Source organism: Aquila chrysaetos, chromosome 20, assembly GCF_900496995.4.
Source record: "Aquila chrysaetos chrysaetos chromosome 20, bAquChr1.4, whole genome shotgun sequence".
Taxonomy (NCBI): domain Eukaryota; kingdom Metazoa; phylum Chordata; class Aves; order Accipitriformes; family Accipitridae; genus Aquila; species Aquila chrysaetos.
In genome coordinates, this window is record NC_044023.1 from 5,007,955 (window position 1) to 5,210,268 (window position 202,314).

At 54.7% G+C, this 202,314-nt stretch overlaps 7 protein-coding genes and 1 long non-coding RNA gene across 12 annotated transcripts; 1 reads left to right on the forward strand and 7 right to left on the reverse strand.

Moving 5' to 3' along the window:
* Positions 1–1,638: 1,638 nt before the first annotated feature.
* On the reverse strand, positions 1,639–55,528 carry DAG1 (dystroglycan 1). Its single transcript, XM_029995892.2, is given in 4 exon segments — positions 1,639–1,852; positions 1,854–4,169; positions 17,628–18,037; positions 55,408–55,528. Coding segments are annotated over 3 exon segments (2,691 nt in total). The 5' UTR covers positions 17,910–18,037; positions 55,408–55,528; the 3' UTR covers positions 1,639–1,759.
* A 327-nt stretch (positions 55,529–55,855) lies between these two features.
* On the forward strand, positions 55,856–60,624 carry MST1 (macrophage stimulating 1). 2 transcript variants are annotated; one of them, XM_030043696.1, is made up of 18 exons: positions 55,856–56,028; positions 56,324–56,465; positions 56,610–56,722; positions 56,855–56,969; positions 57,197–57,333; positions 57,406–57,526; positions 57,628–57,746; positions 57,839–58,004; positions 58,111–58,241; positions 58,320–58,422; positions 58,724–58,860; positions 58,984–59,019; positions 59,102–59,213; positions 59,297–59,374; positions 59,440–59,586; positions 59,668–59,774; positions 60,165–60,304; positions 60,386–60,624. In XM_030043696.1, exons 1-18 carry the CDS (start codon positions 55,977–55,979, stop codon positions 60,545–60,547), a joined length of 2,118 nt encoding a protein of 705 aa, XP_029899556.1. In that variant the 5' UTR covers positions 55,856–55,976; the 3' UTR covers positions 60,548–60,624. The 2 variants fall into 2 exon arrangements, with proteins under 2 accessions (XP_029899556.1, XP_029899558.1); XM_030043698.1 differs by having other exon boundaries at positions 57,842–58,004.
* On the reverse strand, positions 60,625–65,837 carry APEH (acylaminoacyl-peptide hydrolase). The gene is given in 23 exon segments (XM_030043695.2): positions 60,625–60,909; positions 61,004–61,110; positions 61,184–61,286; positions 61,369–61,559; positions 61,668–61,756; positions 61,836–61,916; positions 61,989–62,066; positions 62,198–62,339; positions 62,807–62,895; positions 62,967–63,018; positions 63,109–63,203; positions 63,322–63,382; positions 63,555–63,590; positions 63,592–63,677; positions 63,752–63,792; positions 63,897–63,988; positions 64,069–64,206; positions 64,458–64,600; positions 64,720–64,795; positions 64,914–64,995; positions 65,102–65,228; positions 65,309–65,417; positions 65,538–65,837. Coding segments are annotated over 23 exon segments (2,349 nt in total). The 5' UTR covers positions 65,730–65,837; the 3' UTR covers positions 60,625–60,770.
* An 11-nt stretch (positions 65,838–65,848) lies between these two features.
* On the reverse strand, positions 65,849–71,056 carry LOC115353782 (acylamino-acid-releasing enzyme-like). Its single transcript, XM_030043694.2, has 22 exons — positions 70,721–71,056; positions 69,680–69,809; positions 69,452–69,578; positions 69,275–69,368; positions 69,102–69,177; positions 68,851–69,014; positions 68,641–68,778; positions 68,460–68,551; positions 68,345–68,385; positions 68,147–68,268; positions 67,925–67,985; positions 67,758–67,855; positions 67,614–67,665; positions 67,438–67,526; positions 67,225–67,363; positions 67,061–67,144; positions 66,903–66,983; positions 66,712–66,800; positions 66,416–66,606; positions 66,244–66,346; positions 66,070–66,176; positions 65,849–66,001 (listed from the first exon to the last, which is right to left on the reverse strand). Exons 1-22 carry the CDS (start codon positions 71,039–71,041, stop codon positions 65,896–65,898), a joined length of 2,505 nt encoding a protein of 834 aa, XP_029899554.1. The 5' UTR covers positions 71,042–71,056; the 3' UTR covers positions 65,849–65,895.
* A 254-nt stretch (positions 71,057–71,310) lies between these two features.
* On the reverse strand, positions 71,311–168,663 carry BSN (bassoon presynaptic cytomatrix protein). 3 transcript variants are annotated; one of them, XM_030043692.1, is made up of 12 exons: positions 168,395–168,663; positions 144,416–144,815; positions 118,201–118,983; positions 87,254–87,688; positions 79,109–85,765; positions 76,230–78,354; positions 75,174–75,916; positions 74,728–74,821; positions 74,460–74,600; positions 74,221–74,275; positions 74,038–74,134; positions 71,311–73,547 (listed from the first exon to the last, which is right to left on the reverse strand). In XM_030043692.1, exons 1-10 carry the CDS (start codon positions 168,562–168,564, stop codon positions 74,235–74,237), a joined length of 11,589 nt encoding a protein of 3,862 aa, XP_029899552.1. In that variant the 5' UTR covers positions 168,565–168,663; the 3' UTR covers positions 71,311–73,547; positions 74,038–74,134; positions 74,221–74,234. The 3 variants fall into 3 exon arrangements, with proteins under 3 accessions (XP_029899552.1, XP_029899551.1, XP_029899553.1); XM_030043691.1 differs by having other exon boundaries at positions 74,460–74,603; XM_030043693.1 differs by lacking the exon at positions 118,201–118,983 and having other exon boundaries at positions 74,460–74,603.
* Positions 163,157–165,807, reverse strand: LOC115353785. The gene is made up of 2 exons (XR_003927697.1): positions 164,048–165,807; positions 163,157–163,586 (listed from the first exon to the last, which is right to left on the reverse strand). It is a non-coding gene; the product is annotated as an uncharacterized LOC115353785 (long non-coding RNA).
* Positions 168,664–171,989: 3,326 nt separating the features above from the next.
* LOC115333384 (TRAF interacting protein) lies at positions 171,990–194,030 on the reverse strand. 2 transcript variants are annotated; one of them, XM_029996289.1, is made up of 15 exons: positions 193,840–194,030; positions 192,542–192,599; positions 191,191–191,274; positions 187,062–187,101; positions 184,262–184,389; positions 181,400–181,494; positions 180,686–180,799; positions 179,656–179,743; positions 178,018–178,107; positions 177,698–177,786; positions 176,810–176,965; positions 176,561–176,609; positions 175,896–176,021; positions 175,298–175,348; positions 171,990–173,326 (listed from the first exon to the last, which is right to left on the reverse strand). In XM_029996289.1, the coding sequence occupies exons 1-15, from the start codon at positions 193,935–193,937 to the stop codon at positions 173,195–173,197; spliced, it is 1,398 nt and encodes a 465-aa protein (XP_029852149.1). In that variant the 5' UTR covers positions 193,938–194,030; the 3' UTR covers positions 171,990–173,194. The 2 variants fall into 2 exon arrangements, with proteins under 2 accessions (XP_029852149.1, XP_029852150.1); XM_029996290.1 differs by lacking the exon at positions 178,018–178,107.
* Positions 194,031–194,397: 367 nt separating this feature from the next.
* CAMKV (CaM kinase like vesicle associated) lies at positions 194,398–201,816 on the reverse strand. Its single transcript, XM_029996291.1, has 11 exons — positions 201,705–201,816; positions 198,339–198,447; positions 196,974–197,105; positions 196,814–196,888; positions 196,592–196,730; positions 196,392–196,512; positions 196,071–196,146; positions 195,851–195,987; positions 195,682–195,760; positions 195,515–195,602; positions 194,398–195,320 (listed from the first exon to the last, which is right to left on the reverse strand). Exons 2-11 carry the CDS (start codon positions 198,431–198,433, stop codon positions 195,096–195,098), a joined length of 1,167 nt encoding a protein of 388 aa, XP_029852151.1. The 5' UTR covers positions 198,434–198,447; positions 201,705–201,816; the 3' UTR covers positions 194,398–195,095.
* Positions 201,817–202,314: the final 498 nt, after the last annotated feature.

The following is a 202,314-nucleotide window of genomic DNA, read 5'->3' on the forward strand; positions in this document are numbered from 1 at the left end:
GGAGGGGGGGGGGGGGGGGGGAGGGGGGTGGCGAGTGCCTCACCGGCACTTCCCCCAGCCCCCGGCCCCTCGCCTTCCCTCACGGCCAGCACCGGGAGAGCCCCCCCCCCGGTAAGCAGAGGCAGGGCCCCGGCCCACCCAGCCGCTCGCCCGGCCGCGACAGCGCACCATCCCCCGCGGGAGGGGGTGGGTTTGGCTTCGGTGTGCGCTGGGACCCCCCCCCCCGCGGCACAGGGGTTACTGCTCCTCCCTCCCCAACGCACCCCGAAGAAGGCTGAGGGAAAACACAAAGTCAATCCATGCGTAAAATGATTTAGCGCGAAGGAGAGAAAAATAACAGCTATAAAGTGAAGGAAGAGGCAGCCGAGGGGCAGGAGGCGGCCGGGGGCGGCCCCCAGGGAAGCGGGGCCTGAGCCGGGCGGCGGGGCCCGGGGAGCCGGCACTAGGAAGCTAAGCTCGTACAAACTGCTGGCAGCCGTACACCGGTTTTTAAGTCTTTTTTTAATAAAACAATTTGAGGCTGTATCAAAAATTTAGTAAAAAATTAGATTTTGAGAGTTGACTGATTTTTTTTTTGACTATCCACTATTCCTGGCGCTTTTTTTTTCTTGATTTTTTTTTTCCTTTTTTCTTTTTTTTTTTTTTTTTTTTTTTTTTTTGAAACTTTTTATCTTTTCCAACAGCATCCGGGCACGGAGCAGCCATGAAGAGGCATGCGGCCCGGAGCCGGGGGCTGGCCAGGCCATTCCGGCACCGCTCTTAAGGAGGATTTGAGGCAAAGAGACAGCACCGCGCTACGGAGAAAACACCCCACCGTCACCAGAACACCTCGCGGGGAGGGGGTTTTGCTTAAAAAAGACCACCCCAACCCCGGCGCTCGCTGGGAAGCAGAGAAGCCGTCACAGCATGGGGCCCGGCTCGCCCTCCCGTGAGCTCCCCCCCCCAGCACAGCGCTGCACCCCGAGGTGCGGGCAGCTGCCCCCGCGCTTAGCCATAGGTACCCCAAGCCAGTCTGACTCAACTGATGACTATTTTATGATGTGTGAGAAAAATAGGATTTCTTTGATTAAAAAAAAAAAAATAATAAAAAAATAAAAGAATCAAACCCCAAACCAAGAAGCCAGTCCCCCCAAGGAGGAGGAGGAGGAGGCTGGCTGTCCTCAAGGGCCTCCCCCTAAGCAGCCCCAAATCGCCCCTGGAGCTCACCTGCAGCACAGCACTGTCCTCCCCCTCCCCAAAACTACACATCCCAGTTTAGGTAAACAGCAGATTAAATGTAAAAACTTAAAACATCGACTTCAGAAAGTCCCTTGAATTTAATTATTTTTAGGCTACCTTTCATGTTACGTCCTGTAGCTAGACACACGTGAATAGAAAAAACAGTACAGTTAGTGTTAAAGGCAAACAGCGGAGACCCAGAGTGCTACCCCAGTGCTGCCTGCTCCTCCCGCCCCGTCCCGTCCCGTCCCCCCTCCCTGCCCGCCACCCCGGCCCCGGCCAGAAGCCCAGCCGCCGGGAAGGCGTGTTTGAGCCGAGAATTTTTTCTATGAATAAAATAAAACCAAAGCTTGTTAGGCAAAAATAAAACAAGTGTCCCCCCGAGTCCCACGAGCGCTCCAGTGCGGCGGGCGCAGCCGGGGAGGGCCTGCTGGGGAGCGGGCTGGGGTTTCGGGTTCCCGGCTGGCAAGGGGGCTGCCGGCCCACAGACAGCACTGGCGTGGAGCTGGAGGCCCCTTCGCCCCCGAGAGCCTCCCGTTCGTTAAGGGGGGACGTAGGGCGGCGGGGACCTGTACGGGGTCATGTTCTTCGGGCGGGAGCCCTTCCCCTCCATGGGTGCGGTGAAGGGGGGGGGGAGGCTGGTAGGGCGGCGCGTTGGGGTCCTCGTCCCGCAGCGGCGTGTACTCCCCGATGGTGTCCTGGTTGAGCGGCGTGGTCTCCGGCATGCTCTGGTTGGGGTACTCCGGGGGGGGCAGCGGGGCTTTCTCCTCCTGGAGGATGAGGGGCATGCTGGAGGACGGCGGAGGCTTGGAGTCGTCCAGCTCGTCGGCGAAGATGATGGGCACGCCTTTCTTTATGAAGGTGGCCTGGTCTTCGATGGTCAGCTTCCCTTTCCTCTTCTTGCGGTAGCAGATCATGGCGATGATGCCGGCCACGAGGAGGATGGCGGCCACCACCACGGCAGGGATGACGGTGTGCAGGTACACGTCGTCCTCGCTGCTCTTCTCGGGGTCTTTGCCCGCCGCCACCGTCGGCGTCACCTCCGAGATCACCCTTCCGTCCTTTGTCACGGGGATGAACTGGATGTGCCTGCAGCTGCCGGAGCCGACCACCGACACGTTCAGAGGCTTGAACTCAGGCTGCAAGACGTTGGAGAAAGCCAGGCTCGGCCCGCCGGAGTCATCCGCAATTTTTTTGCTCAAAGTCCGGATCTGCTCCCGGGGGCAGGGCTCCAGGGGCAGCGTGTTGTTTGTCCACTCCACTACGATGGAGCCTTTGGTGATGTCCTGCACTGTGATGGTGCTGCTGTTCCTGTCGCCGAATGCCAGAGCCAGCTTCTTCACCAGCATGATCTTCTTATTGATGTCGTTCACCACCGCGTTGTGGTCCCCTTCCAGCCTGGCCTTGAACTTCACCGGACACTTGTCTCCATGCGGGCGTTTGTGGACGTGGATTTCAAAGGCATCCACAGCAAAAAGCCCGCCTTTGTCGGTCGCGTACATGAAGTACTCGTGCTTCCCGATGTGGTTGTGGTCCGGCATGCCGTACATGAGCTGGCTGGTGCTGTTGAACTGCACCCACGAATTCTCCTCTATCATCTGCTGCTCCTTCAGCTTCAAGGTCAGCTGCAGTTTGTCAGTGGTGGTGTCTTCCTTGTCGTAGAAAGTATCCGAGGGTATTTTAACCTCGAAGTAAGTGCCCTCCCATGCGTCGACCCTGTCGATGTGGTTCGTCAGCTTGGGTGGCTCGTTTGGCTCCCAGGGCCGGGGGATCCCACTAGCTGTGGTGCGTACGCGGGTCGGCGGGGAGGCCGTTGTCAGCTTGGAGATGGGGGATCTGGTCGTGCTGGGAGGCTTCGTCGGACGGGGCGTTTTGGGTCTTCGAGTAGGCCTTCGCGTCGTCGCCGTGGAGGAATCCGTTGTGGACGGCGTGGCTGGCTTCAGAGTGGAGACTCTGGGTTTCTTGGTGGTAGTTGTGGGTGGCGTGATCACCGCCGTGGGCTCTACGTACCCAGGCATCGTGGGTCGAATTGGCACGGAGGCCGTGCCGGTGCCTTCTGCTACCCTGGTTGGCTGGATCGGTCCCAGAGTGGGCGTCTGGACGATGGGGCCCCTCGTTCTGATGGTGACCGTCGGCTTCCTTGGCAGCGGTATGGGCTCCCGGACAGGGGGTGCCGTCGTCTCCGTGGGAGGCGCGATGGCGGGCGACGTTGGCGTGGGGACGATCCTGGTTGGCGGTTCTTGCGCGGCAGTGGTGGGCGGCCCGATGGCAGTCAAAGGCGTAGGGGTGGCGTTGATCTGCCGCCGCATCCTCTTTGGGAGGTGAGGTTTCTTGTTAGCGATGTGCCAGCCAACAACAGGGTAGCCAAGGCGGGCAGACATGGTTCCTTCCTTAGCTGGAGCCTCCACCTTGCTGATGTTGGGGACGCTGTTTTGGCTCAGAGAACATCCCAGTTTCCATGAGAGTAAGGCCCCATTTTCCACCACCTTCTTTGCATTTCCTGGTCCAGCCATGAAGGCTGACATGTCAAAGAGTCTGTTATTTACAACAGGAACCAACTTCATGTTATGAAGTTCCACCTCCGAGAAGCTTCTCATTCTGTTTAAGAGTTCAATCCTCTGCTTTGGTGTCATTTTTGTTAAGTCAGCATCCAAAATGACAGTCAGGATAGTGACCGGCTCTTCCGAGCCGCACACAAATGGTGCTGCATCACCCGTGTCCTGGACGGCTGCTCGCACCGACTGAGGCTCGTTGTGGTCTTCTTGGTGGACCTCCACAGAGAAGACATTTGCAGTCTGCGGCACGTAGCTCCCGTTCGGGAAGGGCTGCAGTGTGGTCACCGAGATGTAGTGGACGCCCTTGTCCGTGTCAAGGGGCAGCCCTTCCAGGGAGCTGCTCTCCACGTTCCAGTGTAACCAAGAAGGCAAGGAGTCCTTCCCAGCTTCGGAGATCTACCAAACAAAAAAAAAGAACAAGGTGCTTTTAAAAGTACAGCATTAGGACAGGTTCTAGCAGCAATAATGCTTAACTTAAAGAATTAAAGAAAAAAAGTCTGAAGCATAACAACTGGGGAAGGAACATTCTGGCCAGAGTGGGGCAGCCTGTCTCCTCCTCCGCATGGTGGCAAGGACGAGCTCCGCAGGGTGCAGTGGTCCCAAAGGGCTTAAGGAGCCATGGGAGGTCATGAAGCCCTGCAAAGGTCCCTCGCCTGAAGGCACTGGCTCTCTAGCACTTGCTGTGCAACTACTAAGCACAAGTGGTTCATTTTCTCCAAGGGCAGAAGGGGAGTTTAAGTCACGGGGACGGCTACAAAGCTGAGGTGAAGTTACGCCGTACAGCAGAGATGATCTAACAACTGCCCTCCTCCCACTCCTTCCTCTCCCATCCCCGTTGTCTCGCTCCTTTCCTCACCCGATCACACCCTGCGAGCCCTTTGCTCCAGCAGCTCAGCAGAACGTACATTTTCTCTCTTAACTTTCAGCTTTGTCCCGCTGCCCGCAGCAGCCAGGCTGAGCCAGAGGGGCCAGAAACTGGCAAACTACGGCTCAGAATCCCCTGCCTGGTTGGAGCACACCAGCTCTCACCAAGCAGCAGCAAATCCCGAGAGCTATGCAGCCACTTAAAACACGGCGTCCTCCTGCGTTGCCAGAGGAACAGCAAGCCAGGGATGAAGGAGGGGAGCAAATCTGACATCTGGTCACCCCAGCATAGCACTGTGATGGCCAATGCAGGCAGGCAGGGACACAGTGCGTGGGCTGGGGCACTGCTGGACATCACACAGGATGGCACACCAGCCTGGCTTTATATGCAGAGTTAGCTTAAAATGAAGAATTTCACTTACATATAATAACTTGCTTTTGCAGACTAGAAACAATGGGTGGCTTTGGCCCAGACCGCAGTCACCTCAGAACTCCAACACGCTATTTACTACCTCTTTTAGGTCAACAGCAACACTTTTTTTTTTTTTAATGTGACTTGTGGTGCAGATTAGTGAAGCGCAGTCCAAGAGCACAAGCCTCCCCTTCAAACTGCGTGGCTCAACAGCAGGGGCAGTGCACTTGATGGGGATTTCCATACGCTCCAGAGGAGGAGCGAGCCTGCACGTAACCTCACCAGCTGCCTCCTCTTCCCAGTTTATCCATTTGTGCCTTTCCGAGCCCATCTTCCTCTTCCAACTTCACGTCTCCTTCCCAGCCAGCCTAGGTCCAGACCCTGCGGGTCTCCTGGCCATTTTGCTTACGCAGAGAAGACTCTGGTTCTCTCCAAAATGTCACCAGCATGGCTGACACCCCACCAAGGTGCTCCCCACCCCATGCAGGGGAAAGTCAGACGTATCAGAGCCCAGGGGACTCCTGCCTCCTGCCCCAGGCTGTAGCTGAGGGGCGATGCAAGCCCCCAAACCCCCCGTTCCCAGCAGCTGACGTCCACCCGTCTGCACTACAGCCGCTTGCTGATCACCAGGCACAGCAGAGCTGCTCAGGCTGCATGGTGGAAGGGGTGACACTGCCAGCTCTGCGGGCTGTGACATTTCCCAGAGCCGTAGGCACTCCAGGATGAGTAACTTGAGCTTTGCCACCTCCCAGACTCGGAGGCGTTTGGAAAGTGCCCTGGCTAGGCTTTCCAGAGCTCGCCACGAGGTATCTCCCTCCACCCACTCAGAGGAAACAGGACGTTTTGGGGGCCATGGAGACACATTTAGCAGCCCAGTCGAGGCTTTGGGCTTGCTGCAGTCCGACGCAGAGCCACGCTCCAGCTCTTCTCCTGAAAGGGTGCTTTGGTTACTCCGCAATTCTGTAAATCTCATACATATTTCATAATTTATCAAACGCAAAGCTGGGCAAGGAGCTTCACAAGGAAACCTGCCTGGCAGGAGTGCCCTCACATCCAGCAGCGGGTGCGGAGACGGGGCTGGACTCACCAGACCTGCCCAACCGCAGGTCCTGCTGGGGAAAGCCCCTGGGATGGACAGATGAAGAGCAATGCCCAGCGCTGCAGGGCTGGCAGACCACGAGTCCTGGGGTACCTCTCCCACCACCCCCTGCCAGCTGCAGGCAGGATTCAGGCAGCACACTGACGGGCAGGGCAGCCAGGCTCACAGACTCCCCCCACCCCGCTGTGGGTTTCAGCACACCGAAGGGTCTGGATGCACAGCTCTGCAAGGATAACATATGACCCGAAAGCTTTTGTGCAAGAGCTGCAAAGGGTTTTGGCCACGACCGTAAGGGCAACACCCTCATTCCTCTCTTCTGCAAAGGATCAGCCCCGCTTTCGGCCAGCCTGGACAAGCTGGAGCGCACATCGTGAGACACACGCTGGGTACAGTTTATAGAGCAGAGTTTAAAGCTGTTAGCACAGCTTTTAGTTAACTCCTCAGCAGCAATATCAGAGAGCAGGAAATTAAGATTCCTGCTTACACCAGCTGGAGAAAGCCATCCCACAGGCCCTACACCCTGATGTATCCCACCTGAACCAAAGCACTGAGACATGAACATCCTTCCACTCGGCCTTGCTGTTTACCCATGTGTCTGGCAGAAAACAGTGGGTTTTGGCAGGGCTGCTCTGTGCGCTCTCCCCCCCCACCGCAGCAAGAACAGGAGCTGCTTTTACCCCAGCTGGCCTCAAGGAAAAGCAGCCCTTCACCTGAGACGGGCACAGGGAGCAGAGCCTCCCTCCTGCGGGGACAAAGGACCAAATTGTCCTTCCTTGGCATCTCTGCTGCCAAGAGAGAACAAAGGCAGCGTCTGCTCCTGCCCAGCCAGTAGAAGGGCTGACCTGCACTTGTGTTCCTTTAAAAAAGTGCGATTTCATCACACCCTCTAAAAACTGAGATGCCAATACAGTGCCCAGTGCAATCCAGCATTTACTTTAGCAGGAGCTGGATGGTGCCACTCTTTATCCCTTTGTGCCAAAATTAGCTGCTAACCTGCCCAACTGGGGAGGAGGAAGGGCCGGGCTGGGCACACATTAGGAACAGAAACATAAGGAGGCAGGACAAAGCCACAGCGTTATTGAGGCTTACACAATCAAGAAGAATACAAACTTTAATAGTGAGTGGTTAAATGCACGCTGAATGTGTAATTTCAGGCTACATTTGGAACAAATCTTCCCCTTCCATCCACTCTGCGAAAGCCCTTAATTACAGGATCACACACTCCATACAGAGCTTTCCTGTGAGACGGAGTTTTCTGCTGCTCCCTCCTCCCCAGGCACGGCCCATGACTTGAGGAGGAGACATAAAACAAGCGTTGCCTTTAATCTCAGGTCACAAGGTAATTCTCGTCTTCGATCATGTGTGCTCCTATGTTTGATAGCCTAACTCGCTTAGGAAAAGTGGCCAACCCCACGTGCAAAAAGGACAGTGAGGGAGGCACAGGCCAGTCTGAGTATTTCTGCTTGGAAAACCATTTTTAACCTACAGTTTACATGTAAGCTCACGTTCGTAAGGGCCCATGCGAGAAAATGAAACCGCAGCTAGACAGATTCACACCGAAAACTAGGCTCTCCTGAAAAACAAAAACAGGCCAGGCAATCACCTACTGGGACAACTTGTTCTAGCAGGGATGTGACAGCTGCAAAACATTTATAAACCCACTTAAACTTGATTTAAAAAGAGCTGAGCTAGTTCAGCTGTATTCAACCTATGAGATGTGGACTGTTTCTACGGGTTCTGCAAGAGGTGATTAAGAAAATCAGATTTATGTGTATTACACCTATGAAACCCATGAAGCTGCCTGTGCCTCCCCTGGGAAATCTTTGGGAAGGCAACAAGTCACAAGCATTCAATGCCACAGCTCTGCTTTAAACACAGCTACTGTCCTGGCTGCAGAATTCATCCATGTTTGCATGACAAAGGAAGAGCCCAGCAAGATTAGAGTAGATAATCAAAGCAGTTATCGGGCTGGATAAAAATACTTGTTCCTAAATGAACTCTAACCAGCAAAGCCCTCAGCATGGGTCTGTCCTGGTCACGGCTGTTGCTGCGTTCGTGGTGGCATGAAACTGGGACTGGGGCACCCCGGACTCTGTTCTAGCGATGTTTCCTTCAAATATTGCTTCAAAGGGTATTTGTAAAGGCTATGCATAGTTAATGATTTGGGATCTCTAGTTTTCATGTTAAAAGTTTCCCAGTTTTCTATGGATGCATTAAATATCAGCCTTAAGCCTTGCCATTTCCCTCCAGGGGTCTGGTTTCAAAATAACTCTTCCGTTGCTCAAGAAAAAAAAGGCTGTCTTTGTTTTCCCATTATTTGAGATAATTGTAAATGAATGCTTATCGGCTAAAGATTACACAAGTCTGGGAGTGTACTGAAGACCATTAAAAAATTAGCCATGTTTGCTATTTTAAATACATACAGTGGTCTGGCTGGTTTTGAAGACCTTGTTCACAAAGTCCTTTCAGATATACATGGCCTGTTATTTTTAGGTCAGCCAAGAGCAGTCAACTCATGAAAGAAGATAGCTCGGTTTGATTTGTTTTTTTAAACTTAGATCTTAAAGCCCTGTAGCCAACAAGACAAAGATAAGCAAAGGAACAGAGAGCAAAACTACTGCCTCTGAGGCAATTCAGGCAAAAAGCACATTCTTGCCTACAAGAGTGCCCTCTAATCCTCCACGTATTTCATCCTCCTCCTCCTGATGAATCCTCCAAAAAGGAGGCAGCGAGTCCTTCAGCAGGAGACAGGTACCGTAGGATCCCGCCACAGGTCTCCCTTTGGTGCACCACTATGAAATCCTCCCGGCCCTGGAGGTATCCAATGGGATCTCCCCAGTCTGTGCCGCCAGACCTTCCTGTGGGCAGCAGCCGCCAAGGACTCTGCTCCCTCCTGCGCCCTTTCAAATAACTCCTAAAAAAAATCCCTGACTGCTTTTGGGCAGGGGTGAGCATGGGTACTCCTGCAGCTCTGCCAGATCTCCCACCACCCCCTTCTCCTCCCCATGTCCAGCTGTTCCTGAGAGACAGATGCCATGCCAGAGATTTCATCTGGAGTATAATTACTGCTGACAATTTACTGTACTACAGACTCCCCTTCTGGGTTGCTCCTTCAGCATTACCCTAACACACACGGCCCAATAACGAAAATACCCTGGCTGAGCCCTCTCTACATCTGAACAGAAGGCAAGCTGAACTGTGCTCAAGCTGACTGACCTAACCGATGTTAAACCAAGTCTGCAGCGCTCCGGCTTCTGCAAGCAATTAACCAGCGGGCAGGGGAAAGAAAATGGAAATTCAAATGCAATTCAAATGCAAATATAACTGCAGAGAAAGAGTAAAACCTAAGCTGTTTGCCTAAGCCTAAGCTTCATCTTAACCCCTTGCTAATGCAGCAGCACCGGGCAGTTTTGGCAGCAGAAGCAACAGGCAGTCTCAGCCCCAAATCAGATACACGGACAGGCATATTTTGGGCTGCCTTGTCCTGCACAGGCCAAACAAGGCGGTGGTAGAGACATCGGTTTCAGATCCACCGCAGCGCTGCTGGAACTGCGGGCACTGCAGTCATTCATGGTGGTGGTACAGCCGACCAGGAGCCAAGAGAAGCAATGAGAACATGGGGCCTGCAGGCTCTGAGTCAGAGGATGGAGCCCTTGTTTTGGGAGGCAGGCTCCGGCCGTGGGTCCATCGGATGCGTTCCTCTTCTTCACCGACACAAAGATGGAGCCAGCGACTCCAGGCGTGGGGTGTGCGGGCAGCCAAGCTGTCCGGGTACCAGTGCCCAGGGCAGGTCCTGCAGCAGCAGAGGCTGCTGCACTGGGTCAGGGAACACGATGGCTCAAGGCAGGAGCTGGACAATCCTCAGACAACAACGGCCGTGAGTCTTTGACCCCAAGGAACGGCCCTGACAGGGAGGCTTGCCTGTAGGCAACTAGATGATGATACAAGATGAAGCCCTCCTTACATCCCCCCTCCTTTCCCCAAATACATCAGAACTGCAAATGAGGACATCAGATGGGTCTTGCCTAGAAACGTAAGGCCCAGAAAACGGTGGTGAAAGGAGGACGGGCACCTCTCAAGAGCCTTCTGCTTGCCGGGCACAGCAATGGTGCCACTGCACAGTGCTGCGCTATGGGAAAGCTCAGTCTGAAGAAAAGGAAAGTTGCATTTACTTGGCACAGCGAGCAGGGAGGAATCACAGCACATGCGTTTCCCTGCCGAGGGGACTGCGATACCTGCCAGAGCTTTTAGGTATCCTCGGCAGACTGCTCATCTGAGCTGCTGCATGCCTTGGACAAAAGGCGCAGGAACTCACAGACAAAACCAAGCTGCTCCAGGACATTTAAAGCAGATGCATCTGCCTGTGAAAGTCTAAAAACAGCCCCGAGACTTCACTGCCTCTCAGAAGTACGTCAGCCTTGGTGACCCGAGTCTTCATCACCAGCAGGAGCTCACCACCTCCGTTCAGAAACCGAAAGCTATATGGAACAGCCAGTAATTGGTGCTTCCTTTGTGCACAGGGTAGGTCAGGACAGTTAAACTAACTCTGCATTTCAGCTGGTCCCAGCTAAAGCCCTGCAAAGCTCTTCCTGCATGTCTCCATATGCTGAAGCTGTTGCCTTAGAAAAATCAAACCGTTCAGCTCAGAAAGCTGAGCTACGGGACAGCAAGGCTGCAGAGGCTGTACACAGGTCCTGGCTTTCAACTTCAAACTTCAGTCCCTGAAGGACTAGGCACCAAAGCTACTTGAAGTAGCAGCTCTACTTTTACATGCTCATGAAAACCAAACGAGAAGTTTACATGTCTGCTGCTAATCTGCATTTTCCAGCCATCGAATGGGCAAGCAAAGCCTCACGCACAGCAAACAATCCTCCTCCTTTGCGGATGCAAACGTAGGGCTGTGTTGCATGGACGCAGCCTGCCTACCCGAAGAGCGGTGCTTTGTCTCACCAATTTCTTTACGATCAGTAAAATGGCTTCACAACGGCGCAGGCTGGGCGGCTACGCCCAGCTCATGCCATCCTCACATACTCCCACCATGACGGCTTCTTTTCCAGATGCGCCTCTGTGTTTGCTATAAGGGCACTATTCAGCGTCCCACTCGGCCTGGGCAAGGGAACACAACAGCTGTTTCACTGGGAGGTCACTACAAAACATTGAGTGTCCCAAGAAATCCTCCTTTCATCGGTCCATGCAAGCAGCTTGGAAGGATTTGTTTAGCCTTATTGTTGGAGCGGGAAGGCGCAGCCCGCCCGCGCCAGGGCTGGGGTCAGCACTGGCTGCCCACACCCCGCTTTCTCTGTTGTTTGGGGGGTGAGCACGGGGCAGGAAAAGCCTCAAACAGCTTAAAAAAAAAAAAAGTTCAGTCGGGCTCTTCTTTCAGCACGACTTTTTATAAGTGAAAGGCCAAAGGGAAGCAAAAATACCACACAGCAGGGATGCCAAGTGCTGGGGTTTAGCGCTGCCGCTGCGCAGCTAACCAGCCCCGGCAATTTATTCCTGCCATCAGCAGATTGCTGGAAAGCTGGCATTCAAGATTGCGGCAAGGAAAGGCGAGCCAGATCCCGCAATCTCAGGTCAGCTCCTTCAGAGGATTCTCCTTACCATCGCACTCCTCAGTCTCCCCGGATGCTCAGAGCAACAATCCATAAGAGCAGGACAAAACAAGGAACTTCCCAGCCTGTCTGAAAAGCTAGTTTATAATTAGATTGAGTCACATTTTCCACTCTTCCAAATTCAGAGCTTGTTACTAAGCACGCACTGAAAATGCCAAATTCCCCGACTCGGTCTCGCTGCAGGAAAAAGATAAGCAGCCCCCTTGGCCCCCCAGCAGAAATCTTATCACCTCATCTTATCGCTAAGATTGCAGCATGGCAGCTAAGCAAAGCCTTGCCCAAGTCATCCTTTGCCTGGACCTGTTCCAGGTGCTGCTATTTATCCCTGCACACTCCCCCATAAATAGCAGCTGTTGCTACACCTTCTGGTTAGTACAAGTCCAAGAAAACTGGGGACCCCAGGGACGAGGTGAAGCTCAAAGCTTCAACACAGAGAGCCTTTTAAGATACCCAACTTAATGACAGAGCCCCTCAGGAGCGCTCTTTGCTTGCCTTCCTCCTTTGAGAAATGCCACTTTAATAAAATTCACGTTCAGTTAAAACTCTTTGAAAATAAAATCAGTATTTTGTGTTTTTCTTCCCTGAAACTGAAAGTGTCCTGGCACTGCAGGCTGGTTGCCAACATCCAGCCCTTTGCTTCAGGGTCAGAGCAGGGCTGAGGCGTGCAGCACAGCCCGGACAGTAGGTACTCCATGTCACAACTCCTGCAACCCAATCTCTGCAGATCCTGTTTACAGAACAAGGTCCCTGAAGTCTGATGAGAGCCACCAAAAAGTGGCCAATAAAAACCACTTCAGCAGATGGCAAATAGAACAACCATTGGAAAATCAGGCTCCTGCTGGGAAAGAAAGACTCCTTTTTGCCCAGATTAATATCCAAAGCTCTGATAACCCCACAAACCTGCTGCATAGCTGCACTGCGTAAATCAGCTACGTGAGTTAATTCAGTTGTTCTAATCACTTTGCCACCAGCTATGTTTGCATACAGTGACAGCTTCTTGGGGTCCCCGCTACGTTTTATCTGTCTTCCAAACAAAGCCCTGGTGAGACCGTGCACTTTAAAACCAAAAATGATCAGGAGCCAAGACACAGCCAAGAACGGTGAGAGTTAGCTGTGCTCACTTGAGAACTTCTCCTTAGCATCAGCTAACAAACCTACAGCAGATCTCCTCCGTGGGATCCATCCCATACCTAACACTGCCAGGATGAAGGCAGATCAGCAGCTTTACATTATCTTCAAGGAAGACGCAGCAAATCACCTGCTTCCGCAGGGATGTGCCTTGGGAAGCAGCACACAACCAGGAGTTTCTCTCCTTCCAGCATGCTTTATAGACCCACCTTTAAACAAAAGCCATTAAAATGCATGTCTTTATGTACTGCGGGTATACACATTTAGGATATTGGACTGTGCAAGGGCTCAAATACCTTGTGGGCACACTTATATTAATTAGAGGAAACTGGATTTATCCTTGCATCCCAAGGGAAAGAAGCAGGTATTGCTTCAGCAATGCCACTTTGTGACTGTATTTAATACTCAGACCCAAGTGCAGTGCCTGGTGTTTCTGGAGAGGCATTTGCAGCCCAGACGTCTCCTGTTCACTGCACCCAGCCTAGAGAAACACCATTGCAGCCTCCAGCCCCCAGCTCAGGGTCACAAAGGCCTTCTCACAGACTTGGAGATGCTTTCTACTGCAGTTTCTGCACCAAGTCAGATCACAGTCCTGCAGACAGGACAGAGGTAGTCACCACATAAATGCCCTCTTTGTGTGGTTTTTCTTTCATGGGCTAAGGCCCATGTCAGCTTTCCCAATTTGAGGCAGGGTATCATCGCTGGTGGGATGAGCCGAGAGCCATACTTACAGCAACAGCCACTGTCCCAAATGCTGACAGAGGTGCTATCAGTGTTAGTGCCACTGTCCTCACCTGATTATTAGTGTCATCACCTGGACAGCGATGGGAGGCTTAGGTTTTCATACAAGAAAAATGGGACAACCTTAGAGACAGGACTAGCAGACCTCATGGAGACCAAGATCAGCACTGTAAAATCAATGATCACGTACCTCGGCCTAATGTCCTCTTTTGGGACCTCAACAGCTGGAAGCAGAAATAAACTACAGACCTGGATATTTCAGCTGATGGCAAGACATCTGAGCCAAAGTGAGGCAGACATGAAAAAGCAAACAATTGTAGGATATATCAAACAAGGTTATTTATAGAAGAGAAAAGGAAGTCTTGATGCCTTTATACAAGGCTCTGGTAAAATTTCATCTAGAGTATTTTCTATAGCTGTGGTCATGCAAACATAAGAAAAATAAACTCAAGCTAGAAGAGGTGCAGAAGACAGCTGCAAAGATGAGACGAGGAAAAGAAAGCTTATTTTATGAAAAAGACTAAAGAGGCTGGCTTGCTTAACCTAATAAAATCAAGACAGGGGAATATGCCTGTCACTTACAAATACATAAAGGAAGTAAATATTATGAAGGTAGAACTGATTTAAGCTAAAGGGCAGCACATATAAATACTTCTAGCCATCTCTGAATTTAGGCTAGAAGCTGCATTTTTAATCAGAGCAGCCAAATCCTGAAGCAGCTTCAAATGGAAGTGGCAGGAACAGGACATCCACCTCGACTTTGGCCCAGGTATGATCCGTTCTTCAACAACAGGACACAGCTGAGAGGTAATGGGTCAGATTCCACACAGTCTTTGGTGGAAATAGGGTAAGGAGATCATCAGGCCAATGGCAACTGATCATGGTGAGGGTACCAGCACCAACACCCACAGTTATCCTGCTCCCAGCCAGCATCTGCCAGGAGACAGTGGAAACCTGTGCACCCTTGCACTACCTGTCTGCATAGCAAGGGGGTTTTATCATATGTGGAGATTGGATGTTTTAACCCAACTCCTGTAAAAAAGCCAAGGTTTTGGTGTCAAATGTGGCAGGAAGGGCTGCAAGGTGCCAAGCTGCTGTTAACCCTTTGGGGAAGGCACAGCAAAGAGTTTTCGTTTCCAAGACACCTTCAGACACCAGGAGAGCAATCCTGCAGTGAGAAGCCTTGCTGTAGTGAGGAAGCTAGGCAACAGCATCTGGACTGAACTGCCACCAAATTCAACAGCTGAAATACCTGCAAGCTGCAGCTGCCCTTCAGAGGACACATTTATGCCTGACCAAGGCACCTGCTCAGGAAGACAAGGCACAGAGGAAGGGGGTTTTTAATTGCCAGTGGTGAGTTACAATGGCCACAAAGCCCTGCTGGCAGCTGGCTCTGAGCAACATCGAAACAAGACTCAAATTAAGACACAAGGTAAGTTTTTTACTTCTTTTCTATGTGTCCACCTTTGCAGCTTGCGTGCATTAGAATAAACTTGCTTTTGTACTTAACCATAAAATCTCACCTGTTCTTAAGCAGCTTGGGGTTGGCAGGGAATTCCTGGCGACTGCTCCCAGGAGCACATACCTGATTACGCACAGAGCCCACATATCTGTGCGGGAGTATGTGCCTGCAAGGCACTCCTCCACCGCTCTGCAGATGCCTGGCGTTGTTTCCATCCCACAACCGAGTTTGCAGAGAAAAGTATTTTGTCTACAGCCGGCTGGAATCTGCTAACAAGCAGGGAAAGGATCTAAGAAGCAGCTTCAAGGCGATCGCCACCACAATACAAACTGAGCCTAGAAATAATCAGCGGGAATTATCTAGAAATGAAGCAATCACACCTTCTTCAGGCTCCAGATGGGAAGCTTCTGGGAGTTTGGGGACATCAACTGTCAGCTTTTTTTTAAAAAAAAAAGAAATTATAGCCAATTTCTTTGAAATTTAGGGGGACTAAGTATAGGCAACCACATCTTATTGTAAACTCTGACCCACTGTTACATCTCAAAGGGCACAGCCCTTATTCTTTCTTATTACAGTTTAAGTACACCAGTTAGCAAGATCCAGAAATACTACGTTTTTACTGCTCCAGCTAAGAAATGCAAGGCAGCCTGAGAAAAAGACCAGAGCAACTTGCCCTGAAACTTTCCAGTGAAACAAAAATGCACCCCAGCACCCAAAACTGCCTACGCAGTTCTCACTAGCCAGGAATCAAATCCCCGTAGCAAAGGTTGGCTGCGCGCAGCAGCCAACACGCATTCTCTGCAAGGGAGCAACCTTTCAGATACACTGGCTAAGCAAGGATGCTAACAGTGCCCCAGAGCCTGATGCACTTTTAAAATCAATTTCAAGGTGAACAGATGCAACACGGACTTCGGCAAGCCCATGGACGAGCATGAAATCGCTCCCAGCGTTTGCTGAACTACACGCAACCAGCAACTGCTAAGTCCTGCTCCAGCCCAGTCCGTTTGAGGCTCTTCAGGCAAGTGGCAGAGGTATTGTTCGAAGCTATCAGGTGGGTGGAAATAATCTATCAGGATTTTCCTGCAGCTACTAGAGCCATCACAGATGACTTTTGCACCAGGAAAAGAACACAGAGGAAGCTGCAGTGTTATACACACACTGAAAATTATTCTTGCCATCAAAGTAGCTATTAGACAACACCAGAGCAAGCCACTCTGATGCAAAGTCCCAAACCAAAGTTATCATTTCTATAACAGAAGATTCTGGGCTCACTGCACCCATCTGGACTCTTGCAGCGCAGTGCTATACAGATGCCCCATGCTCAGAAAACAGGCTGTGGTTAAAGCAGGGCAGGCACCACCACCTCCCATCCGAGCCAGTCTCCTCAGCCGCAGTCAATTAAATGTCACAGCCTTTGCTTTGAAACCAGCCTGTCCCCTTCTTTGACTCCTCTAGCCAGGGGCTCACCCACCACCTTCCTCCTCCCCATCTGACTGTCTGTCGATAACAGATGCATTCTTCAGATTTTCTGCCTACCACTGGCACATCACGGTCCCAGCACCCTCGCTGAAGCCAGCGAGATCACATATCTGGATTGAGATAATTGTGTGACAGTACGCAGAGCTAAAACAAACCTGCCTTCAAGGAGAAGCTAAGATGTCAGACTTTCTCCCAACTTGTTCTCCATCTCCCTCTGATCTTCTGACACACACCAGAAGGTTGTCTTTTTATCATGTTTTCTAAAAATGGATTTTTACAACTATTTTTCAGTCTTACTCTGAAAAAAAAAATCTAAGATTGGAAGGTAACTCTGTTTTCCTTTAAAAACAGAAATTTCTGAACTCTCCATGATTCAAGCAAGCAGATGCTAAGACGACAACTTCTCAGCACCTTCCCAGGAAGGGACTAAAGATAAGCAAGCATGTGCTTGGCAGTGTGCCTACCTCCTCTACTCCTCTAGGCTATTCTGACACTTTCTTGCTCTCAGGACCAATACTACAACTCAGTTTTCAGGTGTCTGCAGTGCCAGTGGCATGAGGGTAAGTCAGATAAAGAGAAAGGCTCCCATCTTTCTCAAGAGGACTTCAGGACGAGGTCAGGAGAAACTATGTCAAAAGCAGCCCAGAGCCCTGCTGGCAGAACAAGGTCTCTGTCTACCAATGTTTTGTTATCACAGTGAAGCAAAATCCCTGAGCTTCAGAGCAGCAGTCTGTGGGAATCTGTGGCTCCCCAGATCCCGAGGCAATGTCTCCTTAGGAATGTGCCCATCATTCCAGGGGCAGAGTATCTCACAGTTTAAATACAACCAACAAATCCAATCAGTCATCCCTTTAGGAGAGAAGTCTCCTCTCCATCATAGAAGAAAGGAACTTTGCAATGAGGTGAGGACTTTATTTATTTTTTAAAAAATTCTTCTCCCATAGTCCTACAAAACCTTAAGGCTGCCTCACAGCAACCCTCATGACTCAGCTTGTTAGTGGGCTGACTGCAAGAATATAACTGAAAACAACCCTCAGGGAACAGCATTTCTCACCTGGACAATTTCTCCATTGGAAGCAATTAAATCCATGGGGATGGAGACTCTGAAGAAGCGTCCTACCACCGCAGAGCTGTCGGGTATGCCCACCACAGCCGGCACAGTCTCCCGGAGGTCCGAGAGCACAGAGTGCATGGAGGCCTCCAGCTGGTTTTCCCAGTCCCGAACCACTTCTGCCGGCTCACTGGGCCAGTGGCAGTGAGCAGAGGCCGCCAGCAGCAGCACGGGGAGCCAAGTCCTCCCCAGGAAAGGGGGCTGCAGTAGGCATCCAACAGTCATTCTTCCCGGCGGCCTCGGCGACGGTGCTCCAGCTGGAAAGAGGACCACAGGGAGTCTGCAGGCACCGCAGCGCAGGCAGGGGATCTGCCAGTCCTTCACAGCAGCCTCATCCTAGGAGTCCTGGGAACCTGGTTAAACATAGCAAACCCAATCAGCACATTAATTACGGTATCTAAGCCAGCCAGCTCACACACACAGACCTCCTTGCAATGGACAGAGGGCTACCTGCCACGCCACCCTCTTTGTTTCAGCTTTTTGATTTAACTGCAAGAGTTACCACTACCATTAAAGAGAGCAAGAGCTTCTCAGGTCCTCTTTTGATGTACAGCATCTCTGGAGAAACAAGATCCTCCTGCTTTTCCATGCACACAACCACGTTTCTGCTGCTCTGGAGCCACAGCATCCTGAGATAGCCGCAGGTAGGGAGACGGGGCAGATACAACCAAAGCTGAGACAGAGCACAGTGGTAATAGGTGTCCTTTCAAGGCAAGCTGAAGTCAGGCTGGGGCATCAGTGGATTTAAATGCCAGTTACCCAGTATGAAGGTCCCAAGAAACCTTCAGTACTCCAAAGCTGCCATCGTGACAGCTTGATGCATGACAGATGCTTCTGCTCCTCTGACCCATGAGCCTGGCTTTCAAGCCAGGTCTCCTCTCGGTTCCAGCTTTTGGTATTAGTGTGTTTAGACTTGATTTGGAGGCCAGCAATACGCACCCCGAAAATCAGACTAGAGTAAGCTATGCACACACTGAGTCCCACACTGCTACCCACCATCCAGCTCCCCGCTCCTTACACAGCTCGCCCGTCCCCACGCTCTGCCAAGAAGCATCCCCAGCTCTCCCTCACTTTGCTGTTTTCTTCTTTCACTTGCTTCCTCCCCATCCCCACACTCTCTCTGGTCCCCTGGATCACAGCTTTCCTTTCTCTCTCCTCTGTTCCTTTGGTACATTATTTCCTTTGCTTCCCCAGCTGCTTCTCCCTCCAGACTGCATTCAGCCACGGCACACAGGGGTCACGGATCTGTACACACCCCCACGTTCCTCTTCACAGCCTGTCTGCAGGAGAGCAAGCAGGTTCATGAAAGAGGACAGAGCCACTTGGGACCCCAGGAGAAGCCATACTGCCCACTCTGGCATCTCAGTTTGCAGCTAGCACAGCCCTCTATAACTAATCTGCAATAACGAGCGGGGCAGTGGGTTATGCAGGACTGGAGGACAGATGCACAGACCAAGCGGGTGTTGCTCAGCCCCCAGGAGCATATGAGACTAGGGTCCCTCGGGCCAGGCACTCTAATGTCTTGAACCAACTCCTTTTTTCCAGGCTGAGAGAGAAGTGGCTCCAAATTCCCAGAGCAAACCCAGCCCAACTTCTAACCACTGCCTCCCAGTCCTCTGAACACGGATCTGATTTATTTTAGTCTGTTCCAGCTGCGTCGTGTGATGCACGCCAGGCCATCCCAAGAGACCCTGGAGCCAGACCGGGTGGGAAGGGAGATCCCACTGCTTCTCGCCCTTGCAGAGCTCCCGGGACAGCACAACAGCAGGACCAGCCAACCTGCTGTGCTGCGGCCGGGTGGGCATGTGCTGCCCACCACAGGCTTGCAGAAGCAGGCAGAGGGCCTGTGCGTGCAGGCAGCCAAGCCCAAGGTTACCACCGCAGGCTCTAGGAATAATAGGAGAGATAAGATTTGGTTGATCACCCTAAGCCTGCACTCTAGAGAAGCTGAGAGGCAGCATGCAAGGACTAGCACATCCTCACCCCTTGATAGGCCTTTTTGCAATAAACCACTCATGCAGAGGGGCTGAAACCTCCCATCCCAAGGTAACGGGCCCAGCGAGCACAGTCGCAGCTAGCAAAGAGGGCTGTGGGTAGCAGAAATGATGAGCTGATTGCAATAACCTCTGGCTACAGCACCCACGAGGCAGATACCTGATCTGACCGTTGTCAGTTGTGGAAAACCTGTCTCAAGTGAAAGGCAAAAGAGACAGCAGAGGCACAATAACATTGCTGGAAACCACAAGACAGATGGGAGGACGGTTGGTGTGAGGTGCCAGCGCCAGAAGAAAGCCCATTCCCCTGCTGCTCTTGTCCTTCCAACTGCCTGAACTGACTAGGACAGGAATACACCAGATGAAACGACAGGGAAGCCCAGGTCAGGCTCTTCTCAAACGCAGCTGAGCTCGTGGTGGTCTTCACCCGAGTGAGGTGCCTGAGCTGCTTCTCCAGAGGTTATCATCACAAAAGACGGAGTAGCTGGACAGGTAAGGACAAGTCACACTTCCTACAGGGCACATCTCTTCTACCAGCTCCCTGCATGGTCAGAGGAGGATCTGACACACCAACTGATTTTGGACTAACCTAGAGTCACCTCAGCAAGTAGGCAACTACCACTGTAGATGTCTGGTGGAGAATATCCAACAGGCTGTGTGAATGAGCTACAGAGATGGAGCAGACAACTCCAAGAGGTACCGAGGAGGCCGCTGATCATCACAGCAGGAAATTGGGAGACTCTTATCCCTGCACCGTGCCTTAAAAAAGCATAAAGAACCACCTTCACCCTCCATGGAGCCTGGGGTATGGACACAGCAGTCATGACGCCTTGTCCGTGAGCTACTTCTCCTGAAGCCTGCTCATTGGAAAGTCCTCCTCTGTGACGGACTGGAAAGCAACCCACACAGCAAGTACAGGCAGGATCAGAGACTTGCAGCCAGGGGAGGAATGCAGCAGCAGAGCCCAGCAGCCCCATGGCTGCTGAGGGGCCGAGATGCTATCAGCATGGAAACACGGCTGCCTCGCACAGCTGCGCTGAGCTCCACACCTGAGCAGAGGAGAAACACCCCAGACAACAGACAGACACCCAGCGTACAACCGCACGGAGCTGTAAAGATGCCTGGAGAGGTTTGGTACCATATCTTCAGGCCAGCCCCTGCCCCTGGCCTGTCATGGCTGCAGGGGAGCTCGTGCACAAGCGTGGTGCAGCTCCGTGTTGCTCAGCCAAATGACGTGATCTGGCCTGGGGCATTTCTGTTGGATGGAGAGGAGTATTTGGGCAGAAAGGAGCTGGTTCTTGATATCTGTGGCAAGCCAGAGAGGAAGATGAAGTCATCACCCATTTCAGAAACAATTATCGGAGCAGGCAACAAACACTGCCCGTCTGATATGTGCCCCTCAGCCAAGCAACTCAGGCACTGGCCATAAAGATCTCGTGTGACAGTTGCAGGTCACACCAATTCAGAATTTCATTTTAGGGGAACTACAGAAGAACAGTCTCAGTATATGGAAGCGGAGCACACAGGAGGTATAGAAGGAATTCAGTAGCTGATAACAAAAAAAACCCAACAAAACAAACCAGAAGGGCTGAGAACAAACTTGCACCACCGAAAAAAAATATCTCTTAACACAGCTCCACCTCACCAAACAATTGACAGAAGCTGAAACAGTGCCAGCTTCTCACACTGTGTGCTAAGGAGGAAAGGCAGGGTGGTACAGCTCTACAGATAGCTGGAACAAGGCATTGCCCCACAGTGCTAAGGTCCACGTAGACTCGCTTCAAGGCAGAACACTTTTTGGGATAGGAGGTCCTCTGCCTAAAAGCCAGCAAGCCCGCTGCATACCAGCACTGCAGGTCTCGATGCAGCTGCAGAAGAGAGCGAATGTTACCTGCAGGGAGGCTGTAAGAAGCACTGGGGGCCTGTGTGGTGCCTCTGTCAAGTTCAAGAGCCCACACCATTTCACATGGTGCTACCATGTGCAGAACCCAGACTCACTTGTTTGAGACATCATCCCAGTTGCATGCGGAAAAAGTCAGTGTTCTGGATCATTGTCCGTGACCAGTGCGTGGCATGGAGCTGGAGCTCTCTGGGAGCAAAAATCTCAACTCTCACACAGTTTCCCACAAGCTCAAAAGAGGGCCAAAACCCAAATGCAGATGGCATTCTGCAGGTGGTCTTCTGCTGATCTCTGGGAAGCACTAGGCCGTAGGGCTGACTTAGACAGCACTTTCAAGTTATGAAGGAAAGCTAGACCACCCCAGCTTCTCTACATGGCACAGTGCTCCTTCCAGCAGGATCTGTACTGCCCAGTTTCAGAGAACAAACACAAAGGTTCAGGTTAGTCCTGAATTTCAGGATGTTTAATTCCATCTGATCTTCTGAAAGAACCGACTTTCTCTTTATCTTCCTGCTTCTGAGAGTGCTCTTTTGGTCTCAACTTTGAGCCTCCAGAGTGTTGGATGAAACATCAAAGCCAGTATCAACATCTGCTTCAGTCCTAGCACTCAGTGCACACGCCAGCGTTGATGCCTGCTCTCCAGTGCCAAACCCCCCCATCTCAGACACACAGAACTGGGCCTACTTGGTGAAGGAATGTTGATATGATGCTGCACTTGATATGATGCTGACTTGTCAAGACAATGCTGGAGTTTGCTCCTTCTCCATGCAGCTACAAGGCCCACTGACATGTTAAGGATACGCTCTACTTTCATTATTCAGGAATGCAGAACAGTGCAGACAGAAGATAGGACTGAAAGGAAGGACTGAGAGCAGGACAAAGTAGCTGCTCCCAGCCATGTGTCGTCCCAGAGACCTTTACTTCTGCCTGCTGTAGGAGCATGGGGCCAGAGGAAGCGTCCCAGCAGCAGGAGCGTGGCTGCCCTAGGAATCACTCTTCCTCTGTGGCCAATTACACCACCGCTTCAGCAAGAACCAGTGAAAGTGAAGTCTCCATCCAGCTGTGTCTAATCCAATTGCTCAAGCACACAATCACATCACTGGGCTGTGGTAATTAATCACTACCAGCATATTAATGCCACTGAGCCTAGCACAAAGAAAGCTCAGGTAACTGCCGTGCAATTCTCTGCTCCAGGTAAGAAGGTATTTAGGAGAGTTAGGAGGAATCCCACTTACCCGATTGCTTATTTACCCATACCCTCATTAAAGGAAGCATTAAACAAGTGGCCTTTCTATAAGAAAGCAAACTTGGACTCGGCTAAAAAGGGCCAGTGCAACTTTCCAGAACAGAGCTATTGTCTCTGCAAAGATCTCTTGTGCGTGTTTCCACAGGAGGATCTCTGGGCAAGTCCCGTCAGCTACTACACGTCTGCGTGTCAAGGCAGCGAGCAGGAGGAATGATGAAATCCAGCGTCACCAGCCAGGCACACAAAGATGGCACTCTGCCGTACACGCTCCCCGATCCAAAACACGACAGCAGGCACCAACAGTGCCAGCCCGACGGCGTGGTCCACACAGAGGCGACTGGTGCTCTGTGCACGTCTGCACTGTGCTAAAGGAGTCTGGGAAGAGGGGCAGGAGGGAGAAGCAGCTCAGAGGCAGTGCGTCTCGGCAGAGCAGCCCATCACCAAGTTTATGAACTAACAGATACAGTCTCCTCAAGACTAAGAGCATGCCAGTCTGCAGGCTTGACACATTATATACACAAAGAACACTCTGGAGCATGAAATTTAAGAAACAGTAAGAATTTCTGCACTTGCCCAGCTCCGGATGTAGCCTGAAACAAAGGCAGCAGCCCCTCCGACAGCCTGTATTATAAGCTGGGGGAATGTGCTGCAAATGACTCTGGGGGTTATTTCCAACCTCGATGGTTTCAGCCATGTACGTTCACAGAAGATGACCCAGGCTCCAGACAGTGCTGTGCTTGGGATGAGTTATGGAAAGGGACATACAGAAGGGCAACTGCACTGAGATGCACTCGTCATACACAGACTAAATGGCACGCAGCTGCTGCGAGGGAACAGGCAAGGCGGAGGAAGGAACATTCACCACTAGCCATAGCTCCTCGCTCAGCTGTGCTCAGAGCAACAGCATCCCATCCCGCCCAGTGCTAACCAGGCATCTGCAGGGATGGTGGCTTTACACGGAGGCTGGATGTCTCCCTAAAAGACAAGTCACAAGTTTTTGGCTTAACGCTGCAATCACAGCTGCCTGCTTATAGCCATGCATACATCAAAACCAAAGTAGCTTGCAGTCCGATCTCTGATGCCGAGCTGCCTGAGAAAGCTGCCTTAGCGGAGAGCCCCAGATCAGTGCTCCTGAAGCCCCAGGAGCCCCTTCCATCCTCTGCCCCCTGCAGCCAGTTGATAAGCTTGCCATCATTAGCTGGTCACCCCAGACACCATCAGCCCAGGAGGTACAAACCAAGCTGTTCTTGATTCTTTGCCCTAAAATTGCATTTCAACACGCTCTTCCGTAGCTATGCCCACCTTGTATTGTCACCAAGTTAAACGCCCAACAGAACTGATACCTAGTTCAAAGGACATACACACACACACACAAAAAAGCTTTTTTCAAGTCTTGTCCCTTCTTGTATTTCTGCATTGCTTGTCTCCAGCACATCTGGTGTCAGTAACAGGAAACCCTGATGCTGAAAAACAATCTAGGGGAAAAAACCAAAACCAAACAAACTCAAAACAGCAGTGCTAAAAATGTGTGCTGGGCAGGGAAACAAGCAGCACCCTCCTGCTGATGGGGAACTCAGCAGCGAACTGTCACTGACTCGTTGCTTAAAGCTACACACGCCACAAGCAGCTTCGTGAAGCTTGTACGGGAAGTGGTCACAGCAATCGACACCTTGCAGCAGTTTTTATTCTGCTAGAGTAAGCACCAAGACACTTAACTTTCCTGTAACTAAGAGGAAGCTTTCTACTATCTTCCACTACCTTTTGTTTGAAACCTACAGTTTTGTGCCACCAAGGAGGGATGAAGCCTTCCCACAGCCCTCTCATTTGCATCTCATGTCTCCCCTTGGCCAACAAAACCTGCTTGCGGTTCTGCCCCAGTCTGGGACCAGAGACACCAACTGATGCCTCTGCTCCAACTGACAACCAGCAGAGAGCTCAGCGAGCAGCTAGGGGAAGCTGGACCGCTCAAGACACTGCACAGGTTTTGTGTTCATTAGAACGTGTGATCTCCAGCACTTCCTGCAGAGGGAACGCAGAGGCAGGTCTGAGAGAGAGAGAAAAGATGCAAAAAGCAGAATTTCCCTCTTTTTCCCCTGTATTGCATCTACCTGCCCAGAAGTTGGGCCACTATACTGGCCTTTCCAACTGCGGACTCTGCTCCTGGGAAGACTTCTTCCCCTGGAAAAGGTAAGGTTATGCTCCTGGTAGCCCTTCCTCCAGCAAGAGCTATGGAGGGGAGGGGTGGAAGCAGCCCCAGCAGCCCCCCAGAACCCCCAGCCAGGGGCACTCCTGCAGAGGTACGTGCAAGCGGCAGTGCAGAGCAGCAGCAGAAGCACAAAGGACACAAGAGCCCTTCTGCCAGTTGGACATGGAACATGTTTTTCTTTCCCTGCAGAGTACATTTCCCCTGCAAGGTGCAGCAATAAGACTTCTTCTGGAGGCAAGCACCTTCCCCAGCCTCCTGCAGCCCTGGGGAGGCAGGAGGGGATGACTACGGTACCCACAAGCGCCTCTCAACTACGCACTTGCACGCTGACCTGACATTTGCTGGAAGACCATATGGATGCCCCTCTGCTTGTCAATCCTGCTCGAGTGGCCCCTTGCATCCCTATGTGTGCTACTTGTCCTATGCTTGAGCTATGCCTCAAATGGCCGCTGCGCCTGACCGGCAGCAGTGACCGGCAGCCGCAGATTTTGGCTAGGCAAGGCTTCTGACTCTCTGATGAAAGTTTCAGCAACCACAATCAATTCCTTCCTCCCACTTTGTTATTCCCAGACAGCCAACTCAGATCATATCTTCAAGTGCATTCAGTTGAAAGGAAACTCAGATATTATCTTCCCAACTATTTAGAAGGCCTCAGAGATCATTTTTTCCCTGTAATTACAAACATCGCAGCCAGGTAGAACTGCCATTTTCCTGGCTGCTGGCAGCAAGCAAATTAGGATATAAACACCCACCAACAAGCCGAAGCAGGGGGGACGGCTTCACCAGTGCTGCCCCACACTGCTTGCATCCTGCGAGCAAGCCCCATCTCGAGGGAGGGCTGGCAGAGAAAGGTGATGAGGATCATCAGAGGTACAAAATGGATCCTTCCTGGAGGAAGCTGGGAGGGAACAAAGTGGGATGTAGTGGGACATGAGGATAATGGGGAACAAGAGCCCACACTCTCCTCTAATAAAAGGAATAGAAGCCAAACTAACTTGAATCAGGCTTAAACCCAAACAAAATGAGAGGACCCAATGGGGTTGTGAACATGAACGTTAAAACTTCATGTGGGTTAAAAAAAACAAGGGAGGGATGGGACAATTTTGTAGAAGGCAGTTACCAAGGCAGCATTTCTGGCTCAAGCAGCACTCCGTGACAGATAGCAGGATCCCGGGACAGCGTTCAGGGAAATGACGACTCGCATTCCTCTCCAGCCATCTTCTCCCAGCTGTTATTGGAAAGGGCATATAGGCTAAATATACAGCCGTAGCAGGGCAGAGCAAGGGTCTGCCTGCCTAAGGGCATGCAGTTTAACGTGGCTTTGGCTTCACTTGGGCTTCCAGTGCGTAGCCAGCCAGAGCAAGCCCCTCAAAACTCTACTTGTAACTCCTGGTTTTATCTGGAAACAGAGCAAGAAAGTGTAAAAATCCTAGTATTTAATTCTATGTTTAAGGGCATGTAAGCTAAAGCTAGTACTAAAATCCACAGGAAATTAAACTATAAAATGTTAAAACAGCAACAAAAAAGTTGGACTAAGAGCTCCTTCCATACAAATGCATAAAAATGCATATTTTGAAGATAAACACAACAGGCATGTACATATAGACATGCACACAAACGCTTTATCAGTTTCCAAGATTTAGTAAAAACCAGAACTCAAGGCACCAAGATAAACTAGGTATTTTTGACTCTAAATTTCTCTTTTGTAAGGAAAGCTTTGTAAATTGCTGAATTTGTTTGACATTAATTCTGAAGTGAAGACCACAGCGTTACAGAAAAGCATTTTAGCAGAAGCCATCCTGCGGTGGAGCCCAGGACAGAGGACACCCGGGCTGGCAGAAGTGCCTGGGCAGGCAGCAGAGAGAGGCGGTCAACAGAGATGAGACCAAAGCACCACTCTGAAAAATTAGAGCAATTTTAATTTGGACAACGGAAGAGTTATCTCAGTGATTAGCGTACACAAGGCAGACCAGTCCCCACAACAGTACACTGATTTGAGGGGCACTAATTGCTAGAAACATTGGAAGTAGAAGATGTAGGACTCTTGAGAGAAATTCCCCAGCCCCCATGGGCTCACTGTGCCATAGCAGCTTGTGTTCGCTGAAGTCTGATTCTGGACTCTCTAGAAACAATTTACATGGGGGTCCAACTGGTATACAAGCGAATTTGCAGGAACAAAGCTGAGTTTTATGTAGTTTTAAAACTAAAATGGATTTTTGTACCAAAATGCAAGCCTTCAAGTATACAAAGATGAGCCCAGACTGTCTCTCAGCCATCCCCTCTGTGAAAGGCACAAATGAAGATTTCTAAAAAAGCAAAATAAGCTTTGTTTAAAAGGCAGTCTAACGAGATATCTAGAGAACCCCTCAGCAGCTCTAGCCAGAAAGTACAGTTGAAGCATCTGACAACAAGACAAGAAAGCACACAAAAACAAGCAGCAAGATACAAGACGTCACTTTTTAAATGTGAGGACTACGAGGCATCAGAGTCCAATCTTGTATTCCTCAGACACAGGTCGTTCCCCCACTAGCGCCGAAGGACATGTGCAAGAGCAGCTGGCGTGACAGTCACCACTGTGTTCTGTCCCCTGGTATCACTCACCATCTACCAGCTGTTTCAAGTCTAATTCACACCAGCTAACGACCTTTGATAGAAGTCACCCAGCTAGGAAGCAGGTTTCTATCAAAAGTGCTGCTTCAGAAATGGGTTTACATCAAGGCACCGTCACTGACAGGTGACCACAGTCTTTCCTCAACCCCATGCTCCAAAGGGACAACAAAATCATCCACAAGCCTCCAGCAGCACCTGAAATCTCAGCTGAAGCCCAGAAAAATACTTCCTCCCTAAGCTGCCCTGCTGTACTACACAGGAGATGTTCTCTTCAGATGTAGTCATGAGTACTGAAACCAATGAGGCTAAAAAGATTTGCATCTCTTGCTTGATTTCTTAATTGAATTAAAGGCTGAACAAAACTCCTTATGAGGCTTCAGAGAATCCACACAGAAGAGAAATGAAGAATATCCTAATCAGAGAGGAAGCTTCCACTGGACATTTTGTCTTACTAAGTACTAAAGAGTCCCCACAAAAAGAGAAAGACCCTGAGGAATAAACTTCCATGTCTAGCAAGGCAGGAAATCTCGCTGAAGTTTCTGCCATGGTTTGGCTTTCAGAGCACATTACACATGGCACAAGTCACACAGCTGACTGGTGAGCTTTGGTGCATCCTTTTAGCCAAAACTCTCCCACCTACCTGGCTGCTTACTTTTTAATTTTTTTTTTTTATTTAAAAAAAGGTATAAAGCTCTTTCTGTCAAATTAGCAAGCAGAAGCTATTAGAGCGGTGAAGGGCAGACTGATGGGCAGGGCAGTCCTGCAAATCCCCTTCTTAGGAAACCCGATCATGCTTTCAAATCCTGTTCTGAAGGAAACCCTTCCGAGGCCTGAGCTCTGGCAGTACACCTGCGCCTGGCCAGAGGACTTGCAGCAGGACCCTCGCCCATGTTTTGGCCACGTAGTGGCAGAGTACTTTTCTCATCACCAGGACAGCATTCAGGCTTCCCGAGGACATGCCAGCACTGCAGCCACCAGGTAAGCATCAGCTTTGCTAACGGTACTGAATCAGGCAGCAAAATGCAGGAGCACCCAGGAGCAGGCAGCTTGGGCAGGTGTTCCTCCAGTGAGAGGAGCAAACAGCCCGAGGGCTGCGGGCACCAAACCCAAAACTGCAAATAAGAAAACCTTGACAGAAGTTTCATACTCAAGAGCCGCCTCAAAATGCTGTTTGGCTGGACTGCTTCATGGAGAGGCAGCCACATTCCAAGGGTTTATAATCACCTTCTGGGTATTCCACAAAATTCCTCAGATAATGAAATATTTTGAGCAGGTCCTTGAACATGTTTAAGCACCATGATTTCCTATACATTGATGTCACAGCACACCAGGGCTTCAGCACTAAGCACAGGACTGGAAGGCAAGGCTTAGGGTCGCTCTCCTACCTGCCGGGGACCTGACAGCCGGGCACAAGATCTGCTGCTAATACCAAAGGGAAGTAAAGCACAAAGAGCTGACATTAAGCAGACACACGAAACAAGGCAAGCAACACCAACAAAAAGCCATTTTCAGCACTTCAGTTATGTATGCAGCATCATTTATATTCTTTGTGGCAGCGTAACTAAGGGCAGGCACATTCTGTTTAGAAACATCCCGCTGTTCCATCAGCTTTACCACCCCACCCTACAACTCCAAGCCAAGGCATTAAGATTCAGCTTTATGGAGTTGCTCAGCCCTGATTTATTACTCAGCTAGCACGACTGCCATAGCTCTTCATTTAAATATATTTACCACCCAGTGATTTATGCAGAGCAGCCAGGGCATCAGCCATGGACCTGCAACTTCCGATGTTTCTCAGAAAAACTACTCTAAATGCTTCTTGGCAGAATGAGATATAAATGTTCCAACTTTAACCATCAAGCATAAAATGGGAAAGCTGCAAAATGAAGCAGCATTGCTCCCATGCCACAGAGGCAGAGAAAGCTTCTGGAGGAGGAATTAACTCTCTGAAGATCAGTAGCTTCCAGCTGGGCAGCACATTCCCTTAAACCTGCAGAAATCCATGAGTCACCAAAACCCATCAAACTGATAACCTCTTCCTGCAGGTGCACATTTTCATAGGTGCCTTCTCCTCTTGCTAGAGACCAGGGAGCAAAGGGCTGGACTGCTTCAGTGAAACTGTCTGCTCTACACAATAACTTCTGGCCCGACTTGGCCAGCCTTTCGTTCACATACTAAGTCCAAAAGCAACAGATCACTGATGGCACAAGCTTACCGAGGCAGAAGGACAGTGCGTAGCTTCACAGGTCCATCTGCTTCCCAACTGCTCTGGTGCAAGAAGATTGATTTAAATGAAAAAGCAAAGATGAGCACCTTAAAAGACAAGACACCAACAGAGTCTGCATCACATTCCTGCAGCATTAATTTCACTGCATTATCTTACAGCTAAATTATCTTGTTTACCTGCAGTACATAATTAAAAAAATAACCCTCATCTGGTTTTGACCATGGCCTTAATGGCTTCAGCCAGGAGCAGGGAAGGCTGGGGCTGTTCATCACAGGTCCACCAACGCAGAGATAACTCCAGTTTTTCTCCCCACCCTGCTCTGGTATTGAGAAATCAGGAGACAAGTTGAATTATTTCAAGGCAAGACCAGACTACTTCACTGTAAGGAGTATCAGAGGGATTTAGGCTTTTTTTAAACACTAACATTCTGCCCCATCTATACGGATACAGGACCCATTCAGTCACAGCGCTCAAACTCATTCCTTACACCAGGAACCATGCATTCAGGGTCTGGCCGAAAAGGGCCAGAGAAAACAACCCTGACATGCATAAAGCCAGCATGCTCAACTAAACGCATTGCAGGGTAACATGCCCCTCTCCACAAGCAGCATAGCACTGCACCTGCAACGTCAAAGAAGTTTGAAGGGTTGCTCCAAGCAATCCCCCTGCAGCAATTCCAACACAAACATCCTGCCATTCCCAGTACCCCAAATTCCACAAACAAGAAAGTCCAAAGGACTTAAAAATAGGATCAAACTGTCCTGCTCAGCCACCAGACAAGTTATTTAAAACTGGGACCCAAGGACAAACTGGGTAAAGGCAGAGTGCTCACAGGAAAAAGGGGAGGCAGGGAGACAGCAAGGACAAGATAAGGAAAACCGATGTTTTTCTTCCTAAGCAGCCACAAAGCCTGCATAGCGTAACACACTTGCAACAGTTAACTAGCTGGCATGGCGTCTGGAGTCAGTCCTCAAAAAATGGTCCCAAGGTTTTGCCACAGCAGAAAAATCCAGTAATTTCTCCCTTCCTCACAGTAAATCTATCTTGTATGGGTCAGAGAGGGTGGAAACAAGACCTGCATGTTTTTGAGGGGATCCCCCCCCCCCCCAATTACAGTGTATTTCAAATAGTGTGAGCAGAAGCTGCATCCCTCTATTTTGACTTGCCATTGCAGTTTTTACACAGGAGACGAAGGACTGTGCCCTGCCTTCCCAGCACGCTGGCACTGTGTCCCACTGCTTCCTAGGTGAGAGTCCGGATGGCTGTGAAGAGACAGCAGCATGGACTCACAGCTGCACACAGACATGGAAGATGGCAACAGCTGTGTCCTCCTCCTGACTCAAGTGGGCAGATTAAAACATGAATTAAGTTGTAAAGAGAAAAAAACTGGAATAAGAAGATGGGACAGATCCTGTACCGACTTCCTTCCCAGTGCAAGGCAACACTGTGGAGCATGTGATGACAACCTACTCCCTCTGCAAGAATCCCAGGAATGGGGGCAAAGTCATCACAGCTCCAATGTTTGCCCCAGGAAAACAGAGTCAGATGTCATTCTGAGGCAACAAGGAAAATTAAACTAGCACTCAGCTGGGTTTTGTACCAGTTTGAGCCTCTCCAAGCTAAGCATCATCTCTTCTTGCTCACCACATGTGCTTTGGACATGCCAAGTTAGGTGTACTCAGACTTTGTAATCCTTTGCAACAGCAGTGCCTCTATGCCTGTATTTTCACTACTTTGAGCTCTACTCCCATACAGCCATCTTCTCTGCCTTGGGGCACCCAGAACAGAGCAGAGCCCAGCCCTAGGCACAGTCTGTGCTGACCCCAGGGGAGAAATGAGGACAACCCTACTTCCCAGCCCAACAACCACCCACACCAGTCCTAAGTGTTCCTGAGAGCATGTAACAGTAGACAAATACATTTGTCCTTAATCACTCCAAGCCTTTTTTTCTGAATCCACCTCCCCAAGTCACTCTTGCTTTGCTTTCTGCTCAGCACTCGCCTGATCTTCATTACTAATGCAACACCCAAATCCCAGCAACTCGTTTAAGAGGGCATCCCGTTACTAGCACCCACCGGACTCTCATTGCTGCTCACAGAGTCACATTCCTATGACTGTTCTTATATATAGGTAAATCTGAAACACTTCCCAGAAAAACCGGATGGCTCATTGCTATCAAACAGCATAGGAGAACATAAACAATTTAGCGAGAGCTTAAGAGCTGTATGAAGAGAGATGCTCAAGCGCCACAAGAAAAATGCAGTCTTGGAGTTGCAGAGAGGCCGTTAAGCTCTGAAGGTGTGTTCAGCTTGCCTTCGCTTTACAGCGCTGCCGCAGATGCGGGGAAACAATTAAACTGCTTATCACAGTATGTCCCATTCAGCCTCCAGAGCGGGAGAGCAATTCCAATCCCCAGGTGGCAAGCGCAGCAATTAGGTACCCAATTACGTGCACCAAAGCTTTGCTTTGCTTATGTTATTTTACTTCAATGGTTATATAGTATTTCCTTGGCTTACTGTCATTAAAAGATTGTAGGTTCAGCGACGACCTGTAGGGTCTCTGCTGAGATCAGGCTGGTCCCGCAGGACTAAGCTGCACATTGCACCACATTTGGAGGATGCAGAATGGTCCAGATGTGGGCAGGTGACTTAAAAGTCATTCAGCAGAGCCAGTCGCAAAGCCTGGCCACATCCGCTGTATCCTCACCTGGAGGGGCTAGGCTTAAAGTTTAAAAATAAAAAAAAAGTTACACCGCAGCCAGGGTTGTTAATCTCCAGCTCCACAACAGCCCCTCTGAAGAGCAACTCTGCATTGGCACTTGAGCCTCTTCTGGGCTTAATAACGGGTTGTAGGGGAAAAATGTGGATTTAGCAGCTCAGTCCATCCCTTATAAAGCAGAGAAGCTATGCCAAAAATAACCTGGCTTACTAGTTACGGTCACCAAGCACTCACTCACCAGGTCTCTGATCAGGGACCACAACACTCTTTGCACCACAGCATCACCACCATCACACCAGCTGTGTGCAGCACGGACAGGAGAAGATGCCCTCCCCAAAACCACAAAGGTGTTTCACATAAAGCAGTTTGCGGTTTTTAAAACAGTAGATAGCCAGGACTCATTCGTCAGCCTCCCCAAAGGAAGCATTTTCTTCCGGCTCAGACAAGGTCTCCAGTGCAGTTTTGCTGCGTCTTCAGCCTTTCTGCTGGAGAGGCTGGACTCCTCAGGCAGTTTTGTACCTGGCACTTCCCAGAGTTATGTATGACAACAGCTACAACAGCTGGTCAGCAGCTGTAGCGAGAAGCACACTATAATGATCAAGAATGATGCAGTTTTGGGACTTCTCAAGTATAATCATAAGTTCAGTGTTGTCCTCCAAAGGCCTTCACGATCCCATTGCAGCAAAGTTCAGCACAAACAAAACCAGGTTACAGAACTGAAGCACCTTCCACAAAAAACAGGAAAAAAAAGCTTTTTGAATGTAACAGCGGTGCCTCCCACCACAGGGCAGCAGCAGAAGACAGACTGCCTCTCATTTATTCCTCAAGACCTTATGCCAGCTGGGAACTTTGCTCATTGCTGTAGGCTGAGCCTAAACCGCTCCCCCCTCTCCCAACAGCATATGATGCTGCTCTAGGTAACACAGACAATACCTAAAACCTCAAGGTTGCAAATAATGAGTTAAAAAAGTCAGAATACCTGAGAATTAAGGTTGTCCATGAGCTGGTCACAGCAAGCACCAAAATTCACTCCTATTCTCCACCCCTATTCCAGCTTTTTATTCTCCTGCCCTTTGAGACAGGCAAGCCCTTCAGCCATCCACGGCTGTGAGCAAGCAGCCCAGGACAGACAGGACCCTGCTCCCAGTGCTGGGGACGGCCGCTGGCAGCACCTCCCTCCCATCCCCAGCACTGATTCAGCCCCTCGGCCCCGGGCTGGAGGACGCCCTGTATGGACAGGATCTTTGAAAACCTTAACTTGGCAGATCAAGTCTACAAAGCACTGGTGAACCGGGAGCCTTTCAGACGCCTGTAACCTGATAAGATACAAAAGATACGGGGCATTTTTGCTGGGAAAGGAGATGGCACATCCCTTGCAATGGGGGGGGGGCAACCTTCCAGCCATTGTGCCAGACCAAGTACCTCTCAATGCAAGCAGTTAGGTTCTGTTTGGTTTTTTTTAAAATACTGACAACCTAAAGCTTTTTTATCCTTTAACTCTTGGAAATGGCTGAACTGCTTTTGCTGAAAACCTGAAACAAAGCCTGAGGCAGGGACACAGCATGGGAAATTCCAAGGTGAGCAATTAAGTTCAAGAGCTAAATGCAACTCCACCATCAGACAGTCTCTGCAGCAGGTGGTGTGACCGGTGTCACTAAGACACTCACTGCTCCTCCACGCAGGCCTGCGGAGGGAAAAACTGCCACAGCAGCTAAAGCAGGCTACCCCACACCCAGAGTTTTAGACTGAATCCACTCCAAACAGGAATGAATTCGGGAAAGTCCTGCAAGAGGGAGCTCTGGCCAAATCACTGCAACTGGGAGGCAACTTCTCGGGAATGTGCTAAGGGGCTTACAGCATCTGGACGTGCGTGCTCCCTGGTTACTGCCGCTACGCCCTGCTCCGTCCCAGCCTCTGCTTGATAATTCCCCTTGAAGGCAGCTCCATGGGAACATTACTCACCGGCTGACCCGCCTGCAGTCGTGAGCCAGGCAGGACTCCAGAGTTGCACACAGGGCAGCGGGAGCAGAGCAGCAGGGCGCAGTCCGGATGCTGGCCTCCAACCCAGTCCATGGGTGAGGTGCTACGCAGAATGCAGTTAGGTAGCAATGCAAATAGCACTGTGATTAGCATCACTGCTTAAATTGCTGCCTTTGCTCCAGAATCTAAACTACTTTAAAACCTGAAGGAAGCACCTCCCAAATACAAGCCCTGTTTAGACAAGGTGGTGCTGTCTGAACAGAGTTTGAAAATACCATTTTGCTTGCTGCAAAAAGTTATGTTCCCGAGGTCTTTATTCTGTGCCGTAGTACTGCCTTGCTCCCTTCTTCTCACTGCTTTTCTTCCTCAGAAAAGCTATTTCTTTCTTACGCTGCTCTTTCACACAAACAAGAAACAATTTGAAGAAAAACTGATAAAAGGACTTGGGGCAAATGTGCCTTCATTTTTTTTAAAGATATCAACTATCTACATCAGCAGCGTCCATATAAAGGCAAATCACTGAGACTGGAGATAGGTGCCCTGAAGCACTGCAGGCAACAGCATTATCCAGACCAGCTGAAGTAGCCCAGCAAAACACCCCACGAGTCATTGAAGGAGAGGTCTAATCACATCACCTACAAGTCTATAGCTTATTCTGGGTTTTGCAAGAAGCAGCACACAGAACTGGAGTAGATCCAAAGCACTGAGGCATCACGTATTCCGACACAAGCACATCAGCCAGAACGAAAGCTTGAAGGCTGGGAAAAACATCCATACTGTCATTTGTGACAGGAGGTTTGCTCTGCTTGTAACATACACTGCCAACACACCCAGGAAAGCTGTTCAGAGATCAGCAGACAAAGGCTTTTCACCATTCAGCCTGTTATTTCATGTAAATTGGGTTGTCCTACCAGAAAAAGGCATCTCCATATGAAGTGCAAGGTGCTCAAAAAACCAGGAGCAGCCACAGCAAAAAACAAGTTCAAGAAGTACTCACACCACGGCCGAATCCCTTCAGCTCCCCCCCCCCCCCCCCGCCCATGACCAGAGGGTCCTGCTCCCCTATCTACAGGTGCAGTTCTGCAATCCAGAGCCACACAGTCTTCCCACTTGTCAATGCAGGTGATCTCCTCCAAGTATCACCACCTGAAAACAGGGTTTTGTCCACTGAAGTAACTCCATACTCCTCTGAGATATGAAGTCATGTTTTGAAAAGCAACAGTGCAGCAAATTCAATTAACTAATCAAGTCTGCCTTCTACTTGGGCAACCTGGAAGCAAGATTTCCCAAAGCCCATCCCCAAGATGTAGCATGTTATCTGCCAGGTATGCTGCTGCGACCCTTCCAGTGTGATCTAGAGGGTCTGCCTCCACCACCCCCTTCTTCTGGCCTCCTGGAGCAGGGAGTCCTGCACAGAGCATGCCATGCCCCAGAAAAAAATGGGAAAACTACCCCGCTCTTCTCTTGAACCCTGATAGAGGCTGGAGGGGGTTGGAGAGGACACGCGCAAATCAAGCCAGAGGCAAACAGTAGCTCTTTAGAGGAATAAACCACTCGTCAGCCTGTCGTGATTGATAAGTACATCTGCCAGTCCCCACCTGCTGTTCACATTCCTGGCATTTTTTTCTGCAGCATTTTCTCCCTGAGAAGGGACCGGCTGCTTATCAACTGCTGCAGAGGAGATTTAAAGGAAGGGAAGCAGGCCCCAGCTTAAACAAAACGAAGGGATTTCAGGCCCCAAGCATGCCAAAGACAGTTTTCTTGCATGAGATCGGGGAACCTGCTGAAGGGGTTTATTCCGGGAGCCCTCACAGGTTCAGAAATCGTAAGGAGTGTTAAGTGCTCCCCTTTGCTCATTCCTGCCATCATACCTTTTTTAAATTCCTGGCAGATAAAGCAGGGGGCTCCAGAAAAGTCTCCGTAGCCTCCAGCCACTCACACCAAAGTAATTTTCTGCACCGGTCAACCACCCCCTAGGAAAAAAGGGACATAAGGGTGAAAACACACCAGCCTCTCCAAAAGGGTGGAGGCTTCGCTGCCTTCCCCACAGCGGAGGGCTGATGAGCACGGACAGCCGGGAGGCCGGGCAGGACAGCTGTTCAGAGCAGCAACAGATATTTCTGGGAGTGGAGGAGCAGGAGTTTAGTTCTGGTTTTCAGCTCTGGACATGGGCTGGAAGTTCCTCCTTTTCTTCAAGTTAGTTTTAGCACAGCAAGAAGGTGAAGGAAAATAAACCAGTACAATTATAGCGGAGCCTCGAAGCAGAGGAGTGGAACATTAGCCTGCTTGTTGTCAGAAGAGGAAAAAGCAGCTCCAAGGAGCTATCAAGAGCTCACAGTCTTTAAGATCCCAACCTCTCTGTCAAACTAGATCAAAATCAGCTATTAGGATCAAATTTATTAGAGCGCATACCCATACTGAAATCCTATCAGCCTGGCTGCTGCAGGGAGCCAAGGCAAAGCAGGGTTTCTGGAGTTTGAGTGGCCCAGCACCCATCTAAAAGCGCCTCCCTTTCACTGAAAGATGAACACACACAACCGCAAACAAATCTACGAGTTTTTGCTTATTTGCAGTCTTTGGGGAAGGAGGGAGGCAGCAGGAAATAAACACAACTTTCCCCACACCTGGAAGAGGAGTAAAATGCAAACCAGGTTTTCATTTCAGACCACAGCGATTATGTCCATCAACAGGCAGCACCGCTCCTTAAGGCAGACAGCATAGCAGTGCCTTTATAAACCAAGGTGGATGCAATACAAAATCTGACTTATTCTGGACACTCCTGGGGAAGAGCCCAGCACGAAGAGCTGTGGCTCAGCAAGCAGGACACCCCAAACACCAGGAGCACTGGTCAGCCACCCCTCTTTGCAGAGCAGCTTCCTGACCAGTTTTTGAGGGTATTTCCCAAGGCTGCCACAGTCGGTCTCACAAAAGAGCCAGAAGTTAGCAGCAGCAAGGGGAAGGGGAGGGCAAGCCAGGTGTGAGCAGCATTTGATTAGCTGGCTAATGGGTGCAGCTGTCCTCCGGTTTTACGGCTCTTGGAGGAAATTTAAACAGGAACTTTCTATAAATTAACTGCCCATAAAACAAGCATGTTTTCTCAACGCACCAGAAGGTCGGGAGAGGTCTGCTCAGCCCCCCGTTCCCAGGACACGGCAAACAGCCTCCGCAGTCACAGTTTCTCCTTCTGAACCAGGAGAATGCGGATTTAGCCCGTGTAGTAGTAAGCTGGTGAGAGCACACTCGCAAAGCCATCAAAGTCATTCTCCATTCACAGCAAACTAGTAATTTATGTTTCCCCTAAAATCCCCAATGCAATCCAGATGTCTAAGTAGTCTTTGTCCCAGAAAGCAAACTATACAACTGCCTCGGAAAGACAGCCACAGCTCCGCTTGCCAAAGTCCTCACAAGGCTGTTTATTCTGCAGGAGCAAAAACCACATTGATTTCAGCTCCTCCCAGGTCTGGAAGCTGCAGGTGATAAGGTGGTTATAGACACTGTCCCCAACCCTTCTGGCTTCCTCTTCCTTGAGAGGATTATTTAAGAGGTAAGAGTTGCCTGTTAGGGATATTCTGTTGCTAAAAACGCACCTGACAGGTCCCCAGTTTTGAGGGAACGAGGAGCATGGGAGAAGTCAGGGTGAAGCCAGTGCAGGAAACACAGGAAATAAAAGAAACAAAACAAATTGCTTAGGATGCATTAGGAGGACCAGAGCGTGTCGTGGGGTGCTCGTTCCCTGCGGCCACTCTGAGCCGTGGGAGGAAAGCCCCCGGCAGCGAGGACCCCAGGAAGGGCTGTTTCACCAGGGGACAGGCTGGCTGGTCCCAGAAAAGGAGCGAGTCATTTGGCCAAAGGGCCAAATTCCTCCAGCAGCACAAGGGGGGCAAGTCTGCAGCTGCACCTGTCTGGGTTAAGGGACCCTCACCAGCCGGGGAAGGGGCTTGCAGCCCCCCGGGCAGCCTCCCCAGCACCCTGCTGTGGGACCCTCCGGGCAAGAGCAGCGGGTTACCTGTGCTGGGGGGCTCAGCGCGGAGCCCTCCCTGCACACCAGCTCGCCCAGCCTGCGGGCAGCAGCCTAGGAGCACAGCGCACCAGGGAAAAGCTGTCCGAAACACCTATGGAAAGGTTTGGAAGAGTTGAAAATAGAGTTTGGGAAACAAACACTGACCAGTCATACAACTCTTCCAGGGATATTTTAAGCATTAGTATAGTTGCATTCCAGTCCTTGAGAATATTTTCTATAAATATTTTAAGTCACTTTGTTTCAAAACTTATTATATCAGTCAAGTACAGTGCAATGCTTCAAATTTTAGACCTGTAGGCTGCCAGCCAAATTTGCTGCCGATTTTTAAAACTGTGCCGTGTTACCTAGGGTATAAAATCGGATCATATCTGGGTTTTTTTCAGGTGCTTTTCTACAAAGACATTTATTCTGTGTTATAACATTAGGTCTCTACCGATAGATACATCAAGCCTTGTGGATTAACATAACTTTATTCACAAACCAACAACAGTGGTTTCATTTTCAAATCTACCTTTTTTTCCCCTTTTTTACAGGCCAATAAGCAAAAGAAAATACACCAGTAATTCTGCATGCAAAGTAACTCTCTCTAGAACTAGGTATTTTTGTCATTGACAAAGCCACAGTACATACAACTAGCAGCAATTTCTGGGAGCTCCGTTTGAGCAGTGCGCAAGGCTGCCAGGACCGAAGTACTGCACGTAACAAGCCAACTACACCACAGACATGCCAAAGCTCCCCAAAGGCCCTTCTCCTCTAAAGACATGGCAAAGCAGCATGCAGAGGGAAAATGGATCATCCTGCATCCTAACCTGGGTACCCTGCCTGCATATAGGTCTAGAGCCATACACTTCAACCCAAACTAGTTGCTGAAACTGCATTCACAATGATACCTAACCTTCTCGCCTAACAGGCAAAAAGGGAAAACCCAGACACGGCAGTCATAGTTTTGGAAGGTCCAAAGCACTAGCAAACAGCAGGGTACAGCTAAGGGCAGATCCTGCACCCCAGCTCTGCTGGTGACTCTGCCACTTCAAGCTCCCATCCCATCAGGGATACGGGTTCTTGTGCACCAGAGATACCGACAAAACACAGCTTAACCTTCAGAGCATAGATTTCCACCAGCGCTTTACAGTACACAAATATTAATATTCGCAAATGAATCCAGGCCTGCTTGATCCAAAAAACACACAGCTGTGGCCAAGCATGTGTTTTCTTTGGAGAACAGACCAGACACTCCGAGCCTGGTTGCCTTACCCATTTTTGAAAGACAGATTTAAGTCAACCAAACAGATACCAACCAAGCTGAAATACCAACCCTCACCACAAAGCCTCCTGCTCTTCAAGCTCTTGGTTGCTACTGAAAGGGGGAAGACACTCCCAAGGTACTACAGTCATCTCTACCAGCACTGGGAGATGGGGAGAGGGCATGCCTGCTGGGTCAGGTACGTGGGGCAGGTAGCTGCCTGCCAGCGTTCCTCACGAGTTATCAGCTAAATCAGGTTAGAGGAGCTCCGTGACCGTTCAGCAGGAATGGGACTAGATGACCCCTCTATCTCCTTTCCCATCCTTACAGCTTAGGCTGTAAATTCTTCAGGGACAGCTACAAGCAGGAGGTCCTGGCAGAGCACTGCTAGCCACAGCTAGCCAGGACCTCTGCGGGGAGCCACGGCAGCGGTTCCAACAGCTCCAGGGTAAGGATGCTGGGTAAACCTAGAAACTGTGAAAAATGTTAATGTGTTGTACTCGTATGCAGACTGCACCTAAGAAACTGCTTAATTGGACACAGGTAGAAGAATCAAGGCTAAAGTGGAGTGATTTGTCTTAGGGAAATTTGTCTTAGGTGTAGGGTACCCAACATGTGCCACATAATTGTAGGGGAGCTTTGGGATGTGGGGACTTGCAAGGCCACCTGTACCAAGATGACCATAGCAGTGATACAGCCATATAAGGTTGAGATTGCCTAAGTAACAGGAATGCCAGATTTGGGTATGGATGTAGCAGGGTTGAAACCGATCAGCAAAAAGTAGTAAGGGGCTGTTATTTGAGAGTCTGGGCAGAGAAAGGGAGGGACAGGGGCAATGAAGAGATGGGTCCTGAAATAGAGAAAAAAAAAATATGGAGAATAAGGTGTAATATAAAGAACAAAGGAGGGTCAATCTTCCTGTGGTAGGAGCAGGGGCACCTAGGGACAGCCACAACCCCAGTGTGCAGACTGAAACCCCCTGGGATGCCAAGGAACCCCCCCAGACAACCTGCTGGACTCTCCACCCAGTCTGTGTCCAAAAGACTTGCCATAGGAGGGCAAACTGGGACAGACTTGCACCCTAACACGAAGTGGCATGGGAGGGAAGGGCGACAGATTTACAATTCGGTAGTAGTGCAATTTGTCAGATTTAGCAGTAATAATTACCAGCTTTAGAGCTACAAGTGTGCAAAATGCTCTAACTGTAAATTACTATCAGCAGTGTTTATTAGTGAATCAATTAAATAGTCAATAACTTGACTAGTTTCTCAGTAGGGTATTGCTTCATAATAACCATCATAGCCTCTCAGATCAGCTATGCCTCCAGCCTGCACCCCAGAGGGGCTGGGATCAGACCAGGGGCTCAGCTGGGATGTCCCAGCCTGGAGGTCTGGGCTAGCTGCTGTCGAGGTATCTCAGTTAAGCAAAGGAACTTGGTTAAGCCTGTGTGGGCAGATGCAATCTGGGCTGCTTGTCTTACGTGTTTCTACAACGCCTGATACGAAAAGCCTGTGACCCACCACTGAAAATCGTGCATGCCACCACCACAGTGTGAACACACCATTGGCCACACTTTTAATAGCTTCTAATAATAAACCAGGATAAAGAGCTTAAAAGTTTGAGGTGCCTGTGTAAAGCACACCTGCAATTAAAAGGACACTCCTCAACCACACCACGTCAGCAAGACCAAAGGCCAGGCCGCGTAGGGCCAGGGATGGGACCCACCTCGGGTCCTCCCACTCTTCGAGAGGGCTGACCTAAATCCTCCCTCTTTCAGACTCCAGTGGCAGGAGGAAAATGAGCTGGTCTCATTAATTTCACCTCCCACTGCCTGGTGAACTTTTCTGCAGGAAAAAAAAAAAAAAAAAAAGATTCAAAGCTATGCTGGCAACCTGAATCTTCTCTGGAGCAGGAGGAGGCAAGCGACCTGCTGCAGCGTCACTCACCTAATGGCCAAGCTCTGCTTCCAGAGCTCCTCTAGTTATTCAGCTGGGGACTTTTTAAAAATCCAGTTAGGACACCCAGCAAGGCAATGGTTTCTCTGCAGGGCAGTTTATGCAATAGAAGGGCAGGTAGTCCATCGTCAGCTGGTGGCTCAGCAAAGTCTCCTCTGATATGCAGGCGAACCCAAGACTGGCACACTGCACGACAGGCGACACCACCAACTCCTCCCTGCAGCTTCCTCAGAGCCTCGCCGGAGCCAAGTACACCGGGGCACCCTATTTTCCTGTGATTTCCAGAGTTCAAATTTATTTTTTAATCTGATAGTAACAGTAGAAGACTATAAAAAACCCCACACTGGCCTGAGCGGCTCCAGAGTCTAAAATAAACATGCCAAGCCCTATTTGTGATGGAGTAAAAATAGCTTGTTTCTCATCCCTTCCCAGGACCTCTGCTTCGTACACAAAAGCTTCACAGGTTAACTATAAAAATACCAGGCGTGCAAGGAATGTCTTGATTTGAGCTTTGCACTGTTTGAAGGAGTTCAGAAACCCACCTTGGCCCCGCAGCAAAGGGACACACCCTCAGAGCTCATATCCCACCCAGGGCTAAAGGCCAGGTGCTGTCAATTCCCTTTAATAGAAACTACCATCCTTCTAAAAAAAAAAAAAAAAAAAAAGGAAAAACACTTCACTGGAATTACATCTTGTACTCTTTCTTGGCTGGATATTTTTTAAATGACACTTATTCCAAAGCGCGTTAACTATGAAATCTAGTGCAAAGCTGTGCTGCAGCCAGGACAGGCTCCCCGGGAAGTAGAGCGAGCACAATCAGTGTCTGCATCAAAAGGAGAAGAGAGACTGCGACCAGTCTGGCTCACTGTAAGAAACATCACTTCCTTGCAAGTTCTGCTAAATTAACTTTTTTTCCAAGGCTTAAATGTATCACACCTGGCACCTGCGATGCTCAGGCCTGAAGAGAACAGAAAAACAAGACCTAGGAGAGCAGCACCACAGGAAAGCTGTCATGAAGCAAAGTTTAATCATTACATCATTTCTAAAGACAGATCAGCCAGACCCACAAGCGAGCACCAACCTATCTATGACTTGGGCTTAAAAAAGGACCAGAGGAGAATCCGCAATGCATCTGAAACCTGCTGGTATTTACATAGACACTAAAAGACACCCAGGGGAAAACGCCAGGCGTACGCGTCCCCAGCCCCACAGGCAAAGCTCGCAGGAGCCACCGGCCCCAGGAGCCTTCCCAGAAATGGCCGGCAGCCGGCACATCTCCCTACAAGGCAGTCCTGACAGCGGCACATGCAGCCGTCCATCTGCTGCCGTGCTCTGCCGCCTCGCCGCAGCCCGAGAGCACGCATCGGGCTTTAACCCGCCCCAGACAACACATGGCAGGCACTGGTTTTGTGGCACCCCCAGAGACCACCTTCACCAGCACACCCACCTACAAACACCGCACTCCAGCGCCGGCTCCGCGTTCGCCATTAAAATTCATCTGCAGAAACCTGGGCTCAAATTGAGGCGGCATAAATTAAGCAGCGATTTGGGGCTTTGGGTGAGAGACAGCGACATCCCAGAAGAGCTCTTAGCACAGCCACACTCATTTTAGGTGACAGGGACAAGAAAAACAAATTTGCCTGCTAAATACACATTTAGTTTAGCTGGTCATTTTGCAAAGCTCAACATTTATATTTTAGATTATATTCTTAAATATGCCCACATCACGTTGAAGGCTAGCATCTAGTGAGATCTGTTACACAGGTCCCTCAAGTTTCCTCCTCTTGATGAAAGTCAATCTTGTACATTGTCTTGAGTCAAAGGGTTCAAGAGATGGGAAAGCCATAGTCCACCCCCCAGCTACTTCTTCCCATTATTAAGCATCTTAGTAAATAAATGAGAAAAAAGTGCACCTTTTCCAGATTTTACTTTGTCTGGCTTCCTCCTCCTCTTGTCATACGCAGACTTTCATCATTTATGGTCAAAACCATTTCCGAGAACAAGGAGAGCGATCCAGCACTTTCCAGCTCTCTTGTCCCACCTGCCTACACATTATCACTGAAGAATCACCTCACCAGATGCTTCAAGGTAAAAATCACAGCTTGTCTTATTTACATTAATATTTTGCGTTAGCTGTTACATAAATACCGCTGCTCTTAAAGGAGGCTTCTCTTAAGTCTCCTGCTCTCCTCACCTGGCATCGCTTCCCATTCTTTTAGCTTATTCTGAAAGGGCAAGACTCCTGGAAATAACTTTTCTTCTTATCTGGTAGGCACTGGTATAACAGCCCAGCCACCAAACAAGTACGAAATAACCGTGACCACCAATAATCTCACCCTATACGTGCAACCCAGGATTTCAGCTCATAGTTCCACCCCCCAATGCATGCATTACAGCAATTCTCCCGTCCATGACACAAGGTGATTCTTGCATCATGCTTCCTTCCTACTCCTGTGCACTTTTCCTCCTATTCAATGGCCCACAAAGGTCTCAAGAGATCACGCAACATGTGCCCATGAGCAGCACGCATTCTCCCATGTTGGCAAAGACTTGGAAATTCAATGTTTTGTAGAGAAAGGAATGGCTGAACCTTCTCCCTGACTCTTCCTCACAAGGCACATGTGCCCTGGCCTGCTTGAAGACCCACAGCAGCATCATGGCCAGCTTCATAGTCCTTTCAAGCTGGTGTTACTTCCAGCATTTCCACCTCTCCTATCCCACCTCTCTCTCCCCTTTGTGCTGGTACAAGTGTTACAGCCGCACAGAGAAGTGGATGGGGGAGCTGACACGCATTAAAGAAACCCAGCAAGAGGCAAACAAGAGGCCAGTTTCCACCTGGCTCAGCTTCCTGGCTGGATGCAGGGTCTGCAAGACCACTTCCCTTTTCCCTTGCACAAGTGAAAGGCAGGACCTCTTCTGCCAGCAGCACCAGCTCAAACCAACCAAGAAGCTGAGCATGCCAAGTTTGGACGCTGTAAAAAACTGTGCTGTGCAAGAGCACTGAGAAAGTCACCAAGGAAAACCCAAACAATTCCAAAAGATAAAGAGAAAAAGAAATTAACTGGTTTCAGCTGGACATCTCCCATTCATTTCCCACTATTGTCCTAAGCAGCATCTAAGCAGCACATACTGACAGCAAGGGCCACCTCCCACAGCCAGCTGCATCCTGGTAGCAGGCAGCGCAATTCACTTACAGCAGAAGTCTCCGAATGGATCTATTCCACATTAATAGTCCACTCGAGCACTTCTGGGCAAACTGCAGCAAGCAGGCAAGTGACCTGACGCAGGTTTCTTTTCAGCCACTAAGCCACTTTAAAAGACATCTAAAAATACATTAAATGCTTTTCTCATGTGACTTTTCTATGCAAGGGACTGCTCTAAAGCCTGCCAACAGCAAATGGAACAAGACGCTGCTGCAAGACCTCTCTCCTGCACGAACAGCCTGTCTGCATCATCAACTTGTTTGAGTCCAGGAGACCAGCCTAAGATAAAAACCTGGAGCGATAAGCAGTCTGCTCGGCAGCATCAGCTACTGATGTAGCACCATTTTCTCCAAAGGGCTGCGCTTCCGTTCAGAATCACCACCCAGATGGGGAGCTGCAATGTTTTACCTTGTCTCTGCTCCAGAAGGATCTTTAACTAGTTACACACAGAAGAGTTCAAACGTATACTCCTCCCAACCAAGCCTAAAGAAGAAAAATAACTTCCCAGCTCTGCTGACACAGGTAATTCCTCTCCATTGAGGAGAGGGAAGGTAAACAGGACAACTGTTTGCCTTCAAAAGTGCTTTGCAAATCAGCTCAGCTGGCAGCTACCACAAAGCCCAAGCAGGACAACACTGGCCACTTCAATTACTCCAGCTGATCCTCAAGCCCATCTCCTTAGAGTACATTTACATCACCAAGTTTCCCACCAAGACTCTTCCTCCACTCCCAGTGGGGAGCAGAGAGCTTTTCTGCTCTTTTGAGATGCGGACCTGTTTGTTTACAAGCTTCTGTAGGTGCCTGGGTCTGCCTTGAACCGGAGCAGACACTGACACACTAGGAAATGAAAAGTGTCTGCTCCTGGATCAGTTCAGGCTGCAGAGCCAAGCCATCTGCTTCTGCTGATACTGAGGGTGGCTCCTCCTCACTCCAAACCAGACACCCAGCCATGTGCCCAGGCAGCTTCTAGCTTCAGCTGACCTTTTCCAGTTGGCACAGCCTACAACTGCTGGTCCCAAACAGGGCTTAGAGTCAGCTGTGCAGAATTCGCTAAGAATCATCACCTTAAGTCACTGCTTAAAGAAGAATCCCAGCCCTAAACACTTGGATAGGGAGTCAGCTTAGCCAGTCTGAATTCCCATATAAGACCAGAAAATAGGACTTCAGCATGTGAAGCACTCTTCCCTGGACTCTCAGCTGGCGTGACCAAGCCACATACTACACCAGTCCAAAAGACACTCACAAGGAAGAGCTCTGCACCCAAACTTGCTCTCCATGATCTCCCTCATGCTGGTGGTGGACTGCTTTTCCAGCAGGATCTGAGCTGACCAACTCATCACAAAACGCAGGTATGTGCACCCAAGGCACAACGGGCAGAGGGCAGAACCGCCCCTATTTGCAGGACCTGAGTTTCATCTTAACTTCAGGAAAACTCAAATCCTAGATCTCACTGCCTCCTCTGTTCTCTGCTTTTCTTTATGGAGCAGGGGAGAAGCTGCCTCAAACGATCTCCTGAAGCACCATATCAAGGCAATGGTTTTCAACCAGCATGTGAACAGACTATAAGAAATCCATAAAAGGTGCAAAAAGGCTTACCTGAAGTCAGCAGGATTAAGTTCGCTATACAAAGTTATGCACCTCCAGGGGAAGCTTTAGGAGTCTGCAACTGAGGGAAGAGAAAAAGGCTGGAGGCTGCTGAGCTGGGTCACGCTGGCGCAAAGCACACAGCACCAGGATGCGGTGCGGAGGTCTGCAGGAAACGGCTCCTTCCTGTGACGGCAGGACAGCACCACGACCCCCTTCCCCTGGGACGCCCACAGGCCAGGCGCAGTCGACTGCCAGACCGAGCTGAGCGCACTGAGCCACATCCAGCTTGCGGATCAAAAGTCACTGAGGCGCCAGCGAGCGATGCGTGGCCCTACCTGTCCCAGCAGGTCCCGGCTCCAACTTGCCGCAGCCACTGCTGGGGCAGGGCGAAAGCAGGAGGAGGAGGTGAGCAGCAGTTGCGCCGTTTCCGCTTGACCCAACGACTAGGAACTTTCAGGAGCACGGCAGGCTTTGGTGTAGCAGCACAGGAGCAGCGTGGCAGGGAGAAGCAAGAGGAGGGTCAGGATTCCAGTTTCCAGGAATAAGGGGCATGCAGTACTATGGTACCAGCGCTGGGATACTGGTTTGAGGGGAAGGTGGTGACTGAACCACATCACAGGTCTGGAGTACTGCTTCTAGACTCCAGGAGCTCATCCACCTCCGATTGAGGCTTTTAAGCAAGCCTTCTCACGCCTAAATTAGCCATGGTAATCACCAAGTACTTCACTCTGCCACGTTCAGCAGACAGAATTGCACGCAACTTTTATCCCGGCTTATCACCATTACCACACTGGGGAACACAGCTGCCTTCTCAATGCTTTAAGTCCGCAATATACAATTGTACATCTTTGCTGGGAGCAAATGAAGCCCTTTTCACATTCGCTTTGATCACAAAGTTTTCATGAGGCTATAAAGCCCTGTTCTTACACTTTTCTTACAGTTTACTACCAAGGGTTCGTGGGGTTTTGCATGCAGTACCATTACAACATGTTGCTTTAGCTTCCTCTGTACATTTCTGAAGGAGATTTGTATTTCTTTTCAGCAATTGTTATTCTCAGAAGATCAAACTTCTTACCTCCCTAAAGGCTGACCCCTGATATTCAAACAAAATTTTATTCTAAGATGTGATAAAGCGTTTCCTGAAATAGCAACCAGCACAAGGCTGCTGGCATATGGATAAACATAAAGCACTAGCTTCACAAACACTACTGGAAGCACAAAATTCCCCACACAGAGGACACGAAGTTTCACATTTTGGCCAAACAGCTCACTCTGGGGAAACTGAATTCATACTGTTTAAATACATACAGCACCATGGCACAGACCTTTATGTTAGATTACATGAGATCATTAGTCCAAATCACTTCTGTATTACTGCCACCAACAAAAACATCAGCGCCCAGCCGGAAAAAACACCTGATCTGACCTGGACGCCAATTACAATAAGGTTTACTGCCCTATTCCTGATGCTTTATTCCACATGGGATGGACAGATCTGCGTTGTGACCACACTCCAAAACTTGCAGGACCACTTACGCACCCCATACCACAGCTATTCTGTGCACAAACACCACATGGCAGAAGCTTTAAATGAACTCAAAGTGAGAACTAATGAAATCAATGACAGAAGTTGTTCGCGCCTACTAAGTTCAGTTGTTGCCAGTACTACTGAAATTATACTTGCCAACACGTCTTAAAGCATGTGCTACTGTACAGCGTGCAGGAGAAAGGAAAGATGCTGAGGATTTTGGGGACCAGATAGGCAAGAAGGTTTTGAATTTTAGGAAACATACTAGATGAAGATTTGCCCTTTGAACTGGCACAGTCTCACCCTCAACTCCAGCCAGTCTTTACCCTGTGTCTGTAGAGGTAGAAGTCTAATTTCTGGAGAAGAAGAGACACAGCTACACGGATTCTATGTATCTTTGTGATAGGATCCTGCAAAGTTTAATTCAGAGAAGGTTTTAGAATAACCACCTTTTATTCTCTAATGCAGGCCCCAGGCACTATCAGAAAAATTCCACTAGAAATACTTCCTCTGGAGTGGGAAAACACCATGCATGGTCTGTTATGCAGGAATCAGCTCCTACAGCATAGAGAGCTCACACTCCATGGATGTCAAGACCTTAGACCTTCTAGTTAGTCTAAGGGACATGAACAGGGAAGCATTGCAGCCTCAAATACTCATATCATTGCAATCCCAATGTAAAAATCATCATGCCAGATTTTCCACTGGCATCAAACTCTGTATTTGTAGATGACTGCAAGACCATCTTATTAGAAGAACCCCTTACTTTGGGAAAAGCAAAGTACTCACCCTCAGAGAAGGCAGATCTAGAGGGAAGGTCTTTTCCAAAGCATTCAGTATCAGCACACTTATCTTTTTCTGCCTCCTGGCTCAAAATGCCTCTCGCTATCCACCTAGAGGCCCACACCTAAGGCCTTCCTCTAGGAATCCCAAGAGACACAACACGAAGATAACGAAGATCTCACCTTACATTTCTACACATTATTTCAGCAATATTTAGAGAAGGCCTGATGAAACTTTTCCTTGCTGTAGAGGAAACTCTCAGCTAGAGACCAGTACTGAAGGGCTGCTTTAGAGAATAAGTTTACAGGAGAGGCACAGGAGCCATACTGGAAAAACTCGGCAACTATTTCCATTCTGATTAAAGCGGTATCTGAACAGCATCCTGGACTGCTGAATAACCAAGCACTAGAGACAGGGATTGTTTTTATCGACCATTCTTGGTCCCTCTCCCCTGTAATCGAAAAGTCCCAAAGGTGGCACACACACAAGGAAATCCTTTTGGGGCCTCATGGAAGCTCTGGGAAAAGATGCATTTCCCCAAGAGCCTGGAAGAGTCCATTTAGGGGCTGACCTTGCACAAGAAAGAAGGAAGAAGCGTATCTGACAAGAAGCAAGCAGTGCCACCCCAGCAAGGCACCAACAGCACAGACAGCCCCCACGTTGTGATCTCAAGTTGTGACAGCGGCACTAGGCTTTTACATCACCTGTCATAATTCAACACTCAAGTGGAAAACTGCTGGTTCAAACTATCACCCAGCCTTTTCTTACTCAAGCTCATCCAAAATCAATCCCCAGCCCTTGGGACTGATATAAAATGATCAGTATCTGCTACTGGAAACTCTCATCAAAATTACTGAATGCTAATCCCCACCCTTAAGGAACACACTTCACAGAAGATTAAGCTTTCTGAAGTCTAAATGTCCAATCTAGTTCAAAAAAAGAAAAGACCCAGTGTGAATTCATCGCCTATATGGATTCAGCACTCGCGTGACCTGTAACTATGCTAGAGTAAACTGAAACCTCTCTCCTAATCACTTTTTCAGCCCCTGAGGAGGGAGGGGAGGAATGCCGCTCATCAAGTCCTTACCAAGGAGTATTCGAAACAAAGTATTGCAGGAAGAGGCTTCTAAGCCAATTTGTTGGAAAGCTCTGAGGAGCCAGGATCCAAAATATTTCTGAAGCTGCCCATGTAACCCTCTATGAATTGAGCCCTTCTCAGAAAGCACAGTAGAAAATACACACCATACCCTTATTTGGGGTTGCAATGACGGCAAATGCCATAGCTGAGCACTGCGGTGAGACCACAATACAAGAAAAGGGGAAGAAAGGAGAACGCATCAGCGGAAACCTTCATTCAAATGTATCTTTACAGGTCAGATGAGGCTAGGAGCCTGCTTTTCTAAAGAAAAACCCAAAACAAAGCTGACCACTGTCTGCCTGCGGAGCTGGGACAAGTTCTACTACTGTTTCCAAGCCCCACCCTCTGCATGTGAAGGTCTGCCAGACAACATACTTTGAATCCCACCAAGACTTACTCTGCAGGCCTAGAGGACACCTGCAGGACAGTGAACCTGGGGGCGACAATTCAACCCTGAAGAAGAAAATATCTGTTACGGCTAAGAGCACCATCCCAAGAGAGAGCTCTGCTGATACAACAGCTCCCCTGCCTCTGAGGACGGTCTGACTCTCTGACTCCCCTCCTGACCACTTTGCTAAGCCAGTGAAGAAAGGGTCTAGCTGAAAAAAAGAACAATTTTATGCAAAGTTAGCACAATCAGTTGATCAATGCATCAGCTCAGCACCACAGCTGGCACGTGGGAGGACCAAGAGGGCACAGCTGAAAGCAGGGAAAGAGAAGGGCCCTTTTAAGAACATAAAACCATGAGGCTGGCTGAGGCAACCACTCATCCTGAGCTAACCCACCACTCTCCAGCACAGGGACCATGCCCACCTCTTCCTCCTCCTCCAGCCTGGGCCTTGCTTCCTCTCCACCTGCACTGCCAGGGTGCTGACCAGCTCCTTCTGGCTGGGGCATTTACAAGCTCCTCCCATGGACAATCCAGGGTACTAAGCTGCAGAAAGTTAACCCAGGAAAAAAAAAAAAAAATCAGCTCAGCAAGACAACTGCAAACACCGTAACAGCGTGCCTGGAGGTCGGACCTCTCCTCCGCGAAAGCAGTGAGCCTTACACCAGCTCAGCCATCCCACAGAACTTCACCCTCTGCTGCTCACTGCCACCCGGGACAGCCGCGGTGGCATGGGCATTGGGACTGACGTGGCCCAGCAGCGACACAGCTGAGGGGGCCACGTGGCAGAACACCATTTGGGTTAAGGTTTGTTGTGAGCTCTCCACAGTTAGACGTATGCAGGGGCCACAGTAAGGAGCTGTGGCAGCACATGGTAGCCCAGTGGCCCCCTCTGGTTCTCAGGTCCCAGCACACTGCCCAGGGATGGGATCCCAGATGTGGACAAGATGTGCAAGGCTGCACTACTGCCACTGGCAGAGATTCCAGGGAATTTTCTACCGTGCATAAAGCCTGGCTCCCAGAAACCAGCAGTGCCGGGCTGAGGTGACCTTGAGCAGGACACAGCATTTGGGAAACCGCAGTGCGTTCCTAGGGTGCCTTACACTGCTCGCACCCCAGCTAATAGTTCGGGCAGAAGCTACCATCGGGCAAGAAGCTCCAGATTTAATTCACGCCATGGTTTCAAGACATATCTGCCCAACTGAGCAGGTCACCACCAACAGAAGAGGGAGGCCCCCATTGCCTCCCCATACCCCAAACACAGCCATGCCACTCGCCTTGCCCTGTCTCCTCCTCACCAGACACCCAGAACAGCTCACAAACCACGCGCGAGAGCCAGGGAGCTTTCTGCTGGTCCCCAGGCGATCAGCTCATGGGGTCAGCAGGCACTCGCAAGAGGAAGGGAGCGGGCCTGCCCGGTCAGGGGACTTGGACCATCTCCTTTGGACAGTGTTGCACCAGCATATCATCTTGGATGCTCATGAAAAACACAATGCCAAAAAAAAGTGGTAACATCAAATACATACAACCGTCTTTCCCACTGGCAAGCTAAAATTTTATCCCAGAAAAGCTGAACCAGAGACAGTTTAAGCCAACAGATAAGTGCAGGGAGATAGGCCGATAGAAAAAGGCACTAGACTAGGAAGTGTACTTACCTAGCATATTCACACAGGTTAATATATTAACTCTCCATCCAGCAGCACCTTAGTAGTTTGCTCAAACTTATTCAGTCTCACAGAACAAGCCCTAAAAGCACAGATTCTTCAGGTTGATCTTTTATTTTCCACGGCTTAAACATGGTCACAGTCCTCTGCGAATGGGGTTTAAGGTACAGAGCTCTCCAGACTGCACAAACATCCTAAGAACAAACATTTTCAGCATACCAAGAGCTCAGATACGCTAGGTCAATCCCACTGTGTTTATTTGTATTTCGCCCAAATCACTGCCGAAGTACTCTGAGCTCAAGGAGCGACAGCCTCCCACTGATTCAGCAAGAGACCAGAAGTAATTGGTAGACAGTCTACAAGCACCACAAAGAATGCTGGAGGCATTTATTTACATGACCCCTGTTTGCCCAAGGAGAATTCAGAGTTTGCAGTTTCCTCATTCAAATTAATCAATACTAGAATTAAATTCTCCATACTGTTCTTCAGCTAACAGGAGCAAAGGCACAAACAATCCAAAATCATCCCCACAACAAAACTTTCCAGATAGCTCTCATCGCTGAAAAGAGACAGAGTGTTCTACTCCCATCAGCTGGAGTTCCTCCCCAGGCTGGCACAGCACCCTGGTATCTCTCCAGGACAGTCTCTCTCATTATCTCTCCAAGGGACATGGAAAAGGCAAGGAGACACCATTCCTACTGTTGAGGGACACCAATCCTGCCAGGGCAGAACCATCACACCCTCTCTGCCAGGCTGACAACACACTGCATCTCACACCTGTGCTGTGGACACTGACGCATGCAAATTCCCACAGAACCCGGCTGCTGCGACCACACGGTCCTCTCCTCCATCAGACCCAAGCAGGACCACTGGTCTTTAGTGCAAAGCACCAAAGCACCTCTCAGGCTTGTCAGCTGGCGCACTCGCACAAGCCAGGCCGCAGCAGTGCTCCCTCCGTTACCCCCTTGCTGCCGAAGTACAGCTCTGCCAACAAGAGACACGCGAGAATTCCTCCAGACCAGCCGTCCGTGGAAGACAAGTTACAGTCAGAGCTTTGAGCCAATTCCAACCACGCACTTTGCAGTTGAAGCCGGCAAAAGGTCTCACTCTACCTGTCATGTGTCCTCCTTCATTTCTCGTAGCAGCCGAGCCCAGCACACCGGGCAGTGAGAGACGAAAGGAGCAAGAAGTGGATAAGCAGCGCTTGAGCTAGCAATGAGTACCAGCCATTTCTAAAAGCAGAGAAGTGCTCGGGGTTAACAAATCCCATACAAAACCTTCTGGTACACAGCGAGGCGCAGAACACCTTTACTGGTATCAGGCCCACAGCTTTTGCCAATTCTCCAGGCCTAGTATGAACAATTAGGCAGAATTTACTACTTGGTTTTACACAATACTTAAAGAAATGGGTATTTCTAAGCTAGTATGTGCTGTCAACAACACCTTCTAGTTATTCAAGAATTTGTGCCAGCTCCCAGAGAAGTGAGTGCAAACTCCTGCAGCAAGAAGACGGCACGACCTGGAATCAGCCAGGCTTTGCTGATTACTCCTCTGAGTAAACAGTGGTGTTCCCAGCACTTCAGCTTGCTCTCAAGCTTCTCCCGTTGGCATACTACCCTATATTTAGGATAGAAGAGCGCAATGACAAGCATCGGGAAGAATGAATAAGTGGTTTAGGATGCTCGGTATAGTGGCAGAGACTGTACGAAGAAACTTATGAATTAGAAACTCTTAAAGCGAGGAAAGGAATCTGTAAAGCTGAAGATGGGAACAGACAGCATTCCATATAGAGAGTTAAATAACAAATTTTGTTAAGAACAGTATTCCCAAGGCAAGAGATACTAGCGGTCCATCCAGTAACAGCAGCGAAAAGAAGTCCCTGCCCGGAGGGGCTGAGAGAAGATAGGCAAACGTTTGGTCTTTTTACACAAAAAGAGAATTTTAATCTCTTTTTGGACAGGTGAACAACATCAGTGCCGTTTCCCCAAGCCTAGGAGCCCAAAGCTCCAGGACTGAGGGAGACACAGCACCTCAGGGACCAACTGCAAACCCTGCCGCCCAGCTCCCACGTCCCACTGCCTGCACCTTCCCACCCCGAGCAGCAGAGACCAGGTTAAGCTCTAAGAGCACACACGGGGAGTTTGCGACCTGCAAGCCTGCAGCAAAACTTGCTAAATTCATACCCGGTGACTTGACGGGTGCCGGAGACTCAGGGGAGCCGCTCCACAGCCTGTTGCTTCTGAGGAGCCGGGGAGGCCACAAGGAATATTCTGCATTGATGCCTTTTTGCGCAGCAGAACTTACTTACTTGCATTTAGCTGCCCGCCCCGCTGACTGAAGTTTGCCTGTGGGTCTGCGACGCCCGGAACAGCCTCTGCTGTTACTCACGCTGGCAGCCCCGAGACCCAAGGTCAGCCCTCGGAGCCGGGGGGGCCCCGCAGAGCCCCCCGCGAGGTCTGCCCGTCCCGCAGCGGGGCCGAGAGCCGAGGGGCTGCCCTGCCACCCCCGCCTGGGGCTGCGGGGCTCGGGGGGCAGCGTACCCAGAGCGACACCCAACTCCGCCGGGTACCTGGAAATCCAGCGGCGCTCCCACGGAGCCAAGCCGGTGCCGGGGAGCGGGGAGAGCCGCCGGGTTCCCGCACACCGGGCTGGGCTGGGCCGAGCCCGGGGAGCCCACACGGCGCATCCAGGGACCGGCTGCCGCCGCCGCCGCCACCCCCAGCACCTGGGCCGCTCCCACCGCCCCCGCCGGCGGCTGCAGCGAAGCCCCACGCCTCGCCCGGTACAGCCCAACCCGGCCCAGCCGCTCTGTTCCCCCCTCCCTTTCCCTCCTCCTCCCTCCCGCCCGCCGTTCATTTCCCTTCCCGCTGCCTTCATCCCCTCGCTTCCCCTCCCATGCCCCTCTTTTGTCCCCTTAGTTCTCCCTACTTCTGCCCCGGCGGGGGGTGGGGGGTGGGCTGGGCACCGGGCGGCGGGAAAACAACGAGGAGAAGGGAAGCGCGGCAAGCCGGGGGCAGCGGCGCCGGGGCCGGACCCCGCGGTCAGCCCGGGCTGCCGCCCGCGCCCGGCCCCGGCAGGCCGCGGAGGGCGCGCCGGGGCTGAGGCGGCGGCGGGCCGCCCCGCCGGGCAGGGCCGCCCCTCTACCCGCGCACCGGGAGGCCCGGGCCCGCCGCGCCGCGCCTCTGCCCAGGCCGTCTCGCTCTCCCTTCCCCTCCCCTGGCCCTGCCCGCGTAGCCAAGGGCAGGCGGCCTGCAGGTGCCGCCGCAGCCCCGCGCCGCCGCCACCGGGCGGAGGCCAGGCGTCCCCCCGTCCCCGTCCCCGCGGCCCCTCACCGTGCGACGGCCGGGCCCGGAGGCCGCTCCCCGCCGGCTCTCGCCGCCAGCGGCCCCGACGCACCGAGCGGGCGGCGCGGCGCGAGCGCGACCCCGCGCGGGCACGTACCTGGGGGAGGGGCGCGGGGCGCCTAGCAACCGGCGGCACGAGCGCGCCGCGGCCAATCGGCGCCCGGCGCCCTCGCCCGCCCCCCCCCCTCCGCCCCGCCCCACCTGGCCGCGCGCGGCTCCTACTCCTCTCTCCCCCTCTCCCCTTCTCCGCTCTCCCCCCCCCCCCCCCGCCCCCGCCCCCCCCGCCCCCCGCCCCCGCGCCCTGCGGCCGTCCCACGCGGCCCCGCCCACCCCGTCGCCCCGCCCCGCCCCCTCCCTTTTGGCCCCGCTCCAAGCCCCGCCCCACACCTCCCGCCGGCCCCGCCCCCCCCGCGCTCTAGGCCCCGCCCCTCCCGCCCCACGCGCGGCCCCGCCGCGGGGTGACCCCGGCCCCGCCTGGCCCCGGGCCCGCGGGCAAATATTTGCCTGGGGCCGGCCGGCCCCGCTCTCCAGCAGCCCGGGGACGCGGGGCCGCCGCCATGCTGGCCGCGCTGGGGGTCCTGCTCGCCCTGGCCACGGCCCTGGGCTCAGGTAGGTCCACGGGCTGGGCCGCCGTGGGGCAGCGTGGGGTCTAGACAGGCCTAGGGGCCAGGCCAGGAGCCCGCAGGCCACTGCCCTGGGGGGGGGGGGGGGGGGAATTAGGGGGCTGCAGCAGGGGCTGTGCACCCTGTAGAGCGGGGACCCTCCTGCTCCACGGGCCACGGATCCTGTGGTCCGTGGGGCAGGGGTCCCGCTGCTCCGTGGGGCAGGGATCCCCCGCTGCGCAGGGCCCGGGTGTCCCCGCTGGGCCCCCACGGGCACGCTGAGCTCCTGCCACACTCCCCAGGCCACCGCTCGCCCCTCAATGACTTCCAGCGCCTGCGAGCCACCGAGCTGCTGGCAGCGCCCGCGGACCCACCGCCGCCGCCGCCGGAGCGGGGCTCTGCCGAGCAGTGTGCCCAGCGCTGTGCCGCCAGCCTGGTTTGCCGGTGAGCGGGACGGGTGGGAGTGCAGGGGGCCACGACACCGGGGTCACTCCGTACACTTGGGTGCTGGGTACCCACGTCTGTGTGCGCCCCCCCGGGTCCTGGCCCCGCCACGGTGCCACGCCAGGCTCCCGCTGTGCCTCCCAGGGCTTTCCACCACGACCGGCAGAGCCAGCTGTGCCAGCTGCTGCCCTGGACCCAGCACTCGCCCCACGTTCAGCTGCAGAAAAACATCCACTATGACCTGTACCAGAAGAAAGGTGGGCTGGTGCCACGGGTGGGCACGGGGATGCCACAGACCGGGCATAGGCCACGCGGCTCAGGGCTCCCCACGGCCCGCGTGCCCTGGCTCGGCCCGCCGGGGCTCTGACGTGGTGCCCGGCTCTGCCCAGACTACCTGCGGGACTGCATCGTGGCCGACGGCTCCAGCTACCGCGGCACACGGGCCACCACAGAGAAGGGTCTGCGCTGCCAGCACTGGCAAGCCACAACACCCCATGACCACAGGTGCCCCCGTGTCCCCGGCTGCCCCGCGGCACCCGCCAGTGGCCCTGGGCAGCATGGGGCAACGAGGAATGGGCTGGGGACAGCTTAGGGACAATGGGGACAGCTTGGGGGCAATAGGGACAGCATGGGGGCAATAGCACCGACCAGGGGTGGCACGGCATTGTGGCTGTGCCCGCCTCGGGGTGAGGGGCTCCTGGCAGCTCTCCTACCCACCCTGCTGCCAGCAGGTTCCTGCCATCCCCCCGCAACGGGCTGGAGGAGAATTACTGCCGAAACCCCGACCGGGACAAGCGGGGCCCGTGGTGTTACACCGTCGACCCCAACATACGGCACCAGAGCTGCGGCATCAAGAAGTGCGAGGACGGTGAGTGCCGCGGCCCAGGGGCACCCTGTGCCGCGTGTCGTCCCCCCACTGAGCCTCCCTGGCTGTCGGCAGCCGTCTGCATGACCTGCAACGGGGAGGAGTACCGCGGCGCCGTGGACCGCACCGAGTCGGGGACGGAGTGCCAGCGCTGGGACCTGCAGCACCCACACAAGCACCCCTACCACCCCGACAAGTACCAGCCCCCAGCCCCGGGCAGCACGCAGCCGCCCTGACCGTGCCAGGTGCCGGGGCGGTGGTGCCACCCTCAACCACCGCTCCCCTTCTCCGGCCCAGGTATCCCGACAAGGGGCTGGACGACAACTACTGCCGCAACCCCGACAGCTCCGAGCGGCCCTGGTGCTACACCACCGACCCAGCGCGGGAGCGCGAGTACTGCCGCATCCGCCTCTGCAGTAAGTCCCCGCCGGTGTCACCGCGCAGCTGGGACTGGGGGTCCCGGGTGCCACCCTAACCCTGCCGCTCTGCCCCTCTCCGGCCACGCAAGCAGAGAAACGCCCGCGGCCCCTCAATGTCACCACCGGCTGCTTCAGGGGCAAGGGTGAAGGCTACCGGGGCCAGGTGAACATCACCGTGTCGGGGATCCACTGCCAGCGCTGGGATGCCCAGACCCCCCACCGACACCACTTTGTGCCCGAGAAGTACCCGTGCAAGTAAGGGCGGGGAGGGGATGTGCCCGGGGAGCGCGGCGGTGGGCAGCACCCATGGACGTGGGCTGGGGGCGGGGGCGGGGGGGCACCCACACGGCCTCTCCGCCAGGGACCTGCAGGAGAACTACTGCCGCAACCCCGACGGCTCGGAGGCACCGTGGTGCTTCACCGCCCGCCCCACCATCCGCGTCGCCTTCTGCTTCCACATCCGCCGCTGCCCCGACGAGCTGGGTGCCCAAGGTGAGGCCCCCCCCCCTCCCCGGGCACCTGCCCCCCGGGTGCCTGCCGGGGGTGCCAGCCCTCCCTGCCTGTCCCCAGAGTGCTACCACGGCCACGGCGAGCGCTACCACGGCCACGTCAGCAAGACACGCAAGGGCATCACCTGCCAACCGTGGGCTGCCCAGGCGCCCCACGTGCCCCAGTGAGTGTGCGAGGGAGCGTGCCAGGCAGCAGCGTGTGGGGACGGGGATGGGGATGGTGATGGTGACTTGAGGCAAGGGAGATTTAGGTTAGATATTAGGAAAAATTTCTTTCCTGAGAGGGTTGTTAAACGTTGGAATGGGCTACCCAGGGAAGTGGTTGAGTCACCATCCCTGGAGATACTCAAAAAGCGAGTGGACAGGGTACTTAAGGACATGGTTTAGTGGGCATGGTTAATGGTTGGAGTCGATGATCTTGAAGGTCTTTTCCAACCTAAATGATTCTATGATTCCTCCCGTCAGGATCTCGCCCATCACCCACCCTGGGGCACACCTGGAGGAGAACTACTGCCGCAACCCCGATAACGACAGCCACGGCCCCTGGTGCTACACCATGGACCCCCGCACCCCCTTCGACTACTGCGCCATCAAGCCCTGCTGTGAGCCCCTACCTGCGCCCCTGCAGAGCTAGGGGGGGTCCCCGGCCACCCCCTGGGGTGGTTTTGGTCCCCCCAGGGTGCCTGGATCCTGCCCCGGTGCCACCCTCTGCTTTCTCTCTGCAGCTGGCAGCACGGTGCCTTCTATCCTGGAGAGCACAGGTGGGGGCCCATAGGTGCCGGGTGGGTGCCACGGGGCGGGTGCCAGCGGCGCGGCACCGGCTGACACCCGCCCTGCCCGCAGACGCGGTGGTGTTTGAGCAGTGCGGCCGGCGGGACGAGAGGCTGCAGTGGAAAGGGCGCATCGTCGGTGGCCAGCCCGGCAACTCACCCTGGACCGTCAGCATCCGCAACCGGTGAGCGGGCTCCCCGCCGGCACCGCCGCGTAGCCAGCGTCCCCCCCCCCACCCCCAAGGAGCTCACCCTCCCGTCCCCGCAGGGCCGGCGTGCACTTCTGCGGCGGGTCCCTGGTGAAGGAGCAGTGGGTGATCAGCACACGCCAGTGCTTCTCCTCCTGGTAAGGCCGGGGCCGGGGCGCGGGGTGCCGGGAGCCCCCCGCACCCTCACATCGCCGTCCCGCAGTGACGCTGACCTGACGGGCTACGAGGTGCAGCTGGGAACGCTCTTCAAGGACCCCGGCCCCGGGGACCCCGACCAGCAGACCATCCCCATCGCGCGGATCGTCTGCGGCCCCTCCGAGTCCCAGCTGGTGATGCTGAAGCTGGCGAGGTGAGCGGCCGTGCCCCGGCCCCCGCCGTGCCCCACTGCTGGCTGGGCTGGCACCGCGTCCCGCTGCCCCTCTCGTCGCAGGCCGGCCGCTCTGAACAGGCGCGTGGCCCTGATCTGCCTGCCGCCCGAGCGCTACGTCGTGCCCGCCGGCACCGTCTGTGAGATCGCCGGCTGGGGGGAAACCAGAGGTACTTGCCGCACGCAGCCCCTGCCAGGGCGTCCCCTGCGATGGCATCCCCTGCCCGCGGCATCCCCCTGCCCGCAGCATCCCCGTGTCCCTGGCATCCCCCTTCCGTGCCATTTTCCTGCCCACGCCATTCCCCAGCAACAGCATTTCCCTGCCCACAGCATCCCCTGCCCACGATATCCCCCTTCCACAGCATCCCCCTGCCCGTGACATCCCCCGTCCATGCCAGTCCCCACCAACAGCATCCCCCTGCCTGCGACATCCCGTGCCCGCAGTACCCCCCGGGAGAGCACTCCTCCTGCAAAGGCATCACCTTGCACGCTGCATGCCCCCCACCCACGGCATCCCCCTGCCACGGCATCCCGCTGCCCCGCGCGCTCGCTGCCCGCAGGCACGGCGGACGGCAGCGTGCTGAACGTGGCGCGGCTGCCCGTGCTGGCCCACGGCGAGTGCAACGCGGCGCTGCGCGGGCGCCTGAAGGAGAGCGAGCTGTGCACCGCCCCGCTGCGTGCCGGCGTGGGGGCCTGCGAGGTGAGCCGGGGCCGGGACCGCCGCCTCGGAGAGCCCACGGGTGCCAGCACCGGGGGTGACGCCGCTCTCCGGGTGCCGCAGGGAGATTACGGGGGGCCGCTGGCCTGCCTCACCGCCGACTGCTGGGTGCTGGAGGGGGTCATCACCCCCTCCCGCGTCTGCGCCCGCACCGACCAGCCCGCCCTCTTCATCCGCGTCTCCCTCTACGTCGACTGGATCCACAAGGTGATGAAGATGGGCTGAGCCGGCTCAGCCCCAGCCCGGCACAGCCGCCACCGCGCAATAAAGGCCCGGCCGCGGCTGCGGAGGTTGGCGCTGCACAGGGTCTCGCGTGTTTATTTAGAGCCGAACCCCAACTCCTGTCCTGCCCCAGCTACGTCCGCTCCATCCGCCTCTGCTCCTGGTGTGGTCCCCAGGGCCAGCGGTCACCCCGGGGGCCAGCACAGCCGCCGGGCCACCGCGGGCACTAGGGGCTGTGCCGGCCCGTCCCGTCCCTCCGGGGCCGCCCCAGGTGCCGGAGGAGCCAGCGGGCGCAATTCCCGAAGACGTCGGCCTCCGTCTCCACGCCGGCCAGCGCGTGGCCGCCCTCCGGGTACCACAGCAGCCTGCGGGACGGGACGGGACGGGACGGGGGGGGGGGATGCTCGGCCGGCACCCCGGGGTTCCCTCCCTGCTCCCGCCCCCCCGCACCCCACTCACCGCACCGGTACCCCCCTGGCCCGCAGCACCCGGTACAGCTCCAGCGCTTGCGTGGGGCTGACGCGCCGGTCCCGGGCACCCACGCACAGCAGCACCGGCGTCCGCACCTGCGGCACAGCCGGCGGTGGGTGCCCAGCACCCCGCGCCCGGCACCCCGCACCCAGTCTGCCCCTGCCTTACCCGGGCTGCCTGGGCGATGGGCGAGCGCAGCAGCATGGTGGCCAGCTCCTCGGCGCGGGGCACCCGCTCGAAGGAGTAGGGCAGCCCCAGGGAGGTGTAGCGCCTGCGGCACGGAGGTGGTGGTGGGCGCCGTGGGGATGTAGCGTGGCACGGCACGGGATGGGGGGGGGGGAAACGGCACTCACCAGTCGGGGATATCGGAGGTGCCCAGCAGCGCGGGCAGGTTGGAGACGGGGCTGCGCAGGGCACAGGCTTGGTAGCGCTCGGGTTCGCGGGAGAGGAGGTGGAGGGCGATGAAGGCTCCGTGGGAGCCGGCCAGCAGGGCCAGGCGGTGGGGGTCCAGAGGCTCGCTGCTCAGTGCCTGCTCCACCGCCAGCTGCACCCGTGGGGCACCCACCATCGACGCCCCACCAACAGCACCCAAACATCAGCACTGCCCCCGCCAGCAGCACCCCCTGACACCCCCCGGCCCAGCGCCCCTCACCTGGGTGTCCGCCACGTCCCGCTCACCCACGTGGGAGAGCAGGGAGCTGATGCCGGCCTGGCCGAAGCCCAGGGATCCACGGTAGTTCACTGGGGAGATGGGGGCTATGGGTGCCACATCCCCGGTGGCGCACGGGGGTCACGCGTCCCTGGGCCCCCCGGCACTCACCCAGGAGCACGGCGAAGCCCAGCCGGCACAGCGCGGCCATGCTCGGGCGCCAGCGGGCGTCAAAGACGGCGTGGGGTCCACCTGGGGCCGGTGGGGACGTCACCTGGGGTGCCACCGGTGCTGCCAGGGTGTCCCCGCCGTCTCCTCACTCACCGTGGGGGCACACGACGAGGGGATGCGGTGCTGTGCCGTCCGTCGGGCTCAGCAGCAGGGCCTCAAAGGCCTGGGCACCTGCGCCGGGGAAGGGGTCCCGCTCAGCACCCACTACCCTAGGCACCGGGCACCCTGCCCACCCCCCCGAACCCAAGGGCCCCCAGCACCCAGGCGGTACCCAGGCGCGGTGGGGGCCCCCGGGCGCTCACCGTGTGCGGCGGGGCTCTGCCCGCTGCAGAGCGGATGGACTGTCAGGGTCTTCCAGGTGACACCGGGCACCGTTGGGGCATCCTCCACCGGCACCCAGCGGAGGGGCAGCTCCCGGCCCGCCGGCGGCAGCACCGCCACCACCTGGGGATGGGCAGCGGGTGGCACGGGGGCACCCCTGCCCCAGGGCAGCCGGCCCCTGCCAGCGTGTAATGAGCCACAGCGTGCCCGGGGTCCCGGCGCTCTGCGGCGCTGAGCCATCCTGTGCCTTGCACGGATGTGCCATGCCGTGCTGTCCTTGGCCATGCCATGCGGTACCTAGCCCTGGCATGCTGTGCCAGGCTGTGCCATGCCATGCTGCACTGTGCCTGGCCGCGCCAAGCTCTGCTGTGCCTTGCCACACTGTGCCATGCGATGCCACGCTGGATCTGGCTGTGCCACCCCATGCTGGGCTGTGCCGTGCCACAGTATCCTGAGCTGTGCCTGGCTGCGTCGTGCCATACCACACCGCTGTGCCACACCACAATTCGTCATGCCACGCTGTGCCATGCCCGCCTGCACATTGCTGTGCCATATCGCACTGTGCCGCGCGGTGCCAGGGCTCTGCTCACCAGGCTTGGGGGGCGGTGGGGGGCCGAGCAGGTGGCCACCAGCAGGTCCCACTGGAGGGTGAGCAGTTCCCAGCACCCTTCGGGTGACCCTGGGGACAGAGAGCACGCTGGCGCTCATGGATGCTCGCCGGGGCACCGCGGGCGGCCCGGTGCCGCATACCTGCCGTCAGGTTGGTGACGGTGGCCGCCTCCGTGTCCACGAGCAGCAGGTCCTGCGAGGGGGCAGAGCACAGGCAGCCGTGTCACCACAGGGGGGGGGGGGGGGGGGGGCCACGTCCCCATCCCCTGTCCCCAGGGCTCACCGTGCGGCTCCGCTGCGGGGTGCCCAGCACGGCTCGCCGGCTGTCAGCTGCCCAGCACCGCGGCGGCAGTGCCTCCCCGTAGAGCCCGGTGAAGGCTGCGAGCAGGACAGAATGCTGGTGAGCAGGGGTCACGGGCACCTGGCACGGGGAGGGGGGGGGGGGTCCCGCCCCCTGGCAGTGCCCAGCCCTGCCTGCCCGCCATGCCACGCTCACCCTCCGTGGGCTCCTGCACCACGTCGAGCACCGTCGCCGTCTGCCTCGTCTGCCAGGTGAGCTGGGGAGAGCCGGCGGTCAGGGACGCGCCCCACCGGGGAAACTGAGGCAGGGGGATCGGGGGCCGAGCCCGCTCCCCACCCTGGCCGGGCGCTGTGAGAGGCTGTGACGCCGCGGACCGGGTCCCGCGCCAGTGGCGCGGCCGTGCCCGGTGCCCGCAGGGCCCCGCTCACCACGCGCAGGCGCAGGCACTGCCGGTGGGGCCCCCCCCAGGCCCCCCTCCAGGTAGAGCAGGCGCCGGCCGTCGGGGCTGAGCCGTGGGGAGCAGGCGGCGCCACGCTCGGCTGACAGCAGCTCTGTGGGCAGCAGGGGGTCAGCGCCCCGGGGGACCCCCGGGACTCAGGGAACCCCCTGCCTTCCCCGCGCTCACCGCAGCACCCACCGGCCAGGTCCAAGTGGAAAATCCCCGACCTGGGGAGGAGGCGTGGGTCAGGCCGGAGCCCTGCGACCGTGCGGAGCCACGCCGGCGCGGGGCGGGCATCCTGGCACGGCGCCGGGTGCCGGAGGGTACCCACCTCCTGTTGGAGCAGGCGCTTAGCCCCAGGCGGAAAGGCTCGTGCCACCAGCCCACGAACACCACGCCGCGGTCGTCCGGGGACCACAGGGCCTGCGCGACAGTTGGGCTCGTCCCGCAGCCCCGGGCTGGCCCCCTCGGGGCTCCCCCCCCCCCCAGCACCCCGTCCTGACCTGGCCGGGGGAGACGTGCTCCGGGACGCCCTCCAGCACCGAGACGCTGCTGCCCTCCAGGTCCAGGGCGCAGAGGACGGGCACGCTGCGGGCGCTCAGCGCCTCGCCCCAGTCCTCGCGGTACACGAACTGCTCGCCCTGCGGCACGGCCCCGTCAGCCCCACGGCTGGCGGTGTCCGACACGGGGCCCCGTCCGCGGCACGCTCGTGGGGCGCGTGGCACGCTCGTGGGGTCCGCGGCCCGCTCACGGGGCGCACGGCGTGCCGACGGGGCGCGTGCCGCGCTCACGGGGCGCACGGCGCGCTCACGGGGCGCACTGCAGCACACGTACGGGGCACACCGCACACTGGCGGGGTGCACAGCGTGCTCACGGGGCGCACGGCACCCACCTCCTCGTCCTCGTCCTCCGCCGCCGGCCTGGCTGCTCCCGGCACATCCCAGGGGCAGGGGGGCCGTGGTTTGGGCCGGCACTTCTCGGCCACGTAGAGCAGCCGCGTCTCCGAGCGGGACCAGGCCAGACAGGCGAAGGGCCCTGGCACGGTAAGAGGGTGCCAAAGCCCAGCCTGGCACAGGCACAGCGGGGCACTGGGGCCGCCGGCCGTGCCACCCTCGCCCGCGTCACGGGCAGGGGGCACGGGGCAGGGGCCCTACCCTCCGTGTAGACCTCCCCGTGCTTCCCCAGCGCCGTGAGGTCCACACTGTGGCTGCGCCCGCCGCTGCCCCACACCTGGGGGGGGGGGACGACAGGGGTCAGCACCGGCACACCACGGCCGCGGCGCCCGGCGCCGGCACTCCGGCCGCCCCGGTGAGCCCCGAGGCTGCCGTGACAGGGCGGCCCGCGGTACCTCCAGCAGCTCGTGGCCCCGCCGTGGGCAGCGGCTGAGCACGGCGCGGCGCTGCCCCGTGGGCGAGTCCTGGCTGAGGAGCCTGCGGGCAGGAGGGAGGGACGCCGCGGTGGGTGGCACGCCGCCGGCACCGGCCACGCCACGACACCGGCCACGCTGCCCCACCCCGCGGCCCGTCCCTGCCGTACTGGTTGTGGATCTCGGCGCTGAGCGCTGCCCGACTGACGGCGAGGTCGCCGCTGCCCGCGCGCCGCAGGCTGTAGTGGTGGCTGAAGCGCAGGAGCCGGCGACGGGGCAGGTCGGGGCGGCTGCACTCTGCGGGAGGGGGCCGTCAGCAACCGCCCGCGCCGGCCCCGTGGGCCGAAAGCGCCGGGGCGGCCGAGCCCGCAGCTCACCGGTGTAGAGCAGGAAGGTCTGTCCCCCCGCGGCGGCCCCGAGGGCGGCACGGGTGATGGCGGGGAACTGGCTCAGCTCCCGGTAGCAGGCGGCGGGGCCGCCGGCCGCCTGGGTGGGAGAAAAGGCACGCTGGCAGGGGGCAAGCTCGCCCCTCCGCCCGTGCCCAACCCCCCCAAAACGGGGCCGTGCCCACCCACGCAGCCCCCCCCCCAGGCCCCCTTCGCCCACCTCCGCGCCCCGCTCCGTCCCCGAGGCCATGGGGCCTTGCTCCGCCGCGCTGGGCCGTCGGCGCCCGCCGCTCGGCAGCGGGCAGGCTGCCAAGGCATGCGCGAGCCGGCGCCAGCTCTCCAGCTGCCCTGCGTTGCCCGCCGTGCCCGGGGCGGCCGGGCGGCGTTCGCCCTCTGCCGCGGCACGCCGCATCCCCGGCGGCACAAACGCCGAGCTGTGCGGGAGAAGGGTCCGGTGGCCGCGACCTCCTGGTGGGGCGCCGGGAGCGGACGCGACGTCGGTGTTGGCATCGCCGTCAGAGATGCCGAGGGGACTGAACTACATCGTTTATTGGGGGGCGGCAGCAGCGGGGGGGCCGTTAGCACCGCAGGTGCTTGAGCAGCCACAGCGCCATGTTCATGAAGCCGTCGGCTTCGGCCTCGACGCCAGCCAGCGCATGGTTGTTCCCCGGGTACCAGAGCAGCCTGGAGGGGAGAGAGGGGTTAGCGCCGTGCCTGCACCCCCTGACCCGGGCACCCAGCACCCCACTCACCGTGTGGGGACCCCCCGGGCCTTGAGGGCACGATAATACTCCAGCCCCTGCTTGGGGGGCACGCGCCGGTCGTCCTCCCCCAGCAGCAGCAGCACGGGCGCGCGGACCTGCGGGAGCGGCACAGCCTCAGCGCCAGCACTGCTGGCGGAGACAGGGACGAGGACAGGGACGTACCCGGTCGACGTAGCACATAGGCGACTTGCGCAGCATCTCCGTCCACTGGGCCGGGTCCGGCAGGGCGCCAGGCGTGTAAGGCAGCCCCGTCTCCGTCAGGCACCTGTGGGCGAGAGGGACAGGGGCACGTGCAGGGCCGGTGCGGTGGGGGGACGGGGGCAGCAGTACTTACCAGTCGGGGATGTCGGTGGTGGCCACCATGGAGGCGATGTTCACCACAGGGTTGCGGACCACGCAGGCGCGGTAGGTGTCGGGGAACTGGCCGAGGAGGTGGCACGCCAGGAAACCCCCGTGCGAGCCGCCCACCAGTGCCACCCGTCCGGCGTCCAGTGACTCCTCTTGCAGCACCCGCTCCACGCAGAGCTGCCACCGTGGGGGACACCCGCTTGAGGCAGACAGCCCCGCTTTCCCTCATCGGGGCAATCGCGGGAGCACGGGGTGCCCCAGGACCGCGTGCCGGGACCATACCTGCACGTCACGCACGTCCTGCGTGCCCACGTTGCCTGGCAGGGAGGCCACGCTATCCTGGCCGAAGCCCAGCGAGCCGCGGTAATTCACTGCGGGGGGAGGCAGCGTCAGAGCCCCTCCTCTCCCCGCCCCGGCCCACCATGGGCGCTTTGCCACCCGGCAGTGCCCGGGCCCCCCCCAGCATCACTCACCCAGCAGCACGGCGAAGCCCATGCGGCAGAGCGCCGCCGGGTACAGCATCCACCCGGCCGTGAAGACAGAGTGGGGACCTCCTGCGAAAGGCAAAGGCAAAAGGGGGGTGATGCTACCCGACCGGGGTGGGGACACGTGGAGGGGGGCAAGCTCTTACCATGGGGCATCACGACCAAGGGGGGCTTCTGGGCGGCGGGGCCCTCGCTTGGGCGCAGGAGGATGGCATCGAAGTCCAGGCCCCCTGTGGAGGTGGGGTGTGTGTGGGGGGGTCAGAGCTCAGCAGAGGTGGCAGAGGCTGGCCCGGCCCCCCCGGGCACTCACCGTACTGAGGGTGCTCCTGTTCCGGCGGGGGCTGCAGGGTGCGGATGCCCCAGCTGATGCCAGGCACCGGGGGGGCATCCTGCAGGCAGACCCACCGCGCCTGCGCCTCCCGGCCGGCGTCGGGCAGCATGGCCACTTTCTGAGCGAGGAGAAGGGTCGGTGCCAGCGCCGAGGGGCTGGTGGGTGCTGGGGAGGGGGGGGGCGTTACCTTACCAGTGTCGGGGGGCAGCTAGGGCTGGAGAACCTGGCCACCAAGAGGTCCCGGTCAATGGTGAGGACAGACCAGCTTCCCTGGGGGGCATCTGGGGAGGAGGGGGGGGGTCAGACCTGCAGGCGTGACCCTCTCCCCAGTCCTGGCACTGGCATGGCCCCACCGGCCTGGCACTCACCGGCCGTCAGCGAGGTTGTGGTGCTCGTCACCGTGTCCACCACGAACACGTCCTAGGGGCACGAGGGCAGAGTCCAGCGGAGCCTTCACCCGGCCCGGCCCTCCGCGTGCCCCCCCCCCGCCGTCCCAGCACGGCAGCCCTCACCTGCTGGCTGCGCTGGGCCGTATCCAGCACTAGCCTGCGGCTGTCGGCCGCCCAGCACAGCCCCGGCAGAGTGCCGCAGTAGATGCCCGGGAAGGCGCCTGCAATGAAAGCGATGGTTCTCAGCACCCCCTCCTGCCCCCCACTGCCGCCCCCAGGGCTGTACTCACCCCATGCCTGCCGTGGCACGGCCTCCAGCACTGTGCTGGTGTGCTTGGTGTACCAGTCGTACTGCGGGAGACATGGCACGGGGTGAGTTTTGCAGGGTCTCAGCCCGCCCGCCCCCGCTGCAGCCCGGGGAGAGGGCACCACTGCCCTCCTGCCACCCCCTGCCCCGGCACGGGCACCCCGCCACCTCCCCAGTGTCCCCCCCCGCCCCCGGTGCCGCTCACCATGAGGAGGCGGCTGCACTGCTGGTGGGGGCCCAGGGCGTCGTTCTCCAGGTAGACGATGCGGCAGCGGTCAGGGCTGAGCCGGGGGGACCACACGGACCTGGTGTCCTCGGAGAGCAGCTCTGCATGGGCACGAGGGGACGGTGAGGGGCTGCGGGGAGCCAGGGCACCGGCAGGGTTGGGGCGCGCGCTGCTCACCGCATCTCCCACCCGTCAGGTCCACGTAGAAGAGTGCTGACCTGCCGGCAGAGAGGGGTGTCACCATGGGGCCGGGGGGCCTGGCTGTGGGGTGGGGTGCCCCACGGGGACTCACCGGCGGTTGGTGCAGTACCGCAGCCCCAGGCGGAAGGGCTCGTGCCACCAGCCCACAAACACCACACCGGTGTCGCCGGGGGACCAGAAAGCCTGCGGGGAGAGGGGGGGGCAGGCGGCTCAGCCCACCACTGCCCCCCAAAACCTCTCTTCTCCAGTTCCCTGGAGCTCCCCATCCTGACCTGGCCGGGAGAGAGGTGCTCCGGGACGCCCTCCAGCACCGAGACGCTGCTGCCCTCGATGTCCAGGGCGCAGAGGACGGGCACGCTGCGGGTGCTCAGCGCCTCCCCCCAGTCCTCATGGTACACGAACTGCTCGCCCTGTGGCACAGCCCCGTCAGCCCCACGGCCGCCCCGCCGGCCACTGCCAGCCCCAGGACGGGGGGACCCCACCTTAAGGGGTGCATCCTCCTTCTTGGGGTGCCCCGAGTCCTCGTCGGAGGCACCCAGCTCGGGAGCTTTGCTCTGGAAGAACGACTCAGCCTTGGGACGCTTCTTCTCCGCCACGTAGAGCAGGTGGGTCTCCGAGTGCGACCAGGCCAGGCAGCCAAACTGGTCTGCAGGGGTGGGTCAGGCACCTGCCACCCCGTCCCCCCAGGACCCCACATCCCCCAGCGTCCCCCGGCAATCCCCCGGCCCCTCACCATCATCGTAGACGCTGCCGTGCTTGTCCAGCGCTGTCAGGTCGATGCTCTTCACCTTGCGGTTCTGATCCCAGACCTGGGGGCAGAGATGCCGGGGCGGCCCCGAGCCCCAGCGTGGATCCAGCCCCGAGCCCCAGCGTGGATCCAGCCCCCCGCCCCGGCCCCCTCCTCACCTCCAGGAACTGCTTCTCCTTCTCCTTCTCCTTGCCGGGGACCTTGCGCAGGACAGCCTTCAGCGCCCCGCTGGGGGACTCCCGGCTCAGCAGCCTGCGGGTGGGCGGGCGCCCGTCAGCCCCCCCGCCATCGGCACCCCGAGGGGACGCCGGCACGGGGGACGGGATGGGACTCACTCGTCCTTGATCTCGGAGCAGGTGCCGGCAGGTCCCGAGTAGACGACGGAGACCCCATCATGGAAGATCAGGTACTGGCGGCAGAACTTGACGTTCTCGGCCCGCGCCAGGTCCCGCTGCGACCACTCTGCGAGGAGCGGGGTGAGGACAACTGCCGCATCCCCGCCGGGCAGGCGGAGACCCCCCGGACACCCCTGGGCTTCCCAGGGGGCCACCCCATCCCCGTACCAGTGTAGAGGCTGCAGTACTTGCCCCCGTACTGGGTGGTAATGTCGGGGCCGAGGCAGGCGGCGCTGAGCCCCGGGTGCCGGCTCAGCTCCCGGTACAGCTCCACCATCTCCTCCGTGCTCGACAGCACCTGTGGAACACGCCGGGGGGGGGGCTGGAGGGCGTGGGGCCATGCCGGGGTGCGGGGCAGGGGGGGCAAGAACCGGGGAGCGGTGGGGCACAGGGGGCAGTTACTGGTGCACCAGGGTACATGGGCGGGGGGGGGTTAGGAGGGTACTGGGGGCATTACTGGGGTGCTGGGGGCAGTACCTGGGGATGCAGTGCTGGGGCAGTTTTGGGGGTATATGGTGGGATTAGGAGAGTACTGGGGGGCAGTTACTGTAGTAAATGGGGGAGTACGAGGGCAGTTACTGGGGTACTGGGGGCAGTACTGGGGGTGCAGAGCCAGGGCAGTTACCGGGGTACCAGTGGGTACGAGGGTACCGGGGGACAGTTACTGGGGTACAGAGGGGAGATGGTGAGTACTGGGGGCACTGCCTGGGGCTGCAGTGCTGGGGCAGTTACTGGGGTACGGGGCGGGGGGTATGAGGGCAATTACTGGGATACCGGGAGCAGTACCGGGGGTGCAGAGCCGAGGCACTTACTGGGGCACCAGTGGGCAGTTACTGGGGTACGCAGGGGAACCAGGAGGGTACGGGGGGCAGGTACCGGGGTACGGGGCAGTGCACAGCTGGGGCAGTTGGGGCACACGGAGGGACTAGGAAGGTGCCGGGGGCATTTACCGGGGTACCGGGGGGGGGGGGGGGGGGCAGAGCCGGGGCAGTCGCCGCAGCACCGGGGGCTGGCGGGTGCGGGGGTCGCCGGGCGGGGCGGGGGCAGTGCCCGGGACGGGGCTCCCGGGGGTTGCGATGACGGGGCACGGGGGCAGCGGGGCCGCGCGGGGGCGGGCTCCCGGGGCGGGGCGGGCACCCGGGGCAGTGACGTCACGGCAACCCCCCCCCCCCCCCTCCTCCTCCTCCTCCTCCCCCCGCAGCCCCTCACCGGCGGCTCCATGTCGTGGCGTCGGGGCGGGGGCGGTGCCAGCGCTGGCACTTCCGGGAAGGAGGGGCGGGGCCGACGGCGTGCCGCACCTCCCATTGGCTGTGGCGCTCGGGCCACCGCCCGCGTTGCGGCGCCCCCTGGTGGGCGCGGGAGGCGCAGCTGCCGGAGACCTCGAGGTTCGGGTCCGCGCTTCGCCCCGGCCGGCCCCCCCCCCCCCCCCCCCGCGCTCCCCCGGCGGCCGCTCCGGCCCGGAGACACCGGTTCATCCGCGGGCGGCCGTTTGAAGCCGTAGCCAGGGGCCAGGGCCCGGTCCCGCAGCATGTGGGCCGCCCTGGAGTGGTTTCCCGCGGCAGGTGGCTGCAGCGCAGGAGCTCCGTGGGCACGCTGGGGGGGATCGGGCCCTTGGAGCCCGCTGGGACCCCCCCACCCCAGCCCAGCAGCCCCGGGCGTGGGCCGCTGAGCCCACCGGCGCTTGGTGCCGACCAGGCCCACGGGGCTCCCAGCCCGGCCGCCCCCACCGTGCCGGGGGTCCAGGCCCCCCCCCCTCCCGCCCCCCCCTTGCCGCAAGCAGGCAGGAATCGGGGCCAGTCTGTGGTTTGTGTCAAGTCCTTTTTATTCTGTTCCCACAGAAACACCTGGTGAGGGGGCAGCTTCTGGGAGGGAGTCACGACACAGCGGCGGGGGCGGTACGGCACGGTACGGCACGGTACGGCACGGTACGGGGTCACTACGGGTGGCACAGAGCACAGCAGACACGCACACCGTCACAATGTTCAGAGGGAGCGCACCCGGCATCGCGCCTACCGCCGCAAACGGTGCCCGGGGCTCGGCCACCCTCGGCGCCTCGTCTTTACAGCCCCCTCCGTCCCCCCCCCGCCCCGGCCGGCAGACCGCCACGATTTTGGGCTGGAGGCCAGGCCCGGCCCGGCGGGGTGGGCTACGGGCCTCCGGTCCCGGCGGGCAGAGAGGCGAGGTGGCGGATGCGCTCGGGCGGCGAGACGGGCCCCGGCGGGGGTCTCGGTCCCGCGTGCGATTGACACACTGTACAAGTATTTACAGCGCGAGGAGCGGCGGGGGCCGGGGGCCCGGAGGAGGCACCCTCAGGCTACGCACTTGTCATCGGCGGGGAGAGGCGGCGGGTGTGCGCGGGGACGGGGGTCTCCTCCGTGGGGCTGCCGCACGGGAACGCCGCGCTCCCCCCCCCGCCCCGAGCCGCCGGCCTCTCCCCCGGCCTTGGGCACAGGCAAAGCCCCCTGCGAGGGACCTGCCACGGAGCGTGGGCTTCCCACGGCGACCGGGTCCTCGATAACAAGTGCATAAATCTGCTAAGAGCTTTCAGTACAGTGATGGACTGATGGAAAAGAAAAAAAAAGAAAAGTCCAGGCAAAGAACAGCAAGCACCGAAAGGCGGGTGGAACCGTGCAGAGAAGTAGCAAGCCATGCTCTACGACGGGACAGACGGTCACGGGCGCTAGGGCTGCCCTTTGGCAAAGTGGCCCTCCGTGGGTCGAACATGCCACGAATTCATACGCACGGGTGGTCGATAAAGAGTAGTTATCGGGTCGCTCGGCGGCACGCTTTGCGATGAAACCCTTAGGCGCGACATTGAACTGATTAGCTATTCACAGGTCTTGTTCTGGAGTCGTGTTATTTCGTTGCATAGAACATCAGGCGGGTGAGCGGGCGGCTGCCACCCGCCGCGGGGGGCACCGGGGGGGGGTGCCGCCGGCGCGGGGAGGCGGTGGGGCGCGGGTGGCACGCGGCTGTATGCTGGCGAGCCCCCTCCTCGGGCTGCCTCCCCCCCTCCCGGGGAACCCCCTCCTGGCGGGGCGAGCGGGCTTTGGCCGCCGGCCGCTGCGCCGGCCGTCCCCGTGTCCCCGCGAAATGGCTTGAGAAGGACTTGGATTGCACAGTAAGAGGAAGGATACTGCCGGAGGCAAAGCTCTCCTGATCTTGTTCCACGGGATTTGTGCTCTTTTGTAGCCTCCTGCACTCTATTGCTTCTACAGACGACAGCCCGTGTGCTAACTCATCGCACAAAGCAAAGAGGGAAGAGGATTTGGTATAAAGTTTAGAAAAAAAACCAAACCCCAAACCAAAATAAAGTGAACCCAAAGAAACCGAGAAAAAAGGACCCCCCCCGACGACGCCCACTGCCCCCCCCCCAGTGCGGATGAGGTATACACAGAAATCAAAGTGGGATGATTAAGGCTGTTCTCGAAAGAAAAGGGGTGCCCGGCGGCGGGCGCGCTGGCTGCGTGGCGAGGGCGAGCGCGGCCCTTTCAATGCTTCCAATGGCTTTGGGGCGACGCCGCGCGCCAGGACGCGCGCCCAGCCGGCGGCCGCGTCGGCAAAGGCCGGCCGCACCGCCTGTCAGAGTCCTATGGCCTCGTATTTCGGTAGTGAAACAGTGTTAGGTCCTAGCTGACGCGCTCCGGGGGCTCCCTGGCGGGGCCGGGAGCGGGCTGCAGTGCGGGGGGCGCGGGGACGGCCCCGGCGGGGCGGACGGGGTCGGGAAGGAGGAGCGGCGCCCGCGGCACCCAGCCCTCGGCTCGCGGAGGGGGAAAAACCTATGAAGAGGCCAGAGCTGGGGTTCGGAGGGAGCAACTCTGCGTATAATCTTGAGAAAGGGCCGCGGCCCACCTACGGGGCCTGACCCGACGGTCCGGATCAGGCCCGTCCCCTCGGGGCGGCTGCCAGGGCTCGCCGTGTGCCGCGCCGGAGCCGCTCGCCAGGCGTGGGGGGGGCGTCCGCCCCGGGGTGTCCGCCGGGCCCCCGCTCGGCCGCCGTTTGGTCCAGCATCCAGGGATCGCCCTGCTTTCAAAAGCTTGCGAGAGACAGAGAGAGACGCGTTAGCGCGAGCGGCGATGTCCCCGCGGAGGGGACCCCGCCGAGCGGCAGTGCCGGCCTGAGCGAACGGGCAGCGGCGAGCCAAGAGGCGCTGCCGGCAGAGCAGCTGCTGCCGCCCCCGCGCTGGACGGACTCCCGGAGCAGAGCTCAGGCCGCCCAAACCTTCCCCGCAAACCCAGGGTCTGCACCAGCATCCGCAGGGCATCGGCCCACGCGGCGCTGCCGAGATCGGGGAACGAGGCCAAGCCCCCACACCTTGGCTCGGGGCCGGCGCTTGGGGACGAAGACGGGGACGAGTGGCCCGGCGGGAAGGGGACGGGACTGCACTGTGTCCTTCTCACCCTGGGGGGAAGGAGCGTGGCAGGGCAGGGCTCAGCGGGTGCCGGCGGGGGGACACCGGTGCCACGGGAGCTCCGGGGATGCCATGATGGAGGGGACGGGTATGTGGCTGTGCCCCGGATACTCACCGTTATACTCAGAGTCCGGCGCCGCGTGCTGAATTCACTGGCTTCTTCATAGGTTTTTCCACTGCAACGACTCAATCTCCACTCGTTTCCCAAACTCCTGCGGCGGGAGGGAGCGGGAGGGCGTCAGGCACCGCCGGGGCAGGGAGAGCCCGCGGCGCAGCACCCGGAGCCGGCTGCACTCACCTTGTGCCGTTCTCTCACCAGAACGAAGTGAACTTCTTGCCGAAAGCCGACACCGCTGCGGGGAAGCCGGGAGAGGCGTCAGCACGGTGCAGCTGCCCTGGCCCCCCGCCTCCCCGGGCCCCAAACGGTGGGATCACCGCATCCCGCCGGCCGCACCCCGCCACCCCCACGGCACCCGACCCCGTCTCGGTGCAGAAGAGCATCACCACCCCGTCCCCCTCCCTGGGAGCAGCCCTCACCTTCAGTCAGTTTGCCAGCTTGTTCCGCTGCCCCCCCCGGCAGGATTTTGGAGAAAACGCTCTCTCCTTCCCCCCCAGGCTGCCCCGTGGCCGTGCCGGCGGGACCACGCGGCCCGGCTGCCCTTGGACCGGCCTTGCTGTCTGCTGGGGGACAAACGAAGCCACCGTTAGCAGGGGACGGGCCCGGCCGGGGGAGCTTGGCCGAGCCCCCAGGGTGTCAGGCAGCAGGCGAGGGGTGGGACGGCACCGTGCCGCTGGGCCCACTGACCTGCTGCTCCCAGGGGCTGCGCTGCGGGCACTCTCCCTGGCTGCTGTGGCACTTTCGCTGCAGGTTTGGACACGTCCGTCTGCTCCGCTTTCGGCTGGAACGGGGAAAACAGCGCTCTCAGGGCTCGCCCTCCTGGCAGAGCATCCTCTGGGGGTGGCCCAGGCCAGGAAGCGACACCGAAATCCCCAAACACTGCTCCACAGCCCCACAATGGGCAGCAAGGAATCCAGGGCACAGGGATGTCCTCTCCTGGGTCTCCTTGAGGGGATGGCTACTCCCATGGCACCCAACGGCAGCCGTAGTAGGCGCATGGGTGGGATACAGCTTGGCCCGTGGCTCCCATCCCCAACCCTTCCCCTGCCAGCCCCCGGCCGCGGCCAGACAGGCTGGTCCCCGGCAGAGCCGTGGAGTCGGGAGGCAGCCAAGCCAGCTGAGCCCGTACTTACCGCCGGCGCTGGGTGCCCACCCGGCTGCGCGTGGAGCGTGGCTGGCGCCTTCCCCGCCGCCTGGGCCGGCCCCGGCTGCTGCTGCGGTGGCCGGGATGACGGGGGTCCCTGCGTCCTGCCCCTGGCCTCGGGCTGCGCCGAGCCCGCCGGCTGGGCAGCCTGCCGCGCCGCCGGCTGCTGCCGCGCCGCCTGCTGCCCTGCCTGCTGCTGCCTCGCCGCTGGCTGCTGCGGATGCGCGAGGGGCTCTGGCTTCGGTACTGGGGTGGCCAACCCGTGCGGCTGGGGAGGCTTCTGCGCCTTGGGGGTCTCAGCGCCGTGGTGGTGAGCGGCAGGGCGGGACGGCGGGGCGTACTCGGCGGAGCCGGGGCCGTAGGGCGCAGGCGTGCGGGGCTCAGGCTGCTGCACCTTCTTGGGGGCGGCCGACGGCCCGTGGCCACGGGGCTCGTGGCGGCCGGGCTCTCGTGGGTGCTGCTTGGCCGAGCGGCGGGGGGGCTCGTCGCTGGTGTGCCGGGAGGTGCCGGCGTGGCGCCCGTAGTCCCCGTGGTGCCGGTGCTCGCGGTGCTGGGGGTAGTCGTCGTGCTGCCACGGGTCCTCGTCGGGGGGCTCATCGTAGTCGTGGTAGGTGTGCTTAACCGGGGGTCTCTTCTGCGAGGAAGAGTGGCCACCGTAGTGCCTGACCCTCTCCGCCCGTGCCTCCCTGGGCTTATCAAACCAGTCTGTCTCCTCCTGACCCAAATGATAGGCTTCGGAAACCAAAAACAAACCACAGTCAATCTCTCGCTCGAGGCCGCCCGGGTGGAAGCCATGCAATGAGGTGGGAGAGGCAAGCAGCGGGCACGCGCGTTGGGGACAGCCCGTGCCGGCGGGGACGGGACGCGGCGCGGCACGGCGCGGCGGGGCACCGCGTGGGACCGGCTAACACCGAACAACCGGGGCGGGGGGAGGAAGGCACGTGTCAAGCAAACTGAGGCGGTGAGAGTGTCTCTGCGTACGAGCGGACGGGCATGCCCCGGGGAAGCGCCATGCTCTGGGGTGGTCACCACGGGGAGCCGTTACCTTCGCTGTCCGAGACAACGCAATGGGCATCGTCCATGCCGTAGCCCTCCTCGTGCTTGTACGAGTGACTCCTTGGCACGTCTTTGATGTGCTTTTGCACATCAGGCAACGAGTGGCTGGAGCAGAACTGGGAGCAGGGGTCCCCCGCCGACTGGGGGCCGGGCCCCCCCGTGACGCGTGACCCCCCCACTGCCTTCCCCAGGGGGCTGACGGGGCTCTCCTCCTCTGAGGGCTGCGTGCGGATGGGCGCCCGCCCACGGCTCTGGCTCATGCTGAGGGATGACGGCTTGGAGCTGCCTTTCTGGGAGCGCTCCGCACCCTCCCGCTCGTAGGACTTGCTCCGTCCACCCGCCTCCCGGCCGGAGGACTTTTCCACCCCGTAGCCGGAGGAGCGGGTTCTGCTGCCGGCAGAGTAGACCCGCTCCTCTTCGTCCACCAGATCCCGGCTGGAGACGCCGTAGTACTTCTGCTGCTCATAGACGTTCTTCTTCAGGCCGTAGGTGATCTCCTCCTGCAGCTTCTTGGCCCTCGAGGCCACGTTGCTGCTGCCGACCGAGGTCGTCGCTGCGTAGGAGGCCAGGTCCGACTCCACGTCTTTGGCTTCTTCGATGGGGGAGAACTTAGAGATCTTCTGCTCCATGCCCTGCTTCCTGTGCTTGCTGCGCTTCGAGGAGACGACGGCGGGCGCCAGGTTCTTGGACGAATGCTTCGGTAGTGCCGCGCCAGAGCCGTGCTTGTCCACCCGCGAGGAGTGCCGGTACTCGCCGTCCCCGTAGTAGTAGGACGAGCTGGTGGAGCTCCCCAGCGCCCTGCCATTGCTCTCTGCGCCCCGGTGGTAGCTGTTCTTCCCTCGATGGTCAGGGCCGTGGTGGTCGTAGACGTCCTCCTCGGACTCCTCCTCAGCTTTGGTGTAGCAGCAGGGCCGGCTGGAGCCCTCGGCGTCTCCCAGCTCGCTCTTCTCTCTGCTGTGGCGGGTGTCGGCGCCCGTGCCCGCCGGCTCTGCTTTCTGCCCCTCCACCGCAGGGCTCTCCTTGGTGAGCTCGCTGATGTCCTCGATCATCACATAGTTACGGGGGATGTTCTGCTCCAGGCTGGTGTAGAGGGACTCGGAAGAGAAGCTGGCCGAGGGGCCCTGCGCCGCGCTGGCTCTCTCGGCCGGCCGGGCCTCGGGTGCCTTGTACTGCTCGTAGCTGCCGCTCGCCGGCGTGGTGCTGAAGGCGACGTCGGGAATGGCAGAGGAGCTGGTGGCCGCGCCAATGACCTCGTAGTTGGTGGGGATCTTCTGCTCCAGGTCAGCCAGCGAGGTCTGCCGCGGCTTCTGGTGCCCACCGGCTATGTCCGCCGGGCTCTGGAAGAGGGCGGGCTGTGCCACCGGCACAGCGGCCGCCCCAGCAAAGGCGCTCGGAGCTTGGTAGGGGTTTTGGGGCCGGAAGGCCGGCTGGCCTGGGGTGCCCAGCTCCGGGTATGCGGCACCAGGGGCCGGGAAGGCGCCGGGCGAGGCGAAGGCAGGCAGCGGGGCTGCGGGCAAGCCGTCCTGCGAGGTGCTGGCTGCGGGGTACTGGGGGGGCTGCAGGCGCGCTGGCGGGAAGGCGGTGGGGCCCTGCGGGGCGGGGTACGGGTAGGTGCCGTAGGAGGCGGTGGCGGCGGCGGCGGCGAAGTCGGGGTACTGCCCCGCGGGCGCGGGGCGCAGGCTGGCACCGTCGTAGGCGGCAAGGTGCAGGCTGTGCAGCTCGCTGTCGGACAGGTAGTCGCGGCGGTCCCCGGCGCAGCGCAGGTAGGGGTGGTCCCGCCCGCCCCCTCGCTCCTTCAGCAGTGACTCCTTGCGCTGGGTGATGCCCAGCTCCAGGTACTTCAGCTTGGCATCGATCTCCTTCTCCTCCTCGTCCAGCTCCGCTTGCTTCTTCCGCAGCTTGGTGGCCTCGTGCTCCACCAGCCGCAGGTCGCGGTCCAGCTCCTTCAGCAGGCTGGCCTTGGTGACCGGCGCGGTGGCCTTGGGGGCCAGGCCGCTCAGGTAGAGCTGGGGGGTGGCCGGGCTGGCCAGGGGGACGTGGGGCTCCTCGGGCGGCGGGCTGGGCAGCGTCCGCTTCACCTTGCGCGCCAGCGGGCTCGACTGCAGCCCCCCGACCTGCAAAAGCCAAGGGACACCTGGTCAGGCGTGCGAGTGGGTGTTCCACCCCCCGCGTCCCCCCACGCCGAGCATCGCGGAGCTCCTCCCGAGCCCCGGGGTTGCGGCGAGGTGGCCTGCCGTGCACGTGTACCCCCACACACCGAGGAAGCAGCTTTTATGTAAAAGCGCAATAAATAGGATGGAAGTAACAGGCAGGGAGCTTTCCGTGAGTAATTACCGGGGGTGGCAGCCGGCCAAGCGCCGGGCCGGCCGCGTGTGTGCCGCCGCCTGCCGCAAAAACTGCTTTCTGTCCTCGGGCGCTTGGCAGCGGGGCTCGGGGGAGCGGCTGGGGGCTGCTGCCGCCCTGGGAATTGCCCCGGGGCTCTTTGCTGGGCACTTGGCAGCCTCGGTCCGTGGGGGCAAAAGCGGGAGCGAGAGCCACCGCAACCCAAAACGGATCTGCGCGTGGTGGCTGCTCCATGCAGGAGAGGAGGGGGACGCGGCTGGGGCGGGGGACAGGGGACAGCCCTGATCCTGCCACCCAGCAGCAGCTCCTGCCCGCTGACGGGCTCGCGCAGCCGGTGGAGCTCCATGGCCTCCCTCGGGCTGCCGGCTCCGGCGCACGCATCCGTGCCCACCAGCTGCCGTCAGCTGGCGCGGGAAGCCGGCCTTTTAAAATATTAATTGCCGCAGCGCTAATGAAACCGAAATGTCCCGCCGCGGCTCCCGGGGCTGTTCCCCGAGGGAAAGGCTGTTCCCCGCGCTGACGTACCTGGGTGCCGGGGAGCAGCGGGTGCTGGTAGAGGGAGAACCTGTCCTTGCCGGCCTCCTCGGCGGTGGGGCTGATGGGCTTGGGGTCGGAGAGGGAGCGCTGCATGGTCTTGATGGGCCGCGGCAGCGTCTGCTGGCGCTGGGCCGAGTCGGCGAAGTGCTTCTGTGGGGGGACGTGAGCCTTGTTCAGCCGCTCGCTGGTGGCGAAGGAGGACTCGAGGAGGCGGTGGGGGGACAGGGGGGAGACGGGCGAGTAGAGGACCTGGGGAGAGCGGGGCGGCTGGCGGGTCACCAGCTGGGAGAGGGACTCGGCTGGCAGATGGGACTGGTAGCCGATTTCCAGGGGATCTGGCTTTTTCTTCTCGAACTTGCCCAGGGTCTGCTGCCGGACAGCGTGGGGGTCCAGGGGGCCCGTGCTCACCATCTGGATGTTGGTGGAGTAGGGCGGGATGGTGGTGGGCACTGTCAGCTGGGGGACCACAACGCCGGGCTGGGGGGCCGGCTCCGGCTCCGGCTCCGTCTGGCAGGCCAGGCTCTCGCCCCGCTGCGTCTTCTCCGGGGCCGAGATGTACTTCACGATCTCCACCCGGGGATCGTGGGTGGTGATGTGGATGGAGGGGGAGACGCGGATGAGCTGGTCAGGCTCCGTCTGCACCGAGCAGTCGCTGATGGTCTGGATGCCCACGCTGGCCGTGCCGCGGGCCGTCCCCTCCGGCTTGCCCTCGGCGCCGGCCTCGGCGTGCCGCGAGGGCCGGGAGCGCCGGCGGCGCACGGGCTGCTCCCACTCCCCGCTGTCCTCCTCGTCCGTCTGCACGCTGCAGTCGGCGCTGCGCCGCGCCCGCCGCCGCCGCGAAAGCAGGTACCGCTCCTCGCCGTCCTCCTCGTCCGTCTGCACGCTGCTGTCCGCCGTCTTCCTCGCCGCGAAGGCCTCCCGCGCCGCCTCCTTCTCGTAGGCGTCCCGCAGCCGCGGCATCGAGTTCCTCTTCTTGATGCCCCGGCCGGGCTCCCAGGGCTCCTCGGCTTGCAGCGACATGTCCGAGGCCGAGCTGCTGAGCGGCCGCTGCGGTGCGGGGTAGCGGGGGCCGGCGGGCCCCTCCGGCGGCGCCTGGCTCGGCGGGGGCCACGCCTGCCCGTTGTGCGGCAGGCCCCGCGGTGCCTCGGCGGGCCCCTCGGGCGGGCGGGCGGCGGGCTCGGCGAAGGCGCTCTTCTGCCGCTTCTGCTCCTCCAGCTGCTGCTGCAGCTGGTGCTGGAGCTGGTGGATGTGCTCGAGCTGGAGGCGCTGCTGGGCGAGCTGCTCCCGCTGCAGCGCCAGCTGCGCGTGCCGCTCCTCCTGCTGCTGCTGCAGCACCTGCTGCTTGATGCACTGCAGCTCCTGCAGCTCCCGCTGCACCAGCAGCTGCTCCTTCTCCCGGTGCCGCTGCAGCTCCGCGCGCTCCCGCTCCAGCTCCTCCTGCAGCCGCAGCTGCCGCAGCTTCTCCAGCTCCACGCGCTCCCGCTCCAGCTGCAGCACGTGCTCCTGCTGCTTGCGCTGCCGTTCCTCCTCCCGCTCCCGCTCCTCCCGCTGAGCCCCGTCCACCGGCGGCTTGGCCGCCGCGGCCGCCTGCCCGCCGTCCTTGCCGGCCACCGGGGCCGCCGGCCCCTCGGCACGGGGAGCAGCCCCCGCCGGCTCCGCTCTCTGCGCGCCGGCCGCGGGGGCGGCGGGGGCCTTGGGAGCTGGGCCGGCACCCGCCGCCGGCGGTGCCGTGCTGACGGGCTTGCCCAGGTAGACGGGCGTCTCCATCAGCGAGGCGGCCGGGGCCGGCCGGCTGGGGGCCGGGTAGCGGTAGAGGCCCTGTGCCGCCAGCGGGACACGCGGGGTGACGACCGGCAGCCTGGCCAGGCTGGCCAGCGGGACCGCCGCCACGCCGCCCGGGCCGTAGGGTCTGTACAGCCCGCGAAACATGGGCCGCAGCACCGAGGCGGGCTGGGTGGTGATGGGCAGCGTGGAGGCAATGGGCGTGTTGATGGTGGAGTAGATCATGCCGTCGGCGGCCCGCACGGTGGCGGTGGAAGGGAACATCTGCCGGACGGCGCCCAGGCGGACGCCGGGGATGTTGTACTGCGCCAGGCTGCCGAAGCCCTGCCGCCCCTCGGGGAAGGTGGGGTTGTACATCCCCCCGGGTTTGGGGGGCGCGGGACCCTGCTGCTGAGCAGCTAGCCCCCCCGTGCCCCCCGGCCCGGCACCGGGACCGTAGGGCAGCAGGTCGGGGCCGTTGGCGTGCCGGCCCCCGTACTGGTCCATGGAGTTGAGGGCGGCGCACATGCGGCTGATCTCGCGTGCCGTGGTGGCGCTGTAGTGGGCCAGGCTGGACTCCTGGAAGCCGGCCAGGTCCCCCCGGGGCGAGAAGCGGTAGTCGGAGTAGATGTTGGAGGCTGAGCTGTACCTCCGCATGGGGAGCGGGTGGCCCAGCAGCTCTGCCGGCTGGCGGAGGTCGGAGAAGGAGCCGTACTGTAGCCCCTGGCCCAGGTAACCCCCCTCGGCGAAGCCCACGCTGTAGGAGTGCTTCATGGTGCTGAGGTCCACGGCGGCATCGCCCGCCGGGGAGGGGAAGGGCTGGTCCCCCTTCGTGGGGTAGTAGTTCATCCCAATTTCAGAGAGGTTTGTGTCCGACATGGAGGAGTAGAGGCGGCCGAAGGTGCCGGCGGGGTAAAACTTCTGCTCCTCGTAGAGCACGGGCGCCGGGGCAGGCTGCTCCCGGTAGGGGAAGGTCTCCGGCAGCTCCGGCTCTCTGCTGCCGTAGAGGGGCCCGCTGGCTTTCCGGCTGGGTGCCACTACCTCCCCGGCTTTCTTCTCCGGCATCTTGGAGGTGGGGTTGAAAGCGCCGGTGCAGCTGCCGCCAAAGGGGAACTTGTAGACCACGTCACAGCAGGCCACCTGGCTCTCCGGCTTCACGCCCGTGAGGTCCAGCACGTTGGCCGCCGGCTCCTCCTTCAGCACTTTGGTCACCGGGCTGGCTGCTGCCTCCTCCATCTGCACCATCATCACCTGGGACTTCTTGCTGCCCAGGGCAAGGAGAGGGCTCTGGCTTTTCAGCTCCACTGGCACTGCCCGGTACAGCTCTGAGCCTGGCTCCGGTGGGAAGGGCTGCGGGAGGCCACCGACGCTCTGCGCCCCGCCAGTCTGCGTGATGAGCACGTCCTTCTTCACCATCTGGCCCGGCACGCCGTACCTTGCAAACTTAGTCTGAGGGGCGGCGGCGGGCTCGGGCTTGCCGCCGGCTGCCCCGCTGGCTCTGACAGCGGCCGTCTGGACGCCCTGCTCCACCTGCTTCACCTGCGCCAAGCACACCGGGCTACCGGTCCCCTGCCCAAAGTCCACCCGGCTCTGGAAAGGGTCTCCGTAGACCACGGGCTGCTTGGGCTGCGAGAGGAGCATGGGGGAGGCGATGGCCAGGCCGGCGGTGCTGGCTGCCGCGATGATGGCATGGGGCTGCTCCTGGGCGTTGAGGTTGATGATCAAGGGCTGGATGGCCGTGGACTGCCGGCTTGGGATGTGGTCCAAGGTCAGGCAGTACTTCCTGGCCTCGGTGGCCAAGGAGGTGAGGTCCATGCCTTGGTCTGTTATGATGATGGGGGCGGACTTCAGCGCAGTCCGTAAGTCCACGGCGTTAGTGCTCGGTGCCTTGGGCCCTGGCTCGACCCGGGACGTGCCAGGGACGGAGGAGATGCGGCAGAGGGATATGTTTTCCGCAGGGAGCGCTCCCCAACCGTACAGCCCCGCGACGCCGTCGGCGGCTGAAGTCACAGCGGGTGCCTTCTGGGCGTGCTCCTTCGCCGGCTGTGCCCTGACATAGGCACCCGGCGGCTGCTCTGGCTCCGGCGCCTGGCTGTAGCCGTGTGCTGGCAGCTGCCGGCTCGGCCTGGTGGGGGACGAGGTGGGGGACGTCAAGGAGCCGGAGCTGGCTGGCTTGGTTTGGCTGGCCGCGTCAGCCGCCAGCGTGATCAGCATAAAGGGGGCATCCTGGGAGGAGGGCTGCCGGGCCAGGCGCGGCGAGCCCGCCCGGTGCGGCGTCTGCGTCCCCTGTGCCACCATGGGGGAAGAGGCGGCAGGGCCGGCAGCGGCGGCAGCGGGACTCTCGTAGGGGAGGAGGGGGCTCTGCGTCTGCGTGGAAAACTCTGCTGTGGCCTTTGCGGCGCGGGTGGGACTCTGCGTGGGGGAGGTGGGCGAGAGCGGAGGGCTGGAGCTCTTGAAGAAGGGGTACGTCTTGGGTGGCGGGGGCTTGCTGTCGCTCGCAGCCGGGAGCTTCTCCCTGGCCGTCTGCACGCTGATCTCCACCGCCGCCTTGCTTCTGCCAGCGTCCTCTGTCTGCGAGCCGTAGCTGACGGTGCTTTTCACCGGACTGTAGCTTCTGCCGGCTACGGACGGGGCCTCCGGAGCTGGGGAGCTGTAGCTCCGCGGCGCGCTCCCGGGGCCGCCCGCAGCTGCGGTCACCGTGCTGGCACTTTTGCTGTAGGCGTAAGGAGTGGCGGCGGCCTTGGACACCGGGCTGGGCGCTGCCGGGGCGCTCTGGAGCTTGGCTAGGTCTTGCCCCTCTTTCGCGAAATGCTGGGTGACCCGGACGTCGGGAATGGCCTTGCCCGTGCTGCTGTCAGAGGCAGCAAAGGAGACGGGAGCGGAGAGCTGCGTGGGGCTGGTGCCAGGGGTGAGCGGACCGCCGTTCTGCTTCATCAGGTCGGCGTAGGCGCTCTCAGCATTGAGGAAGCGCTTCTCCTGGTACACCTCCTCCTGCCCCTTCGCCTTCTCTCCCTGCTCGAGGGCCAGGTCGAAGGAGGAGGACTGGTGCATCCTGGAGATGCTCTGTGAGGTCTGCAGTATCTCCTCGTACACCGCTCCTGCCTTCGGCAGGGTGCTTGGGTAGCCGGGCTGGGAGGGGCGCGCAGGACCGCCGTCGTACCGGTACTCCTCAGCATACTGGTACTCAAAGCCGTTCTGACCCTCGGTGCCGCGGTAGCTGACCTGCTGGTAGGTGCCGCTGTAGGAAACGGCCGGCTGGGCCTGCTGGACCTGCTGCTTCTGCATCATCTCCGCCTTCCTCATCATCTCCTCGTAGGCTTCCTCAGCGCTCTTGAGGGGCTTGCTGGCGGGCTGGCTGGGGCCACTCTCCCCCTTCTCCGTCGGGGAGTACAGGGACATGAAGGTGGGCAGGTTGTACTCACTGCCTGACTTGTACAGCTTGGAGGTCACGGCGTCAAAGCTCTCAGCCTCCGAGTCGATGGAGGGCGAGTACTCAGAGCAGGAGGAGCGGTGCAGCTCCTCCATCTCCGCCGCCTGCCGCAGCTCCTCCGTGGGGGAGGCGTCCTCGATGGGAGAGAGGTTGCTGGGGGGGGTTTTGGAGCGTTCCCTCCTCCGCTGGGCCCTCAGCTCCTCCTTGTCGCGCTTGGTCTTGCGTGCCGTGCTCCGGATGCGCTGCTGCTCCACCTCCCGCATCTTCTCCTGCTCCCGCAGCAGCTCCTCTTCCTCCCGCAGCTCCTCCTCCTCGGATGAGTCCTCGATGGTGGGCAGCAAGGGGCCGTGCGAGCGGTGGCGAGCCTTCCTCTGCTGCTTCACCTCCTCCAGCCGCTGCCGGCGGCTGGGGCTGCTGTCGCTGTCCTCCTCCAGGGAGGAGATGGAGGTGGGCGAGGTGCCTGAGGTGTAGCTGGGCGTTGTGGCCGGCAGGGTGGAGGAGTACTCGCCCCGGGAGCGCTCCTCGGGGGAGCCCGTCAGGCTCTCCATCTCCAGCTCGGGCTCCCGGTCCAGGCTGGCGTCCGCCTCCTGGCCCATCTCCATCTCCCGGCCGTAGCCGGTCGTGCTGTTCAGCTCGATGGTCTTGAAGCGCCGCAGCCCGCCCTGGGCCGTGCTCAAGTCGTCACCCTCCCCAGTGTCCAGGTCCTTCCTCTCCTCCTTGTACAGGCTGCCAGGACCGTGCGGCTGGCGCCGCTTGGCTGACGCTGGCTCTTTGCCCTTCTCCACCTCGGCCTTCTGCCCGGCTTTGGGGACCCCGTACTTGGGGCGACTGTAGCCTTCCTCGTCCTCCTCTTCCTCCTCCTCCAGGTTGTCCTCCTCCGCGCTCATCTCCAGGATCTGCCTCCGCATGAACTCCTCGTCGCTCGCCTCCGCCTCTCGGCCCTTGGGGCGGGGGGGCACCGGGGAGAAGCCCCCCTCGCTGCTATCCTCCACATAGTCGTGCCGCAGCTTGCTGCCAAACTCATCCGAGGACTCCGCGCTCTCCCGCCGCTCCCGCTGGTTCTCCCACTCCAGCGAGTCCTCATCCTCCTCCAGGATGTCCTCCAGCTCCTCGTCCGAGTCGAAGGCTTCGGGGGTGATGGAGAGGTACCGTGGCCGCTGCCGCTGCCGCTGCTCCTCCCGCGGCTCTGGGCAGCCTTTGCCGCGCTCGGCGGGCTCCGGCGGGGCGCCCCGGCCTTCCAGGAGGGGCCGCATGCTGCTCTCCAGCTTGGTGAGCTCTGAGGGGCTGGGGGGGCTCTGCCCGGCCAGCCCAGTGCCACTCAGCTTCTCCTCCTCTTGCTGCACCAGGCCGGTGATCTCGCTCTGCGAGCTGGAGATGCCGTCGGAGGAGTAGCCGGTGTCGCTCAGGCTCTGGGGGCTGCGGGACAGGTCCGGGGGGTAAGGCTTGCTCCCATCCTGCGGGCGAGCGAGAGCACAGCGTCAGACCGGGGCGGCTCCACAGCTGCTTCCCCCCAGATCCTCCCCCGGGGAGCACGCAGAAGATCTGGGCAGCGTTGAGAGCCAGCCCAGCAGGAAGATTGGGGGCTGCCCTGTGTGTCCCCCCTCAATGGCTCGTCAGCAATTTGTCTGCGCGCTAATGAAAGCACGTGATGGAGTGTGCTGCAAGGGGATGGCACAGCAAACGTCCCTGGGGGCAAAGGCATCACGGGACTCATCAATATGTTTAAAAAACTGGGCCCCGTCAGTGTTATCTCCCCGATAACTAACATGAGAAGGCTGTCTAATGGCGATATCGATTTTTCTACTCCCCACCACTCAGAGAGCCAGTGGTGGCAGAGCCCCAGCCATAAACCTCGGGGTACCAACGGCCACACGCCCGTCCCTGGGGAAGGGATGCAAGGGCAGAGCTGCCTGCCGCTGTCCCCAGGCAGGCAGCTGCCTGCACGGGGAGAAGCCCAAGCACTGGTGATGGGGGTGTGGGGTCTGGGGAGGAGGCAGCCCTAGTGCCCCTGGTGCGGTGGCACCGACGGGACAGGAGCTTTGCCGGCGGCAGCCGTGGGGGATGGCCGCCTTTTAATGAACTTTAATTTCCCTGACTGACAGCCCTGCAAAGCAGCCTTTAGAAGCAGGGCGGCCCCCAGGATCCTCGTTAGATGCCAGCAGAAATAAACAGGCCTTTTTAACTGACATTACCATTAGGCAGCATGGGGGCAAGCCTCTGAGCCGCAGGGAAAGCGCCGTCACTCCTGGCCCCACTGCTACCGGCAGGGCCCGTCACCCCCACGGAGGCACCATTGACCTTACTTGATTTCGGAAGCTAGCAGACAGGGATGCGAGGTGCCTCTTCCCCGGGGCAGCCATCCCCTCCCAGCTGGTGGGGGACCTCCCGCCACGTCCCCTCCCCGTGGGGAGCTGTGCTGGCTGCTGCTGGGATGGTTGCTCACGGGGGAAAACCATCCCAAAGCAGCCAAATGTTTCCCCAGATTGTACTGAATTTTAAAAAAGGTGGGATGAGGAACTTGAAAAATGCCTGCTGCTGCAACATGAAATGTGAAACGAGTTTTCCATTTAACAACAAAGTCAACTGCCCTTATATTGTTTTAAAACAAATCCAAAGGCCAAAGCCAACCTGAACTATTGTGTTATGCCCAAATTGATGTAATCATAACAAAGAGAAGGCAAATACCAGCGTGCTGCTACAGAGCCTGTGAATTTCCTAAGCAGTTTGGAAGTGCCGAGACAGCAGTGTTTTGAGCTCATTGCTTCCCAAAAGGCCATTTCCCAAGGCAAATGGCCTCGAGGACACCGTTTCTGCTCTGACTTGGAATAAACCCCCGTTACTGAGCACAGCCACCGGTGAAGGCATGGCTCAGCGCCACGCCAGCCCTGGGCTGGATACGGTCCCCAGGGATGCTCGGAGCTGGACGCACCCTGAGAGCTCACCTCCTGCTCCTTCGCCCGCGGTGCCTCGGAGGGTGCCCGGCTCTCCTTGCTCTCCACCTCTGGTTTGGGGGTCACGCTCTTCCCCTTCGGCGCGGTGCTCTCAGGAGCTCTGGAAGGCTCTGGGGCAGCTTTGGGCAGCAGCTTTTCCTCTGTCGGCACCGGGGGCTTCTTCTCTGCTGGGGCAGGGCTCGGGGTCCTGCTCTGCTCGGCAGCCTGGAGGCTCTTCGCGGGTGAGGGCTGCCGCTCGGGGGGTGCCGCCGGCTCGGCAGGCACCGGTGCAGGCGGTCTCTGCTGCTGGCCAGCGGCTGGCGGCTGGTGCCGTGGGGAGCCGGTGGGCGGTTGCTTTGGGGCAGGCAGCGGCATCGGGGCAGGGTCGCCGAGGCTGCCTTCAAGCAGCCGCTGAGTTTGGCAGTTCAAGCACAGCCATTCGTTCTTCTGCAAAAGAGAGAAAAGTTCTGTTCAAACTCTGGGAGCTTCGTCCCAGCAGGGACGTCACCGCGAAGTTCAGCTGATGGCACACATGGTGACGGTGCAAAGGACTCAGCCCACCCAAACCAAAAAACCGGCTTCGGAGAGGCCAGGCAGTGAGCAGGCAAGCACTGAAACATCAGCGCAGGCTGCGGAGGGGCTCACGTGGCGTTGAGCCGTACCATACAAACCATCTAGAAGAAGAGACCAACCATCCAGCTTAAACCTACCCCTACCCTTATCCAGACCTTGGGGGTTCAGCCAGAAGGACCACGGCTACAACACAGGGATTTCAAACTCTTCCCCACGACACCTCAGCATCACTGGCTCTTTTCATCTCCAGTCTTGCTGGTATTTCGGTTTTAAATGAAATTAAACAGTGAATGCAGATTGCTCTTGTAGCATAACACTTCTCAGGCTCCATACAGTTTCCTTCTCACACTGATTTGTTTTGCTCGATACAATAAAGGTTTAATAGCATAATCATAATACTTAAGGATCTTTTTTTCTAGGTTATCAGAAAATACTGGGTACACAAGTACGCAAAAATTTCCCAAAGATATTACCCAAAGTACATGCTGTGCGGGAAAAGAACAAGACAATCTCATCTACTGAAATTCTCAGCAAGAGCCGTCATTTTACGGCCTGGAAAAAGCAGCTTGCAAACGGGGCTGTGAGTGGCAGAGAGCCCGCGGGGCTACGGCAGGGGCTCTGCATTAAGAGACCAGAAGCACTTTCCCCCCCTGGGTCGTCCAAGGGCTATTTTTACTCACCCAGGAATGTCCAGGAATAGGGGCCTGACATTTCCTTCCCTTTTGATGTTTCATTATCTTAAATCTTTTCGGTTTTGCTGCTAACAGCCTGATATGCTCCAGGTCCTTTTGCCAGACTCCTCTTTTGCTGATCCATTGCTCTCAAAGCTCGGGGTGGCCAACCTCGGGGGGGCGGCTGGCCCCAGAGGACCTGTCACGCTGTTAGAGAAGTAGTCTTGGTCTTCAGCTGGACCAGCCTGGGACCGGGGCTGCAAGCCAGCTGCATCTCCTGGGGCCACAGAGGCCATGGTCTCCATGTAGAAGATGAGGTTCATCAAAATGGCCTCAAGGAAATGACCTGAGGTTGTGCCAGGGGAGGTTTAGATTGGATATTAAGAAAAATTTCTTCACTGAAGGGTTGTCAAGCATTGGAACAGGCTGCCCAGGGAAGTGGTTGAGTCACCATCCCTAGAGGTATTTAAAAGACATATAGATGGGGTGCTTAGGGACACGGGTTAGCGGTGGACTTGGCAGTGTTAGGTTAACGGTTGGACTCGGTGATCTTAAGGGTCTTTTCCAGCCTAAATGATTCTATGATTCTGTTCTACGACTCTGCAAGCCATACCTACGGGACGGCAGCAGCGTAACGGGCTTGGCACCTGCAACCCACACCCAGGAGTGCCCCCGTTTTGATGAGATGCTGGAGATGCTTTGCAGCTGGTGGTGGCCGGGAGTAGTGGGCTTCCCCACAGACACTTCTTTGCTCACACAGCAATCTGGACCAGGAGCAGCCATCCAGCCCACGCTCTCCGGGGAGCAGAGGGGCAGGAGGGCTGCTTCTGTGGGGAAAGGGCAGGCGTGCAATGTCCTCCCTCCCATCCCCACCACCCTGCAGCAGCCCCTGCTCTTCACACAAACATCTTAAGAATATATTAGGGCTTCGGAGGGCCATAAAAAAAATCCCTTTCAGCACGGTAATATTTAATTACTGCTTAATCAAAAAGAAAGTCTAATTAAGGGGCAAGTGCAGCCTATTGTATCTTAATGATTGCATTTGTCTTCTTTTATTTCAGAACTCGCTCTCGTCCCTGTGCCTCTGAATCAGATCTCCTCACCCTGCTCCGCTGTGTAATTATTTCAGACTGCAGAAGGAAATGTGATTGCGTGACACAAATTGAATCCCTGCCTCATGGAAATACGCGGCCTTTCATTTTTCTTTCAGGAATCCCATTTTTCTTCACCAAAGCTCCCTCCTTGATGCTAGCAACGAGGGGGAGGCATGATGCAGAGCTCAGCTCCTGCCTGTCCCTCTCTGCTACACCATCGTGCCAGTTCCCAGCTTGGTCCTGCAGGAACCAGAGAAGATCAGCCCACCTTGAACTACCCAGCCTGCCTCATCCAGCCCTTAACACACTCCCTGGATGGGGCATTGCTCATGCTCATGATGTCCCACCCTGCCAGACCATGGTGGCTGGGAAGCTCTAGACAAGGAGATGGGCACAGTTGCTTTTGCCCTTCCAGGGCAAAATTCAAGCCAAGGATGACCATGGAAGGCCAACGCTGGCCACCAAGTGCCAACTGCGGACACCGAGTGCCAACCAGGTCCCATCCAAGGAGGTGGCTCTTGTGCCCGTGGAGAGGCAGGAGTCACATGTGCTCTGGCCAGTGCCCTGCTGGGACAACCACCATGGCAGGACACCCTCCAAAACGTGTAGCTTCCCAGATGGATACGCTCCTTTTGTCCAGGTTTGCCTGGGTACAGATGTACATGCTTCCCAAGAGGAGAGGTTCAGGATGGACATTAGAAAAAGCCCCTTTGCTGAGGGAGTGGTGCAACCCGGGACAGTCACCGTGGGCTCTCCACCCTTGGAGGGGGTTCAAGACCTTGCTAGACAGAGTCCCTTGTGTTGGTGACTGCCCTGCTCTGCATGGGAGGCTGGACTGGAGACCCCACGCTCCCCCACCAGCACCTCCCTGAGTCCATGCAAGCAAGGCACAGCACCACGGTGCAAGGCAGGCATCAGCGGAGAGGACCTGCTGGTGTCATCTCATCAGGATGAGGCTTAGGGGTCCTCCAAGACCAGGCGAGCACAGGACTGATCTGTGCCATGGGGATCTGATGGCTCCGCAGATTGGTCTGAGCATCGTCCCTCAGGTTCCTCCCAGCTGTGGCTCCGCAGCCATTCCTCCCGGCAGCTGCCCCAGTTTGAGCAGCTCGCCCCGCCATCCTGCTCTCACAGATGCGACAGCTTGAATCCTCATGGGACCGCACCGGAAAGTGGATAAGGGAACAATCTCTGGTAAAAATAGCCCTGCCAAAAAGATTGTGGAACTCCACTCTGAAATGCCCCTTGTCTTTCACAGCAGGCAGAAAGGTACGGGTACAGAGGGAAGGCAGGAACCAGGGAAGGTCACAGGTGGAGCTGGCCCTTAGCCTTCGCCAGCCGTGAGAGGTGCCGGCCAAGCCCCGGGAGACGCCCAGGATGAGAGACTGGCATATACTGAGTTTGTATTTTCTCTTCCTGGCTTTTCTTTTGGCACCTCTGGGGTCTCCCACGCTGGGGAGACGCTGCCGACAGTCCAGCAGCCCGTGCTTTAGTTTGAACCCCTGTGGAAAATCACTATGTGGTTATAGCCTCGGACGGCAGAAAACCAGCAAAGGGATAACTGAATTTTCCTGAGCTGTAGGAAAGCCCCCGGTGCCGTCAGCAGCCAGCGCTGCGCGGAGCCGTGTGTACACCGTGCCGCAGCAGCCAGCGCAGCATTCGCCATCACATCCTGGCACTTGCTGCAGTGAATACCTCCAGCGGCACGAGCTGCACGCTGCCTGGCTCCTACACGCACATGTGGGGGGCAAGAAATCCTACCCACAGCAGCCGCAGGGAGACAGGAGGCAAGCAAAGCCGCCCGCGCCCAGTGGGAACACCTCTGGCAAACCTCTCCGAGCTCTTGGTCCCCGTCTTTAAGAGACCTCTGCAGCCCCACCAACACGCGGCGCTGACACCCGTCGTGCTGCTGGATGCTAAAAAACCAGGGGCTCAGTGAAGATGCTGCGCCTGAGGCATCTCACAGCCCCGTCCCAGTGCCCCACGCTCTGCCGGTGACAAATGACCCGTCCCTCTCCCGCGGTCCTGCGGCCTTGTCAGTTCAGTGTTCGGCTGGTTGTCCTGCAGCACCTCTGCTCCCTCTCAGAGGGGTTGGCTCTGGAGCAGCTCCCCCCGTACGTAGAACTTGGCCACGGGCACTTCCCAGCTAACGCGGCCAATGGGATTAAGCTGCCCCTGGAAAAATGCAAACATTCGACGACCGGCTGATTTGCTAACAGCTTGTAAATCCCCATCGAGATTAACCAGATCCCATGAAGATAATAATAATTAGGCTGTATTTAGTGCTTTACATGTCCAAGCTGTTGGATCCCCAGGAAGTCAGGGTGCCCCTCGCTGGGGGGGTAAGCGGGTAAGGAGCTTACGGCAAAGGCACAGCAGTGCCTGTCTGAGTCTCCATGCTTAAAGATGCTGGAAACCGTGGCCCTGATCAGGACAAGGATGGGGGCTTGCTCGACACCGAGGTTTGCTGCCCGAGGGTGCACTGCGGCGATGGGCATGGGGGGGTTTAACCACGCAGAGCGCAGGCAATGGGGAGCCGGGGCCGGCGAAGACCGTGACGTGCAGGGAAGACCGGCAGCGCACAGGCGATGCCGCCGGGATGCAGAGCGGGCTCCAGGCGGAGAAAAGCATCAATAATTAAAAAGAGGGATGAAACCAAAGCGCGCCTGAGATGCCATCTTAAATGAAGAGGCGCTGGCACGGCAGGGCGCGCTGGAAACCGGCCAGCCGGGCAGGCAGGGGGGCGAAGGCGCCGGGGGGCTGCCCAGCCCAGCCGGGTTATCAGCTTATACCCCGGGAGGGTCACCGCCCTGACCCCTCGGCCTCCCAGCTTTCGTCGCCCCCAAACCACTGGGATTTGCAGAGGAGTTATGGAAAAAGTAGGTTTCTAGAGCGAGAAAGGGAGCTCCTGCGGTCATTAGGGGCGGGACAGAGCCCCGGGTGCAAGGCAGCCCCAGCCAGCGACCGAGAGCGGGTGGCTTCGTTCGAGGCATCGCATCCGCGCGGTGACAACGATCCCGGTTATTATCTGCACACCACGCGAGCAGCACTGGGAAACGCAGGACGCAGCCGCAATTCCCGCAGGTTCCGCTGAAGGGGCGGCGATTGCCGTGCCGATGGCTGCCCGCGCTCCCTCCCGGGGGGGCGAGGGAGGATTCGCGGCAGCCCTGCTCGCGCGGGAGCCCCCCGGGGCTGCTGCTGCAATACTCCAGGGCGAGACGCGGGGAGGGGACGCGGGGCTGGCGTGCGTCGGGGGGTCTGCGTGCACGGGGGGGTGCGCCCGGCTCCCCGCCCCGAGCTCTGGCATCCACTGGCAGGTGGCCACAGCCGCGCTCGCCAACCTCTGCCAGGTTTTACCCTGCAATTGTTTTAATTTACTAATGGGCAACAACAAAACCGTAATTAACTAAAATAGCAGTCTTCCCATGTAATTTTGGTCAACGTTACCGCTTGGCAAGTTAATTAAATGCTGAATCCCCCAGCGCCACTGGGGTTTTTTTTAACGACGGAGCCAGCGAGCTTCAGCATCGCGGTTGCACACAAATCCCCTGTTCAGCAACTCAGAGGTCTGAGAACCTCGGTGGGAGCTGGCAGTCCCAGAGGCTTCCCAGGCTTCCCAGCTTCTCCAGTTAGCTCCTGGCTGCCAGTCTCACCGTCCCCATCACCCCCAAGACCCTCTCTGCAACCTCTCCGGCTTCTGGGAGATGCACGGCCATGGTCTTCATCCCAGCGCAAACCGCTCCCTACAATATCATCCCTAGGACTCTGCCCGGTTATTTATGTTCTAGGGTATTATTTTACACAATCAAAACGGTATCTATTAACATACCAGGACAAAAATCTGTACAAAATAAGATAAGCAGCATGAGGTATAAGTATCTCACAAGCCAGATCTCATCTCCCAGCATTAAATGCGGTGAATCTCACAAGAATATTTCATTTATTTGCTGACAAGTACTGTGCAGGGCTCATCACTGTGACAGATGGGTGCCTGGAAAATATGGAAAACACTTCTGGTATCTGAATCAAGATCCAAATTAACAACAAGAACCTCACAAAATCACTTCTCAAGCACTCCTCTCAGACCTGCCTGCAGAAAACCTCCCGTTTAGGAGGGCTCCTGACATCCAGACACCTTCTACGCACCCTTCCACAGCAGAAATGGGGGCATCTCACTGTATGATCCCATCTCCCATCCTTCTGCTAAGAACACCACAGCTCTGTCTGTACTGTAGATGGGTTTTAGCACTTTTAAAGGAAAGGGACTGAGTCATGCTTGATCATTGGATGCCAGGGCTGTTTCAGACCCATCGTGGGCAGTGCCTGGGGTCTGGCTGGCAGGTTTTCCATCCTCTAAGAGCTCCTGCGCCCTTCCCTCCCCTCGGCGAAGATGCTGTCTCTGCCCACAGCCTCCTCGGGTGAACCCCCGTGCTCATTCACTTCAGATGCCACTGCCCGAGCACTGGCTAATGCTTGTTCCCCCGTGGTTTCAGCCCATTCTCAGAGCTGAACTCTCCTGAGCCCCTCCAAATCACCTCCCCACGGCTGGAGGCACCGCACACCTCTGCCAAACCCCTTCGACCGAGCCGCTGCGGTTTTAGGAGACGAGGGGGAGTGTGCCAACCCGTGCCAACCGACGCTTCTCCAAGATGCTCGCCTACGGAGGGGAGGACGCACATCACGGTTCCGACCACAGCGCATTCACAAAGGGTGTTTTTAACTTCGTGTGCCGTCAGCAAATAACCACGGGCCTGGTTTTACCTCCGCCCCAGCCCTTATCTCTCCTAGGAGGCTGAGGCAGTGATGGGATTTGAAAGGAGGGCGAGGAAACGCGCAGTGACGGCGGCAGCACCAGAGATCGGGAGGCGAGATGGAGCAAACGCAGGAGACGTGTGTCGGAGCTGCGCCTGCGGTGGGAAGAGGCCGGAGAGGGTTCGGGTGGCCCCAGCACCAGGAGGGGACCGAGACCAAGGAGGACCGGAGGCAGCGGGCAGGCAGGGGCAGCCCCGGAGAGCCGGGGGGACAGGCAGGGCTGGCTGTGCACACACACGTGTTCACGCACCGCCGCGGGACTGCTGCCTCCGGGACAGGGCAGAAAGCGCGGGGTGTGCTATTGCCCTGATCACGCCTGCCTTCCCTGTAAAAACACCCTCAAAATCCCATTCAAGCTAGATGTGGAGCTGCCTGCACTTGTGCTTGCTAGCTGCATTTATGCCAGCATATGCGCGCTGCTTCTGAAGTTTATGCATGCATATATATACATAAAAATCTGTAAATAAAAAAGGAGCGCTAAATGCAACTCTCAAATGCCGTTCAGCAGAGCAGGTCGTGTTTCTGGAGCCCAGCTGGGGGAGCGAGGGGGGCTGGCGGGCTCCCCGGGGAGCTGCTGCGCATCCTTCCCGCTGCCTTGCGGGAGGCTGTTGTAGGCAGAGCAGCAAAGAGCCAGCATTCCCCCAGCGTAAAGTCGTGGGCTCCCAGGACCGTCCGCAGGGAAAGGCAGCGAGGGGACCGCACACATCTCCCACAGCCAAGTTTCCTTGGCCGCCAACTGCTCCGCACTAATTGACTTCATTACCATTAACCAGGCGAGTATTAGTGCAACCAGGGTTCACAGATTAGCCCAGCTGAAAACCACCACAGTTATTTCAATCCCTTGCTATATATAGCATTTGACTAAGCAACCCAGTGATGTGTTTTTCAGCATCAGCCTATTCTTATCTGTTCCTCTGGCCTCTCTCAGGCTGATGGAGCCGACAGTCCCTCCCCAGCTCTATTTTAGATATGTGCGATGTATCAGTGGCCTTCACACTGCAATAATGTGATTAAAAGCAGCGCAGGGTAATGAGCTCACTGCGATGAGCTCTGCATCACAGGGCTCGTTTTCTGCCTCCCATCTGGTCCGCTCCATCCCTCTTCCTTCTCTGTCCGGGACCTCTCCCAGTTGGAAAAAAGACACAGAAAGAGAAGATGGGAGAAGTTGTACATGATGGCTGAGCACTGGGGCTGCCATCAGCCATGCTGGGAGGGAAGGGAAGGACATGGGCAGAGGCAGCTCCCCACCCCAGCTCCACGGCAGCCGCAGGGGACATGCCGTGTCTCGCACCAATGCTCCCTCCCTTTGCACCCAGCTGCCACCCAAAGCTACCTGGAGGGGGCCTGGAGCGGGAGCAGTGGTGTCTGCCGTACCACCCATCCCCTTTACCAGTGCCACGGAGACAGGAAGGCAAAGCGGAGATGGGGAGCTGGACAAGAGCCAGGTGCCAAAGTGGCCATCGCAGTCCTGTTCCTGCAGCACCCAGGAGCATCCTCCTTCCTTGGCTCTCCCTTCTCCTTCCCCCTGCACAAGTCTCGTGACGGGGATTTTTTTCCTCCCCTGCTCCTGGCCACAACAGGGATGCACCAACCCTCCACGGCAGAGCGTGAGGGTCAGAGAAATAGCCCCCAAGGCATTCACAGCCTCCCACCCTGCAGCTCGATACACCGCATAGCCAGCGGAGGATTATTCCAGCTGAAAGTCTTTGACTGATGAGTAATAGCAACTCTCCCCTCCACTCGCCTTCGAGGAATAGCTGTGCTCTTGCCAAGTCCAGCTTATTCCACTGCAGCAGCCGACGGCCGGGCCAGTGAATGCCGCCACGGAGGGGAGAAAGTGGCGCAAGCCTCTGTGGCTATAGGAGAGCTGCAAATGTGGTTTCCACCAGCATGTCCAGGCTGAACTCACCTGTGGCTTCTTGCCCAGTTGCAAATCCCAGCAGCCGTGTCCCTAGGTGAGGGCATCGCCATCCTGGGCAGCCCCTCCTGCAGCAGAAGTAGAGATCTGCAGAAAACTGATGGGCTTTTTGGGGTGCTGACCTGTGGACATATGAATATGCTGCTCTGCTGTCTCCTGAGCTGTCCCAGGGCTCCCAGCAAGGGTCCTTCCCAAATTTGGCTTGAGAGAGGCTAGAGGAAAAGGCCATCAACTCCTCCATGTTATTAGGAATTGCAGTGTTAGAGTCAAGTTTAGACTACTTTTCGATATTGTTATTTCACTGTCCGGCCCCAGTAATTTTACTCCGCAAAGCTGCAAAAGAAGCTCACCTTGACTGACTTGAATGCCAAGAGGCCAATTGGACAACCTGTTTGGATCATCCGGCTAGGACCCCAGAATAAAGCCCCCTGGCTCTGGCATCCAGCCGAAGCACCCAAGGCCAGCAGCTCCCAGCAGAGCCCAGCTTCGGAGCATCTCAGCACCTGCATCCTCGTGCGGCCGTAGCCATGAGCCAGGCTCCTCGGCTAGTCTCTGCCCCCTGCCCACCTTCCACCACCTCCAAAATTAGGGCAGCTGCTGCAGCAGGAAGCACCTTCTGTATTTTCAGAGCTTAAAAAAAATCTTTTCGAATGGCAAGAATGTTTCTAAGTCAGAGGATTGAAACTATTTTGCAATCAAGGAAGCATATTTCCAAACGAGCCCGATTGCGAGAGCCTGGGTGCTGTGTGGGCTGTGTGAAGGGGCTGCTAAAAAAGGGTACACAGCTGTCCAAAATTTGGAAACCGGTGCTTTTGCAGAATATATATAGACATCCCTCCCCACTCAACATATTTCCTTCCAGTTCATTAGATAAAAAAAAACCATTTTAAAAAATCAGTAGGATATTGAGGAGAGCACTTTGATGCTTTTGGCTTGTCTAAAAGCCATGGGACCAATTCCCAGGGCTGCGGTGAGCATCCATTGCCCTCGGAATGGTCTGTTGAGCATCAGAGCATCGGTGTCACTGCCACGCTTCTGCAATAACATAGACATCCAGCAATAACATAGACATCCAGCAATAAACCAGCTGCCATCAGGAACGGGAAGCAGAGATGCCAGCTCCCAGCATGGCAATGGTGGTGGAGATGAACACAAGCAGGTTTGCTTTGAGATGGTGAGGAGGTGAGACACGGAGGCCAACCACCCCTGGGTGGACTTGGGACATCCTCAGCATTACTATTTGAAGAAGAGAAGACTACTTTTGGGGCCAGACATGACCACCAGAAATGCCCATCCTCACTCCGATCCAACACGTTCACCCATCACCTTCTGCACCAGGTCACCCCTCAGCACTTGTACAGATAAAATACAGCCTTGATTTCACATGGCTGCCACCGCTGGGCAGCAGCTTCGATACTCATTTATCTCTGTTGTTATTTCCAATCTGAATGTGCTTTCTTTTTTTCCTGGCCATTGGCTACCACTATGCATCTTGTGCTACCTTGACCACGACCTGATGTCCCCGATGGAGATAAGGCTGCCTCTGGCCTGGGACAGACTCAGGACGGAGTATCTTTTCAAAGAAGTGGGAGAAACAACACGTCCAGGCTGGGCACCTGAAGGTGCCATCGCGGGAGGAAACGCATGAGCGCAGCGCTGCATATTTAAGAAAAAGGAAAATCACGGAGAGTAAGAAAAATAGGAGGAACAAGAGAGCAAGTCTCAGACGCTGAAAGGGCTTTTCGTTTTCCTTTTCTCTGAACCTTACTATCTCTCTCTGTTTTATCTCAGCAAAAGAGCTAAATTAACTACCAGCTCAGTTCCGAGAGACTGGATCCAAATGGATGAAGAATTAAGAAGATTTTCTGTTCACAATAAAATCCAGCCAACAGTATTAAAGCAGCAGAGGGTTTGGTCTGGTTTTCAAAGATTAGCTATGGCTGTCCCAAGGAAGACAAGCTCCAATTTTCCCATTTTGCTCCAATGTGACGTTTATAAAGCTGTCTGGATCATTTACGGTCGTTACAGACCAGACTGTGATGACCATTATTTAACCACATGGAGAGAGGGACGTGGCTCGTGTCCTCCACCGTGTCCCGGCTCCCCGACCCCTCTCGCCCACACACAGACCAGTTGCTCCCAGTGCACCCTCCCTGAGGACGCTGCCAGGTTCCTGCTCCAGTGCTGCCAGGGATCCACCCGCTGAGAAACCACATCTTCTCAGCAAGCCCCACCACTAACATCACGACTCAGCTCTGCATCCAGCACTAAAACCCACCAGCACGGAGGCAGGAGTCTATTTTTCCCTTACCGATAAAGAAGTAATATATTGTTCATTTTTGTTTGAATCGATCCGGCCATGCATTGTAATTTACTCTGTGATGTAGTACTGCTTAACAAGATTTATCAGCCTGCCAGCCAGCCTTATCTTTAACAGTCCCCATTATCGGGATGTATTTCTCAGCCAAGGTTAGCAGCAGCAGGAGGATCTCTGAACGCCGGCTGCATGATAATAATCCTGCAATAACGCCCAGGAGACGTACGTCGGGTCCAGCGGAGCCCATACCCTGGTCACCACGGATCCTAATTTCCTTTGGTGCACTGGCATGGTGTAGATGCAAGGTGTTTCGCATGGCCACACTGCTATTTCACACATACGTTTGATGAAATAACCATGTCTCTTCGGGAACCATTTGAACCTGTTTGCGGAAGATTTCAAGTTTGCAGCAAAATAATGCTTGCAAAGAGAAACCTGGCCAAACTGTGCAGAAAACAAATATAATATTCTATTCGTTTTTCCAACAGAACAGAAAAAATCCAAGAAAAGCTAAGTTTATCAGAGAAGTCTTATTTAATCAAAACCTTGGTTTTTCATAGGCACTAGTGTTGACTAAAATATCCAGCCATCCAACTAGTAATTTTCTGCATCTGATAAAAGCAGATTCAAGCTGTCTGATTGCTCTTTTTTAAATTGCAAAGAGCCCCAAGTGTCTATCAGGCAGCAGCCACTCACTTCCAAACCAGAAGAAAATCTGCCTCTTCAGGATCTTCAGCTTCCTTCCCATTATCAGCTGATTAGTCCCCAGTCCTTTCACCCCCAAGCCAGTCGAGCAGCAGCAAATGGGGTTTGAACCTATTTTGTGATCACGATGGATCACTTTCAAAGCAAGCTGGGGAGCCATCAGCTGTATGCCTTGGAAGCGGAGGACATCAAAAACTGATGTCCTGCAGTACCTGCACAGTCATAAAATGCTTTCAAAACTTTAAACATAATTATAATATTTTCCCAGGAGGCAACCCTACATCGGCAGAGACCAAAAAGCCCACGTGGAGGTGGCTGAGGGTACTCAGGGCTCTACTGCTGAGACCTACCAAATCCACCTTCCCATGGTCCTCGCACTTTGGGTAGATGCACCACCGGAGCAGACATCTGCTAACAGTTGTCCTCAGCTCTCCCAGGCCCTGCCAGAGAGCAGAAGGTCACCTCTGGGCTTTCCTGGCTGTTTAGCACTTGGAAAATAGGGCACCAAAGGCCAAGGGCTTCAACTTTGGGTGGAGAGCAGCCAGTGCTGCCCAGACACAGGCAGACATCTCAGGATAACCTGTGACCCCCTGATTTCAGCCCTTTGCCTTCCTCTCTTTCTCCATTCTGCTCTGTTTCTATTTCTATGACTCCCTCCAGGATTTTTGCCCTGAAATACGCGTATTCTTAGAGAATTGGAAGCTTTGGTTTCTGTGGGCAATGCTGTTTGACCCCATTAATTAAATGACTGCTGCTCCAAAAAAGGCCATATACCCTGTTCCAGGCTTCAAGATTGTGAGTCCTGATTTCAGCAACAGAAATATTTTAATTAAATGAACTACCTTTATGGAATAAATCAAGTGATAAGTTTGAAAAATTAACTCTCATAATCTTTCATGCTTCTGTGCAGGTCAATAAACTATTACAGTAAAAGGCTGAGAAACGTTCTAGAAGCACGGGTTGTTACAACAGAGATGAATGAGCCATTTTACTCCCCAAATTATACTCATCAGCATCTTTCCACACTCATGCCTTGCACACCCTCTTCCATTACCTTGCACACCCTCTTCCATCCCCTCACCCACTGCCCACAGCAAAGCTGGAGCAGCACGGCCAGCGTCTCCCACCCACCTGGGTCCACCTCGCAGCCCTCCTCATCGGGAGAGCATCTCCCTCCCCTTCCTCACCAGCTGTCCTCTTCCCGTGCAATTCCTGACTCCACCAAAATGCCTAAAACGTGGACTGTAAGGGCACACTTGGCGAACCCACAAGTTGCCTACAGAGGGGGCACACGTCTTGGTGGGTCAAAATAATTCTCATCATCTTCAAGACTTATTTTAAAACTTAGCTTATTTTCAGATAACCCCTTATTTTAACTTAACTTTAACTTATTTTAAAAACAGCTGATAGCTCCCCAGCTGCCATGTGGTGATTTGATGGTGACCCCAACCTGGATGGATGTTCCCACCAGCAGTGCCAGGTCTCTTCGCAGCCAGGAGGTAGGAAGTGGCTACAGGTGCCAGGATGGAAGAGCTGAGATTTTCAATCTCAAGAGTAAATGCAGCAAGAATGAAGCTAAGAAGCCAAAACAAAACGAAATGGTGAAGTCCACATAAAATGGTTGCTTTAAAAAAAAATTTAAAAATCATGTGAATCTTTGCTCAGTGTAAAACGCATCTGTGAAGGCATTTCCTTCCCCAGCTGCCCTTTTTGCAAAGGCAGACAGATGCATGTGGGACCTCTTAGCTCCCTGAAACCACAGGAGGAACCACCTCATATAAACCCTTTAAGTAATTTAAGAAGCTCCACTTTAAGAGTAGTTCGAGGCCACTGTAGAAACCTGCTCCTCTGAAGGCTGGCAACACTCATCTGACTTCCAGCCTGAAGAAAAACCCAGATTTGTTAAAAATATTGCTGCCTGGCTCTAGTTTGCTCTTCTTTTCCTGACATCCTATTTGCTCTCGGCAAACAGATGACTGTTGGTCATACTTAACAGCTCCAAGTAAATCAGGAAATTATGTAAAGTTGGGAATTTCACAGCTCCTTTGCAGACAGCGAGCCCTTTCCATGCAGTGCGGGTGTTCATTCCCGGCAGCTAGCGGGATCTGCCGCCGCAGCCCCCTCGTCCGAGCCTGCAGAAGCCGGGGAGCGCCGGGATGGCACTCGGCCCCGCTCAGCCCGGGCAGTCCAGCTCCAGAGCCTGGATGCAGCCTTGGCTAGGACAGAGCCAAAGCCTGCAGAACCACAGGCAAACCCACGGCGCAGGTCCTATCCTTACACCCACACTGATGTTTTCAGGGGTTACTCCCAACCCAATACCTCATTTCTTTGCCAAACTAGGGGGGTTTTTTTGAGAATATTTGTTCTCCGAGTCAACCAAACCCCACTGAAATCAATGCTTTTCTGCTTCAGCAGGCTTGGGAGCCAGGTGCTTTTTGTGCTCCAAACAATTGAAAATATCCTAACCAAAAAAAACCCCAAACCCAAAAAACTCGTGTCAGAGACCAGAGACTGCCTGCTGGTTGTCTCCCAGTCACGGCACAAATAATGGCCAAAAGCTTCTAGCTGTGGCACAGGAAAATGGAAAGCATTCAGAGATACCATCTGAAGATCCCAAAACACACCTTTAAATTAAAAAAGCCCTCTTATCACTCCCAAAGGTGTCTCTATTTTCCCCAAATCCTCCCTCCAGGTTCCAGTGGTTTGTTGTACTCCTTGCTTCAAGTAACCCAGGGCAATGAGGTCTCTGGGCTAACTGTGCAAAATACCTTCTCCCCACTTCCCAACCTCACCTTTCTTTCTGGTTTTGTCTTGTGAGAAACATAAAAGCTGATGCAGGACCTCGCTCTGCCGTGCCATTTCTGCTGCGGGGCACGGAGCAACTCCCGTCCCACTCCATCCTAGGCATTTGCTTCATCACGTGCAAAGGGGCTCTCAGAAAATCTACCTTTGAGACTTTTCATTATGCCAAGGAAGAGGGTGGTGAAGGTGGTCTTGTGTCCATTCCCCTACGGTGACTCCTCCACAAGGAGAGCATGGGAGGGGGCATCAAGGGACAAGAGAGGCATGAAGGACTTGGGCCGCTCTCCACAGTCTTAAGGTCTCTTAATGTAGGGTTCATTTCACTTAACTGTCTAAAATTTGGGCAGCCAGTCTCAGCAAGTAAGTCATCATCTGCCCCAGGTGCGAGATGAGCATCTCCAGGATGAGAAGCCAAGACCCTTGCAAGGAGCCACCCTCGGTGGGCACCACTCTCTCCATCAGCGTGGAGAGAGAAACCTGAAAGTGGGGGGGGACAAACCCTACCCTCAGCAGCAGCAGCTTCCCCTAGGCCACGGCAGAAGATGCCCAGCGGAGGGTCCCCGCGTGCCAAGGCGTCACGCTGAGCCGGTGCTGGGGCAGCCCGGGCAGGGCGGCGTGGGGCTCCCCGAGCACAGCACACCTCATCCGCAGCACGCTGCCTTATTTTAGCAGACAGAGCAGATGGCAGTGGGAAGATAAGGAGGCAAAGCAGAAGCGAAGAGAAGGCTTTTGAAATAAAGCCCCGTGCTCTGCCGAGGAGGTTTGGTGCGTTTTAACGGTCGTAGCCAGGATGAGCTTTGAGGCAGCTCAGGGGATCCCTGGCGGGGGACCTACAGCCATGGAGAACAGAGACAGGGAGAAGCCTGCCCTGGTTCCCAAATACCGTGTGGCAGGGACAGCTGGCGTTGGCTCAGCACGGCCTTGGTGAGGCACAAACAGAACTGAAATGATCCTCAGCAAAGAGAGGCAGAGCCCTCACAGAGGCTTTCAGCCCTGGTGAAAAGATGTCTCGGCTCCACCGCCTCCTGCCCACGGGGCTGGGGGGAGCTGGGACCGCTCTCTTCGCTGATGCCACCGTGGGTTTCTGCAAGGCTGGGCCCGAACACCTCTCCGGGCTGCCACCCAGGATCTTCCCTGCCTGAAATGCAGGGGATGCTCTGGAGACCGCCCTGGTTTTTCCTCCTCTCTGAACCCCTGCAGAGCTGGGGACCATGACAGCAGCGCGCGGGGATCAGTCTAGCAGCAGGGACTCCAGGGCACGTTGAGAAGATGGTTTATCTCCCACCTGCCCTGTGCCCAGTGCTGGGCGGCAGCTCAGCCTCCTTGCACCCCAGAGACTGTACCCCACCAGCGCGGCTACCAGGATGCTCAGGGAGACGGTGCCAAAGGCTTTGCGAGGCAGACGCCATCCACGTGGGACCCGACGAGAGCCGTGAAGCCCAAGCCTCCCTGCTGTCCCCTTTGTCCGGTTTTACGTTCACCATGACCGGCAGGATGAAGCACCGCGGGGCAGGGCAGGGAAGCCCACAATAACCACAGCCACGTCCTCCTGGATCTCTGCCTCCGCCTTGCCCACCAACACAGAAAACAAAACTCCAGCAGCTGCGCCTTTAAAATTGTTTCTCTTCCAAATGCCCCGGAAAGTTGTTTAAGTTGCAAAGTATTACCTGGGGCTTTCGCATCAGGTTCTTAATTAGCTGAAACGATTTGCTTTGTCGGGGAATCATTTCCAGGAGCTCCTAACCAGCTTTTAAAATCAGCTCTAGGAACAGCCTCAGAAGGGAGAAGCATTTCTTCTGGGCGGCGAGTTGAGCACTGGGCTACACCTCTGCCCACCCCCAGCAAATTTCTTTCCACCACACAAAGACATTAGGCAATCTTTAACAATAAGTTTCATATCCCCTTCCGCCGGTGCAGGAGGCTCCCGAGGCTGAGCTTTGCAAGCTGCTATTTCCCTGGGTACCCCAAGTGCAGGCAGGGCACATTTAGCTCTCGGCTCCCCGGCATCACCCTTGCCAGGGATTTCAGCTCCCCGCTGCAGGCAGGCGCTCGCAGGGGAAGAGCGCCCATGTTTGGCTGTGACCGCACCAGAAAGAGCAGGCAACTTCAGATCACATCAGGAATATAAAACAACCACTGCTTAGTTTGCAAACAACCTTTTACCTACCCAAAAGGAGGACTTTTTGGCGCGGAGAAGGTAATAGCATTCCCTTTAATGGGCTGCTTACTTATAATTGCTCGTTTTGCATACCTTCTAGAAGATCTCACTTCTCTAGGTGCCATTTCAAGCAATATATTTAGAAACTCCTGGCAAAGTACAAAATAATAAATAATTTTGGATGTCCTTTTCTGAGAGTGCAGGCACATCGGCTCCTGCTCACAGGAGCTAAGCAGTCTCCTGAGGGTACGGCAAAGCCGTGGCTATGCTCCCTCTTTAAACTTTCATTTTGCGTTCCATTTCTCATCCAGTTTCTTATGCCTGGCCAGGATCGCCTTTAAAATTTGGGGGATTTTAAATTAAAATTAATTGGGTGGCAGAGCAGCCATGCCGATGCCACTTGCAGGCAGCATCCCGAGTCATCACCCCCTGATGCTGGAGGTGATCGGCCCTGAGCAGACGTGCAGGGGGGCACGGGACAGGGACAGGTGCTGGCATTCCTTCCCTGCCCGTGCTGGGAGGTGGAGACATTTCCCAGCTACAGCCAGATCTAGCTGAATTTGGGAGAAAAGGATAATGGGTTAAAATCAAGGAACTCCAGAAAAATTATTCTAGCAAATTACCAAATAACTCTACAGATAATTTGGATGCAACAAAACCTTGCATCTGCTGTTTCACCAACAAACAGTCTGTGATGCACCAAACACTAAAGAAGGACGCTACCCAAATGTACCTATGCTAGCACATTATATAGCTAGCAAGCCTAAGAGGAGCCAAACAGGATGGCAGAAGCTGTCCCCAGGGTAGATATTTTCTGCTCTTTGATGCTGGCGTTTGCACAACAGGAAAATTTTTTAGAGAGAAATACAGTTTGTATTAGAGCAATCAATAACCTTAGAAAGCAGGTGAGCCTCCGGAGACACAGGAGCCCTCCCCAGCGCAGCCCCTGGCCCCCTCCTCTGCTTTGTGAGCTTCCTAAGGGACATTTCCTAAAAATTCCCCATTCTCTCAGGGAACGATCACACATTTGATGGAACGATTTATGCCCCGGGGCTTCTAAATATTGCCTACGCGATCGGATCCTTCTCCAACGCACTCTAGGTTAACATGATTTATTTAACGCCGGAGCAGGGGCAGGGCGAGCAGGCGAGAAGGAAAAGCAGCCGCCTGTCCCTGCAGAGCCACATTTTGGCCCTGGGGGAGATGGGACGTGTCCCTTGCCCCAGGGGCAGCCGTGCCCACGAGGCCATCGCGGGCGCCAGCGACGCGGCTCTGTACGCAGCCCAGCTCCCGGCAGGGCTCCCCGAGCTCGGGCACGGCCGCGCGCCGGCAGGATGGACGGTGGGGCCGGGGAGCACGCGACGCGCCGTGCGTGGAACCCCCTCGCCCGAACGCCGCCGTAGAGTTGTCACCAACGTTTTGGGGGTCAGACCTCGCGGTGCCAGAAATAACGGGTAGGAAAGGCAGAGGGAAGAGGGGAGATGGGGACTCCCCCGGCCCCAAACACGGGCACTGGCTTGCGAGACGCCAAGCATTTCGACACGCAGCAGCCCAAGCGCTGGACGAGCCTTTCTACCCGCTCATGGCAGCAGAAACACGATAAAAATCAAAGATGGAAAAGAGTGCAATCATTGCAGGATCAGGCACGAGCATCTATGTTAATGCCTCGGCTTATAATTACAATCACTTACGTTAATAACTGCACCTCCCAGCTAATTCCTCCTACACTTCCGATTATTGGAAAGGAGCTGCTTTACAGCCTTATGTGAAAAATGAGACTATGGAAGCATCAGGCTTTATAAGAAATCCTGTATCAGCACCAAGGGAGCTGCAGTGTGGCTTTCAGTCTGCCCAACAGAGCAGCTGCTGCTAGGCACATTTTATAGCAAAAAAAAGAGACATGTAGGAAAACGAAGCTGTTTCAGTTTAAATGGCAGGGGCAGAGATGATGTTCTGCACTGAACAGGTTCACTGAAAGCTGGGAAACAAATGGGGAGTGGAAAATGCAGGGACGTATCTTTCCCTCTTTTGCTCTGTGAATAAAACGCACGCAGAGGAGGCCAGGGTCCACAAGATTGAGGAACCCGGATACCACGACAGCAGGCGTGCAAAAGCTTTTAAGCAGATGAAGAGGCAGATGAACACCCTGGGGGGGTCAAAGTGCCTGTAAAGGTTTGGTACCCAACTCCTCCGCACACCAGGAGGAGGGTCCCCAGGACCCATCCCAAGAATTTCCTTTGGGAGAGCAGAAAATAAGTATAAATAAACAATAAAACCAAAACAGTTTCTAGCACCTGGGCTTTTGCCAGCCAGCACCTGCCCTGGGGTGCCACATGGGCACCCAGCTTCTGCGAGGATCTCAGACCTCCAGAAATCAAACTGTCCCTGTGAAACATTTCCCTCTCAAGTTAAGTGGCAAATGTCAACCAAAAAGGTGTCTAATCATGTGTTTCCAGTCAGTTCCTGACCCCTACATCTAAAAAATCATTCAAAAGGTGGCTGCAAGGTGGCCATGGGCCATGCTAACAGGTCCACCACCAAGACTAAAAAACAGCCTGGATAATGTAAGAATGAAACGTCGCTCAAAATCTCCAGAGACCTGCATGGGCTCAGAGCCTTGGTGTGCTTCAAAGAAAGACCTTGCTTTCATTTTCTCTTTCACTTTTGCATTTATTTTTGCTGCAGGCTGGTACCATCCACCTTCCCCAGCTCATCAGCCCGGCAACCCGGCCAGAAGGAGGAGGAAGCAGCCAGCCACTTGGTGCACCCCTGGGTCCATTCAGCTCTTTGGCTTTTAACATGCTGTGAGGTTTTATTTTTTTAAATAAGAGGCTGAAGTGCCCTGGCTCATGCTGCTTGCTCCTTGCTGCTGCCCGCATTGCCCGGGAAGAAGATCACCGTGTGCAGGGCACATTGCACCAGAGCTCTGCTGAGTCTTGGGCACCGTGGCAGTGCAGAGCCCCGGAACCCTGACAATATTAATTAGACAAGGCTTCCCTTTCAACCGGGAAGAAGGGTCTCTTTTCACTGGAGACCAGAGTTTATGCTGCGATGCAGGGAGACTCAGGGAGAGGGGATGGTGATGGCCAGGGCTCAGCTCTTCATCCTGCACCTCCTGGGCAGTACCACTGCCCTGACGGGATCAGGCCGCGTCCCTTCAGCAAAGCCCACGGCCATTTAACAGAGAAAGAAAACGGACACCCAGCTGGCTGACTCCCAGGCGTTCACGTGTAACCACACTAATAATGCCATTTCTTTGCATAGATTTTCTTCCCTTGCCCAGCAGCATTTTCTCCAACACTCAATATACTTCTCAGGAGATGGGATGTTACAGTCCTCACCTCGTGTAGCTCGCCCCAACACACGTGTAGTCAGGAAAAACAGGGCATCCCAGCACACAGCAAGGACTGAATGCTGAAGTACATGGTATGTGAAACGTTATTAAACCAGGGTGAAACCCTGCAGTGGCTGAGTTGTAGATACCATAAAACTGTCTTTCGGGTCCTGTTGGCCGTTGGAGAATGACGCAACCTTTACTAACGCACACGTGGCTGATGAAGGTTTGGGCTTGCTTCAGCAGCACGCTATCAACGGGCCTCCAGCACCAGGGGCTGCGCTGCCCACGCAGGCTCGCCCTGCCCTTGGGCTTTACCAGCAACAGTTTTGATGTGGGAAGGAGGGAATCGGCACAAGAGCCTGGCTTGAGCTAGCAATGCCCGTCCCCAACACGTGCACATCCAGCTGGTAATCCCATCATCAGCATCACCGTTGGCTTCTTCCCAAGCATGTCCACACACTTCACCGTTGGCAGCTCCTCTCCTCGCTCCAATTTTGTTCCATGGACCTTTACAGATGCTAAAGACTGTGGGATTCAACTGCAAAATGCCACTGGGTTCACTAGGAGAAACAATGCTGCTTTGGAAGGTGGATCAACACCAACAAAGTCAGTCTGAGATGCTCCCATCACAGCTGGAAAACCATCTCCACTGCAGCACGGCCCTAAAGCTGCCTCCCCCTCAACCCACTCAGAAAGTCAGTGTTACAAAGCCAATTAAACGCTCGATTAAATGTCCCAACATGTTCCCAAATAAAGTACTAACATGGCATGTTATAAAAAAAAAAAAAAAAAAAAAAAAAAAAAGGGAAGAAGAAAGCTCCAGGTTGTATAACGGCCTGCAAGCATGTCAGGATAATCTGTGCCTGCTCCCAGGGGGTGGAAACAGGAGCTGAACAGCCAAATTCTCTCACCATCTCCAACAAAAAGAGCTATTTCTCTCTCTGCCCACTACATCTTCAGACCGAGACCCTGATTTACGTGGTCCCACCAACCTTGCCATCTGCTGTTGGTACCTGCCCGGGGACTGTGCGCCTCCACCGTTAGTCCCCACAGTGCTGCTCAGAGCCTGCTGCTCCACAGGTCCCCTCCAACCCAACCCCCTCCACAGACTTCTTGTCTTCCTAAGAGCAATGTCCGCCACAGGCAGATGTTCTCCACCTCCACCAGCAGCCCCTGCTGTGGGCAGGGAAGAGGTCTCATGACACAGGAGCCCACGCACCCCACTGAGCAGCCTGGATTCAAGGGTCAGTGCTACCATGTCCTACCACCCCCCAACAAGTCATCCCACCAAGCTGAGCAACACAGACATGATCCAAGCAACACCACTCCTAAAGCGGTAGTCTGTAATCCTACATAGCATGTTTGGAGGCCACCGAGCGTCCCCAGCCCAGACCGCTCTGATCCCACCACCACCTCTCCCAGGGCAGAGATGGTGATAACCTACTGGTGCTGGGTGCCGGTCCCTGTGCTGAGGACTGCTCCTGAGCTTCTTTATCCACTAATCGTTCAATACAAGATACAGCAGGAGCAAGAATGAGGGTCCAGGCTGTCCCCATCCCGCTGAGAGCCCCCATGCCTCCCCTGTAACGCCACACTCCTCCTCCCCTGCTTTCCTTCAGCATCTCCCGCTCTTCGTTGCATCTGGCACACCTTTAGGAGGATGCCACGGGAACCTCTCGCTTGGCCCCTGTGCCAGCTGTGTGCCTGAACAACGTGTCCGCTGAGGTCTGCATCGACTCCCTGCGAGTGGAGCTCATCTGACGAGTTATGAGGACATCTCTTGGGTTGGTCCTGCAGTAGACGTCAGTGACACTGCCCAAATCAGCAGAGGCACGGGGCTTCTTGAGGCATGGGGCTCCAGGGCTGCCCCACCAGCACAGCTGCTGGGTCTGACTTGAAGAGCAAAGGCAGAAAATTCTGTGCTAGAACCAGGTACACTTGAATTTTGTGAATGAACTGGGTTTTTTTTTGTCTCCAGCTCTTATTTATAAAAACCTTTCTGATATCCATAAAACACTATGGCAGCTTTAGCTTGTCCTGCTTCCTCTCTGTGCTTCTACTTTGCCTATTTTTGCTGCCTTCAACCTTTCATGTGTACAACAGTAACTCTCTTCAAAGCTTCTCAAGGTCAAGGAAGTCCCTAACGAGGTGCATAGGGCAGTTATTGATCTTCTCTCAGCCTTTCCCAGAGTAGCTCTGAACTGTGAAACCTCATTCGGGAGATGGAAAGTTACTCAGGCCTTTCCCAGGTTGGTGAATTTTAATATTCATGGCACCAAACTTGTGTGAATATCAAATCCTCTCCCAGTGATAGCCCCTGTATGTCTGTCTCCACGTCCCTGCTGCAAGGTGACGGTCCCCTCTGTCTGCTCGAGGATGGCTTGGGTGGGTTTCTGAAGGATGAGTCTGTGCCACGAAACTTTCACGGACAGAATACCATCACCTCTTAGAAGCAGATTCGCAACACCTACCAAAATAAGCGTCTGCTGGGAAAAGCAATCAAAGCTTAGCAGGGGACAGGATCTGGCACGAACACCTATCCGTGTTATATGGGCAAAAAGCGTTTCCCTGAACTATTCCTCGGCACTTCCTATGAAACACCACGATCAATGCCACATAGATGAAGTTTCACCATCAGTTAAAGCAGGACGAAATCCACGCTGCTGCCTAACGGGCGATACCAGTCGCCCTTGGCATTCCCAGCCTGAACCGCGGCAGGAACCAGCAGAGCCTCCCTTCTGTCGGCTGCAGTCGCTGGCCCGGCTCAGCGGAGCCCGAGCAGCCCCCCCTGCTCCCCCAGGGCTTTGCCAGCACCGCCTCGTGCCCACCCACCCGCATCGCTACCTTCTGCGGGCGCGACGGGTGGCGGTTTGCCACTAACGGCAGCGAGCGATGCTGCTACGACTCACGGCGAGACGTTGAGTCTTGCAGGTTTGCCTGCGGCACCCTCTTGGAGAATGTTGTCCCGTGGGTCTTGTTCGCCCTGGAAGCAGGCTGCCGTGCCCGGGCAGCGGCTGGCACGTGGGGGCTGCAGGACCGAGGCGGCGGCGTGGGCAGCCACCCACCCCGCAGCGAGGTGGGGACTCCACCGCGGCGGCTGCCTGCGCGCTTTCGGGCTGTTGAGAGGGAAATCTACGGTGAAGACTCAGGTATCGTGTCTGCCCTGGTACCCACCCGACCTCCAGCACCACGGGCTGGCCCACAGCAGCAATACCGATGCCCCAAAAGCCAAAGGGCTCCCTGTTTTAAGCCCGAATCTTTGCACTGCCACGGTGAGCACGCGGGCTTTGCTCTTGACATACCTGCTTGCCTTCCCAGCAAGACAGCTCAGGAGGATGCCTTGGCACTGCTGGCCCAGGCAGCTTGCTAGCCCAGGAGCACAGCAATACAACAGGCAGCAGCTCCAAGTCCTAGGGCACAGCAAATATGCTCTGGAAAACCAGCCTGGCATCGGGGAAGCATCATTCACTTCAAATACATCTTCATTTAGAAGCGAGGAAGGCAGATATCCCTTACCTCGCTCAGCCACCGTCACCCCTCTGAATATATAGTTTGGTTTTATGAACCATTGAAAACAATCTGCAGGTGTGGGCAGCGGCTTCCTCCGAAGCATTAATCAGCAGGGTTCACATACGGCTGACATTTGTCTGTTAATAATATAACTGCATCTAAAGGAGGAAAGGAATCTGGAGCTCTGGGGGTTTTTTTTCTGATTAAAGAAAGGAACAGCAGTTCTTTAGATAATTTTCTGAGTGGCCAGAAGCTGAGAGCAGGCTCAGCAAAGCGTAACCCAGCATTTGGAGTAGTTCTAGAACCTGCAAAGACACGACCAGCAGAAGACAAGAGTCTGCAGCAGACACGGAGGTAACACCTAATAGGATTCTGCAGAAAAACCAGCAGCGGGGTCCAGAGGGGCTGCCAGAGCTACAGAAACATGGATTGCACGGGTGGGACACCCGTGGACGCTGTGCATCACCCCTCTGATGGGACTCCACTCTTAACTCAGACTAGACTGCCAGGTTAGACATCACCACTGACCCCCAGCCCCACTTCAGCCCCCCCGTGCTTGCAGGAGGACCCAGCGGGGACCCCGGCATTGCCCAGCCCAGCAGCAGGAGCCAGCTTAATTACAGTGGGTTAAGCAGCACAGAAAACTCCTGAGTCACAGCGAGCTGTTAATTACCAATCCGTAAAGGGATTTGAGGGCTCACACCGGCGAAGCCGGCTTCATCTTGCGCTGTCATACGCAGCGCTCTCGGTTTGACTTAAGTTTGTGTGACTGACAGGAATATTTATAGCCCTGGGGCTGGGGTATTTTTTAAAAGTTGTGATTTCTACACAAAAATTCGGGAGAAACCCAGCAACTGCTGCACTCTATGGCCCGCATCTCTGGCTATTTGTTCCTCCCACAGGGAACTCTGGGGTCTAACCCCCTGCCCACCCTTCAGCGTGGCACTTACTCCTCCTCCTGTCCCCAGAGAGGGGACCCAGCCATCTCAGCATCCAGCCAAGCCCCGGGGACCCTGCCAAGCTGTCATCGCAGGACGCCCGATTTCAGGGAAAACGGCCTCAAAGGGGTGACTGACAACAGCTGCTCCCTGCTACATCAGGGGCTGCAGAGCCTGTCTGTCGGTACCCTTCGGCCCTCTGAGCCCGGTAGGAATAACAGGACCTGGACTCCTACGGAAAAATGATGCCTGCAAACTTTAAGCGCCTGTCCCCGCTTGTCACCCACCCGCCCCATCACCACGCGCAGGCAGGCAGCTTTTTGGGAAGGGTTTCACACATAGAGCATCACACAGAAGAATGACACAGGGCTCTGCAGGGCGGTGAGCTGCCGGATCCCCAACACGGGCACTGCCTGCGTTCCAGAGGGCAGAAGGCAGTTTTTTCTTAAGGCACCTATATCCTGCTTTTCCCCCTGGAAGGAGGCAGCAGGGCTGCCCAGGAGTTGTGCGTGGCCCCAGACGCCAGACTGGGGCTGGGATTTCCAGCCCGGGACAGCGCTGAGCTGGAGGTACTCTCTTAACCTGGCTAATCCTCTTTGGCCAGGAGCTACCGGCTAATTACATTCCCAGCGACAGCGCGGACCCTCGGGAAGGGGGCAGGGAAGCATGGCACACCGGGGGTCAAACATGGGCTCGTGGCTGCCAGCCCCCACCTGCAGCGAGGGCAGGCGAGGCAGGAGCCTGACGCTCCTCCCCGCTCGCCTTTTTCCTCTTCTATGAAATCTATGTGCCGGCACCAAAATAATTTCAGCACAAAACCTTTCCTCAGCCCCCCTTCTCTAACCCATCCTCCGGCTGCCAGCAGCGACACCCTGTTCTGCACAAAGGCTGATCTCATGGAGGTTTTTTCCCATCTAATTGAACTCCCTTTTTTGCAGGCGTTCCTCCCTGCAGCCAAGCGCAGGAGCTGCCACGGTTGCTTCTGCAAGTAGGGCAGGCTCGGCCCCATCCTCAGCGTCAGCATCCTCAGCGTCAGCATCTCGAACCTGAGCAGTGCAGCATCATGCCCTGGGGAGCTGTTCTGCTCAGGGCCCAATTCTGGCCAGCGGGAGGTCTTGGAGTGTGATGGAAAGAGAGGCCCAGGGCTTTCCGGAAAGTATTTGATACGGTGATTCACAAGCTCTTTGCAAGAAATCCATCTGAACAGGCTTGTTTGTACCTGGCTGCAGGTACAAGGGGAGCAGCAGAAGGGGAAGCTGTCCCACGAAGGACTCAAGCGAATGCTGCTCCTGCATCTTGTTGACTTGTGATATCACATCCAGGACAATGCATGTGATATACATATATTATACATGCATATAATGGGGAACCTAACAGCATTGACTGGTGAGACCAGATAGGGAGATACAATAGCATGCCCATGACAACACAAGTGTTATAAAAAAGGATGCTTTTTATAATGCATGCGGAAAGAAAGAAAACAAATGCAATTTCAGTATCTGGATGTGCTGTGGCGAGTACCACAAATCAGTAAGAGGACCCTCCTGAGGGTAAGGCACCCGTTGGAGGCCACGGCCTGGCACCCAGGGATCAGCAGCGTTCTTCAACGAAACTTGTCACCGCTCCTGTTTCAGGCTGGTTAATTAGGCAAAGGGGCATCCTGCCATGCTTATTTAGTAACACAACATGCATAGTTCATTCAGTCCTTAATACAAAACCCGCTGGAGTCAATTGGGGTCAATCAGGGTTACCAGGAGAGCATTGTGCAAGTGCAGGGCAATCATGCCGCAAGCCAGCTCTTGCCAGATCACTTGCTCCCTTAGCAGACTCTGCCATAAACAGGCGTGATTTTTTAAATCGCCAGTGAAACAGCCCAGCACTTACTCTTCCTACAACGGAAACCTCTTTCCTGCTTGCATGTCACCGGGCTGAGGCTGTAGGGAATTTGGGAGGGCCCCAAAGCACCAGCTCCGACTTGGTGGGAACAGCTCATGGTGCTGCTCCCAGGAGCCAGGTCCTGGAGGAGGTGTGATGAGGTGGGAGGAAGCTCCAGGCACCTGTACTTCTGGTAATTCACACAAACAACTTATTTAAAGCTGCGTAACATGTACCATGGCGAGCAAGCAAAAGAAGTGGAGGTCAGGCACACTTTCGGGCTTCCTCTCTCTGCTGGTCATCCACAGCCCACACGCTTCTCCTGGGATGCGCTGCCAAAATGCCATGCTTGTACCTGAACTCTTCAAGTGCCGTAGGCTTCCAGTCCTCACCATCATCTTCTGACCATGCCCACCAAGCCCCAGGGCCAAAGGAAAGCCAGCCTTGCTGGTGGATCTTGTGGGAGCTCTTGGCTTGGAGGCACTACCCAGCTGCTCACAGGCAGGATGCTCTTGGAGCAACCTTCACCTGGACCAGACTACACAAGCCCACCGCAGTGCAAAGATAATGAGGGAAGTGCAAGTTATCCTTTTCTTTGGTGGCTCGGCACCTATGTAACTCAGCCGGTGAGTCCACAGAAAAAAAACCACTTTTAGTATTTTCTTCTCTTTTGCTAGGTTTGAGTGCACTCGGGTGAATGAAACGCTGGGGAGGAGGCAGCTCCTTGGATACCTCTCCAGGCGGCTGCAGAGGGTGGGAGGGGACGACAGGCACCCGGAGCCTCCGACTCCATCTTTAGATCAGGAGTGGGATGGGGATGAAAATACCATGGCTAAATAATAACGCATCTTTCCAGGGAAATCAGAAGTTTTACGGGGCTGCAGATAGGGGCAAAAGCCTTCCCCACTTTCTGCATTTCACTCTCAATTTTCTTCTTCCCATGTTGTAACAGCAATTGTCAGCAACACCTGCCACATCCCCCCGCTGCTGAAAGCAGCCCAGAGGTTTGACCAGTTGCCCCTCCTGATGTTGACTATGTGTCCAGCTAGTTGGGACCTGTCATGTCCCGCTGGTCACCCATCCACGTGGCAGAGACACACACAGACGTGCAGCAGGAGGCGTGCTTCCAGTGGTGTGCAACAGCCTAACACGGTCTCACCTCCACCAGCAGGCCAGTACATCTCATGGGGTCTCTCTAACCATGCAGCTCCCCCATACCTCTCTGTCCCCTTTCCAAAGACCTGCTCTGGCCACATGCTCCTTCCAAGATCCACCTCAGCCACTTGCAGGGACTATTCCTCAACACCCGCGATGAATTCAAAAGTCAGCACATGCTAAAGCACGAGGGTTAGTGGGTGTTAGGATGCTCTTCACCCTCAGCATTATGCATGATGCCACCAAGGAGCCAGGGTCCCCAGGGAAGCGGCGCTGCCAGTGTGCCCTCCAGCTCCCATCGTACTACTGGGGTCACCCAGCCCCCCAACAAGTACCAGTATCAGTTTGAGTGATGCTTCCCACTGAGCTGTGACAGCCCGCACCGATACGGGGAGAGCAGTATCCCTCAGCGCAAGTTCATTAGTGCCTCCCTGGCAGTGAAGATGACCTCATTAGCAAAAATACTTGTCCTGTATGAGGATGCAAACATTATTTAGGGTTTTTTCCCCTCCCAAGTTGGTTACACGGTTTTGCTATGAAACTGTAATCATGTGCAGCCCACTGACAACACTGTGACAAAGCCTTGACTGCTTGCAGTGATGATACAACTTTATTTGCAGAAAATGCATTCTTTCAGCACTGTTTTGCTGCAAAACTCCATCCTTCCTCCAAAAACCAGGCCACCGTGGCCCATGCCCCCTCCCTCCCTGTGACTCACACCGTTTGAAGCCGGGGGTGAAGACTTTGTCCAGGCTCCAGCGGTACATACAGAGAGTGCTGTCTGTCTCACCCGCAGCTCGCGCTCCTCTGCACATACCAGACTTGGGCTCAAATCTCCTCATTAGCTTTCACGCAACTTCCAAGGGCAGCTTACACTCAAGGTCCTAATTCATAAAGCAATTAATGGATCAAGCCTCACTACTTCAAAGAGCAAGTTCTGGTATTTGCACGAGTCTTGGGGCTTGGGACAAGCTCATGTGAGCTGCAGGAAAAAAGAGCATCAGACCACAGAGCAATTTTCTCAGAAGATCAAGCACACCTAATGCCCAACTGTGTTAACAGATCTTGCAATGTTTTCCTTTCCTCAGAAAGTTTTTGTTACGAACATTCACAGCTCAAGTGTTGCATTTCTTCCTCAACTCTTAAAAAAAATAAATCCCATAAACCATCCCATCCATTCTGAGCCAGATAATGATTCTGCATAAGGGGGAAAAAAAACCCAAGACACCACAAAGCCCAGGTGGGGCCTCACTGTGGGTCTTCCCTCTATGTGAAGGCACACAGATATCGCAATGATGAGCAGCAGCAAGAAACCCTAAGAGGGACATAAGTGCAAGGGTGAGTTTGCCAAAGGTGTCTGAAGGCATTTACTCAAGATCTGAGGGAGCCAAGACAGAGTCCAGCCTTCAAAATCTGAAATTTAATCCCAGGTGTCAGCTAGTGACCCTGGAGACAAGCGCTGGGGAGACGTCACCTTTCCGTGGTACCCGCAGAGAGCATGACATTATCAGGTACAACCCAATCCCAAATTAATTCTCTAATTAATTAATTAACAGGCGGGTGCCAAGGGGAGCACGTTAAAGCCATTTCACCAACCCATGAGCTTTCTGAAGCCTGGAAACACATCGTTGCCCAAGGGCACACCAAAATGGGGCTTCAGCCCTACCCAAGGGACTAAACACCTGGACACCATCTTTTCTCACCCAAGCCCTCCGGGTAAGAAGGAAGCAGTGGTAGGAGCAACAAGCAGAGCATTTCCATTGCAAATGACATTATGCACAAGGAGGCGGCCATCTGATGGGTTTACACCTCCACACGCATGCTGTGCACAGCGCTGGGAGAGCGGCTCTCCTCCGCTGCAAATGTGATCGTCAACAGCAGCAGCTTCAGGAAGAGGAGAAAATTACTGGGTGTAATTGAAACTGCAGGGAGGAGCTAGGGACATAAAATGTAATTATCCAGCATGGAACGAAGCCAAGATTAGCAATCCTACTTCTGGTCATTTAAAGTTTCCATTAACTTTTCCATGTGCTAATGATATCGGGTTTGTGTCTTACTGGCTGCAAGATGCAGCACTTCCAGAAGAAAGCCCTGGGCCTCCTCTTGTAAGGATCTTGAATCACCGGTAGAGGAGGGGGTGAGGGTCTAGACTTTAACAGAGGTCTTCTCCAAGGGTCTGGAAGACCTCCCTCCCAAGGTGGAAGGGGTAGGAGGATGCTCCACCTGAGCCTCAGTTGCACCACTGTCCTCTCCAGGCATTGGTGGCTAGAGTTGGCTAAGGTGCCTTTTTGGTGCTTGAGACGATGATCTGGGTGGGCATCACAACAATTCAGAGACCTCCTCGACTACAGTTGGTGAGACTGGGTGGACCTTGGACCACCTCAACCTCTCTTCTCCTCTCCTTGCACTCCATCTCAGCAGGCTGCAAGACACCCAGCCAGTTCACATCCAAACGGAACTGTGGATGTCTCCACATCCATCCTGTGCTCAGCCCATGCCCCTGCCCTGCACCCAGACGCAACCGAGCAGGGCCCTTGCCATCTGGAGAGGGCAGTAAATACCAACAGGCCATTGCATGCCCTCAACTGATTTGAAATCCTCCTGCTGAAGTCCTGCCACTTTCCCCCCGTACCATTTTCCTTGCACCTTCGCCATCTGAGGATGCAGGAGCTGCAGAATGTCCTTCACCAGCCTCATCCCAAGCCTGGCCGAGGCATCCATCCACAGTACCAGGAGGAGGTGACTCTGGCACCTGCACCCACATGACCTGTTTCTATTTCCTCACCCTTGGACACCTTTGGGGAGCAGTGGGCACTGCTGGGGATGCCCTGAACAACAGCCACCCCTTGCTCCGCTCCTTGCATGAAACCATCATGAAATCAGTGTACACATACAAAATCCATGCCTTTGTCAAGAGGTGGAGGACCATGGCCTCCAGCCCTGGACCTTCCCCCAGGAGGGACTTGGCTTCAGCAGCTTCTTAAAGGCTTTTTCAAACCTTTGAAGGAAAATGCACCATCTTTTCTCCATTTTAAGCGAAGAGAGAGCACCAGCCCTCGGATTGGAAGGCACCCGCCCCTGCCAGCCCCCTTACCTCCACCAGGTGAGGCGTGGGGTTGAAGCCACACATGTTGCAGACCTGCTGCCGGCAGGTCGTGCAGGTGTTGTAGTTGGGGGGCTCGCCAGAGCCCACGTTGATCTCCGCCTTGCAGAGGGGGCACGAGACCTTTGCTTTCGGCACTTCCTTTGGCTTGACACCCTGCTCCGGCTTGCCCGGCTTCACGGCCGGTGCGGCACCAGCCCGGCCCTGTGCCCCCGGGGCTTTGGGACCAGCTTCTTTGCTGGCATCGCTGAAGACGATTTTTGGAGGCACTTTGCCAGGAGACGGCTGGCTTGGAGGGGGCGCCTCTGGCTGGGCGGACATGAGCGTGCTCGCCTGGGTCAGGAGGGATGCTCCGAAGCCGAAGAGCTTCCCTGTGAGCCCCTCCTGGGGCTGCTCCTGTGGTCCAGCCCCAGGGGCCGGGACAGCAGGCTTCGCCCCCGCGTCTCCCGTCGTCTTTCTCTGCTCAGAGGAGGAAGGCTTGGCTTGCTGATGCTGTGGGGAGGACCTGGCCGCCTCCTGAGGTTTTGGCTGGCCTTGGCCGTGCGGTTCCCTCTGCGGCGTCGCGGGCTGAGGTTTGGGTGGCTCAGGCGGCAGGGTGCGGGTGGCCGGCGGGGACTTATCCACACCCGGGGGCTGCGGGTGCTTGGCCGGGGAGTGGGAGGGGGATGGCGAAGGAGAGTGCAGCTGCTGCTGACTCTTGGAGCGAGGAGCGGTGGTCATGTCCATCCCCAGCGCCCGCTGCATCTGGCAGTTCAAGCACAACCATTCCTTCACCTGCGAGACAAGGAGAGGACACGGGCAGTGAGCGGTGGGCAGGCTACAGCCGCCCACAGGCAGCCCCAGCGCACCCTTAGGTTCCCCTAAACAAACCCTATGGAGCTACAGGAACAAGCCATCAACCCCTGAAAAACGTTTCGGTACCGCATTCTTCACAAAAAGTATCTCGCAGTCAGGGCGAACAGACCCCATCTGTCACAGGTACCCACGGCACAACACGCTGGTGTGAAAGCAAGCTTTAATTAGCGTTGGTTTCCTTCCAAGGCTTCTGCTGTAAAGCTTCTGCTAGCCACGAGGCTCTGCCTGCAGACAGCGCTTTTTGTGCCTCTCTCAGCAGAGAGCGGCCTTTCTGAGGGCTCCCGGCCCCACCACCTCCCTAAAGCCTGTTTTTTTGCCTCCCATTTGGCAACCAGAGCTAGCACGGAAAACAGCCAGGGCCCCTCAGACAGGAGCAGAGGGCTGGCAGGAGGTCTGGCGCAGCTCTAGAGGAATGCTGCTATAATGCACGTGCACAACTGCAACGCTCCCCAGTGCCAGCATGCTGCCTACTGCCACTGGGTACCTCCCGGAGGAAAAGCCGCCGTGACATGCCTGATGCTTCCTCGGGGCCAGCAGAGATGGCTTTTCTGGAATCGGTGCGGTGGTTGTGATATCCCACCCAAAAATTTGGCACTGCAGCCCATAAGGGACCAGCATGGAACGGGTTCTCCTTGCACGATGCATCTGTGCTGCTGGGCCGGCAAGGTGCTAGCAGGGGATTAAGCGGTTAACTCTCACTCTCGCCACGATGAACTTTTGGATGCAAATGAAAAATATAATGCTCCCTGGCTAAGTGGTGATAAATGAAAGACTTCCCCCCTCGAGAGACGTTCCCTGTGACACGCTAATGTCTGAATTAAGTTAATTAAAGAGGCTGTATAAAAGCTGTGAGCCTTCCCATATGAGGAATCCCCAGGATGCTCAGCGGCTGTGCAAATTTTAATATATAGCACAGTCAGCAGGACAGCTGGGTCTGCCTGCAAAAGATTTCTCCGAGACAAGCAACTAAGGTGGCAAAAAAGACCAAAGCATTCCCAAAAACTGGAGCAGCGTCCAGGACAAGCGGACCCAGAGCCTGGCACAGGCTGCTGCACGCGCAGCACCCGACGGGTCCCAGTCCCTGCGCTCTCCTGGGGCTGCACGTCCCACGGGCCACCACGTGCCGCATCGCCTCACCCAGCCCCGCGTCTCCAGGTCTGCGTGGCCTTTTGGTCCTGCAGCTGGAGGCACGGGCGCTGCACAACCGATTCATAACGTGGCCACAGGGTTTTTCCCCCTCTACTCCAACCGCAGGCACGTTTTAACCTTTTCCTGCTCGCAGGAGCTGCCTGCAGAGATGCAGTCGGGTGTTTTGGCAGGTCCTGGGATGGGACAGGACGGCGAGTCCCCGAGAGGGGAGGCAGATGTGCCCCGAACCCCTCCTTACAGGTTCCCTCCCCAGAAAGACTCTCATAAAGCCCAGCCTTTAAATAATGACTTTTTAAAATAGAGGAAATTCACATCAACTGGGAAAGATGGATTAAAGTTAGAGAGGGGTGCACGAACAAACCTCCACCTGCCCACTATGCCCCTTCCACTCTCTGCCCAGCACCTGGCTGGCTCGCCGGGTGGCAGAGAGCTCTGCATTGCCTCTTAGTCTCCAGCAAAGCTCTTCCCATCACCTTACAAGCCTGGTTGCACGTCGGCTCTGTGCTCTTCTCAGCCTTCACTGTGCTTGCTGAGCTCCCACGCCACTATCCCTACCAGCCTCTGCTCGAATATTTCACACAGAGCTGAGCGAAAAGCAGCTTCAATTTTTCCCTAGCAACTTTGCATTGCATCGTTGTTTCTCTAAGCCCTTCCAAATAAGCCACATTATATTTAGTTCCTGAAAATATTGCTGTAGTTTTTATAATTTCTTATGGTCTTGCTGTCTCTCTTCTGACATACAGAATTCCCCATGTTATTTTTGCTTTCACACCCCCTGGAATTTCTTCCCACTATTCTATTTCAGGAGAGTGTCTCCCAAAATCCTGTCAGCTTTGCCCACCATCCCCATCAGCTCCAATTAAGGGAGAACCAATCCTTTCTATTCAGGTTCTCTCTCCCCGCAAAGTTCCCAGTATCCAAGAAATGCAAATCTTCCCTCTCTGCATAATCTCCTTACCCACACTTTAAGACCCTCCGGCGAGGTGGAAATTGGGGGAAGAGGAGATCTTCCCAAACCCGCCGTCAGGACTGTTTGCATCTAGATTTTAAGGGACCGCGACCGCAAGGTACGCAGCAAAGGACACGCTCCACACTCCTGGTTTTGCATAGTCTGTTTTTATTGTAGCCTGGCACAAGATTTAGCTTATTTTCTGGAATAGGAAAAATACTTTGCCACTCTCCTGCATAAACTTCCAAACAATCAAACAAAATATTGAGGGAATTCAATTGATTGCTCTTGACTGTCTGCCAGCTTTAACGAGAAGCAAGCGCTGCTGGTGAATACTGAACAGCTCACAGCTCCGGCTTTGCTGGTTCACCCCCTGCCTGCACCACGCGTGGTGCCTGCTTTGCCCCTGGCCGAGGCTTGTGCAGGAGAACTGCTGCCCGGGCACCGGGAGGTACCGTCCCCGGGTCCCGTGGCCATGCAAGCTGCGTATGGCTCATGGACAAGCCCACCAGGACCTTCCTGAGCCCAGGGCTGGGGAGCAACATGATCATCGGAGCTTCCTCGCTTTCCACAATAAACCTGGCTTATGCGACCGAGACAGAAAAAAGCCAGGGGGCTTTCAGATGGCATAGGAACCATCAAATTGCTCTCAGTGACTTGATGAGCAACTGCTGAGGAATGTCTCGTCCTGAGGATCAGGAGAAAGCTGCAGGGAATACAGCGGGGAGGTGCACTCCCAGAGCAAGCATTTGAAATGTAAATTTAGTTGGGATTATCACAAATTGCCTGACTGGCCTCTGCAGATGCAACTGATGACACGTGTGGATTACACAGATCAAAGACAACTTAAAGGATCCTGGAGGGAAGATAGTAAAGAGGAAGGGCCAAGTTGTCTTGCCAAACATCCTTCCCCCAAGAAAGAGAAAGGAGGATGGAAAAGCCTGGGCATAAATCTTTATTAATCCAACCCCTGAAAGTTTTGATTTGGTGGAAAGCTGGGCAAATAAGACAGAAATAGATGAAACTGTGGACTATTCGGTTGGCTTGCATTGCCATCCTCTAAACACTCCTCTTCTTGCCTGCAGACTCATCATGCAGGGGGAAGATGCTCAGAGAACAGTAGAGAAATAGGGGGCAAGAATATGAAAAGAATAATTTATCCTACTACTTCTTCATCACTGCTAACACTGTGGGTAACTAGCAGAATGAAACGTCTATCGGTGAGAAGAGAAAAACTCAACATTATTGAAAACTCTAGTTCCAGCTAACCTTGTGGGAATGCTGAAGTCACCATTACACCCTAACATAAGGGCAGACAAAACTGCACTCTCTTGAATAGTCTGAGACTGGCTGCTCAGAGCACGCTAATCTCCTTCACCCCAGGAAATCTGCCTGGGGGAATTACTGAAAAATACAAAGAAAATGGGGATGTAGATGATAGCTCTGAAACCAAACTGATGCCTCAATGAAGAACAAATGGGGCCAGCTAAAAGTGAAGGTGGCTGCTGTGCAAAACAGAGGGCACCATTAGAAATATAAAATCAGCGAATATCACAGCTCAGCACACCAATGTCAACCGAGAAGCTGTGAGGTGCTTAAGCTATATGAAAACAAAGGAGCTTCAGGAAGAAGTCTCTTGGGGAGCAGTAGGAAGGATTGATCGAGGGCATTAGGGACAAAGGCCATCCTAGAAAGGACGGGGTCCATCACTGGGTCGAGATGGTAAAGCTGTTAATGAGACAGATATGGCAGACGTGCTGTAATTACTGTCGTTGAACATTTGGGAAGAAGCAGGATAACACTCATTACGAGGATGAAGTGTTTCCAGCTTATTAGCAACGAAGAAGAACATTCAACAACATCTACCAGCACCAGAAGATATTTAAATTTGGCAGATCTGAATAATTTTGCATCCAAGAGATCTAAGAGAGCTAAGAAAACTGCTGCGTGCTGATGTTCATTTTTAAGAGGAAATTTTAGACGACTGGAAGGGTCTTCTGCTTGAATATCCAAGAAGGCAAAGGTATGGCCTGAAGGGGACAGCTAGCCAGACATCTGTCCAAGACAGAAAGTGCTGGATTCACACAGCAGAGACCTGAAGGGCACGCATATACGCCAGTCAACGTGGTTTTAGGAAAAATAGGTCACAGCAAGCAAACCTGATTTTATTCTCTGCACATTTGATATTAGTAATGCACAGAAGCAATATCCTTGATGTCCAAAAGGTGTTTTGACCTAGTAATGCATGACATGCTGACAAAAAAAAGCATTATAAAATATGAATAGTGAATACGCTAAATGGATTTAGGACTAGTTACCTGGCTGATCTGGGAGACAACAAGGATTCACCACTGCTTAGGTATCTCTCTGGTAATGTCTTCATCTCATTATGGCTAACACCATTCACACACGGCAGATTTTGGTAAAATGATAAATATCGGTGAAGACGCATGTCTGCTGCCTGGCAAACCTGCGCTCGCTCCATGCGGGAAGCCTGGAGCTGGAGGTAGGAGTGAGGAGGTGGCTCAGCCTCCTCTTCCAGCACCGAGGGACTCCTTCCAGAGCCCTCAATGGTTCCACACCAACATTTTAAGGAGATTAGTAAAACACTGCGGGAGATATAGACCGGATCTGTAAGAGTGATTCTAGGGATGCAGAAAATGTCTGAAATGAGAGAATTGAAGAGGTTGATCTTTTTCGTTTATCAAAGAGAAGATTAAGAAGTGACTTGATTACGATATAGCAGCACATTCAGGGGAAACAATATCAGGTACTAAAAGGTTCTTAATTAGGCAGAAAAAGGCATAAAAAGAACTAATGACTGGAAATGGAAGCCAAATATATTAAGCATCACTTTTAACAGCAGATGTTTCTAACCATTAAAGCAAATTATACACATGCTGTTGGGCTCAGCAGAAGACTCAGGGAGGTAAAGCTTGCAGGCCTTTCATCCATGGGGTATTTTATACCCATACTGATCTCAAAAGCTTTGAAAGTTTGAACTATTCCATCCTTACTGACATTTGGCATGTCTGCATCCAATATCTGACCTGCCCCAGCCCAGCAAGCAGCGAACAATGCACCCATGACCACCAGGCTTACCCTTCCCATCGCAGACCCCTGCGACATCCCAGACTACTCCTCTAACCCCCTTCCCAAATCCCGCTATTCCCTAATGCATGGACGGGTCTGCAACCTGGGTCACCACTGCCAGATGTGCCTCCCCCTCTCAATGCCATCCTGCAGCTGCGAGCACCAACCATTTGCAAATCCTATTAGGAATGAAAACTTTCCAATCAGCATTTCCTTAAAAAAATTGTAGCAGGAACATACACAGCACATGCTGGCTGTGCCCAGGGCAGATTTAAACACCGATAAGAATTATAGACAGGCATAGGCATGGTGGGCCAGATCCTGACCCTCTGCAGAGGGGTGCAGTACAGGGGAGCAGGGTTTTGCACAGGTATGGGGGACCAAAAAGCATCCCTGTGCGCTGCATCTTACCGATCCCTCTAGAAAAACACCAAGAAAAGCACCCGGTTAAAAATTATCTGAAACAATAGAGACAGCTTGAGTTTATAAGGCTTCTAAAGTTATTCTAACACCACCTATTTTAGGAAACTATATGGAAACAGCCCGTCCCCGGGATTTGTTACCAGGAGATGCAAGGGAGTGCTGGTAATGTGCAGCTTGTTTTGTTCTCCTGAGGTAAGACAATACAGCTCTAAAAGTATCTCAAGTATAGAGTTCAGCCTTTGCAGTAGACAGGAGAAGCTTTAAAATGAGCTGTAAGCAGAAAGACTTCTTAACTGAATATCCAAGATCTCTTCAAGCCAAAATTTAGGATTATAATGAAGAATAATTCTGTCTTTGCTGAGGGTTGGTTATTTTGAATCGTTTGGAGGTCACCCAGGATGCTATCCTACTACATAAATACAATAAAACCAAAGAGAATAGGAAAGCATTAGATAACCATGTTTAAGACTTTGCAGACTTGAGACTGAAGGGTTCCTCACCAGCTTTACGCATTTACAACACATCACTGCCGCCAAAGCCATCTGACCTTGCTAGCTATATGACCTCGTATCAGAGGAGGCCATTGGGCACTGCAGGAGCACAGTCCATCTGACTTGCTTTAAATGATTATTTTAGGCTGGGAAGAACAGCTCCAAAGTCATCTCGAGTCAAGCGTGATAAATCCCATCCAAAGTTGACCACTTTGAACAGGATGGAGCAAAGGAGCTTTGTTCAGCAGAAGATACAACCCATCCTCCTCCTCTTGCATGAGACAACAGGGTGCACAACTAACAAAACCAAGAAGCCAAGTTCATGGGAAATCAGAGGAGAAAAGGAATGTGGGTTTTCTCCGAGTTGCCCAAAACATGTGTATTTAATATTCTACAAAACTGGAAATCCAGAAAAAAACCCCACATTTTTGGAAAGAGCAAGACAGCAAGCCTTCGCAGGAACTCTTCGACTCTTGAGAGCCCCAAGCAGGCTCCTGCCCCAGAGCCACCTCCGACAAAGCCAAGCCCCAGCAGATGCACCCCAAGGCCACCGTTACAGCTCCCTCCTCTGCCTTTCGCAGGCACCAGTACAGCCAGAACTAGAGGAGTATAAAAATAACCAAAGCTGGAATTGGGTAATGAAGGTACTGTGTTAATCAGGCTAATAGGGAGGCTCAACGCCAAGGATTTGCTGACTGGATGAAGAAGGGTTTCATTAATGGGTGCTACTGGCTTATCCTGGAGGAATACTGCAACAGCCTGGCCTCTCCTTAGAGCTGCGAGAGCTGCCAGTGACCTGCCTGAGAGTGTCCTTATGTGCCTTCAATTCATCAGCTCTGCCTGCAGATGAACTGTTGTCTCACGAAATCAGCCAGTCAGCGAAACGTCCCTTCCCCTCCATGCCTCCCGGATCCACTCTAGAGGGGCTCTCTGGGGAGTACGTCTTGCATTTTATATTGTCATGCTGAAATCTGCCAAAGCCACGTACCCTGCAATTAAAGCAACATCCTGATCCAAGAGAAGAGGCAGTACTAGAAGGCAGCCCTCGGCTAGAGAACAGAGGGAACAGCAAGCTGCGGTGGGGAGCTGGGGTACTCCTGGGAAGCCAGGAGGTGGGAATGCCTGTAGGAGAGCAGGGAAAGCTCAGCAAATCCTGGAAGAGCTGCTGATGCACAGAAAAACCTAAAGGCACCGTGTGGAGAAGGCTTCCCACACCATCTCAGACTGGCTGGTGGAACATACGACAAATACAAATACTTGTCTTATTCTGAAGTTCTGGGGTTGTTTTTTAAAGCAGAACTATTGCCTATTTCTCCTACAGCAACGCAGGGACAGCTTGCCATGAAGCTCGCACGTTGAGGGTAGGAAAAGCAGCCCCTGTTGTTTGGATCAGTGCACAGCCTGCGTGCAAATGAAATGAGAATCCTGCAAAGCATCCCGTGGGAGGCTGCAATGTGGTGTACCAGCCAGGGTCTGATCTGGGGGGGAAGAGATAACATCAGGAGATGAAGTCTCCTAAGGCACCTCTGGAGGACCATGAGCGGCCCGGGGTGCAGGAGCTGTTGTGTGTCTGTGGCCACGCTGCATGTCAAGACATCACCAAAATTCACGGGTGCATCCAGGCGGAGAGGAGGCGGATTCAAACATGCAGGCAGCGTGGGCTGAAGCTTCCTGGTCCAAAACTAAAGCACAGTTTGAGGAGAACCCAGGGCTCTAGAGGAACTGTGCAATTAGGAGTGTTTCGGCACTTAATTGACAGGGGAATTGGTCACCAAGGCACTTCTGAAAAAGGCCACCTTATGCTCATCTTTATCTTCAAACATCTCCATACAAATAAAACCTAGTCCTTAGCACTCCTGCCCAGAAGGGGAAGCCACCACAGCCATCAGTAATCACGCTGCTAATGCTTGCCAGAAAATAATCAACTTGCTCGCTTGCTGGCGAGCAAGAGGACCCAACCCCCAAACCCATCTCCCTCACTGCAAATAACAGATGGGAAGCTGCGCTTGTCCAGAGAATCGAGCTGTGGAATAAGACAGTGCCATTTCATCCTATTAGTCACTTCTTAACCAGTTTTCTTTTCTCTAGTTAGCACTCCCCGAACTAACTGAAGGCTGCTAGAGCAAGTCTTCTCTTCCCAAAGGGCATGAGGAGGCATTAACCCACATGAGGCTCTGCAGACCCTCTGGGTTTTAAAGGCAACCTCCAGCTCCTGCGCCTCGCCGTTCGGACGACCTTTACCCATACCACGCAGCCACCGATGCGGAGATGAAGCAAATATTCAAAGAAAACAAGTGCACGCTGAACAGCTTCGCAACTAACCTTGATCTGCCATCGCACGTAGGACGGTGCTCCCCCAGTAGCATCCCCCTTGGCTAAGGCGCTGATTGAGCTGCTAGCTCCTCGGTAAGCGCAAGCATCCCGTTCTTCACTACTCGCCCTTGCTGGCAGAGAGAAGCGGATGGGCAGGAGGAAACCTTTCCAGCGCCAGACCCAGGCACTGCTCCTCTGCTCCCCGCAGAGAGTGGGTCCCCCCTCCAAAGCAAGGCGCTGCCTAGCTAAGCACGCTGGCAGTGCCACCGCCCGAGGCGAAGGGACAAGTCCTTCCAGTTCATTAGGGAAGGTTTCTTGTGCAATTTGCTGCCTCACTAGCTCCTGTTTAGACAGCCTTTGTTCCCTGTCCGCAGGAGCGCATGAAAGGTTTGGACGTATATGTCTATACGTGCTCAGAGGATGCTGTCCCCTGGGCTTGGCCAGGGATGATTGCAAAGAGCTCACCCCAGGTTTTAACCTCTTGAGCTTTGCACGTCAGTGTGCTCTAAGTGCAGCCCCAGGTCCCCCTCCCGCTCCGTAATGCGGGACCTCCACACGAGCCCTCTCGGTCAAGGAAAGCCTAATGGCTCGCTTTGCCTTTTTCTGCTGCTGCTCCCGTACCCTGCCGCCAGCCAAAGGACGGATGTCCAGAGTAACAGGAGCCTCCGGTCCTGCTCACTTATTGTCTTCTGCAGAACTAAAATAGCAGCCTGGGAGGGAGCGGAAGAGCTCAAAAAACTTTCCTTTCACCGGTACTCCTGCCCAAAGGAGAGAAATACATGAGGCCACGGGGTTTCTCTGGGTGCAGAGTGGCTACCACATACAGCAGCGATGCAATTCATAGCTATAATGCTATAAAGAGCATAGGCTGCTCTCGATAAATAAACTTATAACAGATTAATTTAGAAGCAGCCCAGTTTCCTATTGGTAACACAAAATAAAATCATCATTCATTTACTGCATGGCTCCGCATTTACTCAGTTATGAGTGGTCCCTGCTGCAGCCTTGCCCATGAGTTTCTGGCTCCTTTGGGAATCCTCCTGGATAATTACAGCAATAGGAGATAATGGCTGTAGGTCAGGGACTAAACTAAGCACACTTGAATATCTGAAGGTCCTTTTACACCCCAAACTTCGCATTACCTTGGCAGCATCAACATCTGAGTACGGTACAGGGCAGAGAGGATCGTGATCCTCTGACCCAGTAGCAAGCATCTGGGACAGAAGTTTTAAGCAATAAAGACAATCCTGGTGCTAGCATAAATAGCCCAAAGTATTTTCAGAGACAGAGTCACAGACCAGGTGTTATGGCCTCACATTTTCTTCAAACTGAAGGAGCCAAGTTAGGTCTCATTTATCCTGGGCCAATAGGTATTTATGAGTGAAGTGGCTGGAGAGAACAACTTCTGCAAATGAATGTATCGGAGTGGATCAATGCATCAAAGCAGAATGTATTTTCTGCCTTTCTTTTTTATTATTATTCTGGATTAAATATGTAATAAATGCTCTTGCAGAATTTAAGGCCTGAAGATAGACAAGCTATTGCACAATCTTTTTACATACCTAAACAGATTTAATTGCTCAATTATTCCAGATAAACACGATAAGTTCCCTGCCATGAATAATTTATAATCCAGCTAGCCACACAATCTATGAAACACAAATCTATGGCTGCGGCAAAGGAAAAGCAAGCAGATGCCATGATCCCAAGACACCCCGGGTTGTTACCAAATGCTGACCAAAGGAGCAATAGTGTAGGCTGCCCAGGGCAGGTGTGATCTTGCCTGAAATCACTCGGACAGCCTGTACCTTCATTTGGGTTATTGTGTTACTTAGAGGATGCAAATAAATAGGCACAAAGTTTGGATGTGCGCCTGGGAGGAGACAGGCACAGCACATACCCCCTTCTGTTCACGGTCTGGACATTGCTGGGTGTCCCGCACAGCCCTCCTCAGGAGCTGGCTGTACTGGTTTCTCCAGGAATTTCATTAGATGATTGTGACGGGGCTTAAGAGCTGCAGTGAAGCACAGCGGGATGCAGTGCACTGGAGGACGGAGGCCTGACAGGGCTATGACGAGGGACGGCACTCAGGACCTCGCGGAGGAGGCAGGGGAAAGAAAGGTCCCGTCCAGCCAGGACTTACCACGCTCAGATAGGAGAGACCCGAGAGGGGGACCTGGAAGGTGTCCAGAAGGAGGGTTAATCCTAAACCCATGACGAAGCCATCCCAGGCAGCCCCCTTCCCACGGCAGAGGGGTAACGAACCGCAGCGCTGAGCACTGCCCTGGGAAAACTGTTGTACCAACCACACATCGACCGGTAAGAGGGGCAGGTACAACCTCCGGGCTCCAGTGACCCCGGACAAACACAGAATGCTTTCCCACGGGACTCGGGGCCCTGTCATAAACCTTGAGTATTTTTATGACTCTCTGAGAAGCAGATGGGAGGCACTGGGGGGTTTTCTCCAGCCTGGGCACCCAGCACTGCCTTTCCCTGCCCCGCTCCCTGCTTTTTCCAATAGATGCTCCCGCGCCTGAATTTTATTTACACTGCTGCTTTGTTCCAATAAACCCACATTAAAGGCTTCGGGATTTTGCCCTGGTGTTCAGAAGCAGCAAGACGAGAGGGCTCTAAGGGCCTCTGAAAGGTTTTGGCTCTATCCTCTGCCCCCAGACAGGATCAAACAAGCCTGCATCGCTGCCGACAGATGTTTGTCTAATTTGGTCTTTAAAACTTCCCATCAGTTGTGGATTTACTGGGTGGGCAGCAAAAGGGAGAATAAAGGGGCTTTGGCTTAACCATCCTCACTGCTAGAAAACATTCCCTAAATACTAACCTAAATCTTCCTTGTGGTCTAAGTCCATTACTTGCCGTCCTACAGACCACAAACACTGAACGGCGGCTATTCTATTCAGTAAAAACAGTCGGCCAACAGCTTCTCTGCTGAAGGCATCCACTGGGGGAAGAACATCCTGGCACCAAGGCCACAACATGCAAAATGTCTCCTAGAGGCAACCAGCCACCACCTTCAAGCTGCAGAACTCTTGGTCTTGATCTCCCCTGGGCTCCACGGCACCTCCATGGCCTTCAGACGCAATTAATGTTTTTTTGTGTTTCCAGGTGCAGCTTCTGTGCATTTTTAGGAGCTGCTCGGGCAGCTTTGGAGGACTGCATGCTATGAAAGGAGCTCAGCCTTGCATGGTCCCATCAAAGCAGCCTACAGACCACCTGCGCCCAGACCCACCTCCTGTCTTGCCTTCTTCTGGAGAGACCCACTTGGGTGGCCCTGGCACCTGAAACGGGCTTACAAGCATAGCCATAAACACCAGAAACAGCTTGTCCAGTCACCAGCTACCTATTTTCATAAATTAGAATAGGCTTTCTGCACTGGAATTCCTATCCCCATCCAAATGCACCTGGAACCAGCTCATAAGTCATCATCTACTAAGTAAAAAAAACAACTCTAACACAAAAATCTGCAAACAATCAGAATTTGAACACATACCTGTAAAGCCACATCACTGTTAATTGAGGTTTTTATAGCCATTATATACCCTCTAAGAAGGGGATACTTAATTGCAAGCCAGTCTACAATAGCAATCACCCTGTCTTCAAAAAAAAATGCTAGTTGCAAAGCAAGATTAAAATTGGTCATTCAAACCATGATTTTTTGCTTGCTGATCTAAAGTCATTATTGCCATGGAGATCTAAACTGATACACCCCAGAAAGGTGAACAAACTCTTAATCAAAAAGAATCCTGCTATTCGAAAGGCTGCCTCTTCTATCATCACCCAAGCCAAAATATGAAGTTACCCAATCAGGGGAGCGCTCTGCTGCCCTCCTGATGGGGGGCTCAAAGGATCACCATAGAGCAACCTGCCTGCGACCCCTCAAGCCCGGCTTAAAACCCTGGGCAAGCTTACAAGGAAAGCTAGTTTCGTTCTGCTCAAACGAGGGGCTGAGTCCTTGATTACAAAACTAGAAACTGTTAGAGAAGAGAAAAAATTTCAAATAGAAATCACTCAGTTTAAAAAAAATCAGCAGCAAATCCTTCCTCCACCTTTTTTCTTAGCTTTTTTTTTTTTTTTTTGAAAGATCTCCAAACAGCAGCAGCTTTGGGTCGGCACAAAAAAACCCCAACAAAAAAACCCAAACCCACCATGCAAGAATTTTTTCACGAACACCCTTTTTGTTCACACACACCACTGTCAACTGCTATTTTAAGGTTGCCATTAGCCCCTTATTGCCCGCACGGCTGGCTATTGCACCCCGTGGTCCACAGGGAACATCCCCCTTGCCGAGATAGCGTTCCCACTGCTGAGCTACAGCAGCATTTCTAGCACTGGTGGCTGCAAAGAGAAGACGGAAAGAGAGATGGAGATGTATTGGACACAGTGGTGCATGCAGCCCCAAGCAATAAATACCAGAGAAATAAATCAGGTTGCTCATTTGAACAAAGTATTTAAGAGCTCCTCGATGAGGGCATCCGTCCACACCACCACAGCCGACAACTCTGTCTGCAGGAGCAGACCAGTGTTTAATGAAATCTCAAATTAACTTGTCAGGCCAAGGGGACAAAAAAAAAAGAAATAAAAAAGCTTTTCTTACTTGCAAATAGTGTGTTTTTCATTAAAGCATCACAGCTGTGACAGACAGCTATCTCCAGGCAGCCATCCTATGCCTTTGGCAGGACATTTCTGAGAAGGTGCACAGTTTCCGTAAAAGCATTCCTTAGTCCAGCCCTATAGCTCAATACATAGTCTATAGGTGCCAAACGCGCCCAGCACCTCCATGCCACGTCCCTTCCACCGGTGCTGCCGCCGCAGCCAAGGAGCACATTGGACCGGATGATAAGCGACGCAAGCTGCAGTGCTCCGGGAACGGCACTGCTCCATGTCCATGCAGACAGAAAGGAAACTACAGAGGAGCAAACCACACAGTTCAAGCTGATTTCACCCCCTTGATTTGCTCCAATGCCAATTAGAAACCCCTTTCAGGGAGAAACAATAAATCTTGTCACAGTGCCATGGCCTCAAACCCAGATGACTCAAGTGTAACTACCAGCCACGGGACTGACGCTGATCTACAGGGCGTTTTTTGCAGGCGGGATAGCAGGAGCAGTCACCGCTCCCTCCACTTTCAGGTGTACAGCTGGATACGTCTCACTCCTGATTTTCAAGGGTTGTGCATCAAGACCTCTAGCTGAACAGTGGGAGCCATGCCAACTGCGAGCAATCAGACCCAAACTGCCGTAAATTGGGCAGATAAGGGATGGATTGGCCAGCAAGAGGGAAGCAGCAAGACCTGTGCACCAGGGCAGGGAAAACATTTTACATCCAAATAAACACCACCTTCCCATAAGCTTTTTATCTGCCCACAGCCTCGTCTGTTGGTGTTAACCCCCTGCCTGGCTGGGCTGGCTCCTGGCACTCTGCAGAGAAGGAAAGGAGAAGCAGGTCTGAACCTCGGCATGCAGCAGGCATTGGGATGCAAAATGGCACGCTGGGCACGACCAACATCACCTTGGGGGATGCTGCTTATCGGCACACAGCGACCCGCTCGCCCAGGGAGACGGTCTCACAGTGCTGAGACCGTTGCTTCCTGGTGGGACGCAGGCTGGGTGGCACGGGGCAACTGCCTGCAGCTGGAAGTCATGGGAAAATGGCTGGAGGAGAAAGGGGACTTGGGGCAACAGCTTGAGCTGGCCAAAACCATCAGGAAGGGCAACGAAGCCTTCACTTTTTACAAAAAGTAATGTAGCACCTAATGTTGGCTCTTGGTTGGGGTGGCATGGGTTTGTGATCACTTAATGCAGCGGTGCTGGAGCTGTTCAGAGCCCCCCAAAAGACATGTCCTTCAAACCTGTCAGATCATGGGACTTTCCTGGGCAGACCTGTAAAAACTTTACACCCAGGATCTGCATAAAGCATTATTTCAACACGTCCTCCGGGTCTCAATGAGAATTTAGCACCTGGAATTAGTTATGGAAAACAATATTTCAGAAGCCGCTGGATTTTTTTTCTTCCTAATTCAATAAAGCAATAACGATTGTCTGCTGAGAGCAAGTAATGGGATCCCAGAAGCAGCTCAAAGACAGATGGCAGCAGCAGCATGCCTGTTTGGTAATATTTCTCAAAGCGCTCTCCAATTTGAAAGCCACAATCATATCATCTGGAAAATTAATATGGCAGGTCAGAACATAAGGTAGAGTTTGTAAAAACGGATTTCAGGGTATTAGCTGGCCTGGCCCAGCATCTCAGTACTGACTTGGGACTCCAAAAAAATCAGGATTCATGCCCCAGTCTGCCAAAGGTCCCTTGGGCAGGTTGCTCAGGACTAGATGAAAGCAACACATCTGGGTACGAGGGCTCAGTTTAACTGGGCTTCACCTTTTGGGGGGGTGCCCTCCTCTGCCCCAGCACCGTTGGTCTCACATTGGCATGCTGTGCCCCACCAAACACAAAGGGTATTTGCTTTTCTCAAAGCTTGAAAGGTTTTGCAATATGTAGAGTACGTACTGCCCATTGCAGGCAAAACAGAGGCAGACACGCTCAAGGACAAGCCTCTCCCCACAATAAGTATGCTCATTATTTCTGAGGAATCCAGAAATTCAGGTAATTCAACTCTTCCTCAGGTCCCCAGGGTAATTTTAGCACAGACCACTAGTTTTTAGCCAGACCTTTCCAGTAGACCTGGTATTTTATCTACTGGGCATCATACCCTGTTCACAGGGGGAAGGAGCAGCAAACAGTGCCTTCCAGGAGATCAGGAGAAATATGGGATATCTCCCAGGGAAGAAAGAAGACACGGTACATCTGAGAGGACAGGAGGGGCTGAGCAGAACCGATGTGCAGCCCAGAGCCACAATGAAGCTGATTTCGGGGGAACCCCACACCCGAGGAGTTGCAGGGACACAGCCTTTCCAGCTTCCTCCCCTCACCTATGTCTTTATGTATCAGGGTACTCTGCAATTAAGAGAGAGAGGGGGAAAAACCCCAAAACTATAATCCCAAGGGGAGTTCCCATTCCTAGAGCCAAGCCTAGCAGTGTCCCCGCTCCAGCATGCCCAGCTGTTTGCTGCATGATACGTGCACCCCTATACATTTGCATCCTTAGCAGGCTTTTAATAGGGAATGCTTGCTGAGCCCATGTTTCTTGCAAAGCTGAGTTACGTGCAGTGACAAGCTCATTTGCTCTTTGGGGACGGGGCCTCAAATAGCTGCTCGCTTGTGGCAATTAAAACAGGCAGAGCGCTGCCACCGACTCCGCTACCCTGCGCTGTGACTGATGCAAGTGCCGTCTGTAGTGCTCTGATAAGGATATTGGATGATTCAGAATAATCTGGGCTTTGCTGAACATATAAGCCCAAGTTTGTGCTTCTGTTTCCATCTAACAGGAATACTGTGGTATGCTCATTAGAAGGGGGAGAGGGTGGCTGGAGGTAGGTGGGCACCAAAACTGCCTCTCCATAAGACTGATGGGCACATGTGTCCTGCCCACCACTCAGGTCTCTTCCGTGGAGGTCTTCAACTCAAGGGTCTGGCCAGTCTAACCCCATGGCTTGGACACAGCAAGGGTGACAGAGCAGGCAGGGAGGGAGTAAAAAGCCAGTGTTAAGTCTTCTTCCCATCTTGGGGGATTTTCCTGAGCCACGACCTGGCAGCAGGGCTGCTGCACAAGCGGTTGGAGCTCAATTAAGATGCAGGAGATGGGCATCAAAGTGGGCATGGCAGGGGGCAGGAGGAAGGGGAGGGACACACTGGCCCTTCAGTCTTCAAAACTGACTTCCAGCTGGGTTAGTGCCATGGTACGTCCGTGCCTTAACTTGTTCTGACAAACCTTTAATCCCACAGACCTGCTGCATAGTCTACTCCCATCCCATTAAGACCACATCTCGCTCTCTGGATTTCCCTTTTGAGCCATTCCAGCAACTTGGCTTTGATTTCATCCGGAGCAGAAAGCCAAGCCAACGGCACAGCCTATTTACAACATGAACCGAATCCAGAACTGAAACATCCCACCCTTCAGCTGTCCTTGATCAAAAGGTTTACAGCCTAGATAAAGCGGCATTTCAATCAGAGTTAAAATAACCAGTTTTCATAGTCCAATTAGCACCATACCCCCTCAGATAAGGGCTGCCCAGGAGCACGGCTGCATATTCAGTCTCTGAGATGAGGAGCTGGGTACAACAGAAGGGTGAGGTCTGGGAGCAAGGCTGTACGAGCTTGAATTAAGGTGGTGAGGAACACCTCTGCGGGCACGAACTGCTGTGCCACAAACACCTTTCTGCATTCACAGGACTGTTTTCAGAAGGCTCTAGTACTACTCAGTCTGCCACACTATGTAAATCCCTTTGTAGCACCTAAACGCGACCATGGCTAAGAAACAGGGTTAGGAAGAAGCAAGCTGGTTTCTGATGATGGGAGCCCATGCAGGTCTATAAATAGCAACGGTGATCGGCTAAAACTCAGGTCAAAAGAGACGCTGCCGAGACGTCACCACCTCTGCCAAGCACCGCTATCCTTAAGGACCAGGCAGACCTCGTATGTCGTTACCAGCCAGGGCGGGAAGAGCCACATCACAGCATCTCCTCCCGCGCCGGGGGTCTCCCACTGGGCACCCCTCTGCCGCAACAGAGACGTGGCCCCCGAGACTGTACCCCCTGTGGTGCTAAGTGGGTGCTAGCGGGGAGCGTCTGACACCCCCCATTATAACCACCCTGCTCTCTGCTGCTTGTAGGAAGATGGTAAATAGGAATGAATTTGCCTGGGATTAACTCAATCCCCGTCGAGGCACTGAAAGCGCCTGAAGTTTCCTCCTAAGCGCTCCCTGAAGGCAGTGCAGCATTTCACCACTAAGCACACATTGCAAAGACGACCGTACAAGCGAGGGCTGTAAAGCCTTGTGCAATTGCTGCTCTCTGGGATATTTTGTGTGTGGTGAGCGGGATGCAGAGGGACACTCAACCACGTGTGAGATTTCACATGCTCGACTGGTAGGAAAACCTCGAGCGGCATCCACACGAGCAAAATAGCTCCATCCACCACCACAGGCTGTAAATGATCTTATTCCTCTACCCGGGGACATCCAGGGGAGGGAACTGAAAGCAAGCAGCAGACACAGCAAAGCTTTCAAAAACATGGGGAGCCTCTGACTCGGTACCCCACTCTGCTTTGAAGAGCTTGACAGCCGCTTCCATTCCTCTGCTTGCTTTTCTTTTTAATGATAAAGTGATATGCGAGTTGGAAGCCAGAGGAAAACCATGTCTCGTCCAAGCAAACAGCTTGCCGTAACTTAATGTACCGAGGGAAGGACGATGTAGGGCGGTGGTGGCTCAGCGCGTGCAGCTTGCTGGGCTTGGTATTTATCAAGCGACAGAAGATGCCAAGAAGAAAGCAGGCCACTTCCCATCTCTCAGGAGTATTTATATTTACTTGCAGTTGTTTTTATTACCCCTCTCCACCGCAGCGTCGCTCCGGCATGTGGGAAGCCACGCTCTCCTGTCCCCTCTGAACAATTTAATGTGTCACCGCGGACCTTTCTGTGTCCCTGCAGTCAGGTCCCTCCTGCCGCAGCTCATTGGAGCCAGCCGTCAGCGGAGGGGAGCCTCTGCGAGCAACACCAGCCCCATTAGTCACCGGGAACCATTTAGCCAAGATAGTTTTTGACATTTTCCACAAGTGAATTTTGCATTATTTGAATCATCTACGCAGAGCACAGTGAAAGGCGGCATACTGGGAGGAACAGCCAGAATTACTCATGAGCTTTTTTTTTTTTGTTGGCTCTAACTTAAATTGCGATCTGTTGAACAGACAAGTCGCACGTCGCTGCAGATGGCTGGGAGAAGCCCCTGCTCAGGCTGCAGCAGAGGCCAAAAAGGCAAACAAGTCATTTATATGTAGAAAGCCTCAGCAAGTACAAGTATGCTATGCTCCAGCTTCGTATTAGTTGCTTTATTCAGTGCTAATCATCCCATTAAAAAAAGGTAGAGCAGAAATAAATAAAATAAAAAAGGCCCAACCAAGAGATAACAGAAGCGTCCTTCACTGCAACACTGCAGATACAGGATGAAATGAGGGCTGAGATACTTGGTGTAGGGATAAGGGGATTAAGAGGTGAAGGGCAGTGGCGAGGAAGCGCTAAAATGCAGGAAATACACACACACATGCAACCTATTGGTCCAGGGCGATAAATTCAAGGTTCCCATCAATATTTTCTCACCATAAAAAATACAGAATATTCACTGCAATCACAAAGGGCCTATTTTTAGTGCCTAGCTCACGAGGTGCTCTTGAAGAGAGCTGTAGGGCGTCTTCAGGTGGGCACATCCCCAGCAAGCGCTGGTCCCGGCCAGCCCGTGCTGCAGATGCTCACCCCGAGCGGCGGGGACGGGAGCTGCCCCGTGGCAGAGACCGCGCCAAGCATCCCTGCCCAGGCGGGTGCTTCTCAGGGCAGATGCAGCCCGAATCACTGCATCCTTGTGAGAAGGCAGCAGCCATGACAAGCCCCGGCTCCTGCAAACAGCATCACGTGCTGTGCATACAGGTCACTGCTGGCTGAAGCTCTGCTAAAAACAAACAACAAATTGGAATAAAACTCGCATTTCTCTCCTATTGCGCAGCCTGATCGAATGGAAAATTTCTCCTGGATCTGCAACGTAACACGAACGACAGATTTATTTTTACAGCTGTATCATGAAGAAGGATGATCTCAAAAGAGAAATCATTCTGAAACGGGCAACTTGACTCAGCAACTCGGCGGTCTTGATGGATATGGGGTGCAACATTGCCACATACAGACGCAAAGAGCTGTCTAACACCACAGCAGCACACAAATCCTGCCTGCCCAAAGGTTTCCTGGGTTTTGACCTGCTCACAGGAGGAAAAAACATACCCCTGAGCTTGTAGAAAGGCGCACAGAAGGGAGGACCGGTACCTACACAGCCAGCCCTACAGCCTTACTTCCCCAGCTACCCACTCCTCCACCACAGCCACCATGAGCGTGACACCTCAGGGTGAAATTCCCCGGGGGATGCCAGACCAGAGAAACACGTATTGTTAAATATTATCCCACTATAGGATCTGCTTTTTGAGATTCAGCATTTTTCAGACCCAACACCCATTCTTTAAGGGGAGGGGGAATTATAATCTCTAAATACAGCCTCACGTTTCTGCACGAGCACAGTAATGCATCTTCGAGATGCAGTGCTACACGTATGCTAACAGCTGAGGCTGGAGGCTGCTTCATAGCCAGGAAAATGAATAGCCAGCGAGGTCCCAAGGGCAGGAGAAAACCTTGTTGGCTTTGCTGTTCAGTAAGAGAAGAGACCGTGTAAATGTAATCTCACAGCTCCTCCCCTGCTGTCACTCCCATTGCAAAGAGCTAAATCAAACACGGAGCTGATGCACCCAGAGAAAACTTTGAAATTTAGGAGATGCCACGTCAGCATCACCCCACAGCTTCTGAATGAAGAGCCAAGAAGAAGGACCACTTTTGTTGTTTGAAAAGGCAGAGAGAGACAAGGGAGATTAAATCTCTCATAAAAATCATGTTTAATTATCTATCAGCAAGTAGATACCCTTTTTCATCCAGTCCTCCAGTGCTCAGCCCTTGGTGCTCCCCTGAGCTTGCTGGACACAGCCAGGGTTCCAGAAACAACCACATTAACACCCAGGAACAACGGGGCAGCGTGTCAGAGCACAACATATTGTAAAACATGGCTTCAAGCCACATAAATTACAGAAACATAAATTACAGTTGTGCTCCAATGACTTCAGGGCTACCCAGACCACAAGGGACCTGCACGCAGCTACTCCCCACCAAATCATTTTAGTATCTGTTAGACCCCAGGGCGAAACACCAACGCCAACGGGGATTTTGCCCACACTGACACAGTGGACATCAGAGACTTGTAAATGTTTGGATGTTCAATGAATGACAGGCACAAGATGAGATGGATGACAGGAAGAGATCAGGGATTTACTGCTATTAATAATGGCCATCGTTTTAATGTAGAACTAATAACCCCCCTGGGATCCCTAAGCACAACCCTTTGCTTGCGGGGCTGCTGAACCAGTGGGCACTAGTCAAGCTAAAGCCTCCTAAAGCATAAATACTTCAGACTGGGCCCTTAATTCACAAAAACAGGAGGTTTTACTAAAAAAATCAGATACTAACACACTGCAAAGTATAAAATTGAGACAATGAACCAAATGAGAAATGGGCTTTTAGGAAAAGCAGCATATGAACACCTTCACAGTTTCTGTGACATTTGGGTTTGGGGGGTTTTTTGTTGTTGTTTTTTTTAAATTTTTTTTTTTTCCTTTTTTTGGAAGTCATTTGCTAGATGAATGAGGTGATACTGTGGGCAGGCACTGCTCCTGCTGGTGGAGGTGGGCTGTAGAAGGCTTTGGACCAAGGCCATCCCTCCAGCATTGATGAGCCCCACTCCTACTGCCAGAGATGCTCTGCTGAGCACTTTGTCATCCCTCTGCTTCCCCTAACTCCTTCTTCTTTGCTCCACTTTACCCAAATTTTCTTACACTACTGAGCAGAAAACCATCTACTGTTACATTATGATAGGATAACTACAGCCCTACACTGTACTTTCATACTCACACTTTCATTCTCATTTCCTCAGCCGATGGTCTATTTTCCGTCAATACAATTTAAACATTTATCCACAAAAATAATTTAAAGTTTTTAGGTATCTCCTCCTGCTGCAGATAACTCAAGAGCTGCTGAGAGGTCTTTGCCCCCTGACAAACGACCCCAACCACTGTGGGGAAACCAACCAGCAAGTTTTTAATCCTCCCTGAGATTTTTTACATTTCACTTGCTGAACGTCTGTGATCAAAGGTTGGTGATGATCTTACATGGCAAGGAGCACGTAGGGAAAAAATTTATTCTCAGATATTTTAAATATTTCATATTTTCATATTACATTATATTCATAATGTAAAAAATACAAAGGGTCTCTTCAATCTCCCTAAGCAGAGCTAAAAACATGGGCCAGAACTGAAGTTTAACAAGTATCACCACTTCATACAGTCACAAATACAGCAAATACATTCAAAATGGCTCAGGGACAAAAGCAGGGACTTCAAAAAGAAAGTAATTTGGTGAAGAACATACATGTATAAATACACTCCTTTTATTCAGGGTGGGGAAAAAAAAAAATCTATTGCGTGCATCTGAATACTTACGAAACTGCATCTGATGAACACGACTTCGAATTGAAAAAAGCACAAAAGAAATGTAAGGAAGAAAGCAAAGATTTTCTAGAAAACCAAACAGTTCCAAGCAAACCTATTAGGCAGCCAGGCATTTTGGGTTTCATTTCAGCACTAACTAAAGCACATATTTTAGTGCTGTGCCACTGCTCTTGATTAAAATCAAAATCAAGTTCTACATTTTTTCGGTTTAGCACTTAGGATGGGGAGGAAATGAATTAAAAGAAACTCAACAAATTTTAAAAGAACACTGAAGAAGAAATTAATTTATCAAATTAGCAATGCACAGTGGCACTTCAAAACCCCAGAGAAACAGAAAGGATGCCTGCAGGTTACTCCTTATGATACCAAACAGAGCAAATCCAATCAGATGAACATGCTGCAGGATCAGTCAGGCGAAAGCCACAGGAGCAGCATTACAAAGTGAAAGATGTACAAAAAGAGGATTTTCTAAACCTATTGTACTAGCTTGAAACCAAGCTATTCCCCCCTGGAGATGATGACAGCATTGCTGGTACGGTCCTGCAGAACAAGCTGTCCAAAAAAACCCTCAAAGACAACACAGAGGAAAACTCGAAAAAAGTTTTAATGAGAAATTAAAAATCCTACTAGAACGTTAGGGCTGCAATGTTGCATTTAAAATAACACATCTCCATTCAAAACCCCATTTCCTACAGGGGAGTGTAAGCAAACTGTTACATTTTACCATGCTGTTTCATAACTTCTTGTCTTTAATGGTGCCATCATAGATAGCTCCCTGCTTCACATTTCCCCTTGCTTAAAATAACCACCTATGGCAAAGGCACTGACCTTCAGGAATAAGTGAATGAATGAGAAAACTGGCACGCCAGCACGCGACCAAATTGAAAACGATGGCAGCAGTTATTTTGGAGCACGGAGATGAACAGAGAGAAGAATATGATTATCTACACGTAAAATATTGAGTGACACCGACAGCAGACAGGAACTTCTGTTTGCCCAGTCTTGTGAAACAAGGTGCTCAAAGGAATAAAAAGACAGCAAACAAGAAAACCAGAAAAGATTATTTTTCTTTTTTTTTTTTTTTTCCTCAGCAAGCGATCAACTCAAGATGCTACAGAGGCCAACCGCTTCGTCATGATGGAAATTTATTACCTGCCTTTAAGAGAAAATGACCATCAAGCCACATGAAAAGGAATAAAATAGACAAAGAAAAAGAATATTTCAAAGGAACGTACATGCTTCCGAGCAGAAGGTATCACCTAATTATCGAGTTAAGGTGTTTTGCTACGCGGTACAGTTAACCCTCCTCTGAAAAATCTGCTCGTGGTATTTTTAAGTGGCAGGATGGAGCACGATGGACTACAGCTCATACACTAAGTCTGTTATTTTATTTATATATACAAATGCTATTTTATAGCTTTTATATGTATATAAAAAAGTAAAAGACACATCAAGCTTATATAAACACTGCATTTTCAAAACTGGGCTCTCAAAACAGTTTCAGAAATCATCATGCCAAACAAGTACTGGAGTTCCTACCTCGCCACACCTGCAGTTTCTGGCAGTACCACAGATTGTGCAGGAGAGGATGTACCAAGTAAAACACAATTTTGGTTTTCTTGTGTTTGGTTTTCTTAGAAAATGTGATATTTTTGACTATTTAATCCTGCTAGAGAGCCTTGAAAACAGAAAGAGAAGTTACAAATCCATATCTACTGCAGCTCAAAGTAGAAACATCAACTATTCACATGAAAATATATTCATAAGGAAACGCAAATGGAAAATACAACCCCACAAATCACCTCATTAGCAACACTGTGCAGCCACCCTGCAGCACCTGCTGGGTTTGAGGGACCAGACTGGATGGTCTGCATCCAGTTTGCTTTGAGTGGAGGTTGGACTGGGTGATCTCTGGAGGTCCTTTCCAACCCAGCTCCTACCATCAAGAAAGAGAGCAACCTCCAAGCTTCCTCCCATTAACCCATTTTAACACCACCAGACTGCTTCAGCCACCTTTCTATGTGACCCTGGAGTAGCAGCACAAGTAATTTTGCTGAGGAAAGCGAGTCACACTTCAACAAGGCAGTAACCGCTGCTGCTCCCCCAGCCAGCCCATCATACAGGCTCCTGTATGATACATACAAGCGGCAAACACTTCTCTTGGACAGCTGTTTTCATCCCCCAGCTCCCTCAACGACCTACTTACAAGTCATAAGGTTGCTTGCTGTTGAAATGCATATTAAACTCAGAACAAACAAACAAAAAAACACATCTTTTTTCATCCCAGGTCCAATTTTTGAGATTTGGTGTTTAGAAATGCTCGACAGTCAATCACACTTCAGAGGGCATAGAGACTTAGAGATGCTAAGAGATGGCCTAGAGATGCTAAGCAGAAACTCCATGCGCACACACATTTTAATGCGGGTATCTGCAAGACAGACTCGGGGTAGAGCCCACTGTGGGAAAGCTCTTAGGGCGAGGCAGAGGAGACGAGTCCAGGCTGACCAGAAGTGGAGCAATTGGTGCATTTTTGTTTATTTGCTGGCTAACTGATACTATTCAGAGTAGTCAGTCAACTTCCAATGCAACGCTTGGACAACAAAATAAATGTTTGGCGAATCTATTTAAAAGTGAAACAGAGAAGTGACCCATGGCATTTCCTTACAGGTGCCTGAATTTCCACCTCAGGGCCCTTAATTAAGATGTGAGACCTCATACTGAGCTTCACAGGGGTAAATACCTCTTTTGTACCAGGGGTACAAAAGCAGTACCCAGCTAATTACATCTTGCTATACCAGGGGTATCACCTACCCCAACTCTCCTTCCGCCAGGAAAAGGGACTGGAAGGCAGGAGTCTCTCTCAAACAACGGTGTTTAGAAACCGCTGTGTCTGGTGTCAGGAGCGAGCATTGCACGCTTACCAGAAACCCAGGGGAATTCAGTGCCCGAATCCTGTTTTCTCACACACTGGAGCGGCACAGTGTGTTTCTGTTACTAAGCCTGAGAGCAGGAATCCCCACGGTTTGGATCTTAACGGCTGCAAAAAAATCCACGTCGCTTCCCACCCTGCGTGGGGGTCTCTGACCTGACAGATTGGCACGGGGAGCCCCACACCCCAGCCAGCCCCAGCACCCCCTGCTCACCACCACTGCTGGATCCACCCCCAGGAACCCTGCACATCCATTTCACACATCCCACGAAACGCTCCCCCAGCGAGGCATCATCTTGTGCACGACTCTTCACACCTCTCCTGCTGCCGAGCACGACGCTGTCTGAAACTCATCCGCCACCAAAACATCACCACCTGGGATGAGTCAGGGTCTAAGATGCTCAACACCTTGGGGCTGCCAGCAACTCCCCTGCTCCCCTCCCACTGTTGAGTCCTTCAACTTCAGGACAATTTTGTGTCCACAGACCTCACCTCAGCCAAGCATTCTGAGGTCTCAGCTACAGAGACCAAACCTCTCCAGTGGTCTACCATTTCTCTTTACCTAATTTACCTCCCTTGTCTCATTAAAGCTCACATTATCACAATTATCCCCCGATTAGCCAGCAAAGCCTGGCTCTTGGTCAATGCTTTGCAGCTGCCAAAAGTAAAGGTGCAACTTCTGTGCTTGCAGAAAGCAAGAACTTCTCCTTGCAAACCTCAGTGGCAGCAGCCGCCCCACCACCCATCCGAACCGGCTGGGAAGGCTGCCCGAGGAAGAGGAGGTGTTACCTGGGTGAGGTGTGGGTTGGGGTTGAAGCCACACTGGTTGCAGACTTTGCTGTGACACTGGGTGCAGGCATTGAAGTTCGGCTGGCCGGGGGAGGAGGTGAGCTCCGTCGTCTTGCATATGGGGCAGAGCGTGCTGCTGGGGAGGGGAGCGATCTGCGGGAGCGAGTAGGGAGAGGTAGGGGTGCTGCCCCGGTCCGGTGATGCTGAGGGAGACTTCCCTGAGCCCTGGCTCCTGGCGTCCACCTGCAGCATCCTCCGCGGTCCCTCTGCCGGCGGTCCGGGCTGGCCCCGGCCCCTCATCTCCCGGGGGCTCTGGGAGCTGGGTGCAGTCTGTGCCAGGGAGGGGGATGCTGACCGCTGGCCCGTGGCCTGATCCAGCTGCTCCGGTCTCCTCGGCGTGCTGAAACACCATTAAAAATACACATAATAAGCCCAGGTTTCGTACATTTAAATGACGCCAGTCAACGTAGAAAACATCTAAAGCACCCTCTCTACCCCTGAAGGCCCAGCTCAGCCAAGGAGGCACAGCGAAACCGCACTGCAAACCTGGGAAATTGTTCAGATCAGCAGAAGGATACGCTTTACCTTATGAAATGAGGCACGATTTCAGCTTTCTCTTATATAACCCAGCAGCAGAGATGTAATTGAATTATTCGGCGTATTCCGAGTTGAACTTTAGTCAGAAAGTTACAGATAAATGAGAAGTGAATGAGAAGTTTGGGGCAGCTCAGCCTCCTGCCAGCCAAGGGCTCCCCGTTAGCACTTCTCCAGCACAAACGCGTGCTCGAAGAGGCGGCAGCAACTCTGGTTTGCAGATTGCGGGGCCCCTTCTCACGGAGACGGCCAACGCGTGCTAAACCATCTTCTCACAACCTACTTTTATGAGTTGTTGTGAAACAAAAAGACTGCAAAGAGCCCTACTTATTGAAGGAAAACCCCTCCAGAAGCCCAAAGGAGGCACGAGAACTACTTAGACTTTCTCGACTGTCTAGCTGCCCCCTCCCTATGCAAGTCACAGGTGAAAGCAACTGAGGGCTTGTTTCCCAGGGGCCAGAGCTGTGGGAAATTAAGAGAGAAGGCACCAGCTCTGCTTTAGTAATCATTACTAAAGTGAGATGTGTAGGGAACAGGGGCTTGCATGGGCTGGCTGCCCCCCAGCTGAACCCTCTTCTGGGTGATGTGAGTCTTGGCTGGGCAGAAAACCAGCCGGGATGCACCAGGTGGCCAGGACAGAGCTATGAAACCTCCCTGTGAAACCCCAGCTACCCAGAAGGAGCAATACTGAAGTTGGCATTGCACTTGCTGCTGATCAGGCAGCAGTCCCATAGCCTGCATAGAATACTCAGCACCCTGCAGCATGTGCTCCCTCCCAGAGCTCAGGGAGAGGGTCCAGTGGCCCCAGGGAGCTCTGGAGCAGCTTCAGCTGCGAGAGCTTTGAGTCCTTGTGTTGGAGAGCACAGCATGAGACGCCACGCGCCCTACCTCCCATGCTATTTCAGCACAGGTACCCTGCAATGTGCTGCTGATGGATGATGAGTGCACGAGAATGAATCTGCAATGGAAGATGTTTCTGTAATTACAGAATAATTTGGTGCACGTGCTTATCAATAATGCCCACAAATATTTCTCAAAAAGGCAGAAGCCCTAATGCCCTCACTACCTGTGATCTACAGCTGTTTAAGAAAAAATATTACTCAGAAACTCAGATTTAATAAATTGCTGATTTACCCAAGCAGGGTCTGACCTTATAAAGGTTTAAAAAGGGAACTTAAATGCATACAACTAATGAAATTCAAAGTGCATGTTGCCACAGTAATAGGAAGTCGGATGAAAATAAATATTAAAATAGCACTTTGGGAATATTTTTCAGCTGCAGATTGAAACCCACTTCTCAGAAGGAGAAATCGCACAATAATAATAAAGCAAAGCAATAAGGGAGTAACTGATCTGCTCCAGACTGAAGAGCAAACCGCACCTGGCCCTGCAGCAAAACACCTGCAGTAAGCATGGTTTGCACGCCTTGCTCCTCCATCGTGAATACTGACGACCTTGAACTCAGAATTGGGATTTGCTTCCTGAAGCTGAGGGCTGCAAAGCTGCTGCTGCCCCATAACACATGTGGCAGCCGTAGCTGGTGGAGATGGGAGAGCTCGGTCCTAGACACCAGCAGAAAGTACTGTCGGAAAGCAAAATGCATTTTCTCTCCTTAAATTTAATTCTTATAAAACCAGCAATATATATTTGAATACATACTATCCTAACGATGTATTAAACAACACTGAAATAACATTATTTGAAAAGTTTAATCTATATACGGTCAAATAACTGTTGTTTGGAACAAGAAAATGGTTATTCCACCACAAATTTCAAAATTCTTTTTTTTTTTGCCATTTGATATGGAAAAAAATGTTTGCCACCAAGTGGGAATTCTGACTCCAAACTGGCTCTGACCACCGAAATACCACTCAACCACCGTTTCACTTCCCAGCTCAGTGAGAAATAGAAAAAACTTACAGCAGCTACCCACAGCGGAAGTGTTTAGCAGTATATTAGTAGCTACCACCTATTTTTGCAGCTGGTATTAGTAGTACTAGCAGTCTGGCTTATTTAGTTCAAGCACCTTTCTTTAAATAAAGAGTGATGCAGCAAATCAACGTGAGAAGCGCAGTACCTCTGAGGCTGCGCTCCATCAAGATGAGCTGTCACACGAGGCACAGACAAGTTCACTATGTTTCCTACCCAAAATAGAGTCTGTGGTTCTCTTGAAAGACCAAAACCCATGGGAAAAAATACACAAGGTGCTGTTATTTTGCCTGAAGCATCATTCCTGGCACAGAAGAGGGAGGAGGGCAGGTGGGCACTCGCTGCCCAGTGGGACAGTGCTGCTCTGGAGATGCTCTCCCAGCCTGGGATGAAGCTCCCACCCGGCTCCCTTCACCTTTACAGGTGCAAAGAAATGCCTTGCACTATCTCCATCCTGCTCCCAGCAGCGGTTTCACTCTGTGCACTTATATCATCACTGCATTTATTTATTTTATAATTATCCAAGATGCCTCAGCCATTCCATGACATGGGCTGGGCTGTCTCTCACTTGCACCAGTTGAATGTGTCTATGAAATTTTAAGACCAGAAGAAATCATCTGGTCTGTCAAATACAGTAACTAAATAGAGGAGAGATACCCCAGGAAAGAACATGAGAAGAGTCATATGAAATCAGATGCAGGCCCATGCTTTTTGCATCTTTTGCCAGGATGCTCCAATGTTTATATGTCTTGTACCCGTCTATGAGCCCTTTTGTTGTTGTTACGCCAGTCCCAACTGCAGCTCATCCCCTTTTTTCATTACAGCCTTCTTTACCACGGATAAAAATATTAACTAGCATTGGGCTGCTAACCAGTTCCAAAGGAATTCCCCCAGTGCCATTAGAATGCTTGTTAACAATTAGATTGAGATGTCTTGATAAGGCAGGATTTCACCCGTTTGATGGGGGCTATATTGATTTTGCACCACCCTAACTGTTGAATTAGAAATATTGGGTGATGTTCAGTCAAACATCTCTGCAGGGTCCACATTCAGCAGCACTCTCACAATTACCAACAGAGTTATAATTTCATCCAAGTAAGGAATACCAAGTGCGTTTGACTAAGCTTACTAACAATTATACCGTCAAGGTTTCCATTTATTATATCCTGTCTATTAATGCTTTTATCAAGAGAGGGTCAGGCAGGCAGCTCTATTAATCTGCCCGCAATCAGCAGCAGGTTGGGCAGCTGGGAAGGTGCCATTTTCTTCCTTTTTTTTAATTTTTAAATTGAAAAATGATGGCTTTCTTCTTGCTTTCTAAAACACCCTCATTTTCCAGCATAAAGCCGACATGGCGTCAAACCAAGCCCCAACCAGCCTGCTGCCCTGGTGCAGCCCAGCCAGCCTAAGCAATGCCCCCCATCAGCCCTCTGCCCCTCTGCCTCTTGCCCAACCTTCCCCAAGTTTGTTGGAGCTGAACTCTGGCCATCCTTTGAACACGGGGCATCGAACCAGCCATAGCAGCACACAGCACCAGCCTCTGCTTTCTGCAGAGAAGAATCCAGCATTTCACCGTCCAGAAGTATGCGGGGTAGTCCTGCGTCCGCAACATCAGAAGCCTGGGTTTCACTCCCAGCTCTGTGGCGTATCCCTGCCTCCTCTCTAACCTTCCCTACACAGTGAAAGAAGCGTCTGCCCATCTCTCAACGCGAAGCATTGCAGAACACCCACAAAAATTAACCCTCAGCTCCGTGCAAGAGAGGAGGCTAAACTGCAGGGTTGCTTGCCATATAGCCCAGAGCTAAAAACCACCCTGAGAGATTAATCTGTACCCAGGTCTCCTTCTGCGTCAGATACTTCTCCTGATTAAAAAGGTGCAGAACTTCCCTTGTTCCACTCGGGAACGGGCACAGATATGAAACCAGCCTTTCTATTTAGGGCTGGTGCAAACGTCTTGGCAGGCTGGGAGGAGATGGAGAAGAACTAGGAGGGAAAAGCTGACTGAGATGATCAGAAACATGAACAGCATAATGAAAGCCAAGGGTCAAAGCCATTCTCCACAAAATCGAGCTCAGCGGTGTACGATGTCACAAGCACCTCAGATTTTCTATGCCTGATTTTTTCCCTTCCATAAAAATTGTGGTTTTTCATTGAAATAACAAGATTTGGGAAGGCTTTAAAAACAAAATCCTATTTACAGCCAAAACAAATGTTAGACAGTTTGCTGGTTAATGTTTAATTTCAGGAAAAAATGTTTTGTCCTAAACCTAACTTTTGATGGCATGGCAGTGCCAGTGAAAATATGTCAGCAGCTTTAGGAAAGATGAAAGCAATACAGTGACATAGCATTGGTTTACAATCCCATTCCAGTAAATTGATACAGCCTTCTTATTTGGGAATTCCTAGGAAAAGTCAGGGCCTGTAGAAGGGAATGGCTCTGATTTAACTTAAGCAGGTTCATTGGTGCCACTAAATTTTACAGGCAAGACCCAAGCTTGGAGCCAGCATGCTAAGAGATGTCAACGGGTCCTTTTTCACACAAGATGCTAACTTGGAAGCAATAACTATCACAAGGTAAATGCCAACACCATTAACATCCTTGCTATAAAATCAAGTAATAATGATATTACACAAAATCTACATGCATGGCTGGTAAATCAAGTCTTGTTCAGGTGTGGTGTGTGGAAAAGTTCAAGAGAGAGCATGTGCACTGGTTTTCTCCTAAGTGGTTTTCTCCTAATTTCACGTTCCCCCCTTGAACGCACTGGCCACATCCATCTGCTCAGCTGCCCCCAAACCCCGGCAGTGCTCCCATCCACAGGGGCTTGGCATTTTTGGTCCAAGTAAATCTTTCAGGTGCTGAAGCCCTTTTATGCAACTGGGAAACATGGATTGCATCGCTTGCTCTGCTTGATGCCAGCTGAAATGGGTCCTGGCTCACAGGGCAACTGATCTAACTACTGCATTATAGTATATAAAAAGAACATGAAAACAAATGGCACCATTGCCGTCATTTTACAAAGAGCATGCCCTGCTTAGGCTTTCCAAAGAAGAGCTGGGTTTGCCTATGGAAGGGGGGGGTCCTAGGTTCACATCCCTATCAAAAATAAGCAAAACGGGGACAAGCAAGTCTTTTCTATTAGCAGAAAAGAGTGAAAACAAATGACTGCTTACCTGCAGTAAAACCAAGGGTATGAGAAGCAAACAAATCAAGGTAAAGCATGAAAAGAGAGAAGCTGTGTAGACGCTCACACCCAAAAGAGGGAGGCTGGGTTAACGAACAAGAATTAGAGCTGCTCAGCTACGAGAAGAGATTTGACCTAGTTGGTTTGACTGAAACCTGATGTGAACATCCACATGACTGATTTTAAGAATCACTGAATATAACCTATTTAGAAAAAAAGAGGTAGCTAAGCAAAAGGGCAGTTCCACTCTAGGTCAAAATGGCACTGGGTTTGACTCAGAAAAACATAATTCCTAGTTGTTATGGGTCGGCATAGGAACTGCGTGAGACAGTATCAAATATTAGCTGGTATATACTGCCTATCAGCAAGTCAGACTAGAAAATAGGACATGCAACCTTTTAATAAATAAACAGAAAAAGAAGCGTCTGATGTGGAGGGCCTCCGGTTTCAGCTACATGCACTGAAAATCTCACACTAGCAATGCTAAAACATCCACCAAGCTTGGGAGTTTTACTGGTGGCAGCTTTGTAGCTCTAAAAGTGCTACATCCAACATGGGGAATCCTGTATCAGAGACTGCTTTGACAAAAAAAGAAGCAGTTACAGAATTACCTGCTTAAATCCAAGTGCCCCCAGCTTAATTACATTTATGTCTATGCAGGAAGAAGTTCATGCTGGAAACGTGTGTACTGGGTGGTTTAAAAACAGCAAATGCCACACAGCTGAAAACAAAATAGAAAATATGAAATGGTGACTAGAAACTGTCAGAGAGTATTTTATTAGATGGCAACACAAGCACTCTTCTGAAAGGCCACAGTGTTTAATGACTTGCTTTTGTGAGCAGTGGAAAAACCCTGTTCTCCTGCAGCTTTGTGCTCCAGGGTTGCTTTATCCCCGTCAAATAAGATGCAGCTTCTGTCAGGCATTTTCCCTGTGACCAAGGCATCCCTAATGCGCATCTCCTGACGCTGAACAGTACGGCTGAGCTCCTGCTCAAGGCTTTCACCCAATCTGGGCAATCATTCGGGTCCCTAACCTCCACACACCTACCTGTTCTCACCGGTATAGAGGAACTTGATATCCTTGAGGCCTCTGCTAAACCCTGTTAAACCCCACTGGGGCTGGGGTTCATGGGGGGGCTGCCAGGCAGGCGGTGGCATAGGCCACTTGCACTTAACGCACCAGACTAACGACCTTTCCCAGAGGAACCACGTCCCAGCACGATGCTGCCATGCGGCCAACAGCACTGCGATGCGCAGCGTGCCACCTTCCTCCGCTGGCCCCTGGTTTTGCAGAAGGTAACACACTTGGCACTGTCGACAGCTTTACACTTGGTTTAAAATGCACACTTCTACGCAATCCATGGAAAGGTAACAAGAACCAGAAGTTTTCCAGTTTATATCCACCTTATAGGTGCATGACTCGGTATACTGCAAAGTCAAGATTAGGAAAAGCCTCAGTCCACCACAAACCGGGTATTCCCCATCTTATTAGCATCATGTCTAGTTCAACCGAGAATTAGCAACAGGCTAACACATCAATGTCACTCATGCTGCTGCATGAAGCACGGTTGTTGAGAAGCATCAGCCATCTTATTAGCTGAATCCTACGTACCAAAAGAGGGTTTTATGACTGATTTAAGCTCTAAATAAACATTTCCTTGCTAATTTTCATTCCCATGCGCTGCCTTTTTGTAAGTGTTTGTGAATCATTATCAGTTCCAGTTGGACTAGATGATCATTGCAGGTCCCTTCCAACTGAACTATTCTATTCTGTTCTGTTCTGTTCTATTCTAATTTTGCTACGTGGCAAATAAATACTTAATTTGCACCTAACTTGGCCCTGGTTGAACTAAGAGCAATTTCCCCTCGGGCGCTTTGCAACATAAAACCAGAGAAAGGGCTGCTCACACCCACCAGCCCAGCATCCCCAAACTTCTCTCCAGAGAATCCCAAAGTCTGAGATCCACTAGTCACCCTATGTAGACCATGATGAACATCTGCAACTGAACACAAGGCAACTGATCCCCATAGAGTCCAGAGCAGCCTCTATGAACCCCAAGACCTGAACTGGAGTCAGGGGAGACTTTTGCAAACCTCCCACGAGCCCTTGCAAGCCAGAAGTCACCGAGTGACCTGCAGACCACATCATGCTGCTCTGGGGAGCTGCTCTTTCAGCTGCTGATGCCTGAAAAGTGCAGCCACCGCTGTCAGGATCTTGGCCAAACCCCTCAGAGCCACCGGCAACTGGCATGACAGAAGAGCCTGCAGGTAATGATCTCTGTCCAATATATATCAAAGAGATTTCTTCTGAGATAGCTTTACAGGAGCAGGCACACTGAAGGTTGAAAGATTTGAACGGGTCTCCTTTTCAAGTGATATAACTGTTGCTGAGAACATTTACGATCTTGAACTTCAAAGCATTAAAATCTCTCGGGGATAAGTTGGGTGTCCGATATCCATTCTACCTTGGTGTCAGGAAAAATCTGTTTCCTCTGTGATAGCAGAAAACTACATGTAAATCTTCCAGAGATAGAGTAGAAGCCACTTCTTGATCATGATGCAATTAGCTGCACAGCGTAAGAGGAGCGGTACAGCTAGCTGCTGAAAGCCACGAGGGCGCAGATGCAAAGCAGGAGCCCTGGCTCCGCTGTGCCTGCAGAAATGCCGTCCCTGGGGTGAACATGGAGCTATTAGAAAGGTCCACAGGATTTCTGATCCAGCATCTGCATCTCTCTGAGCACTTAGGAAGGACCTGGAAGATATAAAGCAAGGAGGAGCAGTGGCTTTTCCAGTGAATGGGTGCAGTCCGTAGGTCAGCTTTGGACCATCGGTGCAGGTGAAGACCAGCCTTGGAGCCCTTGAGGAGAGCTGGAGGAAGGAGAGGAGGCAGCGGGCATCCCAGCCACTGGCCCCAAGGATACTGCGGAAGGGGAGGATGCTCAGCACGTCTGCCCGACTGCAGGACTCATTAAATGCTCCCCCCCCCCCATCAAGCATACCAAACTCCACATTAATTCAGGTGGAGCGCTGGGGGTGGCCATGCTCGGGGGATGCTGCAGGCTGGATGGTAAAGTGAGCTGCTGCCTGCAGAGCTCCTTCCCTCTTTATTGCAGGACTTGGAAGGTCTGCAAGAAATGATGAAGAAGAGCCCTGCCACAGAGATACAGCCCTGCAACCAACACCAGGGAGCACACACAGAAAGGGTGGCTGAAATGGGGATAAATGTCCCCAGAAGTCACAGTAAAGTGTGGGCTGGAGCCATCTTTTCAATCTGGTTTCCACCTAGCTATTCAATGTCTGGCTTCTGTATCCTTCCCCAGTCCAACTGATTGCTGTGAGCAAGTCATGTATGCATGTTAAAAATTATATCATTTATAAAGGGTCATGACAACCTTGAAAATATTGTGGGCGTCAGAAAGGACAAGTATGATGGGTAGAGTACCCCAGCCAAGGAGCAACCGGTCCCTTCCGCCTCCATCCACTTACATCGTATAACCAAGCTCTAGCAATTAAACGGTAAGAGAGCTGATTGCCACAGTCACATTTAACTAAAGATCTTTGTCCTAGTAAATTTAACAGCACGAATTACTGTGCTGTATTTATGAAATGACAGCAAAGCCAAAAGATAAACCACAGCATGAAGCCAAGGAATTTTTATGGCACATGGTTCATGAAAGCTTGTCTTGTAAATCTATGATTATAACCCACCCCCCCCAAGAGCCTCTCTGATTTTAATTGGCAGCAACACAATTTTTTGTTTAGGTTGTTAACTATTCCCTAAAGCAATGCAGAGTACAGCTCCCTGCTCTTGACTTAGTCCTGCGACATGCACAGCGCCTGCTTTGAGATGCCAAAATTGACGACAGAAACTTTCAGTAACGGTGACCATAATAGACACAGCTTCAATCTATTGCAGGACTGGAAAAAACACACAAATACATGACTACCATATTTAGATTTAAACGGGGGGGGGGGGGGATCAGAAAAAGTGAGAAAGTTTGTTAAAAAGAAATTAAAAGCAGCAGGTGGAAGGGTAAGAAAGGGAAGTTTCCATGACACCTGTTAGCATATTAGGGCCTCACGCAAAACGTTAACACAATCAAGAAAGGGTTTAAGACATGGCCATAACAAGGCAACATAATTAAAGGGTGCAGCAAATAAGGCTGCAGGAGTAAAAGGAAATCCTTCAAAAAGTAAAAATTGTATCTAGATGGGAGAAAAACAAAACAAAACAGAATCTTGGCAAATTAAATTTAAAGCCCTAATAAAGCATACCAAAAAAAAAAAAATCTTTGGAGGAACAACTCGTAAATTGGGCCAAAAAAAAAAAAATTCTAAAACTTTAGAAATAGGTAATCTGCCAAAGAATCTGGAAAACTGAAAGAAGATTGAAACGCAACAGAAATATTTAAGGAATGCAAGACCGTAAAAGAAAAGATAAATCCAGCTTTTGCCATGCTGTTTGCTAAGGAGAGATTTATGAAGGTTCCCACACCAGAACTGTTTCATATACAGAATTAGTCTGAAAAATCATGTCAGTAGGAGAAATGTTAGGACAAAAATCTAGAAAGAAAGAAAGAAAAAAAGAAGTTAAAAAAATGGTGAAATAAGGGGAAGCCTTCTTGTGGGTTAATAACTGATCGTGATTTAGGGCACCAAGGATAGCGGTAGATGGTCAGGTTTTCACAAATAGAGTTGCAGGACCCTGCCATGCGATAAATGGGATATATTCATAAATGGCCTGAGAAGGAGGGGAATAATGAAGGGACAAGTTTGCTGAGGCAAATTTATTCAGAGTATTCAAAGTAATGCAAAGAGCTTTGGAAGGCTTTCTTGAAACTGGTGTCTTGAAACACCGTGGCAGTTGAAATCCAAGGTCAAGAAATGCAGAGTAATGCACAGAAGATAAGACAACCATAGCCACGCGTAGTGATGGGCTCTAAATGAGATATTGCCACTCTGCAAAGAGTTCTTCAAGCCATTTTGGACACTTCTCAGAAAATGTCAATGTAATGCTCATCAACAAATATAGAACGATCTACAAAAAAATAGACAATTAAGTTATTTTGGGAAAAATGCATTCAGGAAAGCAATTCAAAGAGAAGAGCAGAGGCAGCCCATTCCCTTGACTTGCTTCTGGCTTTTTTTCCCCTCCGGAGAGTGGCATGAAGGTCTGGTTTTGCAAGGCTCCCTTTTGAGTTTCAGGCTCGATTCAGTCGCAGAGCTGGAGGGATTTCTGCAGCTGTTGGCTCGTTGTGGGTAAGTGCTCCGATGCCGAGAGCAGTCTGCTGCTGGCAGGTAAAAAGGGGTCAGTCCCAGGGGTCTGGCTCTACCAGGACAGCGCTCACGGTCCTGTCCCCACCACCCACAGGTCCCCATGCTTCTACGAAACCTCCAGCGGCAAGAAGTTGGTATTCAACCATTAAGAAGCTGGGAAGACTGCAAGGCCCTTTTTTTGGATGAGTTCCACCCATGCTCCAAAATTAAAAGCTGATGCAAAAAAAATGTATCATTATCCATCTCCGTGACAGCTTGAGTGAACCGAACTCAGCCCGGAACGAGGAATAACACTCATTCCAGGCATAAAAAATAGGAAGATCCATCAGAAAGAGAAGTGCTGTTAAAAAAGAGGTGGTAATGACATACCAGAAAGAAACCAGCTTATATTTTTAGAAAAAGGAAAGAAAAACCCAGTTAAAACAGCAATTTCCAGGAGAGGAAATCAGACTACCGTACTGTGGAGAGACAAACAGCTCCTGATGACTGCAGCGAATGGCAACAGAAAAATCCTGACTTTGCACCCCTATTTGAGCATGGGCAAATGAAACTCGAGACCTAATTTTTTTTTTTTTTTTGCATTTCTGAAAAATTGTAGCATTTTCATCCATCCTGCAATTGTGTCTTTGCCCCTCACAGCATTTTGGCCATCTCATAATTGTCCCTCTAACTCCTCCCCAGGCCATTTAGGTCCTTAATTTTTTGTTGTTGTTGTTGTTGCCTCAGGTTACCAGGAGAGCTGACATCTAAGATGTGGAAGAGCAATCAAGAGAAGATCATTTGGGCAAGGACCGAGGAAACAGGAATCAACTCATGTCCTCCCCGAAGAGCTCCAAGTACTGCGTACATAGAGGGGTACATGGTAAAACTGATGAGCCCACACCTTCCTGCAAGGAGGAGAGCTTTGTGTCCAACACGGGCAGATACCATTTAACAAAAACTTCACATCAGGTTGGGTTTGTCAGAAATACTTCTCAAGCTGTAGAAGTTTCTCCATCCCTGACGTTCTCCACACCAGCACATGTGGTCCAACAACGTTTGTTATTGGAGACAAGACCGTGGTTGCAAGTGCCTGCTGGGGACACTGCCCTGGGGCTGCCAGCCTACTGCCTTGCGCAGGACGGGGTCAATATAGTTGGTTGTGTGTCTTAGATTTGCACTTTCTGGTTTTCAGAGATTTGAACTGGAAGCTCAAATGTGAATGGCAAACTAAACTCAGAATTAATTACAGTTTTGTGTGTAGAACTTGTTATTCACAACAGGAAAGATAAAGCAAACCCAAAGAATAATACATTACCAATACTGTCAGAGACACCATCAACTTCAATATTTCAAGCTGTTCAGTTTAAATGTACTTTTGAAATAGGAGAGTCTGAAATTCCCCTGCCAAATTCTTTATAGGATCAAAGAAAAACACTTCGCCAGCGTCTGCAATTCTTTGAGGCGCCTTGTCCCTGCATGCATTTCCCTGCCACACATACCTCAGACCAGAACACTTGTCCCCAAAGAGACTGACGCATCTGCATATGTGATGTATCTGTCTTCATGGTCCCATTGAAAGGCTTAACTTGGCAGAAATGGAAGCAGGTAAAATTTAAGGCTGAGAAGTTTACTTGGTAAGTGAACCAGATTTTAGATAAGTTGATAAGTAGAAGGCATTTTATTACTAGCCAAAGCAGCTAGTTGATTTTGTTTGCATATTTCAAAGAAAAAGAAAGGCACGACAATTTGTTAATTCAGAGTGTTTGGGACTGTATTTTTAGTTAATAATAAATCAAAATTAAGTTGGTAATTACCAACATGGGTTGGATGAAACTGAGTTGTATAGCTAACAGGATTCATATCCTAATCCATTAACCAGCGCAGCTGGGAGATACTTCAAGGTGAGAAAGGCAGATAAAATAAAGTACAAAAGGGACGCCTAAGGAGATACTTCTTTAGAGTTTTCTCCCAGGGTGATGTTTCTGGATGCCTTATTTCTGCCAGGCTAAGGTAATCAATGGTATATAACGTAGTAATACGGACCATCTTTTCCATTCAAACAAGAACTGATGTTCTGTCATAATTGTAGTGTAACCAGTCAAAACCTAGTCTAATAAAGTGGTAAACGGGCTTTACCTGCTCTGAAAATCACCACCACCACAAAAGGTTCAAAGGACAGCAAAGGACGCTTTGCTGCTCTTCTGCTGCTGAGCCCTGGGCGGCAGGATCTCACCCAGAGGGAGGAGGGCAGGCTGCGGGTGCGCTTGCAGGACCAGCAGACACAAAGATCTCCACTCCATAGAAATGGAAACAACCTCTTTTCTATGTGTGCGCCCCAGCTACAGGATTCCCAGGCAGAACATCCACAACAACTTGCAGACAGGGGGGAAAAGGAGAAGGCTTGGAAATTTTCACTTCTTGGGACTACAGAGCTGCCCTAAACACAAAGGGACGGTCGGGGCAGATGCTGAGCAGCACGGACCGATTTACAGCGATGTAAGCAGAACCCAGCATCGCCTCCTCACGTACACCAGCGTCGAGAGTATTTACGGAAAGCTACCGATGCTGCCTGGCCCCGACACAATGTGCTCCAGCACTATCTGCTGCAGACATCTCTCAAGTTCGTATCGGAGCAGACGCAGCCCACGGATGTGTTTTGGGAGCAGCCTGACAGCGGTTTCCCCACCCTCCTAAGAGCCATTCCTGGCAGAAGAGTAGAGGAGAGTGGAGAAGGTCCGCAAGGGCAGCGGTCCAAAGTATCGCTACCAAAACCTGCCCACTCCTTGCCCAGATGACCACGCGGTTTTCGTATCAATAGCACTGCTCAGTCCATCAAGAAATCTTGCTGTGAACAGGTAAAAATAAACCCAAAGTATGGTGGCTCACCATCGGTGGGCAGAAGATGCAATTCAGAGAGATGTGGGAAAGATCTATGCACTTCAAGGACACCACGTGGTTCACCGCATCCTACTGCTGGTTCTACAAGGACTACATTGATGGGTCCCAAACTCTGAGCCCCACAATGAGGCCCCAAACTTGGAGTCAATAACGCAACAGAAGTTACCGTAGACAAAGACCTGAAAAAGCATACTGCAAAATTAAAACGGAAAAAAAATTTATTATTCCATCCTGTAGACTTGGAGGTTATTGCCAAGTTGCCAAGCACAACGAGAACGGTTTAGGCTGTGACCACCTTAGGTGCTTAAACTAACGAGATCAAAGCCAGCCTGGCCAGGACAACACGTGCTAGGATCGCGTTGCCCAACTGCCGTGCAGACGTACCTGGAAAGGCTTCAAACCATCAGCGTTTACTCTGGCAGTTAACTGAGAGTTTAGTCTTTAAAAAAAAAAAAAAAAAAAAAAGAAAAAGAAAAGAAAGAAAAGACCCAAGCAAACAACAATTTGTCTCCCTAAGAAGATTAATAGGTGCATTTAAAGAAATCAGTCTGTAGGCTTAATGAGAAAGAGGCAGCAAAATCCTAAATGTGAGACCTCCTACAGTTTTCAGTCCAGCTGTACAATCAAATAATAGTTTATGTAACTAGGATTGGAACAAAATAAATTAAAAGTAATTTCATGTTTCATCACAGGAAAAAGTACAGTTCAGAGTCAACGTGGAAAAAGATCTAGTTCAGCATTGCATTTTCCCCAAGCCTTTCATAAGCTTTGTATTATCAGCTGATTTGTTTTTTTTTTCACAAGAGGAAGGCAAATTACCAAGTCCCTTAAGAACTTATTATACATTTCCAAATTTCAACTATTCCTATTTTATAACTCATAACTTCACATATCTGTAACTGAAATGTTTTCTTTACGAGATGAAAGAGAAAAAAAAACCACGCTGTTTTTCCCAGGCTGCAATCTGTTTTTTCTGGTTACAAAAAAAAAAAAAAAAAAGTGGTTAACAGCTACAACATGTCAATCTTTGAAAGTAATTCCCACACACAATTTCATCCTTTCGCAGACATTAAATATGGCAAAATCTCTTCATACTCCTCACGTCTGGACTGATGAAGGAAGGACACAAACGACAGACAGACTCTTCCCCATACTGGGGAGCTCACAGTGGATACAGCTGGGTCTCACGTGGGCTGGCGAGAGGGGCAGGACCCCTCTGAATCCATTTAATAACAGAAAAAGTCATGTCTAACATTCACTTCACGCTCATGTACAACTTCCAAGGAAGGAGCACCCTGAGACCATGTCAGGAGAGGTCACGTACTCCAAGCGTCTCCTAACAGAGCTCAAAATCCACAAATAAAGCCAAATTCCAAAACAAATCCCCACATTCACAATGCTACAATCCTCAGGAGAGCACCGGTCCTGCAAAGGGACGTCCACTGGAGCCAGGCTCTGAGCTCGGCATCAGCCTCATGTCCCGCTCAGCAGCTGGAGAAGCCTGTGAGCTCCCACTGCCAGGAAAGACTCAAAATAGTCTAAAAGGCATTATTCTACTGGCAGGAAAAAAAAAAAGGAAAAACGGTTCAAAGGTTGCTCTCAGTTATTGACATCTGGCCTCTGAAAGTCTCCCTACCCTGTAATACCCTACACAGACGTCTGTGCCTCCGGCACCTGGGGTCGGATGGAGGAGGGTGTGCCAACCTCAAACAGACCGGCTGAAACATGGAATTTTGTCACATCTGCACCAGGCAACATTTTGGTCCAAGGTGATTTTTTTTTCTCTGCGGCCTTCAGAGGAGCTGTCAAATCCTCATCTGAAAGCTATTCAGCACGGGAACTGCTTTGTCACGTCTGAGAAACCGTGGTCCCTGGCAGGTCCTGGAGCCAAGTGAAGAACAGTTAGTCATATCTGCTCAAAGAAACTCAAAATTCAGCAACATTTCAAGCAGCATGGAAGCACTTTCCCTTTGAGCCATACAGTATCTGCTTGCTCTAGGTTGCGTTGTATCTGTCAAAAAAGGGGGAAACCCTCTGAGAAGAGGGCAGGAGATGCTCTTCTTGTGGAGAGCAGCTAAGCATGCTCAGGCAGACAACTGCGGGTGGGACAGGCAGCAAGTCACAGGCGGGAGATGGCAGCCTGCACCTCACATGGGGGTTCAGAAGCTGCAGGACATCCTGGGCTGAAGTCACAGCACAGCACTGAAGCCTGCTCACGGAGAATGAGAAAACACCGAGAAACACAGGGACGGCCTCGACAGTCTTCAGGGAGGAGGGAAAGAGCTTCTCAAGGGTCAGAGAAGCCTGTGCAGAGCTTGCTGCAACTCGGGAAGTCACGGTGTAACTGCGATGCAGTGAGACTTGGTGTCCATAAGATGTCCCTTCCTTACCTCCTGTACCACCTGCTGCCTTGCTGGCAACATGGAGGAGAGGGGCATGGTGGACAAGGGTAGGACCGTCACATCATCTCCAAAGGCTCAGCTTCGAGTCCTGACCCACGTGCCCCCGCCGCGTCCCAGCCATGCAACACGCCCCATCATCTGGCTGCAGAACCAGAAATGGGTGAACATCCCAGTCACCATCGCTCCCTGCTGCAAAACTGGCTGGCCAGGATGGCCCAAGTCCAAGTCTTTGAACACGCCTGGGCTTGAAGGTGTGGTTATCCCTCAGGAAAGCATATGGAAGTTAAGCCACAGCTCCGTGTCAGGAACACATGGACTACCGCAGGCAAATCAAAGCTGCATTTTGGCTTTGCGAAGTAGAGTATCTCATTTAAGATCTCAGTGGTTACCTTGTTAGTGGGACTATACGACGGGGTGTCTAATGGTGTCTACCAGTAGGTAATGGCCCAGAGGTCTCCTCTGGTCCTGTGCTCCTGCCTTTGCCCACCAGTACCTTACACACCCCGTTACAGTCACTTGGCTCTTGGACAACTGAGCCCACCATCGGCAAGCACTAACGGTCTCCAAGTGGAGACGTTCATCTTGGTTGCTCTGGGGTAAAGGCTCTTCCTATGTCAGCAAGCAAGAGGAGGACAAGGGCAGGCTGCTGAGGCGACCTGTAAGCAATGGGTTTTCAAGAAGGACCGCTGCCACAGGAGACACTAAGGACAGGGACAGGAGAAAGGTCTGGGGACTCTGATATTCAAGAAACAGACTGGGCAGGAGAGGGTTTTTTTTGTTGTAGCTCTTCTTAGAAGATGCCTAATACACTACCACATTAAATATATACACATTTTTCCTCTATAGACAATGACCTAGAAACACAACTAAATCATTTTTGACAAAAGACAATGCACCAAACTATTTAATCACCTCTTCAGGGGGAATAAAGCCAGTGTGAACAGCTAATCTGCTGTACATCGCAGAAACTCTCGTTCTGGGCTGAGGGAGACTATATTTTAGGAGGTGAAGCTTTTATTTAAGCTTTGTGTGATCATATATCCCATCACACCCTCTGGTAAACTGCTGCTACACTTATTTATGCTCACTGTTTATATACATTTCATTGCCATTTGGCTAGCTTGGACCTCTAAACTCCAGATTTTGTTTTACCTTTGTTAACCATCATGACCGTCTTTACCACCCAGTGCCAGAAGTCAGGCTGGATGGCATACCATCACTTTTTGCCTCAAGCCAAACTATGTCACTAAAAAAAAAAAAAAAAAAAAAAAGAGAGAGAGAGAGAGAGAGAGAAAAAAAATTGCATTCTGAAGCAGCTTTTCCTGACTTGGTGGATGATGTTCCTATGCCTCTGAGGAGCTCAGCATGGGCAGGGAGCTGCTGTCTCCTGCCCCATCAACCCACTGCCCCCAGTCCGTTAATGGGCCCAGGGTCTATCTTTGATATCAAACACATGCTAGTAAGCTATAAAGAGGCCAAGAGTCAGTGAGATACCATCATCAGCATAGCTAAGTCATCTTTGACATTAAATATGACCAAAGTATGGGTGAGGAGCCCCCCAGCCTTGCTGTAAAGCACAGGCCAGCATTAATAGACTGCAACGATACTGCTCTTTCTCGTTGGAGGTGCTGGGTGTTCTCAGTAAGGAGCCAGCTCACTGTATTTATAAAAACTTTTCAGCATCAGTGACATGAAAAGCAGTACGGCACGCCCAGCAATGACTGACAGGCTGCGCAGCAGCGCTTTGGGGTCACGCCGAAGCTCAGCACCTCCAAGCACTAAAAAAGACAAAAAAACCCTGTTCATAAGAAGAGTCGTGCCCATAGATTGATGCAAAAATAACAAATCTGTCATTCAAACAGACATTTGAAAACACAGTGACGGCTCAACAGCGACAATCTCAATCCGAAGAAAATACGTGCAACACTCAGTTTACAATGTGTGGGACCGGGATGACCATCAGCACTTGCTGCCACTCACCAGCCGAAAAAAAACCCAAGAAGCATCCAGGAGCAGAGGCGCTCATCAGCAAAGACGAGGTGATAATCTTATTTCTGCATTTAGTGAAAAACCAGAACGCCTTTGCCGTGGAGCCCATTTCACCCTACCAAGCTACCTGCTTTTAGGAAATGCTGTTTGCAGCCTGACTGCCTGTCACATCCCTCCAAAGGTGCATCTCATATGGTAGGAAATGAGTCTGATATTGCAACAGGATTACGAGAAAAACACCCTCAGCCGGCAGTGAGCCATAGTGCCAGCCCCAGCCAGGGAATCGGTGAAGAAGGCTGCACAGAGAGGCAGGGTTTGCGGCAGGCAGGCTGTATTTTTCTGTCAGGTAGGTGTCCAGATGCACATCGAGTATTCCCCAGACCAGTATAAACTGCAGGAATATGCCACAGCACTGAATACGTGTTTGCGGTGAATTGGAAACATAATGGGAAGCATTAAATATGTGCTCAATTCACACAGCAGAGAAAAGAAAACGGTTTTATTCAGGCACGTTGGAGAAGCAGAAGCCAGCCCATCGCGCCGCTCGGCACGACCCACGGTGTGGAGGGACGCACCGGCCCCAACGGACGCGGTCGCTGGAGTTGCGGCACCACTCCCGAGCGTCAGCAGAAGAGGCTGACCAACAATACTGGGGATGTCAGCGCACAGAAAGTGGCCCTGCTGTAGCTGCAAATTGTGCAAGAAAGAGCTGAAGGGTCCTCCAACTTTTCAACCAGCATGAGCCAACAGACCGAAGGAAACCAACCCTTCCAAATTCTTCCACATCTATCTTTCTGAGCAGAAGCGGACACCGTAGGTACCTCCCGGAGCCCCTCGCACAGCAAAAGCAAAGGGTAGAGAGGCATGCCTTCAGCATAGCATCCAGGTTGGTTTCAGCAGTGAGAAACCCTAACCTGTGAAGCGGATTGCAAATCTGTGTATTTGTTTTGGAAATAAAGGCATTAATATTTGATGACAAACATTTTGAATATTGATGAGCACATTCACAGAAGAGGTTTTGGAGTTACTTAAGCACCCAGAATTGTGCCATCTAAATTCAGTGGCCTAACGGCTGCTGTCAGAGTTATCAAAAGTATGTAAAACACCGCTTGCTGAAGGGAAGACGCGTTGCAGCTGACACTGCCTGCCCATCACGGGAGAGGAAGACAAATTGAAGCCCAGTGGGATATTTAGCACCGCAAATATTTTGACTTGATCCGTCAAGTAAGCCATTTTGTACTCCTCCTTTTACCTTTTATTTTGCTCACACAAGTTCTATGAGCTTGAAATGTTGCATATCTGTTCTTCCCCTCCTCACTTAAACCCAGCCTCAGCTCCCTCCTCACCCTCTTATAGCAAATAAACTAATACTTACTAAGCGTGGGTGCGTGGCAGGCTTTTCCAGAGTGCCAGTCCACAGTTCAGCAAAAGGCCAGGAAAAATCTGTTTCAATATTTGAGGAAAAGGTTTTCCAGCAATGCCTCTGACGGTAACATCTCTGCACTGTCCCGCTCGGGGCTCAGTCTCTTTGGAGACAGCAGCGTATGGAAACAAATATGGAGCTGGCTCTCCAGACAAGTGCAAGCCCTGTCCATAGCCTGGTTTTCTATCACACAGTCTTGTTTTATTTCTAGCACGGTCATATGAAAATGGACATTGACTGCTCGTTTCTGCAAGCTTGTGAAAAGTGCCCATTTAAAAAGAAATGGGCAAACTTGGTGGTTTTTTTTTTTTTAATTACTTTTATGTATATACTTATTACCTATTATTGCTATGGTACTTATGGCAAGAAAACAAGCCAATACCCAGCAAATGCAAGCAAGCTACCAAAAGGGCAGAACGGAGCATCTGAACTGCACTAACGTTTTTTCCAAAGTTATGTTATTTTCTCTAATTTGGAGGGCTGCTTCTTTCAGTCCTGTTTCTACTATACTCTTTCCTATCACCTGATTTTTTACTTCAAGCTCCACCACCCGCCAAACAGACTGATGCTAAGTGTATAGCAGGGTAAACAGGATCAACACTTGACTTGCCGTTCCAAGCCAAGCAAAGGCTTCGGGGGAGCGCTCGCAGCACACCCGGGACGTGCTACCACTCAGTACTGGAAACTTCCCTTCTTGGTCACTTCAAGACCTTCAACTCGCAGCAAGCCTACCTTGAAGCTTGAGAAATTCTGGCATATTCAGTAAAGCGGCTTCTTTCTCACGGAAAACAAAGGCCCCAGCGGTCTCTGCCGGCGTGCCATGGGAGAAGGCTTCCTCCCGACCTTGAAGCCCAGCAGCCAGCCCGGCTGTTTGCAACACGCATCTCCCAGCTCGGGAGAAACGGTGATGCTAAAAGCACTGCTGCTCCCGCTGACAGCCCGTTTATTTGTGCCCGGTCCTCAACGCTTCCCGGGAGACCGACCTTCTTCCCCACCCTCCCATTCTTCAGCCTCAGCTCATGCATCCAGGCATCAAAAAAAGTCTATTACGAGCTCCGCAGCTGAGCAGCAGACAGACTGAAAACCTGAATGAATCGGACATAAATCAGGCACAGACAAATATGATCAGAAACAGCAATAAAGTACTCTCTTCAGGATACCAGGAAAACCATCCACCTAAAGCACCATGCTCCAAGCTACGTTTCTAAACTTGGGATCGTCCCTGCTCTGCCATCGAACCGCTTTTCATCAATCCATCAACTGCACCGTAAAATGAGCTTGTCCCTTTTGCTTAGGGGGTCTCTTTGGAGGAGCAGACCAGGACTCCACTGCCAGGCAGCTGGAAAGTTTCCAGTCCGAATGCATCCGCAACCAATTTGTGTTCCTTTGATCCTATGGGTTAATAACGCTCCATCTTTTCATCTCCTTTCAGGAAACAGAGGCTCCGTTTGTCGGGGCAGACTAGCAGCAACCCTTCCCTCCCTCCTCTGATTCAGCAGCACCTTGCTCGAGTACCAGAGCTGGGCACAACCCCCCCAGGTGAGATTCTAGCAGCACCTTGCGCAAGGGTAAGGTCTTCTCATCTGCGCTGAAAATGCCTCGCCTGATGCAATCCTGCACCACGTTTGCCTTTTTCAGAGCTGCACCCCGCTGGCAGAGCCCAACCGTCTCACAGCCGAGCACTGCACCCACCTTCCCTCCATCCTCCAGCACCGCCGCTCCCCGGCTCTGCCGCGCCTCACCCAAAGCACGCAAGCAGAAAATCAAAGTTTATAAACAGTGGTAAATGTTGCAACCCGGTGAGAAGACATTACTTCTGTAGGACGTTTTCTACTCTCTGAAGCCTCTCCACGGTGTACGCACAGTTCCTTGAAAACAGTTATTACGAATTTAAACACTAGACCCCGAAATCCAATGTACCACATATATATAAGGTATTCAGACTATTTCCCTGTATAACACAAAGCAAGCTGTGAAAAACTACACAGAAAAGTAACGTTACTACGATTTACATTGACTTGCGTACAGATTTAAGTTACTTAATTCAGAAAAAAAAAATATTACTGCCCAAGTATTGAGAGAAATTCACTTTCCCTTGTCACTTGGGATTTCTGGAGCAGCACTTTTTGCACCGCGCACTTGCTGCTCGGTCAGCACGAAGCATGCTTTGCTAAACCTTTTACAACATCTGGTCTATCTTACATGCCCACTCCTGCATCTCACGAAGACGACTTTCTTCTCAAGGCCTCTGTTTTGCCTTCACTTCCACTTTGTTACCTTGAATTAAAATCCCTCAGCGTTATCTCAGCTCCCCACACCCCTCCCACACTCAGTTTTTAAACACTGGTACAGATCAGCATCTTCCCCATCCCACCACCGCTCCACAGCAGCCTTCACTGCCAGCCCGCAGAGCCTCACGCGGCCCACCTCTTTAATTGCGTTAATTAATTGCAAAGGAGGGCAGCTCCCCGGCAGCAGCTCCCCAGGAGGGGCAGGAGCGTCAGCTCAGCATGCAAGGGCTCGAGCATGGCCAGCAAAACCAACCCGGTGTTTCTGGCAGGAGAGGAGCGAGAACGGTCAGCGCTGCAGGACTGTGCTCCTTCACCCCACCAGCCCCGTGTGCTCCAAGACCCCCAAAGCCGCCGGGACCCCCAGCCCTGGTATAACAGCAACCGCAGACCCCAGGCAGTAATGGGGGAGCCTCGCGGCAGCGCCAAAAACGGACAGAAACGGCAGATCTGCACGGCTCCCTCGGCTGATCTTGTTACGCCGGCCTAAATAGCCCTGCAGGTATTTCATTTTAAATTGTTACGAGCAGACTAGGAACAACTTCTCGCTGGCAGAGTCCAAAGCAGAGGGGTTGGTGAATCTTTAGCAAGGGGAACTGGAAAAAAGGTAAAGGAAAACAGGCACGATTTCACTCAAGGGTATTTTTTCATGCTCCTTGTGTAAAAGCTAACAGAGATTTTACAGAGAAGCCTGCCCACAGCTTGGCCGCCTTGTAGGATCTCTGAATCCCGCCTGGATGTTGAGGTGCAGCCTGCAAGCAGCGATTGCAGCCCGCCGGCTGGGAGCGAGAGGAAAGCACTGCCAGGCGAGACCGCAGCCTCCCGTTCGGGCTCCCGCTTGCATTTTCCTCATTTGAAGTAACGCGACGGGCAACACAAGCAGAGCTCATCGCTGCACGGGCGAGGCGGAGAGCCCGAAACACCGCCACCTCGGCCGCGCACCGTAGGCAAACTGCCCGCTGAGTCCCCCGCATCCCTCCGTGCAACTTTCTGCTCCTCGCATTCATTTTTCCAGATAGGATGGTATTTTAAGATCAGCTTTTTTTTTAAAAAGGAATATCTCTAATCCCACGCTCTCTTCCGAAGCATCTCCCTCCCGGCTGGCGCTGCCTGGCAGAGGGAGAGCGGTTCGGCGTGGTTCCCCGCGAGCTTTTTCACCGATGACTCCTGGCAGGGCTGCACGTCCCTCCTGTTACATAACGGCCTTTCCCGTTCGGTGCCGGCTCCCGTTGGGGTGGCCACGTTCGGGGTGGCCGTGTTCGGGGTGCTCGCTCGCACGCCCCGCTGCTGTCAGCCGCGTGCAGCCAGGCACCGTCCCCCTACCCTAACCGGTGTCGTGTGTCCCCCCCCCCGCCATGCCAGGCTCCCCAACCCCAAACCACATCCCTCCCTCCTCCTAACCCCGCTCCCCCTGCGGCCGCCCCGGCCCCCGCTGCTGGACCTCTGCCCACCGGGCAGCACCCACCTTCCTCCTGCCCCCCAAAACACCGCACTCCTCACCGAGGGCGCGCCGTCCCTCTCCCGCCCCAAGCCCCAGACCCCACCCTTGCCTTCCCCCAGCACCCACGGGGGTCCCCGAGCTGCCGGCTCCCCTGGGGCGCACCCTCCAGCCGTGACCTGCCTCGGGTGCCTCGCTCTTCTCCCTAAGCCCCACGCCGCCTCCCCCGCCTGCCCGCACCCCCTGCCCTCTCCCTGCCTGCCTGCCTACACCCCGCACGGCTGCACCCCGCTCTCCCGTGGGTTCTCGCCCTTTGCACGCCCCCCTCTCTTACCCCGCCTGCCCGCCTTTACCCGCCACCCAAGCGGCAGCCGCCGCCTGCCTGCCCCCCAGCCACCCCCTGCGCCCCCCCGCCCCGCCACCGGCGCCCCCCCCCCCCCCCCGCACCGGCACCCACCTCACCCGCCCCACGCACCCGCGCCCTGCCAGCACCCACAGCCCGCACCCCGCGCCCACCCGCAGCCCCCGCGGCCCATCTGCCCCCGCCCGCCCCGCTGCCCCCCGCGCTCTGACCTGGGCCCGGGCGCGGGCGCGCTGCCCGGGAGCTGTCCGCCGCCGCCCGGTGCTGAAGGCGGCTTGGCGGCGGCGGCGGCGGGCGGCGGCGGCGGGGCCCCGGCGGCGGCGGCGGCGGGCGGTAGCTGCCCGTCGTCGCCGCCGCCCTCCAGGCTGGCCTCGTTGCCCATGGCGGGCCGGGCGGGACCGCTCCCTCAGCGCAGCGCCGCCTCCGCCGCCATCAGCCCCGCGCCGCCATCGCCGCCTGCCCCCGCCGCCCCGCGCATGCGCCGCCCGGCCCGGCCCGCCCGCCTCGCTCGCGGCCGCGGGCACGCGCGCCGCCCGGCCAATCGCCGCCCGCCGCCCCGCCCTCTCCGTCGCCTCCCCCCTCTCCCCCCTCTCCCGCCCCCCCCCCCCCCCCCCGGCTCCCGCCGGCACGTGCCCGCCGCCCCGCGGGCGTCCGCCGGGGCGGCCAATGGCGGCGCGAGGCGACGGCTGGCGCGCGGGGGCGCCCCGCCCCGTCAAGCCCGCCGGCCAATCGGCGCTCCGCGGCGCCCGCGCCCGCCAGGCGGCGCTCGGCGGGGCTCCCAGCCCCACAGCCACCGGGCAGCCCGTCTCCCGTGAGGTCACGGCCCCGACGGCCAATGAGCGCTCACTCCCGCATGAGGTTACACCCTGATAGCCAATGAGCGCCCGCTCGCCCATGAGGTCACGGGCCGGTGCGGGATGTCACACGCCAGCAAGCGGTTGAGGCTCCCCCTCCCCTGTGAAGCCAGGCGCTCCCCCAGGACGTCACACCCTGCCAGCCAATGAGCGTCCCGTGCCCTTGTGAAGTCATGGACTGCCTTGGGATGTCACACCCTGCCAGCCAATGAGCGTCCCGCTCCCTGTAAGGTCACGGGCAGCCCCGGGATGTCACGCACCACTGGCCAATGAGCACCCCGCTACCTCGTGAGGTCACTTGCTGCCAGGCAATGAGCGTGCGGCTCCCTGTGAGGTCGCAGGCTCCCCACTGAGGTCACGCAGCGCCCAGTGGGTAAGCACGCAGGCTCTGGTGTGAGGTCACGGGCTCTCTGACGAGGTGACAGAGCCCTCAGCCAACCACCGCCCAGTCGTCCCCCCCAAGGTCACCCAGGGCTCAGCCAGTGATCACCGCTGCTCTTCCATGATGTCACGGGGCCCAACCAACGGGCTCACAGGCTCTCCCTAAGGCCCGGGCTCAGCCAGTGAGCACACAGCTTCCCCCGGGAGGTCACGGGGAGCTCAGCCAACCAGCGCCCCCGTTCCCCATTAGGTCACACGGTGCTCAGCCAACAGGCCCGCCCTCTCTGCGTGAGGTCACAGGCTGCCCGATGAGGTCAGAGAGCACAGGTGCCTTTGGGAGCGCGCCCAGCCCGGCACGGCAAGGCGCGATTACACCTCACCCAGATCTCCTTCGCCCGTAATTAATGAGAAGCGGTGATAATTAAAGCAGCCGGCACTAGCGCAGCACGGCTCCCCGGGGGCGGGGGGAGCCCGCACGCCTCGTCCCGCCGCCCCGCGCCGTGGAGGGAACGCGGTGCTGCCCAGAGGCCACCCCGAGGGGCTCAGCACCCCCCGCCCGCCTGTCCCCAGCTGCCACCCTGCGCCCTACCTGCTCCCGCTCCCCGCCGCCAGGATCGGGCCCGGCAAGGGCAGCAGGAGAAGGACCCCCCCCCCCCCCGACCCCACAGACCCCCCCCCGGGGACAAGAGAGCTGCCTCCCCCCGGAGCTCCGGCCCCGGCCGTCAGCCCCGCAGGGGACGAGACGCCAGCCCCGCCAGCAGCCGCTCGCTCCTTGCGGGCTGCGAGCCGACACGCGCCGCTAAATCCTAAAAGAAACGTGGAACCGGGTCCGGTCTCCGCTGCCGATTCCACAGAAATAGAAACTGGCTCCAGCGGGGCCCTGGGGGACGGAGCCTCTGCCCCTTCTCCGCTGGCTTTCGTGCCCCCCACAGCGTCCCGCCAAGCCGGGGAGCAGTCGTGCCCGCGGCTGGGGCTCGCCGCCGTCCTGCTTGGGGCCAGGCGCAGGGCGTAAGGTGTAATAGAAGGAGCAAGGCAGCTCTTGAGGAGCCGGAGTCATCACCACGCGAGAGTAAAAAGGCTCCAGTTCTGGCAGGGGCAATGCGTAAGAGCAATAAAACAGAACAAAACCACAGCAGAAGCAACTTCCAAGAGCGGCAAGTACAGGGGAAGCTGGAGAGTGCAGGAATGGGTGAAAGGGGATCAGGATTGACAAGACAGCTAGAACAGGAAAAAAAAAACCCACAACCGTTTTGGTTTGGGTTTTTGTTTTGGTTTTGTTTGTTTGGGTTTTTTTTTCCTGGTGGCAGGTAGGGGGGTGTCCCAAACACAGGAGACTCAGAACATCCACCTTCAACTCGGCCAAGGTTTGAGCAGCCGCCAGCAGCAGCCCCAGCTCAGGCGGTGCCCAGCAGCTGACTGCCCAGCCGAGGCACTCAAGCCCTGGCTTAAACTCGCCTTGATGCTAAAACCCAGGCGATGCCAGCTAAGAAGATCTTGGGAGATGGAGGAAAACGCTGCCCAAGCACACAGCAGGCAGAGCTGACACCAAACACCACCGAAACTCAGGTCCTTTGCTCACCGCAGTCTGAGCAAGAGAATTTTTTGGCCCAGGATGAGTTTATTTTCAAATTGAAATCAGATCAAAGTAATGGGGGACAACAGACCCAGCAGAAAGTCGGACACAAAGATGCCAGCTCACGCAGGCACTGCTGTCCCTGCTGGAGGGGACACTGGGCTACACAGCCTGTGGGGCTGAGCTTTGCAGACAGGCTGGACCCCCAGACCTGCCTGCAGGGTGGCCCTGGGGCCATAGCTGAGCAGGGGGCTTGAGCAGGTGCCTATACTTTCCCCCTGGGTCTGACAGGTCCCCAAACCAGGGCTAGAGCAGGACAACCCCCAAAGCCCTTCTCAATCCCTCCACTGCAGGCTGGGACTGGCTCTACCTTCGTGGGTACTGACACATCACCAGCTCTCCAGCACCCCACCATGGAAGCCCACGTCCCTCACCAGCCACGCACCCAAACCTTCATCGCTGCCTTCTTAGAAGGGTCTCCCTAAACGTGCTTCAGGCCAGAGAGATCTAGAGCAAGTCAGTCACCTTTTTACACACACAGGTACCTACCTTGAAGAGATGAGTGCACCATCCAAGAGGGGTAGTAAAAGGCTCCTTACAGAGCCTCTCCCAGGCTTCTCTTCTCCAGAATTAACTCTGCTTAAGACCCTCCTCCCTTCCCCCCAAGCTTGTTTTCCAGCCCTCCGCACCCTCTTCTCATTCTCCTCCAGACTCTCCACCCATTCCGTGTCATTCAGCAGTCAGCCTCAAGTGATGCAGGCAAGACACAGCTCGTGTTCCGCAGGCATTTGCCTTGCTCGCTGCCCTGGGGATCGGCACCGCTTTCATCCCACCACCGCCTCACCCCACCGCAGCCCTTCCCTGCAGCAGGGGCCCAGCTCCTAAGAGCTGCCCCCAAACATTGCAGAGGGGTCAGGCACATCCATCACCCCACGCTCAGCACCTGAGCTCAGCCCTCCACCCTGAGCTGCAATAGGGAAGAAAATGCTCAGAAGCCAGTTGTGTTAACAAGTGTGCACAGCAGTATACTTTATTCCCTAAAAACATGTTTTTGGCCAGGCCAGGTACTGAGGCTTCTCAGCCTGAAGCAACTGGAAGTTGGAAACACCACAGATTTGTACAGCACAGAGTGCTGTAGCGAGGTACCTCACCAAGTCTATTCCCAGCCGCTTGAACAGCCCTGCTACAGCCGTGGGGCAAGGGGGGATCTCCTGTCCCGTGTCTCCAAGCTGAAGAACCCCAGACAGGTTCTGCCCCATCAGTCGCCCCCTCTCTTGAAGGGGAGCAGTTCTCCAGCACTTCTTCAGGCCATTCCAAACCCTCAAATCACTAGGCAAACCAGTTACAAGAGAACAAAAACCCCTACAAGCTCATTAAAAAAAATAGAAATTCATAAACGAGTTTCACACCAACACATGCCAAGAAGAGAGTTCACATCAGCACACCAATCTCCCCGTTTGCAAGCAGGGCAGGGGGTCAGCCCCAACACCCTCCTCCCCAGGTCAGCAATTTCAGTGCCAAGTCTGCAAAAATGCAGTGGACTTCATGGCCCAAGCCAGGGCAAGGCAGAACATCCCCCAGGCTTGTCTGTGGGTCTCCCCAACCCACACAGACCTGCAGCAGAGAGAAGGTATTTAATTTGATGAACATACAGCCACCCTACAGCAACACAGGCCAGGGCTGCCCTGCCCTGTGCACGCTTCTTCCTCCAGGAAACCTTCTTGGAACTATTTACACCAGGCACAGAGCTGCTCCAGGTCCCTTCTCCCTGTTCTTGCTCCAGACTTACATCCCAGATATCCTTCCTGAAGCCCTAGCTTGCAGCTGCATCCACGAAGTGCAGTTCCACCCGACGTCAGAGCACTCGACAGCAGCAGCAAGTGTAGAGCGCTGAGCGGGCCAGAAGATGAGAAAACCTTGTTTATTCTTCATGAAAACAGGAGGAAGGAGGGGTAAAACGACGGGGCGGGGGGGGGGGGGTAAAATCAGTCCAAGCATTAGCCAGAGGCTTGGTCTCCTGTCGGCTTGCTGCAAGGCTGGCATTCTCCCCAGGGCAGCTCATCTCACCCACAACACAGTGCCGGTGCTTTGCAAACAGCCCTCCGCACAGCAGTGGTTGCGCATTGCTTCGTGCCAGGCTCTAGGCGAGGGTGCTCTGCCCTGCAGCCGCCCTGCCCAGCTGCTCCCCGGGAAGGCAGGGGCTCTCACTGCAGGAAACTGTCCAGTCTGGCTTGGCTGCTGCTGGAGGAAGATGCCAAGGATGCTGCAGACGCCGGCCTGGAGACATTCTTCTTCTTGCTCCTCACTGCTAATGGGCGGATTTCTGCCAGGTTTGTCTGAAGGTAAAACTGTCAAGGAAAGTACAGACCAAGGCCCTGGGGACAGAAGCGATCCAACACCTGCTGCAGACTAGCCTGAACCACAGGCCTGGGACCTAGCCATACATTTGCACCCAAAGAAAAACTCCCTGCAGGACGGGCTGGGCTTTGCCCCCTACTCACAGGAGCAGAGCTCAGGCACGCTCCTGTCCCACAAGTCAAGGAATGCTTCCCACTTCTATGCTACCCCCTTGCACACAGAACAGCGTTTAAGCATATCCACCAGAGCTTTGGGATCTACCCTGCATGTCAGAGCCACGACACCACGCAGGGAAAGGCACGGCAGCCAGAGCCTGCAGCCTCCCAAGGCAGAGTGACCCCAAGAGAAGAGCCCTTAGAGCAGCAAGTCCCTTTTAACTCCCACACCATTCACAGACACAGAAGTGGCAAAAACTAAACCTGCAGCACTGAAAGGCAGGCGCAGGCCATGCTAGCAGAACTGCGGTTACACAAACCGGCACACCTGCAGCACTCGGTCTTAGATAAGTGAGCTGCTCCTCCATCAGCCATGCGTGAGGGGCAGCACTGGGATGGCTGCCCACCTTCTTGTATTGGGTCTGGCTGAGATGGAGTTAATTTTCCCCACGGTGGCCCTCATAGTGCTGTGCTCTGTATTGGTAGTTAGAAAAGTGTTGATAACACACCAGTTTTGGCTACTGCTGAGCAGCGCTGGTGCAGCATCAAGGCTGTGTCTCCAACATTCCCCCTGCCACTCACCAGTAGGCTGTGGGTGGGCAAGATCTTGGGAGGGGACATAGCCAGGACAGCTGACCCGAACTGACCAAAGGGGCATTCCATACCAGATGGTGTCTGCTCAGCAATAAAAGCTAAGAGAATGGAGGAGGAGAGGGGGCATTTGTTATTATAACACTTGTCTTCCAGAGCAACCGCTACGCATACTGAAGCCCTACTCCCCGGGAAGTGGACAGACGTTGCCTGCTGATGGGAAGTGGAGAATAAATCTTTTGTTTTCCTTTGCTTTCACGCACAACCTTTGCTTTTGCTTTATTAAACTGTCCTTATCTCAGCCCACAAGCCTTTTGCTATATCTTCTCTCCCTGTCCAGTTGAGGAGGGGAAGTGACCAAGTGGCTTTGGTGGACACCTGGTGTCTAGCCAGCACCAACTCACCAGCCACCCTTCTCCATTCACCTCAGGCTGGCAGCATGGGCACACCTGGCCCCAGAGATCTGGCTCAAGCATCTCCCTGCCATTGGGTACCTCCACACCTCCACAGGAGCAGCCACCCGAGGCTTCCCAGCAGGTCACACCTTCCAGCTAATCACATCATCTCTGCTTCAGCCTCCTGGTTTTCTACAAAGAGCAAAAACCCCTCAAAACCAGCACCAGGAGCTAGAGCGGTGTCAGAGCCATAGCTGTACCACATACTGCCTGGGGAAGGCAGGTGAGGGGCAGCCTCCGCAGGGGACAGCACACTGCTCCTGCGTGAGGAGTGGGAGTCAGAGCAGCTCCCCACGTGCTGGGTGAGCTCAGCCCAGCCGCTCCTCACCTGCTGCAGGGCTGCCCACCGGGACAGGCACAGCAGGGCAGCAGCGTCCCGCAGGAGCGAAGGCTTCAGCTGCATGGGCTGGCAGGCACACGGCCAGCAAGAGGCCGTGCTATGCTGCTGCTCAGAGATCCCAAGGGCATACGCAATCCCTGCAAACTGTACTGATTTCTAGTTGATATGCTCCTCCGAATGAGCCACCTCTGATAATGCTCTCGGCAAGTTCAGGTCCTTGATGCCTTTGCTGAGCTCAGACTTGCTTAGAATCAGATAGAGAGAAATATGATGGTTCCTTGAGGATCCCAGCTCATTTTTTGATGATGGGGGGGCAGGACTCCCCAGGATAGCTGAGACCAAAAAGGAGGAACAGAGGTGAGGTCCCCACAGCATCACTACTGCCATGTGAGCTGCAGGAAAGGATACAGGCTGTATGAACTTTGTTCTGCCTCCCAAGCCATCGTATCCCATTCTCACCTAGGAGAGAGAAATAAATGAGTATGGAGAAGCAGCACAGAGCCTTGGCTACCTCTCTTTGTGCTGGTTATGGGGAAGGGGGGAGCCTTGCAGGCCACAGCTTCTGGGGTGGGGTTACAAGCACCTGGAAACACTCAATACTTGTGCTAAGCCCTCACCTTTGGAAAAAGACAGACCCAAGGGTATTAGTAAAGTTTGGGTATCTTGGGCACTTTCTGAAGGAAGTCGAGCCTTCCAAGCAACAGCAAGGCTTTGGATTTTGTCAGTGGGACTGAGGAATACAAGGAAAACACCCAAAGCTCCAAGGAGATGGAGGAATGGGACATGGAGGGCCATTTAGTCTGTTGCCAGGAAGGGAATGAGCATCTGTCATCCCTGGAGCTCTGCAGGACTGGGAAGTAGCCAGGTTGTGCTCCAAGATTTATTTTCCACACACTGTACATGGCAAGGTAAAAGCCTCATTCGCTTCTTCCTGTAGGGTCACTTCAGGACAGAGGTGTGCAGTGCCAGCCCACAACAAGCTCACCAACTGGACAGTCATACTTACAGTGCCCATGTTCTTGTGGGGACCCAGCAAGCTACCCGAAGCTGGCTTCTTGGAGAGAACAGAGTTCCTGATGAATGCTGGCAAGAGTCCTTTAAGAGCATCATCCTCCAGATCATCTGCCCAGTTCTGTCCCACAAAATAATGAGAAAAGCCCTTTAACCAGCATGATCTGCTGAATTTGGTCCACATACAGGGAGCACTAACAACACAGACAGCTATTTAGGGTAATGGTTACTGCTGTACCACATGTCAGGCCAAAGAACAGCAGCTTCCAGCCTCCCACCGGGGCTCATGTGGAACAGCGCCTGGAAGGCAGGATGTTCCACCTAGCAAGGCTGGGAGAATGGCCCCTTTAGCTGACCTCACAGCCCTTATGGTCAGTCCCACATGGAGTTTGCCAAGCACATCTGAGGCAGGATAATCAGCAAGAAGCACATGGATCCCTACCCTCCCTCTCCTGCCCAATTCCAGGCGGCTTGAGGCAGCAATACAGTGTTTCTAGGAGACTGTCAAGCAAAGCACTTTAAAGCATGTACTGTGGTTCTATAGATTGGACAGTCTATGGTCATACCATCTCCAACATGGAGAAAATAGGTCCTTTATCCCAAGCTTATTAACAGCAGAATCAAAGAGGTCATACAGATAATCAAGATTAGTCCTTTTACCTCCACTGTTTCCTTCAGAACTTTCTTTGCCAGATTTACCACGGGAAGTCTGTAAGAAGCCCAAGGAGCAAATCAGCAGAGATTTATTGTTCAAGTGGAGCTGGCAAGGACAGACAAGGCCAAGCAAATGACGACAAAACTTGCAGCACAACATCAGGCAGCTGGAGAGCTATCTGATCTCACACAGCAACTTCCAAAGAAGGGAGACTTTGATCTCCTTTAGAAGCAGAAAGAGGAGGGAAAACTCACGGCTTTTTATCCAGCTTCTGCCTTTTTGCAGGGTTGAAGAGAGATCTGCAGGGCTCGTGTTCAGGGGTGTCCACATCAAAAGTAGCATCCAGATTGATCTCATCACTGTGGGCCGGACGGTGGAGCTTCGGATGCCGCAGTTCTACGGGAGCAGGGCTGCAAGGCCATGCAAAGTGTCAGCCATCAGAAGGCCACCGCCTGCCACCCAGCAGATGAGAGGAAGATAGAGCTGCACACTATGCGACTGAGTTGCAAGACAGCAGTGGGACCAGGATCAGAGACCCATTCTGCTTACAAGTCAAAGAAAGGACAATCTGAATCCCAGAGTTTATAGTTAATGTCCCAAACTACTGTTCACCCTCACTGTTCACCCTGTGCTATAACAGCAGCACCCAGAGCGCTGGCACACTGCTGCTCTGTGTACACAACCCAGCTTGCTGTACTGGGGTAATAGCATAGCCTCCTCACAAGAAAGGGCTTGATAAAAACGTAAAAGATGCCATTTTTCAGGCTACGTTCCTCTGCCTGGCTAAGATCTCCGGGCACACTCACTGGAAGGCCAACTCCAAGGCAAATAGAAGAGCAGATGCTTTAGGGATACTTCCCTGGCAGGACATAGTGACAAAGAGTTTGTCAAAACCTAGCCCATTCTTCCATCCCATCCTGACCCAAACCCTCCAAAACACACACTTTTTCCAGGTAAACCAAACAGCACCTTGTCAGCAACAAGGAAAAAACCAAAGTAGGATACAAGGAGCAAAAAGACCATGCTACTGCAATGCCTGCCAGACTAGCATGTCTGTTTCCCCAGATAGTTAAACTGTCAACTCTTACTTTTGATCTGCCATCTCCATCCTTGGCCTGTATCTGAGGATGCACTTCACTAACCTTTCAAAGACTAGTCGACTGAGTGTCTCTCTGGTTACAGATGGGACCTTCAGAGTATCCTGCAGGATGTCTATCTTTTTCTTCAAACTCTGGAAGGAAAAGGGAAAGCAGACAGCAAGACAAGGAAAGATTTAGTAGCAGATACCTTGCCCCTTTTCCATAAATCAGCATCAGGTGGAGCTCAGAGCGGGGGCAAATAAGAGAGGTAAGGTGGGCTGGGTAACCTGGTCACTGAGCAAAAGCCAGCATAACTCCTGGCTTTGCAGTTGCAGGCCATGGCCAGCTGCCAGTTACTGCAGACTAAGGAACGATATTCTCACCAAGATCTCCTTGTCTGCATTCTTCAGATCCTTCTGGGTACTTTTTAACTCCTCCTTTGTCTTCTCCAACTCTGAAACAGTTTTATGCAGCTGCAGAATAAACCCCCCCCCAAACAGCAGAGTGCTGGTTACAACACATAGATAAGGGAGACTGCAGATCCCCTGTGAGAACAGTATGCTCTGCAGCACATGCTACTTTCCGCTGTTTAAGGGCTCAATTTTCCTGTGGCAGTCTGACCAATCTCTCCTGTATCAGAGCAACCGAACGCCTGCCCATTTCCTCGAGCTGCCTGCAGAGGGATCTCCAGGGCTGCTTGCCCAACACAAACCTTCCTACAGCATTTCCCAAGCATTTATGCCTGATGGTGACAGCTTTTCCCCGCTCTAACACTTGGTGGCTGCATTCTGAATTCCTGCAGGACTTTGGACACACCAGAGCACAGGAATTACAAACCACAGGCTGGAGGATGGCTATGCATCAGCAGTACTGGCACACGGACAAGCCTGATTCAACAGGGAAGCATGCCAGAACCGGGGGTCAAGAAGTGGACTGATACCACATCAGAGACTTGTGGGTTCAGGAGTCTGGGCCAGGCCACAAAGTGTCGGTACAGTCACCTCTCTGTCAGCCAAGCCTGGAGCCCTGAGTGCACTGACTCGTATCCTCCTGACCCAAGCTGGTGATTGCAGCTTGGCACTGACTCAGCCAGAAGCAGCCAGATTCCAGTAGCAGCACCTCATGTAAGGGGTTAAACTCACTTGGGGAGTAGCACAGCAATCCGAGAACCTCCTTCTCCATTTGAGGGGACCACAACAGCTATGGCTGGGTAAGAAAAATAGGCCAAAGCCACCCACAGTCTCTCACTTCGTGAGCTTGGACATGGGGATGCTCCAGGGAACACCTGCGCCTTGGAGAGCAAGGCTACACGCACACACTTTTCATGGGGACTTGCTACCAGACCTGACAGAAAGTGACTCCTGACCTGAGCTAAGAGAGCCCAGCCAGGCCAAGCTCCGCACCAGGTCAGGACCAGCCCAGGCAGGCTCTGTGCAGAGCCACCTGCATATCCTCACTGCACATTGGGAACCTCTCCTGCCTGGGCATAGCATCATGTGGAAGCCCTGGCCCAGTTCAGTCAGCTGAAGGCACGAGGCTGGGTGTGACTGTGGTTGTGCCAAGCCAGGGCTAAGCCCTGCTCAACTGGTGCTGGCTCCAAACCCCTTCCCACCTTTCCCAGGGGCCTGATTCTGCAGCAGGATGGGCTGGCAGCTGAGCTAGCTCATGCTTAGCAGTGGCAGGCAGGATGAAGGCAGTGCTGCTTCCAGAACCCAGTGGAAGCAGCAGAGCACCTGTGTGCTGCTGCCTTCCAGTCCAGGCTCCCTGCCAGACTCCGGCTGGCTCTGCACATGCTGCCCCACCACTGTCCCCAGAGGCTGCACTCCTGGCAAGAGCCCATGAGCCACTCGCTGCAGCATTGCACCCTGACCCAGAAACCCCAGCCTGACACTTCCACACCACCTGTACCACTCAAGTAGTGCTCAGTGTGTGAGGGGGTCACTGCAGAGGGATTGGGCCACAGTTATTGACACGTATCTACAGACCAGACATCAACCTGGCAACTCACACTCTCCCTTTACCTTGCTATTGACAGAAAACAGCTCCTTCTTCAGCTTCTCTGTCATCTCACTAGAGATCTTCCGAGCCTCCTTCAAGTTTTCATATTCCCTGCAAAGAGACCAGAAGAGGCATGCTGTTTGAGAGGATTGAGCTAGAACTTCTCAGAGACAAGCCAAGGCCCTTAATTTGAAGCTCTGCAACTGCAGAGCCACCAGAGAAAACCCAGGAGACACAAAGCCCTTTAGGGAACAGAGCCGAGTGTACCAACACTGACCAACAGCGTCTCAAACGTACCGCTACACCACAGGGCAGAAAAAAGCTGCATGGGATACCATGCCTGAGAACAGGGCCTGAACAGATTTCACCAGCAAAATGGAAACTGGATCCAGAGACATTTCAGTTGCCGGTGGAAAAGACAGACAGACAACAGAGCAGCCTCCATGCTGGCACCAAATAGGGGACTTCGCTTTAAGTGATTTTTCAAAGACTTCACAATATTGGCCATGCACATTCATTCCCAATTACACCACAGGGACACTTGCCTCATTTCAGCTGTGTATCAAAGCTGCAATTATTCAACTGCCATCAGAATGGACCCAAAAAAGCTGTGGTTTTGCCCAGCAGGACCAGATGGATTTCCAGGTAGGGGAGGGCAACACTGCAGATTCGCCTTGCCAGAGAGCACTTGAGGCCACAGCTGCACAGTGCAATGCAGCAGAGGGTACAACCCGGAGCCCCTCATCCACTCATTTCCCCCCAGGCACGAGAGGGGAACAGAGGGAATTAATAATCATCACCTCATAGGTGCACTGACAACTCTGGAGACAGTTCCCATGGTGACACGCATGTCAATACAGTGACAACAGGAACAGTTCAGTGTGACAGGCTCCAATCTAGGTCCCCAGGATCTGTCAGTCAAAACCCAGTGGAGGCCCAAACAGGCAGCAAGAGCCCCGCAGAGCCTGTGTGCCTGCTGATACTCAGCCAAGGGCTCTCCCTGGGCACACCCAGGACAGCACAAGCCAGCTGTGCCAAGCCCGCAGCACCTACTTTTTCAGCGAGACACAGTAGATAGCAAGCTGTTCCACCGCTGCCTGCCCAACTCCCGTCTCTCTGATCATCTCCTCCACTTCGGGGCGCTGGCTCTGAAGCAATAGCTCAATCCTGTACGGAAAGAAAGTACCATCAAACAGAGCTGGGAAAGAGACTGGAGCCCTGCTTCCCCCCAAGGAGCTGGTGCAGCCTAAGCTCCTGCTGCAGGCACTCTGGATGTCATGGGGGAAAAGACAACTGCCCCACCACAAGCAGGGCTTTTTCCTAGGGAAGAGTAGCACTGCATGGACAGACTAGAGAAGGGGCAGCTGTACACACATACTGCACATGGGGCCAACTTCCCAGCTCTCGGGCCCTATAGCCCCATGGCTGACTCTGTTCCTGGGCTGGGATTCTGCTCCAGTGTCCTCTGATAACACGAACCACACATAGCCACACTCAGAGCGCTGGAGATGAGGCCAGCCTGCACACAGTACCATGCCTTGCTGCTGTTTAGGGAGAGCAGCCGTCTAGAAACATAGCAGGGGCAAGAGCATGGACAGTCAAGGGCAGGCCTGCTAATGCAGCCATTTCCAACCGTATGGGGTAAGATGAACCAGCATGTGGTGGTGGATGTTGCAGCAGGCACAGCAAGACCCCTACCTCTCTCTCTGAGAGGGGGAGAGGCACGCAGCCCAGCCTGCAAGGCCCAGGGAGAGCCCGGGATCTCACCGCTCCATGGTTCTCAGCTTGTTTCGCAGACGGCGGGCCTCCTCCTTTGAACTTCTGTTATCCTCCTGCTGCTGCTCCAGGAATTTCATCTGCTTCTGCAGAGAAGCAAGCACACACAGACCGTTAGGAAGGCTCCAGGGATTGTTAGAGAAACATCCTGGCTTATGCGCACTGCGGGCAGCTGGGAACATACATTGGCTCTTAATGCTATCACCACCTCAGCAGCCCAGGATTAAGGAGAGTTTAGCTCCCTCCCCACTGCACCCCTAGCTCTGCTCCTTGCAAACGCAGCAGGGTCTCAGTGCTAATCGCAAGATGAGTCTGGCGCTGAAACTGCATCGTAGCTCCCTTTCTGCTGGGAGCGTTTGTGGAGCTGCGCAGTACCCTGTACACAGCGACAATTTGTTTTTCAAAAGCAAAGGAGTCCACAGCAAGCAAACCTTGCTATTGCTTTCTCCTCCATGCACAGCTGATCCCTTTACTTTAGCCTCCCAATTCACCTTGCCATTAGCTGCCTAGAGCATAAATAGGAATGCTGAGTGGGTCTCTTCTGGGAGACTTCAGCCAAACCAGACACCCACCCAGGCACTTCTCTCACCTGCCTGGAGAGGCTGCAAGGCTACTGCAGCCAGCACCTTTCCAGGCTCTCCAGTAGCACGCAGCAGTAACGGAGAACCTCAGCTGAGCTGAAAAAGCACAGATCTGCAGCGTGGCAGAGGACAGAGGAAAGCCGGCCTGAATTAGCACCGTTCCAACGCATCTATGTTGTCTAGGTTTGTGCATGCCTGGGCACCTCACACAGCACCTTCAAAAGGCTCTGGGCCTGGTTTCAGCACAGTCCTGACTCCAGGGAGAGGCATGGCCAGAGACTATTGCCTCATAAAGCTCCTTCCACACAGAAGTTAAAGGATTTTAGCTGCTTCCTGCCACAGAGACCAGACAGCTGTGAAACTGCTGGGACTTTGCAGACAGGATAGTGTTGCAGGCTCACATGTTGCTCTTGCTTAAGCAGAGCCCATCTTGGGGTCTTCCTAAGCAGAGCTCTCTATACTTTAGATCCCCAAAGCAGTCTTTTGTGCCAGGTTGGAGCAGAATCCCTAGCCTCAGACAGTCTGAAATGGCAGCAAACTCTCACACAGAGGTTCAGTAGCAGCTGACAGTGCTAGCAGGACAGGAACGGCTTGCAGTCTGTGGACTTGACCTGCGTCACAGCTAGTTAAGCCTGTATTTTCACTGCAGAAGTTTAGTGCTTTAATCTTTAATGATGCAGTATAAGACAGTGCTTGGCATTCAGCTGGGAAACCCCGTACACCAGAGAAAAGATACCTCCAGGTTCCTAATCCTGCTGCCCTGCCCAGTTTTCATTAAAAGGACTTAAGCATACACTGAGGGTTTTGCAACTGGCAAGATAGCCACAGAGCCTCCTCCTGAGGTGCCAAGGGAGGAAAGCCAAGAACAGAGATGTTGAGCTGAGCAGCAAGCACTAGCTTCCACTATCACAATTGTTTCTGCAGGAGCAGGGAGCATCAGAAGTATCCTGCCACTGGTACACCCGGGATCCCAGAAGCGTCTCTGGCATGACACAGGCCCAAGCTGCCTTTACACCCAAGCAGATTGGGTATAAACCCATGGTCAGGCAAAAAAAGTTGTGCTGGCTCACAGCAAGGCCTGTCTGGCATTAATTCCTTACTATATCTCTCCTTCTGCCCTGTGACAGCACCACATTGCTAGCGCCAGGCAGACCCCCTGGACTGGTTCCCCTCAAGAAGAGCCCAGCTGCAGGTGACATACAGCAAGACGACCCACAACCCATCTACAAGCTCTCCCTGGGCCACTTGGCCTTGCAGGTCAAGGAACACAATGCAGTTTCGGCTATTTGGTCAGACCTGTACTCCAGTGGGCAGAGATCTTGGAGAAGTGCAGTTGACCCCTACCCTGCCTTTCAGCCTGCAGCTCAGAACCCCACCTGCCTGAACCTCATCTTCTTGGGACAGGCACGTCATCTTCACACAGTGGAGACTGCCCATCCCATCCCACCGCCAAGGCAAAGTCGCTCTGCTCACTACCAGACATCCCAACAAAGCGGCTCCTGCTCTTGCCCTCTTCCACTTGCTGTTTATGCACAGTACATGATCACACCCTGAGTCACTGCACACTGGAACACGACAGGAATATTTGATCCCTGGACTTCACATATTACTAACCTAACCAAAGGAAAGCCCTGGCAACAGAACAGAGACAGGAGAGTTAGCTGGATCAAATCCCACTCAGCTGAAGCTTGCAACTCCCCCTCCATATATTTCAGTTTGATTTCTCCTCCAATCAAACTAAGAAACTAATTTTCCTTGAATCCCGCCTGGCCTAAACCTATTTCAGAAGAACATTCTGCCACAGGGAGCCAATGTTTCGGCAATAGGGCGCTGGGGCCAGTTCCCGCTCTCGGTTCATGCTGCTACCTTTATGATCAGCGCTGCCACTTCATTAGCAAGGCTCAGTCAGCATCCCCCAGGCTGGGCTGGCGTCCCTCCCCCACTCCAGCCACCGCTGCCTTGAGCATGCAGCCACTTGTATGCAAGCCACAGGCCTGGCTTTTACACCTCTGAATCACCCTCAGGAGGAGCGCACTCAGGACCTCAAGACCAGCGACACCACTTGCTTCAGATTAATAAAACCAAAATGAAAACCCAGCTACACCGCCCTTCTGTCATTCAGAGATCAAGCAGACAGGAGTCTCGAGGCACCAGATCCAAAATCCTACCAGCACAATCTCTTTATTAGCAGGGCCTGCAGAGATCTTCAACAAAACTAACACCGACTGTGCAATGGTTAGTGTTAAAGTCCTGCCGGGGACAGGGAAGGTACCTTGAGAGAGGAGCACAGCATCTCTGTCTCTCCCAGCACCTTCTGGAGCGACTCTATTGTGGCATTGCGCACATCCAGAGTGTCCCTCAGCCCATCCACAACAGCCTGGCATTCCCGCTTTTCTTTCTCTGGAAAAGGAAAAAAAAGAAAAAGGTCATGGCCCGGTAACCCAGACTTCAGCTGCCCCACAGCAGCAGGAGCACAACAAACAGATACTGCTTGCAGCCTCAGGCTGCAGGCTGCTAGGAGTTGGCCATTCCTGCAGAGAGCCATTTCCCTAAGTGCTGTCTGCACCAGGGACTGTACTGAGCAATTGCTTCTCCCAGTGCCAGCAGGCTTCAAGATTTTCTTTACTAAAGATAACAAGTTCCCTTTAATAACTTTCCAGTGCCAGCCCTGCATTAAGCTGATGCATCTTAACTCTCGCATGCTCTCACAGCCAGGCTTCCACCGGGAAAACTGTTCTCAAGTTACACCAAGCTGTCACAGGGCTGGAGAGCTGAGCCCTGAGCCCATCCTCTCCACATGGAGCGTTAGGTGCAGGGAAGCCCTTCAGGGGCCATCAGGCGGCTGCGTACAGTGATCCACCACGCTGCTGCGTCACCACGCTGCTGCAAGGACCCTCAGCGCGGGTCGGAGGGCAAGAGGCAGTAAAGCAGAGATCTGCTTGGCACTGGGGACTTCGCAGGACATGCGACAGCTTAAGTAGATTCCCCAGAGTGCCCGCTTTTTGCGGGTCACAAAACCTGAGTCCTGCAGTCCCTCCCCACACAGGCAATCCAGGAACAAAGCACATGCCTCTGACCACCAGAGAGAAGGTGGTGGAAAACAACACCAGATTTCAATTCGTTTTGTGGAGACAAGGCAAGAACAGCTCACAAAGCAACAACCACCATCGGGAGCTGACAGACCTAAGCCGGGAACAGCCAGCATCACTGGAAAGCTCAAAGCAGTTGGGCAGCGAGGGAAAGCAGCAACCTCTCCATCCAACCCTGCCGAAGGCAGGGTAAAGTCTTCAGCTCAGCATCTCCTGTCTTTGCTAAAATCGTCCGTGACTCCAGCCTGACAATAGTGGAGAGCCAATCAGTGCCTTTCCAAAAAGCTTTTTCTCCTTGCGAACGATCCAGTTTCAAATTGTGCCACCACATCCCATGGAAGCATGACCTGCAGTGCACTTTCACTGCTCGATCAGACAGTAAAAGAGCCACGTGGGACTGGGGAAGAAGAGAGGACCATATCCCAGCAGAAGCATGCAGGTGGCTAGGGAAACGCATTTCTTTCTTAGCAAAGCATTTTTTCTCTATTGATCTGAATAACCCTTCCTCACCAGAGGCAGCACAGCCTGGAGACACTCCCTTGCATTTGCAGGTACTCCACATCTAGTAAAAGAGTTAGGGCTTCCCCCTCCTTCATTCCCAGCTGCCCAGAGGCAGATGGCAGGAGTCAAACCTCCCCATGCTGCAGGAGTGAGTTTTCAGCTCTTTCAGAGTGCCTCCCACAGCACCTGCTGGGTCTGCTCAGAGCTCAGCACCTCTAGAGCCATTTGCAAGCTGATCAGAGACTGGCAATTACACAGCTCCTCTACAGCGCACAGCACAGAGCACATCTTTAAGTGAAGAATTTATACACAAGAACCACCAGAGAGCAGAGTGCCCTCAGCAAAAAGAGGCAGGAGGTGGAAAGGAGCTTCTCATTTCCAGTATGAAAAGAGAATGGGACAAGGGAATGTCAAATCCAACCTCTACTCACCAGAAGCCGAGAAGATGAGCAGGCCTTCGAGCAGTTTTTCTTGGATAACATCCTAGCAAGAATCCCAGCCACCTTCCCCAGAAGATCTGGCTCTCTACCAAGTCACTAAACTCAACCAAGCTGGCAAGAGAACGGGCCTCAGAATAGAGATGTGCAGACCATCCAATTCTGCTCTCACGCTAAGGACTGAATCCTCAATCTACTGGCTATTCATGTCTGTCTCGTGCATGTAGGGAAGGCAGAGGAAAGACAACTCTCGGGGCGTGGGTGAGCCCCCAGCATTCTTTAAAGACTTTTTTTTTTTTCCCTTCTGCTAGTGTGTCTTTGGATTTCTGTCACTCAGACTGACATTTTCCTTTCGCTGCTCATGACTCATGTTCTGATGACAGGCTGCCTACAGACGATGCTTAAAACCCATCGACAAGTCTCCAGGGCTTTTGCTTTTCCTGCCTCCCTCAAACATCCTCTAAAATTAAAGATGGGAAAATGGAAGTGCGCACACACACTGAACTCCGTCTGCTCTTCGCGCGACACATGTGGCACTGCAACAGCCAAACAAATCCAAAACCTTCCCACTGCTGCTTTTGGGCACCACTTTTACCCCTTCATCTGTTAGGGGGAATGAGCCTTTGCAATATGCAGCTGTGAATTTCCCAGTGAGCAAACCAAGGGCTTTGCTTTCAGCAAGCCTGCTCGAGATATAGCTGTTCTGCAATTCTGTAGCTTGTGATTAGGAAGAGGGGCAAAAAAATTGCATATGTATCTCTAAACTTGCAGTTAGAACACCCCAGTTACAGCAGAGCTGGGCCAGACTGCGGACTCTGGCTCTGTCATACAAGATTTGTACAGCTTTGGGTGGTCTCGCTTCAGAAAAAGCTCTGAAAAAACTGCTCCAGCAAAATAGTTTACAGCCTGCTCCATGCCCTCAGCTTCAGAGAGGGGTGGGCTCTGCACAGGGTTTTCTCAGGCCTGGGCATGCCACCTAGCATAGACAGAGCCCAGGACCCACAGACCATGGGCGGCTGATCCCCAGCAGGCAGCTGGCACTCACCTTTCACGGAGAGCTGAGCCTTCACCTTGTCCAGTTCATTCTGAAACACAACACAGAAAACCCGATTAGGAAACGCACTGCAGAGGAGCTTTCACCAGATCTTAAAAGGACCCAAGAGGTTTCTCAGCAGGATGTTTGCACCAGCTAGGTGCTAAGAAGGGAACACGGTAACAGCAAGCACCGAGTTACAAGCAAGTGCTATTGCAGGGAATGCAAAGAGCACCTCCAACTGGCATTCTTCAGGGGGAGAAGAGAAGATCCCAGTTTCATCTTAGCCTTGTCAACCTTGTGTTTCTCACACTGTCAGTCATCTTGTTTTAGCTGAATAATTTTGGAAGGCTCTCAGGGAAACACAGGAAATCAGACAGGAACAATTTTTATAATGTTTTACCTAAACAAGGCAATAAGGCAGGGATGTTGCCAGACTAACTGGATTGAGAGTTGCTTTGAACTGAACTGAACTTTAATCAGGTGCAGGTGGGAGACAGGAGAGCATGTCCAAACATCTGAAAAGGTAACCAAGCATACAATCAAAAGGCACCAGCTAGCATTCTGACAGACACTGAAGTCACTGCAGTTCAGGCTGCTGGTATGAGCTAACAGCTCAGTCAAATGGCCATAAGCAGATCACCAATAAACCAATCCATACCATACCAAACTGAGGATGCGTAACGTCTCCTGGGTGCCACAAGGGTCTGAGGAACATCAAATGTTTCCAACGCCTTCATTAAGGATCCGAAAGAGGCAGCAAATGCCCCACAGTTTAAATTATACATAACAAAGTGATATGACTTATGAACACTGGCAAATAGCCAAAGGAAATGTAGAGAGGTTACAAAGAGAGGCTATCTATATATAATATATATATTTTTAAAAAAAAACAGAGCAAGAGAGAAATATATACAGGAAAGAGTCAACAGAAGATGACTTAAAAAGCTGTGTTAGAGAACTGCAGAGGAAAGCACATAACAAGTCAGGCAGGAACTGCAGTGGAATAAAACCACAATAAAATGCCAACACAGTACTGAAGCAGAGCACACAAATCTGTGCAACCCGGAACGCTACATGCAAATCTGAGCTGAGAATAGCACTACCAGTGACCATGGATCTGACTGGAGCAGAGCAAAGCTCTGCTAGTGACAATAAAGGCAGGAAAGAGAATATGGGATGTAAAGCTCCATAAGCAAAAGGTTCTAAACACAAAGCCTAGCAGAGCTGACTTGGATTTGCCCCCGGGGGCACAACAGCTGGAGGGCTGACATGGAATTAACTCTGCTGCAGGAACTATTCTGGAGTAGCTTCCTCAGAGTCCTATTCAGGAACGATTAGTGAGCTCACAAGATGTGCTAATTAGCATGATAGCAAAGAAATCCTGGGCTACTGCGGGCAGCTATGTAACATTACCTCATTCATCAACTTAATCTGAAATCCCTCATCCTCCACCACAGCTCCTAAAGGCTGCTCCCAATCTTCACTCCTCTGATAGAAGCTCTCCTCTCTCTGCCAGCCTAAGTTACAAGACCACATTTTCCCAAGATCAAATGAGTATATCCTGACACAAAGAGACAGCTGTCCTCCCAGGTTTCTACCCTCCCCAGCAGGTTTACAGGCAGGAATCCTCCACCTCCTGCCTTCTTTTCAGCAAGCTGAACAAACCAAAGCTTCCTAGTCTCCTTTGGAAGAAGGACTCTCGGCTCCCCCAGTCACAAGCGACTGGAAGCGGCAGGTTCCAGATGGCCTCACCGAGGTGTTACTCCCCAAAACTCACACCTTCCTTGCTCTGGGCACAGCCACACAGAGACTGTTCTGACCACTGAGGACCATCTTTAAGAGCAATACAGGATAAACCCAGGCTCAGCACCCAGAAACGCTTGGACCTGTCACAGTGTTCAGCCTGTGGTCTGCAGCTACTCCAAGGAACCAAGTTCCCTCCAGTGTTTCAGTTGAAACCAATGCCTGGTGGTAGGAAGCAAAGCAGCCCCAGCACTCCTTTGACTGTAAACATTTCAGAGCAGGAGCAAGAGTGACGAATAGCACCAAGACAATTATTATGCAAAAGATAATTTGGATAATTCCGCAACAACAGGAAAATGTTTCAGATTATGAGGGAGCTCTTCCAACCCCTTATAACTGGGTACAGAACACTGCTTCTCAGAAGAGCATCCCAAGCTTGTCTCTACAAGATGACAAGCAGACCACAGCTATGCATTTGGCTTTCTAGCACACTGAAGCACACTCCCTCACCCCAGTCCAACCTTTTCATGGCAGGAGGCCAAACGCTCATTTCAGGACATCTGCAGGCTGCACTGATAACAGCTCCAGTTGATTACAGAGCCAAGTATCACTCTACGGCCAGGCTCTTGGAGGGACAGGCAATGGATGGGAACAAACCCTGGATTTGGGGGCTTTTTCAGGTGAAATCACTTCTGGCTGAGGAAGTCACCAATTCTTTTTGCTGACAGAACTCCAGTCTAAATGGACATTAAATCCCACCCATGATGGTCACCCGTGTTCTTAAGGTGCTCCATATCCTCCAGAAACAAGGCAGCACTCAACATGGAACTGGTGACAAACCAGCATCAGCCCAGCAGCAACCCAAATCAGTGCACAGGACAGTAAATACCCATGCAAAATACGCTAATCTATGCAGAAAATATTTGGTTCTTTCCCATTAGACAGTGAACTCGGCTCTCATTAGGAAAGCTGCACACTCAGGGCTAGATGTTGCTCTGACAGCCACACAACAAACTTTGCAGGAGCATGAGCTGTTACCATCAAGCTTGTTGTGCAGGAGCAGCTCCACAGTCCGGCCCTTGAGCAAGGCAGCAGTTCTTCAGCACAGCCTGCCTGAAGGGGAAGGTTGGGGGAACCCATCTTAGATCCTGGGGTGGGGGTGAGAGGGAACAGGAAGCTTTTCTAGGGCAATTTTCTCCAGTCAACCCATTTCTGAGTCACCCATCTATTTACACTTGTGAGAACAGATCTGAATAGGTACTAAAGGCAATGTTTATCCGCTCCGAGGCATTGCTTTGCTTCTAGGGCACACAGCTTCAAGAGCCCAGAGATGCTTTTTCGTTTCCTCAGCACACATACTTTGGCCTTCAGTTTCTTTATTAGCGGTCTTTGAGAATGACAGTGCTACTGACATTACAGTCTGGCTGGCTTTATTTTAAAAACATACGATATACATATAGCATTGTCATGGCAACTGCTAATTATGGTAATTGCTGCACATGCTGATTCTAAACACAAGAGGGTACAAGCATCCCATTATACCAAGGTCAACCGACTACTTTTTCTTTTTGGAACAGATAACTCCAAGACATAACGAGCCATGCTTCAACCACACTAAACAAAAGAGAAGAACACAGAACAGCCACTCTGCATTCATCCCTTCTCACCCACAGCTCTCCACACCTAAGGGTGGTACTTGGAGAACATCACCCAGTACCCCAGCTCCAGCCAGCATCCCCCTGCAGGGTCCCAGCCTCAGCACTGCTGGTACAGCTTCAGGCAGTCCCTTTCCTAATTTCTCTTGGGGAACCACAACTTTAATACCACCCTGCCCCACTTCCTTACAGTCTGTGCAAACAAACCTACCTGCACAGAGGTGGCACTTCTCCTAACAGCCCCTTCTTTCCAGAGGGGTTAGCAGGGCTCGCACCCAACCAAGCCACAGACACTGGCACCTGTTCATTGCATTTGGGATTTTCCTTCTCCTGCCTTTTGGAAAAGCTGCATAGCCTCATCCCTAAGGCTTTGAGACCAAAGGGAGAAGCAGCAATTGGATGTTTATTTGATGCTGCTTCAGGAGGTTTCCAGGTAAGGTGAGAACCAGAAGGAAGAGCAGTGAAGTAGAGGAGGCTTCTTGAATCACCACATGGGATTTGGTCGGGGGAACTCTTAACCCACCACATGGAGACCTCCTTACAACAGAGCTGAGACTGGGTGAGGACCAAGAGGAAGAACAGAGACAGGCAGGAGACACTGGTGTGTTTCAGGTCTGAAACATGAGCACAGCAGAGAGCACCAGCTCAGGAAGCAGCTGTTAGCAGAGGACTGGCAGCCCAGGCCACGCTTCCAAGATGCTGAAGCATCACACAATGGAAGAACGCCCCAGCCAAATTACCTGCAAGGTCTCTGCATCCGGTGCTGCCTGCTCCTCCAGGGCAACATCAAAAAACAGCTTACTGATGATGTGTCTTTTGCTGACCTAAACATAGGAGACAGAAGAGGTTGATGGGCACAGATATGGAAACACAACACATATGGAAGACAGATGGAGGGGAGAAGGTACCATCTTGTCACAAGGCCATGAAAGGCAATTCAGATCACATGCTCGATGCCATTAGTGACGATGCTCTGCTTTGGCTCATCAGCACAGCAGCAGACCCCCCACTCAGTTTTGGGAGCGCGACTCCAGCCAAGCTCCTGAGCCGCAGCAGAAAGATTCAGGCATTTCTGCATCAAGCGCAGTCTGTTCTCTGGCAGCTAAGGCCCAAGCAGCTGACGCTGAGCTAACATGATGCCAAATCCTAAGACAGAAGTACGTGCTGCTTTCTGCAGGCAGAAGGTGCTGTAATTGAATTTGATAGCTCTCCACACCTCCCCCATGCAGTTACAGCTTTGTGTTTTAAGTATTATATACAGTCATGACACCAGCTAATTGCATAGTTACTGCTACATAAGATGTTATTTCGCGATAACTCCATGGTAACCCAGAGATGTAAGAGGCAGTGAAGAACAGAGGGAATCAACAAGTCAGGGAAGGAACAAGGGCCAAGACCTTGAGAGGAAGAAAGAAGCACGAACACGGAACAAGCCTAAGCTGCAGCTGGCTAAAAACCTACATCTGAGTGTGAGGCAACATCTCCTGCAGCCACTACACGCCAAGACCTACTGGCGGCGTCAAGGCTGGTGACACAAGGGACTTCCAAGAAGTTCAGGTCCCAGTTAAGCCACCAGATCCCCAAGCCTTGGCTTCCCATCTCAGAAGCAGAGCACATACTTCCTTCCCTCCCCAGCCTTTGCTTTTCTCAACGCAGGGCCGAGTGCTGCAAAGCAAGGACTCATAAGGACCATACGCAGCAGACTGGGCTGCTTACCTGACAGCAAGCAGCAGGGTACTCTAGAAACACAAGTCAGATATCCTGATTAACCCCTTCCAGCCCTTGCTATCATTATGCCAATACTTACCCAGCCTAAATACAAGTCGTGAAAACCCAGAGACCCTTTCTAGAGAAGCTACAATACGGACAGCAGCAAGGCACCCTCAGACCACCCCTCTGATCAGAAGGGCTGCTAAGGGGACTTCACCCCCTAAGCGTTTGGGGAGAGCCGCAAGTGACAGAAAACTCTCTCTGCTTCATACCGTGAGCCTTTTCCTCATATCACCAGAGGCCTAGGCCACAGCTCCTCACTGCCGTTTGCAGAGCATCGTGCCATAGAAGTAGAGAGGGGTACCTAGGTGATGGTTTTACCTGGATTCTGCACTGCGGGCAAGTCCGGCTTGGTGCTGTGTCAAACCACTGGATGAGACTGAGAAAGGAAAAGAAAACATACGGTAAATCCTTAAAATTCAGGAGCGCTGCTCCCAGGGGCTACCCTCCAACTCACCAGGAGACAGCAGGTCATGACTCCTTTTTACAAACTAAAAACAGGAATGCAAACATTTAGTCCAGAGGTGCAGCTAACGGGAGCGCCGTGTTCCAGCACGCGCACTCTACCTTTGCCTCCGAGACAATTCCCAGCTGAATTTAGCGTGCGAGCTTATCTTTGCCAGGGCAGAGTCTTTACAGAGCTCAGATCTCCCTAGGAGAGAGCCTTTGAACAACTGTAGCTTCGCAGGAGCGAACGGATCCACACACAGAGCGGCACAAGAGCTGCTATATCAGGATACGACAGCCGAGAGACCCCCAGTTTGGTCAGCTCCAAAGGGTGCCGCTGACACCGAACACGCATCCGCAGAGGGAGGCAGACCAAGCCGGTCTCTGCTCCGAGATGATGAATGCAAACCTGTCGGGCTCCCCAGGAGAGCTACTAATGCGTTTTGCAACCAAGCCATCACGTCACACTCAGAACAGTTTATTTTTGGAGCAGGGTAACAATCTGGAGCTGGCAGGTTACCTTTGGAAGCTCTCCCTCCTCCGTCGGTTGTCAGAGGAAAGCGAGCCCGAGCTGCACCGCTGTTGAAGAGGTGACCATCGCACCTGCGAGCGGTGGTCCCTCTCCAAGTTAGCCAGCCAGAAAAGCAAACGCCCGCTCCCTCCCCACACACAGAATTTATTTCCTCAGAAGAACCGTTTCCTTCCAACACAAACGCTTGCAGAACAGTTCCAGCAAAAGCATGAAATCGCCTGGGAGGCTTAGCTCGTCATCTAACACCGCTCCTTCCAGATAAACACCCTGTGTAGGAGCGATCTGCTGGCACCGGCCCTCCCGGAGAAGGGCGACCGCAGGCAGAGGAGCGACAACGCAGCCGAGGCTCCCGCGGCAGCTCCGTGAGCCCCTCCAAATCCCCGCGCAGCCGAATCGCTGCCGCTACGGCTGCCAAAGCGGCCAGGGCCTCCGCCGAGGCAGAGCCCTCGGCAACCGGGCCCCAGCGGGGAGGGGGAGAAGGGGGTCACGGCAGGTACCGGCGAACAGCCAAAACCCCTCGGAGTTGGGGGGGGAGCAGCCCGAGGCGAGGGGGGATGTCTCCGGGGGAAGGGGCTGCCGGGCCCGGCCAGGGCACCCCCCCCCTCCCAACCCCGGGCCCCGCCGGCGGCGGGGCGCTCACCAGGCGCGGTGGAAGGTGTGCCCGCAGGGCACGGCCGCCACGTCCCGCTCGTTGTCGAAGAAGTCGGAGCAGATGGTGCAGTGGGCCCGGATGGGCATGGCGGGGCCTCGGCCGGCGCCGGGGCCGGACGCGGGGCCGGTACCGGAACAGCCGCGCGGCGCTGGGCGATTCAAATCCGGCCGCGCGCCCGCCGCTTCCCGCCCGGCCCGGAAGTGACCTCACGGGGCGAGCGCGGGCCCCGCGCCCCCGCCAAGGCCGGGGGCGGAGCCTGAGGGGGGGCGGGGCCGCGCCCCCGGGTCTCCCCGCCCGCCGCGCCCGTGTACTCTGAAGCCTAACGATGGCGGCCGGGCCGCGAAGCCGCCTCCCGGGCGGTGGCCGGGACGAGCTGCCGCAGGGTCCCCCGCCGCCCTTACCGCCTGGACAGCGATGTCGCTTCCAGCCTGCCCGGGCCGCCCCGCCTCACTCGGCCCCGGCAGGAGCCGCGCCACGTGCCGCCGGCAAGCGAGGCGGGCCGCCGCCGCCCCGGGCCCCACAGAGAGACAGGGCAGGCGGCACTGGTGCTGTCTCAGTTTGTCCTCAGCGGGGTCTTTATTTGCCAGAGATACAGCGTGGGGGGCACGGGGGGGGGGGGGCACGGGCACGCGGGGCGCTGGCGGCAGCCGCAGGCAGAGCCGGCCCTGCAGGCATGCAGCTGCGAGGGAGCGAAGCGGGGACCGGGGGGGGGGGGGAAGGCACGAGGGGGGGCCATTTGGGATCCTCCAGACACAATGTGTGGGGGGGGCCCCATGCTCCCTCACCCCCCCTGCAACGCGCCCCCTCCGGGGCCCTGGGATGGAGAGGGGGTGCCAGGTGCTCTGCCCGCTGGGGCCCCCCCTCCGTCCCACGCGGCCCCACCTGTGGTCCCGCACATGCACGCGTGTCCCGGGGGGCCCCGTGTGACACCCCCCCGGCCCCGCGGGGCGTGCGGCCGCGGTGGGCTGCCCCGTATCTCTGGGCATCCCCGGGGGGACGGGGGGGGGGGGACGGCGGCGGGGGACAGACTGAGAGAGCGAGGGGGGGACAGACCGACCGGCAAAGCCACCGAGGGGGGCCAGGAGGGGCCGGGGGGGGCCGGGGAGGACGGGCTCCATGCAGGGCTCTGCCCCGCGGCCGGCTCTCCGTCGGGGCACGTAGAAAATGGGGCGCAGGCAGGGGCGCAGGGGGGACCATGCCGGGGGCTATGTACAGAGGGGGGGGGGCGCGGGGGCCACTGCCGCTCAGCCGGTCTGCTCGCCGGGGGCCTCGGCGGTGGCGGCGGCGGCGGTGGCAGCCCCGTCCCCGTTACACGTGGCGGCGGGCGGCGTGCCGGGGGTCGCGGGGGCCGCAGTGTCCGTGGCGGCGGCGGCGGTGGCGGCAGCGGTGGCGGTGGCCGGTGCTGGGGCCGTCTCCGTCTGCTCGGGTGCTCGCAGGCGTTTCATGAGCGTGGTCACTCGCACGGCTTTCTGCGGGGGGAGAGGCGGGGGGGGCCGTGGGGCACGGGTGCTCCCCGGGCCCCTCACCGGGGCGTGGGGTCCCCCACCGGGGATGCCTGCTGGGGGCTGGCGGGGTCGCCCCCAGAGGCTGACAGCCCTGTGGTGAGGGAATGGGCTCGGCTGAGAGGGGAAACTGAGGCACGGGGTGCCCCCCCCCCCCCCACCTTCCACTTGGCCCGGGCAAAGTTCTTCTCGATCTGGGCGCAGACACCGTCCTTGATGTTCTTGTCGGAGGCGGCGTTGCCGGAGATCCTGGGGAGGCGGCGAGGGGTGAGCGGCCCCCGCCAGGTCCCCCCGGCCCCCCCCCCCGTCCGCCCCCACTGCCCCTCACCACTCGTGGGAGATGGCTTCCTCCGCCGTGATCCGCTGGTCCTGCTCCACCTCCATCAGGCGCGTCACCAGCTCCTTGGCTGGGGGCACGGGGGGGGGGGGAAAGTCAGCGCTGGGGGGGGACAATGCGGGACGCCGCGTCCCCCCCACCCCGCCAGCGTGGGGCTCACCCGCCTGCGAGATGTCGTCCCAGTACGGCGGGTCGAACTCGTAGTCGCCGGCCAGGATTTTGCGGAAGAGGTTCTTGTCGTGGTTCTCGTAATCGTCCTCGTCCGCCTCCTCGTAGAAAGGGGGGTTCCCCGAGAGGCTGGGGGACGGGGCGGGGGGCTCAGCCTGGCCCCCCCGGCCCCCAGCCCCCCGCGGCCGCCCCGGCCCTCGCCCCGCACTCACAGGATGTACATGATGACGCCGATGGCCCAGCAGTCCACCGGCCGCCCGTACCGCTGCCGCCCCACCACCTCCGGAGCTGCGAGGGACACGAGAGCGGCCCTGCCCCGGGGGTCCCTAAACCCCCCCCCCGGCCCCTCACCCTCGGGGCGGTGGGGAGCGGGAGGAGGGACCCTCCGGGAGCACCCAGGGTCAGCAGCGGGGACCCGATGAGAGCTCCTGGGACCGGTCCCCGGGGTGGCGAGGAGCGTCGGGGACCCCGCCGGGACCCCGGCAGCGCCGCCCGCCCCTGCGCGCCCGCCCGGCTGGCTCTCGCCCACCCACCCAGGTACTCGGGGGTGCCGCAGGGCTCCTTGATGAGCCCGTTCTCCAGCTTGGCCAGGTGGAAGTCACTGATGACGATCTTGGAGTTCTTCAGGCGGTTATAGTACACCAGGTTCTCCAGCTGCCGGCGCAGGGGTTGTGAGCGTCGGGGCGGGGGGCACGCCGGCGCCCACGGGTGCTCCCACCTCCCCGCCACCCACCTTGAGGTTCCTGTGGACGATCTTGAGCGAGTGCAGGTAGGCGACGGCCTCCAGCACCTGCCGGATGACGTTGCTGGTGTCCCTCTCTGAGTAGTAGCCCTGGTCCAGGATCCAGTCGAAGACCTCCCGGCCGGTGGCCCTGCCAACGGCAGCTCTGCCGAGACCCCCCCGCCCCCGGCGGGGGCACCCCCAGCCAGCCACCCCTGCGCCCCCCAAACTTACAGCTCCAGGAAGATGAAATACTCCTTGCGGGTGATGTAGACATCCACCAGCTGCAGGATGTTGGGGTGCTTCACCCTATGGAGAGACAGGGGCGTGGGTGGGGGTCCCCAGTTTGCCCAGCGGCACAGGAGCACACCCCCTGCCCGGCCCCAGCACTCACATTTTGAGGATGATGATCTCGTTTTTGGCCGCCTTCCGCACTTTCCGCCCGTCCCGCTTCAAAAACTTCTTGCAGGTGTACAGCTTCCCCGTCGTCTTCTCCTTGGCCCGGAAGATTTCACAGAACTCCTCCCTGCAAGGGCACCCGCAGCCGTCACCCCCCCCTCCCGGGACCACCGAGCTCGGGGCGCTGGGGTGGTCCCCAGGCCCATCAGCATCCCCCCCCCCAGCCCAGCGGCAAGAGGAGATGCCACGGGGGTGGAAGGAAGCTGCGGCTAAAAACCGCTCCGGAGCAGAGGGGGGGAAAAATAATGGGCAGCGAGAAGGAACCGACATGGAACAAACAAATTGATAGGGAAGGGGGGAAATTTGCTGATTAAAAAGCCCCCTCCCTGCAGCAGCCGGGGTAGGACCCGCTGCGAAGCCGCCCATGCCGAGGCAGAACAGCAGCACGCCCCGACATTAATGTCAGCGCCACGGTCGGGAAGAAAGAAGGGGAGACGCGCCGGTTGCCTGGGAATGCTGCAATATTTCTGTTCTATTATAGATGATGCTCGAGCCCATCGGCCGGGCCAGAGCCGCAGAGGAGCCCCCGGGGGGCACCCGGCACCAGTCCGGCAAAGCGTTTGGCTTTCCAACCCCCCTGGCTGCCCCAAAATCCTCATGGCTGCTGCCCTGGGTGCAGGGGAACCGGGAGCCATGGGCTTTGGGACAGGCTGCTCGGAGGATGGAGCAAAGCTTTGAGAGCACCCAAAAAGGTCCCCGCTGCCACCCAGCATCACCCCACCGGGCGTGACCCACGGCCAAGCGGTCCCAGTGTTTTGGAGGCTGATGGAAAAATTTCTGGGACATATTTTGGGGTCAAACCGCTCTCAATAGGTCTGAGGGCTTCACTTGTGGAGCGCTTCCTAACGGGTGCTCCAGCACGGCAATAAATTTTGGGGCGAAGCAGCAGCGCTCCGCTCCCCGCCAAGTGACATCTGCCCTTTCCTTTGCGGGAGCAGAGCCCTCCAGAGCCCTCCCGCTTCCCGGAGCGCTCAGGGAAGCCGGGATCGTGTGGAATTGCTGCAAGCCCTGCAGATCTTGTGGGGAGGAGGGAGGGATACGGGGAGCCGCCCGGCTGCAGCCGGCAGCAGCGGGTAGATCCTCGCTGCCCTCTCGGCACCGGCAGTAAATACCTCACACGCCTGTCAGCGAGAGGGATTAATTAGGGGACAGCCGCCCCGAAATGCGCCCTGCCCGTCCCAGCCGGGGACCGGCACCCCGAAAGCCCCCACGGGCAGCGTCGTGCTGTTCCTCAGCCCGGGGGCACGCAAGCGGTTGGGGTCCCCGGGGCACCCGCGGGGCCGGGGAGGGACCAACTCACGTTTTGATGACCTGGCCCAGGTCATATCTGTCGGTCACCTCGGACGGCTGGTTATAATCTTTCTTGTCTCCCAGCGTCACGCAGCCAAACGGCATCGCAGGGCCCGGTGCTGGCAGGGCAGGGAGAGGCGGTGAGCGCCCCGGCACCGCCGGCCCCCCCCGGAGCCGTACCAGCCCCCCTCCCGCCCGAGCCGTGCTAATTAACGTAAAACCTGACGAAGCACAGCGGTCGCTCGTGCTTCCCGGCCGCCGCAAGCCACCACGTGCCCAGCCCCGCTGATGCGCGTCCACCCCCGTGGCGTCCGGCCGCCCTGCCTGGGCTCGGGCTGCAGGCACGGCCGCAAGCCGGCCCGGCCGGCCGGCCCTCCTTTGCGGTTCATTAATGATTTATTAAGTAGCCAGAGCTAGCGCAGAGCCCGGAGCACCCGCTGGGGAGGGAAGTGGAGGCAAACGGACCCCTTCCCGTTTCGCAGCCCGGTTATGCCTCGTGGTGACATTTCTGTAGCCAGGGCTTCCCCAGGCAGAGCACTGTCACACACCATCACACGTGCACTGAGTTACACCAGCCTCGGCTCCCTGTCCCCTACCAGCCCTGACAGCCCCACCGCAGCGCCGGGCAGGCGGGCACTGTGGTTCGGCTGTGCCGGCCCTCCTGCCGCCGGCAGCTGGCAGGACACCGGCCCTGGCGTGCACCAGCTCCTCCGGCCCTTTAGGAAAGACGTTTTGCCCCTTGCTTTCCTGCTGGGAAGCCTTTGAATCCAGACCCTCCTCAGAAGCTTCCCAGCAAAAAATCGGTCCCATAAAGTGGTTTTTTCCCCTTTCCCACCCCGTTACCGGGAGGAACTTTCAATTGGCATTATTTTCTGATGGCTCAGAAGGAGACAGGGCTCCCCGGGCCCCCCCGGCCCTCTTGGACAGGCCCGAACCGGACCCCACGATGGGATGCTGGCGTGATGCTGGAGGCACCCATCGCCCACTGCTAAAGCTCCTGAAACACCACGCTGCAACGTGCCGGCCTCACCGTGCCGTGCCATGCCGGCAGCGCCCGGGGCCCGGCAGCGAGGGCCGCGGGCAGGATGGCAGTGCGGGATGCGGGAGCCGGCATCGCGGGTACCCAAGCTCTGAGCCTGTTGCTATGGCAATGGGAGCTGGAGATGCAGAAAGCGGCACATCCTTCGGAGGGGGCAGGGACGGGCAGCACCCGGCAGCACCCGACCCACCCTCAGGTGCGCAGCCCCGTCCCCGCTGCACGGGCCCCAGGAGGACGGTGGTCTTGCCCGCAGCACCCAGGGCATGCACCTAAGCGCTCTCTGGGGTGATCGACCCCAAACCTGGGTGGGACGTGGGTGCGGCGAGCCAGGGAATGGGGGGATGCTCCTTCCTGCCTCCATCCCTCGGGGCTGCCCTGCCTCCGTGCCTGCCCAAGCAATGCCCGCAGGATGGGTGCTCCCAGCTCACCCGACACCCAGGCACCCTCCTGCCAGGAAAGACGGCGCCAGGGCAAAAGCACCCGTCCCCGTCCTGCTCGGGCTGTACCCGCTCCAGAAAGAGAAGCAGAGCACCCATGGGACACCTCTCTCCGGGCTGCAGACCGAGTGAGACTTTCCAGCCCACGCTCAGCTCATCCCAACAGCCTCCCGGGCAAACGTGACCTGCCCGGCACCTCTGTGTCCCCATGCCACACGACGCCGGCTCTGCCGTGCCACCGTGCCCGGCCAAGGGGACGAGGGCTGTCCTGGCAGCTGCTGGCTGGCGTGGCAGCGGGCTCGGTGCCGCGGGCCGGCAGGGGCAGGGCTGGCCTGCGGGTGGGCGGGAAGGCTGCCAGCACCGGCGGCGTGATGCCAGGATTAGCTGGGAAGGGGACCCGAGTGGGATGATGTATCGGGATTTTATTGCTGTCTCTGCGAGCGCTCAGCTAATCTGCGCTCATAAAATTAGTTCCCGTTGGTTTAGCGGGGACCCATCGTGCCAGGGCTGAGCACCGGCACCCTCCCCTGCCCCGGGCTGATTCGGGGGGGGGGGGGGGGGGGGGGCTCAGCGTACCTGGGGTACCCTGCGAGGGAGGCTGGCACCCAGCCCCACATTGGGGACAGCACCTGCGCCCCACAGGTGAGAGCACCCCGGCCACGGCAGGGGCACCCAGGCAAGGGGTGGGCAAAGGGGTGACTGTTTCCTCCCCGGGGTGCTGGCGGGGGGAGGCTGGGTGCTGTGCTAGCACCCGCACAGAGCCAGCCCCCCCCCCAGCATCTAATTTGGGAGCAGAAGCAACAGCGGGTGTAAGACAATAGCGGGGAAGTGGGTGGCCGGGTGCGGACGGCACGGAGGGATGACGCAGCCGTGCAGCCCTCGCCAGCGGGCCCCCCCAGCCCCCCGCGCCCCAGCTCTGCCCCACGGCGTGGGGTGCTACCGGCCGGTGCTCTGTCTCCGGCCCTGCTTCCACCTGCAGCCGCCCTGGACGTGTCCGTGGCGGGGAGGGGGGAAGAGGGGGGGGGGGGGGTCCCCGCTGCCATCCCGCTCCCCCACATCCCAGGGGGAAGGATGTACCGGCGAGAGGCACAAACGCAGCCGGGCCGAGATGGACCGAAATATTGCTAGTGCAGGCAGCAGGCAAGCAGCGGGGAGGCGGAGGGGCTGCGCCAGCCTTGTGCTGCCCACAGGAGCACCCGGGCTGGGGCAGAGGCAGGGCTGGGGGAGTCCCACCGCCCCCCCCCCGGGGCCGGGGAGGGGGGGAGCGGTGCGGAGGTGCAGCCCGGGCCGTGCACCGCAGGGGAGATCTCGGTCGCGGCCGGCTCGGAGCGATGCGGCAGCGGGCTGCGGGAGAGAGGGGCAGGGGGCCCGGGAGGGGATGCTCGGCGGCGGGGGTGCGGGTCGCCGGCAGCACACCCCCCCCCCCCCCCCGCCACGGGGCCGGCCCGGCTCTCCGGGCTCCGCGCTGGACGCGGGGGCGGCACCGGGGCGGGAGCTGGCCCGGGGGAGGTCGGCGAGCAGGGAGGCGCGGGGGGGGGGGGGGGGAGCCGGGCTCCGGCGTCCGGCCGTGCCCGCGGCGCCCGTCGGGGCTCGGGCTCTGCGGGACGCGGGGTGCCGGCGGGGAGCCGTCGGGGCGCACACGCAGCCCGGCGCGGCCCGCCGCGGCCCCGCCGGGGTGTCCCGGGCCACCGGGGGTCTGAGGAGGGCGGGGGGGGGGGGGGGGGGCTGAGGGAGTGAGGGGGCAGCCCCGGGCCAACAAGTGCCAAATCCCAGCAACGCCCCCACCCCGGGCGGGCCCGGCCCCCCTCGCCCACGGGCACGGACCGGCACGCCTGGGCTCGGTTCGGCTCGGCTCGGCTCGGCTGGGCTCGGGGCTGTCCCGGCGCGGCGCCGCGCTCACCTGCACGCCTCTCCGACCGCAACGGGGGGCCGCGGCCCGGGGCCGCCGCTCGGGGCGGGGGGCTGCGCGCCCCTCCCTCCCTCCCTTCCTTCCAGCCGAGCCGAGCCGAGCCGAGCCGAGCCGAGCCGTCGGTCCGTCGCGGCGCGGCCCCGCGCGCCCGGCGCGGCAAGTTGGGGGGGGGGGGGGGGGAGGGACCGCGAGGCCCCGCCCCGCCCCCGGGGCGCCCCGCCCCGCCCCGCCCCTGACGTCACCGCCAAACTTCGCGCCCCGCCCGTCGGGCGCGGGAGAGACACCCGCGGGGACGCGTCACGCGTGGCGCCGGGACGCGAGTCCCCGGCACGGCGGCGGGACGGGGCGGCCCCGGCAAAGTCACCCGAAGCGGGCTGGGGCGCTGCCACGCCTCGGGGACCGGGGGACCCTGCGGGACCCCGCGTCGCGGTCCACGCGGCGGCTCGCGGGGAGCGTGTAAACGGCCGCGAGCCCCCGCGGCTTGCTCCGCTCCGGCTGCTGCCTGCCGACGTCCCCTGAGCCTGTCCCCGCCGTCCCCGTCCGAGCTCCTCGCCCCGGGGGGTGGCTGCCCAAAGGGAGGCTGTGCCCCGCGGGCCGCATC

Bases quoted from the DNA above. Each gene is read 5' to 3' on its own strand.
- MST1 (XM_030043696.1), top strand. From the start codon at position 55,977: ATGCTGGCCGCGCTGGGGGTCCTGCTCGCCCTGGCCACGGCCCTGGGC. The intron at 56,723-56,854 runs GTGGGCTGGTGC...GGCTCTGCCCAG, and splicing joins TGACCTGTACCAGAAGAAAG to ACTACCTGCGGGACTGCATC. The intron at 60,305-60,385 runs GTGAGCCGGGGC...CGGGTGCCGCAG, and splicing joins CCGGCGTGGGGGCCTGCGAG to GGAGATTACGGGGGGCCGCT.
- LOC115353782 (XM_030043694.2), bottom strand. From the start codon at position 71,041: ATGCTGCGGGACCGGGCCCTGGCCCCTGGCTACGGCTTCAAACGGCCG. The intron at 69,579-69,679 runs GTACGGGGATGG...CGCTCCTCGCAG, and splicing joins GTACTGCAGCCTCTACACTG to AGTGGTCGCAGCGGGACCTG. The intron at 66,002-66,069 runs GTGAGTGGGGTG...TCTCCCCTCCAG, and splicing joins GCCCGGGGGGTCCCCACACG to GCTGCTCTGGTACCCGGGGA.
- BSN (XM_030043691.1), bottom strand. From the start codon at position 168,564: ATGGGCAACGAGGCCAGCCTGGAGGGCGGCGGCGACGACGGGCAGCTA. The intron at 144,816-168,394 runs GTCAGAGCGCGG...ATGGTGTTTCAG, and splicing joins GCGCCCGCGCCCGGGCCCAG to CACGCCGAGGAGACCGGAGC. The intron at 85,766-87,253 runs GTGAGCTCTCAG...GCTCGCCCGCAG, and splicing joins CGCGGGCGAAGGAGCAGGAG to GATGGGAGCAAGCCTTACCC.
- LOC115333384 (XM_029996289.1), bottom strand. From the start codon at position 193,937: ATGCCCATCCGGGCCCACTGCACCATCTGCTCCGACTTCTTCGACAAC. The intron at 180,800-181,399 runs GTGAGATCCCGG...CTTTCCGTACAG, and splicing joins AAGCTGAGAACCATGGAGCG to GATTGAGCTATTGCTTCAGA. The intron at 177,787-178,017 runs GTGAGAATATCG...TTTTCCTTCCAG, and splicing joins ATGCAGACAAGGAGATCTTG to AGTTTGAAGAAAAAGATAGA.
- CAMKV (XM_029996291.1), bottom strand. From the start codon at position 198,433: ATGCCGTTTGGCTGCGTGACGCTGGGAGACAAGAAAGATTATAACCAG. The intron at 195,603-195,681 runs GTGAGGGGCAGT...CCGCCTCCCCAG, and splicing joins GAAGCCATCTCCCACGAGTG to GATCTCCGGCAACGCCGCCT. The intron at 195,321-195,514 runs GTGGGGGGGGGG...CTCCCCCCGCAG, and splicing joins TTGCCCGGGCCAAGTGGAAG to AAAGCCGTGCGAGTGACCAC.